The following is a 288,358-nucleotide window of genomic DNA, read 5'->3' as shown; positions in this document are numbered from 1 at the left end:
AATAACACGCATCGTAGATCAGATGTGGTAGTGCTAAGGAGAAAAAGGAAGAGCAGGGAATGCCAGAGTTTCTTTTCCAGGGATTCTGCTTTGATGGTAGGTGATGGGTGGGAAAAAAGATCCCTGGTGGCACAGTGGTTAAGCGCTTGCTTGCTAACAGAAAGGTTGGCCATTCAAATCCATGGGCTCTGCAGTAGAAAGATAAGGGAGTTTGCTTCTACAAAGATTTACAGCCTTAGAACCCTGTGCAGCAGTTCCACTCTGTCTTACATGGTCTCTGTGAGCCAGAATTCAACTCAGTGGCAATTGGTTTTGATGGGTTGGAGTTGCTGAGCCAGTGTTAACAATTTCCTACTACTCTTGGGACTTAATTATACCTCCCAAACCCATTGCCATCGAGTCAAATTCTGACTCCTAGTGACCCTATAAAAACCAGTTGCCTCTGACTCATGGAGACTCCATGTGTGTCAGAGTAGAACCATAAACCACAATTGACTGGATGGCAACTGTTTGGAGTACCTGGTCATGCAAATGATTACTGTGCCTGGCTGCTAACCAACAGGTTGGCAGTTCGAGTCTGCCCAGAGGTGCCTCTGAATAAAGGCCTGGCAATCTACGGCCCAAAAATCAGTCATTAAAAATTCTGTGATGCAAAATCTCAGGGTTCTATACCTAGATGAAAAATTTGGGTCATAAATAACAACAAAATTAAGAACCAAAAAAAACTACAAACATTGCTTCTCTAACATTCATTTGAAAAGTTACATTGTATGGAAAGAAATTTCAGATGAACTATTCTCATTTTAAAATGTTTATCACTCATTTTTCTAACAGGATTTCTGCTCAGTCTTTTATGTCTATCATATTTTGCTACACTGACTCAAAAACAGAATGTTCTTTACATTCAAGTTTGTTTGCTTATATCTTTCTAATATCATTAAATTCATAACCATTTGTATCTTTGTAGTAATGTGGCTGTACATGTATCTTTGTAATAGTTTCAAATAGTTTGAGAGCCTTTTCATCTGCAGAGAGTTCACCTCTTTAGTTGCATTCTCAAACTGTTATTTTCCTTCTGAAAGGTTATCACTTTGAAAAAAATGTCCACGATGTAATGTTGCTAACAGCTTAATAGAGGGCTCTTTACCTTAAAGGTGAAGCATGACTGGCTAAATAGTAAAAGCTGAGAGGGGAATATACACAGGAGATGAAAGGAAAGACAGAAGATAAGGGGACCTTTATTTTTTTGATAGACAACATACTTACAGATTCCTAAAATACACTGAACAAAATTATTACAATTTAAATAAAACCCGGGAGAAGGTAAAATACTAGCTGTAACACAACATACTTTTTTTCTAGTGTAAAAAATATTCACTGCCTATGGAAAAACCAAACCAAACTTACATGAATTATTAAAGGGAGATTTTTGGTCTGAGAACAAACAATATCAGACCACAGCCTGAATCTAGGACGCAAGATTGTAGCCGCCCTTGACCAACCTAGGAAATGAACTCTCAAGGACTACCCAAAACCAAAAGAATTACAACAGGGAACTAGAGAGGTTAATCTGTAAATGACAACAATGTTAGAACAATAAAACAGGGACTAAACGGTGTAGGTACAGAACTTTCTAATGGAGAGAAAGGCAAGGCAGTACCAAATAATGATAGACTGGTTCAAGCCTATGAAGATAAGGGTAAATTTTGAAGTAGCCACAAAGAAAGTTAACAAACCTGCTCATCAAAATAAAGAAGAAAAACATAAAGTATCAATAAAAACAATATCTACAAAAACAAAAGAAATGAAAAAATGCATAAACAAAAGGAATTCAGCACAGGAGAGTAAGCAGGACAAAGAAAATGTCAGCACCACAAAAAAAAAGGACTACAAAATGACAGCAATAAACTCAAACCTATCAATAATTACACCAAATGTAAATGGCCTAAATGTACCCATAAAGAGACACAGAGTGACAGAATGGATTAAAAAAAAAAAAAAAGGATACATCAATATGCTGTCTACAAGAGACACACCTTAGAAACAGAGACTTAAATTTATTAAAAATCAAAGGATGGAAAAAAAATATACCAAGCAAATAACTACCAAAAAAGAACAGGACTGGCAATACTAATCTCAGATAAAATAGACTTTAAAACAAAATCCACCATAAAAGATAAAGAAGGGCAGTATATAACAATTAAAGGGACGATCCATCATGATGACTTAACCATAATAAACATCTGCGCACCCAATGACAGGGCTCCAAAATACATAAAATAAACTCTAACAGCACTGGAAAGAGAAACTGGCAGTTCCACAACAATAGTAGGAGACTTCAACACACCATTCTCAGTAAAGGACAACATCTAGATAGAAACTCAACAAAGATACAGAAAATCTAAAGGTCACCATCAGCCAACTTGATCTCACAGACATGTACAGAACACTCCATTCAACAGCTGCAAAGTACACATTCTTTTCCAATGCACATGGAACATTCTCCAGAATAGACCACATCTTAGGCCACAGAGCAACCCTCAACAGAATCCAAAACACTGAGATAATACAAAGTATCTTCTCTGACCACAACACCATCAAAGTAGAAATTAACAACAGGAAGAGTAAGGGGAAAAAAAAACTCAATTACATGGAAACTGAATAACACCCTGCTTAAATAAGAAATTTTTTTTTTCTTATTTTAAAAACTGCTGGGTAATAGAAGAAGTCAGAGATGGAATCAAAAAATTTCTAGAATCAAACAAAAATGAAAACACATCATACTAAAGCCTTTGGAACACAGCAAAGGCAGTCCTCAGAGGTCAATTTATAGCAATAGATGCACACATCAAAAAAGAAGGGAAAAAATTAAAACATTAGCTACACAACTTGAACAAATAGAGAACAATAAAAGAAGCCCACAGCCACCAGAAGAAAAGAAATAATAAAGATCAGAGCAGAAATAAATGAAATAGAGAATAGAAAAACAATAGAAAGAATCAACAACACCAAAAGTTGTTTCTCTGAGAGGATCAACAAAATTGACAAACCACTGGCCAAACTGACAAAAGAAAAAACAGGAGAGAACGCAAATAACCCAAATAAGAAATGAAATGGGGGACATTAAAACAGACCCAACTGAAATAAAAAGGATCATAACAGAGTACTATGAAAAACTATACTCCAAAAAATTTGAAAACCTAGAAGAAATAGGCAAGTTTCTAGAAACACACTACCTACCCAAACTAACACAAAATGATGTTGAAAATCTGAACAGACGCATGACAAGAGACTGAAAAGGTAATAAAAAAAAAAAAAAATTCCCCCCCCAAAAAAAACCCTGGCCAAGATGGCGTCACTGGAGAATTCTACCAAAAATTCAGAGAAGACCTTATGCTGGTACTACTCAAACAATTTTAGAACATAGAAAGGAAGTGATACTTCTGAATTCATTCTATGAAGCCAGCATAACCCTTATATCCAAACCAGGCAAAGACACCACAAAAGAGAAAATTACAGACCAATAGCTCTCATGAATATAGATGCAAAAATTCTCAATGAAATTCTGGCCAAAAGACTTCAGCATCATATCAAAAAAAAATAATACATCACGACCAAGTAGGAGTCATACCAGGTATGCAAGAATGGTTCAACATTAGATAATCAATCAACGTAATACACCACATAAATAAAAGGGAAGAATCACATGATCATCTCAATCAATGCAGAAAAGGCATTTGACAAAGTCCAACACCCATCCCTGATAAAAACTCTCAATAAAATAGGTATAGAAGGAAAATTTCTCAATATAATAAAGGGCATCTATGCAAAACCAGGCATAAATATGGATCTCTTCCAGTCACTTGGCCAGGAAGCTGTCTTCCATATTTCTTGCCATAGATGAGTGAGCATCTCCAGCACTGCATCCGTTTGTTGAAACATCTCAATTGATATTCCGTCAATTCCTGGAGTCTTGTTTTTCGCCAATGCCTTCAGAACAACTTGGACTTCTTCCTTAAGTACCATCAGTTCCTGATCATATGCTACCTCTTGAAATGGTTGAACATCGACTAATTCTTTTTGGTATAATGATACTTTGTATTCCTTCCATCTTCTTTTGATGCTTTCTGCATCATTTACTATTTTCCCCATAGAATCCTTCACTATTGCAACCCAAGGCTTGAATTTTTTCTTCAGGTCTTTCAGCTTGAGAAACACTGAGTGTGTTCTTCCCTTTTGGTTTTCCATTTCCAGCTCTTTGCACATGTCATTATATTACTTTACTTTGTCTTCTTGAGCCACCCTTTGAAATCTTCTGTTCAGTTCTTTTACTTCATCAATTCTTCCTTTTGCTTTAGCTGCTTGACATTCCAGAGCAAGGTTTAGAGTCTCTTCCGACATCCATCTTGGTTTTTTCTCTCTTTTCTGTCTTTTCAATGACCTCTTGCTTTCTTCATGTATGATGTCATTCCACAACTCATCAGGTCTTCGGTCACTAGTGTTCAATGCGTCAAATCTATTCTTCAGATGGTCTCTAAATTCAGGTGGGATATACTCAAGGTCACATTTTGGCTCCTGTGGACTTCCTCTGCTTTTCTTCAGTTTCAGCTTGAACTTGCATATGAGCAATTGATGGTCTGCTCCACAGTCGGCCCCTGGCCTTGTTCTGACTGATGATATTGAGCTTTTCTATCGTCTCTTTCCACAGATGTAGTCCATTTGATTTCCGTGTGTTCCATTTGGAAAGGTCCATGTGCATAGTCACCGTTTAAGTTGGTGAAAGAAGGTATTTGCAATGAAGAAGTCATTGGTCTTGCAAAATTCTATCATTTCATCTCCAGCATTGTTTCTGTCACCAAGGCCATATTTTCCAACTACTGATTCTTCTTTATTTCCAACTTTCACATTAAAATCACCAGTAATTATCAATGCATCTTGATTGCATGTTTGATCAATTTCAGACTGCAGCAGCTGATAAAAATCTTCTATTTCTTCATCTTTGGCCCTAGTGGTTGGTGCATATATTTGAATAATAGTCAAATTAACTGGTCTTCCTGGTATGCATATGGATATTACCCTATCACTGACAGCATTGTACTATTCAGGATAGATCTTGAAATGTTCTTTTTGACGATGAATGCAGCACCATTCCTCTTGAAGTTATCATTCCCAGCATAGTAGACTATATGATTGTCCGATTCAAAATGGCCAATACCAGTCCATTTCAGCTCACTAATGCCTAGGATACTGATGTTTATGTGTTCCATTTCATTTTTGACGATTTCTAATTTTCCTAGATTCATACTTTGTACATTCCAGGTTCTGATTATTAATGGATGTTTGCAGCTGTTTATTCTCATTTTTAGTGGTGCCACATCAGCAAATGAAGGTCCCGAAAGCTTTACTCCATCCAAGTCATTAAGGTTGACTCTACTTTGAGGAGGCAGCTCTTCCCCAGTCATCTTTTGAGTGCCACCCAACCTGGGGGGCTCATCTTCCAGCACTATATCAGACAATGTCCTGCTGCTATTCATAAGGTTTTCACTGGCTAATACTTTTCAGAAGTAGACTGCCAGGTCCTTCTCCCTAGTCTGTCTTAGTCTGGAAGCCCAGCTGAAACTGTCCTCCATGGGTGACCCTGCTGGTATCTAAATACGGGTGGCATAGCTTCCAGCATCACAGCAACACGCAAGCCCCCACAGTACAACAAACTGACAGACACGTGGAAATTATAGAACAATATCATTAATATCACACGCAAGCAAAATTTTGCTGAAGATCATTCAAAAAATGGCTGCAGCAGTATATCAACAGGGAACTGCCAGAAATTCAGGCTGGTTTCAGAAGAGGACGTGGAAGCAGGGATGTCATTGCTGATGTCAGATGGATCCTGGCTGAAAGCAGAGAATACCAGAAGGATGTTTACCTGTGTTTTATTGATTATGCAAAGGCATTCAACTGTGTGGATCATAACAAATTATGGATAACATTCCAAACAACGGGAATTCCAGAACACTTAATTGTGCTCATGAGGAACCTCTATATAGATCAAGAGGCAGTTGTTTGCACAGAACAAGGGGATACTGATTGGTTTAAAGTCAGGAAAGCTCTGCGCCAGGGTTGTATTCTTTCACCATACCTATTTAATCTGTATGCTGAGCAAACAATCTGAGAAGCTGGACTATATGAAGAAGAACGGGGCATCATGACTGGAGGAAGACTCATTAACAACCTGCGTTATGCAGATGACACAACCTTGCTTGCTGAAAGTGAAGAGGACTTGAACCACTTACTAATGAAGCTCAAAGACCACAGACTTCAGTATGGATTGCACCTCAACATAAAGAAAACAAAAATCCTCACAAGTGGACCAGTGAGCAACATCATGATAAACGGAGAAAAGATTGAAGTTGTCAAGGATTTCATTTTACGTGGATCCACAATCAACACCCATGGAAGCAGCAGTCAAGAAATCAAAAGATGGATTGCATTGGGTAAATCTGCTGCAAAGGACCTCTTTAAAGTGTTGAAGAGCAAAGATGTCACCTTGAAGACTAAGGTGCGCCTGACCCAAGCCATGGTATTTTCTATCGCATCATATACATGTGAAAGCTGGACAATGAATAAGGAAGACTGAAAAAGAATTGATGCCTTTGAATTGTGGTGTTGGCGAAGACTATTGAATATACCATGGACTGCCAGAAGAACGACCAAATCTGTCTTGGAAGAAGTACAACCAGAATGCTCCTTAGAAGTAAAGATGGTGAGACTGCATCTTACGTACTTTGGACATGTTTTCAGGAGGGATCAGTCTCTGGAGAGGGCCATCAAGCTTGGCAAAGCACAGGGTGAGTGGAAAAGAGGAAGACCCTCAACGAGGTGGATTGACACAGAGGCTGCAACAATGGGCTCAAGCATAACAACAATTGTAAGGATGGCGCACGACCGAGCAGTGTTTCGTTCTGTTGTGCATAGAGTCACTATGAGTCGGAACTGACTCAAAGGCTCCTAAGAACAACAACAACATGCAAAACCAATGGCCAACATCATTCTTAATGGAGAGAGGCTGAAAATATTCCCCTTGAGAACAGGAACAAGACAAGAATGCCTTTATCACCACTCCTAATTAACATTTTGCTGGAAATTCTAGCTAGAGCAATAAGGCAAGAAAAGGAAATACAAGGCATGCAAATTGGTAATGAAGGAGTTACATTGTCCCTATTTGTGGATGATATGATACTACACATAGAAAACCCAAAAGACTCCACAATAAAACTACTGGAACTAATAGAAAGAATCAGCAGGATAGAAGATAAACATACAAAAATCAGTTGGATTCCTATACACCAATAAAGAGAACGATGAAAAGGAAATCACGAAAACAGTACCATTTATAATAGCCCCTAAAAAAATAAAATACTTAGGAATAAATCTAACTGGGGTTGTAATGGACCTATACAAAGAAAACTACAAAACACTACTGAAAGAAACCAAAAGAGATCTACATAAGTGGAAAAACATACCATGCTCATGGATAGTTGTAATGGACCTATATACAAAGAAAACTACAAAACACTACTGAAAGAAACCAAAAGAGATCTACATAAGTGGAAAAACATACCATGCTCATGGATAGTTGTAATGGACCTATATACAAAGAAAACTACAAAATACTACTGAAAGAAACCAAAAGAGATCTACATAAGTGGAAAAACATACCATGCTCATGGATAGTTGAAATGGACCTATATACAAAGAAAACTACAAAACACTACTGAAAGAAACCAAAAGAGATCTACATAAGTGGAAAAACATACCATGCTCATGGATAGTTGTAATGGACCTATATACAAAGAAAACTACAAAACACTACTGAAAGAAACCAAAAGAGATCTACATAAGTGGAAAAACATACCATGCTCATGGATAGTTGTAATGGACCTATATACAAAGAAAACTACAAAACACTACTGAAAGAAACCAAAAGAGATCTACATAAGTGGAAAAACATACCATGCTCATGGATAGGTAGACTCAACATTGTGAAAATGACAATTCTACCCAAAGTGATTTACAAATACAATGCAATCCTGATCCAAATACTAACAACATTCTTTAAAGAGATGAAAAAACTTATCATTAACTTTATGTGAAAATGGAAGAAGCCCCAGATGAGTAAAGCACTACTGAAAAAGGAGAAGAAAGTGGGAGGAGTGGTACTACCTGACCTCAGAACCTACTATACAGCGACGGTAGTCAAAACAGCTTGGTACTGGTACAACAACAGACACATTGACCAATGGAACAGAATTGAGAACCCAGATGTAAATCCATCCACCTATGGTCACCTGATCTTCGACAAGGGCCCAAAGTCCATTAAATGGAGAAAAGACAGTCTTTCCAACGAATGGCGCTGGCAAAACTGAATGTCCATCTGCAAAAAAATGAAACAGGACCCATACCTCACACCACATACAAAAACTAATTCAAAATGGATCAAGGACTTAAATATAAAGCTAAAAACTATGCAGTTCATAGAAGAAAAAATAGGATCAATGCTAGAGGCCCTAATACACAGCATTAACAGGATACAAACCACAACCAACGACACACAAACTCTAGAAGATAAGCTGCATAACTGAGATCTTCTAAAAATTAAACACTTATGTTCATCAAAAGACTTCACCAAAAGATTTCACCAAAGGAGAACCTAAAGACTGGGGAAAAAATTGCCTATTACAAATCAGACAATCTGACACCTCTACAACAAAAAGACAAATAATCTAATTAAGAAATAGGTAATGGCAATGAACAGACACTTCACCAAAGAAAATATTCAAGCAGCCAACAGACACATGAGGAAATGCTCTGGATCACTAGCCCTTAGAGAAATGCAAATCAAAACCACAATGAGATATCATCTCACCCTGGCATTACTGCCAGGAATCAAGAAAACAGGAAATAACAAATGTTGGAGAGGCTGCAGGTAGATCAGAACTCTTAAGCACTGGTGGTGGGAATGCAAAATGATACAACCATTTTGGAAAATGATATGGCGCTTCCTTAGAAAGGTAGAAATAGAAATACTATATGATCCAGCAATTTCATTCCTAGGGATATATCCTAGAGAAATAAGAGTCGTCAGAGGCATAGACATATGCATACCCATGTTCACTGCAGCATAGCAAAAAGATGGAAACAACCTAGATGCCCATCAACAGAAGAATGGTTAAACAAGCTGTGGTACATATATGCAATGGACTATTATGCCACAATAAAGAATAATGAATCTGTGAAGCATTTCATAACATGGATGAATCTGGAGGGCATTACACTGAGTGAAATAAGTCAATCACAAAAGGGCAAATATTGTATGAGACCACTACTGTAAAAACTCATGAAAAGGTTTACACACAAAAAGAAACAATCTTTCATGGTTACAAGGGAAGGGAGGGGTGGGAATAGAAAACACTAAATAGACATTAGATAAGTGGTAACTTTGGTGAAGGGTAAGACAGTACACAATACTTGGGAAGCCAGCACAACTTGTTCGAGGCAAGGTCATGGGAGGTCCATGGACACATCCAAATTCCCTGAGGGACTGAATTGCTGGGCTGAGGGCTGAGGGCTGAGGGGACCATGGTCTCGGGGGACATCTAGCTCAATTGGCATAATATAGTTTATAAGGAAAATGTTCTACATTCTACTTTGGTGAGTAGCATCTGGGGTCTTAAAAGCCTGTGAGCGGCCATCCAGGATATTCCAGTGGTCTCACCCCTTTGGGAGCAAGGAAAAATGAAGAAAACTAAAGATACCAAGGAAAGATTAGTCCAAAGGACTAATGGACCACATCTACTACAGCCTCTACCAGACTGAGTCCAGTACAAGTAGATGGTGCCTGGCTACCACCACTGACTGCTCTGACAGAGATCACAATAGAGAGTCCTGGACAGAGTTGGAGAAAAATGTAGAACAAAATTCTAACTCGAAAAGAAAGACCAGACTTGCTGGCCTGACAGAGACTGAGAAACCCTGAGAGTATGGCCCCAGACACTCTTTCAGCTCAGTAATGATGTCACTCCTGAGGTTCACCTTTCAGCTAAAGATTGAACAGGACCGTAAAACAAAAGGAGACTGAAGGGAAACACCAGCCCAGGGGCAAGGACTAGAAGGCAGAAAGGGACAGGAAAGCTGGTAATGGGGAACCCAAGGTTGAGAAGGGAGAGTGTTGACATGTCTTGGGGTTGTTAACCAATGTCATAGGACAATATGTGTACTAACTGTTCAATGAGAAACTAGTTTGTTCTGTAAACTTTCATCTAAAGTACAATAAAAAAGAATATATATAATACTAAAAGGATAAAAAAAAATTTGCTGCCTACATTCATTCACTGTGTACTCCGGTATAATTAGTCAACAGAAGTGTAATGTATTTATCTTCAAAAATTATCTTATGTATTATAATCTATCACATCAACATCCTTCCACCAATAATAAAATCAAAAGTTCATATTGAGTCAGGACCTTTATAATTCCTGTGACTGATTTCTCAGTGACTCAGGCATCTGTACAAGCCCTGAAGTATAAAGTGTACCTTTAGGCTATAAACAAACAAAGGACATGATGGTTAGTAAGCTTCATGACCCTTGAAACTTTCCACTGTCAAAATGTACCACTTTTAACTGTAACAACTTTAAATCCTTTTTAAAGTTGTTATAGTATTGATTCTTCTTTGTCCCAACCCACCCAGTGTCTTCTTTGTATTGTCGTTTATTTTAGTTAACCCTTCCTTTTAATATCTATATCATTTCAAGTATATTCTAGATGGCAACTCTATATAAGGCATTATGTGTATGTGTATCTGTGTGTATGTATACAGGAAATTTATAGTCATATTAAATCCTAACTTTTATATTATATTCATATTTACAAGAAAAAAATTTTAAAGAAATTCTAGTAGACTATAAAGAGAGGGTATTTTTAGAGTCCAAATGTCAGAAGCCCAATTCGAGTTAACTTATGCAAAGGGAAGGAGTACTGCTGGCACCCAGGTAAAAACAGAACCATGAACTGAAACCATCTCAATATTCTCTATTTTGTGTCTCTGATTCTATCTATGCTCGTGCTTTAGCCTTTTCTCACAATGCAGATCAGTTTTCTTCATGTGGTAGAAAGCATTGCTGTAGCAGCTCTCTCACTTTTATATGTTACAACCAAAGGGTGCCTTTCTTGACACTCACTCTGTCTGATACTACTCCCAGTACTAAGTTCTCTAAATCCTCAGGAGGGACTCACTGACTTAGGTTACATGCTCACCACTAGGGCAATTAGCAACAGCCACAGGAGCAGGGTTATGTCAAAGCTTTGCAGTTCCCAGTGTAACCAAGTAAAAGAAACTGGGAGAAGGTCATTTTTTAGGAAGGGGATACTGTATTTTTACGTAAATAATGCACTTTCTACATTTGTTTGCCAACCACACCATGCCCCCCACAAGGTATTTTCAAAAGCAGCACTATGCCAATTTTTTCTACATGTTGCTGTAAAAAAGATAGCATAGTGTACTTATGGGGGGGGGCATAGCTGGCAAACAAATGAAGAAGACACACGCTATTTGCATAAAAATATGGTATAGATGTATACGCAGGTTTCCCTTATTTAATCCTTGAGTTTCAGTACATCCTATTACATTTATCAAATGTTAAAAAGCCAGTTCCACTTGAAAATAAATCAAAATATGAATGAAACATCTCTGAAATTACTATTTAAGTCAATGGCAAAATGGGATTCAGTTAACAAAAACTAAATTTATAAGCAACTTTAGAGAAACACAGATTTCATGTGAAGTCATTGAATAGAAGCTTAGAATAAGCTACCAAGACAATAGATATTTTATTCCAAAATGAGATGTAAGGCCATAATACAGAATTTTCAAAGTTTCATTGGAGTCCTAGGCGCTTCAATGAGACTACCCAAAAATTCTGATATAAGTCTCATGGATTTTGGAGACACAGTGGACTAATATCTGACTCATGCTGAAGAAATATTAGCTAAACATTCTCACAATAAAGTGAAAGAAAAGCTGCTGCCTTGGGCAAATTACACTCCCAGAGTTTGTTGAAGCAAAGAATGCGCGAATGTTTCCGCTGTACCAGATGTGGACTGCTTAAGACAGTCAGGGTAGGGCTGTCTCAGACTCTGTCTAAAAGGGCTGTCTGAAAGGATAAACTGACTTCAGGAAAAACAAACAAAAACAGCAATCTGGAGGCACCATCAGATGTCTAGGGACTGAAAAAGGAGACATTTAAGTGACTAGAGGGAGAGAGTGAATGATCCCCATGCAGAAACTACAGAAGAGAGTTTCCTGGCAATTGGATGGGGTAGGGAGTCTCCAAAGAGTCCACAAAAGGGCCTCATAAGAGAAAGAAAGAACTTCACCAGCTGTGAGGGCAGAGCACTCAGTGCTGTTCATGACAGTATGAGTCAAGTAAGAACCTGCCACCAGCCCTCTCCTCTCGAGTCTGCTGTGACACCAACAGGGTTAGCAAGCTAAAGAACAAGGGGTCTTCAAACCAAACCAAACAAACAAACCTACTGCCATCAAATCTATTCCTACTCACGGCGACCCTATAGGTCAGAGCAGAACTGCTGCATAGGGTTTCCAAGGCTGTAATCTTTAAGGAAGCAGACTGCCACATCTTTCTCCCACAAAGCAGCTTGTATGTTTGAATCAACAACCTTTCGGTTGGCAGCTGAGCTCTTAAACACTGAGCTACTGGGGCTCCTACATGGGTTCCTAGAAGGAGGATAAAAAGAAGTCAAACTTCTCCTTTTGCAGTTTTTTGTTTGCAGCAGGCCTGAGCCTAAGGAGAGGAAGAAGTTTTAACTTTAAAATCAAGATGGAAGTTTTGATGACAATGCTGGACCAAACATATTACTTTTTGAAAGAATCTTTTACTAAGTGAGAGTGATAAGAAAAAAATGTAGGACTTGCCCTAAATTTCATCTAGAGGAAGGGAAGAACTAGTCACACAGAAAAAATTCAAAGGGACACTGGAAAACACAGTTAAATCTGCCTTGTAACCATATCCCACAAGTCATGCTTATTTAAATACTTACGATGTTCAGCCACAACTCTCACTGAACACAGAGATAATTAAGGGAAATGAATAGAGACAGCTGTTAGAGAAACATTCTAAGTTCTAAATGTTTTACACATATTTTCCTTTAAGTCTCAAAACTATCCTCCGAAGTAGGAATTAATATCCCATTTTTACATATGTCAAACCTGATTATTAACAAGACTGAGTAACTTTCCCAAATGACAGTCCTAAGTCATACCATATCTGTCTGGCTCCACCAATCTTGTTCTTTCTAAAAATCACCTTAGTTCCCATTTCCTTCTCTTAGGTATCTTTAACTTCTGGAACATTTACCTAAAATCTCTGAGCTCCAGTTCCTCTGTGTACCAGATTGGATTAATAATGCCTGATCTGCCTTCTTCCAAGGGATATTGAAATAATCATATAAGTTAATACACCATAAAGCACTATATTAGCTCAAAAATATTATCGAAGGAGAGCAATCCCTTATTGTCCCTATTCTTCTGCAGACATATATTATCCAAAAACCCATTGCCATTGAGTCGATTCCAACCCATAGCAACCCTAAAGGACAGAGGAGAACCGCCCCATAGGGTTTTCAAGGAGCAGCTGGTAGATTTGAACTGCCAATCTTTTGGTTAGCAGCTATATCTTGCATCAGAGGGAGCCATATTTGTATGGGATCATAAATCATAATCATTAATTGTTTGGGATACACTACTGAAAGCCATTATGTTTTATCTGAAGAAAAAAAAACATTCAAAATGGAAGCACTTATGTTAAAAGAAGTTTATTGGTCTAAAAACATATCACTGCTATCACAAAAGCAAACATAGAGAATGGAGACAATTCTTTTTCACTTGTATCACTGAATAAAAAGAAATGTATTTGGATTATACAAATGATTACCAGCCTAATTATGACTTGGCCCAGATTGTGCATAAATGAATTGGAGTAAAGCTGGTCACCGTGTGCATCTGTCAGAATTTTCTTTAGGAGATTTATTTGCTAAACCTCAGAAGAACTTCCTGCTACCCACACAACATCCTGCAAAGACTTCCTGGTAGCTTTTTATGACCTGACAGATTGAGGAAACACATAACATTATAATCAACACTTCAGCTTGCATTAAGATGTTACCATCCTCTCCCTACTAGAACAAAGGTTATTTATAATACAGAAGTGGTGACTAACAGAATTGAGTATTATAAAGTTTTATAAAATGGATGAAAATAAGCCTGTTTTATTCTCACTTTCTTTATTCTTTTTAAATGCTGTTTAAAGCATTTAATCTTAAAAATGAAGATGAAAAAAATACAAGACAAATTCCAACTGAGAGAAATTCTACAAAATATGTAACTGGTATTCAAAACTAGCAAGATCATCAAAAACAAGGAGTCTGAGAAAATGTCACAGCCAAGAGGAGCCTAAGGACATATGATGACTAAATGTAATGGGATATCCTGGATGAGATCCTGGAAAAGAACATTAGGGAAAAAAGAAGGAAATCTGAATAAAATATAAACCTGTTGCCATGGACTCAATTCCAACTCACAGCAATGCTATAGTACACAGTAGAACTGCCCCATAGGGTTTCCAAGGAGCAGCTGCTGGATTCTGCTGACCTTTTGGTTAATAGAAGACCTCTTAACCACTGCACCACCAGGGCTCTAAATAAAGTATGGACTTTAATAAATTATAATGTATCAATATTGGCTCATTAATCATGACAAGTATATAATACTAATTTAAGATGTTAATAATAGGGAAAACTTGGTATGGAACATATGGAAACTGTATTATCTTCACAACTTTTCTGTAAAACTATTCTAAAATTAAATTTTTATTACAAATCTAATGTCATTAAAAATAATTTTTTAAATTTCCTCCAGAATTTTTAAGTTTCTCCCTAAGAGGTAGTATCATTTGCACTGAGAACCTATTGAGATAGTCCCATATTTGAAGATCTAATTTCTTCCCTCCCCTTTCTCACTTAGAAAAATTGTAGAAAAAGTGGAGTACACATTTTTATAGGAGCAGGTAAAATATGTGAAATATTTTCACCAGAAAAAAATGACTCATCATGTACAAGGAAACCCAAATGAGATTAACTGCCAATATTTCATCAGAAACAATGGAAGCCAGTAGACAGTGGGCTGACAAATTCAAAGTGCTGAAATCAAGAATCTTATATCCAGCAAAAGTATCTTTCAAAATTGAAGGTGAAATAAATTCTCAGATACAGACAAATTGATAAAATTAATTCTAAACTTACAAGAAATAGTAAAAGGAAGTTCTCCAGGTTGGAAGCAAGTCAACTTTTTCAAAAAAAAAAAAAAAGTGCACCAGTAAAGATAATTATGTAACTATAAATGATAGCATAGTGATATTTCTTCTCCTTTCTTCTCTTAATTGATTTTTAAAAGGCAATGTATAAAACAGTATGCCTGTATTATTGAACCTATAGCACATAAAAAAATGTAATATATTTGACAATAACAGTACAAAGGAAGTGGGAGCAAAACGGTATTGGAGTAAGGCGATGACAAAAGATGGTAACTTGAATCCACGGAAACAAAGGAAGAGAACCAAAAATAGTAAATAAGGAGGTAAATATAACAAACTTTATAAATACATGCTTGCTTTCCCTTCTATTCTCAGCTTCTTTAAAAGACATAAAATTATAAAATAAAAATTATAACAATGTACTTTTGGGTTCATAACACATGTAGATGTAAAATATTTAACAATAATAGAAAATGGGAAAGGAGGAATACAGCTACGTTTGAGTAACATTTCTATATCTCACTGGAATTAAGTTAATATAAATCTAAAGTAGGTTCTGATACATTAAAATGTATATGTAAGCCCTAAACCAGTAACATAGAAAATAACTAAAAATACAGTTTAAAAAATCATTATAGATATAAAAAATATTACAATGAAAAATAGCCATTTAATGCAAAAGAAAGAAGTAAAGGAAAAATAAAGAGACAAAAAAGATGTGCTACATATAGAAAACAAAAAGTAAAATGTTATTGTTGTTAGGTGCCGTTGAGTCAGTTCCAAATCATAGCAAACCTGTGTACAACAGAACAAAACACTGCCCAGTCCTGTGCCATCCTTACAATCTTTGTTATGCTCAAGCCCATTGTTGAAGCCACTGTGTCAATCTATCGTGTTGAGGGTCTTCCTTTTTTTCCTGACCCTCTATTTCACCAAATGTGATGTCCTTCTCCAGGGACTGGTCCCTCCTGATAACATGTACAAAGCACGTGAGATGAAGTCTGGTCTTCCTTGCTGCTAAGGAGCATTCAGGCTGTACTTCTTTCAAGATAGATTTGTTCATTCTTCTGGCAGTCCATGGTATATTCAACATTATTCACCAACACCATAATTCAAAGGCATCAATTCTTCTTCAGTCTTCCTTATACACCGTCCAGCTTTTGCAGGCATATCAACCCAACCAACCAAACCCAACCTGTTGCCATCGAGTTGATTCCAACTCACAGCAACCCTATAGGACAGAGTAGAACTGCCCCACAGGATTTCCAAGGAGCAGCTGATGGATCTGAACCACTGACCTTTTGATTAGCAGCCAAATGCTTAACCACTGCACCACCGGGGCTCCAAAGGCAGTAGAAAATACCATGGCTTAAAAAAAAAAAAATTTTTTTTTTTTTTTGTGTCAGGTCCCCTCAGTCCTCAAAGTGACTTCTTTGTTTTTTAATACTTTAAAGAGGTCTTTTGCAGCAGATTTGTCTAATGTAATGCATCATTTGATTTCTTGACTGCTGCTCCCATGGGCGTTGATTGTGCATACAAGTAAAATGAAATCCTTGACAACTTCAGTCTTTTCTCCATTTATCACGATGTTGTTTATTGGTCCACTTATGAGGACTTTGCTTTATGTTGGATTGCAATCCATACCGAAGGCTGTAGTCTTTGATCTTCATCAGTAAGTGCTTCAAGTCCTCTCTGCTCTCAGCAAGCAAAGTTGTGTCCTCTGCATAACGCAGGTTGTTAACAAGTCTTCCTCCAATCCTGATGCCCCATTCTTCTTCATATAGTCCAGTCTCTCAGATTATTTGCTCAGCATACAGATTGAATAGGTATGGTGAAGGAATACAACCCTGATGCACACCTTTCCTGACTTTAAACCACACAGTAGCCCCTCGTTCTATTCAAATGACTGCCTCTTGATCTATGTAGAGGTTCCTCATGAGTACAATTAAGTATTCTGGAATTCCCATTCTTCACAATGTTATCCATAATTTGTTATGATCCAAACAGTTGAATGCCTTTGCATAGTCAATAAAACACCGGTAAACATCTTTTTGGTATTCTCTGCTTTCAGCCAAGATCCATCTGACATCATCAATGGTATCCCTCATTCCACATCCTCTTCTGAATCCAGCTTGAACTTCTGGCAGTTCCTAGCTGATATACTGCTGCAACCACTTTTGAATGATCTTCTGCAAAATTTTACTTGTGTGTGATATTAGTGATATTGTTCAATAATTTCTGTATTCTGTTGGATCACCTTTCTTTGGAATGGGCACAAACATGGATCTCCTTCCAGTTAGTTGGCCAGGTAGTTGTCTTCCAAATTTCTTGAAATAGATGAGTGAGCACCCCCTGTGTTGCATCTGTTTGTTGAAACATCTCAGTTGGTATTCCATCAATTCCTGAAGCCTTGTTTTTCACCAATGTCTTCAGTGCAGCTTAGACTTCTTCAATACAATCAGTTCTTGATCATATGCTACCTTCCAACATCGTTGAATGTCAATCAATTCTTTTTGGTACAGTGACTCTGTGTATTCCTTCCATCTTCTTTGGAGGCTTCCTGTGTCGTTCAATATTTTCTCCTCAGAATTCTTCAAAATTGCAACTTGAGGCTTGAATTTTTTCTTCAGTTCTTTCAGCTTGAGAAATGCCAAGCACATTCTTCCCTGCTGGTTTTCTAACTCCAGGTCTTTACACATGTCATTATGATACTTTACTTTGTCTTCTCAAGTTGCCCTTTGAAATCTTCTGTCCAGCTTTTTACTTCATCATTTCTTCCATTCGCTTTAGCTACTCAGTGTTCAAGAGCAAGTTTCAAGGTCTTCTTCTGACATCCATTTTAGCCTTGTCTTTCTTTTTTTTTTCTTTCCTGTCTTTTTAATGACCTTTTGCTTTCTTCGTGTATGATGTACTTGATGTCATTCCACAACTTGTATGGTCTTTGGTCATTTGTGTTCAATGCATCAAATCTATTCTTGAGATGGTCTCTAAATTCAGGTGGAATATACTCAAGGTTGTATTTTGTCTCTTATGGACTTGCTCTAATTTTCTTCAGCTTCAACTTGAACTTGCTTATAAGTAATTGATGGTCTGTTCTGCAGTTGGCCCCTGGCCTTGTTGACTGATGATTTGAGCTTCTCCATCATCTTTCTCCACAGATGTAGTTGATTTGATTCCTGTGTATTCCACCTGGTAAGGTCCACGTGTACAGTAGCTGTTTATGTTAGTAATAAAAGATATTCGTAAAATTCTATTCGCAAGTTGTTGGTCTTGCAGAATTTTATCATGCAATTTCCTGTGTTGTTTCTATCTCCAAGGCCATATTTTCCAACTACCTATCATTCTTTGTTTCCAACTTTCGCATTCCAGCCACCAGTAATTATTAACACATCTTGATTTTATGTTTGACCAATTTCATTCTACAGAAGTTTGTAAAAATATTCAATTTCCTCGCCTTGGCATTAGTGATTGGCGCATAAATTTGAATAATAGTCGTATTAACTCGTCTTCCTTGTAGACGTATGGATATTATCCTATCACTGACAGCATTGTACTTCAGGATAGATGTTGAAATGTTCTTATGCAACACCATTCCTCCTCAATTTGTCATCTCCAGCATAGCAGACCTGATTGATCCAAAGTGGCCAGTACCAGCCAATTCTGCTCACTAATATCGATCTTTATGTCGTCCACTGCATTTTTGATGACTTCAAAATTTTCCTAGATTAATACTTCATATATTCCATGTCCCAATTATTAATGGCTGTTTGCAGCTGTTTCTTCTCATTTTAAGTCATGCCACATCAGCAAATGAAGGTCCTAAAAGCTTGACTCTATCCACATCATTAAGGTCGACACTATTTCGAAGAAGCAGCTCTTTCCCAGTTGTATTTTAAATGACTTCCAAGCTGAGGGGCTCATCTTCTGGCACTACCCCAGACAAAGATCTGCTGCTGTTCATATGGCTTTCACTGGCCAATTTTTCAGAAGTGGACCACCAGGTCCTTCTTCCTAGTCTTTCTTAGTCTGGAAGCTCTGGGTAGCCTGTCCACCATGGGTGACCCTGCTAGTATTTGAAATATCGGTGGCATAGCTTCCAACATCACAGCAATATGCATGCCACCACAGTAGGACAAACTGACATATGGGTAGTAAAATGTAAAATAAAAATAGCAGATGTTAATCCAAATATATCAATAATAACATTAAATGTGAATGGATTAAACAATCTAACCAAAGGCACAGATTGACAGAATGAACAACAACAAAGAAAAAAACATGATCCAACTCTATGTTGCCTACAGGAAAAACTTTAAATTCAAAGGCACAAATACAGAGTAAAACGACAGAAAAATTATATCACATAAATAGTAACCACGAGAAAGCTGGGATGACTATATTAATATCAGAAAAAATAGACATTTAAACCAAAATGTTGCTAAAGACAAAGAGGGGCATTTTATAATGATTAAAAAGGTCAATCAGGAAACTATAAAAATCATAAACATATATACATTTAACAACAGAGCCCCAAAATATGTGAAGCAAAAATGGACAGAATTGAGGGAGAAATGACAGCTCAGTAATAATTGAAAACTTTAATGGGTTGACTTTGCATTCTGCAGTTTCATAAAATGGAATCAAACAGCATATATTGTGTCCAACTTCTTTATCTTAGTATAATATCCATAGGTTTCATTCATACTGTTCCATGGTTAGCAGTTTATTGCTTTTTACTGCTGAGTAGTATTCCCTATTGTATGAAACACCACAGTTTGGTTTATCCTTGTCCTGTTGATGAACATTTAGATTGGTTCCAGTTTCGACTATTGTAAATGAAGCAGCTATGATTATTCTTGTACAAATCTTTGTGTGGATATGTTTTCATTTCTCTTGAGTCTAGAAGTGCAATTGCTGGGCCAGGTGGTACACTCTTGAAAGTTTAAGGGTTCCCCCCCTCATATTCTGTATGGCAGGAACCTACTTCACTTAATAAAATGATTAATTAAAAATAATATTCGACTACTATACACTTTTTCTTAGATTTTAATAGCTTGGTTTAAATTTCCTGGTTTTAATAAACTTGATGAAAATCCTCCATCCAACTAAATGGTCTGAGACTGGAGGGACCCCAGAGGACGTGGTGCCTAGACTCTCTGTTAGTCCAAAATTAAAACCATTCCCAAAGCTAATTCTTTGGACAAAGGTTAGACTGGACTATAGGACATAAAATGATACTGGTGAGGAGTGTGCTTCTTAGCTCAAGTAGACACATGAGGCTATGTGGGAAGTTCCTGTCTGGAGGTGAGATGAGAAGGTAGACGAAGACAGGAGCTGGGTGAATGGATACGGGAAATACAGGGTGGAGAGGAGTGTGCTGTCACATTATAGGGAGAGCAACTAGGGTCACAAAACAATGTGTCTATAAGTTTTTGTATGAGAAACTGACTTGCACTGTAAACTTTCACTTAAAGCACAATAATAAAAAAAGAGGAAAAGAACTAAGTCAGGAAAAAAGGAGGCTTAACTACACTGAGAATTTTCTACTTTATACCTTTTAATACATATTATCAGAGGTTACTTCTACAGGGTTTTATCCATTTCTCTCCTTCCAATTTCCAAAACGTATAAAAGTAGAAATATATCTTCTCTATATATTTTTTTATATGTCCAACATTCTCTAACATAGGGCAATAAACTAATAATTAAATTCATGTTGATAATAAAAAGTTCACTTTAAAATCCATTTACCTGCCATGTTTATTCACTGACTCAGCATCACAAGTCTTCTGCAGATATAGTAATATGACCTTTATTAATCTCATTAAAAAAAAAATCTCATAGATGCTAGAAAAAAATCACAATAAAATGCCTATGGAATACAGTCAATATTGATTTTCACTTAGTTATCAACTGGAAACTATTAATTGGCCCTTCCAAATATGACAGTAATTGACATTTATGACTTAGAAGTACACAAATCCCTGTTAAGTAATTCTGAATTACCAAAGAAAGGACAACTTTTGCTCAATAATCATTGATAAAATCAGGATAATAATACATCTCATGGGGTAGTTGAGAATATTAAATAAGACAGTGTATGGAAATCACCTAGTACAGTACCTGGCCGGGTCAGCAGGCTTTTCCCTCCTACAGTCCAGTTTGGCAGCCACATTTGGATTGGTAGCTATTCAATTAATATTTCGTTTATCAGAATGTCACATTTCTAATCTTAGCTAACTAATAAAAAATTTCCTTAATTTAATGCTAGCAACTTCTCTTAAGTGTTACTTTCTAACTTTGTCAGTGTTTTCCATGGGATATACTGCCTGAAGCAGCCAAGTTTGGTTCGTTTTGCCATTCCTTGAGCATCAAAGTACTCTCACCTCAACATAGCTGTACTTAAAGCACACCCTGAAACACCAACATTTGAGCTCAAATTCTTTTCAGCTTCCCCAGAGAAGAGTCCCACCTATTTTGAATCTCATCTCTGTGTACTTAATTAGATAGTGCGTGCCTTCTACATTTGTTTGGCAACTGCATCCTCCCCCCAGGAGGTATCTTCCTAAACACACTATGCTGATTTTTTTTTTCTTTTACAGTAATATGTAAAAAAAATTTGGCATAGTGGTGCTTATGAAAATACCACCCCAGGGGAGGGCACAGTTGGCAGACAAACAGAAAGTGCGTGTTATTTGCATAAAAATACGGTAATACTTTGCACCTGCTATCGGTAAGAAGAGTGCTTTGGAATGCTTACCTGGAAATTTCTAAAACTATGAAAGCTGTATGTAATAGTGATATATACCACGAGCTTAAGAAAAACCTCAGTTTGCTCTGAAGATTCTTTTTGGAGATGGCTCTTTAAATGGCCCTTTGTGTAGACACAATCCACAAGTTGAAGACATACCAGATTCTATGACTTTAAAATTCTTGAAAACAGGCTAGGCTCCAGACAGTTGGCTGAGGTACAGGGTTGGTCTCCTCCTAGGTGCCAAAGCTCTCCTGTCCCATCACTCAAGTGGTCGAATATGGTGAGTGGCTGTCAGTTTAGGAAACTGTTGTGCTGAACAGTAAGGCTTCTGTCTCTCTTTACACATCTGGCCTAGCAAAGTGCCTAGAACATGTTCGCTGAACTATAAAACTAAACTTGACCCCTGTAGGAGAATAGTATTAATGGTGAGTGTTCCTTATATCTGGCCAATCTGGGGTCTTTTTGTTCTGGGCAGAGTGAGGAAGCACATAGAAGGCTGGATGACCACTGAGAATATCTAGGATGGGGCTAGGACAAGGCAAAGATGGACACACTATGAAGAGGTATCACTCCAGTTTTATCCACTGCCATGACCACCCCTAAGAACATCCATCCCTTTATGAAAAACGAAGATAGAGAACTATGCACTGATTAGAAATTTGACTTAAAAAACCCACTGCCATTGACAGCTCCCTGCTAACTTGGAGTCTTTATTCAAGGTATTTTCCACATACCTACAAAAGATTTGCTAATGTCTAAAAGGGCATCATTGAGTAAATTACATCCTGGCCTAGAAATAAGAGGAGGATTTTAAAAAAAAAATAGCCTATGTTTTGAAATGTTACAGACGCCGAGAACCCATGGATGCTTTTTGGTTTGTGCAAGTGTTCATAACCACCCTTCAGCATATTATGATCAACACATTGTGACTTTCTCAACCGTTCTCTCCAAAGTGAATAGGTTAATAAACTAATTCTCTTTACTATGCAGTCTGCTCAGAGTGAGTACATCAAAAAGTTCTGTAGTGCCTTCAGGAACACAAGCTTTGTATGAAGCTAGGAAAGGGGTACTCTACTAGAAGGTTTTGGAAATATGAGGGTTTATTATTTTGCTCCAAAGGACTGAAAATAAACTCCAGAAAAAGTTTTTTACCTTTCTGGGTGAAGTTCAATGGTTTCTTGGGATCAAAATTTCCACAGGCACTAATTCCAATAATCTCCCAGATCACCACCTCTATCATGGCCCTTCTTTCTTTAATTTGTCCTGCTAAGTTTTTTCTGAAACCTACCCCTTTACCTATCCAATAATTTTATTTATTCCTATAACATGCTATTATCCCCCTAGAGACCATGAGACAGAATTTCACTAATTTGTATCACAGGCCGACAACACAAGGTAACCCATGAGAGGGCTGATCTCCAAAGTCTGGTGGTATCTTAAAAACCATGCAGAGGGTGCTTCTATTAAACTCAACTTCTGCCTCCACAGATCTTATAATACTGTCGTTTTTCTGGTGGCACTCAAACAGAATTTCTGGCATTTCTTCAAGATTCTCTCCAACTCCCAAGTTTCAATGTTCAAGTTACACTGTGATAACTGTTCTCACATAAAGGTTACCCCTCAGGCATCCTCAGTATCTAGTGGCAGGAAGAGTGTCTGTCAGGCTTAGAGTCAATCTAAGAGAACTAAGAGGCTGCACCCTAAGGATACAGGGGCAGTGGTGGTTCACTGGTAGAATTCTCACCTTCCATGCAGGAGACCAGGACTTGATTCCCGGCCAATGCACAGCCACCACTCATCTGTCAGTGGAGGCTTGCCTGTTGCTATGATGCTCAACAGGTTTCGGCAGAGCTTTCAGACTAAGATGGACTGGGAAGAAAGGCCTGGCGATCTACTTCTCAAAATCAGCCAATGAAAGCCCTATCAATCACAACAGTCCAGTCTGCAACCAATCACAGGGATGGCGCAGGATTGGGCAGGATTTCATTCCTGCTGTAGGTGGGATCACCATGAGTGGAGGCCATCTAGAAGGCAGCGAACACCACCACCACCTCCCTGAGGACAATGGATTAAATCATGCCTTTGAGAGTCTTTATAAACTATCCAATCCACAGTCAAGGTTATGGCTGCTAGAAGGCCTTCATGTAAAACGGAATCCCTGAAAATGAGTCATAAACACCATCTTTAATGAGAAAAAAAGTAATAGGAGATTTGTTTAAGGCACTAACCTCGCTAATCTCAATTTCCTCTTCTGAAAATCTGAAAGCTGATAACCTCGACATTCTAGGGTCATTATTAGAATTAAGCAAGGGAACCTTTAAAAGCACCTGGAATCGTTCTTGGCACATAGCAGGCACTGAACAAAATAAAAAATAAAAATTTTTTAATTTTAAAAAAGACAACATTAGACTTTGACCTCTGATATAATAATCAAAAAGCCTCTAGGTCCACCTACTTTATAGAAAATCCCTTATTTAGAAGCCAGCGTTTTATAACTAGGTCTATTGTAATAACCTCTTAATTGGTTTCCTTGGCTCTATTATCTCCTCTTTTAATGGCTTCATTCTGTTGTCAAGGTTAATCTGTTACACCAGAGCATTTCATTATCACATATACATACAATGGTCATGGGTCATGGAGGAATATGGGTTTTTTTTTTTTTTACTAAAGAGAAATGAAGTCCTGATACATGCTACAATACGAATGAACCTTGAAAACATCATGCTGAGTGAAACAAGTCAGTCACAAAAGGACAAATATTGTACGATCTCGCTTATATAAAGTATCTACAATAAGCAAGTGTGTAGAGATCAAAGTTTATTAGTGGTTACCAGGAGTGGAGAAGCCATGGTGGTACACTGTTTAGGCATTCAACTGCTAACTGAAAGGTCAAGGAGTTCAAACACAACAAGTCACTCTGTGGGAGAAAGGTGTGGCAGTCTGCTTCCATAAAGATCCCCAAAAAACCAAACCAAACCAATCCCACTGCCGTTGAGTCGATTCCGACTCATAGCAACCCTATAGACAGAGTAGAACTGCCCCATAGTGTTTCCAAGAAGCGCACGGCAGATTCGAACTGCCAACCTTTTGGTTAGCAGCTGTAGCACTTAACCACAACGCCACCAGGGTTTGCCCATAAAGATTACAGCCTTGGAAATCCTATGGGGCAGGTTCTACCCTGTCCTATACGGCCTCTGTGAGTTGGAATTGACTCACTGGCAACGGGTAATGGGTACCAGGGGTAGGCAGGAGAGAGGGGAAAAGGAGGACTCATTGCTTAAGAACACTGAGCTTCTGTTAAGGGTGACGGAAAAATCTGGAAACAGGAAATGGTTAAAAAACATGATAAACAAAATATCCTGGAATTGTACATGTGCAGAATGTTGAAATGGCAAATGTTTTGTTACATATATATTTACCACATTTTTAGAAAATCTATCTGTGCAACTACCACCATTACTCAAGTTTCTTACAGGCGCACTGCCAGAATTTACAGGAGATTTGCCTTTCTCCATTCCTGTGGTCTGTGGCTTTGTTTAGCTCAAGATCCACAATTCTCTCTTCCCTCTTGCCTCAGGTCTCAACCTCCCTCCCTTGTATAAAAGGTTCCCAACTTTTTCTGCTTTACTTGTGAGGGGCCTGCGTAACATTCCTCAAAAAAATCTTCCTCTCTTTGTTTTAATTCCAAATCACTCTTCTCATTACTTATTTGGTTTCCCAAGAACCTAGATACCAGGAAAAGGTATGAAAGCATTTTGGTTAATGGAAAATACTAAGCTCTACTAAAAGTAAAAGTAAATAGTTTTGCATTGTGATCTGTACTGTAGTCTTCAGAGTCATTTTAATTAATCTACCACCAAGAAACTATCATTTCAGGAGTAACGAAGAAGTCAAGTTTTTGGTTTGGCAAGGCTGAAGATCAAACCCTGGACTTTAGTCCAGTTCTTTGTTTGACGCCTATTTGTGGCCAATCAGCCCATTGCCATTGTCTCACCCATACTTTTACTCAATTCCTGCAGAGAATACGATTCATTTTTTCATAAAAGTAAGGAGCAGATATTTAGGATTTCAAAGGGTTAACTCAACCAACTCCTAAGGTGACATAAGCACTGCTTCAACAAATACGAAATAATTTAACTTAAAAAATTCTTCTTCCCAAATGTTTCTCAACCAAAAGATGAAAGAAAATTTGTCTGATACTGATTCGTTCTCAATGCCAACTTACTCATAAAAGCTGAAAAATAAATCAAGAATCAAAATGAGCCAATGACAGTGTTTATATTTACAAATAAAAGTGCCCAGAGAAGAAAGAAATATGTTATCATTATTCCATCCGCATCTGACAGAAGGAATTATAAAACTATAAAAATGTTACATTTTGCTTAAAGAAGAGAAGCAGAGACTCTGATTGTTTGGTATAACACCAATTTTAAAATGCACCGATTTTTCTTTTAGTGTATAAAAATTTCAAGCTCAGTTTTTTTTTTTTTTAAATATTTAAATACAAAAAGGTTAACATAAACTGTGACAACTGACAAACTGTTTTATAATGTTACTCTATGGTATATATAAATGCAATCAAACACAAATTTCAAGCCACATTCAAGGAAGAATATTGGGAATTCTGTGGATATTAAGGATTTTAAGTTATTAAAGAACTTTATCAAAATGATCATTTAATTTATGGATTTTGTAATATATAAAATCAAGGGAAAATGATTTAACAATTATTTGATACTGTCTTTCCTTTTATGGAAAGGGAAATATTTCTTTACAGGTTTTATAATACAATTTAGTGATTGTGGCAATGACAGCATTTCAATATTTTACTTGGAGATTAATCCCAAATGCAGTTTCACTTTTCCATAAGCCACACAGCCAATGCCCACTGCAGGAAGCACCTTTATGAACCTTTATGAGGTTTGGGGTAACACCCCCGAAAAATCCCCTTTTTCCATCTTTGTGATATATTTCTTGAATGAGATGAACCAAAGAAGGTGTTGGTCCTCCTTCAACCAGGGCTATATAATGAGGAAAAACAATATAATTCAATATTTAATTGATATACATTTAGCTAGTCCAACGATAAATGAGAATTTACAGAGGTCCAAATTATGTCAGAGTATACCTCTCTCCCCACCTAGAGAATAGTCCTGTGCTGTCTAATACAGTAGCTACTAGACATTTACATCTATTTAAATTTAATTTTAAGTTTAAAAAATTTTTTATTGGTGTTGTTGAATCGATTCCAACTCATAGTGACCCCATGTGACAGAGTAGAATCCCTTCATAGGGTTTTCTTGGCTGTAATCTTTACAAAAACAGACCACTAGGTCTTTCTCCCACAGAGCTGCTGGGTGGGTTCGAATTAGCAAGCTTTTGATTAGAAGCCAAGCACTTAACCATTGTGCCATCAGAGTTCCTTAAACGTTAATTACTAAAATTAAATAAAACTAAAAATTCAGTTCCTCAGGTCCACTAGCAACATTTCAAGCTTTTGATAGCTAGTGGCTAGATATATCATCACAGAAAGGACTTAAAAGTCTTTCACGAGGGACCTCAAAGGAGCTTTTGAAACTGGGTATGACACAGTTTGATAAAAGAATGGATAGGCGATTAGATTAAAAAAAAAAAAATGCCATTGAATCGATTCCGACTTATAGCAACCCTATAGGACAGAGTAGAACTGCCCTATGAGGTTTCCAAGTAGCAGCTGATGGATTCAAACTGCCGACCTTTTGGTTAGCAGCCATAGCTCTTAACCACTACGCCACCAGGGCTCCACCTGACTGGATGGATAGAGAGATTCTTCACTTGAATTACAACATAAACTAAATTTAAGAATCTAACTGAAAAAAGAGATAAAGAGGAAGAATGTAGAAGAATATCACTCACCACATGACTACTTAAATATTTCACTCAGGAAGATAATAGGATTATGTGAGTTGTTTATTTTTTTCTTCTCGAAAAATGATAAAGGTACTTTCTTAAAAATCTAAATTACTAACATCTCAGTCTGAGAGAAACAAAACAGACACCCTTCCTTACTGCTTAATATCTTCTCCCTAAGAGGATAAGAACACAAAATAATTGAGTTCAATTTCACAGATTATTAAGTTCCTGCTGTAGTACATGACAGGAATAGCAGAAATGGGTGAAAATTACATGTTCATGTTGAGTAACTGTTGATTCAATTTGAAGAAACAAAACCTTTTCAGTTATTCTACATGGTACTTCTATATTCTATGTGGTACATCGCAGCCTCCTTAAAGAGAAAATTAGTAACTGAAGGAAATGTGAAGAGTTCTGACAAGAACTTGGGAAAAGAAATAAAATCTATAAATCATAAAAGGTTCCAGTCAATGAAACATAAATTCAAGATTCAGGCTTTAAAATCAAAGATTTAGCTTTTGACTTATTTATCATTTCTACAGTTTTTGAAATCATTAATTTCTACTCATTTAAAACATGTTTTTAACTCAGTTATTATTACTTCATTAAACAAACAAAAAACCACTCACCTTGGGTCTGCATTCCAGTTCTAATTAGGTTCAGAGGGAAGCTGCCAACTGACGACAAGTGCTAGACAACGTACAACATCTCAACAAAATCATTTTCCCAGGGTCTACGGAGGCTTCTGCATAATGTTCTAGCCAAAAATTCTTCAAAAGCTGGCAGAGAAGAAAGTGATAAGTATCCTTTAACTACTGTTAGTCTTTGTCCATTCCCTTTCAACTTCTTGAGCAATTTATGAAAGAATATACTGAGAATTTCCATAGATGTTATCTCATTTAATCCCAACAGAAACCTGACAGGTCAATATTGTTGTTCTACTTGATAAATTTCATAAATGAGGAAACTAAGTCAGAGAGACTCAGTTATCTGGACCAGTCACACAGCTTACAAATGAGAGTCAAGCTTGGTCACTTGATTGCAGTAATAGTGTTCTTTCCAAAATCTTTACAAAACATGGATCCTCACTCCTAGCTAAACAGAGGGGGGTGTCCCTGTTGTCATATCAGGGAGAAGGTGCACAGGTACTTTCAAATAAACTCATACAACTTCATTCTGGTCTCCCTATGTCTGTATCTTTCTGTGTGTTTTGTTCATTTGGTTTGGTTTATGATAATATTCAAAGACCCAAGCAGAATTCTAGAGATTCTCAGAAGTAGTAACAGAATACTGCAAAGAGGAAGCCTGCACAATCTCTTCTAGGCTGACAAAACCACATATTATCAACTTTTAAGAAAGATTCAACTTTCCAGATTTGCTTTCCCTTGATTAAAAACAGCTGGGAGAGATTATTTTGGAAATACTTGGTTTAAAACATTATCAAATTTTATCACAACTTTTATATCATCACTGATTGCTTCTAGAACTTTTCATGTTATTAAAGATAGCAACTTTACCATTATACGATTATTGTAAAATGTGTAATTTGCTACTTTTAAAAAAGTACATTTCAAGATGTCTTTACTCAGTATGCATTTATATATATATATTGTAATCATGCAACAATAGAGAAAGAAATACATAATGTCATTCTGGTATGAAAGCAAGATATTGAGCTATAGAAATGAAAGAATGGAAGAAGCCCAATATAAACAACAGCAACTGACTTAATAAGATCACAGAAGCAAGACAAAAAAAAAGGAAAAGAAATGCATGCTATAATACTCAATATTTTACACCTCTACAAAAAATATAAGCATATTTTTAAAAGTGTTCTATGAGAAACTATTTTTCACATGATGGTGACACCACTTGCCAAAAATACCACAGTGTCTATGCCTAGGGAGTTGCCATTTCTGTGTTGAGAATGAATTCGGGTCATTCTAATCACACACTCTCACCTAGTTGTTATAGCCAAGGGGCATATGTTGTTAAGATGATCTACCTGAAATGGATATATGGTCAGAAAATGAAATGACTGGTCAAAAGGGGAGTAAACTGGAGTCCTGCCTGACAGTTGGTATTTTTCCCTAACTCCGTGCTGACTTCACTCTTCTCCATTACTCCTCTCCTCGATTCTACATTTTCACGATCATGTATCTCAGTTTTCTCAAGCTCAGCTGTACACCACTTCCTAGGAGGTTACAAAACGTGAACCCCAGGCCTCTCCCCAGACTAAGTAAATCAGAATGTCTCAGGATGTGGCCCAAGGATCTTTTTTTTTTTTTAAAGATCCACAGGTGAAACTACTATTTTATCAGAATTTAGGTCCATAACTATTATCACCAAAAAATAATTTACAAAAAAAAATAAATAAAACAAAACCCACCAAACAAAAATTACTAGTAGAAAACCAGACTTCTAACACAAAAAATGAGAAGTCTAATACAATCATTCAATTCATTCCTTGGTTAGAAGCTACTTTATGAAAAGTAATTTACAACCAGATTTTTAGAGTAAAAAACTGTTATTGTGCCATAGTTTCAAATCTAACATATACTGTCATATTACGGAAATAAACTTACCTCATAAACAGCAAGATCTATGCCTACATAAGAAATAATGCCTAGCAAATTTGGAATATAACCTTTGAAAAAGGTTCTGACACCTTGTTTCAGAAGCTTCTTGCCACAATCAACCATCCCTGAATACTGTCCAGTTTGACTTACGGCCAATCTAAATGTGAAAGAATACAGTAAAAATATATTGATCAGATTCACCCAACTCATCTAACAATCCGATAAGCTGTATTATTTCATACCATTTACTAATTATCATAGAAATAAAAAAGAGAAATCTTAAACACACTTTTTTTTATTTTCTCACTATTTAATCTCTTTAAAAAACAATTGACTATTTAAAGCAAAAATAATGACCTGTTAAATGTTTTTTTTTTGACATATATATAATATATGACATCAGCACAAAGTATAGGAAAGGAAAAGGAAGGTATACTATTGTAATATACTTTTGACTTCTCACTAATTGACAGTTATAAACAACAGATATAGTACAGAGTTTTTTAAATTATTCAAATAGGAAAATAAAATCAATCACTATGGCTATGATTCATATATCCACTCAAACTTCTTCAATGTGCTGCAAGGCAACATGTTCTAAAACAAATCCATTTGAGATAACATTATTGCTTGAAAATAAAGTGACCAGAGCCAAAATTCAATCTAAGAAAAATATATGGTCATGTTAAAGTGAAGAATCATTATCTAAAAAACATTCTATATATGCTTAAATACATACTGTGGGAACTGTCAGAACAATGAGGCCTATAAACTAATTTAATATGATTTGGGTCCATTTTGTGTTCATGACAGGGGCTATAAGGACAATAGCAGGCTCCAATAGGCTGTATATGATCAATATTCCTATGCCCAATGTAATTCTCCTGATAGAGACTCACTCCTTGCTTTCTTAATTTTCATTAATTTAATTTAAGGGTGCTGCATCCAAAAGGTCACAGCCATGAAAACCCTATGGAGCAATTCTACTCTGAAAGACATGGGGTTTGCAGGCGTTCAGAGAAGTGGGTCTTGAGAACAGCCAAGACAAAAAAAGTATAAGCCTTGTCTTGATTGAGCAAACTATGTATCTCAATGGGGCTGCCTCCGGCTAGTCAGTAGGAAGCTCTGTGTTTTATGGACTTCTTGGTGGGACCAGACACTTTAGATAGCCCTATATTTTTATTCTTACCTTAGTAAATCTTCTCTGTCTGCTTCACTGGCATGTTTTCCTCCTGTTACTTCCTAAATTTAGGACTTCTCAAATATTTTATTCCCAGTATTTTTTTTAAAACACTTTGCTTTTTTATTGAAGGAGCCCTGGTAGCACAGGGGTTAAAGTGATCAACTGCTAACCAAAAGGCCGACGGTTCGAAACCACCAGTGGCTCCATGGAAGAAAGATGTGGCAGTCTTCTTCCATAGAGATTTACAGCCTTGGAAACCCTGTGGGGTTCCTATTAGTCGGAATCGACTCGATGGCAATGACTTTGGTTTTTTTACTTTATTCTTAGGCAATTTCATGGCTTCAACTAACATCTCTCTGCAGGGGACACATCAAATCTTGAAATCTCTCAAGTCAGCGTATCACATTTTGCAACTGTCTGCTGACAATCACAACTTGGTTGTTCCACCAACGACTTAAATATATGCAAACCTGATTACTTCCTCCATTTTCTATCTCTGTTAGGGACGTAACTCAGCCGTAACTCTTCCAAACACTCAGGCACAGATCCCAGATAGAGCTTGACCTTCTTCCTCTCTTTTTCTCCTGCTTCCACCTGTCAAGTTCTGTCAGTTCTCACTATACCTTTAACATGAGTCAGTTCCCCCTACCATTGCCATCAAGTTGATTCCAACTCATAGTGACTCTACAGGACAGAATAGGACTGCCCTATAGGGTTTCCAAGGCTGTATATCTTTACAGAAGCAGACTGCTACATCTTACTCCCACGGAGCAGTCGTGGGTTTGAACCACCTACCCTTCTGTTAGTAGGCAAGTGAGTTAACCACTGCTCCTCCAGTTTCCCCTAGCCACTATCATATTTCAAGTCCTTATCACTTCCCTGAATGATGGCAATAATCTTGTATCTAGTCTTCCCACCTTTCTAGTCTCTCTGCTCGAAGACATTTTATAAAGATCATACTTTATGCTCCAAAGTCTTTAATGGCTTCACGTTTTTAAGAAGTTAAATTCTTTAAACTGCATTCAAAAAATCTGATCTGGCCCCAACCCTTTACTTATGCTATTACACCACTATCCAGCCCAAACCGATATACTTTTTTTAAAAACCTCTATTCCTTTGCTCAGGCTGTTATCTCCATCTGAAATCTCCTTCTCCTTCATCTCTGCATTTCCAAATTCTAAGCCAAGCTCATACATTCTATTCATGACTCTGATGAAATTCCTAGGTAGAAACAATTTCTCCCCTCTGAATTTCCAAAGAACTTCATAGTTACTTTTCTTCTAGAATTTATATCTTCCATTTTGGACCATCAGTATCAACGTACCTGTCATATCTTCCCTTCTAGGCTATAAGTTCCATGATCAAGATTCATGTCTAACTCTTGCCTTAAACTTAGTGGGTACATAATATGAATTTCCCTGATGAATGAGTTAGTGGTTTTATCATGCAATAAAACAATCAGTCAATAAAACTGTTTATCTTCTCGGTACATCTACAATATTACCCTTGTCTTAAAGAAAAAATGTCTACTCAGGCCAACTGACACTGGATATGAGATTTAAATCCTGTAGCTATAAATATCAGTTTATTGCACAAAATTCTGATTTGGGACTCATTTACAAAGAGTAAAAATTTGCACTGGAAGCATGACTTTAGTGAAAATTTTATTATAATATATACCTCCATTGGGTAAACACAGGTCTGGGCAGTTACACCAGCCAACGAGCCAGATATAAATCTCTCAAGATTTGCTATTTTATCACCATCAAAACTAAGCCATTTCTTAAACTGTACAAATAAAAGTATTTAATTGTATAGTATTATGAAATGCAATACATATTGTTTCCAATTTTATAACATTAGCATAAAATGTTATAGTTTACCAGATGCCCAGTCCCTCATAGAAACCCTGATCTTAATATTTATGCAATTAATTGTCTAAGATAATAAGTAAAGAACCTCTATACCCATTGTCTTCGAGTCAATTTCAACTCATAGTGATGCTACAGGACAGAGTAGAACTGTCCCATAGGGTTTCCGAGGAGTGGCTGGTGCATTTGAACTGCCGACCTTTTGGTAAGCAGTCATAGCTCTTAACCACTGTGCTACCAGGACTCCAAAGTACCTCTATTCGGTGTGCTTTTTCCTTTTTTTTCTGCAGAGTAAGTTAGAGGCATTAAATCACTGATGCATATTCATGAATGTGTATTTCATAAGGGGCATGCAAATAACACACAAGGGGCTGGGACTGAATCTTTAATCTCTTTGTACGGTCACAAGTTACTGGTGGACGGCATTCAATATTGTTTGGTTACTGGAGTTTTAGGAACAGTAACTTAATGTGGGAGGCTCTTTTTGTTACAGGGAACAACAGTTTGCTCAAATTAGCTCAAGTAACAGGGAGGTTATTAAAGAACACATGAGAATAAGGAAAACGGGAATCTCAGCCTGCAGGTCAGGCTTCACAGGAACTAAAGGAAGTCAACTTTAATGGAGGCTGAAACTGCAATATCTTTCAGGATCCAAGAGAGCCCCGGCAAGCAGATTATCTTGTCACTCCTAGGCCTTCTAGGCAGGTCTTTTCTAGTAGTCTACCACCAATGTAATTCAGCTACTCTCTATGAACTCCCTTTCTGGTTCTTGAATCACTAACTCCCCATGAGAAAGTGTGATTGGTTCAGTCAGTGTGGCAGAGATTGTTAACTTTTCCCAGTATTCATTACCTTCTTCCTTATAGTAACCGAGTTGACTCAGCTACAGACTACATTTCCCTCTTCTTCCCTGCAGCGAGGTTGTGTGGCTAAGGGACTATGGCCAATGAGATATGAAGGAAAGTCAGGTGTGCAAAGTCCAAGGCATCACCTTAAAGATGCTTGCCCTGGACTCCTCCTTTTCTCTCTGTCTGGGAAATGGCAAAGATAGACGCAGCCTTTAAAGCTATGAATTGGTGATGGTAGAGCTGTGCTGTTAGCCCTGGACCACTAGCCTCTATCTTATTAAGCTACTGTGTTTTGGAATCTCTTTGTCACAACACCTTAGGGTGACCCTTAACAAGTACAGAAATTGGTTACCGAATGTGGAGTGCTGCGATAACAAAAACCTAAAATACATGGCACTGGCTTTATTATCAGGACACAGATATTACAGGATAAGAAGGTGACAACCTTTGTAATACTTTGTGGAAATGCCTGATAATACTTCCTCCTGTGATAACTTGGAAGGCTGACCATGTGCTTTTTGAGCCTGTAGTTCTAGGAAAACTGGTTGAACAGTCTCTGAATGTTGGTCAGTGTTGCCTAGTAGTCGCTGCTTTTAGCAAGATCACAGTGGTTTAGAGCTTGGCTGCTAACCGGAAGGTCGGCATTATGAATCCATCAGCTGCTCCTTGGAAAACCTATAGGGCAGTTCTATTCTGTTCTATAGGGTCACTATGAGTTGGAATCGACTTAACAGCAACAGGTTTGTAAGAGAAGTATACATCTCTCTGTTTCTCCACCTCAGGACTTTCTCCAAAGCTAGTTGGCAAGCAAGGATGGAAGAGAGTTCTCTTTGGCTGGCTTGAAAGTCAAGAAATGTGGGACTTATAAAGCTGGAAAAGCCACCTGCTTCTGTATCTTAATAGAAGGGAATAAGATTGTCCCAAAGAACTTGCCTCTCTGCAAAAATCAGTTAAGGGTGTTGTCTTCTGACTGAGGCCTATTGTTTCAGCTGACATAAAGATAAAGTGCTATAAAAATAAGGAGGGAGGGGATGACTGAGCACAGAAAACAAAATACCAGAAGTGATCTTTGGGTTTGCATACTTTCACGTGGTCTTGACCGGAAGCAAAGAGACAGAAGTATAAGAAGTGTTGAAAGAACTGTACTGCTAGAGAAACCATAAGCCTAGACTATATAAAACCCTGTGTTTCCTTGATCCCTAAAGCAACTCTCAGGCCCCCAAACCTGAATGGGCAGATAGCTGGCTATGGAAGATGCTTCTGGAGCCCTGCATCACAGCTGGACAGTTCTATACAGATTCACACTGACACAGGCCCTTATCTCTCAGCTGTTCTGACTCAGAGGCTTCTCCAAAGCTACAGGAGCCTGCCCAGTGAAGAAGCCTGGAGAAGTTTAGGACCTAGGAGCAATCCCCATATAATGCTGATCAACAATTGTGAAGATGGTGCAGGACTGGGCAACATTTCATTCTGTTGTGCATGGCGTCACTATGAGTCAGAATCAACTCAACAGCACCTAACAACAATGATATATAAGGGTGCTGTTTGTAGTCATTGACACGCTCTAATAACAAAACGTTAGGAAAGGTTAGAAATCTGGCATGCTAATAGATCTTAAACGAGACTGAGTGCGTGACCACCAGGTCTACTGGTCCTCCATAACCACAACACCATAAGTGGCCAGCCTAACAGAATGTTTGAATGGATAACACTGGGAAGAGTGGGAATTCCAGAACACTTAATTGTGCTCATGAGGAACCTGTACACAGGTCAAGAGGCAGTCTAAGGTGCCAACTCCAGGGTGACACCCTGCAGAGCTGCAATGGTGTCCTCCAGGAATATGATATGTACACTGAACAGCTGATATCTGGTACTATGTTCCTCATAGTTATAATACGCAGGACTGGAAGCCAAAATGAGCAAGTAAGACTGATCCATCTTACCACCACAGTGGCCCACTTGCAGAACTTGGGTCGAACAGACAGAGGGAACCCATGATGGAAAGCCGAAGTGTGCTGTTACATTGTGGGGATTGCAAAATTGTTATAAATCACAAATTTGTACATTGTATATATAATTATTTTATTAGCAATAACAAAATCAATGCCATATTATTAGCAAAATTCCATATAAATTCTAAGCAAATTAATGAATGAATACGCTACTCATTTTTAAGTTCATAGTTCAGAGTCAGGAAAAACGAGATTGATTGGTGGGTTTAAACAGATGGTAAAAGAAGGAGGAATTATTTCTCTTTGGAGAGGAAATGGTGTAAATATTTTTAAAACTGCACCAGGGACAGCACTCTAGTTTGGGGCTTATGAACAGGTAACGTGGAAATTTATAACAAAGAGCAGATTTTAAATTTACTTTTAAAAAGTTAGACATTCTGAGTGAGAAAGCTGGAGTATGCATAGGCAGTTGTTAACAGTGTGAATACTAGTGATTTTGTTTATCCTCAGTTGATTATTTTTTCATAGAGCTGTTTTTCACAAGAGAAGCCTTATGAATTACGTTATATTATCATAGCTGATATCTATTCGTAATTCTTTTAATTTCAATGGCACAGAGTAATAAGCCCTCACAAAACATTTTATAACTAGGTTTTCCTTTGAACAGTTTAAATGCTTTATGAAGATTTTAGTTAATTTATTAATGATTAGAGCATCAAATGTGGATTACAGGCCATTTTAATGTCCTCCTTTATAGTTTCCTGCATTTTCACACTTTTCTAATTTAAGAACAGAAAAAATTATTTAAAAAAATTAAAACATTAATAAAATACCCTCTTGTCTATAATAGAAGAAAATAATAAGAAATCAAGGTGAAATGGTCATTCTCATCTCCGGTGGGTAGAACCAGTCTGAAAAACAACTTAGCAACATATATCAACAGTCTTAAAAACGATCCTATCATTACTTAAATTTATAGGAATCTTTTCTAAACATATAATCCTAGATATTAAAAAAAGATTTATAAACAATGAGGTTCATTGTAAAATTACATATTCTAGTTTTAAAAGAGGGGGATTAAAAGTCACCTATATGTCCAGGAATAAGACAAAGTGATAAATTATGAAGCACCCATTTGCAATACTACTGCACAGTCATTATGAAGAACACAAAATAACATGAAAAAATGCTCATGCTATATTCTTAATCATAAAAACAACTACCAGGATACAAAATTACTATAAAGCAAGCACTGTTGCTGTTGTGTGTTTTGAGTCAATTCTGACTCATAGTGACCCTATAGAACAGAGTAGCACTGCCCCACAGGGTTTTATAGGCTATAATCTTTACAGGAGCAGAATGCCAGGTCTTTTCTCCCACAGGTCAGTGGGTTCGAACCACTGGGTTCAAACCACTGACCTTTCAGTTAGCACCCAAGTACTTAACCATTGCACCACCAGGGCTCTTTAAAGTAAGCACTACTCTATAAAAAAAATATACAGAATAAAAGGACAAGAAGAAAATTCACTAGGGTTAAGAATGATAATTTTGAATCGTGAGAAGATGGTGGATAATTTTTTTTCTTTCTACTTTTCTATTTCCCCAATATCTCCTAGTAAACATACATTCATATTATTTTAAAAATATAATTTTTAAAAGATCAAATAATTGTATTAATTTTAATTGGGCCTTGATAAAATATTAACAGTGATATTTATTCATCTTACTTCACTATCCCCACGTGATTGTCAGTTTGTCGTACTGTGGAGGCTTGGTTTCAGCAAAGCTTCCAGATTAAGACAGACTACGAAGAAGAACTTGTATATACTTCTAAAAAAAAACTGACCAGTAAAAACCTTATGAATAGCAAGGGAACACTGTCTGGTATAGTGCCAGAAGATGAGCCCTTCAGGTTGGAAGGCACTCAAAATAGCATTGGGGAAGAGCCGCCCCCTCAAAGTCGAGTCAACCTTAATGACATTGATGGAGTCAAGCTTTGGGGAACTTCATTCGCTGAGATGGCACGATTCAGTATGAGAAGAAACAGCTGCAAACACCCACCAGTAACTGAAACATGGAATGTACAAACTATGAATCTAGGAAAACTGGAAGTCATCAAAAATGAAATGGATAAAGCATAAAGACTGATATCCTAGGCATTACTGAGCTGAACTGGCTTTTACTGGGCATTTTGAATGGGACAATCATATTGTCTACTATGCTGGGAATGACAAATTGAAGAGGAATGGCATTGCATACATCATCAAAAAGAACATTTCAAGATCTATCCTGAAGTAAACAGTGATAGGATAATATCCATACACCTACAGGGAAGAAAGCTAACCCAACAGAATGTGGAAATTATCAAACAATATCATTAATGTCACACGAAAGCAAAATTTTGCTGAAGATCATTCAAAAGTGGCTGCAGCAGCATAACAACAGGGAATTCAAGCCAGATTTAGAAGAGGATGTGGAACCAGGGATATCACTGCTGATGTCAGATGGATCCTGGCTGAAAGCAGAGAATACCAGAAAGATGTTTACCTGTGTTTTATTGACTATGCAAAGGCGTTCAACTGTGTGGATCATAACAAATTATGGATAACACTGAACGGAAATTTCAGAACATTTAATTGTGCTCATAAAGAACCTGTACTTAGAGCAAGAGGCAGTCAGTCATTCGAACAGAACAAGAGGATACTGCGTGCTTTTAAGTTAAGAAGGGTGTGTGTCAGGGTTGTATCCTTTCACCATACTTATTTAATCCCTGCTGAGCAAATAATTGAAGAAGCTGGACTATATGAAGAATGGGGCATCATGATTAGAGGAAGACTTATTAACAACTTGCGTTACGCATATGACACAACCTTGCTTGCTGAAAGTGAAGAAGACTTCAAGCACTTGCTGATGAAGATCAAAGACTACAGCCTTTAGTATGGATTACACCTCAACATAAAGAAAACAAAAATCCTCACAACTGGACCAATAAGCAACATCATGATAAACAGGGGAAAGATGGTAAGTTGTCACAGTTTTCATTTTACTTGGGTCCAAAATCAATACCCATGGAAGCAGCAGTCAAGAAACAAAACAATGCATTACATTGGGTAAATCTACTGCAAAGGACCTCTTGAAAGTGTTAAAAACCAAAGATGTCACCTTGAAGACTGAGGTACAATTAACCCAAGCCACGATGTTTTCAATCACCTCTCACGCATGTGGAAGCTAGACAATGAATAAGGAAGACCAAAGAATTGATGCCTTTGAATTATGGTGCTGGCAAAGAATACTGAATATAGCATAGACTGCCAAAGAATGAACAATTTGTCTTGGAAGAAGTACAACCAGAATATTCCTTAGAAGCAAAGTCAGTGAGACTTTCTCTCACATACTTTGGACATGTTATGACGCAGGATCAGTCCCTGGAGAAGGACATCATGCTTGGTAAAGTAGACGATCAGCGAAAAAGAGGAAGACCCTCAATGAGATGGACTAACACAGTGGCTGCAACAATGGGCTCAAGCATAACAACGATTGTGAAGATGACATAGGACCAGGCAGTGTTTCATTCTGTTGTACACAGGGTCGCTATAAGTTGAAACTAACTCGACCACACCTAACAACAACCACACAAGGAAGACAAGTTAATACAACCATTATTCAAATTTACGCACCAACTACTAATGCCAAAGATAAAGAAACTGAAGATTTTTACCAACTTCTGCAGTCTGAAATTATCAAACATTTAATCAAGACACATTGATAATTACTGGTGACTGGAATGAAAAAGTTGGAAACAAAGATGGATTATTAGTTGAAAAATATGGCCTTGGTGACAGAAACAACGCAGGAGATTGCAAGATAGAATATTTTAAGACCAATGACTTCTTCGCTGCAAATATAGCAACTACACCCGTGGACTTCATCAGATGGAAAACACAGGAATCAAATGATAAACCCACTGCCGTTGGAGAAGCTCAATATCATCAGTCAGAACAAGGCCCAGGGCCGAATACAGAACAGACCATCAATTGCTCATACACAAGTTCAAGTTAAAGCTGAAGAAAATTAAAACAGATCCATGAGAGCCAAAATACCACCTTGAGTATAAAAAAAATTTATATATTTTTTTTATATTCCACCTAAATTTAGAGACCATCTCAAGAACAGATTTGACACACTGAACATTTATGACCAAAGACTAGGTGAATTATGGGATGACATCAAGGATACCATACATGAAGAAAGCAAAAGGTCATTAAAAAGATGGGAAGGAAAGAAAAGACCTAAATGGATGTCAGAAGAAACTCAGAAACTTGCTCTTGAACATCGAGTAGCTAAAGTGGACAGAAGAAATGATGAAGGGAATGGCAAAAAAAACATGGCTCCAAGAATTGATGGAATACCAATTGAGATGTTTCAACAAACAGATGCAGCACTAGAGGTGCTCACTCGTCTATGTCAAGAAATTTGGAAAATAGTTTCCTGACCAACCAACTGGAAGAGATCCATATTTGTATCCATTCCAAAGAAAGGTGATTCAACAGAATGTGGAAATTATCAAACAATGTCATTAATATCACACACAAGTAAAGTTTTGCTGAAGATCATTCGAACGTGGTTGCAACGATACATAGACAAGGAACTTCCAGAAGTTCAAGCGGAATTCAAAGAGGACAATGAACGAAGGATATCATTGCTGATGTCTGACAGATCTTGGCTGAAAGCAGAGAACACCAGAAAGATGTTTATGTTTACTTGTGTTTTATTGACTATTGCAAAGTCATTCAACTGTGCAGATCATAACAAATTATGGATATCATTGGGAAGAATGGGAATTTCAGAACACTTAATTGTGCACATGAGAAACCTATACATAGCCCAAGGGGCAGTCATTAAAACAGAACAGGTCAATACTGCATGGCTTAAAATCAGAAAAGATGTATGTCAGAGTTGTATCCTTTCACCATACTTATTCAATCTGTAGACAGAACAAATAATCCGAGAACCTGGACTATATGAGGAACTTGGCATCAGGATTGGAGGAAGACTCATTAACAACCTCGTGATATACAGATGATGCAACTCTGCTTGCTGAAAGTGAAGAGAACTTGAAGCACTTACTGATGAAGATCAAAAGACTACAACCTTCAGTATGGATTGCACCTCAACATAAAACCAAAACCAAAAACCAAATCTGTTGCTGTCAAGTAGATTCCGACTCATAATGACCCTTTAAGACAGAGTAGAATTACCCTATAGGGTTGCCAAGGAGTGGCTGGTGGATTCGAACTGCTGACCTTTTGGTTAGCAGTGAGCTCTTAACACTGTGTCACCAGGGCTCCTATATACCTCGACATACAGAAAACAAAAATCCTTACGACTGGACCAATAAGTAATATCATGACAAAGAGAGAAAATACTGAAGTTATCAAGGGTTTCATTTTACTTGGATCCGCAATCGACACCCACAGAAGCAGCACTCAAGAAATCAAGTGATGTATTTGAAGTGGATTAATCACTTTTGTGTGTGGCCCTTCTAGCCATGGTCTTGCAACTCCCAACCAGGTGACTGGGCAGGACCGTGTGATAGGGTAGTTGTGGCCTACCAAGGGAACTGGTCAGCTTTGCCTCAAAAGAGAGCCAATTCCAGAGCAGAGAGGAAGATCCTACCACCACCAAAGACGAACAGCCAGGAGAGTAGAGCACATCCTTTGGAGCCAGGACCCTACACTGAGAAGCTCCTGGAAGCAGGAAACTGAGATAGGGAGAGAAAGCAAGCTGTAACCCTGAAGCATGAGAAGCGGCAGCAGAGGCCTGGTAGCAGAGACCCGGCGGCAGGATACACAGTACACTTCCAGGCCCACAGAGAGAGAAAACTGAGTGCCTTTGGGGAGAGGCCTAGGGCCCGAGAGAGGTGTGCCTGTGAGCACAGCTAAAAAGAGGCTATTTTGATGGAAGAGCTGTTTCCTGAATGTTCCTGAACCTGAATAGTAACTGTTACTTCCCTAATAAACCCCACAATTTTGAGTATGGTCTGTGAGTTCTGTGTGCCACTGCAATGAACTATCGAACAGTAGAGAGTGCTTTGGGTTGGTGTCAGAATTAGTAAAGATGGCAGAGAGAGGAGGCTTGTCTCACCTCCATCTCATAGGAATCAGCCTTAGGCTATTGATCTTGATTCTCTTTCCCCCTTGGGAAGTTAGAGATCAGACACCATGCACACGGGTTTTTACGGTATTGTATTAGGAAAATCTGCTGCAAAAGATCTCTTTGAAGTGTTAAAAAGCAAAAAATGTCACTTTGAGGACTAAGGTGTGCCTGACCCAAGCCATGGTGTTTTTCAATTGCTTCATACACATGCAAAAGCTGAACAATGAATAAAGACTGAAGAAGAATTGATACCTTTGAATTACAGTGTTGGTGAAGAATATTGAATATATCATGGACTGCCAAAAGATTGAACAAATGTGTCTTGGAAGAAGTACAGCCAGAATGGTCCTTAGACTTCATCCCATGTACTTTGGACATGTTATCAGGAGCGACTAATCTCTGGAGAAAGGCATCATGCTTGGTAAAGTAGAGGGATGATGAAAAAAGACAAAGATCCTAAAGAGGTGCACTGACACAGCGGCTGCAACAATGCGCTCAAACGTAACGATTGTGAGGATGGCACAGGACTGGGCAGTGTTTCTTTCTGTTGCACACAGGGTGGCTGTGAGTCAGAAACCAACTCTTTGGCACCTAACAACAATATTCTGCTATAAAGATAATAGCTTTCAGTTTTTGAGCACTGTCCATGTGGCAGGCATTATACTAAGGAGTTTATTAAATCTTATTTAATCCTTCAGTTAATCCTGGTATTTTGATCCCCATTTTATAGACCCAATTGGAAGAGATAAAGTAATTTTCCCAGTTACAAAGTAAACAGCAAAGCCAGAATTCAACCAAAAGTCTCCCTGACTGGAAAGTCCCTGCTCTTAGAGTAATTATACTACTTCTCACCACAAAACACATTTTCATACAACTGCAAGAGAAACTCACAGTATTCTTTTCCAGTGTGTGAAAGCTCACACAGTAACACCTTCATCAATAAAGAAACAAGTTCTAACGAACCTATTTCTCCATCCAATATATATATACCTGTGCCGTTGAGTCCAGTCAATTCCAACTCATAGCAACCCTACAGGACAGAATAGAAGTACTCCATGGGGTTCCCATGACTGTAATCTTTAAGGAAGCAGACTGCCACATCTTTCTCCCACAGAGTGGCTCGTGTGTTTGACCACCAACTTTTTGGTTAGCAGCTGAGCACTTAACTATTGTGCCACCAGGGCTCCTGATATATATATATATATATATATATATATATATATATATATATATGCCATAAGATGCAATCCACAATGACATAGAAGTGGTAGCAACTTTCCTCCCTCTTGCTTCTCATACTACTCCTCACTTCTCATTACTAACCCATTTTTCACCTCTCATTTTCCCTCCTCTTTTTCTTTTCATTTCTTCTGTATGTTTCCTTTTCTCTTTGCAACTTTCAACCTCTTCCTACTCCTCTCTGTCTAGTTCCCTTATTCCTTTCCCTTTTTTTCCTCATTCTGTGCCCCCTATTTGCTCCATACTTTTTCTCTCTCCCTAATCCACTGGTCCATTTCCATGCCATTGGAGAGCTGATCTGATCATCCCTCTCCTGTGTCCCCACAATATCCATATGTATTCTTCTATCTCACACATAGTTAGCACTCATAAGTCATAATTATTATTTTCATTATCATCACTGTCACACAGATCTGTTATTTATATCTCTACAAGGTTCTTAATCCTAAGAAATATGCTTCTCATCTTTGCATTTCCAGCAGCTAGTATGTGACAGGCACAAAATACATACATTCTCCTTCTTTTTTTTCCTGTTGGTTCCTTTCCCATATTTCTCCTCTCCCTATGTCTCCATCTCTGTGTAGCTCTAAACTGTCTCTATATCTTTTTTCGTCATACCTAATTTTTTAATTTTCTGACCAGTCAGTCCAGTCACTGAAGAAGCTAAATTTTCTATTTTCAACTTCTGCTCTTTCTTAATAGCTGACTGAATTCAGTCACCTGACTGAATAGAATGTAGGATATTTATGGAATCAATCATGTAGAAGGAGGGGTGGGTTATCTGCCTTACTGTTTTACGCCATGTGAAGTGTGTACACTACACTTAATCCCTTCAGTTATAAAGGTCTTTATTTCCATTAGATGCATTACTCAAGAGATCACCATATACAACAGGAATATCTCATTTTATTGCTCTTTGCTTTATTGCACTTCGCAAATAATTGTTTTTATAAACTGAAGGTTTGTGGCAACCCTGTGTCAGGCAAGTCTATCGACAGCGCCATTTTTCCAACAGCATATGCTCATGTTGTGTCTCTGTGTCACATTTGGTAATTCTCACAATTTATTTTAAGTTTTTTCATCGTTATTATATCTGTTATGGTTATCTGTGATCGGTGATCTTTCATTTTACTTCTGTAATTGTTTTGGGATGCCACAAACCGTGCCCATGTAAGATGGTAAACTTAAATGTTATGTGTGTTCTGACTGTTCCAACGACTGGCAGTTCCCTCATCTCTCTCCCTATCCTCAGGCCTCCCTATTCCCTGAGATAAGACAGTATTGAAATCAGACCAATTAATAAGCCTACAGTGACCTCTAAGTGTTAAAGTGAAAGGAAGAGTTTCATGTCTCTTGCTTTAAATCAAAAGCTAGAAATGATTAAGATTAAGATTAGTGAGGATGGCATGTAGAAAGCTGAGACAGATCAAAAGCTAGGCAGCTTGTACCGAGCGGTTAGCCATATTGTGAATGCAAAGGAAAAGCTCTTCAGGGAAATTAAAAGTGCTACTCCAGTGAACACAGGAGAGATAAGAAAGCAAAACAGCCTTATTGCTGATATGGAGAAATTTCTAGTGGTCTGGAAAGAAGATCAAACCAGCCACAACATTCCCTTAAGCCAAAGCCTAATCCAGAGCAAGGCCCTAACTGTCTTCAGTTCTATAAAGGTTGAGAGAGGTGAGGAAGCTGCAGAAGATAAGTTTGAAGTTAGCAGAGGCTGGTTTGTGAGGTTTAAGGAAAGAAGCCATCTCCATAACATGAAAGTGCAAGGCGAAGCAGCAAGTGCTGATGTAGGAAAAAAAAAAAAAAAAAAAGCTGCAGCAAATTATCCAGAAGATCTAGCTAATTGTTGAAGGCGGCTACACTAGATAACAGCTTTTCAGTGTAGACAAAAGCAGCTTTATATTGGAAGAAGATGCCGCCTAGGACTTTCAGAGCCAGAGAGGAGACGTCAGTGCCTGGCTTTAGAGCGCCAAAGGACAGGCTGACTCTCTTCTTAGGGGCTGAATGCAGCTGGTGACTTTAAGTTGAAGCCAGTGCTCCTTTATCATTCTGAAAATCCTAGAGCCCTTAAGAATTATGCTAAGTCTACTCTGCTCAAGCGCTATAAATGGATCAACAAAGCTTGGATAACAGCATGTCTGTTTACAACACGGTTTACTGAATATTTTAAGCCCACTGTTGAGACCTACTGCTCAGAAAAAAAAATTCCTTTCAAAATATTACTGCTCATTGACAATGCGCCTGGTCACCCAAGAGCTGTGATGGTGATATATAAGGAGATTAATGTTGTTTTCATGCCTACTGACCCAATATCCATTCTGCAGCCCATGGAGTAATTTCAACTTTCAAGTCTTATTATTTTTGAAATACGTTTCATGAGCCTACAACTGCTATAGATAGTGATTCCTCTGATGCATCTAGACAAAGTAAATTGAAAACCTTCTGGAAAGGATTCACCATTCTAGATTCTATTAAGAACATTTGTGATTCGTGGGAGGAGGTCAAAATATCAACATTAACAGGAGTTTGGAAGAAGTTTGTTCCTACCCTCATGGATGACTTTGAAGGGTTCAAGACTTCAGTAGAGGAAGTAACTGCAGATGTGGTAGAAATAGCAAGAGAACTAGAATTAGAAGTGGATCCTAAAGATGTGACTAAATTGCTGTGATCTCATTATAAAACTTTAATGGATAAGGAGTTGCTTCTTATGGATGAGCAAAGAAAGTAGTTTCTTGAGATGGAATCTATTCCTGGTGAAGATGCTTTGAACATTATTGAAATGGCAACAAAGAATTTAGAATATTACATAAACTTAGTTGATAAAGGAGAGGCAGGGTTTGAGAGGATTAATTCCAATTTTGAAAGAAGTTCTACTGTGGGGAAAATGCTATCAAACAGCATCGCATGCTACAGAGAACTCTTCCATGAAAGGAAGAGTCAATCGATGTGGCAAACTTCATTGTTGTCTTGTTTTAAGAAATCGTCACAGCTACCCCAACCTTCAGCAACCACAACCCAGATTAGTCAGCGGCCACCAACATCGAGGCAAGACCCTCCACCAGCAAAAAGATTACAACTCACTGAAGCCTCAGATGATGGTTAGCATTTTTTAGCAATAAAGTATTTTTTTAATTAAGGTATATACATTGTTTTTTAGATATAATGCTGTTGCACAATTAATAGTCTACAGTATAGTGTAAATATAGCTTTTATATGTACTGGGAAACCAAAAAATGTGTGACTTGCTTTATGGCCGTGGTCTGGAACCAAACCTGCCATATCTATGAGGTATGCCTGTATTTATGTAAGAAATAACAGCCAGAGGGAAAGTGATATTTACTCCTTTTGGTGTTTTCATAATACTGCGTGTTTCCCTTGTTGGGGTATATAGCACTTACATCACATTTTATTATTACTTGCCTAATTTCCCTGCTAGACAATAAATTCTGTAAGGACACAAACTGTGTCTAATTTACCACCATACCCCCCAATGCCTATTAAAGTACCCAGTACATAATAGGCCCTAAATAAATGTATGTTAAATGAATGAAGCTTCTTCACCCCACCCCAAAAAAGCTATCCTTCTACCAGCCTTTATTTTCCAAAAATGACATATCTATATAAGTTTAGTTCTTAATTAGGATGATTCATCTTTTTTTGGAATGAGGCAGGGGTATAAATAAATTTAATTGCTCTTAACTATATAACATTACAGTTATTACATAATTAGTTCACATTGTATAATAATGATTATTGATAATATATTACCAGAAGCAATAAAACACCCAGAGTTATAAATTTAATTACAAATATAAATTCAATAGATGTGGATTATTAATTTTTATATCCTTAAAGAGAAAATATTCAGCAAATACTAAGTGTTAATTAATAATTTCAATTATTACACTAACAGATTAAGCCATTGCTATTTTATAACTATTGACAATCCATTACTCAGTGAAATAAAAGTAAACAACATTTAAAATAGTATACTCTAAGTAATTTACTTTCAAATTTTGAGGAATATTACTAGTACTTAAATAGCAGAGTACAAGCATGCTATTTTGTTGGTGTCAGGGATTAAAAATGCCCAATGAATTAGACCAATGGTGTCTTATTGGTCCTTTTATTAATTTAGCTGTATTTCTGAAAAAGCTTCTAATAGAGTGGTTCTATTATTATTTCAGAGACAGCAGTTCAATTATTATTTCCCCCCATGCGTCTGTCTGTTTGTCATATTGCGGGGACTTGTGTGTTGCTGTGATGCTGGAAGCTTTGCCCCCGGTATTTAAATACCAGCAGGGTCATCCATGGTGGATAGGTTTCAGCTGAGCTTCCAAACTAAGACAGACCAGGAAGAAGGACCCAGTGCCTACTTATGCAAAGATTCAGCTAGTGACAATGTTATGAATAGCAACGGAACATTGTTTGATATAGTGCTGGAAGATGAGCCCCCCAGGTTGGAAGGCACTCAAAAGATGACTGGGGAAGAGCTTCCTCCTCAAAGTAGAGTCCACCTTAATGACGTGGATGGAGTCAAGCTTTTGGGACCTTCATTTGCTGATGTGCCACCACTCAAAATGAGAAGAAACAGCTGCAAACATCCAGTAGTAATCAGAACCTGGAATGTACAAAGTATGAATCTAGGAAAACTGGGAGTCGTTAGAAATGAAATGGAATGCTTGAAGATTGATATCCTAAGCATTAGTGAGCTGAAATGGACTGGTATCAGCCATTTTGAATTGGACAATCATATGGTCTACTATGCCAGGAATGACAACTTGAAGAGGAATGACATTGCATTCATCATCAAAAAGAACATTTCAAGATCTATCCTGAAGAACAATCCTGTCAGTGATACGATAATATCCATATGCCTACAAGGATGACCAGTTAATATGACTATTATTCAAATTTACACACCAAGCACTAAGGCCAAAGATGAAGAAACGGGAAGATTTTTACCAACTTCTGCAGTCTGAAATTGATCGAACATGCAATCAGGATGTATTGATAATTACTGGTGATTTTAATGCAAAAGTTAGAGACAAACAAGAAGGATCAGTAGTTGGAAAATATGGCCTTGGTGACAGAAACAACGCTGGAGACCACATGATAGAATTTTTCAAGACCAAGGACTTCTTCACTGCAAACACCTTTTCTCACCAACATAAACAGCGACTATTTAAATTTTTTTTTATACACATGGACCTTGCCAGATGGAATACACAGGAATCAAAACGACTACATTTGTGGGAAGAAATGATGGAAAAGCTCAATATCATCAGTCAGAGCAAGGCCAGAGGCCTACTGCGGAACAGACCATCAACCGCTCATGTGCAAGTTCAAGTTGAAACTGAAGAAAATTAGAACAAGTCAACAAAAGCCAAAGTACCGTCTTGACTATATCCCACCTGAATTTAGAGACCATCTCAGAATAGATTTGATGCGCTGAACACTAATGAACAAAGACCAGACAAGTTGTAGAATGACATCAAGAACATCATACATGAAGAAAGCAAGAGGTCATTAAAAAGACAGGAAAGAAAGGAAAGACCTAAATGGATGTCAGAAGAGGCTCTGAAACGTGCTTTTGAAAGTTGAGTAGCTAAAGAAAAAGGAAGGAATGAAGAAAAAGAATTGAACAGAAGATTTCAAAGGGCTGCTCAAGAAGACAAAGTAAAGTATTATAATGACATGCGCAAAGAACTGGAGATGGAAAACCAAAAGGGAAGAATACACTCCACATTTCTCAAGCTGAAGCAACTGAAGAAAAAATTCAAGCCTCGAGTTGCAATACTGAAGGATTCCATGGGCAAAATATTAAATGACTCAGGAAGCATCAAAAGAAAATGGAAAGAATTCACAGAGTCACTATACCAAAAAGAATTGGTTAATGTTCAGCCATTTCAGGAGGTACCATATGAGCAGAAACTGATGTACTGAAGGAAGAAGTCCAAGCTGCATTAAAGATACCAGTGAAGATCAAGCCCCCAGGAATTGACTAAATACTAGTTGAGATACTTCAACAAAGGAAAGCAGCACTGCAAGTACTCACTCATCTGTGCCAAGAAATCTGGAAGACAGCTACTTGGCCAACTGACTGGAGGAGATATATATTTATGTCTATTCCCAAGAAAGGTGATCCCCACTGAATGTGGAAATTATCGAACAATATCATTAATGTCACATGCAAGTAAAATTTTGGTGAAGATCATTCAAAAGCAGGTGCAGCAGTATATCGACAGGGAACTGCCAGAAATTCAAACCAGATTCAGAAGAGGACAAGGAACCAGGGATATCATTGGTGATGTCAGATGGATCCTGCTGAAAGCAGAGAATACCAGAAAGATGTTTACCTGTGTTTTATTGACTATGCAAAGTCATTCAACTGTGTGGATCATAACAAACTACGGATAACATCAGGAAGAATGGGAATTCCAGAACATGAGGAAACTGTACATAGATCAAGAGGCAGTCGTTCCAACAGAACAAGGGGATACTGCATGGTTTAAAGTCAGGAGAGGTGTGCATCAGGGTTGTATTCTTTCACCATACCTATTCAATCTGTATGCTGAGCAAATAATCCAAGAAGCCGGGCTATATGAAGAACAGGGCAGCAGGGTTGGAGGAAGACTCATTAACAATCTGTGATATGCAGATGACACAATCTTGTTTGCTGAAAGTGAAGAGGACTTAAAGCACTTACTGATGAAGATCAAAGACCATAGCCTTCAGTACAGATTACACCTTAACATAAAGAAAACAAAAATCGTCACAAGTGGACCAATAAGCAACATCATGATAAACGGGGAAAAGACTGAAGTCATCAAGGATTTCATTTTACTTGGATCCACAATCAACACCCATCGAAGCAGCAGTCAAGAAATCAAAAGACACACTGCACTGGGCAAATCTGCTACAAAAGACCTCTTTAAAGTGTTGAAAAGCAAAGACGTCACCCTGAAGACTAATGTGCACCTAACCCAAGCCATGGTGTTTTCAATTGCCTCCTATTCATGTGAAAGCTGGGCAATGAATAAAGACAGAAGAAGAATTGACACCTTTGAATTGTGGTGTTGGAGAAGAGTACTGAATATACCATGGACTGCCAAAAGAACGAACAACTCTGTCTTGGAAGAATTACAACCGGAATGCTCCTTAGAAGCAAGGATGGCAAGGCTCTGTCTCACATACTTTTCACATGTTGTCAGAAGGGATCTGTCCCTGGAGAAGGACATCGTGTTTGGTAAAGTAGAGCATCAGGGAAAAAGAGAAGACCCTTAATGAGATGGATTGACACCTTGGCTGCAACAATGGGCTTAAGGATGACACAGGACCAGGCAGCATTTCATTCTGTTGTACACAGGGGCGCTCTGAGTCAGGACTGACTCAATGGCACCTAACAATAAGAATTATTATTTCAAATAAAAATTTAAATAGCATATGAGCATCTTTAAGAACATTAAGAAATATGTTATTGAAAATAATAAAACTTACATTAAAAAAAATGTAAAACTTCAATGACTTTTAAAGAGTAGTATGAAACGTGCCAAAACATTTTACCTGTTTCTTTCAAAAATCTTCAAGGATTTTTCAACTTATTTTAAGCATTAAGGAGTATGTAAAGTAGGCAAACTACCTGCATCATGACTTTCGAGCGGTCAAACGGGGCTGCGCACGTCCATGAGACTGCATCAGCTATTCCTCCTGCCACCAATCGCCTCCACCAATCTCCAGGCTGCTTTTCTTGCTCAGAAAATTCATCTGGAATAGCTATGCTTTCCCCTATGTCAATTACCTGATAAAATGCAAAAAAAAAAAAACAAAAACATTAGACAATAAAGGAAAATACAAACACTTAAAAGCAAGTTAAAAGAACACCTTTTTTATAAGGACCAAGACTTTTTTTCATGTTATCTCCTGTCAGTGAAAATTGACAATTTTCTCAGCACCTGTACTAGACACAGTCATATAACAGAGTTCATGTAAAGTCAATTTTCATTAAGTTAGAGTTATTTTCTATTTAAATCTCACAAAATTCTCAAACTATTTAGACTAAACTCTTACATGAAAAAATGTAAACACTGAGCATAGGGCTCATGTCCTAGTCATCTACCACTGTACCTGCCATATCATAAACCCGTTGCAATTAGGTCAATTCCAACTCATGGCAACCCCATGTGTTATAGAACAGCTCCATAGGGTTTTCTTGGCTGTAATCTTTACAGAAGCAGATTGCCAGGCTTTTCTTCCACAGGACAGCACTGCTGGATGGGTTCAAATCGCTAACCACTGGGTTAGTGGTTGAGTGCAAACCATTTGTGCCAGGAAGGAATAAATGCTTAACAAATTTTTCCTACTTATTTCAAATTCTCTCAAACTCCATTGTGTTCTTACTTGAACATAAATTAGAATTCAAGATTATCATTTTATATTCTTTGCTTAATTTCTTTCTCTATTATTTACATTGACTCTTCAGATGTCATTTTTTTAAAGAAATCTGAATTCTGAACAGTTTTTATTTCACTTTATTTTCAGTAATCATGTTTTTTTTTTGTTTTTTTTTTTTTTTGCCCAGACTATCCATTTTGCTAAATGCTCAGGCAATGTGGTTCAGTGGAAAGTATGCAAAGCTCTGGATCAGACGATCTGGATTTCACTACTTGCCAATCACTGTGGACAAGTCACTTTTCTGCTTCTAAATTTTCCCACCTTCACCAACTAATTCACTGAATGCACCCTGCCCAAGCACCTTCCACTTCAGAGCCTTTGTATTTGTTTTTCTCTCTGCCTAGAACATTTCTCCTTGGCACTTTCCATGGCTTCCTTTCTAATAATACTTAGCACAATCTTAACTGATTAGATCATTTCTGTTTATTGCTTGCTTCCCCCACTAAAAAATAAGCCCCATGAGGGCAGAAATCTTGTCTCTCTTATGCACTGTTGTAAACGTAGTGTCTTAGTCAGTGGAGGCAAGGGTGCCCAATAAATATTTGTTCAATGTGCCAGCCCTAGGCTTGATACTAGTGATACAATGGTACAGAAGTTGTTTCTGCCCCCTAGGAGCTTACAACATAACAAGAGATATAAGAAAGGAAATAAGCAATTATAATTCAGGGTAATAAGTACAATCACAAAGATAGCAAATAAAGATGCCTTAAGAAAACAGTATAGAGGCATTTAGTGGAGTATGGATTTTATTTTTTGTGGGGAGGGGATAAGTGGGACTGTTGGGTAATGTTTTTCAGATAGTGACTCAGAAGTAGCAAGGCCTCAATCTGAATCTGTAAGTAAAGAAATGGGCTGGCAAGATGTACACCACTGTCATGAAAACTGCCTCAGGAGAAGGGGTGAAGAGGGTGGGACTAGGACTGGAGGTGTAGTCAAAGAGGACATTAGCTTTATCTGTAGTGTTTCACTTTGTTTTGAGAAGAGAATCTACATACATATTATTTATGTAATATTCACAGGAAAGCACCGGAAGCAAATATTTTTAAACATGTTAACAGTTATTAATTCTCCACGATAGATCACTCCTTATAGATTTCAATATTTTAACTTTCTCAAAGCTTATGAAAAGTAGAATTAAAATTTACAAATACTTGTACAATCAAAAGCACCCAAGTTACTGTTTACTTCCATTGGGTCATAAACAGTAACAATTGCATAATACGTAGAGACATAATAGTCATTTTGGTATCTCAAAAATACAAGGCTGGTTTAACATAAGAAAGTCTATCAATCTAACTTACAGCAACAACAATAATAATGATAACAGGTAACATTTACTGAGTGCTCACTAAGCCCAATAAGTGTTTTATTTAATACACAACAGTCCTATGTCGTGACAAGGTATGATGTATCAGGTTGAGCCATATGAAACTGCCATTATTGCAGGTCAAAACAGTTGATGTCAGCAATTTCATATGGTGTAACTAATAGATATTTACTATTATCTCCATTTTACTGAAGAAAGCGAAGAACAGGGGGACTCAATAGCTTGTCCTTAGAGAAATGTGGACTACAGATGAATTAAAGACCTAAACGTAAAAGATGAAACTATAAAACTAAAAGAGGAAAATGATGAATACATTTATGATCAAGAGGTATGGAAGTACTTCTTAAATAAGATCCCAAAATTATAAACCATTACATTTTTTATGGATTTGCTTACCGAAAATTAATGATTTCTGCTCAACTAAGAACCACAGCCAAAACAAATAATATACAAATGACATACTAGAAAAAAAATATTAGCAAGTCTAGGTTCAACAAGGTATTAATATCTAAGATATAGATGTAACTCCTATAAACAACAAAGACAAAACAGAAAACCCATCAGAAAAATAAAGAATAAAAAAAAAAAACACTGCCATCGACTCAATTCCAACTCATAACAACCCTAGATGTTACAGTATAACTGCCCCACAGGGTCTTCAAGGAGTGGCTGGTGGATTCTAACTGCCGACCTTTTGGTTAGCAGCCCATAGCTCTTAGCCACTTTGCCACCAGTGCTCTGCTAATTCATGGAAAAGAACACATGAATGTCTGATATTTCTATTCAGATATGCTCAAAATGTACTAGGAATCAAAAAATGCACATTAGAACAATTAAGTAACACTTTATAACTAACAGGATAACAAATATTAGAAAACTGGATAACACCAAGCAACAGTCAATATGTAGAGAAACAAGAACCTTTACTCATAGCTGGTGGTAGAGTAAAATGGAAAAGCTATTCTGGAAAACAATCTGCCAATACTTCATAAAATAAAGACTATTTACCCTAGTAAAACTTACAAATGCATGATCACTAGGACCATACAAAACTGTCTGATTTTTTTTAAGAAAAAAAAAAAAAGAGGTACCAAAAAAAGGCCTTTTTTTGTGGATGGAGAGTGGGAGAAAACCTACATGCCCATTACTAGGAGAATGAGTGAGGAAAACATGATAAATGCACACCATGCAGTATGTAGTTAGAGGCAATAAACGAGATATGCATATAACTAGATGTACATCATATGTACATCATAATAAATAATAAACAAGATGTACATCTGTCCCAAGTCATGATATTTTAATCACCTCATATGCACGAAGAAGCTGAACAATGAAGGAAGACTGAAGAAGAACTGATGTATTTGCATTGTGGCCAAGAACATCGAATACACCATGCACTGCCAGAAGAACAAACAAATCTGTCTTTGAGGAAGTACAGCCAGGATGCTCCTTAGATGCAAGGATGGCAAGACTTGACTCCTTACTTTGGACATGTCATCAGGAGGGACCAATTGCTGGAGAAAGACAACAATCTTGGTAAAGCAGAGGATCAGTGAAAAACAGGGAGCCTTCAATAAGACTGACTGACACAGTGGGTGCATCAATGGGCTCAAACATAGCAACGATTGTGAGGATGGCGCAGGTCTATGCAACTTTTCTGTTACACATAAGGTTGCTCTGAGTTGGAGGTAACTTGATGACACCTAATAAATCTTAAAATCTTAGTGTTGAGTGAACAAAGCAAAAAATCAGATGTGGCTTCTAGCATAATACTGTATATGTAAATTCAAAACACACATACAAGAAACATCAGTGCATGTTTCATAAGAATTTAACACAGGTAAAATAAATTAGAATAACTGCCAGTCATAATAAATAACATTTACTGAACACTTATTACATGTTCAGGCCTTTTCTAAATATACTATTACTGTATATAATTTAATTCTCAAAACTCTAACTATTATTATCCCCACTATACAGTTAAGGAGACTGAGGTACAAAGGAGTTAAGAATCTTGCCCAAACTAGTTAACAACAAAAACACCAACAACCCAATCAAGAAAGGGGCAAAAAATGTGAACAGGCACTTCACCAAAAAAGACATACAAATGGCCAACAAGCACATGAAAAGATAATCAACACCATTAGCAATTTAAAACAAAACAGAACCTTCATGTCAATTCTGACTGATAGCTATCCTATAGGACAGAACAGAATTTTCTCCATAGGGTTTACAAGGCTGTAAACCTTTATGCAAGTAGACTGCCACATCTTTCTTCTCTGAAGCAGCTGATGGGTTTGAACTGCTGATCTTCTGATTAGCAGATGAGCACTTCTAACCACTGTGCCACCAGAGCTTCTCCAGTAGCAGTTGTTGTTGAGTGCCACTGAGTCAGTTCTGACTCATAGCAACCCTATGTACAAAAGAACAAAATACCGCCTGGTCCTGCACTATCCTCACAACTATTGCTACATTTCAGCCCATTGTTGCAGCCACTGTGTCCGTCCAACTCACTGAGGGTCTTCCTCTTTTTCATAGACCCTCCACTTTACATGGAGAAGTATGATGTTCTTTTCCAGGCACTGGTCCCTCGGGATAACATGTTCAAAATACATGAGATAAAATCTCACCATCCTCACTTCTAAGGAGCATTCTGGCTGTACTTTTTCCAAGACAAATTTCTACATTCGTCTGACAGTCTGTGGTATATTCAATATTCTTAGCCAATGCCATAATTCAAATGCATCCATTTTTCTTCAGTCTTCCTTATTCTTTGTATAAACTTTGCATGGATATGTGGTGAGTAAAAACACCATGGGTTGGGGCAGCCACACCTTAGTCCTCAAAGCGACATCTTCAAAAGACTTTAAAGAGGTCTTCTGTGGCAGATTTTCCCAACGCAATACATCATTTCATTTCTTGACTGCTGCTTGCATGAGTGCTGACTGTGGATTCAAGTAAAATGAAATTCTTGACAACTTTTGTATTTTCTCCGTTTATCATGATGTTGCTTCTTGGTCCAGTTGTAAGGATTTTGCTTGCTTTATGTTGAGGTACAATCCATATGGAAAGCTGTAGTCTTTGATCTTTATTAGTAAGTACTTCAAGTCCTCTTCACTTTCAGCAAGGAAGGCTGTGTCATCTGCACATCACAGGTTAATGAGTCCTCCCCCAATCCTGATGTCATCATCTTCTTCATATAGCCCACCTTTTCTGGATTATTTGCCCAGCATACAGATTGAATAAGTATGGTGAAAAGATACAACCCTGACGCACACCTTTCCTGACTTTAAACCACACGGTATCTCCTTGCTCTGTTTGAATGGCTGCCTCTTGATCTATGTACAGGCTCTGAATGAGCATAAGTGTTTTGGGATTCCCATTCTTCACAATATTATCCATAATCTGTTATGATCCACACAGTTGAATGCCTTTGCATAGTCAATAAAACACAGGTAAGCCTCTTTCTGGTATTCTCTGCTTTCAGCCAAGATCCATCTGACATCAGCACTGATATTCCTCATTTCACATCCTCTTCTGAATCTGGCTGAATATCTGGCAGTTCCCTGTCAATACGCTGCTGCCACCATTTGTGAATTATCTTTAGTATAATTTTACTCGCATATTAATGATATTGTTCCATAATTTCCACATTCTGCTGGATCACCTTTCTTTAGAATGGGCACAAACATGGCTCTCTTCCGGTTAGTTGGCCAGGGGGCTGTCTTCCAGATTTCTTGGCATAAATGAGTGAGTGCTTCCAACATTACATCTGCTTGTTGAAATATCAGGTCCAAGGGATGCGCTCTGCTCCTGGGACTGCTTTCTTGGTGGTATGAGGTCCCCACGTCTCCCTGCTCACTTCTCTCTTTTATGTCTCAAAAGAGCCTGGCTTAAAACACTATCTAATCATATAGATCTTATCAATATAACTGCCACTAATCCATCTCATTACATCATAGTGATAGGATTTGCAACACATAGAGAAATCACATCAGATGACAAAATGGTAGACAATCATACAATACTGGGAATCATGACCTAGCCAAGTTCACAGAGATTTTGGGGGGACACAATTCAATCCATGACAGTGACCCTTCTGGTACTTGAAATTCTGATGGCATAGCTTCCAGCATTCCAGCAACACACAAACCACTATGGTACGACAAACTGACAGATGAGTAATGGCATTAGCACTTAGGGAGATTCAAATCAGAACCACAATGAGATACCACTTTACTCCTACTAGGATGGCTAAGGGAAAAAAACAGAAAATGACAAAAGTTGGCAAAAATATGGAGAAACTAGAACCCTCATTTCTGGTGGGAATGTAAAAATAGTACAAGTATTATGGAAAACAGCTTGGCGATTTCTCAGAAAGTTAAACATAGAGCTACTGTATGATCCTGCAACTCAACTCCTAGTATATGCCCAAAAGAAAAACAGTTACTCAAACAAACACATGTACACCAATGTTCACTGCAGCATTATTCACAATAGCCACAAGGTAGAAACAACCTAAATGTCCATCAACAGATGAATGGATAAACAAAATATGAAATGCAATATTACACAGCCATAAAGAAAAATGAAGTCCTAATAAATGATACGGAAGGAATACGGAAGATCAAAGAAGAATTGATGCATTTGAAATACGGTGTTGATGAAGAATGTTGAATATACCATGAACTTCAAGCAGAACGAACAAATCTGTCTTGGAGGAAGTACAACCAGAATGCTCCTTGGAAGCAAGGATGGCAAGACTTCTCACTTACTCTGAACATGTTTACAAGACGGACCAATCCCTGGAGAAAGGCATCATGCTTAGCAAAGTAGAAAGTCAGCAAAGAAGGGGGAGCCCCTCACTGAGATGGATTAAAATAGCTGCTGCAACAAAAAGCTTAAACATAGCAATGATTGTGAGGATGGTACAGGACCAGGCAACATTTTGTTCTGTTGTACATAGGGTCGCTATGAGTTGGAATCAGCTAGACAGCATTTAACAATAACAATAAATGGTACAACATGGATGAACCTTGAAAAAATTGTGCTGAGTGAAGCAAGTCAGTCACGAAAGGGCAAATACTGTATGAGCCCACATATATGAAATATTTAGAAGGTAAATGTATGAAGACTAAAGTTTATTAGTGGTTACCAGGAGTGTGGGTAAGGGGAAAAGGGGATTATTGTTTACGAAGCATTGAGTATCTGTTAAAGGTGATGGGGAATTTGGCAACAGGTACTGGTGAGGACTGTGCACATGATTAATGTAATCAATGTAACTGGGCTGTGCATGTGAAGAGTGCTGACATGGCAAATGTTGGGCTGTATGTGTTTTTTCCACAATGCAGGGGTGTGGGGGACAAACTTGCCCTAAGTTCCATAGCTAGTAGATGGCAGATGTAGGATTCAAACCTACGCAGTCTGACTCCACAGCCTATGCTCTTATCCCTACCCCATACTGCCTATGGAGAGGAGGCAAAAGGTCATGCCAGGGATGAGAACAGCATGCCATAAGAGTATGCCTCACTCAGTTTCCTGCATCTGAGATCCAAACAACTGGGAAAATATTTTTAATTACAAGATCTCATTTGTTTCTCACAACCCTAAGTACTTACATAAAATGAGAAGGTTATTACATATTTGAGCCTTTCTGCCTCTAAAATTTTGACTCTAAAATCCTAATCTTTGCCTTTATATTCCCTATCATGAAAGGCCCACTTGGGGATATCACTTGTGAAAAACGGAAGAAATATTTTTTCACTTTTCTAGGACAGTCTAACGGTATCACAGTAATTAATTCTCAACACAGAGTAGGTCCTTTCAGCAGATGGGTGCCTATTTTACGTTCTAGGTTTAGCGAACAAAGATATTACAGCTGTTGTGTTTATACATATAGTACTAACACCCCTGGCTATATTAGTAATGTCTTTACTAGGGGGGGAACACAGTAACTTTAGCCACTGAGGCTGCAGGTATTACAGGAATTGTATAATCATAATAACAGTGATGACATTTAGTGCAAAATAAAAATAGAGTAAAATACAAAGTAATCTTACAGTTGAACGCTTCCAGAAATGAATAATGTCATCAACATCTGTTGCAGGATTAAATAAAAAGTAGCTCCTCCATTCATTCCGCTCTACTGTCAAAGTCCCATCACTATCAATGCTGAAATTAAAAACAACAAAAAAAGTGCTCGTAACATTTATAACAAAGTTAGCACCGTTATAAAAATTAATTAAATGCTTCTTAAATATTGCAGCAGTCACTCCTTTGGGCTTTACGAATATCACTGTATTTCTTTTTTTTTTTTTTAGTAGACTATTTTTTAAACAGTTTTAGATTTTCAGAAAAATTGAGAAGATAGTACAGTTCCCATTTTATCCCACAATCATATCCCACATCCAGTTTCCTCTATTACTAACATCTTAAATTAGTATGGTACATTTGTCACAATTCATGAACTATTACTGATACATTATTACTAACTAAAGTCCATATTTTACCCAGATTTCCTTAGCTTTTACCTAAAGGCCTCTTTCTGTCCCAGGATTCCATCCAAGATACATACGACATTCAGTCGACATGTTTTCTCAGGCTCCTCTTGGATGACAGTTTCTCAAACTTCCCTTGTTTTTGGATTAACTTGATGGTTTTAAGGAGTACTAGTCAGATACTTTGTAGAATGGCCCTCTATTGGAATCCGTTCCCTATTTACTTTTAATTATTTGTCTGTGAGCTCTTGAAGGGAAACACTATTTCTAAGTTACTTTTATAACCCTAGCACTGAGTACTCAATAAATGTTGAATGAATACCGTATCTTTATGCAGATAATACACATGTTCTGCGTTTGTTTGCCAGCTGTGCCCTCCCCCTTCAAGGCATCCTCACAAGTGCCTCCATGCCAATCCTCTTTCACAAGTTGCTATTAAAAAAAAAATAGCATAGCAAGCTTATGAAAATACCTTGTGAGGGGAGGCCACAGCTGGCAAAAACAATGCAGAAAGTGTACATTATTTGAGTAAAAATATAGTAAATGATACAATTTACTAAAGACTAACCTTATACAATTTGACTCTTCCAGTAATTTTTATCATTTACCATCTTCTCCCTATTTATAGCTATTAAACCAACTTTAAAATGACCTTTTATTTATGAATTTAAGACTTTACTTTTTACCATACAAAATTCAGGATTTACTCAATTTTTAACTATCTCGGATCAAAACAACCAATAGAAAATGTTTCCCTAGTATATGAATAAAAGGTGGAGTTTAGTGAAAACTTTTTCAATGGCATTCTTATAAATGGAAATTCTAAAAAACAAATACCATTCTTCCAAAAAAAAAAAAGATTAGTACAACTTCCATGTCCAGTCAAAATGAAATAACGGATATAGAACTTATCCTCCCACTGTAAACAGTTATGAAACTGGATATAATATGTGAAGGAACTATTTTCAGGTACCAGACTACAAACAGAACAGGGCTGTGATACTTGAGAAAAAGAAAACACATGAGACGAGCTTCCCATTCACTCTGGTTTCTGCATGCAGGCACTTTCCAAACTGTATCATAGAAAAGTAGAAGCCTAAACAGAGAGCAATGAGTTCACTTGCTAAAGGAAACAGAGACTGACACTCAGGACTGCTGAGATGGCAGATGATATAGGTATCCCTTTGAATCTTTGACCAAATAGTAGCTACACACGACTCCACTAGCCTGAAAAAAAGAGCTGCTGGAACTTAATGGAAATTTTGTAGCTTAGAGATGTTGGAGTTCCAAAAGAAAAAGAGAGAGAGAGATACAGGGAGGGCAGAAGGGAGGAAGGGAAAAGAAATGGAGGGAGGGGGGAGAAAAAAGAAACATTACATACAGCAGGGAATGAAAAGGGCAACCACTGACTTATCAGAAACAATGCAGGCTAGTAGACATCTTTAATGGTATCTTTAAAGTGCTAAAAGAAAAAACTAAAACTGTCAATCTAGATTTCTATATGCCACAAAAATATCCTTCAAAAATGAAGGTGAAATAGATATTTTCAGATAAACAAAATAATTAGTATAAAATTCACCAATAGGCAGCAAGCACCCACCTTATCCTGTTCTACTTATGACACTGTATGGTAATCGCCTAGTTTTATCTCCCCTACCAGCCTACAGCCCTGAAGCAGGAACTTCAGCTTGTTCACAACTGCGTCCCTTGAAACTATATTTTGAATATGTGGTTGTTATTAGCAATCCATAATTTATCTTACAGCATGATTTAGTGGCATATTCTCAGTATTCCAAACAGTTTATAATTTTGTGAGTAATAGCTTTTAAAATATCCCTTGTCATACCAATGGGGGAGAAAAAAACCCACAGACCAGTAAAACCACCAGGTTTCTATTAAACTTGTTGTATTTATTAATTCTTAAAAAAAAAAACTTTTTTTAATTATAAGAAACCTTATTTCTTGTTTAACATTATGATTATAGAACATACTCTGTATGATTCTAATTCTTTTTTTTAATTTCCTTTATGACCCAGCATACTGACAATTCTTACAAGTTTTGTATATCTGCTAAAATAATGTATCGTTTGCAGTTTTTGAGTACAATATTTTATGTGTTTGTTAGATAAAGACTGATAATTACATTTTTTAAATATTCTGTTCTTACTGATTTCTTCTGTCTGCTTTTTCCATTAGTTACTGAGAAAGTTGCATTAAAATCACCTACTATAATCATGAATTCACCTATTCTTGCTTATAGTTTTATCAATTTTTGCTTTATAAACTTGAGGCTTATATTTATACAGATATACTTTGTCCTATAGGGTAGCTATGAGTCGGAATCGACTCAACAGCACTGGGTTTGGTTGGGTTTGTTTTATAGAATTGTTGCATCTTTGGGTGAATTAAACTAATATTATAAAATAACGCATTTGATTTTTAGTAATGAGTTTTTCCTTTTCCCATCCTTTTTTCTTTCAACTTTTATATTTAATGAAATATATACCTCTTTGACGAAACAACAGTATGTAGTTTCTTCAAAGGCAACAACAACAGCAACAAAAACAAAACAGATTTATGTCTTCAAGGACTTAAGATATTAGAACTGTCAGATACAAGATACAAATTAACTAGGCATAGTCTATTTTAATAAGCAAAGGAATGAATCAGAAAAATTAGCAAGGAATAAAAAATTATAATTAATTATCAAACATATTTGAAAAAGAAACAAATGGAACATCTATGAATAAAAAATATAACTTAAAAAAACTGCATCAAACAGTTAAAGGAAGAAAAGATACAGCTAGAGAAAGCATTAGTGATTAGAAGATACATTTGAAGGACTTACCAGAATGCAGCACAGGAAAACAAGAAAACAGAAAATATAAAAGAGGAAAAACTAAAGAAAAGGGAAAGGAGGCTATATTTAAAGCACTAAAGACATAATTTTCCAAAATTGATAAAAGACATGAATCCACAATTTCAGGAAGTACAGCATACCCCAAGCTGAATTAATAAAAAGAAAGTCAGGCCTACTCTCCAGATAAAAAGATGCAGAACACCAAAGACAAAAATAAGATTATAAGAGGCGGCAGAGAGAAAATACAGATCTTCTACCAGGCATCCACAATCAGACCAACCCAACCAACAGTGGAAACTAGAAGACAGAAAAACAGTATCTCAAAGTGCTGAGAAAAAAAAAAACTGTCAGACTAGAATTGTGTGCCTAGCAAAACTCTCTCAAAAACAAAAGCGGAATAGAGATGTTTTCAGATGCCCAAAAACCTAAAGTTAAGCACTAACAGATTTTCAATAAAGGAATTTCCACAGGATAGTTTATGTTTCATGAAGGAGGGAGCTGATCCTGGAAGAATGGTCTGGAATGCAATAATGTGATGAGCAAACAAAATGCTAAATAAAAGTACATTTGTGCAGTTAAAAAGAGAACAGAGATAGAGTACAAATCAGAATAGAAGTGACTGGAGTTAAAAGTGCACTAAAATCTTTCTATTGTCTGAACAGAGGATAAAGGTTTGCTTAATTTTAGTCTTTAAACCTGCACAGTAAAATTTCAATACTAACTATTAACGAGAAATAAAATGTATAAGTTTCAAACCAGTAAAGAAAAAGAAACTGAATAAGGAAAAAAGATGAGAATAATACACAAAAAAAGCATGAAAGGGAAGCACAGGAAAAACAGGATAAATGAAAATCAAAAATATCATAGTAATAGAAGCAAGTCCAATGACTGTAAATCAATAATTCCGATACAAAGTCACCAGTTAAAAACAGAAACTGTCGCATTGAATAAAAAGTAAAACCCAGATATAAGCTGTATACAGTAGACAAACTTAAACATATGAGCATAAACTCATTGCTTCAAAGTCGATTCTAACTCAGTGACGCTACAGAACAGAGTGGAGATGCTCCACAGTTTCCAAGACTGTAATCTTTATGGAAGCAGACTGACACGTCTTTCTCTCATCAAGTGGCAGGTGAATTCGAACCACCAACTTTTTACTTAGCAGCTGAGCGCTTAACCACTGAACCACCAAGGCTCCCTTTCAAAAAGACGTAGAAAGGTTAAAGGTAAATTATGGCAAACAGTAGCAAAACAAAAAGCTACATTAGTGCTGTAATAATATCAGACAAAACAGGCTTCACTACATAATGACAAAACATTCAATTTGCCAAAAACATTAACAATTCTGAAGTTGTCTGAACCTGAAAAATGCCTCAAAACACATAAAGGTAAATATAACTACAAGGAGAAACTGAAAACTCATCTTCATAGTGGACATTTCAATCTCTTAGTCATTTATAAGTCAGGCAGACCTTGGACAACAAAATTAGCAAACTTCTTTTGATGGACATTACGTAGAGTCTTGCATACAACGAGAAGATATGCACTCTTTAAGCACATATGGATTATTATAAAAAAAACTCTTGCTTGTTCTAGGCCTTAAAATAAACCTCAAAAAATTTCAAAGAATCACTATTATAGAACCCATATTCTTTAACTAAGAGACTAACTGTGTTAGAAGTCAATAACAAAGAAATAATTCTCTAAAAATTACATTTTCAAATTTAAAAACATATTTCCAAGTAGCTAACTGGAAAAAGAAAAAATTGATTATTACTATTTATATTGTCTCTGTCCCTTTATATAAGATTATAGTGGTTTCAACTATAGAATCCCTTCTTCAAAAGAAATCTTCCTGAAAGTTTAACATATAAAACAAAATGAATCTAGAACTATTCTGGCTCAAGCAATGGTAAGAAGCCAGGAGCTCATCCTGGTCTGCCTCTCCACTGCTCCTCCCACACATACCCAGAGGGGCCCACTGAGTGCAGTTTGAAAACCTACTACACTGGAAGGATGTAGGGTTTCATTTGGCTTCTGCTGCCTAAATAGTCAACCTAGGCAACAACTGTGCAAGTTGCTTTTAAAGGGATACATTCAAGATGAGACATAATTAACCAAATACAACAAGCAGGCTTGTTCGCAAAGTTGTAGAATTAAAAAAAAAATTGCCACATTTATAGAAATTTGTTTCTAACATGTAACCTTAGGCAAAAATAAAAACTGTTAAAAGAATAAGGATAAGAGCTGACCTTTGTAGAATCTTTTTCGCCTGGGCTTCAGAAGCATTTACACCCAGTGACTTCAGAGCAGCAATTACTTCTGAAGTTTCAATAACACCTTTAAAGAGTGAAGGAAAAAAAAATCAAACTAAAGCATTTGAAGAGATAATGAGAAAAAATTACTTAGAATGCAACAGTCTTAAAAACTTCAAGTTTTACATAGGCCTGTAACCCCATATTCACAACCCAAAACCTAAAAAAGCTCTAAAAACTAAAAGATTTCTTATAAATTTGCCACCAAAATTCACTTGATAGCTGTCTTAGTTTGGGCTACCTAGAGAACCAAAACCAGTAAAGCATATAAATAGATTAGATTTAGAGCAAGGAAATGGATCATGTCGTTGTAGAGGCTGGAATGTCCCAAGTCTGTGGATGAGGACAGAAGATTCTCCTGATTCACAAAGCCACAGGGACTGGTGAACCCAAGATCGACAGGTCAGAGAGCAGGGCTCTTGCTCACAGGCTGTGAGGATCACTGAATCCCAAGAGCAGCAGGCAAGACCACAAGGCTTCTCCTGACTCACATAGCTGCAGGGGCTGGCGAACCCAAAACCAGCAGGTCGGAGAGGAGGGCTCTTGCTCACAGGCTATAAAGATCAACGAATCTCAAGATTGGCAGGCAAGACCACAGGTAGGCTGCTAGCTCAAGCCCCAATAACTGGAGGTCAGACGAACAGGAGCCAGCAGCAGCATCCAGAACAGGCAAAGCCAGAACGTCCACTTATATTTGGATACAGGCCACACGCCCAAGGAAACTCCCTTTCAGTTGATTGGCTACTCATAGCAGATCCCATCATGGGGGTGATGACATACCACATCTCAACAGGAAGGGATCACAACATTATACAACTACCAAAACACTGAAAATCTGGGCCCAGCCAAGTTGACACACAATCTTAACCATCACAATGGCAAAACTTGTCTTAAACTAATGTGAGGTCAATTTTAGTCAATTATTTATCTAATTTAGTGTGAATATTCACATATTTCACTGTTGAAATACTAATGTATATAACTACACAGCACTGCCCCAGAGCACAGTTGGGCTACTACATAACATATCATGTATGCACTGTATTACTTTTAAAAACCCTAATTCTAAATTTCAAAACATATATGGCCCCAAGAATTTCCAATAAAAGACTGTGACTCTGTAATAGATCCTTGATGATATACCCACTCGGAATTTTACAAATTAATCCTGGAGATCTGACTCAGGGGCATGAAAATAAAGCCAACTGACATTTTATAAGGCAACCTTTAAAAACCCAACATATTAAAAATAAAATACAACACCAAACCCTTTTAATAGAACCATATCCTGTGTCAAATAAATCAACTAATACATTTAATATAAGCCTATTATGCATTTCACTCACATATCGCAGGATGTTGTAAAGGAAAAATTAACTATTCCATATTCCTCAAGCTCTAAAGTACATGTCTAATCATGTCACACCCCAAGTCCAAAAAACTTTGATTCCTCTCTTGTATAAAACAAATAGTTGAAGATACTCAGCATTTTGAAATATGAAGACTTTTTTACATAAAAAAAAATTCAATTTTAGTGTCTCCTAGGTGAAAAATACATAATGTCAAAAGACTACAATAAATTCAATCACTTTTAATTTGTATTTTATGAACCACAGCTGCATCTGCATGCATTTATAAATAGCAATGCAGGTATGTGTGAGACATATTATTTATTTAGCCCATAGACAAAGCCCAGTACTCATACACAGAATCTCAGATTCTTTGTAATGACTCCCCGACCAGTAGTGTTCCAAGTTCCACAAGATGGAATTTATTGTTCTTTCCCTTAGCCTAGAAATCAAAGTTATCTTTAGTTAGGAAGCTGGATCCTCTTGCTTATGTCCCATTATAACCTCCAAACATTATACTTATCAATTCAATTTAAAAAAAAAAATTTTTTTTTTTGAGAACCTACCACACAAATCACTATGCTAAATTCTGGAAAGCCCAAAGATTAGTAAAACAACATCCCCCAAAGAGTTTGCCAGATTATATGTACGTACTGGAGCCCTGATGGCACAATAGTAAATAGCTTGACTACTAACCAAAAGGTCGGTAGTTCGAATCCACCAGCCGCTCCTTGGAAACCCTATGGGGAAGTTCTACTGTCCTATAAGCTTGCTATGATTTGGAATCAACTCAACAGCAACAAGTTTGGTTTGGTTTGTATGGATGTATTAATTAGTTAAAGGATATATCAAACTGTGCTAAATGCATGCTATGAAGAGTTATAAATAAATAAAGGAATGAAGTCCAAGAAAGAGTCACAAAAGAGGTACTATAAAAGATAAACAAGAGACTACCACAGAAACGAAAGTATTTCAACAAAAGGTACAGCTGAACAAAGTATACTTATTTATTTAGCAAAGATGTATTGAGGATTTACATATTGTACTTTTTTTTTTATTGAAATCTGGATAACAGGTGCCTTGTGCCATGGCAGTGATTTGGAGGAGTACAAAAGAGATCCTGATGAATTTGTTGAGTTGTATACTTATAATTTATGCACTTTGCTGTATATGCTATGTATCAATGAAATCTTCCCCCAAAACAGTTAGTTGGGGCCAAACTTGATATGCCATATTAACCAGCTCTGACCTTGCCTGGTAATTTCCAAACTCTGCCTTTGTTCAAGCTATTCTCTCTCCAAGAAACTTTCTTTTCACACTTCTGTTTATATATTGGCCCAGCATAAATCTAAATTGATTGCACCTGGTACAATTAAGCTCTCTGCATATCACTACTACAGCAATTATCATAGTCTACTTTGAGTAGGGCTATGTCCACGGCAATATACATCTATTCTTATTCTACCCACAACTGCTTCTGAAGAACTTTAACACACTTCCTAGCACACTGGCTCACATATAGTGCTCAAAAACCATTTGCTTGTTTAAACTAAAATGTATTAAGTAATCCTTACATAAAGAAGCTAACAATTTAAGATGTAGAAAAAAATTAGTTAATTCAATACAAAACATAATGAAGTCCTATAGACCAAAAGAGAGAATTAATGTTGACTTTAATTATATGTCCCAAGCTTTCACTGAGGAGATGGGCTTTAGGTGCACTTAATGGAATGACAGTATTCAGATAGATGGAGAAGACTTTCATTATTCCAGTTTTATAATTCCATGGAGAACTGAAAAACACCCCATACCTGTGTCAGTGATCTATTGTTGAGTAAAAAACCCACCAAAAAAATAAAAACCCACTGCCGTCAAGTCAACTAACCACCCCAAAATTTAGTGATTTAAAATAAATGTATTTGATTATGAGGCCTGAGTCTGAGCTTGGCTCAAATGGTTGGTCCTTCTGTCCTTGCCTGGGTCACTCATATGAATTCCGTAATATGGAAGTTTGACTGCAACTGGAAATCCAAGATGGCTTCACACACTTATCTGTCACCACAAATGGGGATGTGGAACAGCTGAGGGCTAAATAGGCATCTCTCTCCCCATGGTTCCTCTAGCTGGGTAGCTGGACCTCTTTTCTGGTAGCTCAGGCATTCAAGAGAGAGCATTCCAAAAGGACAAGCCCCAGTGTACAAGTAATTACCAAGCCTTGTTAATGTCCTAATGGCCAAAACAAGTCGAACGGCCAAGCCCAGAGTCAATGTGGTACAGGGCACGTATCCTGTGAGGTCCGGTTCACTGGGATCACTAACATAACAGTATATCACAATACCACAAAGCAAAATTACTTAAACTTTCAAAGCCTTAGTGTTCTCATCTATAAGATGTAGCTGTTGTAAGGATGGAAACCCTGCTGGCATAGTGGTTAAGTGCTATGGCTGCTAACCAAAAAGTTTGCAATTTGAATCCACCAGGTGCTCCCTGGAAACTCTACAGGGCAGATTCTACTCTCTTATAGGGTCGCTATGAGTCAGAATCAACTCAATGGCAATGGGTTTAGTTGTTTGACTGGTTGGTTGTTTAAGGATTGTTTGAAACAAAAATAAGACATAAAAGGTAAAGTACCAAGAACAGACATGGCAGACAGAATAGTCTAATAAATGTTAGTTCATTTCCCACTCATTCCTCAATTCCCAAAATATTCCACCCGAGAAAGAGCCTTAATGATAAAATAATGTTTAATGATTACTTCATTCACACATTTTTTGGCTGAATGGGAGCATGGACTCAGATGCTTCTTGGTGAGAGAAGTTAAACAAATCAGTTCAAACTGAGGCTTGACTACTTCCAGCTAGTGAGTTGGATAGTGCACCAGCTTGCATATATCCACACGCATGCACTGACTGCCATAAGGCCTAGAAAGCCTGGGGGCAGGAGGAGGTGGGACAAGGATGGAGTGGTAAAATTGGAATCTTGTCTTCTCTTAGTGTTTAGCACATATAAACATATGATGAACTGGGGGAACTCCAAAAGGAACAAGGGTGTCGGAAAGGATAAGATGGAGAAAGGTCTAAGGCAGCGAGCCAGTCCAGTAACAGGATTATGGGGGGAATGTTGGCTCTGGGGGTCAATAAGCCACCTAGTACCAGAAACTGTCCTACCCCAGCCACCCTGGAAAGCATTTGTACATTCTGGGAGAAGTGGCTGCAGGTAGTACATATGAATTGAAAAGGCTGTACTTTGAGGTCCAAAAGATTTTGTTATCAGACACCCCCCAGTTTAGGCATGGCAGAGAGGGAGGAGGTATTCTCTTTCTCACCCCTAAAAGCATCCTGGCTGAGATCTACATAAAGGTGGTTGGTGGTTTCAAATCCCCAACCTTTAGGTTAGGAGTCCAGCATTTAAACCACTGTGCCACCAAGGCTCCTACCATAAACAATAGTGGCATTAAATTTTAATGAATGGTATTCTAATCTCACTGATTATCTGACACAATGGATTTTCAGCTTCACTAACGATGATCATGGTGGTAACGATGGATAACAAAGTGAAATTCCAGAATAGCAGTGGAGTGGAACCATCAGTCCTCAATCAGCCACAAACCATGAGCAGATCTAGTTAAAAGATATTTGTATGTAACATCCCCAAAGCTTCTGGAAACTACTTGAGTAGGAAGGTCCAAAAGAGCTAAACTTCGTGCTAGAAAGTGAAGAGAAGCTTGGAGTACTACAACTTAGCTACTAAGGGAAATGTAACTACTTTTGTACTCTGAGGTTGCTAAAGCCTGTGACATTCAGGTTACGCTTTGTTTTATCTAAGAACCCATCAGTAGAATCCTTTCATCAGTGGAAACCTTCAAGTAGCTGTTCTGGTACACTCAGAATTTTTCAATTAACAAAAATTGGACTTCACACAACTTAAAAATTAACATATACATTTCTTAAATAGGGTATAAGTAAGTTCTAATACCCATGTACATCTACCCATGGAGGGTTAACCACATATGGATACAGAAGTGGTATTCTACGCTTAGGTTTAGTCTCTCTGACTTAAGAGTTTGTTGCAAAGTGAAATGGAGTATACCTCTCCTCTGCAAATCAGCATGGATATTGCTTGGCACACAGTATGTAAAAGACTGGAAATATCCTAACAAACAATAGGGGAATTAGATAATTCATGGTTACAATCAGAGTGTTTCACAGCCAGTAAAAATTAAATTTGTGAAGAACATTAAATGACATGCAAATGCTTACAATATAATGTTAAAAGAAAAAAGCAGGAAGCCAAACCATACATACATTTAAGGATAGAGAAGGAAACAAAGAGAGAAATCAAGAGCCAGACAGAAAGCCTAACAGGAAATACAAAAATATACTAAAATGTTTAAATTTATCTCTAGATAGCAGGGCTACAGGTACCTTTTACCTTCTTTCAGGAACTTTTGTTTGTCTTGTCTAATTTTCCTGCAACGAAAATAGTTTCATAATCAGTGAGAAAACAATACATGTAATTTTTTAAATTACCATGACACTTTCAGCTCACATACTGGGAAGAACAGAAAGGCCTACTCACTAAGTCAAGAAGCTTTAAATTCAGAGGACACAGACTTCTACAAAACTTATTTTATTAAAAAGATAGTACCTGCATAGAAATTATAATACTAATAAATACAGTTTATGTATTCTTCTTAGAAATTAAAAAAAATTACTGCTAGACAAGTATCAGAAATAGTTGCATCTTTGATAGTAGGAGAAATTTATAGACTATTCTTTAGTACTGAGTTATTATTCAAGTTAAGCTTACTGTGGATTAAAAAACAAGATAACACACCATCATTATTTGTGTCCAGACTATTAAATGCCAGCTTCATTTTTTTCTCATGGTCTTGAACGTACTGCACAAATTCTTCAAAGTCCAATTCTGAATCTTTGTTGGTATCTCCAGCTTTAAAAATTACCCACAAGAATGAAGAAATTCATTGTAGAGATATATAATGAATAAAGGCACTACGCTATGCTAACATTCGCACGTTTTGCTCACACTAATTATGATTTCCATAAGCATCCATTATCCTAGCTTTTTAGTCATAGCTACATGGCTAAGTAGTTAATAAATTTTGCAATTTGTACAATACTAGAATCGATAACCACCATGCCATTCCAAATACTTATGAATCTTGCCATTTAACAATTCAAACACATTAAGTACTTACCTAAGGTAAACAATGAATGTCAAATACCATGAGAAATATAAAGATTCTAAGATACATAGCCTTTGCCATCAAGGACCCCACAATATGTTAACCATTAACTAAATGAGGTAAAACATGTGAAATTCTAGGCTATTCCACAGCTTAATAATTTGAAACCTAGCCTTACAAAGTAGGCATGTATGTTCAAAGCTTACTGGGACTTGTGCTTTTTAAAATAAAAAAAATGATAATCATAATTAAAAACACACACACATTATATATATTTTCAGCAGAGTCCTACTTCAAAGGCACAGACCATCTCTTGTTCATCTTTGTGCCAGCAATGCCTACCATAAAGCATGGTAAACACAGATCCTTAATAAATATTTGCTGAGTATAAAAAGAAACCCTGGTGGCGTAGTGGTTAAGTGCTACAGCTGCTAACCAAAAAGTCAGCAGTTCGAATCCACCAGGCGCTCCTTGGAAACACTATGGGGCAGTTCTACTCTGTCCTATAGGGTCGCTATGAGTTGGAATCAACTCGATGGCACCAGGTTTTTGGTATAAAAAGAAATACTGTGAGCTGGGCACCGGACTAGTTGTTAGGGACTGAAAGACAAGACGATACAATCCCTGTCCTGAAAGGAGGTTACAGACCAGTTGGAACCACTCAGAAAACCAAAGAGAACATGTCGGGTGACATAACGGGAATGTGTTCAAAGTACAGTAAAGTTTAGGGGATTCAGGAGAGCCTTCACAGAGGTTCCTGCTTGAGTTGAGACTTGCAGAGAAAAGTAGGCATTAGCTCGACAAACAGGAGAGGACATTCTAAGACTGTGCAGTATTTGCAAGCAAGCAATGTGTTAACTAGAAAAACACATTAATGATGATGATGGTGGTGATGATAACAGCCGGCATTTGTTGAGCACTTACTTCTAAGGACTTTTCATGGATAAATTCACTTAATCCTCCTAACAACCCTAAATAGTTCAAATTTGCTAAGGACAAAATGCAAGGGATAAAAGTAGGCAACGTCTAGTAGGGAGAGGAGAGATGATGAGAGAATTTATATGTCATGAAAAAATTTTCAAATTAATTCTGCAGGTTAGTGTTTCCCAAAGAGTGGGATGGATGCACATGGTGCTCACGTGGAAAGTGTATAATATTAAATCACAGTGTAAGAGAATTACTCCTGTTTCAACTATCTTTCAACACTTTTAATTACACCATGGAGAAATTCTGTTTGGTGCTAATATGCCTCAATACTTCCCAACTTTTAAAGATAAAAAAAAAAAAATCAGTATAAGCCTCAGGCTTGACTTCATCAGACAATATAGTATTTAGCCAGAATTTAATGTGTTTTCATTGTGTTTATTTTATGCTTACTTTTAATCTACGAGTTTTCCATTTATGGCAGTGGTATAAAGTTTTATTTTAAAATAAGTTTCTTAACATAACAAATGAGTCAAATAACTTAAACAACAGGTAGATAACAGGACAGTCAGTTCTTGAATGCGGCCAACCTCACGGAAGTGGTAAATACTGCTGTAAATGATAGTGTGCTATGGAAGAATTTTGAGCAGAAGAGAGTACCACAATCAGTGTTAGAAAGGTCATTCCAGTGATACACTTTGATGGAAGAGAAAGAGAAGATAAAAAATAAAAAGGTCAGTAATGAGGTTACAGCAAAAATCCAAAACACAAATGAACTTCTGAACTAGTACAAAGATGGTAGAAACGGAAATAGGGAGAGATACAAAAGATCTTTAGAAGGTGGAAGGTAACTTGATTACTAACACATAAGGGGTAAGGGAAACAGAGGAATCCTCAATTCTGACGATGCATGCTATTTGGTTTACCAGGTATATGACTGCTGTTGTTAGCTGCCATCAAGTCTGCCCCCGACTTATGGCACCCCATGCACAACGAGATTGGACCATTGTGATCCACAGGGTTTGCACTGGCTGATTTTTTAGAAGTAGATCACCAGGCCTCTCTTCCTCATCTGTCTTAGTCTGGAGGCTCTGTTGAAACCTGTTCAGCATCATAGCAACACGCACACCTCCACTGACAGGAGATTCAGTTTTTTAAAAAAATTAAAATTTTCCTTTTTTATTGTGATGAGTGTATACATAACAAAAAAAATGCCATGTGAACATTTTTTACATGTACAATTCAACGAAAAATTATTTTTAAAAAATAAACTTTATATCACTACCATTAATCAAAAGTAACTACACACAAATTTACCCAACTAGAAAACGGACAAAAGATTTGAACAGATAATTCAACAAAGAAGATATGTTGTTAGTGCTGTGGAGTCAGTTTTGACTGACAGCAACCCCATATGACATAGCAAAACTGCCCCACAGGGTTTTCTAGTCTGTAATCTTTTTTTATATATAATTTATTTTTATTTTTGTTATTATTGTTGAGAATATATAGGCAGTAATCTTTACAGAAGCAGATCACCAGGTCTTTCTCTTGTGGAGCTGCTGGATGGGTTCGAACAGTCAACATTTCAGTTAGCATGTGAGCACTTAACCATTGCACTACCAAAGCTCCTTAAAGATTAAGGAAAGGTTACATCAGCACATGAAAAGATGCTGGACATTAGTCAATAGGGAAATGCAAATTAAAAGCACAACAGACACCATTGCTCATCTGCTAGAATGAGTATAAACCAAAAGTCACATGTTGGCGAGGATATGGAGAAACCAGAACCCTCATACACTGACGGTGGGAATGTAAAATGGTGCGGCCATTTTAACTGAAAAACAGTTGACAGTTTCTTAAAAAGTTAAACGTAGAATTACCATATGACCCAGCAATTCCACTCCCATATATCTAATGAGAGAAATGGAAAGATCCATCCATACAAAAACCTACAAGCAAATGTTCATAGCAGCATTATTCATAATAGCCAAAAACTGGAATCAATCCAAATGCCCACCAACTAGTGAATGGATAAACAAATTTGTGGTACAGCCATACAGTAGAACATTATTCAGCAATAAGAAGGAATGAACTGCTGATACATGCTACAACATGGCTAAGAATGGGTTATGCTAAGCTAAATAAACCAGACACAAAGAACTACATATGTTTGATTCCATTTATATGAAATATCCCTGAGAGATCGCGCTATTATACTGCTAGACTGGCTCTTGGAAGCCTGGAAAAAGTAATAATAGCCCAAACTAAAATAAATAGAAATATCAGAACTGATATGGCAAATACAGAAGGAAGGGATCAAAAACTCAGAGAAAGGGGTACACTAGAGTGGATATACTACTACACAAGGACAGAAAACTCACCACCTGGTAATGATCTCCTGGAGGACCTGATGGTCTGTTTACCAAAACAAAAAAGGAATGCACTAATAAGCAGAGCACAAGTACAGGCAGTCCCCAGATTACAAACGAGTTCTGTTCCTAAGTCTGTCCTTAAGATGAATTTATGCATTTAAGTCAGAATGGTTAGGTACGGTATCTAAATATCAGTTAGTCAAATGCTTGTCTTAGTATACGGGGTACCTTTATATGCACAGAAAACCCTGGAGGCATAGTGGTTAAGAGTTTGGCTGCTAACCAAAAGGATAGCAGTTCGAATCCACCAGGCACTCCTTGGGAACCCTATGGCACAGTTCTACTCTGTCCTATAGGGTCGCTATGAGTCGGAATCAACTTGACTACAATGGGTTTGGTTTTTGGTTTTTTTATATGCATACAAAACATTAAAGAAAGATTCCCAGTTTGGCTAAAACATCTTTAACATAATAATACAGTAATAGTAATAATATTTTGATGTATGTCACAAAGTAGTGCCCTTGGTTGTCCTTATAAACCACTGTATGTACCTCAAATTTTTAATAGGCTTTACAGGGTTGGTTCGTAACTATGGGTCATACCTACATCTGCTGTTAGTAACCTGGAGACTGCCTGTATTGTTAAGAAGCTCAGTGGTGACTAGTCTTTGTAAACTAGGGATGATGGTAGGAGATTCTGGAGATGCTGTTACAGCACTGGGCTCCCTGATACCAATGGGGATGATAAGATCTCAAAATAATAGCAGCCAAAGGGCAGCACTTAACTATCAGAAGCAAGGTGAGTATAATTATCATAATGAGACAGGAAGTGTGACCGACCAAAAGCTAAGGATATTACTAACAGAAAACAGCATTCCCAGGAGCAAGAAGAAACGTACAACCAACAAAGTTATTGTTCAATCTATAAAACCAATATAAATCAAGGATAGATGGCCAGAAGGATTAGAGCAGCCTAATAAAGAATAATGATCCCTTGTCCAATTCCCTGACCTGATGTTCTCAGACCTGGAATCTACTGAATGAATGAGAGGCCAGGTTTTCCGGAGGAAGAATTCTGCAGTGCCATGGAAAATACCCAGGAACATGGCCCAGCTCTTCCCCAGACTATGGCCATTAATTTGAATAGCAAAATATTAGGGCAAGGGAAATATCCAAATATTCTGAGGACTATCGGACATGGGCTCTGAGTTGACACTGACACCTGCATACCTACAGCATCATCATGGCTTCCCTGTTAGATTTCTTCCCTCTGCCTGGGCCATTCCCTTTTTTATCTGGCTAACTCTTATTCATTCTTCAAGTCTCAGCTTATATATTATCTCCTACTGAAAGCTTTCCCTGACCACTGCTGTCGAGTTGATTCTGACTATAGTGACCCTATAGGACAGAGTAGAACTGCCCCATAAGATTTCCAAGGCTATAATCTTTATGGTAGTAGAGTGCCACATCTTTCTCCTGTGGAGCAGCCTGGTGGGTTAGAACTGTCGACCTTTTTATTAGCAGCTGAGCGCTTAACTACTGCACCACCAGTGCTCCCTTCCTTGAAAGATGCCCCCTAAAGACTCAAGCTGTATTAACTGCATGTCCTTTGTGCTCCCACAAGTGCTGCACACTATTAAAATTATCAGTTTATACCGACATAAGAAGAGACATACAGAGACTAATGGAATAGAATTGAAAGTTCAGAAATAAACCCATACATCTATGATCAATTTATTTTCAACAAGGGTGCTAAGTCCATTCAACGGGGAAAGAATAGTCTCTTAATAAATGGTGCCGAGACAACTCAATCTCCACATGCAAAGAATGAAGCTGGACCCATACCTCACACCATATTAAAAAATCAGTTCAAAATGGTGATGGTTTCACAACATGGTAAACATGTCATGACTGTAAAGCAAAGTTGGATATTTCTGCAGCAGAGGAATTAATAAAGGGGGAGCCAGACATCTTCTCTCACCTTTGAAACAATCACCTGTCTTGTCTACAAAACCTGGCTATAAAGTGAGGGTAAATCTCCTTCCCTTGTCTGTCCCCAAGACTAAATAAACAGGTGAACAAATGGTTTGAGTTTTTTAACAAAAAAAAAACTAACAAACACAACAAAACAAAAACTCACTGGTAGAGAGCAGAAACCAGTAGGTACTATCTGAATATTGTTTAGCACTGTTGGGTGGGAAATAGAATATTTTTTTTTTTCTCATCATATTCTACCTAGTTTAAAAGTAAAGACTCCCGTGTTGTTGTCCTTGTTGTTCGACTCATGGTGACCCCATGTGTGAGACATCCCTAATTTAAGGAAGGTACTAAAACAATCAGCTGAAGTGTAAACCCATCAATCAAGGTCTGATTCCCCATAGATCCTTCAGGCAAATGTCAGAAAGAGGGAAGCTCTGGGGCACCTGTCTATGCCTGTTGTTTAAATAAGACCCTGAAGCACCCTTCCCTGGGCTTTAAACTTCCTGAGAGCTGAGACTTTTTACTTCTGCATTCACAAGGCTAACACGGCCCCTTGACACTCTGTGTGGGCTCAGTAAATGTTCAATGAGTCATCAGAAACCTACTCAGTATTCCCCCAAAAAAGACCAGGAGAAGACGTTTGTCATTGTCACTATTTAAGAACAAAATTTAAAACATGTTTCCCTGGGCTGCATTATTCTGTGTGACGGGCTCACACCCACCCTTACTCTGGAGATTTTGAAGGGAGCTCTGCAAAAGGCAAGTTTGCCCTCACCTTCTATCCAACATCTCTCCAGACTCCCAATGCCGCACTCTGTGGGCCACTCACCTGCCCCGAGCCCACGGTAAACCAGGAACCCAAGCCTTTCAGCCCCTGCTGGAGCTCGACGATGTCCACCACCCCGTCCCCGTCCTGGTCCAGCTCATCGAAGAGGGCCTCGTAGAGGCTTTTATGATTGTGCTCCTGGCAGGCCAAATGCGGCAGCATGAAGCCCCGGAGCCAGCGCAGCATGGCCCCTAGGGCGCTGGCCTGCGGCGGTGGGGACCACTCAGGTCACCTCGCCTCCGAGTCAGGGCGTCCCGCCCACCGCAAGGAGCACCTGCTTTCGCCTCAACGGCGCCGGGGCTGCGCAAGACCGCGCCGTCAACGCGGCTGTGGCAACTGTCTGGTGGAGCTGCAGAGGTCTGGAGCCTTGCAGGGCGAGGGGAACCGCGCCCATGGACTCCAGGGGGCCGCAGAGAGGACCTCCGGTGGAGCCGCGGGAGCGCCGCCTCGTGGGAACCCTGGCGGATTCGTCACAAGAGAACCTTCCCGCCCAGGAAGTTGGAGGTTGTGGCGCCAGACTGGGCGGTTTCCAGGCCCATGGATGCCTATTGGCGACATTGTAATCGAGGCAGGCTTGGGGAAGCGGAACGCATTCCTCAGGCAGCGTCGAAAGAACAATAATCGAGTGTCTAGACTTTCCTGGCGCAAACTCAGTGCCTGCAGCGGGGAAGCCGCAGGAGTCACTGGTTCCGACGTGCACACCTGACGTGAGTGCTGCTGATCCTGCAGGAGAAGCCTGAAGAGAGTCTTCCCAGACGAGCCTCAGCTCTGTTCCTGTCTCTTAATTCCTGTCCCTTGCTGAGCCTACTTGTTTCCAAGAACTTGCTTCCTTCTCATCACCTTCCCCCCACCCCCACCCGGCCACCTTTCACACCACCTGCCTTTCTGAACTTCCTCGCCACAAAATCCGAAGGACACTTTAACACACTCATTTAATTCTCGGTCCTGTTTAGACACCGACCACGCTCTGCATCCTGAAATACCTTTTCTTTGTCTTCTGAGACACCACTCATTTCTGCCATTCCCAGGCCTGTCCGGCAGCACCTTTTCAGACTCCTTTGTGGGCCTGACATCTTCTAAAGTTGAGCAGCTGGAGAATTGTGGTAGGCAGACTTGAAGGATTAAATAGAAATTTAATTCTGAAATTTGTTGCACTGAAGTTTTCTATCCTCCAACTCAGGTCATGTTCTTTGAAAATTGTGGCACAGTCTAATGATAGGCTTAGACAAGTGTTTTTAAATAAAATAACTATAAAATCCCAAAACTCAGGCCACAGAATAAGGTTCACTTATTTCTTAAAATAGCACTCTCAGATATATTTTATGATGTTACTCATTTCATACAAGAACATTTTTTTTTACCAGTGTACCAGCATTTTGCTGAATGCTAAAAAACCAAACCAAACCCCTTGCTGTCCAGTGATTCTGACTCACAGCGACCCTATGAGTACAGCTGCCCCATAAGGTTTCTGAGGAGCACCTGGTGAATTGGAACTGTTTACATTTTTGTTAGCCACAATAGCTCTTAACCACTAGCCATCAGGGTTTCCTGCTAAATGCTAAAAAAAAAAAAAAAATTTTTTTTTTTTTTTAGAGATATAAAAATAGACCATTGAGCCTAATCTCTTAGAAAGTCACCATCTAGTGTGCTCTAGGTATGTAAACAAAATTCAACCTAAGTGCTGTAATAAAGATATGACCAAATGCTCATAAAATGTGTATTATTTAATTGGATGAGTTTTAGAAGTTAATAATAAAATAGAAAGATATTAATAAAACTTGTAGAAAATATGAGTGTGGACCATTTATAAATATAAAACACTTTTTTCTTTAAAAAGATAATTATCAAAAGCAAACAGTAATATGTTGTGGAGTTTATTACGTGGAAGTAAAATGTATGACAACAAAAGGGCGGGAAGGGGAAATGAAAGTATACTGTTATAAGGTTCTTGCATTATATGTGAAGTAGTATACATTAAAAAAATGCATGTTATAACCCATAAGGCCACCATAAAAACCAAAATAATAAAGCTATTATAGCTAATAAGTCAATCTTTGTTGTTGTGTGCTGTCTACTTGATTCCAACTTATAGTGATTCTGTAACAGAGTAGAATTGCCCCATACGGTTTCTTTCCATAAAGGACCCCTGGCAGCATAGTGGTTAACTGCTTGCTTCTAAATCGAATGGTGGGTGGTTCGAACCCACCAGCAGCTCAGCAGGAGAAAGATGTGACAGTTGACATCCATAAAGATTACAGCCTTGGAAACCTTATGGGGCAGTTTTACCCTTTCCTATAGGGTTGCTATGAGTTGGAATTCACTCGATGGCAACAGGTTTGGATTTTTTTGTGTTTATCTTTATGAGAGCAAATCACCAGGTCTTTTTTCCTATGGAGCATCTAGAGGATTCAAACCGCCAACCTTTTGGTTTAGCAGTTCAACACTCAACCATTGTGCCATCAGGATTCCCAGTAAGACAACAGAAGACTTAAAATGGACACTAAATACTAAATCAATGCAAAAGAATGTAAGAAAAAAGGAAAAAGAATAGTTCAAACAGAAAACAAATTAAATGGTAGATTTAAGGCCAACCACATAATAATTACATTAAATGTAAATGCTCTATTTTCTCCAATTAAAAGGCAGAGATGTAGTGAGGAGAGTTAGAGGGAGCATTTGCCCCTGGGCACGAGTCCAAGGAGGCACTAGACAAGGCCAGCTGGCCACTCACCACCACCACCACCATTACCCTCCCCACCCTGGTCTACAAGGCCGCAAGTCCAGAGGGCAGAGTGCCTATCTTAGAGATTGCCCCTGGGCACTTGTTACCCTCACTACACCTCTGTCAAAATGCATAACAAGCAAGACTCAATCATGATTTATACAAAAATGAAATACAAAAACACATATAAGTTAAAAGTAAAGGGAAGGATAAAGAAATACTATGCAAACACTAGTCATAAGGAAGCTGGAAAGACTGTATTAATATCAAACAAAGAAGACTTTGGGGCAAGGAAGGCATTTTATAATGTTAAGAGGGTTGATTCAGGATAGGATAACAACCATAATGTATATGCACCTAATAACAAACCATCAAAATACATGCAGCAAAAACTGATGAAATGCAAAGAGAAATAGATAAATCCACAATTATAGTCAGAAATGTTAACACCCCCTCACACACAAAAAAAAAAAAAACCCTCACAGTAACTGATAAAATAAGGAAACATAAAAATCAGTAAGTATATAGAAGACTTCAATAACATCATCCACTGACATTTTGGAGCCCTGGTGACGCAGTGGCTAAGAGCTCAGCTGCTAACCAAAAGTTCAGTAGTTCAAATCCACCAGCTGCTCCTTGGAAACCCTATGGAGCAGTTGTAGTTTGTCCTATAGGGTTGCTATGAGTCAGAATCGACTCCAAGGCAACGAATTTGTTTTTTTGTTTTGTTTTAATACCCATCAACAGCAGAATACCCATTATTTTCAACTGCACATGAAAAATTCAGCAAGAAAGACCATATCCTGTGCCATAAAACAAGTCAATAAATTTTATATGACTGAATCATACGAAGTATATTCTCTGACTACGATGGAATTAAATTAGAAATCGATCACAAAAAGATATTGGGAAATACCCAAATATTTGCAATTTAAACAATGCATTTTTTAAATAACACATACACCAAAGAAGAAATCACAAGGGAAAGTAGAAAATATTTTAAACTGAATGATAATTAAAGCATATCAAAATATGTAGGATGCAAATAAAATCATGCCTAGAAATTTATAGTTTTAGGTGTTCGTATTAGAAAACAAGAAAGATTTTTCAAATCCCCACTGGAAATTTCCATCTTAAGAAACTATAAAAAGAGCAAGATAATCCAAAAGTAAGTAGAAGAAAGGAAATAATAAAGAGATGAGATCAAAGAAATAAAAGACAATAGAAAAAATCAGTAAAACCGAAAGCTATTTTCTTTTTAAATTTTTAATAAAGTTGATAAACCTCTAACCAGACTAATCAAGAAAAAAAGAGAAAACACAAACAACCAATATCAAGGAGACATCCCTAAAAATTCTACACATGCTAATAAAATAATAAGGGAACATTAAAAACAATTTTATGCCAATAAATTAGACAACATAAATGAAATATAAACATTTCTTGAAAGACATAATAATAAAGCTGACTCAAGAAGAAATAGTAAATCTGAATGTTGTTGTTAGGTGCCATCGAGTCGGTTCCAACTCATATCAACCCCCATGTACTACAGAATGAAACACTGCCAAGTCCTGCACCATCCTCACAACCTTTGTTATACTTGAGCCCATTGTTGAAGCCACTGTGTCAATCCATCTCGTTGAGGGTCTTCCTCTTTTTCACTGACCCTCTACTTTACCAAGAATGCTGTCCGTCTCCAGTGACTGGTTCCTCCTGATAACATGTCCAAAGTACATGAGACAAAGTCTCGCCATCCTCACTTCTAAGGGGCGTTCTGGTTGTACTTCTAGGACAGATTTGTTCATCCTTTTGGCAGTCCATGGTATATTCAACATTCTTTGCCAACACTATGATTCAAAGGTGTCAATTCTTCAGTCTTCCTTATTCATTGTCCAGTTTTCACATGCATATGATGTGATTGAAAATACCATGGCTTGGGTCAGGCACACTTTAGTCTTCAGGGTGACATCTTTGCTTTTCAACACTTTAAAGACATCTTTTGCAGCACATTTGCCCAATACAACGTGTCTTTTGACTTCTTGACTGCTACTTCCATGGGTACTGACTGTGGATCCAAGTAAAATGAAATCCTTGACAAGCTCAATCTTTTCCCCATTTATCATGATGTTGTTTATTGGTCCAGCTGTGAGGATTTTGGTTTTCTTTATGTTGAGGTGTAATCCATAGTGAAGGCTGTGGTCTTTGATCTTCATCAGTAAGTGCTTCACGTCCTCTTAGCTTTCAGCAAGGAAGGTTGTGTCATCTGCATAATGCAGGTTATTAATGAGTCTTCCTCCAATCCTGATGCCCCGTACTTCTTCATATAGTTTGTCGGATTATTTGCTCAGCATACAGATTGAATAGGTATGGTGAAAGGATACAACCCTGATGCACACCTTTCCCGACTTTAAACCACACAGTGTCTCCTTGTTCTGTCTGAACAACTGCCTCTTAATCTATGTACAGGCTCCTCATGAGCACAAATAAATGATCTGGAATTCCGGTTCTTCGCAATGTTATCCATAATTTGCTATGTTTTGCACAGTCGAATGCCTTTGCGCAGTCAAGAAAACATCTTTCTGGTATTCTCTGCTTTCAGCGAGGATCCATCTAACATCAGCAATGATATGCCTGGTTCCACGTCCTCTTCTGAATCAGGCCTGAATTCCTGGAAGCTCCCTGTCGATATACTGCTAAAGCAGCTTTTGAATGATCTTCAGCAAAATTTTACTTCTGTGTGATATTAATGATATTGTTCAACAATTTTTGCATTCTGTTGGATCACCTTTTCTTTTGAATGGGCACAAATGTGGATCTTTTCCAATCAGTTGGGCAGGTAGCTGCCTTCCAAATTTCTTGGCATAGATGAGTGAGCAGTTCCAGCGCTGCATCTATTTGTTCAAACATTTCAGTTGATATTCCATCAATTCCTGGAGCCTTGTTTTCTGCCAATGCATTCAGTGCAGCTTAGACTTCTTCCTTCAGGATTATCAGTTCTTGATGATATGCTACCTCCTGAAATGTTTGAACATCGATCAATTCTTTCTGGTACAGGTACTCTGTATTCCTTCCATTTTCTTTTGATGCTTCCTGCATTGTTCAATATTTTACCCATAGAATCCTTCAGTATGGCAACTAGAGGCTTGAATTTTTTCTTCAATTCTTTCAGCTTGAGAAATGTCAAGCGTGCTCTTCCCTTTTGGTTTTCTAACTCCAGGTCTTTGCACATTTTGTCATAATACTTTAACTTTGTCTTTACAAGCCGCCCTTTGAAATCTTCTGTTCAGCTCTTCTACTTCATTTCTTCTGTTTGCTTTAGCTATTCTACATTCAGGAGCAAGTTTCAGAGTCTTTTCTGACATCCATTTTAGTCTTTTCTTTCTTTCCTGTCTGTTTAATAATCTTTTGCTTTTTCCATCTATAATGCCCTTAATGTCAACCCAGAGCTCATCTGGTGTTCAGTAGTGTTCAATGCACCAAATCTATTCTTGAGATGGTCTCCAGATTCTGGTGGGATATACTCAACGTGGTATTTTGGTTCTCATGGACTTGTTTCAATTTTCTTCAGCTTCTACTTAAACTTGCCTAAGAGCAATTGATCGTCTACTCCACAGATGGCCCCTAGCCTTGTTCTGACTGATGATATTGAACTTTTTCAGCATCTCTTTCTACAGATGTAGTCGATGTGATTCCCATGTTTTCCATCTGGTGAGGTCCACGTGTATAGTTGTGATTTATGTTATTGAAAAACGTATTTGCAGTGAAGAAGTCGTTGGTCTTGTAAAATTCTATCATGTGATCTCCAGCATCATTTCTATCAGCAAGGCTATATTTTCCAACTACCAATCCTTCTTCTTTTTTCCAACTTTCACATTCCAATCGCCAGTAGTTGTAAAATAAACAAACTATATATATATATATATATATGAGTATAAAATCCATAAGTTCACAGCAATGAGAGACAGAGAGAGGAAGAGATTGTAGTTCATTCGCAGGTGAAGACAGGAAGCTCTTTACGGTAAATGCCAGTTAATAAATGTTAATAAATGTAAATGGAATGAGAGAATTAGAAAATCACATTTTTTAACGCGTTCCAATGAAATAAATTTCCACCACTTGAATCTGAGCACTATAAAATGAATATCTTCCCTTACTGCTAATTATATCCTCCTACCGTACAATCAGAAGAAAACAATGGATTATTGAACATGACACCTATAACAGAATAGGAATAAATGGTATATGCTCAATAAATTTTTCAGAATTTTCTAATCTGTGCAAATTAATGTTGATAACAATATCCAATGCCTTCTTCCTACAATCAACTACCATAAATTTAAAGATAAAAATCTTTCTTTTCTAAATTTGAGTGGATAATTTTTCCTAATAATCGGCAGGTGTTCTATTGAGTTATTTTTAAGTAAAATAGAATCATTGCATCTCATGTTGCAAAAAAGAACTTTAAATGTAATTTGGATGGATATCTAGATTTGAATCCTTTATTATCACCATCTGTGACCTCGAGTGTAAGAGTAGATTGGACACCTGCAGCATGGAAGCATTAACAACCACCCAAAGCAGTATATTCCATTGTCATGTGGTTATGAACTTCAGATTCAATTTTTAAAACTTAAGTTGAAATAAATAGCACCATACCACTCGTATGAGAAAGATCCCTAATTTTGTCTTTTCAAAAGAGACTCACTGAATGATATGAGGATGATTCAAAGACATTCTTCATAACAGAAAGTTAAAAAGCAATTCTTAATCCACACAGGGCTTTTTATACTTACCTTTCTCACAAAAACTCACCTTGAATCTGCATAAGAGTTCTCACCAGGTTCAGAGGGTAGCTGGCAAACTGACCACAAAAGCTAGCCAAGGTACTACATCCCACCAAAGAACCAACCCAGGTTCTTCTGAATGAGTAGCTAGTCAATGAATCTTCAAAAGCTGCCAGGGAACAAAGTACTAATACACTTTAACAACCATTACCAGATGAACCAAAATAATAAAAGATTAACATTTTTTCTCACCATAGGCATACACTTTTTTCTATATTCTGTGTTGTGTTATAGCAAGGAATATAAAATACAGAGTCCAGCGATCCAATACAAAGTAATAAGAGCCATAGGACATACATTTATGAACTGCCAATTTGTGGAATTTAAGGAATTTAAGGTTAATACAGCTCCAATATTTCAAAGACTTAAGGTATCTAAAGATCACTTCTTTCCTATGCACCATCCTCGCAATTAAAATTAGCCAGAGATGTTCTTTAAGTACAAGCAACCAGAGATCATAGAGCCTTAGTGATGGAAACCCTAACTTATCCACCCTAACACAGCTCTGATTGTCTAACCTTTAGGGAAGCTTATCTTGTCAAACTGCATTTCCTCTAACAGTGTTTGTTTGTCTCAGGACCACTTTACACTCTTAAAAATTATTGAGGATCCCAAAAAGCTTTTGTTTATATGGGTTATATCTATTGATATCATCTATCCTATTAGAAATAAAAAAAAAAAACTGAAAACACAAAGATGCATTCTCATTAGCTATCAAAACAATAATGTCATCACACATCATGTCCAAAAACCAAAACCAAAGCCGTTGCTGTCAAGTCAATTCCAGCTCACAGTGACTCTATAAGACAGGGTAGAACTGCCCCATAGGGTTTCCAAGGAGCACCTCTTGGATTCAAACTGCCAACCTTTTGGTTAGCAGCTGTAGCCTTAATCACTACGCCACCAGGGTTTCCACACATCATAAAGCCTCTGAAAAACTCCACTGTATACTCATAAGACAATGAGAGTGACAAAGGTAAATGTAAATGATAATTATAAAAATAGTTTACACTTCAGGGATCCCTGGAAAGGGTCTTGGAAACCCCTGACCCCTGAGTCTCCAAACTATGCTTTAGATGGCTGCTTAAATAGTTTTGAAATACTGACAGAATCATTTAGTATTTAAAAATGCAAGACAATGCCACCAAGTTGGCTTTCGGGGCTTTTGACATTTAAAGTTTTCAGAACTTGGTTAATTGTCAGATTGACTGAGGATTTTTGCTCAATTTTTCAACTACAGATAAAGACCCATTAATGAATCATGAAATCAATGTAAGGAGAGTCACGGGCAGCATTTTTAATGATATACAATGAAACAGAACAGAATAGAAAGTACCAGTGTACACTGCAGGAAACAAGGGTAAGAACTGTTTGGGCAACTTTTGTTATATGTGCACATATTTTATATATATGCTGTATCACAAGGTAAAATATATTTCCTACCCAGGGTAGAAATACAGTTTGAAATATAGTCAACAAGATGATTCTAGAGGAGGCAGAGCCAAAATGGCAGAATAGACAGACGCTTCCAGCGAGGCCTCTTAACAACAAAGATCCAAAAAAAAAAGTGAAATAAGTATATTTATTACAACCTAGGAGTGCTAAACATCAAAGGCAAGCTTAGAAAATGAACAGAGGGGCAGGGGGAGGAAGAGACAGTTCAGAAACTGAGAGGAGTTACCAGACCTGAATCACAGGGAGTCCTCAGGCACCATTCCCAGAGCAGCGGCAGCAGCGTACTAGCGTTTGGCTGCAGTTTCCTCAGGGAGAAGCAGCCAGCCACACAGCCTACGCACACTTTCGGAACCAGAGAAGAACGGCACTCTTGGCAAAAGCTAAGTACTTGCGCATATATTTTACCGTGCCCCCACCCCCAAGCCAGCCTCAGCAACTGAATTCCCTGGGCCTGAGACAGGCACTATTGAATGCCTAGAGTCATCCTCCCTGCCTTGGAGATGGAAAAAAATTGCAATTGAGGGAAAAGATAATTTGCCAGCTCCACTAACTGGGGGAGTTCAGGACAGAAGTGGCTCCTGTCCAGACATAAATGGTCCATGGACTTTGAGGACCTTTCCCCTCTGCATGGACCTGTGTAGGGCCTATTTCAGGAGAACAGGCCCTTGTTGGCAGACTCCAACTGTTTCAGCTGTGTGGTAGAGAGGTAGGTGTTTGGTGTTTGACATTGCTTGGCCTATTAAACAGGGTCCTCATCTACTCACATCAGGGGCCTAAGGACTGGTAGCTCCACTCAGGTCTCCCAGCCACCCACGACAGGGGCCCAAGGATAACTGGTACCTCCCAGTCCTTACAACCAAAAACTTTGGGTGCCCATGGTCCATCTGCAGAACCCACCCACCTGCATGCTCTAGGGAACAGGGAACCGCTTTCCTCAGAGACACTCAGGAGTTGGTTCTCAACCCCCTGCCTTGTTCAGAGCATGACCCCCTACTGCAATCAGATACCAGTGCCTACACCAATCACCCCATGCCCCTCTAAGACTGTAGGACAGAGCATGTACCACACACTTGATGATCAGCTACCTGGACACCTAAGCTGAATTCATACAAGAAAAGTGAATGGGCTCCCAGACTGATATACCTGATAATAGCTCTAACCATCTGGGGACAGGATGTCAGAGCTCCAAAAGTGAAAATAATCAAGCTAGCTCACTCAAGCAACCCATTTGGGTATATCAAAACAAAACAAAGCAAGAAGCTAAGACACAGTAAGCAAACATAAACTAATATAATAACTTATAGATGGCTCAGAGACAACAGTCAATATCAAGTCACATAAAGAAACAGACCATGACCACCTCAACAAGCTCTCAAAACAAACAATGCAGGGATCTTCTAGATGAAAGTGCATTCCTGGAATTACCAGAGGCAGAACACAAAAGATTAATATACAGAATCCTTCAAGACATCAGAAAGGAAACGAGGCAATATGCAGAACAAGACAAGGAACACACAGATAAAGTAACTGAAGAAATTAGAAAGATTGTTCAGGAACATAATGAAAAATTTAATAAGCTGGAAAAATCCACAGACAGACAGCAATCAGAAATTCAGAAGATTAACAATAAAATTATAGAATTAGACAACTCAGTAAAAAGTCAGAGGAGCAGAATTGACCAAGTAGAAGCCAGAATTTCTGAACTTGAAGATAAATTACTTGGCACTAACATATTTGAAGAAAAATCAGATAAAAGAATTTTTTAAAATGAAGAAATCTTAAGAATTATGTGGGACTCTATCAAGAGAAATAACCTACGAGTGATTGGAGTGCCAGAACAGGGAGAGATAACAGAAAATACAGAGAGAATTGTTGAAGATTTGTTGACAGAAAATGTCCCTGATATCATGAGAAATGAGAAGGTATCTATCCAAGATGCTCATAGAACTCCACATAAGGTAGATGTAAAAAGAAAGTCACCAAGACATATTATAATCAAACTTGCCAAAACCAAAGATAAAGAGAGAATTTTAAGAGCAGCGAGGGATAAACGAAAAGTCACCTACAAAGGAGAGCCAATAAGAATAAGCTTGGACTACTCCGCAGAAACCGTGCAGGCAAGAAGGCGATGGGATGGCTTATTTAAAAAATTGAAAAGACTCCTGGGTTTTTTGGAATCATTAGGACTTCAACTATCAAATAAGGGTTCCAGAAGAAAAGTAAAGAAAGAGCAAAAAGAAAAATATAATCCAGAATTTAATAGAAGAAAATTTCCAAGGGCTAGAAATATGCATAGAAATAGAAATAACTGAGTAAGATGAATTTTAAAAGGTCCGAACCTAGACATTTCATGATGAAATTTTAAAACAGCAAGGATTAAGAGAAAATATTAAAAACTTCCAGATTATTAGAATTAGTAAAAGTAATGTAGAGTGGTTAGATACAAGTTAAATATAAAAATCCAAGAGTTTTCATATAAACTAGTCACATAGCAATGCGTGTGTAAGATTTTGTTTGAGAAACTGACTTGAATTATAAACTTTCATGTAAAGCACAATTTTAAAAATAGAGTTTTCATATATACTGGCAATAAATACTAGAAAAATATAATGAAATAAATTAATAGCAACAGATATCATGAAGTATCTAGTAATTTAAAAGCCTCAAAATGTGTAAGATCTATGTATAGAATGTTATAAAACTTTATCAAGACATATAAGAGAGAGAGAAAAAACAACATAGACAGATCTCATCCTAGGGTGAAAAAAATCAAAATTTTAGTTGTCATATCTTCCTAAAATTCATTCAGTACAATTAGAGATGAAATTCCAACTAGATTGTTTCAAACAAATTTGGCAAACAGATGCTGAAGTTCATATGGAGGAAAAAATGCTTAAGAATAACAGCAACAAAAATGCTAGCTTAGAGATTATGGTTCTGATGATACTGTCCTAGCAATAGATTTCCCCTATTCAGTGTAATTACTGCTAATGAATACAGGGTTGTGGCCTACTGGGGGAAAAATAGCCATAATTTTCATTAACAATAGCAGTTAAGTCATATTTTTTCAACAGTACTTAACTCCAAGGGATAAATGAAAGACTGTGAAGTAGCCCCAGCCAAAGTACCAGAAGCAAATTTCTCGATAACATCTGATTTGCCTTCTTCATAAGAATAAAGAAACTTCTTAAACTGTATAAACAAGGATTCAAAAGTATGTTACTACTCAGAGAGGGTATGACCTATTCATTATTAATGAATATTTGGGCACTTAATTGAGTTAAGAACTGTAAAGCACATCACAAGGAACCTAAATACAGTCATGCACATCAGAGAAGAGGTCCCAACCTTAACAGCGGAGACTTTCTCTTGTACTTCTTTTTGCCTAGAATAAAAATTTTAAAAAAAAAATTTTTTTTTTTTCTCCTAGAGTAAGATCCGGTATATAGCAGACGGGAGCCCTGGTGGCGTAGTGTGGTTAAATGCTACGGCTGCTAACCAAAGGGTCAGCAGTTTGAATCTGTCAGGCGCTCCTTGGAAACTCTATGGGGCAGTTCTACTCTGTCCTATAGGGTCGCTATGAGTAGGAATCGACTCGACAGCACTGGGTGCTGGGTTATATAGCAGACATTCAATAAGTGTTGATTATGATTAGGAATTAACATAATGAGAATGGAAATCATTAAGATGGAAATAACTGAGAACCTTAGCAGTGAGTTCTGACTGCAACTGTGTCAAATTTTAATAAAGCAACATAACATGACAAACCCAGGTTTGAATCCTAGCTTAGTAACTTACTGAGTGATTCAGGACAAGTTACTTCTCTACAACTCAGTTTCTTCACCTGGAAAACTAAGGCAACGGCTTTGTCTATGCTGGTCACCATTATACCTGAAGCTCCTACTTTGCAGCATTGTTGTAAAGATTAAATGAAATGATGCAGATATATAAGTGCTTGCCACATAGAAACTGAAGAAGTGGCCATTATTATTGTTGCATATATTTATGATAAGCATAAATTTTTCATTACATAATTAACTTTCGGTAGAATATTTCCTTGGCCTTTTTGGTCTTTATTTTCGCTTCTTCTTTGTTCCAAGCCAATCAGTACATCCTATCACTCTGGCCACAGTGATTGCTTCAAGGATAGATATATGACACAATCTGGACCAGTGAGACGCAAGGCAATGCTTTGGGGAGATTTCTTGAACAAAGTTTCCTTGTTCTTTGGAAAGAACTGCAAGGAGAGACACTTTCTTTCTACTACACATAAACAAAGCAGCAGGAACCCCCGGAAGCTTCTGGCAGTCTTCTTTCAGCTACAAGGGAAGCAAATCTTAGCATAAAGCACTCAGTGAAAGACAGACAGAAGAGATGCCGGAAATGGGAAAGCGGAGTTGTTGGTGATACAGTTGAGCTGCAAAGTGAAGTCTCGTCAGAAATGTACCCTATTTCTGGATTTTCCAATCATGTGAGAAAATAAATTCCTTTTACTATGTAAGTCGGTTTGGGTCATATTTTCTGTTACTTATGACCTAAACATTCCTAACTGATAGAGGCACCCCAAGCTCAACGTACCTGAAACTGAACATACATCTTCTGTCAAAAAAAAATCTTGTGATCCTCCTAAAGGATGACGCTATTTACAAAAAAAAAAAAAAAAAAAATGAGAAGCATACTGTGAATGGGGCCCCTGGGAATGTATAGTCCTGCCCAGGTGTTCCCTGTCACAATAAATGACCCCAGATGAACAAGCTAGAAACCCTGGTATCATCCTTGATGCCCCCTATCTCTTACGCTCTACAAAAAACTATATAAAAATCTCACCTATCCTACCTCCTCAGTATCTTTAGAATCTGTCTACTTGCCTCTCTCTACTGACATCATTCTCACCTCTCGTCTGGGTTACTGCACACCATCCTAACTGGTCTACCCACACACTTCGGCACCTTCCTCACTTCACATGTCTACCTCTTCAGCCTCATCTTTAACCACCTTCTCCACTCTAGTCATGCTGAGCTTTTTTTAGCTCCTCCAACACACCTTACTCTTTTACCTCCAGAGCTTGAAACATGCTGCCCTCTCTGCCTAGAACACTCTTTCTCTGCCTTTTGGCTGGAAAATTTCCACTTGCCCTTTGAGCTTCAACTTAAATATCACCTCCTCAAGGAGGCCTTCCCTAACTACTCAGCCTAGTTTGGATCTCTCCGCATCATTTTCCCATGGTATTCAGTATTTTGTTTTATGTAATAATTGTGACCACTATTTGTTGTTGTGTTGTTGTTAGTTGCTGTGGAGTCGATTCTGACTCATGATGATGCCATAGGTGCCGAGTAGAACTGCTTCATAGGGTTTTCAAGGCTGTGATCTTTCAGAAGCAGATTGCCAGGCCTTTCTTCTGAGGTGCCTGTGGGTGGGTTCAATCTGCCAACCTTTCAGATAGTAGTAAAGCACTTAACCATTTGTATTACCCAGGGACTCCTATGACCACTATTTATTTTGAGTTTTTTTTTTTTTTTTTTAATATGTGGCTGAGCCCTGGTGGTACAGTGGTTAAAAGCTCGGCTGCTAACCAAAGAGTTGGCAGTTCAAATCCAGCAGCCACTCCTTGGAAACTCTATGGAGCAGTTCTACTCTGTCCTATAGGGTTGCTATGAGTCAGAATCAATTCGATGGCAACAGGATTTTTTTGGTTTTAATATGTGCCAGGCTACTTTCCGGGTAAACGTTATTATCTGTATTTTACAGATGGGAAAACTAAAGTTCAGAGGTATTATGGGGACTTGTCCAAGTCCACACAGCTAGAATGCGCCAGAGCTGAGATTCGAGCACAAGACTGTGGTCTCTAAAGCCCTGAGCTTCTCATTGCCTAATTTTGCCCCTCTTGATTCAAACATATTCCTGTTCAAATTCAGTTAACTTAGTGTGCTATTGTAAAGTTTCCATGTAGAAGCCTAAATGAATTACCAAAGATACCTTTTATTCAGGAAATACTAAGACTAAAGTAAATGGAATTTTAAAAAAACGCTATTAAGATAAAATAACAGCATTAATCATACTATCTTCTATTATATCATACTAATGTACCAATATAGATATTACCAATTGTTTCTCTTTGTTTTGTAATAACCTAAAGCAGTTTTTTTTTTTTTTAATAATGATAAAGAGCATTTCCTTGTTAATAAATGTCATAGGCAATGAGGCTTTACCTGTTCATATGACCAGACCTTAACAGCTGTTTCAGGAGCAATCTTGAGAACATTCACACCATTTCCTCTCCACAAAGAAATGACTCCATCCTTTTTCATCATCTCCATTAAATGGTTTATTATCCTTCTACTCTTTGTTTCTGAACTCTGAGCCTTCAAAAGGAAAGGAACAACTGTGAAAATCACAATATGATTTCCATGTGGCAGGCAGGAAGGAATTAAAGGACCAAAAATGTTGAAAGTCTCTTCTATTGGAGAAGCAACAGTTTTCCAGGGATTAGACAGCTTTGAAAGTGTGTTTATTTTGTTCCCTGCACCACGGGTTAAGAAGGACACCTTAGATATGGGACACAGGAAAACATACCATAGACGTGGTTGTTTTGTTTCCTACTCTTCAAGGGGGTGGGCAAGTGGCTCCCAATCATGAAGGGTGAACCAAGTGTAAATGTGAACAGAAGAATCACTGAAAAGTGAAGGCCACTGAAAAGAAGAGAATTTATTACTAACAAGGGGCTGTGCCATCTCTAACAAGTATGATCAGTATAGTTTGTGTAAGAAGAGAAACAAACAAACAAAAAATGATGGAATCCAACTAACTCTGTGGCCAAGAAACTTGAGGCCTTTCTCTAGAGAGCACAGAGGGAAAGAGGATATTTAGCTAAGCCTTCAGAGGGCATCACAGAATGTGCCCTGTATATTAAATATATTTAGAATATCAGAAGTAAAATTAAGCCCAGAACAATGTGATTTGGTGTGTGAGTGAAGACAGCAGAGAAAAAAAATTCAGCAAAGAGATGAGAGTGATTTAAAAATCAGAAGTATTAAAGAATTATTTTTAAATCAAATGAGTTGTGGGATGACATCATACATGAAGAAAACAAAATGTCATTAAAAAGACAGGAAAGAAAGAAAAGACCAAAATGGATGTCAGAAGAGACTCTGAAACTTGCTCTTGAACATAGAATAGCAAAGAGAAAGGAAGAAATGATGAAGTAAAAGAGCTGAACAGAAGATTTCAAAGGGCAACTTGAGAAGACAAAGTAAAGTATTATAATGAAATATGGAAAGACCTGGAGTTAGAAAACCAAAACGGAAGAACATACTCAGTATTTCTCATGCTAAAAAAACTAAAGAAAAAAATTTAAGCCTCAAGTTGTACTTCTGAAGGATTCAATGGGCAAACATATTGAACGATGCAGGAAGCATCAAAAGAAGATGGAAGGAATACACAGTCATTATACCAAAAAGAACTGGTCAATGTTCAATCATTTCATGAGGCGACATACAATCAAGAACTGATGGTATTGAGGGAAGAAGTCCAAGTTGCACTGAAGGCATTGGCCAAAAACAAGGCTTCAGGACTTGATGAAATATCACTGAGATGTTTCAACAAATGGATATAACACTTAAAGTGTTCACTCATCTATGTCTATGGAAGACAGCTACCTGGCCAACTGACTGGAAAAGATTCATATTTGTGCCCATTCCAAAGAAAGGTGATCCAACAAAATGCAGAAATTATCAAACAATGTCATTAATATCACACTCAAGGAAAATCTTGCTGAAGATCATTCAAAAATAGTTGCAGCAGTACATCAACAAGAAACTGCCAGAAATTCAAGCTGGATTCAGAAGAGGGTGTAGAATGAGGGATATCACGGCTGATGACAAATGGATCTTGGCTGAAAGCAGAGGATACCTGAAAGATATTTACCTGTGTTTTATTGACTATGCAAAGGCATTCAACAATGTGGATCCTAACAAATTATAGCTAATATTGCAAAGAATGGGAATTCCAGAACACTTAATTGTGCCCATAAGGAACCTGTACACAGATAGATCAAGAGGCAGTCACTCAAATAGAACAAGGGAATTCTGAGTGGTTTAAAATCAGGAAAGGTGCGCATCAGGGTGGTAACATTTCACCATAGTTTTTCAATCTGTAGGCTGAGCAAATAATCCAAGAAGATGGACTATATGAAGAACTTGGCATCAGGATTGGAGGAAGACTCATTAACAACCTGCCATATGCAGATGACACAACCTTGCTTGCTGAAAGCTAAGAGGACTTGAAGCACTTCTGGATGAAGATCAAAAACTACAGGCTTCAGTATGGATTACACCTCCATATAAAGTAAACAAAAATCCTCATAATGGGACAAATAAGCAATGTTGTGATAAACTAGAGAAAAGATTGAAGTTGTCAAGGATTTCATTTTTACTGAATCTACAGTCAATGTCCATGGGGGCAGCAGTCAAGAAATCAAACAACTTATTGCATTGGGTAAATTTGCTGCAAAAGACCTCTTTAAAGTGTTAAAAAGCAAAGATGTCACTTTGAGGACTGAGGTATGCCTGACTTAATCCATGGTGTTTTCAATGCATGCGAAAGCTGGACAATGAATAAGGAAGACCAAAGAAGAATTGATGCCTTTGAATTATGGCTTTGGCAAAGAATATTGAATACACCATGGACTTTCAGAAGGATGAACAAATCTGCCTTGGAAGAAGTACAGCCAGAATGCTCCTTAGAAGTGAGGATGGCGAGACTCTGTCTCAAGTGCTTAGGACATGTTATCAGCAGAGACCAGTCCCTGGAGAAGGACATCATGCTTCGCAAAGTAGAGGGTCAATAAAAGGAGGAAGGCCCTCAAAAAGGTGGATTACACAGTGGCTGCAACATTGGGCTTAAACATACCAATGGTTGTGAGGATGGCACAGAACCAGGCAGTATTTCATTCTGTTGTACATAGGTTCACTATCTGTCGGAACTGACTCGATGGCACCTTACAAAAAAGAGCTATTTTTTTTTTTAGGGTACGTGGGCAGGCACCCCTTGCAGTATGATAGTTGGAAACTTAGTAAAAGTAGGGGAAATGAGCAGACTCTCTGAAATACATATATGAAGAAAAAAAAAATATATATGAAGAGGAAAGGAGAAAAAACAACCAAAAAAAAATTTTAGAAGCAAACCAAGAACAGTTATTTAGGAGGAAAGCATTTAAACTCAGAATGATACCTGTGTTGTACAGCTACAATAACAGACATGCTTGCTTTAATTTTCAATAAATTTGTATAGCAGGGCTGATATTCAGGGAATACATAAAGAAAGGAAATACTTCTGAATAGGCTGATAAATAGCCACGGAGCTAAGCCCTTGCATACCTATCCCCTACTGCCCTAGTCACTCTGACTCCAGGGAGTCCAAAGGGTGCCTGCCCAGGTGACCACTAACCAGCCTACATACCTGCCTTCCTACCGGCCAATTTACCAGTCCTACATGTCTCCCCAGGGTCTCTCTGTTCAGAGCAGGTTCGGACCAAGATAGAGGAGACAGCACCCCTGATGATGGCAGTTACACACTGACAGGTAAACGCCAGGTATTTATTAGGCCTCAGAGGCTGTGAAAACCTACCAACAGCTAGTGCACCCAAAAAGTTACCCTCACATCGCCGTTTATTGGTACCATAGCCTCTGTGGTGTACTTTAGCTTACACAGATTGCTAGATATTTTTAATATCATCTATCCTAGACAGTCAAGTCATAAAGTAATTTGGCTTTTCTCATATAGTCTCCTTTGAGTGATGTGAAAGGTCTATCAGCTAACTATTGCTATGTATGGCTCAAAATTGAAAAAGATGTGTGGCAGGGTTGGGTCCTTTCACTTTACTCATTCAATCTGTATGTTGAACAAATAATCCAAGAAACTGGACTACACAAAGAAGAACATAGCTTCAGGATTGGAGGAAGACTCATTAATAACCTGTGATGCAGATAACACAACCTCCTGTGCTAACATGAAGATGATTTGAAGCGCTTACTGCTGAAGGCAAAAGACTACAGCCTTAAGTATGGATTACACCTGAACATGCAGAAAAAGAAAATCCTTAACACAGGTTTGATAAACAACATCATGATAAATGAAGAAGAAATTGATGTTGTAAATGATTTCATTCTACTTGGATGAATAACCAACATCCATGGAAACAGCAGTCAAGAAATCAAATGGTAATATTGCATTGAACAAGTCTGCTGCAAAAGATCTCTTTAAAGTTTTTAAAGCAAAGATGTCACTTTGATGACTAAGGTGCACCTGACCCAAGCCATGGCTTTTTTCAGTCACTTCATACGCATATGAAAGCTGGACAAAGAAAAAGGAAGACAGAAGAATTGATGTGTTTAAAATGTGGTATTGACAAAGAATATTGAAAATACTGTTAACTGCCAGAAAAATGAACAAATCAACCTCAGAAGAAATACAGCCAGGATGCTTCTTGGAAGCAGGGATGGTGGGACTTTGGCTCACTTACTTCAGACATGTCATCAGGAAAGACCGATAGCTAGAAAAGGACATCATGTTTGGTAGAGGGACAGCAAAAACAAGGGAAACCCTCAATGAGATGGACTGACAAATTCGCCACAACAATGGACTCAAACATACTAAGGAATGTGAAGATGGCACAGGACCAGGCAACATTTCATTCTTTTATATATAAAGTCCCCATAAGTTGGAGGTAACTAACAACAACATTGCTTTGTAACAAATGACCCACAAAGCTTAGTTGGAAGAGACCACCAAGTGTCAAGCACAATGAATGAAAAAAGAACTTACCTAACTCATATCGTACAATTTCAGAAAACCCAGAGAAGAGGCATAACTAAAAGCTTCCAGAGAGGAAAAATAAGTCTTCTACGAAGAATCAAACTGGTATCAGACTTCTCAGAGCTAACAATGGATGCTAGGCCACAACAAGGCAATGTCTTAAAAATTCGGAAGGAAAATGTTTTTGTCCTTGATGTTGATACAGCCAAACTACCAATCCATGGGAAAGCAAAATAAAGAATTTTTAGACATGCAAGAAATTGATTTTCAGTAAAAATCGCAGATTTTATTCCTTCTTCCTCCCAAACCACACAAAAATAAACAAAAGTAATAAAGAAGACAGGAACTAGAGTAGCCATACATTCTGGTTTGCCCACGGGTTGTTCCTATATGATTATTAAGCATCCCCTTTCACTTTCAAAGGTTTTCTAGTTCAAACAAGAAATTACATGATCGTCCCATTATTAATATACAAGGAAAAGTGTATTAAAGACTTTAACAGATTTTGGGGCAATAGAAAGCATGTTAAAAAGTGATAACTGATTTAGCAGAATAAAAAGTTACAATTTGATAAATGTCTGCAGAGGGAAATGCATATAGAAGTTGATTTGCCCTTTAAAAAGCCCCCTGAAGCTTTATTCTCCAGAAAAAATGAAGAGGCTCTTGATTCAAGAATCCAGAATTCCAGAATTCCATGAGGCATAGGGCTGGGAACAAGTGGATTAAATGAAAAAATATGCACAATGGATGATGGGCCTTCTACCCCTTTCTCCTGCTTTGAAACCAGAACACAAGCATGCTTGCTTGCTTTTTTATGTTTCTGTAAAAACTAGACAGGATAATGGAATACTACTCAGCCATAAAGAGAAATGAAATCCTGATACACACCACAACATGGATGAACCTTGAAAACAACATGCTGAGCAAAATAAGTCAATCACAAAAGAACATATATACTGTATGATCTCATTTATAAGAAACAACCAAATATATAGAAACCAAAGATTCTAAGTGGTTACCAAGTGTGGGAGGCAGGGGGAAAAGGAAAATTTTTGCTTAGAGGGAACTGAGTTTATGTTAATGGTGGTGGAATGATTTGGAAATGGATAGTGAGAATGGTTGCACAACTTGAAGAGTGCAGTCAATGTTACCGAATTCATGTACACGTAGAAATTGCTGGGTTGGTGTAGGTATTGTTATGTGTATTTTCTCCACAATAAAAAAAAAAAAAAAAGTTAGAGGGAAATTTGTTCCTTGGCGACCCCCAAAAAGGTAAAAGGAGGTGGTAACTAAATGTTGTCACAGGCCCATAACTTCTGTCTTGAGTAGACAATATAAAGGATAAAAGCCCCTCTCCCCCTTGTTAAAGCTGCACAGTCATACCCATAGGGACTTGGTTACAAGGCTCAAACAGTCCCTCCATTGCCTGCCCCATCTTCAGAGGGACCACAATAGCTCTAGGACCCAAAGCCTTTCATACATTTGAAGAACTCCATCTACAGTCCCTGCATTTTGATAAGGAATAAAGAGGAGTGCAACCCTTTGACCAGTCCTTGTCTATTGGTGTCTCACAATTTCCATCTCATGGAGATCAAAATAATCAGAGTATGGCCTACCCTCCCACTCCCAAAAAGGAGACTTTCCTAATTTTGGATCACCCTAGAACACTCATCATCATCCTGTTGTCTTCGAGTCGATTCTGACTCATAGCGACCCTATAGGACAGAGTAGAACTGCCCCATAGAGTTTCCAAGGGGCACCTGGTAGATTCAAACTGCCGACCCTTTGGTTACCACCTGTAGCACTTAACCACTATGCCACCAGGGTTTCCAAATCCATTGCCGTTGAGTCAATTCAGACTCATAGCAACCCTGTAGGACAGAGAACTACCCCATACAGTTTCCAAGGAGTGCCTGGTAGATTCAAACTGCCGGCTTCTCGGTTAGCAGCCATAGCTCTTAACCATTACACCACCAGTACACCACTAGTGCTATATTCCCAAAAAGAAAAAATTCTTAGCAATGTTTAATTATTTATTTGTATGTCTATCTCCATCACTAAACTCCAAAATTCATATAGATGAGAATGGCATATTATTTGTTTTTTGTACCCTCAAGGTTGAGTTCAGTGCCTAGAAGCTTGTTAAATAAATGAGTCTAAGAGATTACTGGCAATAAGTAATTTCCACATGAGAATATCAATGAATATTGTTAAGACCTCTGAAATGCTTCCTCTGAAAAACATGTTACTCAGAAACGCACATGAATTATGCAACACACCTGCATTATAATTTTCAGACAATCTAATGGAGCTGCGTATGTTCGAGCACACATACTAGCTATCCCTCCAGCCAACAGATGTTTCCACAATAGGCCAGATCTTTTCCCATTGGTGATGTCATTTGGAAAAATCAAGCTATCTACCATAGCAATTCCCTAAAACAATTTTTTTTAAAAGTTAAATAATATTGTAATCAGATGATCTCAAATGTAAGATCTAAATAATGTTTTATGTACCTCAGGCCCACAGTCCATTAATACCAGCCTTTCCTAGAATATTGTGCTTCACCAACTGGTACAATTTTAAGCAACTCGTAAATTAGCTTGAAATACCATCAGTGATAAACTAAAAACTATTTTTGGCATGTTTATCATGTTTAGGATACCTTTTCTATTCACCATTTAAAAATCTATACCATGTCTAAGATTGAACAGAAAAGGAATACTCTGCCAAGTTCTAGTAAATATTTTTATCTATAGTGAAATACAGGCTACACAAACTACCAGTGAGGTAATAACTATTTAATTGACAATAATGTAAAAGTATCCTCAGTGTTCAAGATCTAGTGGATCCCTATGCACTAGTTCAGTCAAACTCTTTGACCCTAACAAAACAAATACAAAATATACCACATTGATCTAAAAGCAAGTTGCCTTTTATGTCTTTTCCTACAGTGGAACTGACAAAAATCTGGATCTTTTCATGCAGTTCCCCAAAGCAGATAACAAGCTCTGCTCCATTTATATCATAACTAGGATTCTTTTTTTTTTTTTTTGAGAGTCTAGAAGGTCTATCATACATGTCATGAATAAGAACCTGGGCTCAGGAGCCAGATGGGATCCAAATCCCAACTTTCCTAATTCTTAGTTGTGTGACTTCTCTGAGTCTCATTTTCCTCAAAGGCAAAGTAGAGATAATACTAATACCTGCTTTGTAGAATTGTTAAGATTAAACAACTTAAAGCACTTAAGGCGCTCAGTGTATGTTAGTTACCAATATTAGTTGTAAAATGCAGATTGTTTGGTGATAATTTAGGTGTCCAAGTGCCTCAATTGTATATAATCATTAGTATTAATTTAACTAGGAAATAGCTCAATTAATATTTGGTCAATAAGTAAAAACTAACATTTACTGAACAGAGCCAGCACTGTATTAAAGTTATTCATGATAACACTAAGTAAGTATTATGCTGATTTTACAGTTAAGAAAACTGAGGTCCAGAGAGTTTAAATAATTTACCCCACACAGATATAAGTGGCAGAGCTGGGATTTGACCCAAAGCAGCCTGAAAACCTGCGCTCTGTATTCTGTTCAGCAAAACTGGCTGCTTTGTATCTCTGTGGTATACAGCTCTACTGCCAAGTATATTTGGGTTTTGTGAAATTACTGTAAGCCAAACAGTGTACATGCCTTAGAACAAATGAAGCACCCTACGTTAGCACTATACCCCAAAGGTAAGCTTACTGAGTTCGATTTATATAACTTTATTGGGTTAAAACAGGCACTATGTCATTTAATCTACAAAACAGCTATTATCCATGTCGTTTGCCCTTTATCATCAGTATGAAACAGAAAATGTGCCCTATAGTAAACATACAATAAATCTATTTTTTCTTCGACTTGAATTTCTTTCAATCATCTTCAAAAGGAGGACACAGAGTAAATACTACTAAAAGGATAAAATCTTCCCTTAATGACTACATATCTTTTATTAAAAGAATGTTGGTGACTGAAGGTTCCTAAGTGTGATGGAAAAGTGAAGAGGAGCTCCTGGGTGGTACAAACCGTTAATAAGCTCAGCTGCTAACCAAATGGTTGGGGGTTAGAACTCACCCAGAGGCGCCTCAAGACAGGCCTGGTGATCTGCTTCTGAAAGGTTAGAGCCTTGAAAACCCTATGGAGCAGTTTTACTCTGCATACATGGGGTCACCGTGAGTCAGAATCGACTCCACGGTAACTAAGTACAACGATAACATGTGTCAGTACTTCTAAGTACTTTACGTGTATTAACAATTATATAAAGTTGATATTATTGGAAAACCCTATGGAGCACAGTTCTATTCTGACACATGTGGTGTCACCATGAGTTGGAAGTGACTCACTGGCAACTGGTTAATAGTTAAGAAGACAAGTCTGTAGTGGAATGTCTTCGATTTTTCTACCCATCAATAAGAATGCGATCCTCTTGGTCATCTCCCTTTCCCAGATTAATAACTTTTATAGGTACAGGAGACGCTGTACAGCCTCATACGAAGTTCATTTTCACTTACTTTAACTTCCTTAGAAGGCAGTTAGTCTAGATTTTATATATTTGATTTTGGCATCTTGGGATTTGAGGGTTTGTGGGAGAAAGGATGGGGCAGAATGCTATTTACAGTAACATTTTCTTAAGCAGACTATTAAAGTTAAACAAAGAAAAATGAGTGAAAGAAACATAGATTTCATGAAGAAACAATAGAAGTTACATACTTTGAAATACAAGTTTCAGTTCAAAGTTCTTTATTTTCTGTGAACAATACTAACAACTAACACACATGGTGCTTAAGATGTGCCAGGTGCTGTTCTAAGTGCTTTACCTATATTAACTAGTTTAATCCTTACAACATAATAAGTAGGTACTTTTCTTAGCCTCATTTCACACATTAGAAAACTGAGGCAGAGAGAGGTCACACAGCTTGGAAGGTGGAGCCAGGATCCAAACCTAAACAGATTAGCTCCAGAGTCCTTCTTCTTGACCACCTACCAGCATTCATTAATGACTTTCTGTCTCTTGGCATTGTACTATTTTACATGGATTGTCTCATTAATCCACACATGGACTCTATATGGTAGTTAATATTATTATCATGTCTATTTCATAGATGAAAAAATGATGCTTAGAAAGGTTAATTGGTGTCCCCAAGGTCACAAGACTAGTAGAGTATGCCTTGGTTGCCTCATCCATAAAGTCGGAATAATAATCCCTACCTCAAGTGTTGTGGAAAGAAATATATATAAAAAACCCACTGGCATCTAGTCGATCCCTCAGGGTTTCCAAGGCTGCAAATCTTTATGGAAGCAGACTTCCACATCTTTCTTCTGTGGAGTGGCTGGTGGGTTCAAACCGCCAACCTTTCAGTTAGCAGCCAAGTGCATTAACGACTACACTATCAGGGCTCCAAATTATGTATAATTGTTGAGTTAATACATGCTAATACACATATAAATACAACTGTTGAATTAATACATGTTCATATGTACTATTTATATACACACACACTATATATACAGTGTATACATACACAAATATATAGTATATAGGTATATATATACATTTATATATAAACTATATATACATATATGTGTACATATATATATATTAGACTATTGATGTAGGTCGATGGATGGTTGGGTGGGTGGGTAGGTAGACTGGTAGAAAGAAAGAAAGATAGATGGTGGATGGATGGATGGGTGGGTGGGTGCGTGGGTGGAAGGATGGATGGATGGATGGATAGTGACCAAGCAAAAACATTAAGAAATTGTATCTTGCTAATTGTGAAGCATAGCTAAATGCACCAGGAGACAAGAGCTCTCCAAGTGCACCAGGAGACAAGAGCTATATATATATATACATATATATATGTATATATATATATGTATGAATATGAAAAAACTGAAATCACAGTTTTTTGATGAAGAGTGGTTGTGGTTTATTCATTCATCCAACAAATATTTATTGGGCAAGTACTGTAGCAGTGAGCAATGCGGAGGCCCTACTTTCAGGCAAGTAAATATGCAACTTTAATACAGAATGATAGTACTGAGTAGGAGTAATCAGCTCATAAACAGCATAGTTATCCTCAACAAAGAGGTGCCTTTCACAACTTGAAACTTTGGTGGGTAGATATTATATGCCAATTCAGATTTTTGGTATCATACAAATTTCTGAGGAAACAGCATTGTATATCAAGATCTCACTAGCTAGGAAGTTAGTGTAACACTAAATTTTCTGGCTTCCTGTGATTTTCTAACAGTTTATGATGTATTACGTTTTAAGCCTCTGACTTACAACATAAAATATACCAGTATTAAAAAAAAAAACACTTATGGCAAAACGGTTCTGGTAGTGGGCAATTTTCTCAACATTTCTTGCAGGTTTTAATAAAAAATACTCCCTCCATTCATCCCAGTCCACTGTCGTTGACCCATTAGTATCCATGCTGTGTATTAAAAAAAAGAATATGCTCCAATATATAAACTATAATTCGTAAGTAAAAAGAGCATCATCAAGATGACATCTTATATTCTTCAAATTGGAAAATTTGAAGTGGAATTAGAGTTCTGCCTGTTGTTACCTTTGTGGCGGCAAAGAATCCACCTAACATCTCTAAACTTCAGTTTGTATGGGAATAATCCCTATAACACAGAGCTATTAGAGTATTATATGAGATTACAATGGCCTTGTAAGTTATAAAGGACTACAGAACTGTAAGGCATTATTACTGGTTCCAACCTTCTTATATTTCTTCTTAAATATTTCCCTTTCTTTCCATCTCGTAACCTCATCTTGTTGTATCTCTACCAGTAGAACGATGACTAACAATTACCCTTTTTGGTTATGAATCTTTAAAGACAATTTCTGTTTTCTATGCATGGATGGTACATTCTTTCCATTAATATGAAATAATATTTTTTTATACCATCAGAGAATTTCTCAGATATGTGAGTGAAATTAAGAATAGAAGAGAGATAGTGGGATATAATGCTTGCTAAGTGTGAACTTTCCAAAATTCAAGTTCTTGTCTCAACCAGCACCCCTTTCTTGTTTTCCTCAGTTAGTACTGCAAACTTCATGCATCTCCTCAAGCCACAAATCAATTCCTGACACTCACCCTCAGGCCAAAACATAAGTGTTTAACCATCCTCATCTTCAAAAAAAAATCTCTTGACATCACTTCCTCCATTATCATGATTTTCTCTCTTTGCCTTTGCAGCAAAAGTCCTTTAAGAATTATCTGTTTTCTATCTCCAGTTTCTCTCTTCTCACTTTCTCTTGAAGCCACTCGCATCAGGCTCTTGCCATCACCATTCCACCAAGGGCTCCACAGTGCTAAACCCAGTGGACCATTCTCTGTCCTCATCGTATCTGTTCTCTCAGCAGCACTTGACAGAGATAACCCTCTCCTTCTTGAAACGTTTTCTTCACTGGACTTCCAGGACAACATATTCTCCTGGTTTTCCTTCTTTCTCTCTGACTGCTCCTTCTCAGTCTCCTTTTCTGGTTTTTCATCTTCTCTGCCTCTTCGCAGTGGAGAATACCAGGACTCTGTGTACCATAATCTCTCCTTGGTCATTTCTTCCAGTTTCATGGCTTTAAATACCAGCTATAATTCCATGACTTTCAAATGTGTATCCCTAGCCTGAACTTTCCTCTGAACTCAAGTTGCCTACTTGTCATATCGAGTCCCGGAGTGGCACAAACAATTAAGTGCTCGACCACTAGCTGAAAGGCTGGCAGTTCAAATCCACCCAGAGGTGCCTTGGAAGATAAGCCTGGCTATTTGGTTCCAAAAGGTCACAGCCTTCCAAACCCTAGGGAATGCAGTTCTACTCTACATATATGGGGTCACCAGGAGTTAGAATTGACTCAGTTGCAACTAACACAACTTGTTATATCTACTTGGAAGTCTAATTAGCAGCTGAAACTTAATAAGAACAAAACTGGACTCTGATACTCACCCCATCCCAAACCTGCTTCTTCTACAGTATTACACATCTCAGTACACGGCACCTCCATTTTTCTAGATGCTCAGGCAAAAAACCTTGGCATTGTCCTTGACCACTCTCTTTCACACTCTATTCATGTCCCAAAAGAAAATCCTGTCAGCATTTCTAAATACACTCAGAATGCAAACACTTCTTACCCACCCCACTGCTTCTATTCTGGTTCAAGCCACCCTCAAATTTTGTATTATTGCAAAACTGTCCTAATTAATCTCCCTGCTTCCACCCTTTCCCCTACAAATAATTCTCAACATACCAGCCGGGATGAAACTGTTAAAATCTAAATTAGATCACATTACACCTCTGCTTAAAACCATCCAATGACTTCTCAGAGTTAAGCCAAAGTCCTTCCAATTGCCTGCAGGCCTTATGTGGTCCAGCCTTCTGTTACCTCTTAAATCTCATCTCCTTCCACCCTCTCCCTCATTCACTGTGTTCTGAACACACTAGATTCCTCATGGGGAGTGGAGGAGAATCGCTGTCTAGATAGCAGACACTTGTTACTTTTGGTGATGGGAAATGCAGCACCAAATGTGGGTGAAATGTGCACAGCTTAACCAAGGTAAACAATGTCACTAAGATGTACACAACTAAAAATGACCTTCTGGTAATTGCTGTGGTACACAGAATTTTGTAACAACAACCAAAAAATATATATGCAGGTATATATGAATATATGTATGCATTTATGCATATAGGTATGTGTATGTGTGTATATACAAAAACCCACTGCCATCAAGTTGATTCAGACTCGTAGCGACCTATAGGAAGGACAGAGTAGAACTGCCCTGTAGAGTTTCAGGTGTATGTATATGTATGTATACACATGTACTGTGTACATGCATATATATTCATATTATATATATTTGTATAAAATGTATATTTATATAATATATATATTTATGTAATAAAGCACATGGGGGCACAGTTAAGGATACTTCTGAGACATAACAAAACATCCTGCTTGGCTATGAATCTTTAAAGCTCGGTTTCCTGGGTTTGAAGGCTTAGGACCATAGCCTTGTGGACAACTCAGTCAATTGGAATAATATAGTTCGTAAAGTTATGATCTACATCCTAATCTGGTGAGTAGTGCCTAGGGTCTTAAAGGCTTGTGAGCAGCCATCTAAGATAGAATTATTCGTCTCTATTGGTCTGGAGCAAAAGAGAAAGAAGTAAAAAAGAAGAATCGGAAAAGAAACTAGTGTACAGGACTAACTATCTATATGAACCCCAGCCTCCTCATCTGTTCTGAGAGCAGAAAAACTAGATGGTGCCTGGCTACCACTACCGATCATTCTGATCAGGACCACGATAGATGGATCCTGGTAGAATGGGAGAAACATGCTAGAACAAAACCACAAATTCTTAAAAAATCCAGACTTACTGAACCAGTTGAAATTAGTGGACTCCCTAAGATGATCAACCTGAGATGCCCTTTAAACCTTGAACCGAAACTATTTCCTGAGGTCACCTTTCAGCTAAATAACAGATTGTCTCACAAAATAAAGAATATCACCCGTGAGTACTGCGCTCCTTTAAAAAATCATTTACATGACACCAAACAATCAACAATCACTTTAAAACAAAGATGAGAAGATGAGAGGACAAGGAAACTAGATTACTGGAAACGGAAGATCCAGAACGGAAATAATGAGTATGTTTATGCATTGTAAAGAATGAAACCAATGTCACTGAACAATCTGTGTAGAATTTGTTCAATGGGAACCTAGTCTGCAGTATAAACTTTCAACAAAAATACAATGAAATATTTTTTTTTAAAAAAAGAACTCTAAATAAACTAAGGAAGAAAATGAAGAAAATAAAACTTTATTAAACGATATACGAGAGGATCTAAATAAATGAATACATACATAATGTTCATGGGATAGAAGGTTTAACATCGTAATATCAATATACCAATCTGCAAATTCAATGTAACTGCAATAAAAAGTCCAAAAGGAGCTGATTTTAACAATTCATCTAAAAAAGCAAAGGGCCATGAATAGCACTGATACTGAAGGTGAGGAAAGTATAAACAGATATCAAGGTTTATTATAAAGTGATAGCAATTAAGACATGTCGTGTTGACGCATAACAGACAACCACCAATGTAATAGAATAAAAAGCCCAGAAACATACCTGTAAGTAGATGGAAATTTAACATATGACAGAGATAAGCATTTTAAATCTATGGGGAAAGATGGGACAAGTCAATACATCATGATGGAACAACTGACTATATGGGGGAAAAATGAAATTGGACTTGTATTTCACACCATACACAAATATCTATTATAGGTGGATTAAAGAACTAAATGAGAAATTAAAAAATTGAAGAATGAGATATTGGTGAATAGCTTATGTCTCAGGGTAAAGAAGAAATTCTCAGAAGGCTAAAAGCACAAATTGTAAGAGAAAAAGTTGTGTAAACACAACCACATTAAAATTTTAAACTTTGGCACCAAAACAACAGAATTTAAAATAAGCCACAAGTTAGGAAAACGCATTTGTAATGCATATATAATTATCATAAAATAAATATTCAGAATGTAGAAAGAGCACCTAACAAATCAATAAGAAAAAGACAACCCATCCTGTTGGAAAATGGACAAAGGACATGAATAGGTAATTCATAGAAAAGGAATAGGCAAATGGCCAACAAACACATGAAAATATACTCAGCCTCACTATCAGGAAAATATAAATTAAAGCAACAAGACAGTAAAACCCATAAAAAAAAAAAAAATCCTATTGCAGTCAAGTCGATGCCAACTCATATCAACCCTATAGGACAGAGCAGAACTGCCCCATAAGGTTTCCAAGGCTGTAATCTTTACAGAGACAGTCTGCCACATCTTTCTCCCTCAGAGTGGCTGATGGGTTCAAACTGCCAACCTTTTGGTTAGCAGTCAAGCACTTTAACCACTGCACCACCTGGGCTGCTTTGCCTACCCATAAATTTGGAAAATATTAAAAGACTATGATACTAAGTGTTGGAAATGCACTGCTAGCAGAAATCTAAATTGGCACAATGACTTTGGAGAGCAATTTCGAATACCTAATTAAAGTTAGGTGTGTATACCCTACAACTAAGCAACTCCACTGTGAGTAATATACAAGGAGATACAAGAATACTCATTGCTGCATTGTTCTGTATTAGCAACAATGAAGTAGAGAAAAATACATTTCCTCTACTGTTTTAAATATTAAAGTAGAGGGAATATATTTTCTAGTTTGATTTAGTATAGCTGTATAAGCTGTGATTAATCTCCAGTTTTTAGAAAATGGCGCAGGTTCTGTTCAAGATACAGCTGAGCAGCCTGTTCCACTCTTAAACATAGAAAACACCCTAATATCTTACAACATGCTTTCTCCTATTGAAAATGGGTGATTGAGAGCTTGACACGACTAATGCCATAATGATGCTCTAAGTAATCTCTAAACATTTTTTAATTGCACCAGCTGTACCAGTCACTTCCAAAGGAGTGTGGAGCTCTCTCAGTTCCTATGGCCTTGGTCTCTCTTCTTTTTTTTTGTTCTCTTGAGAAATGGCCTTCAGCCTGCAAAATGGCAGAAAGGCTTCTGACATTTTTAATCCACGACTTTCTTTCTTGCTCCCTATGTCAGCCAGAGTGGACTTGGCAGAACAGTTCCACTAGCTGAGAGATTCTTATGTGAGTTTTTTCAGCCTGTTACATACTGATTAGAGTCCAGACGTCTGACATGAATATCTTTAGTTGAATAAAGAGTTTCTTGTAGCTGTTTTGTGATGTATAAGACCATCTGTAGACTATGTGCTCAAAACATTAGGTAACCCTGATCTTCCCTCTATAAAACTCTCCCGCTAGCTCTTTAGAATTAGACAGAGTTTGGGAGAAATTTAACCCCCTCTGTCTCTTGGGTACCGGTATTCAATAAAGCCCTCTTGCTGCTTACCTATTCCTGTCTCAGTATTGGCTTTGTGGCAGGTGGCTCGAATCCACGATTTGCAGTAACGACAAAACACCTAAAGGACCATCATCAGGAGAGTTCATTAATAAATTGAGTTATAGTCATTAAACGGAACACCAAATAATGGCTAAAATGATTGAATTAGAGCTATATGTACTAACATCAATAAATCTCAAAAATAGAAGGTTAATAAAAAAAGTAAGTCACAAAAGAATATATGCAGTATACCACCACTTAGGAGCCCTGGTGGCGCAGTGTAACCGAAAGGTTACCAACTGAAAGGTTGGCAGTAGGAACCCACCAGCCCCTCTAAGGGAGAAGGATGTAAGCAGTCTGCCTCTGTCAAGATTACTGCCTTGGAAACCCTATGGGGCAGTTCTACTCTGTCCTACAAGGTCACTATGAGTTGGAATTGACTTGACAACAACTTTTTTTGTTTGTTTGTTTGTTTTTAATATAATTTATTATATGTATGTACTCTTAAAATGCATGCTACAGTTTCTCATGTTTTAAGACTTGTGGCATATTCGAGCTGGCGACTTTTTGGTTAGCAGCCAAGCTCTTAATCCCCGTGCCACCAGAGCTCCAGGAAAATATACACAGATGTAAAAATCTGCATGGGAATGATGAAGTCAGGACAGTAGTTACTTCTAGCAGGAGGGAGGAAATGGAGATTCAGCTGTCTGTAATATTTTATTTATTTTAAAAAATTTGAATCAAATATTGTAAAATGCTTAACTATGACAAATCCAGTGATGATTGTGGTTGTTGTACTATTCTCTGTATTGTTCTATATGTTTTCCTGTATGAAATAGTTCACAAAAACTTAGCCTTATCCCAGGAATGCTTAATATCAGAAAATCTATTAATATAATTTATTACGGATATAAGTCAAAGGAGAAGAGCAGTTTAGCTCCATAAAATTCAGCACTCTTGTTTGTAAAGGAAACCTATCTTTGTTGCTCTTCTAGATCTTCCTATCATAACGCTCACCAAGCTGTAACTGCTCACTGTTTGTACCCGTTAGCTCTGTAAGAGCAGGCACCAGGACCACCCTGTTGCCCATTGTACATTCACTTTATATATCACTTTGTGTCTGACACAAAGGAGCAATCAATATTTGGTTGATAAATAACTTGAATGGTTGATTTATTGACTTACAAAAGTATATGATCTTACAAAAAAGTAATACATATACACACTAAAATGTATCTGTGTGTTAACATTTGGGTGGTGAATTGTGGTAATAATCCACAAGTTAGTTATGCAAGTTACTTAACCTCACTATTCAGCAATTTCCTCTTCTGTGAAACGAGGAAATTAATAGACTTTGCCTAAACCCTTTTGAGGATTAAACAAGGTAATATATGTGAAGTTTAGAAGGGTATTCGCAAACAAATGCTCAATAATTGTAAGAAATTAATCATGCTTTTTGAGTTTCCATAGTTGTCATTTTTGTAATGAAAAAGGTTTTAAAGTAAATTTTAAAGATTCTTTTAAATGTATATATATGTATATATTGGAGCCCTGGTGCTGCAGTGGTTAAGAGCTTGGCAGCTAACCAAAAGGTTGGCAGTTCAAATCCACAACAGCTGCTCCTTGGAAACCCTATCAGGCAGTTCTATTGTGTCCTAAAGGGTAGCTATGAGTTAGAATTGACTCGATGGCAGTGGGATTTTTTTTGGGGGGGGGAGGGGTTACATACATATTAAAAAGCATTGAATTGTGCACTTTAAAGAGGTGAACTATATGGCTCATAAATTATATCTCAATAAAAAAATTGGCATAAACGATGATGGAAGAGACATTTTTAAAAATGTATACACATATATATGGGCTGACCTTTTAAGAATCTTCATTGTCTTTTCTTCAGAAACATTTATGCCTATTAAACTGAGAGCATGGACAATTTCTGAAGTATCAATCACTCTTTAAAAGGAATAAAGAAAAAAATGATCAATTGGAAGGTTTAAAAATATATGGAAGCAAGTTGTAATTAGTGCATTATTGCAACATTCCATAAAACATCAAAATTCCAATTATCTAGTCTACTTATAAAGATGAGACTGGAGAGCCCTTATTATATTTCCTATATCAATGCCTTCACATTGCTCAACCCAATCATTCCTGCTTTCTTCCATCACCTTGCACGTTCAGTCACCAAATGTGATATATTCTATCCCTAAATATCGAAAATATCTCTCAAATCACTTATCCCAATCACCTTAGTGTCATTTTAGCTCAATCCATGCACCACACAAATCTGATCATGTTACTCTCTAACTGAAAACTCTTCAGTGGTTTCCCATATCATTACCCTTTAGGATCAAGTCCAGACACCCTCACAGGCCTCAAGGCCCTACATGATCTTGTCAGTTCCTGCCTCTCCAGCCTCATCTCTAACTAAACTCCCCCTGCTCTCAGCTTCAGTCTTACTGGTCTTTCTCCTCAGACATGACATGCTCTTCTGGGGTGACCAGAGCCTTCAAACAAGCTATTCCCTCTGCCTGGAACACTCCTACTCTTCATTTGTTGTTGTTAGGTGCTGTTGAGTCAGTTCTGACTTATAGCGACTTTATGTACAACAGAATGAAACACTGCCCAGTCCTGCACCATCCTCACAATCCTTGTTATGCTTTGAGCCCATTGTTGCAGCCACTGTGTCAATCCATCTCATGAAGGACCTTCCTCCTTTCGCTGACCCTCAACTTTACCAAGCATGATGTCCTTCTCCAGGGACTGATCCTTCCTGATAACACGTCCAAATTATGTGAGACAGAGTCTTGCCATCCTTGCTTCTAAGGAGGATTCTGGCTGTACTTCTTCCAAGAGAGATTTGTTCATTCTTTTGGCAGTCCATGGTATATTCAATATTATTCACCAACACCATAATTTGAAGTCATCAATTCTTCTTTGGTCTTCCCTATTCATTGTCCAATTTTCGCAACTGAGAACACCATGGCTTGGGGTCAGGTGCACCTTAGTCCTCAAGGTGACATCTTTGCTCTTCAACACTTTAAAGAGGTCCTTTGCAGCAGATTTGCCCAATGCAATGTGTCTTTTGATTTCCTGACTGTTGCTTCCATGGGTGTTGATTGTTGATCCAAGTAAAATGAAATCCTTGACAACCTCAATCTTTTCTCCGTTCATCACGATGTTGCTTATTGGTCCTGTTGTGAGCATTTTTGTTTTCTTTATGTTGAGGTGCAATCCATGCTGAAGGCTGTGGTCTTTGACGTTCATCGGTAAGTGCTTTCAGTCCTCTTCACTTTCAGCAAGCAAGGTTGTGCCATCTGCATAAACACATGTTGTTAATGACTATTCCTTCAATCCCGATGCCCCACACTTTTTCATTCAGTCCAGCTTCTCAGATTATTTGCTCAGCATACAGATTGAATACTATGGTGAAAGGATACAACTCAGACACACACCTTTCCTTCTTTTAAACGATGCAGTATACCTTGTTCTGTTCAAACGACTGCCTCTTGATCTATGTACGTGTTCTTCATGAGCACAATTAAGTGTCCTGGAATTCTCATTCTTTGTAATGTTATCCATAATTTGTTATGATCCACACAGTTGAATGCCTTTGCATAGTCAATAACTTAACCACCATTGCCATATGGAACTTTGGTCATGTAAAAACCTTGTCAAAATACTATAAATATTCCTCAGACCCTTAGCCAAAAAGCATATTGTTCATCACTATACAGCCACAGTAATAAAAACAGCCTGGCACTGGTTCAATGGCAGATACACTGAAATAGAATTGACCAGGGAAATAGAATTGAGAACCCAGAAGTGAATTTATCCATCTAAGGGCAGCTTATCTTCCACAAAGGGTCAAAGTCCATTCAGTGAGGAAGAAACAGCCTCTTTACAAATGGTGCTGGCAAAGCTAGACATCCATTTTCAGAAGAACAATATAGGATCTATACTTCACACCATACATAAAAATTAACTCATAATGGATCAGAGACCCAAATGTTGAAGCTAAAACTATAAAGTTCCTGGAACTTAGCACAGGGACAAAACTAGGGGACCTAATTTTTGCATAAATAGTCTATCAAACACAAATACAAATGCACGAACAACAGAAGACAAATTAGATAACTAGGGCTTCCTAAAAAATCACAGCTTATGCTCATCAAAAACTTTACCAAAAGAGTGAAAAGATAACCTTCCGAGAAAAAAATCTTTGGCAACAACATATCTCATAACGGTCTAATGTCTAAAATATATAGAAAACTTCAAAAACAAAAGGACAAACAATCCTATCAAAAAATGGGCAAAGCACATGAACAGATACTTCACCACAGAGGCCATTCAGACAGCTAACAAACGCATGAAAAGATGCTCGTGATCATTAGGCATCAGAGACAAGCAAATCAAAACTACAATGAGATACCATCTCACCCCTGCAAAAATGCACTGATCAAAAAAAAACAGAAAACAATAAATGCTGGTGAGGTTGCAGGGAGACTGGAACTCTTATACACTGGCAGTGGGACTGTAAAAGGGTACAGCCACTATGGAAAACAGTATGGCGTTTTCTCAGAAAGCTAGAAACAGAAGTACAATATGACCCAGCAATCCCACTCTAGGTATACATCCTAGAGATATAAAAGCAGTGACACAAACAGACATATGTACACCTATGTTCATTGCAGCCTTATTCATGATAGCAAAAAGATGGAAACAAGTGGCTATCAACAGACGAAAGGAAAAACAAATTATGGTACATACATACAATGGAATATTACCCAGCCATAAAGAATAATGATGAGTCTATGGGACATCTTATAACAAGATGAATCCAGAAAACATTATGCTGCATGAAATAAGTCAATCACAAAAGGACAAATATTGTATGGGCTCATTTTTATAAAAAGTAAAGAATAGGTATACACACAGAAAGCAATGTTCTTTGATGGTTACCAGGGATGGGAGGGGGAGGAACGGGGAGTCAGTGTCTAGATAGTAAACACCCAAAGTAGACACTTGTTATTTCTGGTGATGGGAAAAGCAATACCAAATATGGCCAAAGTCTGCACAGCCTGACCAAGGCAAATGAAGACACTAAAAAATACTCAAGAATAAGGGACAATTTTGGTAAATGTCGTAACATATACAATTTTGTAACAACCTGTTAAAAGGAAAAAAAAAAACCTGTTGCCATCAAGTCGATTCTGACTCATAGAGACCCTATAGGACAGAGCAGAACTGCCCCATAGGGTTTTCAAGAAGCACCTGATGGATTCGAACTGCCGACCTTTTGGTTAGCAGTCATAGCTCTTAACCACTACCCCACCAGGGTTTCCTTTGTAACAACAGTAATAATCAAAAAATGGGTGTGTGGTTACATCGGTAGATACGTATGCATACGTGTGTTTAAGAAGGCATATGTGAGTACATGTGTATGCATGTATAGGTGCATCTTTAGGCATACGTATATGCATGTTTGTGTGTGCTGCTACCTAATAATGCACATATTGGGCACGGCTATGGAGACTTTCCAAATATACGCAGACATCTCGAGCGATTGGTTTACTGGGCTAAAAGGCTCAGGACCATAGTCTCGTGGGACAACTCAGTCAATTGGTATAACAAAGTTCATAAAGATAATGTTCTATATCCTAGTTTGGTGAGTAGTGTCTGGGGTCTTAAAAGCTTGTGAGTGGCCATCTAAGATACAACGATTGGTCTCTACTTGTCTGGAACAAGGGAATGAAGGAAACCAAAGACTCAAAGAAGATAGTCCATAGGAACTAATAGCCCACACGAACCACGGCCTCATCTAGCCTGAGACCAGAAGAACTAGAAGGTGCTTGGCTACCACTACCAAACATTCTGACTCAGGACACAATATGAGATCTTGGATAGAATAGGAGAAAAATTTAAAACAAAACTTAAATTCCTAAAAAAGACCAGACTTACTGGATAGATAGAGACTAGAGGAACCCCTGAGACTATCACCCTAAGATGCTCTTTGAACTTGGAACTGAAGCCACTCCCAGAGGTCACCCTTCAGCCAAATGAGTTTGGCTTATAAAATAAACAATACCACCTGTGAGTATTGTGCTTCCTTAAATAATAATCAACTATACAAGACCAAGTGGTCAACATTTACCCTAAAGCAAAGATGAGATAGTAAGGAGAGACAGGGAAGCTAGATTAATGGAAACAGAACAAAAACAATGGAAATAATAAGAATGCTGACACATTGTAGAAAATGTAACCAATGTCATGGAAAAAGTTGTATAAAAATTGTTAAACAGGAACCCAATCTGGTGTGTAAACTGACAATAAAATGTTATTTTTTTTAAAAAGATTATGCTACAGTTTCATGTTCTTCACTGTTGGCAGAAAACTTGGCCTGTCTCCCAGCGTTCTGCCCATGGGCTGGCCAAGTCTTAGGAAGAAAGAATTCTTCTCATCACTCCACAGCAGCCCACTTTGCTTAACTCCAAATCCCACAGAAGGGTGGTGATGAAGACAAACGGTTTCCAGAGAGAGAACTGGCAAACAGAAAACTCAGCAACACGCTAGCTCTTGAAAGGAAGAAAAAGTAAATTGTTTATTAACATCATAATGGTCCTTAGAAGAATGTCATCTAAGCATCATGTGTCACTAGCGCCATATCAAAGCAAATGTATATGACATACTTTAACTGAAAAAAAAAATTTTTTTTTATTTATCATCCAACAACCTTAACTTTATGCAGTGTTTTGAGAGCCCACTTTTACAATAAACCAGTTCCACAGTCTTGGCGACCCAATAAATAGGTGTGTGTGGTAGTTAAAAAAAAAAAAGCATGTTGTTTAAAGGGCATAGCCTTTTTTGTTGGTGGTTTTTATTTCTAAAATACAGTATGTACATAAAAATCACATCATTTCAAAATATTTCTTAGAATAACAGCATAACAAATGACACAATTAAATAAAGGAGATCTTTTATAACCTTTCAAGAAAGCCAAATATCTAATAATAAACCTTTATTAAAACGTATTTTATTATTGAGCATATATGTTTGCTAACTGTGTAAAAACAAACCGTCATCATTTCTGTCCAAACTGTCAAAAACCAACTTCAATTCTTTTTCATGCGCCGTAAGGTACTGAATAAATTTGCCAAGGTTCAGCAGATTAGGCGTGTCGACACCAACAGATTTTAAAATTGTCCGTAGGAAAGAAAAAAATAATATTAGAGGCATAGATTCAGGCAAGGTTGTTGTTGTTGTTAGGTGCTGTCAAGTCGGCTCCGACTCATAGCAACCCTATGCATAACAGAACGAAACACTGCCCGGTCCTGCACCATCCATGGTTGTTATGCTTAAACCCATTGTTACAGCCACTGTGCCAATCCACCTCGTTGAGTGTCTTCCTCTTTTCCGCTGACCCCGTACTTTGCCAAGCATGATGTCCTTCTCCAGAGACTGATCCTTCAGGAAAGGTAGTTTACAAATCATGGCAAACATTTGTAAGTTTACTCATGTAAATTAGGTACTCTGCCATAAATTATCAATACCTTAGTTTTTAGAGTAAAAATTCTAACACTAAAAACATAGGATCCTTGAGTATTGGAATTTTAAAGAACTTTACAATTCCTCTTCTACCCAACAGTCATTCATTTATTCTATAAGGCAGCGAGGCACACTATGTGTTTTGATGGCAGGCCCCACTTAGGGGAGATGGATGGTAAAGTCTTACTATATGTTTCACTTAAGCAGTTCACTAATAGGAAACAAATTTATGGAAAGTGTTCCCAAAAAAAAAAATTTTTTTTTTTTTTGGTTCCAAAAGCCAGGTAATTTTGAGGCAAGAAACTAAAGCAGAAACAATGTACGACTCTCAGGAATGTCCAAGGGGTCTCCACCCCGGTGGCACTCTGCCCGGGCCCACAGCCACGCACCTCCCTGCGCCGTGCCCAGGTGCCACCTGGCCCACCTCCTCTGTCTTCTGGCCCAGGTGGATGCCCATCGTTTCCAGTCCTTCCTGCAGTTCCATGATGTCCACCATCCCATCCCTGTTTTGGTCCAGCTTCTGAAAGAGTGCTTCAAAAAGGCAGTCAGATCCACATTCCTGGCCGACCACAGTGGGCATCAGGAGGCCCCACACCCTGCACAGCATGGTTCACAGAGTGCCCGGGACCCTGAAAAGTAGAGAAATTCCACCCGCAGGCACAGCAGCAGCCAGGGCACCTCAGAGGGAGGTGGGGCACCGGCGGCTGCCTGTAGGTGTAGCAACTACCCTTGGAATGGGTAGGTTCAGAAGCTGAGTTCGGAAGTCTCTAGGTTCGGAGACAGCAGGCAAGGCAAAAGTCCCTTCCAGTCAGGCACGGGCCCTTGTTCTGAATTTTCTTCAGCCAGGTATGGCTAGGGGGTTATTAGTTTGGGACCACCATTTTTTTCTCCTGTCAGTTTTTGACTGGTGATTCCTAGACAGCATAGTCTTAATTCAAGCTCCAGACTAGCCGAGGGTAGTCCCATGGTTCTGAATATTTAGGAGATGTGTTTTTCCATTTTGTGCTCAGAACCAAGGTTGACCTAGATAAGTCTTGGTGTGGTCTTCCAGGGCCAGTTCTGTCTTCCACCCTCTTACTGGGCCAAAGCTTCATCTCCTATTCCCATGGGCTGATGAAGTCCAAACCCTTAGTAACCAAGGGAGAACTAGGACTTCTTTTTATGAAAGTAAGGGGTAAAAACAAGCTTTCTAATATTTAAGCAAATTGACAATTGAATGTACAGGTAGTCTCGGACTCACCTAGGGGGTTTCATTCCCAAAGCTACTACTCTATTGTAAATTGGTTGTGACTTAAGTTGAATACCTCTTTTTTTTTTTTTTAGTTTTCATTATTATTGCCTTTTATTGTCAGTATCTTTGTAAATCCAATCTTTATTTTTGTTTGGTGGTTGGAAACATTACATCTGAGAATGATAACATCAGCAATGTATATACTGCAACACTGTATGTAGTACATATTACTAACGATAATATGTAAAAAAAAAAAAAAAGAATGTTGTAAATGACCTTGTCATACTTTGAATACATGGTAAATCAAGGACTACATATATATATATATATATAATTTCTAAATAAATATACAAAAATTGAGTGTAAGTGAGGAAAAAGTGAAGCCTTAGTTTAGTAATGCTGCTATAACAGAAATACTACAAGTGGATGACTTTAAAAAACGGAATTTATTCTCTCACTGTCTAGGAGGCTACAAGTCCAAATTCAGCATGCCAGCTCCCAGAGAAGGCCTTCTACCTCTGTTGGTTCTGGGAGAAGGTCCTCGTCATCAATCTTCCCTGGTCTAGGAGCTTCTCAGCACAGGAACCCCGGGTCCAAAGGACATGCTCCACTCCCGGTGCTTCTTTCTTGGTGGTATGAGGTCCCTTTGCTCTCTGCTCAATTCTCTCTTTTATATCTCTAAGGAGATTGACTCAACATACAACCTAATCCTATAGCTTGAGTTCTGCCTCATTAACCTACTGCCTCTAATCCTGCTTCATTAACATCATAGACGTAGGATTTACAACACATTGGAAAATCACATCAGATCACAAAATGGTAGACAACCACACAATACTGGGACCCATGGCCTAGCCATATTGATACACATTTTGGGGGACATGATTCAATCCATAACAGAGCCCATTGCTCTTGTGTAATGGTAATGGATCACCTGGCCAGTGGGTTAGATGGAAGATTCGATGAGAAATTCAGAGGTCTGTAATTAGCCGGAGGCAAGGAAAGATGCCAGAAGTACTGCTCAAGCCAAAAGAACAGGCCCAAGCTATGGAGACCAACACTGAACAAGACAAGGAACTAGCTGATGCCAACCAGCATGGTATCAATCATCTGCACTTGAGGTTTGCTTCTTGATCCAATGCCACACAAGTCACAAGTAAGCCACATCCCTCCCCCAAACACCCTTGATACTCTCTTAGGATGGTAAATAGTAAGCAAACCAATTTTTTTCTCTGAGAAGAAGTAAGTGTTATCAAAAGGGATTAATTCAGTTACAGAAACAGTCTAAGCTTTACAACAAATTAGATATTTGGTTAACATTTTATCCCTCATTATCTAACAGGTGGGACTCAGGAGAAAGACAATCTTAGGCAAATAAAGGAGAACATTTTCTACATGTATTTGAATTTTACATGAACTGAGATATAGGAGTCTTTGTCCCGTTAGTGTTATTCTGGGTCCATGTTTTTAAATCTACTCTTTTGTGAACTGGTAGTGCTAAATGTTCCCTTATATTCTGTACCAACGTTGAGGCAATAAGACTGAAGGTGAAAGCCGACCCCTAAGAACGGTAGGGCAGAAGGATGGAAAGAGCCCCAGTTCTGGATTGGTTCGTTGAGCCAGTGAACCAATCCTGGAGCCAGCTTCCACTGGAATTCTTTGTACAAGAGACAAATATAGCCTCTATTATTTAAGCCACTTTGCATCGGGTATTCTGTCATTTGCAGCTAAAAGTTCCAAAACTCATAGAAAATATAATTACAAACTGAGATGGGTGCGGAAAATTGCAAGGTGTAAAGAGAACATAAATTGTGCATGAGGTCACCACGAGTCGAGGTCCAAGTAGATGGCAGCTAACAACAACAACAACAAAAATGAGAATATAACAGGGAGCCTAATATAAATTGGGGCTTGAGTGAAGGCCCCTCTGAAGTTTAGGTGATATTTAAGCTAAAACCTAAAAGATAAGTGGGGATTGACCAGTGAAGAGTGGGGAGAATAGCACTCTGCATTTTTTTAATTCCTGAGAAGAAAAAGAACTTGGGAAGCTCGAAGGACTAAAGAAAGGCCACTGTGCCTAGAGAATAGTGAACAGCAGAGTGGCACAAGCTGAGGTTGGAAATGCAGGCAGAGGTCAGATCATACACGGCATTGTAGGCCATGTTATATATCCTAGCATTTATCCCAAGAACAATAAGGAGCTGTATCAGTCAGGATGAACTCAGTTTTCCTGTGGTAACAAACAACCCCAGAATCTCTGTGGCCTACAATAAGGATGAATTTCTCATTCACACATGTATCCATCATAGGGCAGCACAGAGCTCAGCTCTGGGATGTTGTTGTCTTTACTCTGGGACCAAGGCAATTACTATCTGAAACATTGTTGGTAGCCATAGCAGAGAGAAAAGGAAACATGGAGAATCTTCTGCCTGTAAATGACATATACAATTTCATGCACATTTCATCGGCCAAAGCAAGTGACCTGCCAAGCCTTACTTCAAGTCCTCCTGTGGGAAAGGATACTAAATATTGGTTAACTAAGGTAATACTGGCTATCCCAAGAACGATTTAAGAGTTTTTGAGAGCAAAATAACATGAACTAATTCAAAATGTTAAAGGTCCCTCTAGCCGCTATATGGAAAGTGGGGAAAAAAAAAAAAAGAGCAGGCAAGATCAATTAAAACCACGTGATTCTGACTCACAGTGACCCTATAGGACAGGGTAGAACTGCCCCGTAGACTTTCCAAGGAACGCGTGGTGGATTTGAACTGCTGACCCTCTGTTTAGTGGACGTAACTCTTAACCACTACACCGCCAAAGTTTCCCAAGATAGTTAGGAGATTCTTATAGTGGTCACTTTGAATTAGGGTGGTGGCAGTGATCGGAGAGAAGCAAACAGATTCATGATATATTTCAGAGGTAAATTGAAAGAACTTTGTGAAAGATTGGATGAAGGCTGTGAAGGAGAGAGAAGTACTGAGAATAACTTTCAGGTTTCTGGCGTGAGATACAATGTAGATGGAGTTGCCACTGTCTGAGATGGTAGAGATTGATTGAGGGGAAGATCAAGAGTTCAGTTTTAGACGTGTTAAGTTTGAGATGCCTGTGAGTCATGCAAGTGGCCAAACTGCATGCACAGCTCAGGAAAGAGGCCTGGGCTGGAAATGTAAATTTGCAAGTCATCGGCACAGAGACAGCTTTTAAAGCTACAGGAGAGATTACTGACAACAGTATTAAGAAAAGGGTCCTAGACCAAATCTGAAAAACTCTAAAATGTAGATGTCAGATTGACACAACAGAGGCAGCATGGTAGAGTGGTTAAGAGTTCAGGCTCAAATGTGAACTGCCTGGATTTGAATAATCTTAGGCACGTTACATAACTTCTCTGAGCCTCTATAGGGCCGATATGAGTCTGAATCAACTCCATGGTAAAAGGTTTGGTTTTGATTTGGTTCTGTTTCCTCATCGCTGCCAGTTCTGTCTCAAGAGTCTGTTGTAAGGATTAAATGGAAAAAAATACTTAACACAGAGCGTGGCACATAGAAAGCACTGCATATATGCTAGTCATTGTTAATTTTACTTTTATTAAAGGAGACTGAGAAAGAGCCTTCAGAGAATTAAGAAAAAACAGGAAAGTGTAGTATTAAAGACACCACTAGAAGAGGCTGTTTTTCGAAGAAGAGAGCTGCGAAAAGTGTCAATGTTCCAGAAATATTGAGTAAAATGAAAAGTTAGAACTTTTGGCAAGGAATGCACAAATATTTTTGGTAAATCGGTGAGGCAGAAACCAGACTGGGGAGGGTTAAAGACTGAATGGCTGTACATAAAAATAAATTCCAGAGGAAATAAAGATCTATATGTAAAATATGAAACCTTAAAACCTAATGAAGAAAATCTAGGACAATATATTTGTGATCTCAGCATAGAAAAGGAGTTTCAAAACGGGATGTAAAAAGCGTAAACCATAAAGTACACATTTGGTAAAATTGAAAACATCTGTGCATCAAAAAACATCATTAAAAAATTTTCAAAAAAAAACCACAGACAGAAAATGCAAACCTTACAACCAACAAAAGATAGTATTCAGGACGTATAAGAAATCTTATCAATCAAAAACAAAAACAAGTGACCTAATAATTAGGCAAAGAATATGAACAGAGTCCCCACTAGAGCCTATAGTCTACTGCTGTTTCTACCTTGTCACTGTCCTCACCTTATTTCTCTCTTTACTCCATTTAGATTCCATAATCCATCATCTTAATCACTACCTTGAACATTACTCCCTTACTCCCTCTTTCTTTGCGTTATTCATTTGACAAAACCACACCTTGAGAAAATCCATCTCCATCTTTTCTGCAACTTCACCACCATGGCTGACTGCAGCTGTAGACACCTTCTCTACATCACAGCCAAAAAACAGGGGCAAATTCTGTTGAATTTATAGATACCATGATGGAAAAATGAAGGAGGCCCCCCCACCCAATGGCTTCCATTTTTTCAGTGAAGAAGGAGGCACTGTGGTGGAAATGAGTATATGAGAGTCTGAGGGACAGAGGGTGAGAAAGAGAGGATGTGAGGGCCAGAAGTGTGAGGAAATTGAAGAAGTTAAAGAATAATTTTTGTGGAAGTGGGAAGGCTATGTTACAACAGAAACCTGTTAGGACTTGAGGGCAATATTGAATACCAGTTTATGGCCATGAGTTCATAGGATATTAATTTTTCAAACCAACTGTGTAGCACATAGCCCAGAATTGGGCTCATCAAACTCATATGGTTGTAATAGGCCCAGGTCATTACATTAGCATCTTTGGTCAGAAGTACCAATATACCCACCTCCACTCTGCTATGATGTGGTGCTTATTCCAGCCAGTTCTTCTAAAGGCTCTGGACCTATTTGTTCCACTTAGGATACACAGCTTCTGCAGAACAGCAATAAGACAGAAGGACCCAGGACTCTAATGACTGTGAAGTTTTCATGTCAGCCCTGGACTACCTACGTTTATGTGAGAGAGAAATAAACTCAGGTCATAAGGCACCTTGATTCCAGGTCTTTTGTCACCCACAGCTGAACCTAGCTCTAACTCAGGAAAATCTCCAGTTAATCATGCAAACCACTCACAATAACAGGTAACCAGAAAAATGCCCGTGCTAAGCCCTTATCAAAATGACTATGAGCATAGGGCTTGAAACTGTTAATTATGTTAAAAGTAAACTAATTTCAGCATTTTTTATGACATCAATATGTTAGAACTATCTATTTTACTAATTTTATATAAATCTGTATGACAATGACATTTATGAAATTAAGATCTTTATAAAACAACGATAAATTAAGACAGCAAGATTTCATTTATTCAACATTTATGAGTACGTATACTGTATGCTAAGCAGCATCCTGGCTGCTAGGGAAGTGCAGCTAAACCAAAGATTCTAACTTCCGTTGAGGAGCCCACAGACTAATGGTAGACCGTCATAAACTGATAATTTTCAGTTGCTCATTTTCAGTATGACTTTAAATCATCAGCAGATTTTGTAGATTTAGCAAATGAACAAAATATTTTTTTAGCCATTAGAAAAGAAATTAGCTTTGTCAGGAAAGGAAACCCTGGTGGTGTAGTGGTTAGGAGCTTAGCTGCTAACTGAAAGGTTGGCAGTTTGAATCCACCAGGTGTTCTTTAGAAACCCTATGGGGCGGTTCTACTCTGTCTTCTAGGATCGCAATGAGTCGGAATCTATTCCATGGCAACGGGCTTGGTTTTTGGTTTTTGGTTGTCAGGGGAAAAGGCTAAGTGTAATTTGGCTCACTGATCAGTAGAGGGTGGTAGAACATCAGAAGGACTTTTATAATGCCTTTCTGGACCATGTTTTAGGCAATTAATATTTTCCCCAGACTCATTGAAATATTTAGCTACGAAAGTACAGTGGAATTGGCCTATAGGGTTTCCAAGGCTTTGAATCATTATGGAAGCAGACTGCCACATCTCTCTCCCACGTAGTGGCTGGTGAGTTCCAACTGCCAACCTTTAGGTTAGCAACCACTGCGCTGCCAGAGCTTCTACAGGGTATATAAATTCATTCTGAATTTTCTCGTGATTGGGAAAAAATGTAATGAAAAACAATTTTCACTCATTCTTGTTTTATTTATCATTCTTTTTGCATTTTTTTTCCTCCATGCCCTGCATTATCATGAAAATTCAACAACCAAGGAAATTTGTTGCATCAGTTTTTTCTCATAAGTGTTGCAAAGATAGCCTATTTGTCCTAAGGGTATTTTCCCACTATGTGCAATTTAATGAAACCCAATGTGATGGACGCACGGAGCTAGCTCTGGCTGTTGACAGAAGAACAATAAAATCTTTATCATATCTGTGGGAAACATCCCTTTGAAACATGAAATTTGATTCCCTTCATTTATGTCAGCTTCTTTGACTATAATTTATATATATATATTCATATATATAGTAGTAAAGAAATTTTTTAAATTTCAAAATGTAACTATAGCAACCACACTCATCTGTCAATTTGTCTTACTGTGGCAGCTAGCACGTTACTATGAAGCTGGAAGCTATGCCACCCTTTGTGAAACACCAGCACGATCATTAACGGTGGAAAGGTTTCAGCAGAGCTTCCAGGCTAAGACAGACTACGGAGAACAACCTGGCGATCTCCTTCTAAAAGGGTTTGTGAGTGAAAATCTTATGAATAGCAGCAGAAGGTTGTCTGAAATAGTGGGGGAGGATGAGTCCCTCGGTTGGAAGGCATGCAAAGGATGACTGGGGAAGGGCTGCCTCCTCAAAGTAGAGTCAAACTTACTGATGTGGATGGAATAAAGCTTTCGGGACCTTCATTTGCTGATGTGGCACAACTCAAAATGAGAACACCTGCAAACATCCATTAATAAACATCCATGAAATGTACGAAGTATGAATCTAGGAACATTAGAAGTCATCAAAAATGAAATGGAACGCTTGAAGATGGGTAGCCTAGCATTAGTGAACTGAACTTGACTGGTAATGGCTATTTTGAATAGGACAATCATATGGTCTACTACACCAGGAATGACAAATTGAAGAGGAATGGGATCACAATCATTGTCAAAAAGAACATTTCAAGATCTATGCTGAAAGACGCTGTAGGTGATAGGATAATATCCATACACCTACAAAACCAAAACTCATTGCCATCGAGTCGATTCTGACTCTTAGCGATGCTATAGGACAGAGTAGAACTGCCCCATAAAGTTTCCACGGAGCGCCTGGTGGATTTGAACTGCCAAACATTTGGTTAGCAGCTGTAGCACTTAACCACCACACCACCAGGGTTTCCATACGCCTTTATAAGGAAGACCAATTAATATGACTATTATTCAAATTTACAAACCAACCGCTAGGGCCAAAGAAGAAGAAACTGAAGATTTTTACCAACTTCTGCAGCATGAAACTGATCAAAGATGCAGTCAAGATGCATGATAATTACTGGTGATTGGAATGTGAAAGTTGGAAACAAAGAAGAATCAGTAGTTGGAAAATACAGCCTTGGTGATAGAAACAACACTGGAGATCCTATGATAGAATTTTGCAAGACCAACGACTTATTCATTGCAAATACCTTTTTTCAACATCATAAATGGTGACTATATATGTGAACCTCACCAGATGGAATACACAGAAATCAAATCGACTACATCTGTGGAAAGAGGCAATGGAGAAACTCAATGTCATCAGTCAGAACAAGGCCAAGAGCCAACTGGGGAACAGACCATCAATTGCTAATATGCAAGTCCAAGCTGAAACTGAAGAAAAATTTTAAAAAGTCCATGAGAGCCAGAGTATGACCTTGAGTATATCCCACCTGAATTTAGAGACCATCAAGATTTGATGCATTGAACATTAAAGACCAAAGACCAGACAAGCTGTAGGATGACATGAAGGACATCATAGATGAAGCAAACAAAAGGTCATCAGAAAGACAGAAAAGACCAAAGAATGCCAGACTCTAAAACTTGCTCATGGAATGTAGAGTACATAAAGCAATGGAAGAAATGATGAAGTAAAAGAGCTGAACAGATTTCAAAGGGCAGTTCAAGAAGACAAAGTAAAGTATTACAAGGAAATTTGCAGAGACCTGGAGTTAGAAAACCAAAAGGGAAGAATATGCTTGGCATTTCTCAGGCTGAAAGAATTGAAATAAAATTCAAACCTCAAGTCGCAATATTGAAGGATCCTATGGGCAAAATATTGAACAATGCAGGAAGCATCAAAAGAAGATGGAAAGAATACACAGTCACTGTATCAGAAAGAATTGATTGATGTTCAAACATTTCAGGAGGTAGCATATGATCAAGAACCAATGGTACTGAAGGAAGATGCCCAACCTGAACTGAAGACATTGGCGAAAAAGAGGCACCAGGAATTGACAGAATACCAACTGAGATGTTTCCACAAACAGATGTAGCACTGGAAGCACTCACTCATCTATGCCAAGAAATTTGGAAGACAGCTACCTGGCCAACCTACTGGAAGAGATCAGTATTAGTGCCCATCCCAAAGAAAAGTGACTCAACAGAATGTGGAAATTATCCAACAATATCATTAATTTCACACACAACTAAAATTATGCTGAAGACAATTAAAAAATAGTTGCAGCAGTACATTGACAGGGAACTGCCAGAAATTCAAGCCAGATTCAAAAGAGGATGCAGAACGAGAGCAATCATTGTTGATGTCAAATGGATCTTGGCTGAAAGCAGAGAATACCAGAAAGATGTTTACGTGTGTTTTGTTGACTATGCAAAGACATTGAACTATGAGGATCATATCAAATTATGAAACGCATTGCAAAGAATGGAAATTCCAGAATACTCGATTGCGCTTATGCAGAACCTGTACATAGACAAAGAGGCATTCTTTGGAACAGAACAAGGGGATGCTGCATGGTTTAAAGTCAGGAAAGGTGTTCGTGTGTCAGGGTTCTAGCCTTTCACCACACCTATTCAATCTGTATGCTGAGCAAATAATCCAAGAAGTCAGACTATATTAACAAGAATGCGGAATCAGGATTGGAAGACTCATTAACAATCTGTGACATGCAGATGGCACAACCTTGCTTGCTGAAAGTGAAAAGGACCTGAAGCACTTACTAATGAAGATCAAAAGCCACAGCCTTCAGTATGGATTATACCTCAACATAAAGGAAACAAAAATCCTCACAACTGGACCAATGAGCAACATCATGATAAGCAAAGAATGAAGTAGTTAAGAATTTCGTTTTACTTGGATCCACAATCAACAGCCATGGAAGCAGCAGTCAAGAAATCAAAAGACACATTGCATTTGGTAAATCTGCTGCAAAGGACTTCTTTAAAGTGTTGAAGAGCAAAGATGTCACCTTGAAGACTAAGGTGCGCCTGACCCAAGCCATGGTATTTTCAATCGCATCATGTGCATGTGAAAGCTGGACAATGAATAAGGAAGATAGAAGAAGAATTGACGCCTTTGAATGGTGGTGTTGGCAAAGAATATTGAATATATACCACGGACTGCCAAAAGCACGAACAAATCTGTCTTAGAAGTACAGCCAGCATGCTCCTTAGAGGCACGGATAGTGAGACTGTGTCTTACACACTTTGGACATGTTGTCAGGAGGGATCAATCCCTGGAGAAGGACATCATGCTTGGCAGTGTACAGGGTCATCGGAAAAGGGGAAGACCCTCAACGAGGTGGACTGACACAGTGGCTGCAACAATGAGCTCAAGCATGACAATGATTGTAAGGATGACTCAGGATCGGGCAGTGTTTCGTTCTGTTGTGCATAGGGTCGCTATGAGTCAGAACCAACTCAACGGCACCTAACAACAACAACAACAGCATTTTTATCCTAAAATGAAAGCAACAAATGGTTACATCAATTTATGATGTGGAGAGGCTGGCCACCCAGCCAGGGACTACATTTTCTTGCATCCATGTGTAGCCATCTAGCTGCTTGAATATGGGTAGCAGTGATGTATGTCACTTCCTGGCCAGGTGTGACTTCCAGGCCAGGGTTTTTAAGGAAGCAGATGTGCCTTTTCACTCTTGTTTTCCTTCTGCCAGCTGGAAGCAGAAGGCACCAAGACTAGAGGAGATGCTGGTGGCACCTCTGGGATGAGCCTTGGTCTCTGCATGCAAGAAAGCCACCTGCCAATCAGGGATATTTGCATTAGACTATGATACAGATGAGAAATAAACATCTATTGTGTTCTCATTAGAATTTAGAGGTTTATTTGGTAAAACATCTAGCATTACCATAATCAGTCAACTCTTCCATATACACAGAGCTTCCGCTCCTGGGAGAGCTCCCACAGGAAAACAGACCTATATATACAACAGTAAGAAACTTCTAAAAGACATCTAGAACATTCTCCATTCTTAAATATGGTGGAAAACTAAAGATCACAGGACCTAGAAAGAAAACAAGTAACATAAAAGAAAATGACCAAGATAAACAGTACTGATCCTGGAAAAAAAGGAGAGATATCTATGGAATAGAAGAAAACTCTTTAAAAAAAAACTTTTAATTAGTGTTCTCAGAGAGATTTGAAAAGATGTTGCATATGCAAAATTAGAACTGGTTGTCCCTATCCCTTACCCTGCTTTCCCCACCTCCCCCACTACCCCGCCACACACACGAATAAAAATCAGAAAAAAGAAAGAGTTCTTGGAAATTAAGCGTATGATTGCTGAAATTTGAAAAATCAGTAGAAGAGTTGAATGATAAAGTCTAGGACCTTTCCTAGGGAGTCCCCGAGTAGTGCAGTTAAGCCCTTGAGGTTGGCTGTTCAAACCCATGCAGAAGTGTCTTAGAAGACAGGCCTAGCAATCTGCTTCTGAAAGGTCACGGTCTTGAAAACCCTATGGAGCATTTCTACTCTGCACACGTGGGGTCTCCATGAGTTGAAATTGACTCCACAGCAACTAAAAACAACAATGACCTTTCCTAGAATAGAAAGCGATAATAGACAAGAACTATTTTAGGTAAAGGGAAAGAAAACACACAATACAGGAAAGGTCAGCACAGCTGGACTAAACCAAAAGCAAAGAAGTTTCCTCAATAAACTGAATGCTTCGAAGGCCAGAGTAGCAGGGGCAGGGGTTTGGGGACCGTGGTTTCAGGGGACATCTAGGTCAATTGGCATAATAAAATCTATTAAGAAAACATTCTGCATCCTACTTTGGTGAGTGGCGTCTCGGGTCTTAAACGCTGGCAAGCGACCATCTGAGACACATCAATTGGTCTCTACCCGCCTGGTGCAAAGGAGAGTGAAGAACACCAAAGACACAAGGTAATTATGAGCCCAAGAGGCAGAAAGAGCCACCTGAATCAGAGACTACATCAGCCTGAGACCAGAAGAACTAGATGGGCCCGGCTACAATCAAGGACTGCCCTGACAGGGAACACAGCAGAGAACCCCTGAGGGAGCAGAAGACCAGTGGGATGTAGACCCCAAATTCTCATAAGAAGACCAGACTTGATGGTCTGACTGAGACTGGAAGGACCCCGGAGGTGATTGTTCCCAGACCTTCTATTGGCCTTTGGAACAACTCCCAAAGCCAACTCTTCAGAAAGGGATTGGACTGGACTGTAAGAAAATGATACTGGTGAGGAGTGAGCTTCTTGGCTCAAGTAAAGACATGAGACTATGTGGGCAGCTCCTGTCTGGAGGGGAAATAAAAGGGCAGAGGGGGAGAGAGGCTAGCTGAACAAACAGGGGAAGAAAGGGGAGAGAGAGGGAGTGTGCTCTCTCTTTGGGGAGAGAGCAACTAGGAGTTTATAGCAAGATGTATATAAATTTTTGTATGAGAGACTGACTTGACTTATAAACTTACACTTAAAGCACAATAAAAATTTTAAAAAATTAAAAAAAAAAAACAGAAAGCAAAAGAGAAAAAGCTTTAAAGGTACAACAAATTGTGGGGAGCAAGGGCGAATGAAGAAAACCAAAGACACAAGGGAAAGATTAGTCCAAAGGACTAAGGGACAACGACTACCACAGCCTCCACCACAACTAGATGGTGCCGGGCTACCACCAACTGCTCTGACAGGGGTCACAATAAAGTGTCCTGGACAGAGCTGGAGAAAAATGTAGAACAAAATTTCAACTCACACACAAAAAAGACCAGGCTTTCTGGCCTGACAAAGACAGAAGAAACCCCAAGAGTATGGCCTCCCGACACCCTTTTAGCTCAGTAAGGAAGTCATTCCTGAAGTTCACCCTTCAGCCAAAGATGAGACAGACAAATAAAACAAAATGAGACTAAAGGGGCACATCGGTGCAGGGGCAAGGACTAGAAGGCCAGAGGGGACAGGAAAGCTGTTAATAGTGAACCCAAGATTGAGAAGGTAGAGTGTTGACACGTCATGGGGTTGGTAAACAATGAGACAAAACAATACGTGTATTAGTTGTTTAATGAGAAGCTAGTTTGTTCTGTAAAGTTCATCTAAAGTACAATAAGAAGAAAAATAAAATAAAACAAAAAATAAAAAAAAAGATGCAACAAAAAGAATAAATCTAGAAGGTTCAATATCTAACAAATACATAAACCCATTGCCGTCAAGTCAATTCTAACCCATAGCCACTGTATAGGACAGAGTAGAACTGCCCCATAGAGTTTCCAAGGAGCACCTGGTGGATTCAAACTGCTGACCTTTTGGTTAGCAGCCAAACTCTTAACCACTAAGCCACCAGGGTTTCCATCTAACAAATAGAATTCCTAAAAAGAAAGAAGAATGGGAAGAATGAAATAACTTAAAAAAAAAAAAAAGCATATATATGTATTTATATATACACTTTTTTTTTCCAGATTGAAGGAAGACAAAAGTATTCCTAGGAAAGGTGATGGATAAGTGCCAAGCAAAATGAAGGAAAAATTGTTTTCGTCTAGACATCACATCTTGAAATTTTAGAGTACCAACTACTAAGAGAAAGATGTGGGACACAAGAAAGAGTGGAATTAACCCAGGAGTCTAATGAAAAATAATTCAAGAATGTGCATGGGGGTTACAAAACAATGTAAATTCTAGCGTAAGAAGTCAATGGACCCCAAGTAAAATGCCTTCAAGGAAAAAAAAAATGAAATAAAGCCAATATAATAGGCAGAATGACCATGTAAATGGATGACATCAATGCCTTAGTGAAGAAAACATGTGTTTCTTCTCTCAACAAGATAAAAGAAAGACAATTGGGAATTCCAGGAAAAACAAACAACAAAAATTATTCAAGAAAATCACGATCCATATACGAATCCAATTAGAAAGAGATGAGCCCACCACCACCAATGAAGGAGAGACCGGCAAAACCGACCATTTCCCTTGGTGGGCTACAATTACCCTCTCTGCATAGTCTTGCCCAATCATCTGAGTGGGCATTATAAGACCATGGCTAGAAGGAACATATTAAGTAATTCATTGTACTTCACAGAGACACTTCTGCCTTGGGGCCTTTGCTGTTTCCTCTGCCTGAAATTCTCATCCCTAAGATGTTAATATGGATACCTTCTCAATGAGACCACATCTAACAACTTGATTTAAAATTGCTACTGCCACCTTGCTGACTCCTAGTCTCTCTTAACCTTGTTCTACTTTTCTTTTTCTGTTGAGCTTATCAACATCTATTATATAATTTACTTGTCTGCACACTTCTTCCCTGCTAGGATCTTTGTTTCCTTCACCAAGGACTAGAACAGTGCCTATCACCACAGGAGGTATTCAATAAATAATTATTGAAAAAATAAATATATCTTAGGAGTCAAGATATATTATATAAAGCTGATGGAGCAAAAGTTACAGTTTAAGTATATTATCTGTCATTGTTTTTAGGTGTCATCAAGTCACCTGCAACTCATAATAACCCTATGCACAACAGAATGAAACACTGCCAAGTCCTGTGCCATCTTCACAATTGTTGCAGCCACTATGTCAATCCATCTCATTGGGGGTCTTCCTCTTTTTGGCTGGCCCTCTGCTTTACCAGACATGATACGCTTCTCCAGGGACTAGTCCCTCCTGATAACATGCCCAGAGTATATGAGATGAAGTCTTACCATCCTCACTTCAAAGGAGCATTCTGACTGTACTTATCCCAAGACGGATATGTTCATTCTTCTGGAATTTCATGGTTTATATTCAGTATTCTTCACCAACACCATAACTGAAAGGCATCAATTCTTCTTCAGCCTCCCTTATTCATTGTCCAGCTTTCCCAATCACATGAGGCGATTGAAAATACCATGACTTCGGTCAGGTGCACCTTAGTCCACAGAGACGTCTTTGTTTCTCAACACCTTATAAAGACATCTTTTGCAGCAGATTTGCCTAACACAATATGTCATTTGATTTCTCAACTGCTGCTTCCATGGGCGTTGATTGTGGATCCAGTTAAAATGAAATCCTTGACAACTTCAATGTTTTCTTGTTTATCATGATGTTGCTGTAATAATGACTATCAAAAACTGGGAGAGTGTAGCTAAATCCTTATTTTTATTGAACAGAGTGAATAGATAATGTCTTTTAAATTGAAAACTCAAGAAAAGATAGCAAAAGGCATATAATTGAAAGTTTGAGAGGTAATTACGAGAATACTACAAAGGAAATAAAGTGCCTGCTACCTCTATGTGTATGCATATATGTTTGGTATACTTGCAGTGGTAACTTCTTAGGAAGTAGTTTAAAGGAATAAAAAGTCATAATTACTGAAAATAATTTTAATCTTTTTACCAAAAAAGAGGAGATTGCTGCTCAGTAGTGGGACTAGGAAGTAGGACAGAGAGCTTTTTCTTTCTTCACTATAAACTCCTCAGTACCATTTCGTTTTTATAATGTACATAAATTACTTTGATGAGAATTAAAAGAGGAAAATAAATTTTAAAAGAAGAAAAATGAGAAAAACATTTCTAGGTTCTCTCTAGTACATAAACAGATATGCAATAAAAACGAAACCAAACTCATTGCTGTCTAGTTGATTCAGACTCAGAGTGATCTATAGGAAAGAGTAGAACTGCCCTATAGAGTTTCCAAGGCTGTAAATCTTTATGGAAGCAGACTGCCACATCTTTCTCCTGCAGAGCGGCTGGTGGGTTCAAACCGGCAACTTTTCAGTTAGCAGCCAAGAACTTAACTACTGTACCACCAGGACTCCTTAGACATACAAAACCAAAAGCCAAACCTGTTGAAATCAAAACCAAAAACCAAACTTACTGCCCTCGAGTCGATTTTGACTCATAACAACCCTATAAAACAGAGTAAAACTGCCCCATAGGGTTTCTAAGATCACGTGGTGGATTCCAAGTGCTGACCTTTTGGTTAGCAGCTGTAGCTCTTAACCACTAGGCCACCAGGACTCCTAGCTATGTAATAAAACCAAAAAACCAAACCTGTTGCAGCCAAGTTGATTCCGACTCATAGCAACCCTATAGGACGGAGTAGAACTGCCCCACAGGGTTTCCAAGGTACAGCTGGTGGACTTGAACTGCTGATCTTTTGGTTAGCAGCTGAAAGCTTAACCACTATGCCACGAGGGCTCCCACTACACAATCAAGTTCCCAATGTACTGTACTATGTGATCAAGGTGAAGTTGGTCTAGGAAATTTTCAAAGCGGGTGGCACCAGTTGACCATCATGGCTATAAAATACAATGAGCTTGAATAACATTAAACACTAGGTTTTAAGCACTTTAACTTCTTGATCCATACCTGTGTGGATTTTTTAATTTTTAAATATCTAAAAGAGTCTCTATTTGAAAGCAAAGGTCTCTTCTATTGACCTGTTGGCTGCTAGGGAATTTAGTCCAGTATTTTAGCCATGGATCTTATTTTCTCCTTCCCGGATCATGTCGGTTGGCTTTGCCTCTTTATAGGTTTGCCAAAAGCAAAAGTAACATGTCAAACCAAGCATCTATGATTAAGCAAAGGGAGATTTATTAACTTTTGCCTAAAAGAATGTGTGTCACAACAGAAATACTGTAGTCATTAATCCAAGATGAGGCCCTATACTTTGACGGACAGTGTAACCATAGAACACCCTACTTCTTCCCACTCCTACGTAGACATGGCAGAGGTTTCATGATAAGAGGATATACATATCTATAAAGGAGTCTTTGAGTCAAGTTTGTAGTTTCTATGAAACTCAAGGTTGAGACTAAAAATGGTCCTTAGCCATTTAATCATTGGTCAGTGCTGGCATCTGATACAATTGCTCTCCCAATCCCTAGCAAGCCAGGTGGGATGATAAAGACAGCTTTTGAAAAGAGAGAAATTCTGGTTTTCAACAGAGATTGTATCATAGGAGGAGCCCTGGTGGCACAATGGTTAAGCACTCAGCTGCAAACCAGAAGGTTGGCAGTTCGAACTCACCAGGAGCTCCAGGAGAAGGATGTGGCAGTCTGCTTCCATAAAAGATTTACAGCCTTGGAAACCCTGTGGGGCAGTTCAACTCTGTCCTATAGGGTCGCTATGAGTCAGAATGCACTGGATGGCAACCAGTAACAGGTGTGTCATGGGACTGCTGAGTAGAAAACAAGATGTTAATACAACCAAAGAACAAAGGGCTCCTTTATCTCCACAGTGTCTCTTTAGAATGGGAATCTGACTGTTACCCTGGTTACAAAGACCAGCCCATTCAAAGCATTTTCAAGAACAAATGCTAAACTTTCATCTGTGTGTGTATGTGTGTGCTTTTGAGAAAAAGGCTTGGAGACTATATTGCAGCCCTCACTGGGGAGATTTATTATGCAGCTTATTAAGTTTATTAGACATAAAACAATTAAATTTTGTTGGGCATCTATCAAAGATGACAACTTTAGTTTTAGAATAGTTAATATTATGCCATTTTTCCTGACAGTGTTTATTAAAGATTGATTGTCCATTAAGGTCATTCTTGGTTCTGGAAGGAAAATCCTATTGTTACATATTTATTTACCCCATCCCCATCCTCTAAAATATTGTGGGGCAAAGAGTCAGAAGGCGACCTTATTTTATACCACCTTAAACTTCAAAAAACTATTCCTATAACGGCCCAAAAAGGCTTTTTAAAGCATCAGTAACCAAAAGTCTCAAGCTTATATGCTATTCCTCATCTTTTAAATCTCAATACTCTCAATTCCACCCAGATGTTCAAGCCAGAAACCTGGGGGCAATTCTTGCCCCTTCCCTCTACCTCACTTTCCATATTCAGTCAACTCCTACAAAGTCCTGCTGACTTTAATCCCAAAATGCATCGTGGATCTATGCACATTCTCAAGTTAAAAAGAGTCCAAGCCACCTCTATCTCCATTTGGGCTGCAACATGATAATTTTTAAAGTAAAATTAATAACTAAGATTTCATAATGCTTACTACAGGCCAGGTACTCCTGTAAGTACTAATATATATACACACAAGCTCATTTATTCCTCTCAAAACCCCTATAAGGCATTCTAATACATTACCACTTTAAGATGAGGAAACTGATACACAGAGAAGTTAAATGACTTGCCCAAAGTCACACAATTTGTAAGCAAAGAAGCCAGCAGTTGTATTCACCGCTGCGGTCCTCCGATCGGATTTCCACACAGCAGCCAGCACGATGGTTTAAAACAAGTAACTACTATACTGAACAAGAAACTCTTGCAATAGGAGAACAGAAAACAACTTTAGTCTTGCCTTCCCAACAGCCTGATCAAACCAGCTCTGCAAGGAAGGTTCTTTCAGTGCCTAGGGCAAGTTCCTTGACTTTTTTGGTACTCTAAGCTAATAAAAATTCTCCCTTTTCATCACAAAATAGTCTCGTTTCAATAATAAAAATGCCAATCCAGTGTGTTGGTCAGAGCTTTGAACTGCATTAAAGTGAATGCTTCCTCCCAACACCCACCCAAGCCAGCTTGGGCCTGAGGGTCTTTGCGTCGGGGGTCAGCTCCTCTCTTTCTCAACTTCTCCTCGGGTTCTTTTGGCTGGCCTTTGACTCTTCAGGAGTAGCAGAGTCAGGCAAGGTGGAGAGGTAAGGGGCAGGAAAGTTCTTGTTTGACAGGCACAGATGTAATCTACCACTGCTATACTCTGGCCATCCCAAGTGTTTAAAGTTGACTCTTGCTCTCACAGTTGCTTTCATGAGTACCCTGGATATTCCCCTGTGGATTCCTCTGATTGTAGTTCCCTTAAAATGGGCAAAGCTCCTACCTTGGTTGGAAACTTGCACACCCTAGTTCTACCCTGAGATTCTCAATCTGTTAGCACATCTCCAGTTTCTTTCTGCTAAGGTTGTCCAGTTTAGGGGGAAGGCCTGTTAGGTAGGATCCTTCTTGTATGACCCCAGACATATATTCCTACCAAAGGCTTCATACCTTTGAGCTGCCGATGAAGAGATTACAGTTACTTTCCAAATGCAGTTACTCACTCTGATGTCAGTAAACTTTTTCTCAAGTATCTCTGTGCTCCATGGACTCCAAAGAATACAAGTCAGACTCTCCATACGGTCTCCTTCAAGCCACCCTCACCAGACCTGAGGTGAGGTGAAATCACCTGCCTCACCTGTCTCCCATGGGGTGGTAATGAAGACTCACAAGGCAGGGAAGATTCTTTCATGGAAATCCTCCAAATCTTGGCTAGCTTCTCAGCCTCTTCAATTTTAGCGTTTACCTAGCCTTGGGATTTAAAAAAACCCGTTCCCAGTTCCAACTCATGGCAACTCCACGTTACGGAGTAGAACTGCTCCATAGGGCTTTCTCATCTATAATCTTTACAGAAGCAGATTGCCAGGGCTTTCTTCCATGGCACTGCCAGGTGAGTTCAACTGCCAACACTTATGTTAGTAGTCAAGAGCAAATCATTTGCATCACCCAGGAATCTTCTAGCCTTCAGATAGGTGGGGGTACAAGGGTCCGCAGAACTGGTTTTTAGCGCTTCTTTTGTAATTCTCCCATTAATGAGCTGATTCTACCCATCACTTTGGAGTAGGTCCTCAGCTGAAACTGAGCCAGAAAGAGTCCCATTTTAACATCCCGCTAGACAGGAGTCATATCACATCTTTCCATTGTTATTAGTATTGACAGCAAACTCTTTCATATGTTGTACAGAGCTTTGCAGGATGTCGCCCTTGTCTACCTCTCCAGCCTTGCCTCAGGCCACTCTTCCCTAGGTTCAGGAGCTTGGATTCTCTAAATTCTTTCCTACCTCAGGGCCTTTGTCCACACCTATTCCACCACTCTTGGTCCTCTATTTTTTTAGGGCTCAGCTTAAATATTACCTCATGATGAAGGCCATTTCTGAAACAGCTCCCCACCCCCACCCACCCTGTTATCCTCACTCATACATACTATTTTATTTACAGCATTTGCACACACACACACACACAAAAAAAAAAAAAAAACCCACTGCCGTCGAGTTGATTCTGACCCATAGTGGCAAGTTATGATAATATCACCATGTGTTTCTAGTTTATGTCCACATGGCCAGAACCTGGTTAACTATTTCCCAAATCATTTTCATTTCTCCTGGGCATGCAATCAGACTATATTTCCCAACCTCCCTTGAAGTGAGGCGCAGCCACGTGGCTGAGCTCTAGACATAGTAATGTAGACAAAGAAATGTAGGCATAAAATACTACTTCCAGGCCTAGTCTCTAAAATCCCGTCACATAGGATCCTCCATTCTCTGTTTCCATTCACAAGCTTAATAGAGAGAATCCAAAGACCCAGAGTCACAAAATGAAGGCGACCCGAGTCACTGCTTGGAGAAGTGAGCCCAGGACAGCCAAGTGATCAGGAGGAGCCTCATTGGACTATTACTTGAGCAAGAGATGAACTTTTTTGGGGTTAAACCATTGAAATTTTAGAGTAGTTTGTTTCGGCAGCCAGTCTACACTGACTAATTAAAAAAAAAAAAAAATTAGTACCCTGAAGCGGACACTGTCACAAAAAAAAAAAAAACCTAAGCTGATATTGCCTAAGTAATCAAGCGGCAGATAATGGGAAACTGATGCCAAAGGCCAAAGCTCCACGTCATGCAGTGGCAAGACTAATGGCGCACAACAGTGTACAGCATCTATGGGTATGCATTTACTCTTTACCTAAGTCTCGCTTCTAGAATTTTTTTCTCAAAGGTACATTGGCCAAACTACAAAAAGACATATACACAAGACTATTCATTCCTGCACAGTTTACAATAGCAAAAGACTGGATAAATCCAAATGTTCATCAATAAGGGATTGAAAAAATAAACCATGGTAAATCCACTCAATGGAGTGTTATACAGGTATAAAAAGGAATGAGGACAATCTCTGTATATTGCTGTGGAAAGATCTCCACGATATACTGTTAAGTGATTAAAAAAAAAAAAAAAGATGGAAGTGTATACAGTATTTTATGGTTTAAGAGAGTGAGAAATACAAAGATATATACATATTTGATTATATTTTAAAAAACGGAAGGATAAACCATAATGCTTAAAAAATATATTTCCTATAAGGCGATAGGGGTACAAAGCAGAGGAGGCTAGAAGTTAAACTTCTCTGAATATATCTTGTAATATAGATTTAACTTTGGAATCTTGTAAATACTGTACATAATTATAAAACAAAATTAAAATTTTCAAAATTTCAAAAAAAATTAAACAACTTAACCTAATTATCTATCAAATTGCCAGGGTAGTGATACAGAGAGGAAATATTTCAAATGACTTTAAATCACAGAGCTTTTACTGTATCATTAGTGGGTTATAACTTCAAGACAAAAAGAACAGCAAAAAATTCTCCATAACAATTATATTTTTAGGATTAGTGTTGGTGTGAGACTGTAGGATGTATATTGTGAAATAAAGCAAATGAGAAATTATGTTGGAATCATTGAGAACTGAGATTTCAACATGAGAGAAAAAAAATGATGTACGTGTAAGATAGAGGAGGTTAAGAATAAATCATGTAGCCTTGCATTCAAATTACAAGGATCACTATGAATTCATGAATTTTTTTTTTCTTAAAAAAAATTTTTTTTTCTTAATTCTGTCTACTGAAAATGCCTAGGAACAATGACCAACCCAGTAGCAACAAGCACTCCTGGAACCCAGGTCTCAAAATAGCATTCCTCTTCAAAAGAAACCAGGCTCCTTAGACAGATGACTGATTCCAGGTGTAGAGCAGGAAGTATACAAGAGCCTGGGGATAACTTGTCATTCCACATAGCAAGAAGGCTATTAAAAACTACGGTAGTCACGTCAGAAGAACTCAAGAGCCAGCCCGAAAAGGTTCCTGCTGGCCAAAGATGGCACAATTTGAATAATAACAGTAATAGATTAAATGCATCAAATATCTTTAAATGCATGATCTAATTCATCTCAAGGATTAAAACACACACACCTCCCTACATATTTCATCGGTCACCTTTGCAGAATACCAGAGAACCAACTGATTATTTTGGAAAATTAGTAAATAAATAGAAGAATTAAGCATTTATCTTTCCTTTACTATATGTAGTCCAAATTGTTGACTACGGGAGATTTCTTTTTATGAAAGTATTCCAGCTAATAAATAAAGAAGGAATGACACAATTAGATTGTCACCATTTCAAACTGTAATGAATGAATCTAAGCAACAATCATTAATGGCTATTGCTTGTGAAGGGATGAGAGGAGTTTGAGAATATTCACAGAATATTAAGAACACTTCATTGAGTCCTAGGCTCTCTTCTCTGTTTACATTCACCTCCAGTTGGTCACATCCATCTCCAGAACTTTTAATATATTTATATAAGGATGACTTACAAATTCTTATCTCCAACCCCAACAACCGTCATAAAGTTTTAGGCTCCTTGTATTCAACTGTCTTCTCAAAGTTTCTACTTGGCAATCTTCAGACTTTAGAATTTCAAACTCAACATGTTCACGACAGAGTTCTTTATTTCCCTCAAAAAAATCTCCACTTCCCCTATTCCTCCATGTCTTAACAGATAAGTCCAAGTCACCGCCATCTCTAACCTAGTAATAGCCTCCAACTGGTCTCCATTTAGTGAGTTCCTCGAACAGCAGCCAGGTGAGTGACTGTTCTCAAAACACAAATCAGATAATGCTGAAGGCCCTTGTGTAGCTTCCCATCACGCTGAAAACACAATTCAAGCTTTTTTTTCCTTTGCCTCCTGCTTCCTGGCTACCTCTCTGACTTCATTTTCTTCCGTATTCCCCCTTGCTTACTCTTCTCTAGCCTTCTTGCTGTCCCTTAAAAATGCTAAGCTCCTTTCTGTCTCAGGGCCTTTGTACTGGCTGTTCCTCTGCCTGAAACACTTCTTCTACCACAGCTCCTCATGGTTTCCCCTCACTTCATTCTGACCTCCCTGAGAAGCCTTTCTGAACCACCCTGTCAAAAATAGCATCTGGCCTCCTCCCACCAGCCTCACCTGCTTTGGCTGTCACCGTTACTCTGTTTTACTTTTCTTCATCGCACTTATCACTACTTGATATTATGTACTTGTTTGTTAGTTTGTTTTGCTTATAGTCTGTCTTACCCATCAGAATGTAAATCCATGAGAGCATATTGTCTGACTTGTCCATCACCATTTCCCCAGGGCACAGAACAGTACCTGACAAGGGCAAAAACTTAATACAGTAAAACCTGCGAAAGCCAGAACCTGTGTAAGGCAGAAACTTGCCAGAGAAAGAGAACTGGGATACTTGTCACTAACAAAGAGCCATAGAGAAGTGGTAAGACTGCACCCTGTCAAAACCAGAAAACTTGCGAGACTTAGAAAAACAAGGAAGTACAGTTGAGTTCTGACTCTCACAGGTTTCACTACACATATTAGTTGAATTCTAAACAAGTAAGCATAAAACGTTCCAAGACGGACTCGGTTACATTTATGAAACTCATTTAGGAAACCCTGATGTACAAGGGTTCTCCCATTTACTGATGAGTAACCTTGAGGGAGTTGCTTAATCTCCCGGTGCCTCAGTTTGCTCATCTATAAAATGAAGAGAATGATAGCTTCTACTTCACTGAGTGGTGAGGTTGAAATAAATGAATACATGAATGTGCTTAAAACAGTGCTTAGTAAGTGCTCAAAAAATTTCCTGCTAATATTATTGTTATTATAACAGATATCCAGATTTGCAAAGTTTAGATTGAGAAGATAGAGAAAAGGGCCATTTTTCACATTCTAAAGGAATTTTAGAAATCATAACCAATAAATATGTACTAGGATTTACAAAGTAGGCCTTAGCTATATGAAGAAGTAGCAGAGAAATTTAGAATTAAAGTCTTAAAAGCTCCTGCCAATTAAAGATCAAGCAGAAGTACAAATAAATTCTAAAAATATAATGTAGCCATTCAGATTTGATTGACAATAAAAACAAAAATCAGTTTATATACTTTTCAGGAACATATCTGCAGTGTAAGTCAAATCATGTCTGTATTCTTCAATGCCAAGTGCCACTCTAATCAGCAGAGACAGATGGGGCCCCTTCCTACTGCCCTTGTCTGTTCTATGTCCCCAAAACCAAAACGAATCTGTTGCCATTAAGTCAATTCCAACTCATAGCGACCCTATAGGACAGAGTAGAACTGCCCCATAGGGTTTCCAAGTAGCCGCTGGTGGATTCGAACTGCTGACCTTTTGATTTGTAGCTGAGCTCTTAACCACTGTGCCACCAGGGCCCCATTCTATCCCCCATGACCACTCATATCTCTCTTTTACTAAGAACTTCTAACTTGGAGGCAGCTACAGCACCCTTGTTCTATCAAGAGTAATCACATTAGCACAAAGCCAATATATTTAGCCCAGAAAAAACATTCCACAGTGAAGCTGATTGATAAGCTAATATGTGTTAAACAATGTTATGGATTAAATTGTGTCTCACCAAAAGATATGTTGAATGTGACTTTGTTTGGGGAAACAGGTTTTTCTTTGCAGATGATGTCAATTAATTCAAAGACATCCTACTGGAGTAGGATGGGTCCTAATCTTAATCCCATCTGAGTGGTGTCTTTTTATGAAAGAGGACAGACACTGAAAGACAGTTACAGATCAGGGAAGAGACCATGTGAATATACATCTTCAAGCCAAGGAACACCAAGAGGCAGCAGCTGAAGAAGACAAGGAAGGATTGTCTCCTTAGAGCCAGCAGAGAAAGATCAGAGTAATGCTAATGCCATGTATTTGGACTTCTAGCCTCCAGAACTATGAGACAATAAATTTATGCTCTTTAAAGTCACCCAATTTGTGGTATTTTGATATGGCACTCCTAAGAGACTAAGACAAACAAGAAATCAAGTCCATACTGAGAATCAGGGCTTTGAACTGGTTGAAAACACTTCAGTCATGGCCCCCCTTAAACAAAGCAACGTATGCGTTACATAGCAATCAAACTGTTTCCCACTGGATTCCCACAGGAGGTTGGAAACAAACATCAGTGCCCAGCTCAAAGATGGTGGCCTACCACACCACTCTGAATGTGTGTCACTCTCCATAGTCCTACCAATAATTCAATCTTCCACATCAGGTTCCTAAAACATTCAAAGCAGCGTGACAGCCGCCATCTTTGAGTGGGGTACCGCTGTCTGTTTCCTATTCCAGTCAAAATCCCATGGGCAACAGATTTGGTTGCTATGCAATGCATACAGTGCAGTTGTTTACCACAGCCATGACTGAACCATTTCAAACCAGTTTGAAGCCCTGCTAAATATAAAGCCAAAAATTGTAGCAATACACTGAATAATTTCTATAAAACTTGCTTTCAACTCAGTTGTTTGTGCATTTACTTGTTTCTTTTCTTAAATGTCATTGGAAAAAAAATTTTGTTTTATATCATGCATATTGTTGTTCTATTTTTTGTTTTTGTTTTTAGCTTCATATGAAAAGCAGGGTGAGATTCTGCTACAATTTCCTTAGCCAAACTGACTTCCGAAGCATGTAGCAGTCTTCCTGTTCCCACAACGGCAGCCTCCGATCTTTCCTTAGCTAGTATTTTGAGGCAGGCCAAAGAAAGGAAATGATATTGGGTGTCTCAGCATACCTTAAATCATGACCCTCCTCCCCGTCAAACAAGAAAGAATAGCGTTATAAAATGCTCTTAAGAGTGAGAAGTAAAAATAAGGAAAGTTAAATATGCATTACTACTTTAAAAAAATTATACTAAATAGGACTACTATGTATTCCTCCTGTCATCCTTTTCAGATTAAAGATGAAAAACCATAAATATGGACAAGGTACTGCTTAAGACATTTTGTGTCATATAAGTGGAGAGACTTTTAATAACAAACCTTTTCAATTCACCTATTTAGAAAGTACTCTAGTAAAATAACTTCCAAATGCTTTTAAATTTTCTTTATCTTAACCAGTTCTACTGAAACCTGAATACTCCTTCTTGGAAAGATTATATAAATAAAGATCATGCTTCCCAACTGGGAAATTGTGTTTGATTACATTAGTCATGATAATGGCCGTAATTGTGTGTGGGCTATTTATTTTAAATATATTAACCATATCAGATTTAATCTAGAAAGTCCCTCAGCTTAAATGTTCACAGAACACGTAAGCTAAAAGCGTAAATCAGGTCCATCCATTGTTCGGTACATTTTTGTTAAAGATGAAGATCTTTTATGCTATTTTTAGAATCCCCTTGGCTAAAGATTTTTTGAATGCAGTAAGAAATCTATATACCTCAAATGCTTGGCTGACCAAGAAGGTCAGGTTAAGGTTACAAGAGGCGTTTCTGCAACTCATCAGTCCGAGAGCATAAATACGCCTAAGTAATAAAGGAAACAACAGTGAATGTAAGTATTCTGAACACGTAGATTATTATCATAGCGCAAAAAAGGCAAAATGACTCCCAGTGAACTTTTCCTCATTGGCATCAGTTAAAGTGAATTGGGGGGAGAACAGACAGATATTTCCAGAATAAATATGTGTAAATATGTTTCTTCCTTACAAGGAGTACATTCTCTATATCAATCTGTTTCTCCTCCTACATTCTTTAAGTTTGCTTGATGCACCACTATCCTCTCTACCATGAAAGTTTATGTCCTAGAAGCCATCTTTTACCTCTTCTTCCCCTATTCTATTATCATATGGAATAGGTTGCCAGGTCCTATTGACTTTACTTTTACAATAACCTTCCATCAGCCCGCTCCTCTCTAATCCCCCTGCTAGTATCCTAATTTAGGCCCATATTACCTATTGCCTACACTGCTGTAATAGTTAGCCTTTTAACTGGCCGCTGTATTTAGTCTCTTCCTAGCCCAGTGTATCTTAAATAGTCTTGTCAAACTAATTTTCCTGATGAACCACACTGACTTTTGTCAGTCCCCTACTGAAATACTTCACAATTTACACAATAAAGTCTAGACTCCCGAGCCTAGCATTTCAAAGCATCTGGCTGTAATCCAACTTAGTTTTCCTCTACTCCTTTTCACAGCTATTTTTTCCCTTATTTCAACTCAGACTCTTCTCCCTAACTTCCTGCTTTCCTGCCTCTCTGCCTTTGGTCAAGTAGGAAACGGCCTTTCCTTCCTTCTCTGCATTTGCAGATTCTATACTTCCTTCAAGGGTCAAGGTTTTAGCTCAATGTCACATCCTCCACCAAGCCTGCTTTCATTTCTCATCTGAATGTAATTCCTTCCTCCACTAAAGTATTCTGGCAGTTATGTAAATGCCTCGTTCTCAACTTCTGTCTTACTTTCCCTATCAAGTCCTTGAGAAGAAGGTCCAACTCTTATTTGCTTTTGTACCTTCTAATTGAATAGTATAGCAATGTTTGCATAATGGTCAACTAAATAAATAAAAATTGAAAAAGTAAACACGTATAAACCCAAAAAATAAGCAACAGCATATCAGTTTTTTGTTTGTTTTTTATAACTTATTTGTTGTTGTTAACAGCATATCAGTGTTATGTGATGGAAGACAATGTGTAGTGCATAGAGAAATACTGGACTTGACAACGTAACTAGACATCACCAAAATACAAAAAGATTTTGAGAAGGGATAAACTTATTTATATTTAAATAGAAAGATAAAAGAGTCTTTTCTAAGAAATATATCCTCAAATCATTTACTCTGACTTTTATATAGTAATGCAAAGCTTATAAGAAGTTTTTAGTTAACAAACATGCCTAGTCCTTTCATTTCCACTTTCTTTATTATTCATAATAGTCAGTGCTGCTGACTAGGCTCTACGTACTCGAAATAATATTATTTGAAATGCCATCAGTTCTAAATATGGCCAAAGAGAATCCATCAATTCATTTCCTGAGAGACAGAGTCAAAGTCTGCTATTGTTTCACTGTGAACTTTCAGGATTGCCATTAAAAACATCATTGAATTAATTTTTTCATACGTACCTTGCAAAGTGCTTGGTATGTAAGGAAATACTAAATATTGAATGAACGAATCTACAAAATGAGAGTGCTGATACTACTTGATAGCTACAATCTGTGAGTGATAATGCTGTACTAAGAAGCAGAGCTGACAATGAGCTGAACAGAGAACAGGTGTTCAGGGGATATTTGCTGAGTTAAATTCATATAATTTTAGAGCTAGAGAGAACATTAGATGTGATACAACTTCTGGTAATTGCTCCCTCCTCTGTGTGCACATAGCCCTTGATATATATGTTTATTGAAGCACATATATTATATATTAAACCCACAGCTGTCTAGTCAATTCCGACTCATAGTGACCCCACAGGGTTTCCAAGGCTGTAAATCTTTAAGGAAGCAGACTCCCACAACTTTCTCTCTTAGAAAGGCTGGTGGGTTCCAACTGCCCACCTTTTGGTTAGCAGCCGAGTGCTTAACAACTGTGCCATCAGGGCTTCTTTATATTATATTTAGCAAATATTTATTTTTATTTAATTCTTCTCCCTATTCACTCCTTGAGGGCATAGGCATTGTGATGACCAACCTTCCCCTCATTGCCTGATGCCTGGCAGATTGTAGTTACCAAAATGCTTGCTGAGTAAGAAGTGAGTTTAGATTTGTGCTGTCCAATATGGTGGCCATTAGCCACATGTGACTGTTTAAATTTCAATCAATTCAAGTTAAATAAAATTTAAAATTCAGCTCTTCAATCACACTAGCCACATCTCAAGTATTCAACAAACACATGTGGCTAGTGACTACCAGATTGGACAGAGCAGAGAACATTTCCATCACTGCAGAAAGATCTATTGGACAGCACTGGTCTAGACTATTTCCCTCATTTTGCGGAACCAACTGAGCTCAGGGAAGTTGTCACTTGCTCAAAATCAAACCATCAGAAGCAGAACTGCAATTAAAACTCAGAACTCCTAAATCAATTTTCATTGTTTTTAAGTCACAAACTTGGTTCATTTCAGAATTCTAACTGTATGCAGTCGTAACTGAAAGCTCTAGTGATATTATGGGAGGTGTGGCCTCTGGTGGCACAGTGGTTAAAACTCGCCTGCTAACCAAAAGATCGGCAGTTCAAATCTACCAGCTGCTTCTTGGAAACCCCATGGGGCAGTTCTACTCTGTCCTATAAGGTCCCTATGAGTTGGAATCAACTTCACAGCAACAGGTTTGGTTTTGGTTTTTGGCCTCTGTCTTATGATTACCACAGAGGTTATTTAATTTTTACATTTTAATTGATCAATTTTCATGTTTTACAAACTATATATATAAAACAATAAAGAATGTAACTGGAAGTTCTATAACTCTGCTGTAAAATAAGAAAGTAACCCTAATTTTTAAAATGCTTTCCAGGTGCCTAGCTAAACAAAATAGGATAGTATTCCAGTCTCATGCCAATTCAATTAGAATATGCACAGAATGAGTTCTAGTTTAATGGATGTTTTTTAGTTTGGTTTTCTTTAAAACATTTCTATTTGGTTTACTAATCTGTAAAAATTATTTGGCTCTAAATAAACAATCATGAGATTTGTTCAGATTTAGGATCCAAGGTCTGGTTTGCTTTGAATTCTTAAAAGGTTTCTCAGGTTTTTTTTTTAAAGCATCAGTATTTCCTGAAATGTTTTAAAGAAAGAGCCTGATTCTCTACAACTTCTGTAATGTATTTTTTTATGAAATCAGAATCTGACGTTCTATGGAAAGAGAAATCCAGTTCTACCTGATAGGACAAGAATAATTCTTAAGAGGTGATGAAGTGGTCAGTTCCATAGCTACCCTAACATTAAACTATGAAGGAGGCAAGAAAAGGAAGGCCCCAATTGGAGCTTAAGGATTCCCCAAATACGGTAAGTCTAGGGTGCTTATGGAAAACCTGGTGGCATAGTGGTTAAGAGCAACGGCTGCTAACCAAAGCATTAGCAGTTCAAATCTGCCAGGCGCTCCTTGAAAACTCTATGGGGCAGTTCTACTCTGTCCTATAAAGTCGCTATGAGTCAGAATTGACTCGACCGCACTGGGTTTAGGGTACTTATGACTCTCAGAATTGCTCAGCTAACGAGCCCTCCTTGATCCACTCTAGTTATGTCCTGAGTCAAAAGATGTAGTTGAATAAACATTGTGGTTTCTTGCAGAAAAGTATACAATCTACTGTCAGTTTTTAGGACAATTGATTTTTAAGGAAACAAAGGCAATTTGCCATATTTACATAGAAATTCAAAAGCAGGTAAAAAGAACTAGTGATGACAGAGATTAAGTTTGAGAATTAAAGAAGGCGTCTCAGAAAATAATCTGGTTATTTCTTTTCCTTGAAAGCCTTTATCCTCCCACCAGGCAAAGCAGCCTATAAGACAATTCAGTGTTAGTGCTCACGTTTTAATAATGTTCCTAAATAACTACAGGACAAAAGAAAGAGGGTATTTTTTATGGCCCTGTTTCATCTAAAGGGAAATAAAAAATCTTTTACTTGACTTGAAATGTTATTATCGAGCTCCTATGTTACTCCTCTATGATCATTTCTCAATAAATCTAGTTTGGTTTGGGGCAACAGAAAAGGCAAATATTTTAATTTTCGTACAATATATGCTTTTTCAAACAACCCAGCATATCCACGTTTCCTCAAAATGAACTGTTATGAATTGAATTGTGTCCTTCCAAAATGTGTATCAAATTATCTAGTCCGTGATTCCCAGTATTGCAATTGTCCACCATTTTGTCATTTGATGTGGTTTTCCTATGGCCTGTAAATTTCTACCTCTATGATTTTTTTTTTATGATGTTAATGAGGTAGGATTAGCAGCAGTTATATTAACGAGGCAGGACTCAATCTACAAGACTAGGTTGTGTTTTAAATCAATCTCTTTTGAGATACGAAAGAGAGAAACGAGCAGAGAGACAGGGAGACCTCATACCACCAAGATACAAGACCCAGGAAAATAGCACATCCTTTGGACCCAGGGTTCCTGCGCTGAGAAGCTCCTAGTCCAGAGGAAGCTTAATGATAAGGACCTTCCTCCAGAGCAGACAGGAAGAGATAGCCTTCCCCTGGAACTGGTCCCCTGAATTTCAACTTCTAGCCTCCTAAACTGTGATAGAATAAATTTCTGTTTGTTAAAGCCACCCACTTGTGATACTTCTGTTGTAGCAGCCCTAGATGATTAAGACACGAATGATGTATACCAAAAAGTCACAAACTCCTGATGTTAAGATGGTGATTTAAATTATTGTAATTATAACATTACCTAAATGTATATTAAACATAAAGTATATATAACTTTTATATAACTATAAACCAATATAAATTTATAAATTTCATAATGTCCTAAACAAATATTTCAAATAAATGCTAATTTCTCACTCACGCCACAGACCAATGTCCTGGTCCATGGGGTTGGGAGAGAGAGTGAGAGGCTCTGTTATAAACTGTCAACTGGGGACCCCGGCTGGCAGAGGCTTTCCCATCTTAGACACCTGGTTTCCAAGGCCATCCTTGACATCAGCATCCGGCCATCAGATGAAGAAAGAGTAAGGGGATCACACATGAGAGTTTTCTATGGGTTAGGCTTATAAGTGGCACACACCCCATCCACTGGAATTCAATCTTGCAGCAAAACCTAATTGCTGGAAAATAAAGTCTATGAGAAAGCAGATTTGGTAATGACCTAGCACTCTGTGTCATAGCCCATCCATTTGGTGACCAAGTATCTATCACTTTCAACCTTCTTCCCGAAGAATATACTCACTCACACACACTGCAAAGGAGATAACCTAAAGTTCCGCCCATCACTGTATCAAGTGCAAAGTCTAGGATCCCCAAGTAATGCAAAGGCTTCAGGTCTGGATATAACTCTACATCATCCTGTGACCCAGTGGTTCTCAACCAGGGATGATTTTGCCCGCCACCCCCCCCCCCGGGGGACTTTCAGCAATGTCTGCAGACATTTTCAATTGCCACAACTGGGGGTGGGGAGAACTGCCAAGCTGTCTAGTAGTAGATAGAGGCCAGGGATACTGAAAACATTCTCTAATGCACAGGATAGTCCTCGCCCCCCAGAACTGTCCTATCTAAAATGGCAATAGTGCCAAGGTTGAGAAACCCTACTTTGAACTATCAACTAATAAGATACCCAATATATACTGATAAAACAAATGTATTGCAGTAAATACTTTCAGAAGAAAAGATGAGAAAGGAAGACACTGCTCCACTGCAAAGATGAAATGCTGCTGGAAACGCAGTGATGGCCTTGACGTGGCCATGGGGGGAGTTCTTTGGTTAGACCCTGTTTCCGCTCTCTGGAAAGCATCCCCTTGTCTATTGTCCTCCATGGTCAGCTGCTCCACGCTCTGGAAAGGTTTTCCTCCAAGTCTGCATTTGAAGTGGGCATTGAGGAGCATGCCCTCCTTGGAGAGTACAGCTTTTAATACAGGCTTGTAATTTCTTCAGTGATGTTATTGTTAGCTGCCATCGAGTCAGCCCCGAACTCATAGCAACCCCATGTGTTATACAGCAGAATTGCTCCATTGGAATTGCTCCATTGAATTGCTCCTTGCAATCTTTACAAGGAGTCCTGGTGGTGCAGTGGTTAGGCGCTCAGTTGCTAACCACAAGGCCAGCAGTTGGAACCTTCCAGCCGCTCCTTGGGAGGAAGATGTGGCAGTCTGCTTCTGTAAAGATTACAGCCTTGAAAATCCTATGAAGTAGTTCTACTCTGTCCCGTAGGGTCACTATGAGTCGGAATTGACTCAAAGGCAGTGGGCGGTGGTAATCTTCATGGGAGCAGATCACCAAACCTTTCTTCCGCCGAGCCACTGGGTGGGTCCCAACCACCAACCTTTCAGTTAGCAGTGATCACAAGCTGCTTGGGCCACCCAGCTTCCTTTTTTCATTAGCAATACAATCCCTCAAAAACCAAGAGGTTTTTACAACTAAAACACAATTAAAAAAGAATGTTGACATATTGTGAAAAATGTAACTAATGTCACTGAACAATTTGTGTAGAAGTTGTCAAATGGGAACCTAATTTGCTGTTGTAAACTTTCACCAAAAACACAATATTATTATTAAAAAAAAAAAGAGGCTTCTGATCTATTTGCTTCTAGTCACTTTCATATGCCAGTAATACTAGAATTCTTTCCTAGAGCTAGTTCTCTATCCTAATTTATTTCTTTGCTTCTTCACCCTATGCCTTTCTTCCTGTCAACCTAAAATGGCTACTTGGAGGCCATCAAGCTTAAGTGCAAAGGCCACACCTTAAATCTGATCTTTGCTGCCGGGCTGAGTCTTAATGGGCCTTGCTACTCAAAAGCTTTTTTTCAATCTTCTTTCCTGTTATTTGAAGTATAGACTGATCGGTTTTTCCAACCCCTTGGGGCTTCAAATTCCTGCACCATCTATATTCATTTTAATTATGCTTGCAAACCTGCCAATTATTGATTGTATGAGCTCATCTTATTCTAATATTTTGCTAAAGGCAGCCGGTAACAAGTAACCATTCCATTTTTCAACCTCAGCTAGAGCTATAGGTTTTGTAGGCACCTTATTTGGCATCCAAATCATTGCAGGCAAAAATTTCACCAAATGTTTCACCGTGGGTCTCCATTTTCCAGCTTCCAATAGCAATTTCCTGGTTGCACACTGCTGGACTAGTTTTAGGTTTTTATGTATAGCACCCTACTTCTGTACCAATTCCTGTATTGGTTAGGGTAATACTAGCCGTCGTAATAAAAAACACCTCAAATGGTCAGTGCCTTAACGTAGTAACAGTTTGTTTCTTGCTCAAATAATAGTTCAATACAAGTGTTCCTGATCAGAAGTAGAGTGGAGAGGAGGTGGCCCTTGGCCACACATAGGGACCTAAGTTTCTAAAGGCTCTGTTACTTTCAACATGTAACTTCCAGAGTTTCCTTTAAAATCAAAATCCAAGCAGCAGATGCTGGAAGAGATGGAGGAAAATGTAAGGGAGGGTTCTATGGGCCAGGCCTAGAACTGGTACACATCACTTCTGTGCACTTTTCATTGGTCAAAGGGATTTAACTAAAAGTGGTATCTTCTACGAAGTATCTTTGAAAGGAGAGAGCATACTTTTCTTCCTTCCATCTTCCTGTTGGCTAGAACTGAGAAATGATGGCTGGAGCTCCAGCAGTCATCTTAGACCGTAGGACAAAAACCCCATGTTAAAAATGATAGAGTGACAGCGCCTGGGTCCCTGATGATCACAAAGCTCTCATATCGGCTCTAGACTGCTTACCTTCTGTCTTCATTTAACTAAGAAACAAATTTCTGTCACATTTAAGCCACTTTTTTAAAGTTTATTTGCAGATGAATGTAACTAAGTTTATATAAGTATTCTGTAATTTTTTTGTATATGTTACTTTTGGTCCTCCTCCGTCGTTACCAAAAAACCAAACCAGTTGCCGTGAAGTCTACTCCAACTCATGGCAACTCCATGTGTTTCAAAGTAGAACGATGTTCCACAGAGCTTTCAATGACTGTGATCTTTTGGAAGTAGATCACCAGGCCTTTCTTCCAAGGTGCCTCTGGGTGGATTCAACCTCCAACCTTTCAGTTGGTAACCAAGTGCTTAACCATTTGCATCACCAGGGACTACCCTCCCTCACTGGACACCTCTATTATTCCTTTTTAATTATAGAGGGTGGCACTATTGTGTTACCTGAGAGGTACACTTAGGATTGGTCTATAAATTCAGATTACTTCAAGAAACATTTATTAAATACCTATAAATGCCAATAGTGGGCTAGATACAAAAGATACAAAGATGATTAGGCAACTATCCCTGCCTTTGAGGAAATTTCATTATAGGTACTCAGATCTGGTGGTACCTCAACTCCCATTCCACTAATCTATTTGAAGAAGTAGGAAAGCTAAAAATTACATTTCTCAGACTCCTTTGCCACTCAAGTTCTAGGTGTAAATAAAGTTCTACCAAATAGATGTGCTCATGAGGAAAATGGTGAAAATGGCATGGAAGCCATCTTCTTGCTGCTGTGGCCACTGGCAAACAATGCTTGATGACACGTGTTATGGAATAAATTGTGTCGCCCCAAAATGTGTGTTGTAAATCCTAATCTCTATGCTTGCAGTTATAATTCTACTATAGCAGCACTAGATAATTAAGACAACATGTTTAAGGCATGCAGGATCCTCAAATCAGCTTTGTGAATGTGAGAGCCAGTTGTGGCAATGTCATATTGTCAGCTTCCCACCCCAGCTACATTGACATAGTAGTCAGAATAGGCTAGCCTTAGCCACACGTCTGTCAGTTTGCCATACTGTGGTGGCCTGCATGTTGCTGTAATGCTGGAAACTATGCCACTGGTATTTCAAATACTAGCAGGGTCACCCATGGTGGACAGATTTCAGCTGAGCTTCCAGACTAAGACAGACTAGGAAGAAGGACCTGGCGATTTACTTCTGAAAAAAATTAGCCAGTGAAAAGCTTATGAAAAGCAGCAGAACATTTTCTGATATAGTGCCAGAAAAAGAGCCCCTCAGGTTAGAAGGCATTCAAAAGACAACCGGGGAAGTGCTATCTCCTCAAGGCAGAATCAATTTTATTGACGTGGATGGAGTTAAGCTTTCAGGGCCTTCATTTGCTGATGCGGCACAACTCAAAATGAAAAGAAATATATGCAAGCATCCATAATAATAGGAACATGGAATGTACGAAGTATGAACCTAGGAAAATTGGAAGTCATCAAAAATGAAATGGAACGCATAAACATCAATATCCTAGGCACTAGCGAGCTGAAATGGACTGGTATTGCCCATTTTGATTCAAACAATTATATCGTCTACCATGCTGTGAATGACAAAATGAAGAGGAATGGCATTGAGTTCACCATCAAAAAGAACAGTTCAAGATCTATTCTGAAGTATAAAGCTGTTGATGGTAGGATAATATCCATACCCCTGTAAGGAAGACGAGTTAATAGGACTATTACTCAAATTTACGCACCAACAACTAAATGCCAAAGATGAGGAAATTAAGGATTTTTACCAACTTCTGCAGTCTGAAATTCATCAAACATGCAAACAAGATGCATTGATAATTACTGATGATTGGAATTCGAAAGTTGGAAACAAAGAAGAAGGAACAGTAGTTGGAAAATATGAGATCGCATGATAGAATTTTGCAAGACCAACGACTTCATCGCAAATGCCTTTTTTCTCCAACATAAGCAGCAACTATACACATGGACCTTGCCAGATAGAATACACAGGAATCAAATTGACTACATTTGTAGAAAGAGACAATGCAAAAGCTCTGTATCATCAGTCAGAATAAGGCCAGGGGCCGACTGCAGAACAGACCATAAATCGCTCCTATGCAAATTCAAGTTGAAGCTAAAGAAAATTAGAACAAGTCCACAAGAGCCAAAGTATAACCTTGAGTATATTCCAGTTGAATTTAGAGACAATCTAAAGACTAGATTTGACTCATTTGAATGCTGTCTTAGTCGTCTAGTGCTGCCATAACAGAAATAACACAAGTGTATGGCTTTAGCAAAGAGAAATTTATTTTCTCACGGTCTAGTAGGTTACAAGTCCAAATTCAGGGCATCAGCTCCAGGGGAAGGCCTTTTCTCGCTGTCAGCTCTGGAGGAAGGTCCTTGTCCTCAATCTTCCCTGGTTGAGGAGCTTCTCAGGCACAGGGACCCCATGTCCAAAGGACGTGCCCTGCTCCTGGTGCTGCTTTTTTGATGCTATGAAGTCCCCAACTTTCTGCTTGTTTCTCTTTCCTTTTATCTCTTACGAGATAAAAGGTGGTATAGACCACACTCCCGGGATCAGGGAGGTGACCTGAGTAAGGGTGGTGTTACAATCCCACCCTAATCCTCTTAACATGAAATTACAATCACAAAACGGAGGACAATTACTAAATACTGGGAATCGTGGCCTACCCAAGTTGATACACAGATTTTTGGGGGGACATAATTCAAACCATGACAAACGCTAATGACCAAAGTCCAGACGAATTGTGGAATGACATCAAGGACATAATACATGAAGAAAGCAAGAGGTCATTAAAAAGATAGGAAAGAAAGAAAAGACAAAAGGATGTCAGAAGAGACCCTGAACCTTGCTCCTGAACATAGAGTAACTAAAGCGAATGGAAGAAATAATGCAGTAAAGGAGCTGAACAGAAGATTTCAAAGGGCAGCTCAAGAAGACAAAGTAAAGTATTATTATGAAATCTGCAAAAACCTAGAGTTAGAAAACCAAAAGGGAAGAACATCCTCGGCATTTCTCAAGCTAAAAGAATTGAAGAGAAAATTCAAGCCTCAAGTTGCAATATTGAAGGATTCTACAGGGAAAATATTAAACAAAGCAGAAAGCATCAAAAGAAGATGGAAGGAATACAGAAAGACACTGTACCAAAAAGATTGATGTTCAACCATTTCAGGAAGTAATATATGGCCAAGAACCAATGGTAGTGAAGGAAGAAGTCCAACCTGCACTGAAGGCATTGGTGAAAAACAAGGCTGTGGGATTTGACGGAAAACCAATTCAGATGTTTCAACAAATGAATGCAGCACTGGAAATGCTCACTCATCCATGCCAAAAAATTTGGAAGACAGCTACCTGGCCAACTGACTGGAAGTGATCCATATTTGTGCCCATTCCAAAGAAAGGTCATCTGACAGAATGTGAAATTATGGAACAATATCATTAATATCACACACAAGTAAAATATTGCTGAAGATCATCCAAAAGTGGTTGCAGCAAGTACATCGACAGGGAACTGCCAGAAATTCAAGACGTATTCAGAAGAGGACGTGGAATGAGGGATACCATTGCTGATGTCAGGTAGATTTGGCTAAAAGCAGAGAACACCAGAAAGATGTTTCCCTGTGTTTTATTGACTATGCAAAGGTATTCGACTGTGTGGATCATAACAAATTATGGATAACACTGCAAACAATGGGAACCCCAGAACACTTAATTGTGTTCATACGGAGCCTGTATATAGACCAAGAGACGTATGTTCGAGAAAAGCAAGGGAATATCAAGTGGTTTAAAATAAGGAAATGTGTGTGTCAGGGTTGTATCCTTTCACCATGCTTATCCAATCTGTATGCTGAGCAAATAATCCGAGGAGTTGGAACACATGAAGAATAATGCCGCAGCATCAGGATTGGAGGAAGATTCATTAACAACCTGCATTATGCAGATGACACAACCTTGCTTGCTGAGAGTGAAGAGAACTTGAAGCACTTACTGATGAAGATCATTTTCTACAGCCTTCAGTATGGATTATGCCTTAACTTAAAGAAAACAAAAATCCTCACAACTCGACCAATAAGCCACATCATGATAGACGGGGAAAAGACTGAAGTTATCAAGGATTTCATTTTACTAGGATCCACTATCAACACCCAGGGAAGCAGCAGCCGAGAAATCAAATGACACATTGCATTGGGGAAATCTGCTGCAAAAACCTCTTTAAAGTGTTGAAAAGCAAAGATGTCGCTTTAAGGACTAAGGTGCACCTGACCCAAGCCATGGTGCTTTCAATCACCTCATATGCATGCAGAATAAAGAATACAGATGACCACAGAAGAATTGACACCTTTAAATTATGGTGTTGCTGAAGAATATGAACATACCATGGACTGCCAGAAGGATGATCAAATCTGTCCTGGAAGAACAGCAGCCAGAATGTTTCTCAGAAGCAAGGATGGCAAGGCTTCATCTCACATACTTTGGACATGTTATCAGGAGGGATCAATCCCTGGAGAAGGACATCATGCTTGGTAGAGGGTCATCGAAAAAGAGGAGACCCTCAAAGAGATGGATTGACACAATGGCAGCAACAATGGACTCAACCGTAACAGCAGTTGTAAGGATGGCCCAGGACTGCGCAGTGTTTCGTTCAGTTGTACGTGGGGTTACTAAGAGTGAACCAGCTCGACAGCACCTAACAACAACAATACTGTAGTAACAAGCAATCCCAAAAATCTCAGTGGCTTAATACAACAAAAGTTTCTTCCTCAATGACAAAAAATTCACTCAGAGGTCTGGGCTGCTTCCATCTTGTGGCTACTACATCTTAACCCAAGGCCTCCTTCATGACTGTGGGAGCAAGAGAAGAGATAGTCTGGAGAACTGCTCAAAGGTTTTCACTGTCTCATCCTGGAAGTGACACAGCATTTTCGTTCACATTTTATTGACTACAACTGGTCACATGGCCCCACCTATCTACAAGGGAACTGGAAAGTGTAAACTCTCATAGGAAGGAAAGGAGAACCAGGTATTGGTTAAGCACTAGTGATGTTTATAACAGATGATGAGACTGAATTCAGTGGTTCAGCGGCAGCCTGCTGATTTCCACTCCTCTACACTGTCTAAGGATTTCAGAAGCAACGAATTGCCTAAATGAAATTCCTTTGTGTTTGCAATAGCTAGAATGGTTTCTGGTAGCTGCATTGAATACTGACTGAATCAAGTGTGTGCTGGTGGCTTTCTGTCCTGCTATCTCCATCATTCTCCAGTCATGGCCCTACTCTGCGCCCCAGGAGGCTGTTTCCTCCGAACTGCATCCACGAGGCTCCTTTGCTCTCTAGCTTTGGTTGGTTTGGATCATGGGAAGCATCAGCAGATCGGAAGTTAGGAGGAAAGAGAGATCAGGATATTTATATTCTCTTTCTTCCTCCTCCCCACCAGACTCTATAGATCTTTTACCCTGCCCTCATTTCTGTGAAGAGTCCTTTAAGTAAACTTTCCTCCTTTAAACGCTTAGTAAAATGTGACATCTGTTTCCTGCCTGGACCCTGACTCATACAAGGTGTTTAATAATGAAATTGTGAGTCTGAAAAAAAACAGTAACAGGCTGTCTCCCTACCTCCAGTTTCACTGCAGCTACAGATCTTTATAAAATGCAAATCTGAATATATCATTCCTCTGCATTAAGCCTTCCATGGCTCCCTGCTATACTTCTACTACCACCCTCCACTCTAAATTCCAGCCAGCTTGAACCACTTTCAGTTCCTCCTGCTACGGGGTCTCTCTTCCTCTGAGCCTTTGCTCATGTAGAACCTTCTTCCTGGAAACTCCTCCCCACCCCCACTCTCATTCAGGCTTCAGCTCAAATGTCACTCCAGAAAGACTTCCATAAACATACTTATTCTGGTTGAATGTTCTTATTATACGCTCCCACAGCAGTCTCTACTTGCCATACGTATAGATCACACTGCCTGGTTACATACCTGTGTCTTCCAATATGCCTGTAAGATCCAGGACAGGGACTGCATCTCTGACCTCCACCACCTATTGAAGTGTTTGGTATATAATACCTGTGGCTGTCGAGTCAATTCTGACTCATAGCGACTCTATAGGACACAGTAGAACTGCCCCATTGGGTTTCCAAGGAGCGACTGGTGGATTTGAACTGCCAAGTTTTTGGTTAGCAGCCAAACTCTTACCTACTGTGCACCAGGGCCCCAATAAATAAGCTGAGCTCTTACCCACTGTGCACCAGGTCCCCAGTAAATATTGGTTAGTTCCCAAACGTTACTGAAAAAACTTGAAGCCTCCCCTTCTAGCTGTCTTCTTTTCATTCGCTGACAAGAATCAGAAAAAATAATTTCCAGTCACGCACTCCTCTTTACTATCGCCTATTCCCTCCCTGATATTTTAAACACTTAAAAAATATTTTTATATGAATGAATGCACAAATAAATAGGTGAACTGGGAAAGAAAAGAATCTCTTCAATTTCCGAGATTATTGTGAGGGAATCTTTGCATTAAAAGGAGAGGACCACAGTTTAAAAACAGGCACACATTATTACATAACTAAGTCAACATACAGTGAAACCTGTGGGAGTGGGAACTCAGTGGGACTGCCTTGTTTTTCCAGGTCTCACGAGTCTTCCACCTTTGACAGGGTGCAGTCTTACCACTCTTCTAGAACTCTCTATTTGAGTTTTCCTTCTCTGACATGTTTCTGCCTTACACAGGTTCCAGATTTTGCAGGTATTACTGTATATTGTAACTGTATATACTTGACTATGAAAAAAACTCCTTGCTGTCTAGTGGATTCTGAGAGACCCTGTGTAGAAGGCAGGTAATTGCTGTATATGTAGGGAGTTGTTTTTTTTTTTAAGCCCGTCTTGCAGAATATGATTTTTAGGCTTTTCCTTGCTCTGTATGAACAGCCAAAATTTAAAAGGGAAAGTATTATTTTAACCCCTTTTGCACTCTTAATGAGGAGCCCTGATGGTGCAGTGGTTAAAGCACTGGGTGCTAACCAAAACGTTAAGGGTTCCAACTCATCAGCTGCTCTGTGGGAGAAAGGTGTGGCATTCTGCTTCATGTAAAGATTTACAGCCTTGGAAACCCTATAGGGCAGTGCTACTCTGTCCTATAGGGTCGCTGTGAGTCCGAATAGACTCAATGGACGGCAGTGGGTTTGGGTTTTGATAGTTTTTATGCTGGGTGAGAGGAATGCTGGGTGAGAGGAATTAGATAAGGTATAAGGAGAAAACTGCTGTAACCAAATACTCCTGTGGTGCCAGGGCACTTGATAGGTTCCCAACACATTTTAATCCTTTCCGTTTTTCTTGCCCCACCCTCATTTTATATTTGTAGTACATTTAGAGTACCCAAAGGAGGTGGTGGAAACCCTGGTGGCATACTGGTTAAGACCAATGGCTGCTAGCCACAAGGTCAGGAGTTCGAATCCACCAGGTGCTCCTTGGAAACTGTATGGGGCAATTCCACTCTGCCCTATAAGGTCGCTGTGAGCCGAAAACCGCTCGATGGCAACGGGTTAAATTAGACGTCGGTAGCAGTCAGAATTGACTCGATAGCAACGAGATTGTTTGTTGTTTTTTGTTTGTTTTTTAAAGGAGATGTTAGTTTTAGGATTTCAATCTGGCCAAAACAACGTAGAGATACGGGTTGATCCCATTAACCGTTACTCTCAAGCGCAAGGGGGGTAAAAAATCACCGGCGGGAGACGAGGAAAAAGGAGGAGGAGCAAAAATTGAAAAGCAGAGAGGAAGCCAGAAAGGGAAGCTCCTTTTTGGTTCGGTTTTGGTTAAGCGCTGGGCTGCTAACCAAAGGTTGGCAGTTGGAACCCACCCGCGGCTCCGCGGGAGAAAGATGTGGCAGTCTCCTCCTTACAGATTAAAGCCTTGGAAACCCAATGGAGCAGTTCTACTGTGTCCTATGGAGTCGCTATGAGTTGGAACGGACTGGAGGGCAACGGGTTTAGCCCCAGAGAGGCGTGACTCCTAACTGCCATCGCGGCTGAGTTTCCCCGGAAAAGCACCCGCCCGCCCGCCCGAATTTCCCCGCCCCGCGGTGCAGTGCAGCCCACGGCCGCTGGGGGCGCCCCGGCCGAGGCGCTGAGGCAGAGGCGGCGGCGGTAGCGGTCGTTCCCTGCGCCTGGCCTCGCCTCTCCCGGCTCTCAGACGGGCGGCGGCGGCGGCGAGCTGCACACCGGCACGGCGCCTACCCCGGGGGCGAACTGCAGCACGCCCGCTCCGCGCGGCCAGGCGGGGTCCGCGCCCCCGCTGCCGCCGCGCTCTGGCCCGGGCTGCCGCGAGAGGCGGCGGCGGCGGCAGCGGCCCCGCCCGTCCCGCGGCGCCCCCCGGCCGCTCCCCTGCGCGCCGCTCGCGGCCCCGGCCCTGGGGCTGGGCGGGCCCGGGGCTCGGCGGAGCTGAAGCGGTGGCGCCTGCCCACCCGCCCCCCGGGGCCGCCCCCGCACCCCGCTCGTCGGCGCCTGGCTCTCATGATGATGAAGAAAAAGAAGTTTAAGTTTAGGGTAGACTTTGAGCTGGAGGAGCTCTCCTCGGTGCCCTTCGTCAATGGGGTCCTCTTCTGCAAGATGCGGCTGCTGGACGGCGGCAGCTTCAGCGCCGAGTCCTCCAGGTAACGCGCCCTTGGCGCCCGCTCCTCTGCCTTCGCCTGCCCCGGGGGCTCGTTTGATGGCAGCATCTCTTTCCTTGGCCCATTAGCTGCAAGAGGGCTGCCCGCATTGTGAGCTCCCCATTCTCCAGGGCCAGTCTGAAATCGGTCAGGAATTTATTGATCTCCGCAGAGTGCTTCGCAAATAGGTTCATCTGGCTTGGGCTCCTGCGCTTCTGATTCCAGATGGTTCCTGGTATTTGCTCTTCCCTTCTAAGTTCTCTAGGAAGGGGAGCGAGGGCCAGAAGGGAGAAAATGCTTCTGGTTTCTCTTAAGTCGTTTCCATATTTGTGAAATGCAAAGTGGAACTTGAGCTGTTGGTAAGACAAAAGCAAAAATAACCCCAAACTCCTCGAGTTCCAAGAGCGTCCGCTCTGGACAGGAGCCTGTGCTTAGCAGAACTCCTTCACGCTTGTAGGTTTCCCGGGGACTGCGGCGCCCAGGATGAGGCTAGGGTAGGCCTGGTCAGGCTTAATTGGAGTCGTGGTTCCGGGCAGAAGGGCAGCAGTCTAATGCCTCATCTTAGAGCTGCGTCTCCCGCTCGTCTCTATTTACTCATTGAATTACCGGTCTTGAAGTGGTCATGAGTTAGTGTCAGTGTGGAGGACTTAGAAGCAGAAGCAGAGCTCAGCCCCTGCCCACTTTTTGACATGAGCACCCATGGCCAGTAGGCACTCCCAGGGAGAGTCATTGGCAGGTTCCAGAATGAAGAATGAAGGTGTGGCAGTGTTCGTTGAGTAGTTTCAGAGGTACTCATAGATTGACAAATTTATCCTAAGGTAAGTGTTCTTAAGAAATTAGAAACTTTAAGGGATTAAGAAAATGGACATTTGAGTTCCTGAGATCGAGAAGAAGACTTAATGTGTATTGTGCCTAAATTTGCTGGTCATGTTGTTAGGTGCCTCCCAGTAGGTTCCGACTCATATCGACCCGGTGTGCAGCAGAACAAAACACTGCCCAATCCTGTGCCATCCTCACAATGTTTGAGCCCATTTTTGTGGCCACTGTGTCAATCCATCTTGTTTGAGGGTTTTCCTTTTTTTCACTGACCCTCTACTAAAAAGAGATGGATTGACACAGTAGCTGCAACAATGCGCTGAAGCACAACAACAATTGTGAGGGTGGCGCAGGACCAGGCAGTGTTTCGTTCGGTTGTATATACGGTCACCTTGAGTCAGAACCGACTTGATGGCAGCTAACAACAACTAGTTTACCAAGCATGATGTACTGCAGGGACTGGTCTCTCCTGATGACATATCTAAAGTGCGTGAGACGAAGTCTTGCCATCCTCGCTTCTAAGGAGCATTCTGGCTGTACTTCTTCCAAGACAAATTTGTTTCTTCTTCTGGCAGTCCATGTTATATTCAGTATTCTTTGCCAGCGCCATAATTCAGGTGCATCAGTTCTTCTTCAGTCTTTCTTATTCATTGTCCAGCTTTCACGTATGGTATGATGCTATTGAAAAAGACCATGGCTTGGGTCAGCAGCACCTCAATCTTCAAGGTGACGTTATGTTTTACCCTAAAAATATTCTCCTTTCCGTTTATCGTTATCCCTGTTAATAATGTAAAGAGAATAATATGTCAATAGGTTGTGAAATTGAATCTGGAAAATTGTCTGCTGTGGCATTATTCAATCCTGTGGAAGCCAGAAAATGCAGATATCTAGTTGGCCAAATCAAATGATGTAGGAAGCACTACTGATTCTCAAAATTTTTAAATGGTCTGCTGAGGATAGTTTAAAATAAACCATGATGGCGAATATGTGGCTATTGAGCTAATTAATTATACTATTACCATTTTTAGCACACCTGTAACCTAGAATGGTGAAACAAATACTGGACAGCTCTTAAAATGATGAAAACCCAATTTGTGAACTTCCCATAGGTGTGAGACCTAGACTTGGAGCAGGGTCCCACCCCGCCCCCCCTCCCCACACCCCCACCCCCTACCCCCACCCCAACTTCCAGCAGTTAGATCACCTCTCTGGGCCAGTGGTGACACCTGGTGGTCAGGGCACTTTCCTAATACCCCTCCCCCCGCCCGCCAAAAATCTTGATTTGGCTTGTTTCTCACAAGTCAGTTATTCCATCACAGGCATCCATTTCTCCGGCAAACATGTATAGACTGGACCTTTTAAACATATAATTCTCACAGCAAGTCTATGAGGTAGGGCTCCCCATTTTACAGATGTGTAAACAGAGGCTCAGAGAATGTAACTAACTTTCCTAAGGTCCCCACAGCTGGTGAGCGCAACGTCAAGATTGAATACAGGTCTTTCTAACTTCGAAGAGGGTAATGCCAGATAAAAGAAAAAACTGTGTTTAGAAATGGGGTTTTAACAAGTTAAGGACATAATTTGATTTGTACTTTGAAAGAATTGGAAAGGAAGAACCTTTATCATAGGTTAAACTTACCCCTTTCTCTCCCATCTAAAATCTGACTTTAATCAAGGCCTATATAAACAAATAAATAAAAAGCCATACAGTTTGGAGCAAAATGATCCTTATAAGGAGTCTGTGCCTTTGAAGCTAGAAGGTAGCTCCGTGTAAAGGTAAGAGCAAGAGTTTGGAATGAGCTGGTCTTAGTATGAATTCCAGCTCTACTGTGGTAAACCTGGCCACATTTCTTAACCTTTCAAAGATTCCATTTGTAAAATAAAGACAGTCTGTGGCACATGGGGGTTATCATGAGATAATGTACCTCAAACACCCAGCACAGTGCTTTGGCACTCAGTTGGCATTTAAAAAGGAGACAAGGAACTTGTCCAAGAGGGTCCATTTCCTTTAGATGTTGTACTTAAGTCCTTTATCCTAACAAGTGTTGGTTTGAGAATGATACCTTATTTTTTCCTTGTTGTTGTTGTTAGGTTCTTTTGAGTTGATTCCAACTCATAGTGACCCCATGGGACAGAGTAGAACTGCCCCATAGGGTTTTCTTGGCTGTAATCTCTGTAGTGAAGCCCTGGTGGCAAAGTGGTTAAGAGCTCAGGCTGCTAAGGTCAGCAGTTTGAATCCACCAGCCACTCCTTGGAAACCCTATGGGACAGTTCTACCCTGTCCTGTAGGGTTACTGTGATTTGGAATCGACTCAGTGGCACACAACAACAACAATCTCTACAAAAGCAGATCACCAGGTCTTTCTCCCCCAGAGCTGCTGGGTGGGTTGAACCACCAACCTTTTGGTTAGCAGACAAGTGCTTAACCATTGTGCCACCATGACTCCTTATTTTTCTCCTTAAAACTCGTATTTTACAAAGAAAAAATATCTAAAGGATGAAAATTGTTTTGAAATTGCATATCTCTTAATTAGTGGGTGCCAGTGCATTTCTGGAAACCCTGGTGGCATAGTGGTTAAGTGCTATGGCTTCTAACCAACAGATTGGCAGTTTGAATTCACCAGGTGCTCCTTGGAAGCTCTATGGGGCAGCTCTATACTGTCCTATAGCATCACTATGAGTTGGAGTCAACTCGACCACAGTGGGTTTGGCTTTTTTGTTTTGTTTTGTTTTAATGCATCTCTAGTTAAATGTAGTTTTAATTTTAATTTAAAAAATCACTTTATATGCCCCTCATAAACCAGATATAGTTAGTTTTCTCCCATAAAAATATGAAATGAACTATGCAGAAAAGAGTTGACATAGCAGGCCCAAAACTGCTATTCTTTCTGGCCTGCTTACAAGGTTGGCCCTTGATTGGCATCTGAGAACTTGAACAAACAACGGTTCCTTACACTAATATAAGGCTTTCCCTATATGATAAGGTTGTCTCACTGGGTCTAGTGTGGTTTGAACAGTGTGGTTTTTACGTGCTATCCTTCTGGCAGTTGGAAAATTGATCCGTGCTTGGTAAAGAGTGCCTTCATGACCAACCCCCAATAAATGCCTTGAGCGCTGAATCTCTGATGAACTTCCCTGGTAGACAGAAGTTCACACATGTTGTCATAATTTGATGCTGGAGAAATTGTGTCTTGTGACACCACTAGAACCCTGGTGGCTCAGCGGTTAAGAGCTTGGCTGTTAACCGAAAGGTCAGCAGTTTGAATTCACCAGGTGCTCCTTGGAAACCCTATGGAGCAGTTATACTCTGTCCTATAAAGTCACTATGAGGCAGAATCAACTCAGGGGCAGTGGGTTTGGTTTTTTTGTGTTTGTTTTTTGTGACACCACGAGAGAGGACTCTTGGAAGCTTGTGCCTGGTTTCCTCTAGACTTCGTCCCATGCACCTTTTTTCCTTTGCTGATTGTGCTTGGTGTGCTTTCGTTTTGCTGTTAACAAATCTTAGCCATGAGCACTACTGTATGCTGAGTGCTGTGAGTCCTCTTAGTGAAGAGCCGAACTGGGGAGTGATCTTGGGGACCCCCAGTGTGTAAACCTATGTGAAACAGTACTCATTTTATTAGAGAAAAGCCTTAGAAGTACATAGCAAAATGATAATAATAATAAAGTGCAAAAACTAAAAATGCACATCATTCATTGTTCACCAGATAGGAACTGGGTTTTTACCAGGTTCTTATCTATCTTTTAAGGACTATGAGAATTACAAAAAATATAAAGGCCCACAAGTGAATCACCTCTACTTAATGGAATTACATGATGTATTGCTGGACAGTAGGAGACAGTAGGATTTAGTGGGTCAGATAATATGGGGGTATGGTGAAATTCTGAAGAAAAAGAGCTTATTTACAGCTGTGACAGTTACTGAAAACCCCGTTAGCATAAGAGCTGAGTGCCAGAAGGATGAATTTGCTTTGACCAAAAAGCAGGCTTGGGAGGACAGCTTGAGAGGATTTATACAAGGCAGTAATAGGAGTTAGTGATCAGCCTAATCGCCGAGAGGATTCATGTTTAACAGAAACTTAAGGTAAGATTAGGGGGAAAAAAAGGCCTCAAATGCCATGGCAAAGAGTTTGCTTTCCTCTGCTTATAGTATAAATTTCAATAGAAGATTCTTAAACTGAGTTGAAATGTGACTTAAGCAGTATTTAAGCTGGCAGGCAGGCTGGTGCTTTCTGGATTCAAGTGGAGACAGATTAGAGATGGGGAGACAAATTAGGAGGCTCTTCAGGTTTTTTTTTCAGGTAACCCAGGCAGGAGCTGATAAGACAGCCTGAAGTCTGAGGTTTCCCATGTAAGTGACTGATAAGTGATAATGCTGTAAGAGAGATGCCTTGACAGAAGTAAGGAAGTCAGGAAGAAGAATCTTAATTTTGTTTTGCTTTTAAGGGAGATGTTGTGTGTGGTGGTCGGGGTATAAGGAGGTGAGCTGTATGTTTGACGTACTACATTTGAGGTGACATTAAGCCTGATAAGCAGTTGGAGACATATTTATGGTGGATTTCTTAGATTCTTGTATATTGAAGCCATACAAGCCTGCTTATTGAACTTCTTACTTAGAATGGCCTGACACAGTTTTTCCCTTTTAAAAATTATTAGTGAAAATTAATTTTAGAAGGATCCAGTTTCTCCTGGGAAAATTTGTCCAGTGAAGGGGTTAGAAAAAAAATATATAAAGACTAAAAGATACTTATTTGTAATAAAAATTATTTAAATGGCCAGGTTAAATGGTCAGATTTTAAGTATTATAGTTAATGAAACATTCAGAAAATACACTGTACAATTATTGTGATCTAATAAGCCAATGCCAAATCCTTGCCTAATAAAATATTTTCGAAGACTTTTCAGAAAGGCAGCATATTACATTAATTAACTCTTTTCACATCTCTTTCTCTGTAAGTGAATGTAAATCAATTTTGAGGTTTATTAAGGCTATCAGAACCAGTTTAATTCCCAGTCTGCTTTAATAAAGAAATAAGAGGAAGAAATAGTCCTATATTTTTAGCGTTTCCCAGCTCCTTTTATTTTGTTCATCTTTTTTTTTTTTGTGCCGATAGCTAAAATACTTTTCTAAGTTTCACATGAGCTTGTGACAGAAAACCATGTGAATTCAGGGAGTGTCTGGGAAGATAATGAGCACATTTGTGTATTGGATCTTTTAACTTTGTAAACAAGTTGAAGGATTTCTTCTCTTTGGCCAGAGTACATCTTTGTTATAAGATTTTTGCTCACTGCATATTGCATACAGTCATACGCTGCATAACATCAGTTCGGGCAATGTCTGTGGTCCCATAAGGTTATAATGGAGTTCAGATTATACATAAAAAACATTAAAGAAACACTTTCAGATACACTTAAACATCTTTAACGTAATAATACAGTAATAATAATGTTTTGATATGTCACAAAGTGGTGCCTATTTGTTATTACAGACCATTGTATGTACCTTGAACTTTTAATAACAGGCTTTACAGAGGCTGGTTCATAACTACGGGTTCTATATAAGTTGCATGTTCCTAACCTGGAGACTGCCTGTATATAACATGGCGCTCACACAACGTCCAAATCACGTAACGTACTGTTTCACAGAACGTATCACGGACGTTAGGTGATGCATGACTTTACTTCTTTTTAATAGCTTTTTCCCTTATTTCAAAAGAAGTATAGGTTCAGGTGGGAAACTTAGAAATAGAAAAGCAAAAGAAAAGAGCAAAAATTGTCCATAAACAAACTACCCAGAGATGATTATTATTATTAATATTTTAGTGTATAACTTAGGAGTCTTCATTTAATCCATATACATATATACACCTTCCTGTCACACACATTTATAACATACCCTTTTAAAAAAAAAATGGGGGTCATATAGTACTTACTTTTTTATTAATGTATCTTTTTATATCATTAAATATTCAGTTATAAAATTATTTAAACAGATATATATCATTACATTGTATGAATTTCCATGACTTCTTAAATCATGCCCCTTTTGAAATAGTTTTTCTTCCTTTTTTAAAAACAATACTTTTATAAACAAATTACAGTGAGCATCCTTATAACCAAATTTTGTGTACACCCATTGTTACTTATTTAGGGTTAATAGCTATAAGTGGAATTGTTGAATAAAAGGGCATACAGATTTTTAAGTTTTTTAATATATGTTATTAACTGGTCGTTCAGTGCATTCAGTTGGTTTTTTTAAGATGGAAAAATCACTGATAAGTATCATGTATCAAAAATAACCAGTATTAGTGAATGCTGTTTGACCATACTGGCACAGAATTCTTTATGCCCTGAACAGAAATGGAGTTGTCAATTCACATTATTAAAATAACTGTAATAATGAAACCAAACCAAACCTGTTGCCGTCGAGTCAATTCTGACTCATAGCAACTGTCTTAGTCATCTAGTGCTGCTAAAGCAGAAATGGCACAAGGGGATGGCTTTAACAAAGAGAATATTATTCTGTAATGGTCCAGTAGGCTACAAGTCCAAAATCAGGGCATCAGCTCCGGAGGAAGTCTTTCTCTCTCTGTTGGCTCTGGAGGAAGGTCCTTGTCAGCAATCTTCCCTTGTTCCGGGAGCATCTCAGTGCAGGAATCTCAGATCCTGGCACTGCTTTCTTGGTGGTATGAGGTCCCCATGTCTCTCTGCTCACTTCTCTCTTTTATGTCTCAAAAGAGATTGGCTTGAGACGTATCTAATCTTGTAGACCTCGTTAGTATAATTGCTGCTAATCCATTTTATTACATCATGGTGATAGGATTTAAAACATGTAGGGAAATCACAGTAGAAGATAAAATGGTAGACAATCATACAGCCATACAAGGGAATCGTGACCTAGCCACGTTGACAGATATTTTGGGGGACACAATTTAATCCATGACAGTGACCCTGTAGGACAGAGCAGAACTGCCCCCACAGAGTTTCCAGGGAGTGCCTGGTGGATTCAAACTGCCGACCTTTTGGTTAGCAGCCATAGCACTTAACCACTACGCCACCAGGGCTTCCAGCTGTAATATTAAAAAAAAAAAAAAAATCTAACATTTATTGAATACTTTTCTCATGTGCCAGGAACTTTATTAAACCTTTACATATGATCTTCAGAACAATCCTATGAAGAAGGTACTATTATGACATTATTATCATCGCGGTTATACTCTCATTTTATACCTGAGGAAACAAAGAGGCACCGAAAGTTACACAGCAAGCACCTGGCAGTGGTAGGAGGCGGTCTGGCTCCAGGATCTGCTCTCATAATCACTAAACTCTACTGCTTCTCATGTCTTATGTTTTTTCATTTTTATGTTTTAGCAAAATAGTAGATAAATATAATAGGACTTTTTCTGAATGTCAGTCCCAGAAAACTGGTTCCAATATGTGACACCACTAAACAAATCGTTGGTTCTGCCCCTTTAGATTTGTCCCAAGACCATTATATATATGAAAGATAAGAAACATAGTACTCATACATTATTTTTTCAAGGTGTGCCTTTCCAGTAGTGAGTTTGCAAAATTCTTTTTCATTACAACTTCACAGAGCAGCTCTACTCTGCACACATGGGGTTGCCATGAACTGGAAATCATTTTGACAGCAACTAACAAAAACAACTGTTAGTAACGCAGTCTTATCAAAAAAAAAAAAAAAATTGCTATCAAGTCAATTCCAACTAATAATGACCCAGTGTGTGTCAGAGTAGAACTATGCTCCGTAGGGTTTTCAATGACTGACTTTTTGGAAGTAGGTTGCCAGGCCTTTGATCCAAAGTGTATCCGAGTAGACTCGAGCCACTTGCCTTTTGGTTAGCAGCCAAATGCTTACCTGTTTGCACCACCCTGGGACGCTCCACTTTATACCAGCAAGTTAATATTTATCATTATATCATAAGCCTTGCACAGTAGGCAAATATTTGGAGAAAGGGTCTGTTGTGGTTTTACGAAGGATGTGGCACAGATTTAAAATTAAATACATGAGGAAGTCATATGACTCATGTGTATGCTCTGCCTATAACACAACTTATATAGACTTACGTTCAGTGTGCGGTGTCATCTTTTGAAGGACATTGTCAGATAGAGATCCCAGGGAAGGCACTGGGATTCTGAGAAATCTTGAATTAGGTCAATAACAGGGTACTGCGGGAGGCCTGGTGGTGCAGTGATTAAGAGCTCAGCTGCTACCCAAAAGGTCAGCAGTTCGAATTCACCGGCCGCTCCTTGGAAACCCTATGGAGCAGTTCTTTGTCCCATAGGGTTGCTTTGGGTCAGAATCAACTTGACAGCAATGGGTTTGGTTTGGTTTTGGGGTTAGTCTAAAGAGAGAAGATAATGATCTTCAAATATTAAAAAAAATGAACTTGTATATTTTACATTCCTAATTTTATTTAATTCTCACAAAAACCCTTTCATAGAGTTAGGAAACCATTGTTTTCTCCTATAGGGTTAAGATACATGTCAGGTGCTATAACTTTTTTTCAAGCAATTGAAAAAAAATGACTTAAACAAGACAAAAGTTTAGTTCTCTCTCTCGTATGAAAGTCCAACCTGTTGTGGTGGTTCTGCTCTGCCAAGTTGTTGGGGCCCTGGGCCCTTTTTATATTTTTACCATGCCCTGCCTGGGGTTATTGTTCTCATCCACAGGGACTAAATTGGCTCACCCCACATCCGAATTCCAGCCATTGGGAAGGGGACAAGGGGAAGAGGAGGTCCCTTCTGCTCAATCCACTGAGCAGAACTTAAGCACAAGGCCACACCCAGCTGCAAGGAAGGTTGAGAAATGTAGTCTTTACTGGGTGGCCATGTGCCCAGCAAAAAAATGCAGTTAAGATAAGGGCAAGACAGACACTGGGGGACGGTTAGCCTCTGCCACACTTTTATTTTAGCTGATCCTCAGAGAAGCAACGTAATTTGCTCAAAATCACACATAATTAAGTGAAAGATATTCGGAAGACTGCCCCATAAAAAGGAATAGACTTCTTCTGGGGGTATCAGAGACAGAATTAGGACCAAGGGGAGATGTTAAAGGAAGCTTTTTTCTAGTAAGTATAATATTAGAAAAATAATTTCTAACACTTAGAGAAGGGATACCCAACAAAGTAGTGGAATAGGCTATGTCAGAATAAAAGCTCCTGCCAGCAGTTCAACAACCATTTCTCAGGAACCTTATCCTTTATTAGAAGGATGGGTAACCTAGGTAATTCTTAAGGCCCTTTCTTTCTGTGATTAAGCTTTCAATTTTATTTCCTAACACTATTCTTCCTTAACCTTCTATTTTAGCCAAGACCAGTCAAGTTATATTAGCGTAATGTGTATATGTTTCTGTGTCCTTGGAACTCTCTCCTTTTCCTCCCCGTTCTTCACTCTTCCTTTAGTCTGTCCAAATTCCAGCCACCCTTCCAAATTCAGACCAGATGCCTCATCAGCTTTATATGCACAACTGCCCCATCCTATAACCCACCCACTGCTTTCCTCCAATACTTACTACTTAAAAAAACTTATACTACGTCCTTAATAAATGTTGGTGATTTGTTGAATGAGTGAAATCTTTACACCATCCCGCTAAGATTTCACCTCTCACTCAATGTCTATAGTTATCATTTCTGCCAGCCATTTCATACCAAATTTGTTCTTTAATTATCTTTATGAGAGATCACTGTAAAGCAGTGAGACTGATGTGAGGTGTGGTTTTGTGTAAAGAGCTTCAGTTAGCAACTTGACGAACATTTTTTTCATGCCTAATTTGTGTCAGGTGCTTTGCTAGGCAGTAGGGTAGAAAGATGTGGTGCATTCCCTCAAAGACCTGAAGTCTAATAGAGGAGACAGACACGTTAACCAAATCACCACACAGTGTAAAATGCGCAGTAATAAGAAAAAATATAGTGGAAGAAGTGTTTAACTTTTTGAGGGGTGGAGAAGGGAGGGGTTGGGAAGGGCACCAGGGGAAGTGGCACAGAAGAGAATTCCTTAGTAAGGTCTTGAAAAAAAGTCTAGCTGAAGAAGGAAATGGAACGATAGAAGGAATGGTGTTTACAGTGGCATGGAACAGCATGGTGTGTTGAGGGCACTGTAAGTATATGGTGCTACAGAAAGAGAGGGAGAAGGGGTGGTCGTTTCAAGAATTGTAGACTTTCCTTGATTCTGTAGGTAGGGTATAAGGAGCCAAAATAGGGGAGTGACTTATGCAAAGTTAGTAGGTTGGTTTTAGGCTGGAATTTTAAGAGAATTCTCATCTGATGTCCTTATCTTCCTCAGTAGCAGCTGAGAGAGACGATATAAGGGACGTGAGGATAACGATAAAAGATTGGAAAAGCTGCAATGACTGGGAGCGGAAGTTGATCAAGGAGAAGCCTAAAAGGCCCGAAGAAATTGAAAACCATAAATTGTAGTGACAACACTGTATATGCCCATTCAGTTTTCTGTAGCAATGCTTAGAGGTTATGAATAGAAGAAAAGGAATAGTAGAGTTTATTCAGGCTTAGGGGTTTGTAGGTATGTGGCGAGGCCAAGGGGACAAGAGAATTAACAGTGTGATGAGATCCCAGGAATATATCCTAGAAAAATAAGGGCTGTCACACAAATAGACATATGCACACTCATGTTCATTGCAGCATTATTCACAATAGCAAAAAAGATGGAAACAACCTAGGTGCCCATCAACAAATGAATGGATAAACAAACTATGGAACATACACACAATGGAATACTACGCACTGATAAAGTACAATGATGAATCTGCAAAACATCTCACAACATGGATGAATCTGGAGGGCATTTTGCTGAGTGAAGTAAGTCAATCACAAAAGGACAAATATTATATGAGACCACTATTATAAAAAACTCATGAAAAGATTTACACACAGAAAAGAAAAAGTCTTTGAATTTTGTCTTAGTCATCTAGTGCTGCTGTAACAGAAATACCACAGGTATATGGCATTAATGAAGAGAAATTTATTTTCTCACAGTGTAGTAAGCTACAAGTCCACGATTAGGACATCAGCTCCAGAGGGTGTCTTTCTCTCTCTGTTGGCTTTGGAGGAAGATCCTTGTCATCAATCTTCTCTTGATCTGGGAGCTTCGCAGCACTGAAACCCTGGGTCCAAAGGACGCGCTCTGCTCCCAGCACTCCTTTCTTTGTGGTATGAGGTCCCCCTGTCTCCCTGCTTGCTTCTCTGTTTTATATCTTAAAAGAGATTGGCTCAAGACACAACCCAGTTTTGTAGATTGAGTCTTGCCTCATTAACATAACTGCCCCCATCCCACCTTATTACCATCATAGAACAGGATTTACAACACATAGGAAAATTACATTAGATGACAAAATGGTGGACAATCACACAATACTGGGAATCATGGCCTAGCCGGACTGATACACATATTTTTAGGGAGCGTAATTCAATCCATGACACATGGACAAGATAACTGAAGCCAGAGACAGCATATAGAACAAATCTGAAGGGCCAGAGGATAAAAGCTTAATAGAAGAAAAAGACCTAATGAAGGGGAATGAAACCAAAACATTGGAGAGCAATGCAGTGTCATGGATGTTAACTGAGAAAAATATTTAGAAGAGAGAGCGTTCAGCTGGGTCATAGTGTGGAGAGATCAGGTGGTATGAGAACTTGTTTTTATTTGGCAGTGAGATCAGCAAGTCTTTGGTGAACTTTAAGAGAGAAATTTCATTTGAGATGTGGGAACAGAAGCCAGGTGTCAAGGGATTGAGAGCGAGCAGGTGGTTTTAGGAGGTTTGTTACTGAAGACAAGGAGAAAAGTGGGAAAAGAAGAAAAACAGGAATAAACAACAGTTTTATTTTCTGCATTTATTTTTAGGCTAGGGACTTGAACATGACTATAGATGGGGGCAAAGTAATAGTGTAAGAGAGATTAAGGATACAAATATTGACAACAAACCCACGATTGAAAGTGTCTATCTGCTGTCTTAAAAAAAAAAATCTTTCTCTGCCCTGAAACTGGTTTACTGGTTTCAGAAGAAATTCTCAGGATTTTCCTAATCAAATGCTATTGCCAAGCATTGTGGCTTAGAAACTGGCTCACACCCAAGACTTATTTTATCTTAATGAAATGAGGAACTACCCATAGTATTGATTTTGGACTTGCAAGTTTGCTGCATTTCATTTAAGTAAGTCATCACTAGCATAAAAAAAAAAAAAAAAAAAACACACTTAGAAAAAACTCATTCTGTGGCGTTCCTTCTCTAGTGAAAATTGTATAGATTTCCTCGTTCGCAGACTGCAACCGTATCTCAGTACTAGTTCCTGGGAATTCTCTAGTGCTGATATCAAAACATCAAGTTACTAACATTTTATCTTCTGTTGTTACTTTTTTGAGGCCAGCCTAGGCTCAGAGTCTCTTAAAAGTATCTCAAATGTGCTTAAAAGTATCACCTCCAGATGAGGAGGCAGAGGGGGACAGGAGCTGGTTGAGTGGACATGGGAAATAAAGGGTGGAGAGGAAGAGTATGCTGTCACATTGTAGGGAGAGCAACTAGGGTCACATAACAATGTGTGTATAGGTTTTTGTATGAGAAACTGATTTGAACTGTGAGTTTTCACTTAAAGCATAGCAAAGAAAAAAAAAAAGTGTCACCTCCATGCATCATCCTGAGTTTGCAGGTCTTCTCATTTTGGTCATTACTTATGGTTAAGGAATGACTTGCAGCTCAAATGAGTTTCTTTCTTTGGCTGTCCTTCTGACATCACTGTTTTCTCTATATACAAGGCAGAAAACAGTTTTAGAAATAAAAGCTCTAGGAACACGGTTAGAAAAGATTACAAAAATTCCCTTTATACTTTCTGTTAGTGTATTTCTATTAATGAAAGGATAAACTCACCAAGCTAGTAATACTGATAATATGCTGATAATTTGTAATTACATACGGCTGAGAACTGTAAACTCTGTCATTATTCTAACAAAGTTAACTCCTCCTGAACAACCAGGAACTCTGTGTTACTTGTTGTTAGGTGCCATCAAGTTGGCTCCGATACCTAGGGACCCCTGCATAGGACGGAATGAGACGCTCCCCGGTCTTAAAATTGTTGCTATTTGAGCCCAGTGTGGCAACCACTGTGGTGTGCAATCCATTTCATTGAGGGTCTTCCTCTTTTTCACTAACCCTCTGCTTTACCAAGCGTAATGTCCTTCTCCAGGGACTGATCCCTCCTGACAACATGTTCAAAGAACATAAGACAGAGTCTCACCAACCTCCTATCTAAGGAGCATTCTGGCTGTACTTCTTCCAAGACAGATTTGTTCCTTCTTCTGGCAGTCCATGGTATTGTATATTCAGTATTCTTTGTCAGTGTCATAATTCAAAGACATCAATGCATCTTCATTCTTCCTTATTTATTGTCCAGCTTTTGCATGCCTGTGAGGTGACTGAAAATACCATAGCTTGGGTCAGGCACACCATAGTCTTCAAAGTGACATTTTTGCTTTTTAACACATTCAAGAGATCTTTTGCAGCAGATTTGCCCAGGGCAGTAGTACGTCATTTGATTTCATGACTGCTGTTTCCATGGGTCTTCTTGATCCAAGTAAAATGAAATGCTTGACAAATTCAGTCATTTTGCCATTTATCATGATGTTGCTTTTTGGTCCAGTTGTGAGGATTTTCTTTACGTTGAGGTGTAGTCCATGTTGAAGGCTCTAGCCTTTGGTCTTTATCAGTAAGTGCTTCAAGTCCTCTTCACTTTCAGCAAGCAAGGTTGTGTCATCTGCATAACACAGGTCACTAATGAGTCTTCCTCCAATCCTGATGCCACATTCTTCTTCATATAGTCCAGTTTATGGGGTTATTTGCTCAGGATACAGATTGAATATTATGGTGAAAGGATATAGCCCTGACGTACACCTTTCTTGTTTTATTTGAATAACTGCCTCTTGGTCTATGTGCAGGTTCCACAGGGGCACAATTAAATGTTCTGGAATTCCCATTCTTCAAAATGTTAGCCATTATTTGTTATGATCCACATGGTTGAATGCCCTTGCACAGTCAATAAAACACAGGTAAACATCTTTTTGGTATTCTTTGCTTTTAGGAACTCAGTAATAATGGCAATATCAGCACTTGCCATTTCCTCATTTGAGAGGCTGCAAGTTAGTACCAGCTGGTAGTGATACTCAAAATGAATTTGAAAACTATATTGCTAAGGTAACCCTATAAAGCCTACCTACCACTTGACTCTGCTGGTATTGTGTTGCCCTCAAAGAAGCACCAGTCCAGCATTCAGAATAACTGAGAAGCTATTTTAAATATTTATTGCAGTTTCTCTAACTCACCCACTCTGCTTCTTCTGGAGTTTCTTTCCATGAGTGGAATGGTATCAGACAGTTCAAGTAACACAATATGATGAATAAACATGAAGTTTATTTTCACTGGCTGTGATCAAGAGTTGTCAGGAGATACCCCTGCAGGTCTGTCTCACTCAAGAAATATCTGAACGTATCTGCTTAGTACAGTCTTTTTACATACAACCCCCTTGTAATCCCATCCTTTGACTGCTGCACAGATCCTTTCCAATCTCCTCTCCAGACATCCCTTCAAAGGAGGGCTAGCTGGTCTGTTGCTCTGCCTTTGACTATATTTTGTTTCATTTGCGTGAGTTTTTTTTTTTTCCATTGTAATAAGGGTAACCAAGATGACACAGCGTTGCTTGCTGAAGGTGAGGAGGACTTGAAGCACTTACTGAGGATCAAAGACTACAGCCTTCAGTATGGATTACACCTCAACATGAAAATCCTCACAACTGGACCAATAAGCAACATCATGATAAACGGAAAAAAGATTGAAACGGAAAAAAGGATTTCATTTTACTTGGCTCAACAATCAACACCCGTGGAAGCAGCAGTCAAGAAATCAAAAGACACATTGCTTTGGGTAAATCTGCTGCAAAAGACTTTTTGAAAGTGTTAAAACACAAAGATGTCACTGTAAGGTCTAAGGTGACCTGACCCAAGCCATGGTGTTTTTAATCACCTCAAATGCATGGGAAAGCTGGACAGTGAATAAGGAAGACTGAAGAAGAATTGACACCTTTGAATTATGGTGATGGCAAAGAATATTGAATATACAAGGGACTGCCAGAAAAATGAACAAATCTGTCTTGGAGGAAGTACAGCCAGAATGCTCCTTCGAAAGGAGGTTGGCAAGACTTCATCTCAGGTATTCAGGACAGGTTATTAGGAGGGATCAGTCCCTGAAGAAGGCCATCATGCTTGATAAAATAGAGGGTCAGCAAAAAAGAGGAAGATCCTCAATGAGATGGACTGACGCGGTGGCTGTAACAATGGGCTCAAGCATAGCAACAATTGTGAGAATGGCACAGGACTGGGCAGTGTTTCATTCTGTTGTACATACAGACTCACTGTGAGTTGGAACTGACTCAGCAGTACCTAACAACAACAACAACCAAGATAGCCATCATAGAGCCTTCACAGTATAGTTTGTAAAAGTCTTTGTACTATTTTGTCAAACTCCAACTATGTTACTGACTTATTTCACTCTTGATCTCAAGAATGTAAACATTCTATAATCTTTTTGTCTATATCACCAAGTATGTCTTTGTGACCTATACATATACTTTTGTATTCTTTACTTAATATTCCTCTACCAGAAAACTCCAATACATTTTCCTCCTCAGATACTATTGATTTCCCTTTTGATAATTATACTTGTGAAAATACCAAAAGAGAAGTACTTTCATAACATGTAACAAAAACACTTCATTAAAATCCTATTTTCCGTGCTCTCAATATCTTTTATATGCAAGGCTGCTACTCCAGACAAGCATAAAAATGGCCCAGGAGTTTATAGGAACCAGAGAATAGTTTTACCCAGGGACAAGGAAATGTATCATAGAAAAAGATTTTGAGTGAAGTCTCGAATCATAGCACTTTGATATTTACACAGTGCTTTCTGTAATATCCTATATCATTTAATTCTCAAACTACCCTTTGAAGTAAATTTTTATAGCCATTTTATATAGTCAGGCAATATGTGTTTACCAACTTGTAGCTGTCTAAAATATTTTATGTAGAGGAAAGTTATTTGTTCAGCATCATTCAGTGTTGAAATTAGACTTGAGCCCAGGTCCTCTGAATCTAAAATTTGTTTTCCTTTCCTTTATACCAGAGCCCTGGTGGCACAGTAGTTAAGAGTTTGGCTGCTAACCAAAAGGTCAGCAGTTTGAATTCACCGGCCACCCCTTGGGAAATGGGGTAGTTCTACTCTGGCCTATAGGGTCTACGTGAGTTGGAATTGACTGGACGGCAACAGATTTGGTTTTGTTTTTTTTTTTTTCCTTCATACCATTTGAATGAGGTTAGATGGTAGGAAAGGGATAGAAGAGATTCCCAAATGGAAAGGACAACACGATGAATGGTGTGTGGGTACATAACCTGTTGCCGTCGAGTCAATTCTGACTCATAGTGACCCTATAGGACAGAGTAGAACTGCCCCATAGAGTTTCCAGGGAGTGCCTGGTTGGATTTAAACTGCCAACCTTTTGCTTAGCAGCCATCGCACTTAACCACTACACCACCAGATACAGGTACATAGTGCCTGGAAAAGGAAGAGTAGATAGTTCAGTTTGAGTGAAGAGTGGCTGAAAGTAAATAATAGAGGGTGAAGTTTGAGAGACTGAAGTTAGACTGTGGAAGGTTGAACACATAGTTGAGGAATTTAGCCTGTAGGCTATAGACAATGAGGAGAACTATAAATTGCCTGATCTGGAAACTGGCTGATTGAATCTGTGATTAAAGAAACTGTTTACAGCTGTTCTTTTCACTTGCGTTTTTAGATCATCCAGAAAGGAAAGAAAAGGTTGAGCTCTTTAGGACAAAAAGTCAAGTATTTTTTTAAAGTACAGGTAACCTACTGACTTGGTTTCTTGCCTTTTCTTGATTCTTAACAACAACAACAACAAAAAAGTTTTATTCATTTTCCATGTTCTTGCTTAATTCTTCAGGTGCCTTATTCAGAAAGGATACTTGAATCATTTTGTTTTGTTGTGTTGTGTGAGTCCTCGCTTATCTGAGAGACTATCTTTCTGTTTCCTTCATACAAGCTGCAGTTTGCGCTGGGTAGAGATCTTCAGTTCACACCGACTCCTGAGTTCTGTAAAGTTGTTCCCTTGTCCCCTCATTTTTAAGAGTTGTAGGGAATGTATTTTCATTTTTAGGTGCATGGTGGTGTAGTGGTTTAGTGCTACAGCTGCTAACCAAAGGGTTGGCAGTTCAAATCCACCAGGCGCTCCTTGGAAACTGTTTGGGGCAGTTGTACTCTGTCCTGTAGGGTCACTATGAGCCGGAATTGACTCAACGGCACTGGGTTTGGTTTTTTGGATTTTTTTTTTTTAACCTGATTTTAATTTTCTATATTCTTGCAGTGTTGTTACCTTATCGAAATGGAGAAATTTTGTATCATTTTCTTTTCACTAAATTTTCTTAGACCATGATGGGTATTCTCAAGTTTTAAGCCCAAGGTCTTTCCTTGGATTAGTCTAGGAATGTCTCTTCCCTTATTTGCTTTTTGATCGTGTGTTCTTCATCTGTACTGTTCTTTCTAGAAAGTGTGGAAGTGATGCTGTATAGAATTTGTAGAATTACAGCAAAATGAATTTGTTTTCCTAGGTGATAAAGTGTTATTTTTGTCAAAAATATTCATTTTGACACATGGAATCATGACATTTTTATGCTAGATAGCATCTACTTTAGCATTCCTGCTCCTACATAAGGAAATAGAGGCCCCAACCAGGGAGGAAACTAGTCCAAAGTCACCTATATAGCCTATGATAGAAGATTTCTTCATTTTCTATTTTTTATTCTTTCTGTTGTGCTATCTTGCTTTCCTTTCACTGGCCTTTAAGACGAAAAGTTATGAATTATACAATTATATGTTAATTGATAGGTGAACTGCATGCTAGTCTCTTTTTTACATTATTCTAATTGCTTATATTCAGTGTGTAAGAAATTTGATCAAAAATATATAGAAGGAATGATCTGTGGTTAGATATGTGGGAACTTAAAGAACACACACTCTTTAAATTCATATTTCAAGTTTAAACTTTTTTACTCATAAAAAAACTATTAACTAGTCAATTATACTACAAAAATGGGCATTTTTTGTTTTAAATAAAATTTCTCAGTAGGACACCTGCCAGGCCCTGAATAGAAGTCTGTCTTAACTGAGGCTACAAAGACTTTTTGTATTATAAATAGCAGATTATAAGCATGTAAGTTTACAGGAAACATCTCTTTGAGGGCCTACTGTGTACCAACTAGTACTGTGTTTTTTTGATATGAAATTTATCACTAGCAGTTTTGAGCTATTCACAGCGGTCAATTGACAAACTTGTCTGCCTTAGAGCTCGTTCTTTTCTTTTTTCCTCCTTATATGGGAGAAGAGCCCCTTCTCCTGTTCTGGAGAAGGATTCCATCCCCTCTGACGTCCTCAGGGAAAGATCTGCCCTGGCTCCATCATTTATATCCTCTCAGATCTTCAGCTCTTTCTTTTTACTGCCTCTTTCCTATCAGCACTTAAGCACGCTTAAGTGTCTTACACATTAAAATGAAATCCTCCCTCTACCCCCATGTCTTCATCTGGCAGCTGCACTAATTTTCTCCACTTTTTTACGAAAATACTTGAAATGAGTTATCTCTGTTCTCTAGCTCCATTTTCCGTAGTAATCTAACTTCCACCCCCACCTTCTCACTGAAATTACACATGCTGAAGTTATCGGTGACTTCTTTGCTGCTAAATCCAGTGAATTCTTCTAGTCTTTGTCTTACCTGACCTCTCTGCCATGTTTGGTACTGTTGAGCAATTCCTTCTTAAAAATTTTTTTCCAGGCTTTGATGATAACCTGTTCTCTACTTTTGCTTCTCTCTTTGTTGACACTTAGCCTCCTTTGCCTGTCCCTGTCCTTTCCTGTACCCTAAGTATGCATGTTCCCTGGCGTTCCAGACTTAGCTCTTTTCCCTTCCTACTCTGGCCACTCTCCCTGAATGGCCTCATCCACTCCTGTGGCTTCGATAACCATTTACATGCTGAGGACTTTCACATTTGTATCTTCTCTCCTTTGAGTTCTCAATCTATATGCTTATCTGCCTACTAGACTTTTCAAATGAAGGACTAGCAGTCTCTTCAACTCAAAATATTCCATACTAGATTATCATTTCCTTCACTCTACCCCCACCAGCAAAATGAATTAGTTAGTAAATAAGTAAATAAGGAAAAATAAATCTTCTTGTGTTCCTTTTTTTTCAGTGAATGATATTACTGACTACTCAATTGTCCAGGCCTTCTGGAGTATGAGAGATTCATTTATCCTTAGTATTGTAAATAAAAGTCACAATTCTATACAGGCAGTCTCCCAATTTATGATGTATTTGAGTTCCAGTGAACCATACTTATGACTGTTTTTTCATTTTTTTATCTTATTAATGACATGTACTACATATAACGCTGTAACACACAATTTGCTGATGTTATCATTCTCAGTTGTAGTGTTTCCAGCCCCCAAAGACAAATGCAGATTGGATTTATAAAGATACTGATAATAAAAGGCAATAATAATGAAAACTAAAAAAAAAGAGGTATCCGACTTATATCAGAACCAACTTACAATGAAGTAGTTGTCAGGACAGAACCCTGTCGTAAGTCAGGGACTAACCTGTAGATACTTGGTGTCTTAAAATATTTGTTTTTGCCTTGGTTCTCAAAAGTTTCTTTTTTCTCCACACTCTACATCTTCTATACAAGAGAAATTTTCATCAGTATTGAAGAAGAAAATGCTTCCTATAAATTTGCCAATTATTTTACTCTGGAGGACAAATTTAAGTGGACTCCGTTGAGACAGCACTGACTCATGGCAGCACCATGCACAATGGAATTGTAGCATTGCAATCCATAGGGTTTTCATCGGCCCATTTTTGGAAGTGGATCACCAGGCCTTTCCTCCTAGTCCATCTTAGTCTGGAAGTTCTGCTGAAATCTGTTCAGCATCATAGCAACACCCAAGCCTCTACTGACAGACAAGTGGTACTGTGCTTGAGGGGCATTGATCAGGAATCAAACCCAGGTGTCCTGCATGGGAGGCAAGAGTCCTATCACTGAATTACCACTGCCCTCTAAGAAGACTGAGAACTGTACATAGCCTTGATAATACCAACTTCTAACATCTATTATTGAGATATGCTCTAAGCTAGGCAATTTTCTAAGCATGGCAAACTCACTGCTGTTGGGTCAGTTCTGACTGTAGCGACCATATATGACAGAGTGGAACTGCCCCATAGGGTTTCCAAGGCTGTAAATCTTTATGGAAGCAGACTGCCACATCTTTTTCCCACGGAGTGGCTATTGGATTCAAACCACCGACCTTTTGGTTAGCAATTGACCACTTTAACCACTGTGCCACCGGGCTCGTGTTTGATAAGCATCAAAAACTAAACCCAACCTGTTGCTGTCAAGTCAATTCCAACTCATAGCAACCCTATAGGACAGAGTAGAACTGCCCCATAAGGTTTCCAAGGAGCGGCTGGTGGATTTGAACTGCCAACTTTTTGGTTAGCAGCCGTAGCATTTAACCACTACACCACCAAGGTTTCCTTAATAAGCATAGTGTGTAATAATTCATTTGGTTTCCCCAAATTCCGATGAAGTGTAGGCAGTGTTACCATCAATGTTTTACAGAGGAAGAAAGGAAACACAGAGGTTAGATACCTTATCCATTGTGACAAGTGGCAAATAGCAGAGGCAGATTTTGAACCCAAGCCTATCAGGTCTGCATGCAAACTCTAAACCTCTATGCGTTGTTGTTGTTAGGTGCCATCGAGCCAGTTCTGACTCATAGTGACCCTATGTACAGCAGAATGACACATTACCCGGTGCTGTGCTAGCCTCACATTCGTTGCTATGTTTGAGCCCGTTGTTTCAGCCACTGTCTCAATCCATCTCATCAAGGGTCTTCCTCTTTCTTCCTGACCCTCTGCTTTACCAAGCATGATGTCTTTCTCCAGGGACTGGTCCCTCCTGATAACACGTACAAAGTACATGAGACGAAGTCTCGCCCTCCTCGCTTCTAAGGAACATTGTGGCTGTACTTCTTCCCAGACAGATTTGTTGGTTCTCCATGCATTACTACCTGGAAAAACAAATTGCATTCCTCAACAGCAGTTTCTTCTCACTGTTTGTAAAATGTTACACATACTTTGAATTACCAGAACGTGGCATAATTTTAAATATGTGCCTAGAGTGTATGCATGCAAGTTATTCTTAGGGTATTAAGTAGTGCAGTTTGTGGATATAGTAACTAAGGAGCCACAAAAAAAAAAAAAAAAAAAAAACTGATCCATGATTTTCATTTTATTTTACATTAGTTTTCATTTTTGAACACTTTCTAGATTTTCTTTGACTTTTTTGAAGCACAAACAGTGGCTGTGGCAACATTTGTCAGTTAAGTCCTCTGTTTATTTTATTTCATACTCATCAGCTTTATCGTTTTATCTTACATGTGCTTCACTTGCCACAGTTTCAACACAACTCATTCTCGGTTGCTTTGTTTCTTGAAGGTGGTTAAGCAACTGTATAAAACTCATAGGAAATTAGTGACTCACATAACAGAAAGCATTTACTAATGTGACTTTTGTCTCAGTTGCCAAGTAGTAGTCTGGGTTTGTTTCTATGGTAACCAGTCAGCGTAACAAACGTCCCAAACTGGCTTTGTCACTTTTCGTTTGCTTAGTTTGGACAGCTTTCTGGCAGCTCTGAGTGTGTGTGTGTGTGTGTGTGTGTGTGTGTGTGTGTATTACACGTTAAAAATTATCACCAAAAAAATGAGTAATTGCCTTAGGCACAAAAAAAAAAACTTAGAGATTGTTCAAATAAACCAGGGCTATTATTTTGATGTTACAGCACTAAAAAGATTCTTGAAGTTAACATGTCTGTTTCTGCCTAAGTTCCTGTTAAGAAAGGGTATAGTCAACATTGAAGCTTTGGAAATTTTAGAAATTCGCTTATAATATTAGTTCATTTCAAACATGCATAATTGTAGGAGATATTTTTATATTGGAAACCAGGCAGGAACAAACGGGAGTTAGGACCCCATCCTGGGAGATGAAATCTGAGTGGAATGAGGGAGAAAGAAGACTGAGCCACTCCTCTGGGTGAGAATGCTCTAGAATAAGGGAATGGAGTACACTGAGGTATTCAGGGAGCCAAGGCAGATGGGGTCTTGTGGGACACCAGGTCTCTATCTGAAAGCTGAGTTGGGGAAAGCTTCCTAAAGGGGATAATGACTAAATGAGTTAGAATTAAACTGCTAAAAGTGGGAAGCTGGAAGAGAGAGTAGATAACGCTTAGGGGGAAACAGAGTGTAACAAAGGCACACACATGAGTAATAGTGTGATGAAGTAAATGGGGAACAAAAAGCACTAGGAGACAGGAAGAATCAAGAGATAAGGCTAAAGATAAAAAAAAAAAAAAAAAGATAGGCAGGGGTTCAATCATGGAGATGCCCTGTTAAGGAGGCTGGACCTTAACCTGTAAGATACGGGGAGGTGGTGAAGGATTTTAAACAGAATAATGACTTATCAAATTTGTACTTTTTAGAAGTTGCTCTCTGGTAGCAGCAAGGAAGTTAGATTTGAGGGGGGATCATTTAGGAGACGTAGTACTGTATTTCAGAGAGGAAATATTGACAATTAGGGTAGTGATGCTAGATACAGGAAAGGAGTTAACTTAGATAGGAAGTAGCATAAGCAAGAATTGGTGGCTGAAACTGGTCATTTGTGACCCATGCATGACTTTGTTGATTCAGTTGGTCAGCAAATTTTTTTGAGTGCTTTCCGTAGTTGGCAGTGCAGAGCGTTATTCTAGACTCGTGTTTTCTGCCTTTGTCATCTCTGGGTTTCTCTTCCAATAAAGATCCCTTGTACCACATCTTGAGATAATTAATTTTTTGGAGCCCTGAGTCATCCCAACCTGATCTCTTGGCTCACTGGACTTTCCTTATTCTCACATAAGAACCTGTTCCAGAGTCCTAGCACATATCTCAGTCTGCTACTTGGGAGGTAGTATTTCCATGTCTGTATAGTATTTTTTTTTTTTTATAGTATAGTTGTGTTTCCTTAATCCCCCAGAAAGTAGACCTGACCTTATTTGTAGCTTCCTTGCATACGGTTATGCAGGTCAAGAAAAATATGTCTAATAGGTTCCAAAGGGCTTTATCCACACAGTTATCTTAAATGAGGGAAGCAGCACTCTGGGATTCCTGGAGCATCTATTACAATGTGAATAACACTTCAACTCTACAGATGCCTTTACTTGGCATGATCAGACCTAGGCTGTATCTGCTAGTATTGAGTTCAGCTGCATATAACAAACCCCAAAATAAGTAGTTTAATAATAAGGTTTAAGAAGTTTGGGGGGAGAGAGTCAAGGACTAGAATGGCAGCTACGTGGTTATTGGGGCCCCATCTTCCTTCTTTCATTATTAGCACATTTCTTTTTCCTCAAGGTAGCCTTATGGTCCAAGATGGCTGTTGACACTCTAACCATCATCATTACGTTTTCCAGGCAGAGGAAGGAAAAAGGGGTAAAAGGCCAAAGGACACATCTCAACTATCCCTCTTTTATGGTACCTTTCTAGAAATCACACCCAGTACTCTTTATCTATACCTTAGTTTGTACTCAACCCTATGACTACCCCAGCTTCAATGAGGAATAAAAAAAAATGCAGTCTTTTAACTGGGCATGTTGCCATTCTGAATAAAATCAGAGTTCTGTTTTTAAGAAAGGGGAGAGACTAGATATCAGATAAGCAGCTGGCAGTCTCTGCCACAAATGCTCCTGGACAAACCATGTTACTAGTTTACCAGTCTGCTGGTGGGTACCATGATAGATGCCAGAGGCCCAAAGTCTTACCTAGAGGCTAGGAGTAGTAGGTGGAGATCTCCAGTTAACAGGTAGATATTTGAATCCGAGAACCAAAGTAAAGACTTAGATTTATAGGTTATCAACATATACACAATAGTTAAGGCCATGAGAGTAAAAAGAAGCCAAGGATTGAACATTTGAAGGAGATAGAAGAAAAAGAAATAATCAACAGAAGTAGAAAGGGACAAGAGTATTTCAGGAATATGTAAGAGGGGTCAATTATGATAACAGAAAAGAGCCGGTTGGATTTGGCAATTAGGTGAGCAGTTTAGTGGAGTGATGGGAGGTAGAAGCCTGATTTGGGGGAGGGGGAGCATTGAAAAGTAGATGAGAAGTGAGGAAATGGAAACTGCCTACACTGTAGAAAGTTCTTCAAATTCCAGCTCCAGCCCTTTCTAGCTGTGTGCCTTTGGACAAATCACTTAATTTCTCTATATCCTAGCTCTATAAAATGGAGTTAATAGTACCTTCTTCATAAGGTTGCTTTTTGAGGATTAAAGGAGTTATTATGTGTAAAGTATTTATAACAATGCCTGGCATATAATAAACATTCAATAAATGTCATCATCTTTGTTACCATCATCAGTAGTGTCTTTGTTACCTAGTGCTGCCATAACCGAGATACCACAAATGAGCGTCTTTAAGGAAAAGAAATATACTTTCTCACAGTTTTGGAGGCTAAAAGTCCAAATCAGGGTCTCAGCCTTATTGATTCCTTCTGTGAGTCTCTCTCCTGGTTTCTGGTTTCTGCCAGTGATCCTTGGCCTTCCTTTGCTTGGATGCGATCCTCACATGTCATCTGTCTGTCCCTGTGTGTGTGTCTCTGTGTCCATCCTGCTCTGTTTATAACTCAGGTTTAGAACCCACCCTACTGGAGTATGGCCTAATTAACATAATTTAAAAAAACCCTATTTCCAAATAAAATCGTATTACAGGTATAAAAATACAACAACAAAAGAAAACTGCCATCAAGCCAATTTTGACTCAGTGACCCTGTAGGACAGAGTAGAACTGCCCCATAGGGTTTCCACGGAGTGCCTGGTGCATTCGAACTGCTGACCTTTTTGGTTAGCAGATGTAGCTCTTAACCACTGTACCACCAGGGTTTCCATTACAGGTATAGGGGCCAGGATTTCAATACGTATAGGGGACACAATTCAATCCATAACAATTAGTATCATCATCTAGGAGCTTGGACCTGAGGGGAAAGATAGAGTTAGTAAGTAGATAGGGACGTAGGGTTGTGGAAGGATGTTTTTCCCCTGAAGATTTAATGTCGGGTCCTTTATGAAAACTGCTATTCTTTACTGTTACTCTACACTGTAATTCCAATTATCTGCCCTTAATCTCCTATCTCTTCCTAAAACTAGCATACTTGGTGTTGGCTTCCTCCACTCTCTGGCCAAACTAGATAAATATTTGTGCAAATACTCCTTTCCTGTTCATTTGTTTTTTTAAGGGAAATACCCACATAGAGTGTTCACTTGATTTATTTTTGTTATTCTGTCCAAAGCTGCCCTCCATTTGTGCAAAGGATAGCATATACTCTTTGGTATGTAAAGGCTGCTATGTTATAAGAGCACTTTAAGCTAGATGTGAATCTTAGATGTATTTCTGTAATTAGTATTGCAGAGGAATTATTGTTATTTCACAAACAAATGCAAAGTGATAACATAAAGAAGGTTTTAGGGCTTTGCAGTGAATATTAATTAAGTAATTTTTATACTTACATAATTCCTGAAATAATTGGCTGAATAACATTGTGAGATGAATTCCCCTATTCAATTTTCATATATCAACCAGTAAAGAAGATTCTTTGGGCATTTTTAATTTTTTAGTAAGGCAACTAGCATAAAATGGCATGCAATATTACATACCTTTGTTCCTGTTTTCAAATTACTAGTTCTTGACCAAAAAACCAGTTCTGGCTCATGGTGACCCCGTGTGTGTCAAGTAGAGCTGTGCTCCATAGGGCTCCCAAGGGGTGATTTTTCAGCAGTAGATCGCCAGGTGTTTCTTTCGAGGTGCCTCTGGGTGGACTTCAACTGCCAGCCTTTCAGTTAGTAGCCAAGTGCTTAACCGTTTGTATCACCCAGGGACTCCTTAATTCTTGACGGTGTTATCTAATTTGCAGATTTGGTTTTTATTTTAACAAAGTTATAGATGTACAGGGTTTAGAGTCTAATAGTTCTACAAGGCAGATTATGGAAAACTGTAACCCTCCCAACCCATTTCCCACATGACCTGACAGGGAAGATGCCAGGAAAGGAAATAGACCAATTTCTCTCTCCTTTTGCCTCCAGTATCCTTCCAGTGCTTGTCCCTGTAGCACATTTGGAAGCAGAAGGCAAGGGAGCTCAGTTTATGTAGTTCTTAAAGCTTCTTAAAGGTCAGCTTCACAGGCCAAGAAAGATCTGGAATGACCAACAGAATATCAAGCCCAATAATTTTGATTTCCACGAATACTTTTTAGCTCTCTCTGGTCTTTTTTTATAGCATCCTATTCCTATATGGTAGATGCGATACCTTTTTTTTTTTAATCTCTCTATAAAGATTTTTTTTTCTTCTTCCAACATGGTTTCTGTTTCTGCTAAGTTGCTTTTTTTTCGTATTTGTGTAGGCCTCTATCTTTCATATTAAGAAACTTTCCTCAAGTGTCTGCTCGGATTTGAAAGTTGGTCAGAAGCTTCGTGCATGTGGAGGGTGGTTGTCAAGTCAGGATTTTACTGTAGGTTGGGCTGGCTGGGCCATTTTGTTGAGAACTCTCAACGTCTGTATTATCAGATCTTTTTTGGGGGGTTGGTTGGATTTCCTAGACAATATTCCACCACATCTTCTTGATGAGTATATGCCTGGCTCAGCATTCTGAGGAGCCAGTTCAGGGGAGGAAGACTGAAATCGCAGCATTCAGTAAGTCGTCTTTCATCCCCCTACCCCACCCCTGTACCATCGTGCCATCAAGCCATTTCTAAAAGCTGTACTCAGATCAGGCAGCCCAGAGATGTGTTTTACCTTGTCAGGACAATAAAGCTCAGTCTTCTGCTAAAATCAGGAAAAGGATCTGAGGGTCTTCCTAAAACAATTTTGAACCAACTCTTGCATTTTGCCCCTCCTTCATTCTCCTTCAAGTCCAATTTAAGATTCCCGTTCTTGGCTTTCACCATTGACACCTCAGGGTTCAGCTTTCTTGGATTTACTAAAACAGCTATCACTTGTCCTTTCCTGGCCACTTATTTTTGTCACCTCTCTGGTTCTCTTTTTTTCCTTGTGGATAATGCCTTTAAGTTTTTTTCTTTTTTTAATTTATTTAGTTTTTGGGAGGGAACAGAGGCTAATACACGTGTTCAACTTACCATCTTTAGCTAGAAGTTTTTATATTATCAGAAAAGTAAAATGATAGTTTTTAAAAAAATTGCTTGCCCATGCAACAAAACAAGACTAAAGGGGTGCACCAGCCTGGGGCAGGGACTGGAAGGCAGGAGGGAACAGGAAAGCTGGTAGTAGGGATCCCAGAGTTGAGAAGGCAGAGTGTTGACATGTAGTAGGTTGTTAACCAATGTCATAGAACAATGTGTGTACTGTTTGACGAGAAACTAGTTTGTTTTGTAAACCTTCATCTAAAGTACAATTTAAAAAATAAATTAAAAAATTTTTTTTTTGTTTGAAAAAAAATTTTTTTGGTTTGTTCATTTCTTGATTCCTGATCATAAATCAGATGTGGCCTCAATGAAAGGGATAACCAAGTGCCCTGAAACTCAGCATACGTACTTCTTCCAGCAAGTCTTAAGGCCAAGAAATATTGGGAGGGAAGCAACAATAAGAAATTACAGGTTTTTAATTTTTTCTTGCCTGTTATTTTCATTATTATTCATTGATTTTTATTTTAATTCACTTATTTTTGAGAGTATGAGTTGGCTGCTGCTCCTCTTAATGGGATGCCTAAAGTCCCCTGATAAGTATATGAAGATCCATCCTTTATCAGGTAACTCTCATTCTGCCTGCATTGTGATCAAACCAGTAAATTACCCTCTACCGGATTGCAAGGAAGACTCTCCTAAGAATACAGACGCATACTCTGCATATCATAATTGATTAAATCATTTAAGAGTCCTTAATAAAATGGCTACAGTTATGATAGTGAAACCTAGGATAAAACACATACTCTCCTCTCTTATACCGGAGAAAGACATCATACTTGGCAAAGTGGAGGGTCAACAAAAAAGAGAAAGACCCCCAATTAGATGGATTGACACAGTACAATGGTGCAATGGTGGGCTCAAGCATAACAGTAATTATGAGGATGGTGCAGGACCAGGCAGTGTTTCATTGTGTTGTACGTAGGGTCGCTGTGAGTTGGAACTGACTCAGCAGCACCCAGCAACAAAGTAAATATACATGCACACACCACACATAAATATATACTTGGTTTTTAAATCCCATTTGCCTTTTCAATTCCTATTTTGGGACTTGTGGATATTGATGAAGAAAGCCATAAAACCAAACCAATTGGCCCTAATACAAATTCATTTTATTTACTAAGACAGCTACGGGTTGTCTTCTTATCACATTTACCACAGCTTTTATTCTTAACTGTCCACAAGCTTTTATCTACATTTTCAACTCAGCCACCAACCCTTTTCACTCTACAGAAGTGCCCTCGCTTATTACTTTGCAAAAAAATGAAAATTATTCAGCCTGGACTCTCTTGCCTTTCATTTTTCCTTTCTCCAATTTTCTCTTTATTTTCACCTATTGTCTTTTTCTTTCTTCCTGTTTTAGAGGAATAGTTTTTCCTCCTTTCTAAGGCTAACCCCCCTGTGTTTACACAGGAAAGTAAAGTGAACAGCATGTGCAAAGGCTGGGAACCTTGAAAGAGGAGAGTTGTTGGAAGAATATAGATTTTCCTTTGTGGACAAATGGGCTGTAGAGTTAAAGGGCCTGGCTTAAATACCAATTCTGCAGCTTTCTGCCTTGAATTACTTCACTTTTCTCATCTACACAGTGAGGATAATGTCACCCACCTCATAGGTTTTGTTGTGAGATTAAATAGCATGTGGCAAGCTCTTAATAAATGGTAGCTTCAGCTGCTGTTATGGCCAGAATAAAACTATGGTAATAGTTCATCTTAGAATAAGTACTTGTTTATTTTTCCTTCTCTTGCACTAACTATAAAATATAAGCCTTACAAGGTTAAGAATTCCGCCCTTGTCTTTGTGTTTTAAACACCCAGCACACATAAAATAAATGTGTATTGTTTGTTGAATGAATAGTGGAAGCCTCAATTTATATTGATCGAATTGATAAGTAAATTCACTTTTCCCCCCAATTTCCTATGAATAATTATCAGCTTCCAAAGATGGTCCCATCACATTGTTAGGAATTTGTTTCTTCCGTTTCACCGTTTCCAAATACTAGCTTTAATAAATCACTTTTGCATTATAGATTTGAGTGAAAGTGTGAGTGTGCTTTCAATAATACTTATTAACTGGCTCTTTTTTTCCTTCAGGGAGGTGGTGCAAGCAAATTGTGTTCGCTGGAGAAAGAAGTTCTCATTTATGTGCAAAATGAGTGCAAGCGCTGCCACAGGCATCCTAGATCCCTGTATCTACAGAGTGTCTGTGAGGAAGGTATTAAAATAGCCGCTGACTTCTCCCCTTTCAGAAATCATATAATTAGTTCCATAGTCACTGACTTACTTTATTTAGTTCTGCTTTATCTTTTTCATCAGAACTGTTAATATATGTAATTTTACTTCACACTTGCCACAGTAATTTAAATCACTGCGGTAAATATGAAGAATTTGAAGTTATCAATTAAAACATCATTTAAGAACCTTCATCTCACTGTCACTTTACGTATAAGTATTAACCTTACTTGTATTAGTCTGGGGGCCGTATATGTCTATATCCTGGCAGTCACTGAATTCTTGTTCTTTGTTAGGCATTGTGTTAGGACTTTACAAATAGTATTTCTAACAACAACCCTGAAATTAGGTGTCATTTTCTCCATTTCCAGGAAAATCAAGACTCAGGTTAAGATACTTGCCCAAATTCACACAGCTAATAAATGACAAAGTATGGAATCAAAACCAAATTTTTCTAATTTTAGGTCCATGTTGTATCATAGGTGTTTCCTTTCTGCATATCAGATTAAGCCAGACAGCCAGTAATCTGCAAAAATAGCAGTTTCATACAGTTCACCCTAAGACATATGTAAGTGTGTGATCTTAGCTCTTATGAGTATAGAAGAATCAGTCAGTCACCATGCCTGATGAATTAAATTACTGGCTTTAAAATATAAATTTTATATTTTGCATTTTAGATGCATTTTTTAAATTATCAAAGTAATACTGTACCTGGTTAAAAATTAAATATAGAAGAAGGATTTAGAATGAAAAGCAAGAGCCTCTTGCCCTGCTATTTTCCATTCCAGTCTGCACCCTTCTGCACTCTCCTGTATAGATAAAAAGTTATATTATTAGCTTTCTTATTCTGTCTTTTGAATGAACTATAGCACTAAGGGGGTGGGGGGTGTGGCTGTATTTTTAATTCTCTTATATTAATTAATCTACTTAGTTCAAATATACATAAAAAAACCAAACTTGTTGCCATCGAGTCGATTCCGACTCATAGCAACCCTGTAGGACAGAATAGAACTCCTCCATAGAGTTTCCAAGGAGCGTCTGGAGGATTCGAACTGCCAACATTTTGGTTAGCAGCCAAGCTCTTAACCACTATGCCACCAGGGTTCCGTAACATAAATACATATATACATAAAATGATTTTTACATGTTTTAAGCCTTTAATGGAGATAGACCTCTAAAATGTGGATGGTAAATTGCAGAGAGCATTTATGTGGTTGCAGTAGTTCAGGTGAGAAAGTCTTAAGCCTTGGTATAGTTATAACAGCCCAGATGGGAAGATTCAGGATGTATTTTGGATATAGACCCCACTGATGGATTGGATGTGGGGAATGAGGGAAAAAGAGAATTGAGGATAACCCCAGACCTTTTGCCTGGTGATTCAGGTTCTTACAATGAACCAGGACACATTTTGGAAACTCTTTTCTTCAGCAGATACATTAAATATTAGCTTTTATTCTCACCATTTGTCTCTTTGAGATTAAATTTAATGTTAAAAAAAATTACGGTCGTTTTGGGAGTCATGGGCGGTCCATACAGTTGGGTTTAAGATCATAACAATTTTTCTCTCTATAGTATTTGCCAGCATGTCAGTGTCTGTGCTTCAGGATTATTTGCGTATGTTTAATCTTGAATCTTTAATCATATGATATCCTTATAGTGATTTCTATCTTTGGCAGGAACTAAAAGGTGGAAAAGCGTATGCAAAGGTAAGGAGATGTTCTGTAACTCTTTTGGAATTTGTAATATTTTGTTGCCCATTGCTATCTATAGGCTTAAAAAGTAAGTGGTTTACTGCTCTAATTCTTTTTCAAGCTTGGCTATTTTTAAATAAAGCAGCTTGGATCCAATAATAAATTAAAGGCGTATTCTTTCTAAACCCTGATTATGGGATGTTATTCTTAAATTTTAGCTTCCGTACTACAAGATGAGTTCTGATTTGCCTTAAACCACTTCGTAGTTAGCTACCGTCAGTCAGCCCCCTACTCACAGCCACCCATGCACGACTAAACGGAACACTGCCTGGTTGTGGGCCATCAGAACATTGTGATCTATAGGGTTTTCTCTGGCTGATTTTTGGAAGTAGATCACCGGACCTTTCTTCCTAGTCCCCGTTAGTCTGGAATCTCCGCTGAAACCTGTTTAGCATCATAGCAACGCACAAATCACCACCTGACAGACAGGTGGTAGCTGCGCATCAGGGGCATTGGCCAGGAATTGAACCCAGGTCTCCCTGATCTTTACGGGAACAGATCACCAGGTCTTTTCTCCCATGGAGCCACTGGTGGATTCGAACTGCCAACGTTTCCTTCTGTTAGCAGCTGAGTGCTTAACCATTGCACCACCAGGACTCCTTATTACAGTTATTTGCTATGTGGAGGAGCCCTGGTGGTGCAGTGGTTTAGAGCTAGGGCTGCTAACCAAAAAGTCAACAGTTTGAATCCACCAGCTGCTCCTTGGAAACCTTATAGGGCAGTTCTACTCTGTCCTGTATATGGAATTACTAGTGAATGTGCTCACTTTTTTTGCTGAATGGAAAGAATTAGTAATTAGAATACTCCCAGAATTCTCATACTCATTTTTTCCCAGTGTCTGTAAATGGTGTTGTCATCCCCTCAGTTGTCTGAGCCAGGGGCCTGGGCATTAGTTCTAACCACTAAATCTAACTAATTCCCTAAAATGCAGTTGATTACGATATCAGTTAGGATGCTCTTTGCTATAAGTAATAGAAACCTCCTCATCTAGAGATTTTTTTAATATCATAAAACAGTTAGATGTGAGATAGAGCTGCTGTGGAATTATCTAATCCACTGATTTAACAAAATCATCAGGAGCCCATATTCCTTTTGTCTTTCTGTTCTGCCATTCTCTGTGTTGACTTTGTCCTTGGTTAGTTCCCCTCATGGTCACCAAGTGTTATGGATTGAATCGTGTCCCCCCAAAATGTGTGTCAACTTGGCTAGACCATGATTCCCAGTATTGTGTGATTGTCCACCATTTTGTCATCTGATATGATTTTCCTGTGTGTTGTAAATCCTATCTCTATGATGTTAATGAGGTGAGATTAGCGGCAATTGTATTGATGAGGCAGGACTCAATCTGCAAGATTAGATTTTCTCTAAGGCCAATCTCTTTTGAGATAGAGAGAAAGGAGCAGAGAGACAGGGGGACCTCACACCACCAAGAAAGAAGCACCGGGAGCATAGCTCGTCCTTTGGACCCAGGGTCCTTACGCTGAGAAGTTAGTTGACCAGGGGAAGATTGATGACAAGGACTTTCCTCCAGAGTCGACAGAGAGAGAAAGCCTTCCCCTGGAGCTGAAACCCTGAATTTGGACTTGTAACCTACTAGACCATGAGAGAACCAATTTATCTTTGTTAAAGCCATCCACTTGTGGTATTTCTGTTACAGCAGCACTAGATAACTCAAATACCAAGTAACTGGTTAGTCAAGTTTTGGTCAATATATTCACATCTGACAAGTTGAACGTGCATACCTGTGGGGTTTACAATTAACTTTACTCAAAAAATTTGGTCTTTGTCCTTGGTTCCTGAGAGATAACCTCTAAAACCTTAGAATTTCCTCAGTGGTTAAAGTGTCTTTGTTATCTCTAAGGGATCCAGTCCACACCTTTACCTGATATGGTAATGAAGGTAACTCAGGTGGGGTTAGCCATGCCAAAAAGACCCACCTTGTGATATCAGCTTCCTCAAGGGAGGGAGAGGGGCATGATTCAATCAATTATGCCTGTGTATTGAGGCCCCAATAAAGGCTCTCTGGGCATAGAAGCTCCATGGGGTTCCTGGTTGGTGAAAGACATCAGTGCTTCGGAGGGTAGCAAGCACTCTGGAACATGGAAGTTTCACATTGGGAACCCTCCGAGCCCTCACCCTTACGCGTCTCTTCATTTGTGTCCTTTTTGCTGTAAGAAAATTATAATCTTAAGTATAGCACTGTTCTGAGTTCTGAGTTGTTTTAGTGAACTGTCAATCCAGAACTTATGGCTGGTATCCTGAGGGGGTAGAAGAAGCCCGCAAATTTGGAGCTAGCAGGTCAGAAGTGAGAGAGCCCTGAGATAGGTGGTATACTAAGGGGATAATGGAAAACCCCGAATTTGTAGTCAGCAGGTCAAAAGTGACGATGTCATGTGGACTCTCAAGCTTGCAGCTGGCATCTGAGGTCTTGGGCAGACTTGGCAGTCTGGAGGACTGTGTCCTGTACCTTGTGAGGTCTCACCTCCCCCCAGGTAGTTAGGGAAGAGAGTACTGCATGTGCAGCCAGTGTCAGAATTGGAACAGAGGTAAAAAGAATAGATTAGAATTAGATGGGATTGGTTTCGACTCAGCACCTGAATAAAATCAAGGCTCTGCCAGCAAGGAATAGCAGAGTATTGAATATTGGGTAGGCACCCAACAGGATCTGCTATGATTGACAAATGCTCTTGATTTTTCCCTTCTAAAAAGCTCTTGAAATCATCCCTCCTCTCCCTTCCCAAGGCCACACTATCTTACATACACCATCATTATTTATTTATTTAAAGCCTGCATTGGCCTCCTGCCTAGTCTACCCCTCACTGCTGTTGTCTACCTCTGCATTATTGCCAGAGTGATCTTTCTGAAGTTAAAGCATCCCACTGTTCCCCCGCTTTTAGTCCTTCAGCAGCTATCCATGCCTGTAAAAGGGAGTGAGCATTTCTTAACCTAGCACATAAGGCCCATCTTGATTTGCACATCATCTCTTGTACCTCGTATCTTCCACCTAATTCTGTATACACACACACACACACACACACACACACGTCCTTATACTTCAGATACACTGCCCCGTATGCCTCCTAAAGCATCTCGTGCTGTTTTAGCCTCTTTGCCTTGTGACTTGCTGTTCTCCCTGCCATGCGTGTGCTTCTCCCTCCCTTGGGCTGTCAACTCATTGTCATCAAAGACTCAGCTGAGTCATCCCTCCTCACTCAGAAATTTTCTTTTCCTCTTTCTTGTAATTGTGCCTTCCACTATCACATTTCTTATGACAATGTATTATAGGAATTTGTTTTCTGTGTTCCCTTATTGAACAGTGAGCTCCCTGAGAGTAAGGAATGGTTTATTTCTCTTCTGTGTTTCTAGCACCTAACATTACCTAGAATGTATGCTCAAAATTATGTGCTGAATGAAGTAACGTCTACCACAGATAATGTCTAATATTTAAGTATATGTGCCATTTCCATAAGATAGTTAGAGAAGCCAAAGGACAAATCATAAGGAAATACAGACTCTCTGGTACCTTTCTAGAATGTAAGCTCTTTGAAGGTAGAATCCTTACCTGTCCTGCTCATATCTGCTTCCAGTGTCTAGGGCAGGGCCCAGCACATAAAAGATGCTTGATAAATGTTGAATGCACCCATTGGTTAATCTTTAGCCTAAAACATCACACTGAAAGGCACCACTTTTTAATATGCCTTCTTAACGGGAACTGATCAGATTTTTTTTTCCCCCTTGTAGTATGCTTCGTGACATTGTACCATAGGCATTTCGACAGTGGCTGGTAAGCCAGTGGCTGTTTTTTATTCAACAAATATGTATTAAGTGCTTAGCAGGTGTTCCCGTCACTGTTCTAAGTGCTGGAGATACAGCAGGGAACAAAACAAACAAAAACGCCCTCCTTTCTGGAACTTACATTCTAGCAGGGGGCAGAGGGCATCAGAAAATAGGCAAAATAAATATGTATGTATGTGATGTGATAATAACTACTAAGGAGAAAAATAAAGCAGGTAAGGGGGTTAGAGGGTGACAGCTGCAGAGAGGAGGCAGGGCATATCTTAGGGTGGTCTCAGAAGGCTCCTTTAAGGAGATGACATTTCAACAGAGACTCGGATGGAATGAGAAAGAAAGCTATAAGATCTAAGAGAGAATGTCTCAGGCAGAACAGTAAGTGTTAAAGGCCTTGAGGTCATCTTGCCATTTTCAAGGAACAGAGCATTGTGGCTGGCAGAGTGAGGAGGGAGGAGAGTGGAGGGAAATGAAGTTGGTAAGGTAGCCAGAGACAGGAATTGGAGACAATCAGCACAGACAACTGTGTCAAGGAGTTTGACTCTAAAGAGGAGTAGACACATGTCCAGTAGCCTGGAGGGAGATGGGGGATAAGAGATTGTCTTAGCTATCTAGTGCTGCTGTAACAGAAATACCACAAAAACCAAAAACCAAACCCAATGCCGTTGAGTCAATTCCAACTCATAGCAACCCTATAGGACAGAGGAGAACTGCCCCATAGAGTTTCTAAGGAGCACTTGGGGGATTTGAACTGCCGACCTTTTGGTTAGCAGCCATAGCTCTTAACCAGTACACCACCAGAGTTTCCAGAAATACCACAAGTGGGTGGATTTAACAGAAATTTGTTTTCTCACAGTTAAGGAGCCCAGAAGCATAAATTTAGGGCACCGGCTCTAGGTGAAGGCTTTCTTTCTCTGTCAGCTCTGAGGAAAGGTCCATTTCAGCTTCTGTTCCTTGGCTCCTTGGTGATCTTTATGTGGCATGGCATCTATCTTCCCCCAAATCTGCTCTTTTATATCTCAAAAGGGATTGACTTAAGACACACCCTACACTAATACTGCCTCGTTAACATAACAAAGAAAACCCACTCCCAAATGGGATTATAACACGTATATAACCCCACAGGTATAGGGGTTAGGATTTACAACACATGTTTTGTTTCTGTAGGTTTTGTGTTTACTGACACTTTATGTTTTTCTTCTTTATTTTAACGTGTAGGTTTGTTAACTTTTTTTGTGGTTACCTTGAAATTTACCTTTATCTTCCTAAATTTGAACCAGTCTTTTATGACTTGGTATCTATCGCTTTGCCTTCCTCTCCATTTGAAAGTTCTATACCTACACTATTTATTCCCTCTTTTATTTTTCTGAAGTTGTTGTAAATCTTTTAGTTCTGATTAATCCTTGAGACTTCATTACCTAGGTTGGTATCTGGCTAATGCAGTCTTGCATCTTCGATTCAGGCCGTCTAATGTACAACACCTACTTTGGGAGGCCACAGTTCAGTCCATAAGAGAGGTTTTGGTTTTATTTTCTTTTGTTCATTAAGATGGCAGAAAATCCAGCATGTTTGTGTACTGATGGGAATGAGCCAGTGGAGGAATATTTTTAGAATGCAAAACAGAGGGAAGAATGGCTGATGCAAGGAACTTGAGTAGGCAAGTGGAGAGCAGGTGGCCTCAGGTGAGAGCACAGCTAGTTCGTCCACAGTACTGTGAGCAGGAGGGCAAATACACGGGCACAGATGCAGGTAGGTGAGTGGATATGGTGACGAAAGATTGTGGAAGAGCCCTTTTGATTGTTCTTATTTTCTGAGTGAAAAGGAAGCAAGGTCAGCAGCAGAGAGTGAAGAGGGGAAAGGAAGCGTTTGAGGTTCAAAGAGAGAAGATAGGAAATAGGCTGTGTTGATAATGTGTGATCTAATAGCCATGTAAGTCTCATGTGCTCTGTTGGATATGGTTTTGCCCTAGACACTTCCAGCCTTATTCTGCTGATCTGGTCCTCATCCTTAAAAGAGGCAATGAGACCGTAGTCACCAAATGAAGATTAGTAGGTAGATGTTACCTGTGGCTGGATGTGTGCCTAACATATTTTATATAGGGCTCGTGACCCTTCACTTAGACTGTATAAGTTCTTATTCTTTATTCCTTTTGACCTATTAAAAGCTACTAAAATAATACTCCAGCTTGCAAATAAAATCTTCATCCTGAATGCCATTTTCATGTACCCAGTGTGTGTTTTAAAGCATTAAAGCAACAACTTAAAATCACATTAGCCTCTGAAATTTAGGACACATTTTATTATATACTCAGGGAGATGTGCTTAATTAACTGCAAGTGCAGTACATTTTTCATTGTTAGTGAAAGACTGTAGTTATGTAAAGTAGACTTGATCTCTTCAAAAAATGATATAATGGAGTTGACTTATCGTACCTCTTGCTGGCAAGAAATAGGATTGAGCAACATCAGAGGAAAGACCATAGGGAACGTTTGGTACCTGCAGAAGATAAGAGCCCAAATCCAAAGAGGAACGAACAGGTTTAAGCTGGACTTGTAGGTAGCAGCAGAGAGGGTTGGTGTGGGGCAGCGAGAGGGGAAAGGGAAAAAGTAGATTCAGTAAAGAGAGGTTCAGCTTAGAAGATGGAGCCCTGGTGGCACAGCAGTTAAGTGCTACGAATGCTAACCAAAAGGTCAGCAGTTCAAATGCACCAGCCGCACCTTGGACGCTGTATAGGGCAGTTCTGCTCTGTCCTGTAGGGTTGCTATGAGTTGGAATCGACTCAATAGCAACAGTTTCATAGTTCAGCTCAGAGGTAATCATAATCAGCAAGGCAACTGTTATGGAAGGTGGTGGAAGAGAAGTGGTGGAAGACAAGAGGTTTGTCCAGAGAAAAGCATTTGATTCACTTAAATCTTTATAGTTCTTGAGTGGAGAGCGAGCAACTGTATAACCTACAACTATCCGCAGTCATCAGCGGTTACCTTGGCATAGAGTGGGAACCAGAATAGGGAGAGGAGAGTTTTATATTTGTATGCAAATTATCATCTGATTGGTCTGCTAGTATTTCCCATAGTGTCTTGTACGTACCACTGCTACTGGCAATAATTCTAGTTGTTTGATATATATTATTTTTATTTTAACAGTTATATATATTTTAATGTGTGTAGAAAAATATATTTAGCACGTCAAATCTGTGATTTTAAAGATCCTATTGCTTAAGAGTAGAATAGGTAATAAATTGCTATGAAGAGTACGCCCACTTAAAGACAGCTCTTAAGCAAATAGTAGAACAGGTATTGTTAAAATGGCAAAATTGCAAATGACTGAAAGTTGAGAAGACTGGTCTAGGGCATGGGTTGAATGTTTATTTTAAAGACAATATGATAGAAGCCTAGTAGATAGTCTATTAATATAATTCTTTTTCTTTTCATAGCTGGGCTTTGCAGATCTAAACCTGGCAGAGTTTGCTGGATCAGGAAATACCACTCGTCGCTGTTTACTGGAAGGCTATGATACCAAAAATACGAGACAGGATAATTCCATTCTTAAAGTAAGCACATTTCAAGATTTACGTGTCAACCAACGAGACTCTGCCTTTAAATAAGCCACAGGCATATACTCAGTGGCATCATTAGGGAGTGCAGGGGGTGCGGACCACACCGGGTGACACTATCAGAGGAGGTGACACCAAAATGACTGTCTGTAAAGTTTTTGTGTAGTGTTTCAGCAGAAATTTATTATTTTTTGTGAAAAATATCCCCATAATTAGTTACAACAAAAACATTCTTCGTAAGCCCAGCTTATATGTATCAGTGTACCTACAAGGCTAAAACTCTGTGCTAATTTACTTTTTGAGCCTTCTAATGCTTCAGAGCTGTCATTATTAGCCAATGACAACAATGCCTCTAATCACGTGGCTTCGTCTGCACACGCTACTAGCATGTACTGTTTTTTTCTTTGCTGCAGTGTTTTTATAATAGTCACTGATTTTGTGTAATTTTCTGGTGTTTTTTTTTTATAGCTATAACATTGTGGTAATTAGTATTTGAGAATCTATATCAATAATTTTTTTGAGAATGAAGTAGTAATTAAAGGAAAAAATTAAAAACGCTTCTGTTCAGTTCCTAATGATGTTGTAATTCAATGTAGAAAGATTTTACAAAATAATTTTCATATAATCTAAGAAATGTTAACTATTTTTATAACTATTTTATCCACATTATTCTATAGTTAAAATTAGTAACATTGATATAAAAAACATTACTAAGGATTCTGTATGGCCTGGTATGGGAGGAGGTCCATGCAGGATATGACATCATGAGTTACCGCGCTGGGTGACACCAACCCTAGTGACACCACCACGTATACTGTCAAGGGCAAGAGTGAATCAATACTGAGATCATAAACTGACCACACCATTGGAATATTCACTACCTAAGAGGAAAAACCTATCCAAATCACAGACGCAGTGAAAAGCAACAAATGTCACCTTCATGATCCTAAGGTGTTTTTCTTTGGTGCTAAGAACATATAGGAAGAATACACACAACCGCTACAGCATAAGGGCTCGTTGGGAGGAAGGAACTTGCTGAATGCCTTGAAATGTTTATAGCCCCCAAGAGGTGATTTCCAAAGTGACTGTGGTGGGTATATAGAAGTCACTGGGAACCCTGGTGGCACAGTGATTAAGAGCTCAGTTGCTAACTAAAAGGTCAGCAGTTGAAATCCACCATCCACTCCTTGGAAACCCTATGGGGCAGTTCTACTCTGTCCTATAGGGTCACTATGAGTTGGAATTTACTCAGCAGCAACGGGTTTGGTTTGGTTGGGCTCTTTTATAACTAGTGAAGTGGCAGGTGGAACTCATCTCTGGGGATCTGCCTGATTGTTACCAAGTACCATCAGCAGCCACATTATGGTGATCACAGAGGTAATAACATATACTTCATAGAGTTGTTGGGAGTATTAAATGAGACCAGATGAAGAATGTAAAGTACCTGGCACCTAGGAAAACTCACTGAATAAAACTTTTTCTGTATTTTAGTTAAGTTACACTATGATCATAAATTAATAAGAAGAAGGGAAAATAATGTATGAGTAAGAACTGGAAACTCCACTACCTTGACTATCCATTCTCCTACTACTGTCTCATATGCTTCCACCCTTCATGGTCCACTAATCACTTAGCTATATTTAAGCTTACTACTCTCACTGTCAGCCCTACTTGCCTTCACTTTCCTCTTTGTCCAGCTTAGATTCCATGATCTATGATTATAATGCCCTAAAAAACACCCCTATCCGTTGTCCCTGTCTCCCTCCATCGCTGTCTCCTGAGTAATCCCCAATCCCAACTGAATTCAACCATCTGTCTTCTCCGGGTCCCTGAACACTGCTGGAGATGATACAACCAGACTACCTAGTATTACTGAAGTCATGCTTACCACCATCCAGCAATGGTACTCTACTTCCTTTGTAAGCTTCTTTACCCAATTTCCTAGGTATTTTTCATACTTTCTTTCCCTTATATCTCTCAAACACTACTTTTACTCTCAGCTAATGACCTTGCCTGGTCCTTTATTGGGAAAATAAGCCATTAAACTCAAATTCCCTATCATAGACTTTACAATTCTACCTACCTCTTCAGCCTTATTCTCTGTTTTGCCTCCTGTTACAATGAGCGAAGTGTTCTGCTTCCTGTGAGAAATTGGTCCTTCCTTTTGGGTTCTAGAATCCAAAGCTTGCCTAATCAAGACCTTTGCCCTTTGCACTTTGCACTATTCCCTCATCAAATCATCTCTTCCTCTAAAGAACCATCCTCATCAACATGTAAGCAAACAGCCCTGTAGCTCCCATATGTAAAAAACCAAAAACTTCTCATCTCCTCCAACCACTTTTTCATTCTCTGCTCTGCTTCACTACAAATACTCATTTTTAAACTTTATGTGCCATTTCCACCCCCTTCTGGAGACATTCAAGGGTACTTTTTTGATGGATTTGGAAACCAGAGTGTAGGGTTCTGTGAAAGAAGAGATGATGAAGAAACCAGCAAAAGTATAAGTCATTTGATAAATTGGTAAAGGAAAAAAAAAAAGGATAGTAGTCAAGGCATGTAGTAGAATAAAGAGATAAGAATGAAATGAGGTTATATAAGAATATATGTTAGCCATTAGCTAGAAAACATGCAGCAATATAAATATCCTGATATTCCTTAAGACCATGAGCTTTAGTATTGTGCAGTACTGGGTTCAGATCCCAGCGTCAACTTTTACTAGATTTCCAACCTTGCAAATATCACTTAATCTCCCTGGGCTTAATATAAAAGTATCTCTAGCTCATAGGATTATCGAAGATTAAATGAAATAATACATATAAAACACTTAGCTCATGCCTGGCACATAATGGAATTTTCAGATCATGATAGTTGTTAATGTTGTCATCATTGCCATTATCATTATTATTCCCATAGGAACATGATAAAATCCTATGGCTGTTTCTTAAAAGGCAGCCAGCAACTAGAGAATCGCAGCATTTCAGAAAGTATTAGAAAAATTTTAAACCCTGCTCTATAACTGCAGCAAAGGCCAGAAGCACTGTGCTATTGGAGGCAACCAGCAGGCATCCCTTGAGGCATCAAAATGGCAAGCTGGGAGGAAACACTTCCAGGCACTTACACACCACAGGAATCTGGGAGTAAAGACAGAAACTAGATCAGTACAACCACACAGCCATACAGGATTATTACCGGTGAAGCATACTTGTTCTTTGTTTTTGTCTTTTCCACTCTGATTTTTTTGTACTGACAAGGTTTTGAACATTAAAATGACTTATAAACTATGTGCAAAGCAGTAATTTAATATTGGATATAACCATTTCAATAATGGTTTAATGCTTTCTAAATAGAAATTGTTCGGACAGAACAAGGGGATACTGAGTAGTTTCAAATAAGGAAAGGTGTGCATCAGGGTTGTATCCTTTCACCATACCTATTCAGTCTGTGTGCTGAGCACATAATCCAAGAAGCTGGACTGTATGAAGAAGAACGGGGCGTCAGGATTGGAGGAAGACTCATTAACAACCTGTGTTATGCAGATGACACAACCTTTCTTGCTGAAAGTGAAGAGGACTTGAAGCACTTACTGATGAAGATCAAAGACCACAGCCTTCAGAATGGATTACACCTCAATATAAAGAAAAGCAAAAACCCTCACAACTGGACCAGTGAGCAACATCATGATAAACGGAGAAAAGATTGAAGCTGTCAAGGATTTCATTTTACTTGGATCCACAATCAACACCCATGGAAGCAGAAGTCAAGAAATCAAAAGACACGTTACATTGGGCAAATCTGCTGCAAAGGACCTCTTCAAAGTGTCGAAAAGCAAAGATGTCACCTTGAAGACTAAGGTGCGCCTGATCCAAGCCATGGTATTTTCAGTTGCATCACGTGCATGTGAAAGCTGGACAATGAATGAGGAAGACCGAAGAAGATTTGATGCCTTTGAATTGTGTTGGTGAAGAATATTGAATATGCCACAGACTGCCAAAAGAATGACCAAATCTGTTTTGGAAGAAGTATAGCCAGAGTGCTCCTTAGAAACAAGGATGGTGAGACTGCGTCTCACATACTTGGGACGTGTTATCAGGAGAGATCAGTCCCTGAAGAAGGACATCATGCTTGGTAAAGGGTCAATGAAAGAGGAAGACCCTCAACAAGACGGATTGCCGCAGTGGCTGCAACAGTGGGCTCAAGCATAACAACGCTTGGAAGGATGGCACAGAATCAGGCAGTGATTCATCTTGTGGTACACAGGGTCACTATGACTCGGAACCAACTCGAAGGCACGTAACAACAACAAATAGAAATACTGGACTGGGTGATGTGGAGGATGCATAGATTAGCAGAACATGCCTTCTCTCAAGAGATTCTTTTTGATCAAGATATTTGTTTTTCTTACATTTAGGTTTTGATCAGTATGCAGCTGATGTCTGGTGACCCATGTTTTAAAACGTAAGTGAATACCCAATAAATGGGTTATTTCTCTGAAAATATAATAGTGATTTACTTGTTTAAAGTTTTTTACATTAATATTTTATAGTGTTTATAGTCCAATACCATTGTCTTAATCATCTAGTGCTGCTATAACAGAAATACCAGAAGTGGATGGCCTTAAAAAAGAGAAATTTATTTCTTCACGGTAAAGTAGGCTAAAAGTCCAAATTCAGGGCATCAGCTCCTGGGGAAGGCTTTCTTTCTCTGTCGGCCTTCTCGTCAATGTTCTCCCAAACTAAGAACTTCTCCACACAGAGACCCGGGTCCAAAGGATGCTGTCTGTTCCCAGCACTGCTTTCTTGGTGGTATGAGGTCCTCAACTCTCTGCTTGCTTCTCTTTCCTTTTATCTCTTGAGAGATAAAAGGTGGTGCAGGCCAAACCCCAGGAAAACTTCCTTTACATTAATTGGATCAGGGATGTGACCTGATAAGGGTGTTATACCTACAATCCCATCCTAATCTTCTTTAACATAAAATTACAATCACAAGATGGAGGACAACCACAAAATACTGGGAATCATGGTCTAACCAAGTAACTACACATATTTTTGGGGAGACATAATTCAATCCATGACAACCATGATACTAGGGAAGGGATAGTCAGACTGGCCTGACCCTCCTAGAAGTTACTATTACCTATTATCAAATGCTAATGGAGCCCTGGTGGCACAGTGGTTAAGAGCTCAGCTGCTAACCAGAAGGTCAGCAGTTCAAATCCTTGGAACTCTATAAGGCAGCTCTACTCTGTCCTATAGGGTTGCTATGAGTCAGAATTGAATCAGTGGCAACAGGCTTGGTTTTGGGTATTACCAAATGAACCCTTGACTCTCTAAATTATTTAAGCCATAGATCTTCAGGTTTTGGGTGAAATTATACAAGTTAAAATTTTTAGTTTGGCATTTGTGAACTTATTTATTTCCTCAACAAATATTTATTAAGTGCCTTACTATGTGCTAGGTCCTATTCTAGACACTAGAGAAATAGCAATGAACAAAATAGACTAGTCCTTTCCATCTTGGAGCTTGTATTTTAAGAGGAAAACAGACCAACAAACAAATATATAACATGAAAAATGGTGATTAGTGTTTAGGAGAAAAATGAAGCATCTTGATTTAAGGGCCACAGTCAGGGGGAAGTGTTGCTATTTTATGTAGAGTAGTCAGGAAAGGCCTCTGTGGTAAAAATAATATTTGATCAGAGACCTGAAGGAAGCAGGAAGCAAGCCGTAGAGATATCTGAGAGAAGAGCATTCAAGGTAGAGGGTACAAGGACAAAGGTCCTGAGGGAGGAGTGTACTTAGCATGTTTAAGCTGCAATGAGACCAGTGTGTCTAGAGCAGAGTGAATGAGAAGAGTGACAGGAGATGAGATGGGATGATAAAGACTCTTGTAGGCTATTATAATAAGGATTTCCACTTATACTCTGAGTGACATAGAAAGCTACTAAAGGGCTTTGAGCAGAAGAGTAAAATTATATGATTGCTAGGTAGCAAATAGTATATGGGAGCAATAAAGAGGGCAGAGGCAGAAGTGGGGAGATGAGTTAGGAGACTCTTCTAATAATCCAAGCAGGAGATGATGGTACCTTGAACCAGGCTGGTAGGAGCACAGAATGACGTGAAGGATTTTGGCCCGAGTAACTGGAAGGATGGTGTTTCTATTTATTGAGATTAGAAAGTCTACAAGAGGAACAAGTTGGGAGCTTTGGTTTTGAACATATTAAGTTTGAGGTCTCTATGAAACATCTAGCTGGACATGTCAAGTAGGCAGTTGGATTTATCACTGTGTAGTTGCATAGGGAAGTCCTGACTGGAGATATAAATCTGGAAATTGTGACATCATCATCATATAGATGGTAATTAAAGCCATAAGACTTGATGAAATGATGTAGGGAATGACTATAAATAGGGAAAAGGAGAGGTCAACAGACTGAGACGTGAGACACTTCATCGTGTAGAGGTTGGGAGATGGGGAAGAACCAGCAAAGGAACAACCAGTGAGATAAGAGGAGAGAACCAAAGGAGAATTCTGTCCTGAAAACTAAGTGGATAAAGTGTTCCATAAAGGAAGGAGTATTGACTATGTCGTATGCTACTGAAATAGGCCATGGAAGATTAGGACTAAGAATTGACCTTTGAATTTTGCAGTATAGAATTCTTTTAGACTGAAACTTTGTTACAGTAGCTTAAAAAGAGTCTAGAGGAGAAAAATTGGAGACGGTATAAATTCTTATGAGGAATTTTGCTGCAAAAAGGAACAGAACAATGGAGTCATAAATAAAAAGAGGATATGGGGTTGTGATGAAACTGGTTTCTTTTTTGTGGCCTTTCTGGCTCTAGGTTTGCAATTCTTCTACAAGGATTGGTCACGTCACAGTCTGCCAAGTGATTGGTCTGTTTGCTGTCTGCCTAGGCAGCTTGCAGGGATTGATCAGTTTGTTACCCACCTAAATTTCTTGTAAGGATTGGTCAGTGTGGTATCCACCTAAGAGGCTTGCAATCCACCCAGTAGGATTGGTTGGTTTATGATCTGCCCTATGGGATTGGTCAGTTTATGATCCTGCTAGGAAAGCTACCCTTGAAATTGACAAAGAGTTTTCCTATATAACTGACCAATCTCACAGAGGTTTTGCAGGGGGACTTCCTGATCAAGAACCTGGAGGGGAGTGTATCCTTTGGGGTCCCTGTATTAAAAACTTCCTAGACCCAAATAAAAGAGTTGTTATATGGGTCAAGGGCTGTAACACTGAGCTGATAACACAGAAGAGGCCCAGAAGGGGCCCAGCAGCAGAACCAGTGGCAAAAGGCTAGGAGCGGTCCAGTGGCTGAGAGAACAGTCAGGATGGCCTCGGTGGGTGAGTCAGCTCACACGATAGACGGCGGCGGTGAGAGTTAATCCACGGAGCAGAGCTGACAACCTCTGTGCAAGAGGTCACCAACAGAGCTGGGCACCTCGTAAGGGGGAAGTAGCTGCAGTCCAGGCCGGTGCAGGCAGACACCCGAACAGAGCAAGTGACAGCATGGAGGCCGAACTGGCCTGCCCTTGGCACCACAGACACCCCACCCATTCTGAGAGCTGTAACACTAAGGCCAAGAGTAGGTCAGCCCAGAGGGCTGAGAGGAGTCCTGTCCAGAGGGACCCAGAGGAGGCATGTCCTGAGAGCACCGAGAGGTTGCCTGCAGAGGCCTGGGCATACACCATACAAGGGTTGCCCATTAATTTTTCTCCTCAAGAGCTGTCATAATGCCAGCTTAACCCTGGCACTGGCCCACAGTTTTCCCAAAGCTACTGGTTGAGAGCTGGACCAGTAAGCACAGGAGGCCAGACACAGCCAAGAAAAGCCACAGAGAGAGAGCAAACAAACATGGCCATAGCACTGACCTGAGCTGATTAGAGAGAGACTCCTGTTAAGAGAAAGAAAGACACCTGCTGACACCTGTTCCATGGCGAGCCCGCCCAGTGACAGAAGTGGACGTGGGTAATTTGGGAAAAGTGAGTGGGTCCCCTTTTAAATGTAAGTGGACTCCTCTCCTGCGATGCTAAGTGGGGTATTCATGGGAGTGGAGGAAACCGGTTCACCTTAAATCTGTTCCCGTTGTTTAATGTTTGCTTTCTATAAGTAATCTGTTTTTTGTTATTTACTGTTTGCCTTCTGTAAGTAACAATGACAGCTTTCCATTGGCAGCACTTTGTAAAATGTCTTTGTGTGTGGAGCCCAATCGGATAGGATAGTAGAGTCCTTATCCTAGCAGTCTCATGACTGCTTGGGATTTAGAGTACAATCGGTGTGTATACACACACATGGACACATTTTAGGGGACAAGGAAGGTTTTTTGTTTTTTGTTTTTTTTTAAGATGGGAGAGATTATAGCAGATGTGTATACTGATGAGAATGATCCAGTAGAGAGGGAAAAATTAATGATGCTGAAGAGAAAAGGGACAATTGCTAGAACACTGTCCTTGGATTGTCAGAAGGCAAGGGATCTAGTACCCAGTTTATCCATTGTAATTGGATGACGGCAGAGAACATGGCTACAGATGCAGATACCTGGATATATAAGAAGTGGGAATGTATGGACATTCTCTTCTGATTGCTTCTGATCTCTTAGTGAAATAGGAACCAAGGTCATCATTTGAGAGCAAAGATGGGGAGGATGGAGGTGGAGGTTTGAGGAGAGAGAAAAGGGTGTACAAAAGCTCCTGAGAGAATGGGGGAGTGAACTGAGTGGGTGAATGCAGTAGGATTGCCTGTTAACAGTCTTGAAGACACTTAATAATTAAAAATGAAAGTTCATTAGATATTAGGTATCCGAGAAAAAATACATTTAGAAAAGTAAAAGATTACTTGCCTATACATCAGTTTTATGCTTTTACTAGCTCTTGCTATAACTTAGAAAGCAATGTCCATATAATTCTCTACTTACGTACTATTTATAAAGATGAAAAAATATATATTTTAATGCAAATCAATTATTGGTTAAAACTGTGCATTTTTCTATCACTTAGTCTTCCTGTACTGCCTTCCCACAAACCATAATTTCCTGGCTGCTTTCTTTATTTCCTCCTCTCTTGAGACCAAAAAATTTTTGCTGTTCTATAAAAAAATAAAAATAAATTTTTTTTTTTTTTTTATATTTGGCCTCTCAGGTAAACCTAAGTTTCCTTTCTAATAGAATCAGTTTAGGGTGAAATGAGAATATGAGAAGCAAAACTTGGTAGAAAAAAATGAATTCATCATTCCTTCTCATGGGCTTATTTATGGATACTCCCTCTCTGGCCCTTTCTCTGCCATTTTTCTCTCTACTTGTGAAACTCAGATACTGAGGATCAAGAAGCTTCAAAATATATCATCTAATATTCTACTGGCGATTGGAATGCAAAAGTTGGAAACAAAGAAGAAGGATCAGTAGTTGGAAAATATGGCCTTGGTGATAGAAACAATGCCGGAGATCGAATGATAGAATTTTGCAAGACCAATGACTTCTTCATCACAAATACCTTCTTTCACCAACATAAACGGCAACTATACACATGGACCTCGCCAGATGGAACACACAGAAACCAAATTGACTACATCCGTGGAAAGAGATGATGGAAACGCTCAATATCATCAGTCAGGACAAGGCCAGGTGCCGACTGTGGAACAGACCATCAATTGCTCATATGCAAGTTCAAGCTGAAACTGAAGAAAATCAGAGCAAGTCCACGAGAGCCAAAATATGACCTTGAGTATATCCCACCTGAATTCAGAGACCATCTCAAGAATAGATTTGACGCATTGAACACTAGTGACCGCAGACCAGACAAGTTGTGGAATGACATCAAGGACATCATCCATGAAGAAAGCAAGAGGTCACTGAAAAGACAGGAAAGAAAGAAAAGACCAAGGTGGATGTCAGGGGAGACTCTGAAACTTGCTCTTGAGCATCGAGCAGCTAAAGCAAAAGGAAGAATTGATGAAGTAAAAGAACTGAACAGAAGGCTTCAAAGGGCCTCTCGAGAAGACAAAGTATTATAATGACATGTGCAAAGAGCTGGAGATGGAAAACCAAAAGGGAAGAACACGCTCAGTGTTTTTCAAGCTGAACGAACTAAAGAAAAAATTCAAGCCTCAAGTTGCAATAGTAAAGGATTCCATGGGGAAAATATTAAATGATGCAGGAAGTATCAAAAGAAGATGGAAGGAATACACAGAGTCATTATACCAAAAAGAATTAGTTGATATTCAACCATTTCAAGAGGTGGCATATGATCAGGAACCGATGGTACCGAAGGAAGAAGTCCAAGCTGCCCTGAAAGCATTGGCGAAAAACAAGGCTCCAGGAATTGATCGAATATCAATTGAGATGTTTCAACAAACAGATACAGAGCTGGAGGTGCTCACTCGTCTATGCCAAGAAATGTGGAAGACAGCTTCCTGGCCAACTGACTGGAAAAGATCCATATTTTCGCCTATTCCCAAGAAAAGTGATCCAACCAAATGTGGAAATTATAGAACAATATCATTAATATCACATGCAAGCAAAATTCTGCTGAAGATCATTCAAAAACGGCTGCAGCAGTATATGGACAGGGAACTGCCAGAAATTCAGGCCAGATTCAGAAGAGGACGTGGAACCAAGGATATCATTGCTGATGTCAGATGGATCCTGGCTGAAAGCAGAGTATATCAGAAGGATGTTTACCTGTGTTTTATTCATTATGCAAAGACATTTGACTGTGTGGATCATAACAAACTATGGGTAACACTGCGAAGAATGGGAATTCCAGAACACTTAATTGTGCTCATGAGAAACCTTTGCATAGATCAAGAGGCAGTTGTTCGTACAGAACAAGGGGATACTGATCGGTTTAAAGTCAGGAAAGGTGTGCATCAGGGTTGTATTCTTTCACCATACCTATTTAATCTGTATGCTGAACAAATAGTACGAGAAGCTGGACTATATGAAGAAGAACGGGGCATCAGGATTGGAGGAAGACTCATTAACAACCTGCGTTATGCAGATGACACAACCTTGCTTGCTGACAGTGAAGAAGACTTGAAGCACTTACTAATGAAAATCAAAGACCACAGCCTTCAGTATGGATTACACCTCAACATAAAGAAAACAAAAATCCTCACAACTGGACCAATGAGCAACATCATGATAAACGGAGAAAAGATTGAAGTTGTCAAGGATTTCATTTTACATGGATCCACAATCAACAGCCATGGAAACAGCAGTCATGAAATCAAAAGACACATTGCATTGGGCAAATCTGCTACAAAGGACCTCTTCAAAGTGTTGAAGAGCAAAGATGTCACCCTGAAGACTAAGGTGCACCTGACCCAAGCCATGGTATTTTCAATTGCATCCTATGCATATGAAAGCTGGAGAATGAATAAGGAAGACCGAAGAAGAGTTGACGCCTTCGAATTGTGGCGTTTGCGAAGAATATTGAATATACCATGGACTGCCAAAAGAACGAGCAAACCTGTCTTAGAAGAAGTACAACCAGAATGCTCCTTAGAAGCAAGGATGGCGAGACTGCTTCTTACATACTTTGGACATGTTGTCAGGAGGAATCAGTCCCTAGAGAAGGACATCATGCTTGGCAGAGTACAGGGTCAGTGGAAAACAGGAAGGCCCTCAACGAGGTGGATTGACACAGTGGCTGCAACAATGAGCTCAAGCATAACAACGATTGTAAGGATGGCGCAGGACCGGGCAGTGTTTCGTTCTGTTGTGCATAGGGTCGCCATGAGTCGGAACCGACTCTTCGGCACCTATCAACAGCAACAACATTCTACTGTATTACCTCTATAAATGTAATATGACAATCTGAGTTCATATTTATAGAGACTTTTGTAACTCATATGAATAAAGAGAATACCTAGTCCTAAAACACACGGAAGTATTTCTGAGGAGAATCAAACCCTCAATAGTTTTTTCTTTGAATATTTGACATTCTGTACTTGTCAGTGGAAAAGAGAAACTCTAATACATCCATTTACTTACACATGCTGAGTGTGTGTTGAACAGAAAAATGTTTGAACTCAGTGTAAAAGTGAATTCTGTTTTTCAGATTATCTTTAACAGAAATCAAATATGTAAAATCATATTCTTTTAGAACTAAAAGGAACATTGTAAGCTGTCTAGTGTGTCATTTTTTTTTTCAGTGAGCCATAAAACCCTTTGCTCAAATGTATTCTCAATCCCAGTATGCAAAATCTGCTCTGGTGAGGGACAAGGAGGCAGAACACTCTCCTCTACCTACCCCTTCAAGTGTTAAAAAGCAAAGATGTCACCTTGAAGACTAAAGTGCCCCTCACCCAAGCCATGGCATTTTCAGTTGCTTCATATGCATGTGAAAACTGGATGATGAATAAGGAAGACCAGAGAAGAATTGATGCCTTTGAATTGTGGTGTTGGCAAAGAATATTGAATATACCATGGACTGCCAAAGAACGAACAAATCTGTCTTGGAAGAAGTACAGCCAGAATGCTCCTTAGAAGCAAGGATGGCAAGATTACGTCTCACATACTTTGGACATGTTGTCAGGAGGGATTAATCCCTGGAGAAGGACATCGTGCTTGGTAAAGGGTCAGTGAAAAAGAGAAAGACCCTCAGTGATAGGGATTGATGCAGCGGCTGCAACAATGGGCTCAAGCATAACAACAAGTGTGAGGATGGCGCAGGACCAGGCAGTGTTTCATTCTGTTGTGCATAGGGTCACTATGAGTCGGAACTGACTCCACGGCACCTAACAACAACAACAACAGCCTACTCCCAGACTCCCTAAGGGAGCTTCATGAAGCCGGTTTTAAAAGCTTTGGCATAATCCAAGTTCTCCTTTGACAGATGAGGAGACTAAGGCACAGAGCAGTTAGGTGACTTGACTCAGTACCTCTGTGTAGGACATAGATGTAAACAACTGCTGGAGGGATTCTGTCTACTGTTCTCTCCGCTGTTATCTGTCTTTGGATTTTTCGTGACATAAACTTTTTAAAAATTTACTAGAGAAGCTAACAAGAGTCTGTCAGATCCTTAGCATTCTCAGATTGAAATTCTGGTTTTGATATTTTATGAGCAGAAGTTCTGTGACATATAGTGTATATATTTTTTGAAATATGAATTTTAAGTTTATTATAAGCCCTGTACTTATGAAGAAGACACCTGATAATTCAACCTAACCACCTGCCTTAAACTCAGCTTTGTAGTTCTCTGCTGCTCATCAAGTATGCACTAACCCTTGTAAAGGAATGAAGATGGCTCTGAAAAGAAAGCTAAGCACTAGTACTGGTGAAGAAGAAGGATATTTTGAGACAGAAATTGTATACTATACTGAAATTTGATAATTTGGTGGTAAAGCACATCTGTTGTTGTCAGTTGCTGTCATGTCGGCTCTGTCTCATGGTGACCTTATGTATAACAGCAAAACATTGCCTGTTCCTGCTGTATCTTCAGAGTCATTGGTATGTTTGAGCCCATTGTTGCAGCTATTAAAGAAGATCTAGGGGTGATGTAACCGTCTCAAATAGCAAGGCTCTGAAGCATTCAGATTCTGGATGGAAGGATATTACCATTTGTCAAAATAATTTCATGAATATTACAGTCTTCCAATTTAATTCTTGAAACAACTCTTTGTGATGTATTATCCATATTTTTAAGTGAGGACATTGAGGCTAAGAAGTTAAGGAGATTATTTGACCACAGTCCCCTCATTGCCGTCGAGTCAATTCCAATTTACAGTGACCCTATAGGAAAGAGTAGAACTGCCCCATAGAGTTTCCAAGGAGCAGCTGGTGGATTTGAACTGCCGACCTTTTGGTTAGCAGCCGATCTTCTAGCCACTGCACCACCAGGGCTCCCCCGACCAGAGTCCCAGGAGTCAGTTATTTAGAGTAGAGTCAACAGGCCACTGGTGTTTTGATTGCCTACCACGTGCTAACATTTACCAAGCTAAATAAACCCTGCCCTGAAGGGATTCACGATTTAAGTGAGAGACAGATACACAACATGTGATGTTACTGGAGTGTAGAGAATGGGGACTGTAACAACTTTTCCTGGAGAGCCAGGGAAGTCTTCACGGAGAGGGTGACAAAGAGCTAAGTTTTAAAGAATGAATAGGAATTTGCCAAGCACAGAGGTGGGTAGAGACATTCCAGGAAGAGAAAAGAGCTTGCACAAGTTTATGGCATTGTGACAGCACAGAATATTTATGGAATGACAGGTAGGTAGTAATGTCCTTTTAGGAGGTCGTTGTTCACGTATTACCATTACTATGACATTAAAACAGAATAACCCCATCTCTTTCATTCTATAATTGAGCTGTATTAGACAGCGTTTGATAAGGGATATAGAAACATTTTCAGAACACAAGAGGTAGTAAAATAAAAAACCGGCACATCATAGGCGCTCAGTAATTCTTTATTCAACACGACTGAGCTGTCTAGGAGGACTTAGGAGGGCTGCCAAGGCCTAGGTAGGATTTAAACTCTAAATTTGCTATAATATTAATCCCTGCCGTCGATGAATTTTTTTCTGTAATGATTAGTTGCCCCAGTATTAAATCAGTTAGTGCCGGAGGCTGAAAGTATTAAGGATTGGGGTTTTTTTCAGTTTTTTTGAGATAGCAGGGCAAGGAGTGGAAAGTTGAGGGTATTGCTAGAAGTGTAGTTGACTGTGGAGTCTGATAGGGAGAAAGGGAAGAGGCCAAATGTCAGGAGTTCTGAAGGGATGGAAAGCAGTAAAAGAGGTAGGGAAATAGAGACACTGCAGTCAGGCCACATCTGGTATTAAAAGGATAAGAACCTAGACATGCAGGCATGAGTCATCTGTTGGTGAGTAACAAATATGGACTGTAGAGTCCATTCTTCATAAGTGTATTTCTTTTAAATATTAGTTTTTCTCATGGAATATTTACTGCCAAGTTTTTTTTTTTTTTTTCCTTCACCAAACTGTTTTACATTATTTAAAAATTTAGCTGTTGGTAGTTGAGGAGGTAGGTCTAAACCCGACTGTGGAGGGCCTTTTATGCCATTCTTAGGAGCTCGAGCTTTATCCCAAATGAGCTATTGAAGAATTTCAGAAGTAGAGAGTAACATGGCCAGATGCACATTTCAGAAATACCAGTGACTGTAGCATGGAAAAGAAGTAGAGAGACCCACTAGAACACTTGCAATCATCCAGGAGAACGGTTATAAAGGCCAGAGCTAAAGTAGTTGGTAGAGGGAGAGAAGAGATAGACGAGATGTTAACAGAGAGAATCTGTGGGATTTGGAAATTGACTGGATGTGGGGAAATGTGAGTAGGAATGACACAGATAATATCCAGGACTCTAGCTTTGATGCCTTTAAAGACTGCAGTGGCATTCACAGAGATAGGGGCTACAAGAAGAAAACAGTTTTGGGGAAAGAATATGGGTTTAGTTTGGGATATATTACGTTTTTTGTACTTGTAGGACAGATACTTAAAAATATCCCAGTAGGATTTACAAGTCTGGCATTTAGGAGATCCTGGGCTGGAAATGGAAACCCTGGTGGCATAGTGGTTAAGAGTTACAGCTGCTAATCAAAAGATCGGCAGCTCAGATCCACCAGGCACTCCCTGGAAATTCTATGGGGCAGTTCTACTCTGTCCTATAGGGTCACTATGAGTCAAAATCGACTCAACGGCGATGGGTTTGGTTTTTGGGGGGCTGGAAATAACCAAGTTAAATAGGTTTAATGGCAGTCTTAACTGTCCATACCCCTCAAGGACCTGAATAGCTGGAGGATACTGTTGAGATAGTCTAGAAAGAATTTAAGAATTGCCACAGAGTGAGTCAGCTTCTTGATCCCTTCGACTTGCTTGCGATTTTATCCCAGATCCAGGGGATAGCCTGTAAGATGTGGCTTTCCTCTGTAATACCAACCTTAAAAGTTTAGGGATGTTTTATAATAAAAATGCCTATGTTAAGAAAAACAAACTTGTCAGAGCTCAAACTTGCCCCTCCCTACTTCACAGCTCCCACATGGACACAGGAGCCTCAAATTAGGCAGTGAAAATATATCCATCACCTATTCCCAGAGAATCCAGCCCAGAAACAAATCTAAACAACCGGGGCCCTCTATAGACTCTCTCTGGGGCAGATGATCCTTCACAGAGTAGTAGATAAATCCGTGGGTGCTATTCAAGAAGTAAGTGGAGCCAATAAGAGATCTTAGGCACTGAAGCAGGAGGCAATGAGGTATTCTTGGCACAGCCCAAGATAAAAAGGGGCTTGGTGCCTCCATCTCTACCGTAGAGATACTTCCCTGCCTAGTCTGGGGAGTTGAGTGCTGGGAACACACGGACAGAGTCCTTCTGTCTTTTCAGGACTCCCTGGAGACAGTGTCCCTTTTGTTCCTACATTTGTTGTGCAGAAAAACTTGGTATTTTTTAAGAATTATATTCAGGTTTTGAGGAAACTCATATATTATCTGTTGATTTTTATTACTTTCACCCTGAAAGGATAACGATACCATGTACCTTACTAAAGCTGTGTACTGACTACACAACCAGTATCTAAACTATTTCAAACTTTCAGGCTCACCCATAAATCAGGTTCTCATCTTAGGAAATGTTTTTTTATAGGCCTCCTTCTACATCAATGTCTATACCAATTGCTGGTGAATCTGAATCTCTAGAAGAAGATAGAAAAGGTGGAGAAACCCTGAAAATCCATCTTGGAATAGCAGGTATGGATGTGTAAGCTTACTGTTTTTTTTTTAATTTGTGAGGAATGGTACTACTTGGCATTCTAAAATATTCCTAAAGTCCCTTCCAGATTAAAATCCTATGGGTATATGACTTGAAATGGGCCAGTAAGGAACAAGAGTTTTAATTATGCAATGTTTTTTTAAAGTGTTGTGCTCTGATTAAAAGTAACCCCCCCTCCCTACCCCCACTGAATGCATCTTCTCACCCCAGAGTTATAGTGAATGCTACAGGATTTTCCCCATTCCACATATCCACCAACTTCTGCCAGTCTGTTATCTGACTTGACTACTTACGTTTTCTTGAAGCTTCCCTCTCCCCTTGGCTCCTACCTCTCTGACTTTCCTTTTCTGGCTTCTCGAAGGTTTCTTCTTCTTCTTCCACCTTCTGCATTTCCACCTAATGACATATTGATGTTCTGCAGGATTTGGTCGCCTCTGCTTACTCTCCCTGGGCGATGTCATCTACACCCTTGGATTTAATGATCACAAAAATATAAATGTGATCATATAAATGCGAGTTACATACTTTTAATTCACAAATTTGTGTCCCCTTCAGGTCTCACTCCTGAACTCTAGGTACATATTTCCAAATGCCTTCTGGAAAGATCCACCTCATGCCACATCTTATACCAAAATCCATCATTTTCTCTTTCTCCCCGGCGAGACTCCAAGTTCTTCATGATCGGGCCTTTCTTGTCTTTGTGGGACATGTTCGATGCCAGTAGACAGTCAATGAACATTTGTTGAATGGGCATCTTCAGTTGTCTCAAATACCACATATCCAATGCAAGTCTTCCTAACTCTTCCTCCTGTGTTTTCGATCTCAGTTGATGATATTACCATCCACCCAGATCCCCAAGCCAGAAACCTTACCTTGACATACATTTCTACTTAGTAATTGAGTCCTGGCATTTGTGCCTCCTAGACATTTCTGGTGTAATGGCTAAGTGTTCGGCTGCTAACTGAAAGGTTCAGATTCACCCAGCAGCTCTGCAGGAGAAAGACCTGTCAATCTGCTCCCATAAAAGACTGTAACCTAGAAAATCCTATGGGGCAGTTCTACTCTGTCACTCAAGAGCACCTGTTAACAACAAATAGCTTTTCCTGTCAGCTGGACTATTAGGAAAACCTTCACTCCATTAACCCCAATCACCCTATTGCCAAAGTTGTCTTCCTAAAATGTAGACCTGGCCATGTCACACCGTTGCTTAAAGCCATTGAATTATTTTCTTCTTTAAACTTTTTAGCATAGCATAATAGGTCCTTCAGTAGCAGACATCTTTTCCCTCAGTCATCTACACTACTACCTTGTATGCCAACTTTACGAGTCTATCTGCATTTCCACAAAAAGGCATCCTCATCCCTCTGCCTTTCCCCACCTCATCCACCTGAGGAGTTCCTACACATCGTTTATGTCCTAAGGTTGGCCTATCTCTGAGGCTTTTCCACCATTACCAGGGAGTGATAGATGCACTGCCCCTCTGAGCTCCTAATAGCCTCTTTTCAGCTCTTGTATCTTAGTACTTGCCACATTATAACTATTTGCTTCCACTTCTAACCTCTGAGCATAGACTTTTCTTAGTTTTTTTTTTGTACCACCTATATTTTGTATGGTAGTCCCTAGGTGGCACAGTTAAGCGCTCGACTACTAACTGAAAGATTGGTGGTTTGAGTTCACCCAGAGGTGCCTCAGAGGAGGGTCCTGGCAATCTACTTCTGAAAGATCACAGCCGTTGAAAACCCTATGGAGCACAGTTCTACTCTCGCACAGAGTTGGTGGCCATTAGCCGGAACTGAATCGATAGCAACTGGTTGTTTTTATATTTTATACAATACTGGGCACATGACTTGGTAAAAGCTTAATAAATACTTATTGAGTGAATAAACTTTGAAAAACAGTAAATAAATGGATAAGTTAAAATCTGAGCCAACCCTAGAAGTAAAGTTGTAGTTGCTGGGTGCCATCAAGTCGTTTTTTGATTCATGACAAAGTAGAACTTCCCATTAGGATTTTCTTGGCTGTAATCTTTACGGAAGCAGATCACCAGGTCTTTCCAGGGTGGGTAGGTTCAAGACTCTAACCTTTCAGATAGCAGACAGCTGCTTAACTGTTGTGCCACCAGGGTTCCTTAAAGTTGTTGTTAGGTGCGATTGAGTCGGTTCCAACTCATAGTGACCCTGTGTGCAACAGAACAAAATACTGCCTGATGCCATGCCATGCTCAACAATGATCCCATCGTTGCAGTCTCTGGGTCAATCCATCTCATTGAGGGTCTTCCTCTTTTTTGCTGACCCTCTACTTTACCAAGCATGACATCCTTCTCCAGGGACTGGTACCTCCTGATAACGTGTCGGAAGTGCATGAGACAAAATCTTACCATCCTCACTTCTAAGAAGCATTCTGGCTGTACTTCTCCCAAGATTTATTTGTTTGTTTTTCTTACAGTCCATGGTATAGTCAATATTCTTTGCCAACACTATAATACAAAGTCATCAATTCTTCAGTTCTCCTTATTCATTGTCCAGCTTTCACGTGCATGTAAGGTGATTGAGAATACCATGGCTTGGGTTAGGTGCGCCTTAGTCCTCAAAGTGACATCTTTGCTTTTTAACTCTTTAAAGAGGTCTTTTGCAGCAGCTTTGCCCAATGCAATATGCTATTTGATTTCTTGACTGCTGCTTCCATAGGCGTTGATTGTGGATCCAAGTAAAATGAAATCCTTGACAACTTTAGTATTTTCTCTGTTTATCATGATGCTGCTTATTGGTCCACTTATGAGGATTTTTGTTTTCCTTATGTTGAGGTGTAATCAATACTGAAGACTGTAGTCTTTGATCTTCATCAGTAAGTACTTCAAGTTTGAATTCACCAGCTGCTCCTTGGAAACCATATGGGGCAGTTCTACTCTGTCATATAGGGTCGCTGTGAGTTGGAATGGACTCAGGTGCTCTTTGCTTTCCACATGCAAGATTGTGTCATCTGTATATCACAGGTTGTTAAAGAGTTTTCCTCCAATCCTGATGCCCCGTTTTTCTTCATATGGTGCAGCTTTTTGGATTATTTGCTCAGCATACAGATTGAATAAGTTCGGTGAAAAGATACAACCCTGACACGCACCTTTCCTTATTTTAAACCATGCAGCATCCCCTTGTTCTGTTCAAACAACTGCCTCTTGGTCTACGTACAGGTTCCTCATGAGCACAATTAAGTGTTCTGGAATTCCTATTCTTCACGATTTGTTATGATCCACATGGTCGAATGCTTCTGCATAGTTAATAAAACACAGGTAAACATCTTTCTGGTATTCTCTGCTTTCAGCCAAGATCCACCTGACATCAGCAGTGGTATCCCTCGTTCCTCATTCCTCTTCTGAATCCGGCTTGAATTTCCTTAATGTTAGCTCTATATTATTCTTGATATGAACCACCTTTTTGAGTTCAGATTTTGCTTGAGCTAACCTCTGGGTTTGGGATCACTGTAGAACATAACTAGGGATGTTGATTTGGAGTGTTTCTTACAATCTGTCCAGAAATTAAAAATCTTTGCAGAAGGGACAGCTCACAGCAGTTGCTTACTTGCTTGGCAGCATGTGTGGTTTCAACTCTGTTCAATATCATTTATAGAACTGCTGCTATAATTGTTGTATTACTCAATTGGTCTCCTTCTGCCTCTAAATTCAGAATAGTTCTAGTTTACAAATATTTCACCCTAATGAAAATGGTCACAGTTCTGCATTCTGTGGAAGAAGCCTGGTTCTGAAAATACAAAATTAATATCTGATATGTGCACGTTATCAGGAAACCCGTAGAAACAGTGTATGGCTTTGACACCACGTTTTTGTACATTTACTTTGAAGCTGAGTATCATAATCGGTTTCTTAAGAATTTTTATCCTCAGTGCCACGTTCCATGCTGTGTTGCTTTAAGCCACAAACATTGCCCAAATTATAGCCTATTACTAGCAGCCCTAACATTACTCTTTAATTTACTGCTTTGAGGGATCTTTGAGGAAGCAAGATTTCCTCACAAGCCATACTAAAAACTTGGCAATTTTGTAAGAATTTGTAAGAGTATACCTGACCAATTTTTATTAGACAAATACTAAAAAAAAATTGAGATAGTTTTATGTTATTCAAGATAGAGTGCTAGTAAATCTTACGAAAATTGCACTGGTTCTTCAGTAAACTAAGGTGTTTAATAGAATACTGTATATTTCTTGCAACATAATTGTTTCCATTGTACTGATTTAAAGGACCTCTGTCACTTCACAACTTTTTCTTGATAATGCACATGGAAAATTTTATAAAATCTGTAAATTAAAATATAAATGAACATCGACTTGTTGGCAGTAGTAGTAACATCATGTTATGATATACTGCAGATCTTTCAGCAAAAAGTGCCTCTGTTCCAGATGAACTTGGTGCCTGTGGACATTCCAGAACATCGAGCTATGCCAGCCAGCAGTCCAAAGTATCAGGTAGGTGATAATGATGAAGTTGGACTCCTTAGACCACTGTAGTTATAAAGTCGCTTGAAGCTGCTGTGGTGTGGGAGAAGAATATTAGATTGCAGGCAGTGGTTGATATTAATACTAAAACAAAGTGACTTTCCCTGACAGGCTATAGCTCGTGTCACTCTCGGTCATCCAGCTTCTCTGAGCTCAGCCACAGGAGAAATACCTCAGTGGGAAGTACATCAACAGGAATTGAAAGCATTCTAGAGCCATGTGATGAAATTGAGAAAAATACAGCTGACCCAAATCTTGATGCAACCGATAAAGAAGATACAGCACCCGAAAAACTTAACAGGTATCCTTTTGGGTTTAAAAAATAAAAACTTTGTAATTAATAAATAAATTGATGAAAAGAAGGGGAAAAAAATTAATTTTTTATTTTCAAAGACACCCAGTGAAACAAGATTCTATGGAATCTCAGCTGAAGCGAGTTGATGCCACCAGAGTGGACGCAGATGATATTGTAGAAAAGATACTACAGAGTCAAGACTTCAGCCTGGACTCCAGCACAGAAGGTGTGTAGACAACTGTTGGGTGTAGATGTACGCAGTCCACTTTGTGTGCTCCATGTGGTCAGCAGTAAAGAGGTATCGTGGTACTGACTGCTGCATATTTGTAAAATAAATTTCATGCCCTAACAATCTCAAGGTAACTTTGTATCTCATCGCTTTCTAAAAATGGATATTGAATTTATTAAAAAAAAAAAAAAAAACCTTTAGCTAAAAGAGATCAATTTTAAAGAAAGCACTGTTTCTTATATTTTTTAATTATGTGTCAGCATTACCATGTTTATATAGCTAATGATAGGTATCTGGGTCTGCTTCTGTCATAACTGTATGTAGTACTTCAAGTCAGTGAAGTAATTTGGAGTGTTGGGTGGTACGCTTGAAATGATAGTGAATAGCAGAATCCTTGGTTCCCTCCTCAGAATTCTCACTGAAACTGAAAATTTACATGCCACCCATTTGAAAGGTATAATTACTCATGCTGGCATGACTAGAAAGCACTGAACAATGGACTTGGTTTCATTATGTAACTGTTTGTAAAGAGAGATAATTAAAACTTATTTGTAGAGATTTGTAGGAAGAGCTGCCTTTATTACTGTCAGAAGAAAAAGAGCTTTAGGAAAGCTGATGAGAAATGACCGTGAGGATATCTTACCAAGGGCCTGTTTTAAAATGTGTATGTAATTTGATTTTTTTAAGCTTTGAACTTTTTTGATAAAACAAATGTCAAATGTGAATTATTATACTATGAATACTTTGGGGCAAATACATTATGTAAATAACCAACATTTTAAATGTGTATTGCAGAAGAAGGACTGAGGTTATTTGTGGGTCCTGGGGGAAGGACGACCTTTGGCAGTCATCATCTTCCAAATAGGTATGTAGTCCAAACAGCATCTGATTAAAATAAAGACTAGACCAATGTCTTTTAAAATGTTCATGAGCATGAAGGTTGCAGAGCCTTTATACGGAGGCTAGAAAACAAGTATTAGTAGTTAATAAGATGTGTAGCTCTTAGCTTTCCTTTTTCTGGGTATGTGAAATTACATTTTAAAGGTTAATTTGTTAACGTCCTTAGACGTATTTTTAGACTGTATTGGTAAAGACCAGCAGAGCGCTGGGCAGGATGCAATACAAAAAGAACCTTTAGAAGATGGTTCCCAGTCTCATGTTTTAGAAAGAGCAAAGCCTCTATAAACTTTCACCCAAAGCACAATTTTAAAAAAAAATTTTTTTAATCATTTTCAGTTAAAAAAAAAAAAGAGCAAAGCAAAATTACACTTTCAGTCAATGGTCTTATCTGTGTATGTGCAGTTACGCAGCCACTCAGCAGCATAAGCTGATATTACCCTTTTGTGTACTCTTCTTTTCTCCACTTCAATAGAATCTCACGTACATACAAAGAAAAATTATGAAAGCCAAGCATCATTTTAGTGATTCAGACTCAGATGAAAGTCACCTGCCAATTACCACTCTGATTCCCAGGACTGCAGCAGATAGTGACCACAGATGCCAAGGACATTTAGGGATTCCAGTCACTCCCGTGCCTCCTCAGCCTGAGCCCTGCCCTCCTGTGCATCCCTGGTACTCAGTATGTCCATGTGCTGTTTATGTAGAGTTCCAAACACAGCTACAGAGTAAGTCAGGGCTGCACAAGGAGGAAGCCCTTTGGACCAAGCAGTTATTTTTGTCTCAGGTTCAAAACCTAAAAGAATTGTTGATTCGTTTCTTCTACCAACACTCATCTTACTGAGTAGCTCAGATGGGTCCAGCAGTGACAGGGCCCAAGGGATACAAAAGAATATAACGACGTCTTAGTCATCTAATGCTGCTATAACAGATACCACAAGTAGATGGCTTTAACAAACAGAAGTTTATTTCTTCACAGTAAAGTAGGCTAATAGTCCAAATTCAGGGCGTCAGCTCTAGGGGAATGCTTTCCCTTTCTGTTGGTTCTGGAGAAAAGTCCTTGTCCTCAATCTTCCTGGTCGAGGAGCTTCTCAGGTGCAGGGACCCTGGGTCCAAAGGATGCGTTCTGTTCCCGGTGCTGCTTTCTTGGTAGTATAAGGTCCCCCCTCTGTTTGCTTCCCTTTCCTTTTATGTCTTGTAAGATAAAAGGTAGTGCAGGCCACACCCTAGGGAAACTCCCTTTACATAGGATGGGGGCTGTGACCTTAGTAAGGGTGTTACAATCCCACCCAAATGCTCTTTAATATAAAATTAGAATCACAAAATGGAGGACAACCACACAATACTGGGAATCATAGCCCAACCAAATTGATACACACATTTTTGGGGGGACACAATTTGATCCATGACAAATGACGAAGACCTACATCAACAACTAAAATAGAATGTGATAGGGAGGTAAAAGAGGGACACATAAACTTGCTATGAAGGAGTACTTAATTTGAGAAAGTGTTTATAGAAGATATAACACAATTTAGACCTCCATTGCCATTCATTGACTTATCCACTCATTAAATTCAGTAATTCTTTATTGGGCCAACTTGAGGGTAAGATCTCAAAAGAGGAAAGACTTCAGCTCTTACTGTCAGCTAGCTCATGGTCTAGTATGTGAGGGTGGCAAACAATACCTCATAGGTAGAATGGTCCTCATCCAAAAATAAAAAGCCAGCTTCCACTGAAAACACACTGTGTTTTTACAGCTGGTAGAAAATCTTTATCCTGCCCAGACCCAGAAACAATAGAGGGAACATTCACGTTCATTTCCTTATAACATGGACCAAGTGGTACTAAATGTCTCTTAAGTAACCTATCCCTGAGCACCTTATTCACAAATTTGCAAATTTTAAGTCTTTTAGTAGTCTGTGTAATTTCACTAATAGAAGTTAATTGATACCTGTCATATTAAAGACTAAGCTGCCATAACAAAGGACACAGAAATTAGGTGGTCAGGCTGATGGAACATCTTGACCCCAGAAGGTGATTCACTGACCCAGGTACCATTTTGTTGCTTTGCCATCGTCCTTACCTGCCTTGTCAAGTTGGATTGTTGCCACATCTATAGTAGAGCCCACAGGAAAGGGTGGAAGTCCAGGGCAGGCAATTTCCCTTTAAGTAAGTGAAGCAGAAGTTGGACACATCTCTTCCACTCACATTCCATGGGGGATACTTAGTCACATGGCCACAACTATCGACAAGGGAGTTTGGGAAATGTGGTCTCTAGCTGAGCAGCCAGCTACAACCATGAAGAAGAAATTTGCAGGACAACCACCAGTAGACTGCCACACCATGCTACTGAAGAAATAAGCCCCCTCTTCAAGATCATTATCTCTTTAAATCCACGTTAAAACCAAAAAAACATCAAACTCATTGTCATCAAGTCGATTTCGACTCATGACGACCCTATATGTTGCAGAGTAGAACTGCCTCATAGGGTTTTCTTGGCTGTAATCTTTACAGAAACAGATTGCCAGGCCTTTCTTGCACAGTAACACTGGGTAGGTTCAGGCTGCCAACCTATAGATTAATAGTCAATTGCAAGCTATTTGCACCACACAGGGACCTTTAGATTTACATTAAAAAAAAAAACCAAAAACAAAACCCACTGCTGTCGAGGGGATTCCAACTCATAGTGACCCTATAGGACAGAGTAGAACTGCCCCATAGAGTTTCCAAGGAGTGCCTGGCAGATTCAAACCACCAGCCTCATGGTTAGCAGCCGTAGCATTTAACCGCTGCGCCACAGGGTTTCCACCAGGTTTATATTACACAGGCATACCTTGCAGCACTGACCACATCTAATGACATTTACATTTTGACAAAAGAATTCTTGAACCTTCCAGGAAGGTACATTAAGACACCACACTGCTATTGCAACTAAAGACCACTGTGCAAACCCAGATATACTGCAAGTCAGCACAGGCTCTCGGATGGCAATGATTTTAGGACTTAACGGTAAACATGGGAAGAACGTATTTTTTGACGTAGTATGTTGACAGGTTAGGAATTGGGAAGCATTACTAGATTACTGTGAGAATTAGTGTGAGAAGCTCAGAGACTAGACCAGGATTTGGGAAATTTAGTCTATTAATTATTAACGTTTAATATTCCAAGTATTTTCTGTCTGTGATTCCTTTAAACCTTGTGGAAAGCAAACACAGTAGAAAAACACCTGAGGAACCATCTCTGGGGCAAAGTTACTCAGAACAATTTCAAACACCACAGCTCAAACTTCTGAAGTTTCGTTTTTTTTTTTTACCCCCCTGCTGTTTTAGGGTGGGGTCTGGAGCATATGAACAAGTTGTGATCAAACGCTAAAAGTCAAGCTGGTGAAAGGAAGCTTCCCTGTGACTGACGATGTGGGCCTTTGAGCTCTCAAGGCACTTTATTGAAGCACTTAGGAGAAAGTCAGCCTTTTAAGAAATGAAGTGTGTTCATCTATCAAAGGAAAGCCAATGCTGATTTCTTCTCTGAAAGTGCCCACCACCAAATCTTTGCCACCCACCCAAAGGGAACACCCGAAGTATAGAATCAAGGCAGTGTGTGCAGTGTGTGCCTTAAATGTACTGGCTCCTGGGGGCACGACACATGTTTATGAAGATACTGCTTTTTCTTGCAAAACATCCCAGTGGGGAAAAGAGCACTTTACATCTGAGTATAGTTTTAGCATTGAAGCATACAGTCTGTCACGGAGGTGCTCGACAGGTTTGGGCTCTGGTTACAGGTTTGTTTTTGTTTTTAATATTTTATGATGGAAAGTAAGGGTATAAAATTTAAACCCTAAAATTGTATCAAATTGTTAGAATTACTGTTAAGGAAATCTTCCTATACTCCCTACAGTATCCTACTAAATTTATTAACTTTTTTTGGTGCAGTAATTGATATGAATTGATACGTAGGTGTTTATGCTTTGGGGAAATGTTATACTAAAAATTAAACATGTAAAATGCTTAGTAACAAGTATCAGTCAAAGTGTATTTAAGTCTAAGGTACGGGAATGGATGTCACGCCATTATTATGTGATATGTATTGTTACTTATAGTTAATATTAGATGAGCTGCAGAACTCCCACTAGTACCATGGGAGAGATTCAAAATAAGTTTAATATTTAATATGTCAGGCAGCCATAGGCACCCTAACGTAAGAGTTGAACAACTCACTGAATAGTAAGGCCTGCCTATTTCAGGAATCAAGGTGTAGAACGCAGGAAGACAACTGTCATCACAGCAGCCTTTCCTGTGTAAATTCAGAGTACCTGAAACTGAAAATCACCCTGCGGGGCCAGTGGATAGAAGGGGGGACAGCTGCTTGACATTACCGACAGCGGCCTGTGGTTTTCCGTTCTAGCCCCTGTGATCAGATGTTATGTTTTCTTCTTTACTCTATCAGAAGTTAGTTGTGTTGAGGCAAGAATAGAATATAACGTACAACGAATAAAGTTTTTTAAATAACTGATCTAGATCCAGTTTACAGTTCAGCAGACAAACCTTAGAGTTTTTCTGTTCTTATGTGGTGGTTTCCATGTGAAAGATCTCAAGTTTCTTGGACTCGCTGAGTCACTGAATCAAAACCTAGATTCTGTATAACCAGTAATAGCCAGTCCTTACTCTTAAAACCCTGTCCAAGAAACATCATAGGTAAAATTAGCATTACTTTGGTCTACATATTTTCATGTTGGCAAGATAAGGGAGAAATTGTCATTTTTAAGAAAATATTGTTTTAATATCCAAACTTGGAGGTTTGAAAAACTTGAGGAGTTCGTGTTAGGGTTTTTTATTTGTTTTATGTTTCAAGGATTGGGTATTCCACATTAATCCAATACCATTTTTACAAACAGATTGTAAAATTTTTAAAAAAGGTGACACCCTGTTTTAAAGTATTTTGAGTGGTGGAAGGGTTTTCTCAGTCATTATAGCTTTCTCTTTAAAGATTTGTTTTGAATCGGGGGGGAACCACTGAGCTGAATATTTTAGTTTAACCAAGAGAAATGTTAAATGGTCAAGACTTGCTGTTTGTAGAGAAAGCAGTGGACTCATCCATTCATTATATATTATGGACAAATTAAGATAAAGCTTATAATAGAGATACGAAAATATTGCTGAGATTTATTGTGACTTTTTAAAAACATTTTTCTATTTTCCAAATATTATTTCTAAAGTGTATTTTTATTGGCACTTCTGCAAATGATTTTGCAGTTTGAAAATAATCGAAACCAGATTATAAGCAAGATTCAGTGAGGCTGTTCATCAAACACATAAAATGCACTGTAATCAGAGCAGGGCCCCAATCTTACTCATTCTTGGCTACTCTTAGCCCAACACCTTCATACAAGACTGGCTGTCAGTACTTAGAATGATACAGAATTATTTTTTTAAAACAAAATGTGGAGAGATTTTGAAAGGCTTTAAAAATTACTCCTTTAAAAATCATTTTGGCAGCCACCAGACACATCTTGATTCAGTAGTAGTAAGATAAGTGTTGCTAATATTTTAATAAATAGGAACTTTGATTAGAAAGAAAAAAGAACTAATGGCTATGTCCTCCATAGTCAGTGGAAGTCTGTGGAATCACTTATTCTATTTTGTATTCCATCAGCATACTTTGCAGTCAGATTTCATTATGGAAATATTTGTGATAAAGGTTGCCTAATCTGCCTTACTAAATTTTGAGTTTAGAAAATTGGATTTGAAAAATTCAAATTCTAAATATTAAAATTTCAAACCACCTGGACTTGGAGAATTTCCAGATGTATAATACTTTTTCTAATTCTATCACAGAGAAAGGCTAATGGTATTTCAAAAGCTATGTGTTTGTGAGTCTTAAATACCAGGTTTGGGGAAATGCAAAGGCCCGTTAGGAGAGTCACTTCCTGTGGGTTGAGCTGGTGACTGAGACCAGAGAGGACGTGAGGGAACAGCAAAGGCAGAGAAAGCGCTGGGCCATCAGTTTGTGCTATGACAGTGACTGCCCTTTGTGTTTCTGAAGGCCTCTGTATGCAGACAACTAATGTAGGTCATTCTTTATGATCTGAAAATCTCTTAATGAAGAATCAAAGTCAGCCATCCCATTTGACCAAAATACTATCAGAAATCTTACCCAAACTAGGCTCTGCTGTTATTATTTTTGCACAAAAACTGATCCATAGAGGCCCTTCATTTAGCGCATTTGTTGCTAGAAGGAAAAAAAAAAATAGTCTCCAACTAGCCTTCAGTCAAAGCCTATTCAACTTCAGGTGGCAATGAGTCTTTATTAAAATATCCAGAAGTAATTTTAGACCTTCAGATTCCCATGCCTACTGGACCACTTTGCAAGGTCACACTGACAGTATCATTAAATACTTCACTGAAGTACTAAGTATTAGGCATCCAGTGTGTATTCTTAGTCATCTAGTGCTGCTAAAACAGAAATACCACCAGTGGATGGCTTTAACAAAGAGAAATTTTCTCACAGTCCAGTAGGTTACAAGTCCAAATTCACAGTGTCAGCTCCAGGGGAAGGCTTTCTCTGTCAGCCCTGGAAGAAGGTCCTTATTCTCAATCTTCTGCTGGTCAAGGAGCTTCTTAGGCACAGGGACCCCGTGTCCAAAGGACTGGTGTTGTTTTCTTGGTGGTATGAGGTCCCCAACTCTCTGCTTACTTCCCTTTCATCTCTTAAGAGATAAAAGGTGGTGCAGGCCACACCCCAGGGAAACTCCCTTTATACTGGATCAGGGAGGTGACCTGAGTAAGGGTGGTGTTACAATCCTGCCCTAATTCTCTTTAACATAAAATTATAATCACAAAATGGAGGAAAACCACATGATGCTGGGAATCATGGCCTAACCAAGTTAACACATTTTTGGGGGGATACAATTCAATCCATGACAGAATATATGCAGTGCTCTGAGAGACAGCCTGGGCTCTTATGACGGGGACTCCTTTTCTTTACTTAACTTGGGGAATTCGGAAATTGTTTGGTCATAGACCAAAGTCTTAGAGGTACGTCATGTGAATATAATCAAGTACTGTATCTGAAATTGTGTTTTGCCACTGCTCATATGTTGGCTTAGGTACTATGCATAACTTTAATAACTGAGACATTATAGAATATGAAGTGTAAAATATGAATAAAGAATGAAATATGCCTATATAAAGCTTTTTTTAAAGACTGCTCTGGAAGTAAAGGCCTTATATCCTTATATATGTGACTTTTGATCATAATATATACACAGTATATTTTAAAGGGCCGTGTGGGTGGTCTCTGTAGCTACTTCCCATGTATTCTGCATTTACAAATGTTTGTTTATTGTATGATATAACAGAAAATTATCTGGCTGATACTTACCGACCAAATCCCACCCAGGGAAAGACATTTACAGTATATTCAGTGTGATGGTTTTTTGGAAATACATCTTATTTGGGGGATCGTCTTCCTTTTCTGCATTTATTTGACCCTCTGGAATTTGACACAGTGTGGGTGAATCATGCAAATGTTTATGAAAAATTGTTATTGAAGTGATTCCATTAGTATTTTGTTCTAATAGTTGGAGAATGACCTTCATATTTATATATTTCTTTGTTTCAACTGTAAAGTGACAAATCCAGGAATTTTTTTTTTTTTTTACAAAAACTAATTTTTTAATGTAAAGTGTTTGTAATAATGTAAAGGTGAAATCTTATACATGTTCAATAAAAATCATATCTTAAAGTTTAGATGTTTATATTTAAAAATATTGGTTAAGATTCTCTGTCAGAAGATTATGCCAAGGTGAGAAAACAGAAGTGAAAGGATCAGGATAATCCTTTTCCCTGAGTTTTGTTTTATTTACTAAAAAAAAAAAAAAAAAAAAAATTTTTTTTTTTTTTATGTATGAGAGCACCGACTTGAATGCCTCCAGGCATCTCTCTGAACCCCGAGGCAGCCTGGTGCAGTGGTGTAAGTATGGGCTTTGGAGTGAGACACACCAGAGCCTGAATCAGACTCCCCTCTAAAGCTGTTTTCTAATGTATAGTGGATATAACACTGCCAATTCTATTGAGTTGTGACAAAGAAAACATGAGCTAATGTTGAGTGTGCCCCTTAGTACGCAGTGTGTTTTATCAAGCCAAAACTTGCCTTTGTGCAGCATCTACTTACATATCTTAATTATAGGGCTGGGCCCATCAAAGACAGTCAATAAATGTGCCACTGTGGGAGTGTAAGATCATCACTGAACAAATGATGTTCAATGTCACCATACCCTTGTACTAGCTGTTCTTCCCTGGGACTAGAATGTCCTCACGGAGAGGAAAAACAAGCCCAACACATTCCCTCTGCTAATATACCATCGTAGCAGCAACTCAAGGTTAATAAAGAACTATGTTCTAGAACGAGTTTGAACCCAGATCTTTCTCTGCAGATTTTTATGGCTTCCTTGGACACTGCAGATTATAAAAGGTAAAATGACTGAGAAAGAACCTGTCTGCTGGTAAAAAGGAGGTGGGTACAAGCACTGTAGGGAGACCCTCCAGCCTCCTCCCCAGGACCCAGGATCATCCGAGGTAACTTTGTACCAGATCACAATAGAACCTGGCAGCACCCTCAGATCTGCTCCCTCAGTCCTTGCCCACATCTCAGGCATGGACTTCCCAGGCCCAGCCTTCTTGTTGCTCTTGTCTTAACCCATCTCTTTCCTCAACAGTTAGCATTATTTGTTCTGTATTTCTTTATCTCCCCCCCCGCCCCCTTATTTTTATCTCTTTCTTCCTGTGGATAGATGTGTATATAAAATGTTGTTGTTAGGTGCCATCCAGTCGGTTCCAACTCATAGCGACCCTATGTACAACAGGACAAAGCACTGCTGGGTCCTATGCCATCATCACAATTGTTGCTATGTTTGAGCCCCTCGTTGCAGCTACTGTGTGAAGCCATCGCATATCACTGACCATCTGCTTTACCAAGCATGGTGTCCTTCTCAAGTGATTGGTCCCTACTGTTAACATAGCCAAAGTATGTGAGATAAAGTCTCACCATCCTTGCTTCTAAAGAGCATTCTGGCTGTACTTCTTCCAAGACAGATTTGTTCATTCTTCTGGAAGTCCACAATATATTCAGTATTCTTCACCAACATCATAATTCAAAGGCATTGATTCTTCTTCAGTCTTCCCTATTCATTGTCCAATACACACACACACATATATATGTGTGTGTGTGTGTGTGTGTGTGTGTATTAGCAGCACATAAGAAATGAAATATTTTCCTTTCCATTTGCATGGCAGAAAATCATTGGTATAGTTAATCCATTCCACTCTATACAAAATGTAATAAATATTAGGAAATAACATAAGCAGAAGAGGCTTAAGTTCAGGCAGTCCCTGGCTCAGTTTCTCTGTTTCATGTGAACCTATGTAATAAGGAAATATGTCAGAGACATTCCTGTATGAATTAGTTTAGACGCCATTCCTGTGTAACTACAGCTGAGCTAGGTTGAAATGTATCCTCAAACACCATTTCCCTTAAGAAATTGAATCCACCACTAGATCTTTAATCCATTTTAGCAGCAATTTCCTCAGAGTATACATTGCAAAGACCTTCAAACCTCTATTGAAAACTGGCATAACTTTTTTGTTTCTTGTTTATACTGGGAAATCCTCAAAACAAGTGTGTGCCATTATTTTAAGTGGGAAAAGTGTGCCACCTTCTGGAATTGAACTTTTGTGATTCTGTTCAAATCTACCTCTCCCAAGTGGCTAAACCAAAAACCAAACCTGTTGCCATGGAGTGAGTTCTGACCCATAGCGACCCTATAGGAAACAGTAGAACTACCCCATAGGGTTTCCAAGGAGGGCTGGTGGATTTGAGCTGCTGACCTTCGGGCTAGCAGCCAAGCTCTTAACCACTGTGCCACCAGGGCTCCAATTATATATATAGTATTAATATATATTTGTTGTCGTTGTTAGGTGCCTATAGGGTTTCCAAGGAGCAATTGGTGGATTCAAACTCTCTCTATATATAAATATACACACACACATATATGCTTCTTTCTACAACTCTTAAGGTGGTGGTAGTGTTAGATGCCGTCAGATTGGTTCTGACTCATAGCGACCCCATGTTCAACAGAGGGCAGAACAAAGCACTGCCCCCAGTCCTGTGCCATCCTTATAATCGTTACGCTTGAGCCCTCCTATAGAGTCCACATTATTCATTGCCATTTAATTTCTTGGAGAAAAGACATCTCAAGTTCTTAAAGCTTCTGCACTATACTACATTTACAAAACTAAATGGCCCATTCAAGTGGTTTTCCTTGTGGAAAAAAAGGAACAATATACCCCACAAAGACCACAAGTTCTTACAAAATTGGAATCTACTTGCAGTAAATTTTTTTTAAAAACTGGGAAGAAACAGAAGAAACGCTTGACAGTGTTGTCTCCCCCTGGCAAGTGGAAATGGAGAATGGGGGGCAAACTGTTGAGGGACACTTAATTTCTTCTTTACAACTGTATGAAGAGTTTGAGTTTCTTAGCACGAACTTGTATTACTATTATTGTTTTTTAAAAGCTCACATAGTCATTTAAAAGAATGGAATACATCTAGATGGTAATACATTTATAAAACATATTGCCTTCCATAAAAACAAATTGCAGAAAAATATAGAGAAATATTTATGTAAAACAATTATAATATCAAAAATAATATTTTATCCACTGGAATTCTAAGAAGAAAGATGGAAGGGGCTGCTCCCTACAAGAGAAGCAGTGAATTTGGGAGGCAGGGTCTTTCTAAGGAAAAAAAAAAACTGCAAATATCTATTAATAATTAGAACAGGGACGGTATGAAGTATTAATCTAGGAAACTGGAAACTGTCCAAAATGAAATGGGACACATCCTAGGCATTAGTAGCTGAAATGGACTGGCATTGGCCATTTTGAATCAGACAATCATATGGTCTACTATGCCAGGAATAACAAATTGAAGAAGAATGGTGTTGCATTGTTCAAAAAGAACATTTTAAGATCTGTCCTGAAGTACAGCACTATCGGTGATAGGATCATATCCATATGCTTACAAGGAAGACCAGTTAATAACGACTATTATTCAAATTTACACACCTACCACTAAAGCCAAAGATGAAAAAATTGAAGATTTTTACCAACTTCCCCAGTCTGAAATTGATCAAACAAGCAATCAAAATGCATTGATATTACTGGTAATTGGAATGTGAAAGTTAGAAACAAAGAAGAGGGATCAGTAGTTGGAAAATATGGCCTTGGTGATAGAAAAGATGCCAGCAATCACATGATAGAATTCAGCAAGACAAATGACTCATTCATTGCAAATACCTCTTTCCAACAACATAAAAGATAAGCTATACACGTGGACCTCACCAGATGGAATACACAGGAATCAAATCGACTACATCTGTGGAAAGAGATGATGGAAAAACTCAATATCATCAGTCGGAACATCAATTGCTCATAAGAAAGTTCAAGTTGAAGGTAAAGAAAATTAGACCAAGTCCCCAAGAGCCTAAATATAACCTTGAGCATATACCACCTAAATTTAGAGACCAGCTCAAGAATAGATTTGATATATTGAACACTAATGACCAAAGACCAGACGAATTGTGGCAAGATATCAAGGACCTCATACATGAAGAAAGCAAAAGGTCATTAAAAGATCTTAAAAGCCTGTGAGCAGCTATCTGGAATACTCCACTGGTCTCACCCCTTCTGGGGCAAGGGATAATGAAGAAAACTAAAGATACAAGGGAAAGATTAGTCCAAAGGACTAATGGGCCACATCTACCACAGCCCTCTCCAGACTGAGTCCAGTACAACTAGATGGTGCCCAGCTACCACCACTGACTGGTCTGACAAGGATCAAAATAGAGGGTCCTGGGTAGAGCTGGAGAAAAATGTAAAACCAAGTTCTAACTGAAAAAGAAAGACCAGCCTTACTGGCCTAACGGAGACTGGAGAAACCCTGAGAGTATGGCCCCTGGACTCCTTTTCAGCTCAGTAATGAAGTCACTCCTGAGGTTCGCCCTTCAGCCAAAGATTGAACAGGCCCATAAAACAAAATGAGACTAAAGGGGCATACCAGCCCAGGGGCAGGGACTAGGGGGCAGGATAGAACTGGAAAGCCGGTAATACAGAACCCAAAGTTGAAGAGTGTTGACATGTCATGGGGTTGTTAACCAATGTCATAGAACAATGTGTGTACTGTTTAATGAGAAACTAGTTTGTTCTGTAAACCTTCATCTGAAGTACAATAAAAAATTTTAAAAAGGGAAGAAAGAAAAGACCAAAATGGATGTCAGAAGAGACTCTGAAACTTGCTGTTAAACATAGCTAAGGTAAGAGGAAGAAATGAAATAAGAGGGCTGAACAGAAGATTTCAAGGGTGGTTCAAGAATTCTCTTTTTTTCAAGAAGAGAAAGTACTATAGTGAAATGTGCAAAGACCTGGAGTTAGAAAACCAAATGGGAAGAACATGCTCAGCATTTCTCAAGCTGAAAGAACTGAAGAAAAAATTCAAGCCTTGAGCTGCAATAGTGAAGGATTCTATGGGCAAAATATTGAACAATGCAGGAAGCATCGAAAGAAGATGGAAGGAATACATAAAGTCACTGTACCAAAAAGAATTGGTCAACATTGAACCATTTCAGAAGGTAGCAGATGATCAAGAATCAATGATATTGAAAGAAGAAGTCCAAGCTGCACTGAAGACACTGGTGAAAAACAAGGCTCCAGGAACTGGTGGAATACCAATTGAGAAATTTCAACAAATGAATGCAACTTTGGAAGTACTCACTTGTCTATGCCAAGAGACTTAGAAAACAGCTACCTGTCAATCAAGTAGAAGAGATCCATATTTGTGCCATTCCAAAGAAAGGTGATTGTCATGGATTGAATTATGTCCCCCAAAAAATGTGTTATCAATTTGGTTAGGCCATGATTGCCTGTATTGTGTGGTTGTCCTTCATTTTGTGATTGTAATTTTATGTTGAGAGGATTAGGGTGGGCTTGTAACACCACCCTTACTCAGGTCATCTCCCTCATCCAGGGGAAAGGGAGTTTCACAGGGGTGTGGCCTGCACCACCTTTTCTCTCTTAAGAGATGAAAGGGAAGCAAGCAGAGAGTTGGGGACCTCATACCACCAAGAAAGCAGCATCAGGAGTAGAGCGCATCCTTTGGACACGGGGTCCCTGCACCTGAGAAGCTCCCCGACCAGGCAAAGACTGAGGACAAGGAATCTTCTTACAGAGCTGGCAGAGAAAATCTTCCCCTGGAGCCAACACCCTGCATTGGACTTGTAACCTGCTAGATTGTGAGAAAATAAATATCTCTTCGTTAAAGCCATCCACTTGTGGTATTTCTGTTATGGCAACACTAGATAACTAAGACAGTGATCCAACAGAATGCAGAAAATATCAAATAATATCATTAGTTTTGCACACAAGTAAGATTTTGCCGAAGGTAATTCAAAAATGGTTGCAGGAATACATCAACTAGGAACTGTAGAAATTCAAGCCATATTCAGAAGAGGACGTGGAATGAGGGATATCATTGCTGATGTCCGATGGATCTTGGCTGAAAGCAGAGAATACCAGAAAGATATTAACCTCTGTTTTACTGACTGCAAAGTCATTCAACTGGATCATAACAAATTATGGAAGTATCTAAAGTGTAAATACAGTGTATGCAGGCACATATATTCATTGAAGACAAACTACAGATACTCCTCAGACATAATCAAATACCTTCTGAGGTTGGTTTTCTAGATTTGAAAGCTTAGTACCATGGTTTCATGGGGCAACTCAGTCAATTGATATAATATAGTTCACGAAGTTCCTGTTCTGCATCCTAGTGAAGTGAGTAGCATCTGGGGTCTTAAAAGCTTGTGAGTGGCCATCTGAGATACAACTATTAGTCTCTACTTGTCAGGAGCAAAAGAAGATAACCAAAATCTCACAGAAGAAACAAGTCTACCAGGTTGATAGCCTATGTGAACCACGATCTCACCTACCCTGAGACCAGAACTAGATGGTGCTCGGCTACCACTGACTGTTCTGACCAGGATCACAATAGATGGTCCCGGATAGAGTGGGAGAAAAATGTAGACAAAACTCAAATTCTTAAAAAAAGGCCAGACTAACTGGACCAGTTGAGACCAGAGGACTCCCTGAGACTATCACCTTGAACTGAATCTATCCCAAGATCATCTTTTAGTGAAAGAGCAAAGTGGCACACAAAATAAAGGATATTACCTGTAAGATTGGTGCACTACTAAAAGAACAAAACAACTGTATGAGACCAAAAGGTCAACATTTACTTTAAAACAAAGCTGAGACGATAAGGGGACAGGGAAACTAGACTACTGGAAATGGAAAAAAACAGAACACAAAGAGAATGTTGGCACATTGTGAAAAATGTAAAAAAAAACTATACCTGTCTTGGTCATCTAGTGCTGCCATAACAGAAATACCACAAGTGGATGGCTTTAACAAAAAGAAATTTATCTTCTCACAGTCTAGTAGGTTACAAGTCCAAATTCAGGGTGTTGGCTCCAGGGGAAGGCTTTCTCTCTCTCTCGGCTCTACAGGAAGGTCCTTGTCCTCAGTATTCCCATGGTCTGGGAGCTTCTCAGACACAGGGACCCCGGGTCTCCACATGGACAGGAGGCTACTCTAATTTTTGAAGGCCTTAAAACACTCTTATTTTAATCCAGTTAGGCTAGGCTTTAAATGATTGGTATATATTATGCTTATTAACCAAGACCCATGTAGCAGACTTGTGTCCACTCCACAAGGTCTGAAGGGGAAGCAACTTGGCTCCCACCTCCCACCCAAAAGAGACACAAGGCAATCTGGTTTCTGGTTAAGATGGTTAATGGCTATCCAATACTTGTTGACAAACTGAAATACCTACATAAGCTCAGAAACTAAGACAGAGCCAACCTGCTTCTGCTAATTCCCACTATTACCAGAACTAGAAGATTGAAATAAGAATCACAGTCGGCAGCTCACACTGATAAGGGCTCATAGGGAAAGCCTACCCGCCTGGTCCTGAGCCCTGTCTTGCCCTACCCTTGCTTATAGACCCCAGCAGCCCTCCTTGTACTAGTCAGACACTGGATTTTGAGGCAGCCAAGATTACATTTCCTTTTATGCTACTTGCAAACATAGCATTCTCAGAAATACCCATTGAAGAACATGTTGCTGTCAAGTCAACTCCAACTCATAGCAACCCCATCGGACAGAGTCGAACCGCGCCATAGGGTTTCCAAGGAGCAGCTGGTGGACCCAAACGGCTGACCTTTTAGTTAGCAGCCTGGGCACAGAACTACTATGCCACAAGGGCTCCTTTTTAGAAATAGTACTCAGGAAATAAAATTCTCAGAAATAAACGGAGTAGAGAGGAGGAGGGATTGGCCAGACAGCACCGCATCCTCGGAAGCATGGTTCAGGTGAGTTGGGATGCTCTAGGAAGTGTAGTGAAAGAGAGAGTACCACAGTTCAGCAAAGCCAGTGGCTGTAGGGGACTAGACCTCTGTAGCGATCCCCATAGCCCACCAATGTCTGAAACTCCAGAAATCTGGCCACTCATCGGTCTACGGAGCAGAGAAGATTCTGAACATACTGAACGGTAGAGTTACTGTGCTCTTTTCTTCTTTAAACCAATCAGGTGTTTGATATGTCTTAGGAAGGATCTTGTAGAAAATGATCTTGTTTACTTTCTAGGCCTACAATCTGCACTGCTGTGAAAATTTGCTGCCTGGATATAAGAATGAGCCCTATTATTTAGAATAGATGTTGAAATTATCCAATAATGCTCCTCAAGATTAATACAGCTGAACAGTTTACCCTCTGTCAGGCACTATATCCTTCTCAGTACTTACAAGAGCTCTATGAGTGGTTATTTTCCCCCCATTTTACACGTAAGTGGGATAAAAATCCCCTTCACAGCAAACTTGACTTTGGCTGCCTCTGCATTTATACCAAACCATTGCCACTGAGTGGATGAGACTCATAGTTACCCTATAGAACAGAGTAGAACTGCCCCACAGAGCTTCCGAGGAGTGCCTGGTGGATTCCAACTGCCAGCCCTTTGGTTAGCAGCCATAGCACTTAACCACTACACCACTAGGCATTTACAGCAGTCAGTAATTAAGTTTCTAATTGCTTCTTTCCCCTTAGGAAGACCACCATTTCTGTGTTGCTAAAAGGCAAGAGTCAATGACCTTTTACCAGGGGTTAGCAAACGATAGCCCATGGACCAAATCGAGCTGCTATTTTTTAAGTGAAGTTTTAGTGGAACATAGTTGAGTAGTTGTAATGGAAACCACCTGGTTTGCAAAGCTAAAAATATTTACTATCTGCTGCATAAGAAAAAGTTTGCCCATTCCTGGATTAGAGAACTAATAAACCTTTCAGTGTACAAAGAAAGAGTGGGTAGTATCAAGGTAGAGTGGTTAGTAATAAATTTCTAAACAGAGAAAAAAAGAGAATTTAGGACTTGCAGAGAGATGTGAGGGAGCCACGAGGAAGAGAGTGGCCCTGTCCCCCATGGCAGCCAAAAAACTGCTATCAAGTTGATTCCAACTCATAGTGCCCCTATAAGACAGAGTAGAACTGCCCCACAGGGTGTCCAAGGCTGTAATCTTTTAGGAAGCAGATTGCCACATTTTTCTCCTGCAGAACGGCTGATGGGTTCCAACTGTGGACCTTTCAGTTTACAGCTGAGCACTTAACCACTGTGACACAAGGGCTCCTTATCCATGGCAGTCAGGAGTTCTTAAAAGTTTCGGGGGGAGGGGTTAAGGCAATTAGGCTTAAAAAAAAGTTAATTGGTGAACTACCATACAACCCAGAAATCCCACTCCTGGGAATATACCCTAGAGATACAAGAGCCTTCATACAAACAGATATATGCACACCCATGTTCATTGCAGCTCTGTTTACAATAGCAAAAAGTTGGAAGCAACCAAGGTGTCCATCAACGGATGAATGGTTAAATAAATTGTGGTATATTCACACAATGGAATACTACGCATCGATAAAGAACAGTGACGAATCTCTGAAACATTTCATAACATGGAGGAACCTGGAAGGCATTATGCTGAGCGAAATTAGTCAGAGGCAAAAGGACAAATATTGTATAAGACCACTATTATAAAATCTTGAGAAATAGTAAACCTGAGAAGAACACATACTTGTGTGGTTACGGGAGGGGGGGAGGGAGGGAGGGTGGGAGAGGGTTTTTTATTGATTAATCAGTAGATAAGAACTGCTTTAGGTGAAGGGAAAGACAACACTCAATACATGGAAGGTCAGCTCAATTGGACTGGACCAAAAGCAAAGAAGTTTCCGGGATAAAATGAATGCTTCAAAGCTCAGCGGAGCAAGCGCGGGGGTCTGGGGAACATGGTTTGCGGGGACTTCTAAGTCAATTGGCAAAATAATTCTATTATGAAATCATTCTGCATCCCACTTTGAAATGTGGCGTCTGGGGTCTTAAATGCTAACAAGCGGCCATCTAAGATGCATCAATTGGTCTCAACCCACCTGGAGCAAAGGAAAATGAAGAACACCAAGGCCACACGACAACTAAGAGCCCAAGAGACAGAAAGGGCCACATGAACCAGAGACCTACATCATCCTGAGACCAGAAGAACTAGTTGGTGCCCGGCCACAATCGATGACTGCCCTGACAGGGAGCACAGCAGAGGACCCCTGAGGGAGCAGGAGATCAGTGGGATGCAGACCCCAAATTCTCATAAAAAGACCAAACTTAATGGTCTGACTGAGACTAGAGGAATCCCGGCGGCCATGGTCCCCAGACCTTCTGTTGGCACAGGACAGGAACCATCCCTGAAGACAACTCATCAGACATGAAAGGGACTGGTCAGCGGGTGGGAGAGAGACGCTGATGAAGAGTGAGCTAATTATATCAGGTGTACACTTGAGATTGTGTTGGCAACTCTTGTCTGGAGGGGGGATGGGAAGATAGAGAGAGAGGGAAGCTGGCAAAATTGTCACGAAAGGAGAGACTGAAAGGGCTGACTCAAGAGGGGGAGAGCAAGTGGGAGTAGGGAGTGAGATGTATGTAAACTTATATGTGACAGACTGATTGGATTTGTAAACGTTCACTTGAAGCTTAATAAAAGTTTAAAAAAAAAATTTTTTAAAAAGTTAATTGGTTAAGAAAGGCGGGAGGAAGAGTGGACTTTGGCTGGAAACCATGGCTGTAACACAAGACAGCAGTGACAAGAAGCCCTAGGGTGAAAGTTGTGCAGAGGCCTTGAGAGGTGAGGACACATGGTCTTTGATGGGGGTGGGGATGGAGTGGTGAGGGGGTACCCATCTCTAGATCATATGCATATTTGAGCATTTGGAGGAAAAGAGTCAGTGTAGGTATATGGGCAATCTGATGGAACAATCTACGAATTTTAAGGAAAAAAGCTGGTTAACAGCATTTAGGTGATTGAAGGACTATTCTTACAGAATGCCTTTTCCTTCACCCCACCAAATCATCTACTTAATTATTAACCCTTCAATACTCAGTTTGAAAGGTCCCAGGAAGCCTTTCCCAGGTACCAATTCTGCTCTACCACAGCACTTGTCTGAGGTTCGCCATGGTATTCCAGTTTTGGCACAGATGGCTAGTTGCCTTTCTGTTCTTTCTTCCTTGGCAAAAGATCACACAGTGGGCACATGGTCTCCTAGAATTAAGACTACACTTCCCAACTTATCTTGCTGCTACAGTAGCCATCAAAAGACTTCACCAAAAGAGTAAAAAGAGAACCTACAGACTGAGAAAAAATATTTGACTATGACGTATCTGACAAGGGTCTAATCTCAAAAGTTTTCTAAATACTTCAACATCTCAACAACAAAAAGACAAATAGTCCATTTAAAAAACTGGGAAAGGATATGAACAGACACTTCACCAAAGATGACATTCAGGTGGTTAACAGACACATGCTGAAATGCTCATGATCATTAGTCATTAGAGAAATGCAAATCAAAACTACAATGAGATACCATCCCACCCCGACAATGCTGGCACTAATTAAAAAAAAAAAAAAAAAAACAGAAAATAATAAATATTGGGGAGATTGGAACTCTTAGGCACTGCTGGTAGGAATGTAAAATGGTACAACCACTGTGGAAAATAATATGGCATCTCCTTAAAAAGCTAGAAATACAAATACTGTATGATCCAGCAATCCCACTCCTAGGAATATATCCTACAAAAATAAGAGCTGTCCCACGAATAGACATACGCACACCCATAGTCACTGCAGCACTATTCACAATAGCAAAAAAGATGGAAACCACCTAAGTGCCCATCAACAGATGAATGAACAAATTATGGTATATATACACAGTGGAATCCTACACAACTATAAAGAACAATGATGAATCTGTGAAACATCTCAACATGGATGAATCTGGAGAGCATTATGCTGAATGAAATAAGTTAATCACAAAAGGACAAATATTGTATGAGACCACTATTATAAAAACTCAAGAAAAGGTTTACATGCAGAAAAAAACATTCTTTAATGGTAATGAGGGTGGGAAGGGATGAGAAGGGAAATCACTGACTAGATAGTAGACAAGCGTCAACTTTGGTGACGGGAAAGACAACACGCAATATAGGAGAAATCAGTAGAACTTGACCAAGGCAAAACCATAGAAGCTTCCTAGACACATCCAAACACTTTGAGGGACCAAGTTGCTGGGGACTGAGGGTTTGGGACCATAGTCTTGAAGGACATCTAGGTCAACTGGCATAACATAGTTCATAAAGAAAATGTTCTACGTCCTACTTTGGTTAGTAGTGTCTAGGGTCTTAAAAGCCTGGGAGTAGTCATCCAAGATTCATTTATTGGTCCCATCCCATATGAAGCAAAGGAGAATGAAGAAAACCAAAGACAAGGAAAATACAAGCCCGGTGGATTAAAGGACCACATGAACCACAACCTCCACCAGCCCGAGTCCAGAAGAGCTAGATGGTGCCTAGCTACCACCACCAACCACTCTGACTGGGATCACAATAGAGAGTCTTGGACAGAGTGGGAGAAAGATATAGAACAAAATTCAAATTCACAAAAAAAAAAAGGCCAGACTTAGTAGTCTGAAACTAAAGGAACCCCCGAAAACTATGGCCCCCCAGATACTCTCTTAACTCAGAACTGAAAACACTCTGTAAGCCCACTTTCAGACAAAGATTTAGACAGGCCTATAAAACAATAACACACAAGAGGAACGTGCTTCTTAGTTCAATCAAATATACGGTATCAAATGAGCAGCTCCTGCCCAAAAGCAAGAGAAGGCAGGAAGGGACAGGCACTGGACGAATGGACACATGGAAGCTGGGGTGGAAAGGGGGAGAGTGCTGTCACGTTGTAGGGATTGCCACCAATGTCACAAAACAATATATGTATAAATTTTTGAATGAGGGGGAAAAAAAAAGCAAGCAAGCAGTAGTGTTGTGTAACGACTTTCAGGAAGCCTTCTTACCAGACAGCCAGCACACACCCTTTGTTTCCACCACCACCACCACCCCCCTCCTTTTTTTTAAATCTTTCTCCTCTCTGCTGATTGGACTGTGGAATATGCAAGGGACAGCTCAAGCCCAAATCTCCATCTTTGTCCCTGAGATGGCAAGCTAAACATGGTAGGACAGCAAGATGGGCACACAGGTCCCTGTGGTTGTGTGGACCTGTGCTTACCTCATCTACTTACCTGTGGATTCCTCTGCCTCAGAAAGAACTGCTGTGTGTTTCCGACCCTGTTGGCTGAAGCTATATTTCTCTCTCCCCCATTGCTATTACTACCCATAATCCAGTGAGCAAGCTCCTGGAGAGCAGAGTGCTCCAAAAATGTAGGCAGTGGTTCTATCATGAGAAGCTTCTTTGTCCTTCCTTCAAATACCTGTGTTTCTGTTTTGTATGCAGTTTTAGGCTGAGAAATATTGAGGTTAGAATTTAACCCCAAGGAGGTAAAGTCCTAAAAAGATTTTAAAGCTACTCTTACCCTGCAAAAAGGCTGTAAAGACTATACTTAATCAATTTTCTTTTAAATCTTTAATGTCACATTAAGCATATGGTCCTAGCATAAAACTTCAAGTAATGAACAAACAACATTATGAACTAACTCTCTATCCCTACCACAAAAAAAGTGCGTGTATATATATATAAAATATAGAGTTAGGGAAATAAGTTCTAAATTAGCAGTTTGTAAAATATTGCCACATCCACTATTTCTTCATTTTTTGAGAAAACATGGAAGAAAATTTTAATTTCAAAAGGAAACACACCATTTTTGGTTTAGCCTTAATATCTTTTTCAGGTTCACAGCAAGCAGTCCAATTATTAAGTCAAGCATATTTGTCCACTGGCCTGGAAAATGGCCTTTTCTATCAAAACATAGGTCTTTAAAAAAGAAAGTTACCTGAATTATGACTACAGACACACACACACAAAAAAAAAAACAGTTTAAATTCTAAATGAGTCCAACTATTGCAAAGACCTTGCATTTCAAAAACAAGGACGCTCAGTCATCGTTATCCTCATCATGGATGTCAACCATCACTGCAGAACCGTCGCTGTTCAACATCACTGTGTCGGCAATTAGAGTTTTCAGCATCTCTATGTTAATACACAAATGTTTCACTTTGGGCAATGAGAAGAGTCTTTCCAGGGGTACATAAAACACATTTCCAACACAGAAGGGCTTGGGAGTCTTCTCCATGTTGGCACTGAACCGTGTGAGAACTGGCTGGAAACACTGACAAGGGGCCTCTGAGGTGCCAGCGTCTGCTGACGTGTCGGCAAAGTCCCTGTCATCCTGCAGCTTCAGCCTTTCCAGAAGATCCCTCCTCATGTCATAGACTTGGGAAATCACTTCGTTAACCACTGCATATTGGCGGTACTTTTCCTGCTGCAAACTTGGGTATGTGGCAGTAAAAACCTGCAGGAGAAAAAACAAAGAAACTTAGAATACAGAAAACTTCAGACCCAATAGTCAATTGTTTTTGCCACAGTAAGAACTGTATGCACATGTTGAACATACGCCAAACCCTACTAATCTTAAAAGCTTCAATATTAATGGAAGTCAAACCATTGACACAGACACTAATCATCTGATTTGCTTTTAAAATCCTAATGAAGAAAGTCTAGCATATAACTCCCAGCAAGACTTCAACCAAATCACACTAGCCCAATATTCTCACTTGATATTAGAGGAGAAAAGATTAAAAAGAAGTTCCACTCATTAAAAGGAGAAATGTGTTTCTTCTTCACCCCACATCCTTAAACCAAAAGGGTCTGAGAAGCATGGAGGCTCAGTTCTAAGACGTTTCCTGAGCCAAGCTGGGGAGGAACTGCTGCTGGCTTTCCTCTTTCCTGCTGATAATCCTAATAGGTTGCAAAAAGCGAGGTTGCCGGCACAAACCAGCTTGGAGGTCTTCTAAGAGGATTCCAGCAGATCATTCTATAATATGCTCTGAGACATGGCAAAAGGCCAGGCAGTCTCATAGGCTGCTCTTAAGACCAACTGCAAGAGCAGTTGTGGAGCTGACGGATTTTCCTAGGGTCAACGTCAAAAATAAGATTATTTACATTTATCTCTATCTCGGGAACTCTTATAAGAAGTACATCCTAACAAATGAACCTCTTGCCCCAACAGCTATCACAAAAAATACTCACAACTTTATAAACATGTTCACCATGCTGCTCTGGTACACACAGCTCAGCCGCCTTTGCCATGTTTTTCCTGAAGATTCCTATCTGGGTACAGTACCCAACATTCTCAGCTCCGGCAGGTGGTTCCCCCACACCAGTAAACTCTACCGAATAATTGTAGAGATTCGCCACATCCAAAGCCCTGAAGTCAAAACAAGAATAGAAATCATTTTTGTAAACACAGAGCTATCATTAAATAAGAAACAATTTCCAGTCAGTAGAACATCAACAAAAAAACACAATGACCTCCTAAGATGTAAATTCCCACACCACCCATAATGCCGCACCACTGGGATTGCTTTATCTCCTTATTTCTGTGAGGAGCACTGAGGCAATGGCATAGTGTCAGTTTCCAAGTAAAAACAAGAATATGGTGGAGAAAAAGGAAAGTTACAGGGCAGGGAGTGGGAATGGGTAAAGAAACCACACCTACTTGGGTTTGGAATTAAGTCAAAAGCTGGACCATCTGTCGTACTCCTGTGGAAACCCCCAGCCAAAGGATGAAGCACCCCCTCGCAGCCCTGTACCTTCCCTGTTGTTTCCATTATTCACACCAACGCTCCAGATGCTTTCACGGCAAAAAGAGCTGGTGCCCACACACCCTTTCCACACTCACCTGCCTGTGAGACCTGACTAGGGGAACAAATTCCCCATTTCTATTTTGCCCCAATACAAAGGTTCTTTTGTGATATGAGCACAAAGCAAATTATAGAAGAAAGCAGAATTACAAGCTAGGTGGCACTTGGGAAATCAATTTTACTGAAATAAATTAAGAAATAAATAATTTAGGTAATGAATACACATCAAGATTTCTTTCTTAGGATTTTAAATTCTATTGCTGTTGTCGTTAGGTGCCTTCAAGTTGGTTCCAACTCATAGTGACCCTATGTACAACAGAATGAAACACTGCCCAATCCCGAGCCATCATCACAAACTGTTGTTATGCTTGAGCCCACTGTTGCAGCCACTGTGTCAATCTACCTCCTTGAGGGCTGTCTTCTTTTTTACTGACCCTCTACTTTACCAAGCATGATGTCGTTCTCCAGGGACTCGTCGCTCCTGATAACATGTCCAAAGTATGTGAGACGAAGTATCGCCATCCTTGCGTCTAATGAGCACTCTGGCTGTACTTCTTCCCAGACAGATTTGTAGGTTTTTTGGCGGTCAATATTCTTCACCCAGACCATAATTCAAAGGCATCAATTCTTCTTCGGTCTTACTTATTCATTGTCCAGCTTTCACGTGCATATGAGGCAAGTGAAAACCCCATGGCTTGGGTCGGGGGCACTTTAGTCCTTAATGTGACATCTTTGGTTTTTTAACACTTTAAAGAGGCCTTTTGCAGGAGATCTGCCCAATGCTATGCTTCATTTGATTTCTTGACTGCTGCTTCCATAGGCATTCATTATGGATCCAAGTAAAATGCAACCCTTGACAACTTCAATCTTCTCTCCATTTATGATCATATCGCTTATTGGTCCAATTATGAGGATTTTTCTTTTATGTTGAGGTGGAATCCACACTGAAGGCTGTGGTCTTTGATCTTCATCGGTAAGTGCTTCAGGTCCTCTTCACTTTCAACAAGCAAGGTTGTGTCATCTGCATATCGCAGGTTGTTTATGAGTCTTCCTTCAATCCTGATGCTGCGTTCTTCATATATCCCAGCTTCTCAGATTGTATGCTCAGCATACAGATTGAGTAAGTATGGTGAAAGGATACAACCCTGACACACACCCTTCCTAACTTTAAACCATACAGTATCCCCTTGTTCTGTTCGAATGACTGCCTCTTGGTCTAAGTACAGGTTCCTCAGAAGCACAATTAAGTGTTCTCGAATTCTCATTCTTTGCAATGTTATCCATGATTTGTTATAATTCACACAGTCAAATGCCTCTGCGTAGTCAGTAAAACACAGGTAAACATCTCTCTGGTATTCTCTGCTTTCAGCAAGATCCATCTGACATTAGTAATGATATTCCTGGTTCCACATCCTCTTCTGAATCTGGCTTGAATTTCTAGCAGCTCCCCATCAATGTACCGCTGCGGCTGCTTTTGAATGATTTTCAGCAAAATTTTACTTGTGTGTGATATTAATGATATTGTTCGATAATTTCCACATTCTGTTGGATCACCTTCTTTGGAATGGGAACAAATATAGATCTCTTCCAGTCAGTTGGCCAGGTAGCCGTCTTCCATATTTCTTGACATAGACAAGGGAACACTTCCAGCACATTTGTTGAAACATCTCAATTGGTATTCCATCAATTCCTGAAGCCTTGTTTTTCACCAGTGCCTTCAGTGCAGCTTGGACCTCTTCCTTCACTACCATCAGTTCTTGGTCATATGCCACCTCCAGAAATGTTGACCAATTCTTTTTGGTATAGTGACTGTGTATTCCTTTCATCTTTTTTTGATCCTTCCTGAGTCGTCTAATACTTTCCCCATAGAATTCTTCAATACTGCAACTCGAGGCTTGAATTTTTTCTTCAGTTCTTTCAGCATGAGAAACGCCGAGCATGTTCTTCCCTTTTGATTTTCCACCTCCAGGTCTTTGCACATTTCATTATAATACTTTACTTTGTCTTCTCGAGCCACCCTTTGAAACCTTCTGTTCAGCTCTTACTTCATCATTTCTTCTACTTGCTTTAGCTACTCTACGTTCAACAACAACTTTCAGAGTCTCTTCTGACATCCATTTTGGTCTTTTTTTTTTCTTTCCTGCCTTTTTAATGACCTCTTGCTTTCTTCATGAATGATGTCCTTGATGTCATTCCACAACTCATCTGGTCTTCGGTCATTAGTGTTCAATGCATCAAATCTAGTCTTGAGATAGTTTCTAAATTCAGATGGATATTCTCAAAGTCATAAGAAGGACCTGTCTACTTCTAAAAAAATTGGCCAATGAAAACCTTATGAATAGCAGCAGAACACTGTCTGATATAGTGCCAGAAGATGAGCCCCTAGGGTTGGAAGGCACTCAAAAGACAACTGGGGAAGAGCTGCCTCCTCAAAGTACAGGCAGCATTAATAACGTGGATAAAGTCAAGCTTTTGAGACCTTTATCTGCTGATGTGGCACGACTCAAAATGCGAAGAAAAAGCTGCAAACATCCATTAATAATCAGAATGTGGAATGTACAAAGTATGAATTTGGGAAAATTGGAAGTCATCAAAATGAAATGGAACCCATAAACATCGATATCCTAGGCATTAGCGAGCTGAAATGGACTGGTATTGGCCATTTTGAATCAGACAATCATACGGTCTACTATGCCGGGAGTGGCAAATTAGAGAAAAACAGCATTGTGTTCATCGTCAGAAAAAAAACACTTCAAGATCCATCCTGAAGTACAATGCTGTCAGTAACACAATAATAGCCATATGCCTACAAGGCAGGCCAGCTAATATGGCTATTATTATTCAATTAAGCACTATTAAACCCCCGACCTCTACTAGGACCCACAGACCAACAAGCAGGCTCACCAGGTCTGAAACTGCATCCTGTTCCACTCAAATCTGTGATCGGAGTCTCTTAAAGTCACTGCTGGAAACAGGGGATTGAATTCAGAATTTGGTGTGCTGATGACGACCATGGCTGGCGACAGGAACCCAAATACCACCTTGGGAAATGTGGCCAGATCTTCTGAATCCAAATGCTCTATTCTAAAACAGTTAACAGGAAAGAAACACTGAAATCTGGACTCTCTTTCTCTCTTTCAAGTATTTTCCTCATTGATTTAGCAAAACAGTTTCCACCTCTACACTGAGTTCTCCCTTCTTTGAATTCTTAATAGTGTTTAAATGACCTAAAAACTATCATTCATATATTCCCACCCTCTCCCCCACCCCTACCCAAGGTGCTCTGTTATCCAACTGAGGTCCTTTGCTGTGCTCTTTAGGCCTCATTACCAACCTCTCTAAAAACAGATACCTGAGCATGTACCTCCCTGATATGACGCACTGAAAGGGACACAACGTAGCTTCTGTGGTGTTTTTTTTAAAACGCATACCCTGAATCTCATAGGGAGAAAAAAGACAAACCCAGATTGAGGAACACTCTACAAAATAATTAGCAAGTATTCTTCAATAACATCAAGAGCAAACTCAGGCAATGAAAGACTGAACAGACCTCTTCCAGAGTAAAGAACAAAGAGACATGATAACTAAATGCAATGTGTAATCCTGGATTGACTCTTGGGCAAAGAATTTTTAAAATTGCTATAAAAGGATATTACTAAAACAACTGGTGAAATTTGAATACGGACTGAGAATTAATAGTATTATATCAGTGTTAACTTTCCTGATATAATTATACTGTGGTTATGTTAAGAAAAGGTCCTTGCTCTTAGAAAGTACTCAAATATTTAAGGTTTGAGACATGGTGTCTCCAACTTACACACAAAGATCACATGTATAGAGCTGCAGGACTGACATTACTCAACTGCCAGACTTACTACAAAGCTACAGTGATCATGCCAGTATCGTATTGTCAGAGGAACAAACGGATCAGTGAGACAGAAATAGAGAGCCCAGAAATACTCACACAAATACAGTCAATTGGTCTTTGACAAAGGAACAAATGGAATGTAATGGAGAATAGATAGTCTTTTCAACAAATGCTGCTGGAACAACTGAATATCTTCATGCAAAAAAATCAATCTAGACACAGAACTAACATTTTTCACAAAAAAATTAACTCAAAATGGATCACAAAACTATATAACTTCTAAAAGATAACGGGAAAATCTAGGTGACCTTGGGCTTGGTGATGACTTTTAAGATACATCAAAAACACAACCCATAAGGAAATAAATGGTAAATTGGACTTCATTAAAATTATAAACCCCTGCTCTGCACAAGACACTGGTTAGAGAAAAAACAAGTCACAGACTGAGAGAGAGAAAATATTTGCAAAACACATGTGATAAAGGACTTGGAATCCAAGATACACAAACAACTTTTAGAATTCAACAAGGGGAAAACAACCCAATCACAAAATGGTTAAAAGTTCTGAACAGTCACCTCACCAAAGAAGATATAAAGATGGCAAACAGGCATCTAAAAAATGCTAGAGATCATGTCATTAGAGAACTGCACATCAAAACAATGCAATACCATTACACACCTATTTCAAAAACAAACAACCCATTGCCATCGAGTTGATTCCGACTTATGGTGACCCTATGGGACAGAGCAGAACTGCCCCGTAGGGTTTCCAAGGATCAGCTGGTGGATTCAAACTGCTGACCTTGGTTAGCAGCCAAACACTGAACCACTACACCACCTACAGAATGGCTAAAATCCAAAAGACTGACACCACCAGATGCTGACGAGGATGTGGGGCAGCAGGAACCCTCACTCAAAGCTGTTGAGAATGCAAAATGGAACAATCACTTTCGAAGACAGTCTGGTGGGGTGGAACAAGATGCCGAAGTGAGTGCACACTCCCATTTATTCCCCCAGCAACTAACCCACTGAACAACGAATAAAAACAAGCACAGACTGAGATCTCAGAACTCTTGACCACAGCTGAGGTGTTGGAGGGTCAGGGGAAGTCCAGAGTTGAGAGGGAGGAGGAGCGAGGATGGCAGAGAAGCTGGGTGTCTTAGATACCTAGTGCTGCTAAAACAGAAATACCACAAGTGGGTGGCTTCCACAAACAGAAGTTTACTCTCTCACAGTCCAGTAACCTAGAAGTCCAAATTCAGGGTGTCAGCTCCAGGGGTAGGCTTTCTCTCTGTCAGCTCTGGAAAAAGGTCCTTATCATCAATCTTTCTCTAGACTAGGAGCTTTTCAGAGCAGGGACCCCGGGTTCAAAGGATATGCTCTCCTCCTGGCACTACTTTCTTGCTGATGTGAGGTCCCCACGTATCTCTGCTCACTTCTCTCTTTTATATCTCAAAAGAGATTTGCTTAAGACAACCTAATCTTGTAGACTGAGTCCTGCCTCATTAACATAACTGCCACTATCCTACCTCATCATCATAAAAAAATAGAGGTAGAATTTACAACACATAGGAAAATCACATCAGATGACAAAATGGTGGACAAACACACAATACTGGGAACCATGACCTAGCCAAGGTGACACACATTTTGGTGGAACACAATTCAATCCATAACACTGGGAGAACCTACTCACTAACATCAGGAGCACTCACTCATCAAAGCCATTATGGGACGAGGCTGGGCAACACCCGAAATAGGGAACACAGAAAGGGAGCTAATCAGAGGAACCTGTAGCCCAATTCTTTAAGGAGGTGCAGACTGCCCATGGGAGATGATGGGCCATACAACTGGGAGGGGGTGAAGGGAGACTGTGGTGCTGTGAGAGAGTGCTGTTGAATCTCAATGGGGCCCAAAACAGATGGGCACCAGGATCAAGAGAACTGCAAGAGCATCAGGGCAAGGGGAATACTTTAGATAAATGGGCAACACAGAGGGAAACGGCTACTTCCCTGCCCACAGCAGAACACCGCTGGATAGCCTGTACAGGGATGCCCACAAGTGAAAGACAGAAAGAGCCCCCCGCCTTCACCACAGAGAAGTCAAGCCCCACCACTTACAATAGCATCTGAGACCTACAAATCAACCCCCTCTTGTGCATGTGTACTGAATTCTAGAGATTAAGTATCCAAAACTCCTGAATCAGTGCTAAAAAATAACTAAGGGTAAGAGTGCCCTCTGGTGGTTCTCCAAAGAAGTTATCAGGCCCACTGACGCTGGGCTGATTCCCACACATAAAGACCCTATGGGGGTCAGTGGGAAACCCTGGTGCCATAGTGGTTAAGTACAGTGGCTGCTAACCAAAGGGTCGGCAGTTAGAATCCTCCAGGCGCTCCTTGGCAACTCTGTGGGGCAGTTCTACTCTGTCCTGTAGGGTCACTATGAGTCAGAATCGACTCGACGGCACTAGGTTTGGTTTTTGGTATAGAGGGAAGCGGAGCTGCCGCTTCTTTTTCCCATGGAGCGGGTGGTGGGTGCGGGCCCCAGCCTTTCAGTTGGCAGCCAGGCACTTGGCCACTGTGCCACCAGGAAGCCCAATCTGAAAATTTTATCTCAAAATCCAGAATACAAAATTTAAAGAAAGTAATGGTCCAAAAATAGTAAAGTGCACAAAATCACAAAAGAAGACCAAGCAAAAGCAAAACGTGAAGAGGCAGTTTCTCCTCTGGAGGTCAGAGTAACAGAACCAATTGAAAATTTCCAGACTATGGTACTAAATATGTCTTATTGTTGTTGTAAGGTTCCGTCCAATCTGTTCCAGCTCAAAGCAACCCTATATATGACAGAAAGAAACACTACCCAGTCCTATAAAAAAAAAAATACCATCCTCATAATCATTGTTATCTTTGGGCCCATTTTTGGAGCCATGGTGTCAATCCATCTTGTCAACGGCCTTCCTCTTTTTTGCTGACGCTCTACTTTATCAAGCATAATGTCCTTCTCCAGGGACTGATCCCTCCTGATAACATGTCCAAAGTATGTGAGACGTAGTCCTTCTAAGAAGCATTCTGGCTGTGCTTCTTCCAAGACAGATTTATTTGTACTTCTGGCAGTCCATGGTATATTTAATATTCTTCACCAACACCATATTCAAAGGCATCAATTCTTCTTCAGTCTTCCTTATTCATTGTCCAGCTTTCACATGCATATGAGGCAACTGAAAACATTATGGCTTAGGTCAGGCATACCTTAACCTTCAAGGTGATACCTTTGCTTTTTAACACTTGAAAGGGGTTTTTTTCCAGTAGATTTGCCAATGCAATGTGTCTTTTGGTTTCTTGACTGCTGCTTCTATGGGTATTATTAATTGTGAACCCAAGTAAAATGAAACTCTTGACAACTTCAGTCTTTTCCTCATTTATCATCACGTTGCTTACTGGTCCAATTGTGAGGATTTTTCTTTTCTTTATGTTAAGGTGTAATCCATACTGAAGGCTATGGTCTTTGATCTTCATCAGTAAGTGTTTCAAGTCCTCTTCACTTTCACCAAGCAAGGTTGTGTCATCTGTATAACACACGTTCTTAACTAGTCTTACTCCACTCCTGATGCCCCATTCTTCTTCATATAGTCTAGTTTCTCGGATTATCTGCTCAGCATACAGATTAAGTACAGTGAAAGGATACAACCCTGATGCACGCCTTTCCTGATTTTAAACCAACCAGTATTCCCTTGTTCTGTTCAAATGGTTCCCTCTTGATCTAAGTACAGGTTCCTCATGAGTACAACTAAGTATTCTGAATTCTCATTCTTCACAATGTTATCCATAATTTGTTATAATTCACACAGTCAAATGCCTTTGCATAGTCAATAAAACACAGGTAAACATCTTTTTGGTATTCTCTGCTTTCAGTCAGAAACAACCTGACATCAGCAATGATACCCTTCATTCCACATCCTCTTCTGAATCTGGCTTGAATTTCTGGCAGTTCCCAGTTGATGTACTGCCGCGGCCACTTTTGAATGGTCTCCAGGAAAATTTTAGTGGCGTGTGATATTCATGATATTCCTTTATAATTTCTGCATTCCATTGGATCACTTTTCTTTGGAATAGGCGTGAATATGGATCTCTTCCAATTGGTTGGCCAGGTAGCCGTCCTCCAAATTTCTTGACATAGACAAGTGAGCACTTCCAGCACTGCATCCATTTGTTAAAACATCTCAATTGGTATTCCATCAACTCCTGGAACCTTGTATTTGCACCAACGCTTCTGGTGCAGCTTGGACTTCTTCCTTCAATACCATTAGTTTCTGATCATATACTACCTCCTGAAGTGGTTCAACCAATTCTTTTTGGTATTATGACTATGTATTCCTTCCATATGTTTAAAGAAAGCAAAAACACACAGAAAACTAACTAGCAGAGATCAGGAAACAAATGGAGGAACAAACTGAGAGACTCAACGAGGAAACTGAAAACATTAAAAATAAAAAAATAACACCAAAGAGAACTACTGGAACTGAAGACTAAATCACCTTAATTAGAAAAAGAGAAACACTCAACAATAGTCAAACATACAGAAGATAGAATAAATGAACTAGAACACAAAATAACTGCACTTATCAAGACTCAAAAGAAACAAGAGAAAAGAATAAAAGCGAATACACCCAAATGGAAATATGAAAGCAAATGAAGAAATCTAACATTAGAATTATTGGAATCCCAGAGCACCATGACAACAGTTAACCCACAGAAACAAACGTCCAAGAGACAATCAGAGAGAATTTCCCAGACCTGAACAGAGAACCAAGCCTGCAAATACAGGAAGCTACATGAACCCCAGTTAGAAGATGCACAAAAAGATCAACTCCACGCCATAGTCCAGTAAAAGTCTTGAAAACCAAAAACAAGGAGAGAATTCTGAAAGCAGCAAGAGAAAAATGCCATATAACATACCAAGTGTCTTTTATAAGAATCAGTATGGATTTCGCCTCAGAAACTTTAGAGACCAGAAAACAATGGGGTGACATATATAAAAAATACTAAATGAAAACAATTGCTAACCAAGAATACTTTACCCAGCGAAACTGTCATTCAAAAACAAGGGTGAAATCAAGACATTCCCAAACAGAAGCTCTGGGAATTTGAACCACCATACTAGCTCTGCAAGTATTACTCAAGGGAGTACTCTAAATGGAAAGGCAAAAGTATTAAATAAATATTTGTATGTGTACACTGGAAAAATAAAATGAGAGAGAAAAAGATCTCCAAAAAAACACAACAATGTGGGCAATCATTACAGACCAAGTATATGATATTTTTAGGGAATAAACTCAGTAATTAAATTCCACAAACAATCTAACATTGAGTGTGCAAGAAATAAGTACAAAGCAAACTTATCAAATACAGGTTGTATATTGATGTTAATGGAGACACACCAACAGAAATGGGGGAGGCAGAAGCATATCAGGAATAACCAAATCCGTTGCTGTCAAGTCGATTCTGACTCATAGCAACAATATAGGACAGAGTAGAAATGCCCCATAGAGTTTCAAAGGAGTGTCTGGTGAATTCGAACTGCTGACCTTTTGGTTAGCAGCCACAGCACTTAACCACTACACCATCAGGGTTTCCATATAAGGAATAGATTTATTATATTCAGGTTGTATGTTCAAACTGTTGTTTATATGTTAAACATTGCTGAACTGTAAGTTGTATAATATATGTGGTAACCACTAAGAAATCACCAAGAAAAACATTCAGAAGAAAGGTAGGATGAAAGCAAAAAGGCTCATCACAAGAAAACTGCCAAATACAAACAGAAAAATCAAAATTAAAAAAAAAAACAAAGATATGAAATACTCAAAAAACAAATCAAAGAATGAGTGAGGTAGACACTTCATTTTCAGTAATAGCTTTATATGTAAATGGTCTAAACACCCCATGCAAAAGACAGGGAGTACCAGAATGGATTAAAAACATGATCTATCCTTTTGCTGTCTATAAGAAACATACCTTAGATACAAGGACACAAACAGACTGAAAACAGAAGGATGGAGAAAAATATCCCATTGCAACCAGTAAACAGAGAGCAGGGGTAGCCATACTGATATCAGGTAAGATAGACTTTAAATCAAAATCTATTGCAAGAGATAAAAAAGGACCACTACATAATATTAAAAGGGTCAATTCATCAAGAAGACATAACAATTATAAATATGCATGTACCTAACAACAATGCTCAAAATACGTGAACAAATACTGACTAATATGAAAAGGAGAAATAGACAACTCCAAAATAATAGTAGGGGAACTTCAACATGCCACTTTCAGTTACAGACAAAACATCTAAAAAAGAAGATTGCCAAGGACATTGAGAACTTAAAACCATAAACCAACTGGACCTAACAGTCTGATATATTATACTGAGCATCAGAACAATACATTCTTCTCCAGCATACATAGATCATTTTCCAGAATAGGCCATATGCTAGGACACAAAATAAATCTCAACAAATTTAAAAAGACTGAAATCATACAAAGCATCTTTTCTGACCATAACGGTTTGAAGCTAGAAATCAACAAGAAAAATAATGAAAAATGAATAAATACATGGAAACTAAATAATACATGGCTAAAAAACTATTGGAGCCCTGGTGGTATAATGCTTAAGAGCTGGACTGCTAACCAAGAGGTTGGCAGTTCAAATCCAGCAGCCGCTCCTTTGAAACCCTAAAGGGCAGTTCTACTTTGTCCTGTAGGGTCACTATGAGTAGGAACCGACTCGACGGCATATAACAACAACAAAACAAAAACTATTGGGTCATACAGTAAATCAAAAGGCCAATTTAAAAATTCCTAGAATCAAACAAAAATGAAAACACAAAGTATCAAAACCTTTGGGACACAGCAAAAGCAGTATTCAGAGGGAAATCCCTAGCAATAAATGCCTACATTAAAAAATAAGATCCAAAACCACTAACTTAAACCAACAACTTGAACAAATAGAAAAGGAAGAGCAAAAGAAGCCAAAAGCTTCCAGAAAAAAAAAAATAATGAAGATCTATAGGGCAGAAATAAACAAAGTAGAAAAACAATAAAAAAAAAAAAAAATCAACAAAACCAAAAGTAGGTTCTTTGAACGGATGAGTAAAAGAGACAAAAAAAAAAAAAAAAAAAAGGAGGCAAATATCCAACAGAGACAAAGAAGATAACAGATCACTATGAAAAATTGTGCTCTACCAAATTTGAAAAGCTAGATGAAATGGACAAATTCCTAGAAAAATACCACCCACCCAAACTAACAGTGAGAGGTAGAAAATTTAAAGAGATGCATTACCAAAGAGATTGAAGATGTCATAAAAAAACTCACAACAACAACAACAAAAAGCCCAGGACCAGATGGCTACACCAGGTAATTCTACCAAACATTCGGCAAAGAGTTGATACCAATCCTACTCAATCTCTTCAAAAACACAGAAGAAAGGTGTGTCTAAGGCCCTTAGACACCTTTTAAGCCTGCAATCAAACCCACTCCTGGAGATCACCTTTCAGCCAAATGACAGGCCTTTTGAACATAGATGCAAAAACTGTCAACAAAAGTCTAGCCAACAGATTTCAGCAACATTTCAAAAAAATCATACACCATGACCAAGTGGGATCCACACCAGGATTACAAGGGTGCTTCAACATCATAAAATCAATCTATGTACTCCACCACATAAATAAAACAAAGTAGCCATATGATCATATCAACTGATGCAGAAAAGGCATGTGATAAAATACAATACCCTTTCCTGATAAAAACTCTCAGCAAAATAGGAATAGATGGGATATTTCTCAACATAATCAGGGGCATATGTGCAAAACCAACAGCCAATGTTATACTCAACAAAGCACTTTGAGAACGGAAACAAGACAAGGATGCCCATTATCACCACTCTTACTCAACACCATATTGAAGTCCTAGCCAGAACAATAGGACAAGAAATGAGAAATAAAAGGTATCCAAACAAGGACATCATGCTTGATAAAGTAGAGGGTCTGCGAAAAGTGGAAGACCCTCAGTGAGATGGACTAACAACAGTGGCTGCAACAATGGGCTCAAGCATAACAACGATTCTGAGAATGGCGCAGTACCGGTCAGTGTTTCGTTCTACCGGTCAGTGTTTCGTTCTACCGCACACAGGGTCACTATGAGTGAGAACCAACTTGACGGAACCTAACAACAACAAAATCAGAAAAGAAGTAGTAAAACTATATCTGCAGATGACATGACCCTATACACAGAAGATTCTAAAGATTCCACAAGAAAACTGCTGGAGCTAAAGGAAGAATTTAGCAAAATTGCAGGGTACAAGATCAACACATAAAAATCTGTTGGGTTCCTCCAGACTAACAAAAAATACTCCAAAAAAGAAATCAAGAAAATAGTACCATTTATACTAGCCCCCAAATCAATAAAATACCTAGGAATTAATCTATCAGGGGCATAAAAGACTTACACAATGAAAATTATAAAACACAAGAGACTAGAGGAGCCCTGTTGGTGCAGGCATTAAAGCGCTTGTCTGCTAATCAAAAGGTTGGTGGTTCGAACCCACCAGCTACTCTGTGAGGAAAGATGTGAAGATTTACAGCCTTGGAAACCCTGTGGAGCAATTTTACTCTGTCCTACAGACTAAAGGAAACCTACAAAAATGGGAAGACATCCGGTGTTCATGGATTGGGAGACTTAGTATAGTGAAAATGTCAATTCTACCTAAAGCAATCTACAGATACGATGCAATCCTGATACAAATCCCAACAACATTCTTTACTGAAATGGAAAAATTAATGACCAACTTCATATGGAAAGGAAAAAAAAAACAAATAGCCAAAGCAATACTGAACAAAAAGAACAAAGTAGGAGGCCTCACACTCCACGATATCAAAACATAACTACATAGCCACTGTAATCAAAACACCCTGGTATTTTGTTCAACGACAGACACAGAGACCAGTGGAATAGGATTAAGAACTCAGAATTAAACCCAGCCATCTCTGGACAACTGATTTTTGACAAGGAAGTCAAAGTCCATTTAGTGGTACAGAAAATTGTCTCTTTAATAAATAGTGCTGGCGCAAGGTCATGGAAGTTCCACAGACACATCCAAACTCCCTGAGGGCTGTGGGGACCACGGTCTCCAGGAATTGTCTAGTTCAATTGTCTAGCTCAACTGTCAAAACATAGATTATAAAGCAAATGTTTTACATTCTACTTTCTGAGTAGTGTCTGGGGTCTTAAAAGCCTGTGAGTGGCCATCTAAGATACTCCACTGGTCTCACCCCTTCTGGAGCAAGGGAGAATGAAGAAAACTAAAGTCACAAGGCAAAGATTAGTCCAAAGGACTAATGGACCACAACTACCACAGCCTCCACCAGACTGAGTCCAGTACAGTTAGATGGTACCCAGCTACCACCACTGACTGCTCGACAGGGATTACAATAGACGGTCCCAGCCAGAGCTGGAGATAAATGCAGAACAAAATTCTAACTTGCAAAAAAAGACCAGACTTATTGGTCTGACAGAGACTGGAGAAACCCTGAGAGTATGGCCCCCGGACATCCTTTTAGCTCAGTAATGAAGTCACTCCTGAGGTTCACCCTTCAGCCAAAGGTTAGACAGGCCCATAAAATAAAATGAGACTAAAGGGGCACACCAGCCCAGGGTCAAGGACTAGAAGGCAAGAGGGGACAGGAAAGCTGGTAATAGGGAACCCAAGGTCGAGAAGGGAGAGTGTTCACAAGTCGTGGGGTTGTTAACCAATGTCATAAAACAATATGTTTATTGTTTGATGAGAAGCTAGTTTGTTCTGTGAAACTTCACCTAAAGTACAATTAAAAAAAAAAAAAAAAGAAATGGTGCTGGGAGAACTGGATATCCACCTGCAGAAAAATAAAACAGGACCCATACCTCACACCATACACAAAAACTAATTCAAAATGGATCAAAGACTTAAATTAAACCTAAAACTATAAAATTCCTGGGGGAGAAAACTATGGGTCCTAATCTTTTGTAAAAATAGGATAACAAACATAACTAACATGAATAGATGAAGATAAAATAAATGGGACCTCATAAAAATTAAAAACTTATGCTCATCAAAAGACTTCACTGAAAGAGTAAACAGACAACCTACAGACCAGGAAAAAGTCTTCAGAATCGACTTACCTGATAAAAATACCTGATAAAGGTCTAAAATCTATAGAAAATTGCAACAACTCAACAATAAAAAGACAAACAACCCAATCACAAAATGGGCAAAGGACATAAACAGAAACTTCACTGAAGAGGATGTCCAAGCAGCCAACAAGCATATGAAAAGATATTCACCATTGTTAGCCATTAAAAAAAAAAAAAAAAAAACACTGCTGTCGGGTTGAGTCCAACTCATAGCGACCCTATAGGACAGAGTAGAGCTGCCCCATATGGTTTCCAAGGAGAACCTGATGGATTTGAACTGCCAACCTTTTCGTAGCTCTTAATCACTATGCCACCAGGATTTCCATTAGCCATTGGAGAGATGCAAATCAAAACTACAATGAGATACCATCTTACCCCAGCTAAAATGCACTAATTAAAAAAAAAAAAAAAAACAGACAACAAATATTGGTGAAGATACAGGGAAATGAGAACCCTTATCATTGCTGGTAGAACTGCAAAATGGTATAACCACTATGGAAAAACAGTATGGCACTTTCTCAAAAAACAAGAAATAGAACTACCCTGTGAGTCAGCAATCCCGCTCCTAGGTATAGCCCCTAGAAACCTAAATTAATAAATACAAATAGACATATGCACACCTATGTTCATTGCTGCTTTATTTACAATAGCAAATAAATGGAAACAACTGAAGTGCCCACCAACAGACAAATGGATAAGCAAAGTTAGTACGTACATACAATGAAATATCACACAACCATAAAGAAAAATGAGTCCCTGAAACATAACATGGCTGGCCTGAAGGGCATGCTAAGTGAAACAAGTCAAGCATAGAGGGATAAATATTGTATGATCCCTCTTTTATGAGAACAAGAATAGATACATATAGAGAGATCAATGTTCATTGATGGTTACCAGAAAGAGGAGGGAGGAGGGGAAAGTATGCCTACATCATAAAGACTTGTTATTTTTGGTGATGGGAAAAGTGACACCACATGTGGATGTAGTGAGCACAGGACAACCAAAGTAAAAATGAGTGTTTGCACACATATGGATGTGTATAGGCATATTGGTATACAGGTAGGTACACAGGTGAGAACAGACAGAAGTCTCTATATAGGTTTGTGTAAATATAAATATGTGGGTAGAGACACCTATATTCACCGAAGACACAAATACTGATACTCTTTACATATAACCAAACACCTTTCAAGATTGGTTTTCTGAGTTTGAAAGCTTAGAACCATAATCTCATGGGACAACTCAGTCAACTGGCATAACATAGGTCACAAAAATTGTGATCTACATCCTAGTGAAGTGAGTATTGTCTAGGGTCTTAAAAGCTTGCAAGCAGCCGTCTAAGATACAACTACTAGTCTCTACTACCCAGGTGCAAAACAGTAAGAAGGTAGCCAAAAGCTCAGGGAAGAAACAAGTATACACAAGGCATGATCTCATCTGCCCTGAGGTTAGAAGAGCTAGATGGTACCCGGCTACCACCACTGATCATTCTGACCAGAGGCACAAAAGGTGGTCCCAGACAGAAAGGGAGAAAAATGTGCAGCAGAACTCAAATTCTTAAAACAAACAAAAAAAGACCAGACAAATCAGAACAGAAAAGAACAGCGGACTCCCTATTGTCCTGAGACACTCTTTAAACCTAGAACCGAAACTATCCTGAGATCACCTTTAAGCGAAATAGCAGAGTAGCACACAAAATAAAGGATATCACCCGTAAGCTCAGTGCTCTACTTAAAACCCATCTGTGTGAAACCAAAGATCAATAATTACTCAAAGCAAAGATGAGAAGATAAGGGCTCAGGGAAACTAGAGTACTGGAAATGGGGAAAAAAAAAAATCCACAATTAAAGAGAATGTTGACACATCGTGATAAATGTAACTAATGTCACTGAACAATTTTTCCAGAAATGGTCAGTGGGGAAACTAACCACTATGTAAACTTTCACAAAAAAACTCAATAAAATATATTTTTTTAGAAGTCTGGTAGTTTCTTACAAAGCTAAATATAGGCTTACCATTCGATCCAGCAACTGTGTTCTCCTAGGTATTTGCTCAAGTGCGATGAAAACATATGTCCACATGTAAGTCTGCATACAAATATTTTTATCAGATTTATTCATAATCGCCAAAAACTGGAAGCAACCAAGATGTCCTTCAATACGTGGATGGATAAACAAACTATGGTACATCCATACAATGGAGTCTTACGTGGGAGATTAAAAATGAACTATCAATCCACAAAAGACATGGAGGAATCTTAAATGCATACTGCTAAGTGACAGAAGCCAGTCCAAAAAAAGTTAAGTATTGTATGGTTCCAACTATATAGCATTCTGGAAAAGGCAAAACTATGGAAACAATGAAAAGATCAGTGGTTCCCAAGGGTTCAGAGGGTTGGGGGAAGATAAACGGGTGGAGCCCAGAGCATTTTTATGGCAGTGAAACTATTCTGTCCACCATACTGTGATGGTAGACACATGACATTAGCCATTTGTCAAAGCCCACAGGACTGTACAGCACAAGAAGTAACCCTTACGTGAACTATGGACTTTAGCTAATAATAGTACATCGATATTGGTTCATTAATTGTAACAAATGTACCACAGGAATGCCAGATGTTAATAGGAAAAACAATGTATTGGGGGAGGGGCTAAATGGGAACTCTGTACTTCCTGCACAATTTTTCTGTATACTTAGAGCTGCTCTAAAAACAATAAAGTATTAATAAAAATCAATTTTTTTAAAAATACACATATATAAATAAAGACAAAGCAAATGGAGTCAAATGTAAACAATTTGGGTAAAGGATATATTAGAGTTCCTTGTACTATTACTGGCAACTCTTCCGTAAATTTGCAAATATATAAAAATTCAAAGTTATAGACAAAAAGAAAGTAACTGACAAAGTTTTGCTTACATCCTATTTAAAGCAGTGTGCCCTAAGGAAGCCAAGCATCCACAAAAGTGATTCGCAGGGGTCTGATCATGGAACTGATTCACTCCTTCCCCTCTGGCTGCAGGGACACATGTTATCACAAAACTGGTGGGCCTCACTGCTCTTGTCATCTCTACTTTGCTCTCTACCCCTGCCCCCCTCCCCGATCAAAACAACATAGCCAGTTGCCATCAAGTCAATTCCAGCTCATGGAGACCCGTGGCTTAAGAGCAGAACTGTTCCATAGGGTTTTCTTGGCAGATCACCAGGCCTTTTTGTCCATGGAGCCACTGGATAGGTTTGAGCTGCCAACCTTCAGGTTTGACGCCAATCACAAACTGCAAGCTCCACCCAGCCTCCTCCCACGCCCACACCAGAGAGGCCTTAACAGATTGGTGAGTCCAGGATGAAGAACTGGGTTTGCACACCATCTTCCCCTCCAGCTATGTCTGTGTGTTCTTCCTGCCTGTTTTGGTTGGTTTGAAGCCATGGAATAAACTTACCAGTAAACACCTATCCCCCAAGGAAGAACGCCTGTGGTTTTCCAGTTCTGTGTCCTGATAGATAAGGCTGCCTAACTCTAGGGTACAGTATCAAAAAGTCTGCTGTTGCTGATCACCTAAACCGTATTTTCCAACAAACCTACTAGTCATAAAGCTGACATTTTGATATCCCTATCTCACTCTATGCCAAATTGGGTAAAGCAGAGGGGAGGTATTACATCTCCTAAAACTACAATATACCAAAGGGCAAGTTAAGATTGTTTGGTGATGGAGGACCCACACATCCGGGGGCCTGAGTTTATCACCAATACCAGCCCTGAGGAAGCATGCATTCACCTGTTCATGGGTAAAGGCAGAACTAAAAGTGACACCAAGTCTAGCCTGTGATAAGTGTAGTGAACGCATTGGAGACCTCCCAGGGAACCACCCTGAACAGAGCTCTATTTCAAATAGTGTGAGAAGACCAGGGTAGGGGAGAGGACAGGCCCCTGCAGTGGTAAGTAGCTTTGCTGTAGTGGCTTTGGACAATCTTAGCTCCACAGACAAGACTGATTTACAAAAAATAACAATGAATGGTCAACTGGGAGAACTCCTGTCCTATGGCAGTGGTTCAGCGAATATCAGACACGCTAGGAAGCGATCTGAAGTGCTCACTCGGCTTCTGTCAATGAATTCTCACAATTAAAATTACCCTAAGAAACATGGACAGTGGCTTAAGCAGGAGCTGTAATGAAGGAAAATAGGGAGCAGCAAAAAGGAACCTGAGGCCTTGAGAGTGTGCAGGTCCTGGAACCCAGGGCAGTTAGCATGTCAGGAGAGACCACTACAAGATCAGAGAGAGGTGGTACCTCAGGAGTTATCCCCCCCAACCTTGCCTCCCCTGGCCCTGTCAGCACATGCTCAGGTGACTCCCAACCTAAAGCATAACTAACTAAAAGGTTGTGGTTCAAATCCACCCAGAGGCACCTCAAGAAAAGGCCTGGCAATCTGCTTCCCAAACATTGCAACCACTGAAAACCCTATGGAGCACAGTTCTGCTCTGACATACACAAGGTCACCATGAGTCAGAATCAACTAAATAGCAACTAGTTTGGTTTTTTGCTTTTTTTGGTGTCCCAGTCATCCTTTTTTCTTTCACAAATAAGCTTCTTGACCAAAAAAGAAAAAACCAAACCCACTGCCACTGAGTCGATTCCGACTCATAGTGACCCTTTAGGACAGAGCAGAACCACCCCATAGCGTTTCCAAGGAAAGTCTGGTGGATTTGAACTGCCGACCTTTTGGTTAGCAGCCATAGCACTTAACTACTACGCCACCAGGGTTTCCCACTTCTTGACAGGATAGACAACATTTAAATGTCTCCAGGAGCAAGGGCATTCACTAGATAAGTGAAGCAGGCAGAGAACGCAGGCCTCAGCTATGGGTGGGAAGCAGCTGGTGCCAGCTGCCGGTCACCATCCAGGGATGCGGACTGGGAGAGCCAGACATTCTGACTTTAATAGAAGCAGGAAAAACTGGGTTTTTATGTGAAAGCTCTCAGTTTTTAAAAGTGTGAGTAAATTTTACACGCTACAAAGAGCAAACAAATTCCACTTGTGCACCATATCCAGGCCAAGGGTCACCAATTTTTTTTAAGCTTTGGCCTACATCTTTATCAACAATGGAGTTATTACTTGTTACTTCTGGGTGGTTCGAACCCAGAAGTTAGGTTAGCAGTCGAGTGCAAACCGTTTGCGCCACCTAGAGACCTCATACACGAAACTATGTATGTTTTAACATTAATGGAACTGTACACCAAAAAAAGTATCAATTATATTGGATGTTATTTTTTTTTAAATACTACAAAGGAAGTTTAAAAAAAAAAGGACAAACTTAAGAGAAAATGTCTATATTCCACATCGTAGTTGAAGGACTAATTTCCCTAACATATAAAACAATCATATGGAGCAACAAGAAAAATGCTAACAATCCTATAAAAAAATGTATAAAGGATATGTATGTACAGCTTAGAGAACAAAAACCAAATGGCTCTTGAGCATGTGGAAAGGTGTTCGCCCTCACTCCAGAGAAACACATTAAGATAACACTCTCCTCCTTCCAGAGAAATACAAGTTGAAACTACACTGAGATAACATTCTCCTCCTATGAGACTGTCAAAGATCAAAACACTGGCTAAGACATTGCATTGGGGAAGAAGTAAGGAAACAGAAAACCTCCTACATGGCCAAGAGGAGTGAGAATCAGTACACCCACTATGGAGTGTTTTGGCAACGACTGTGGTAGACAACTACCAATGTCCACCACAAATCTATCTTGCTTTTCTTCCACAGTAAGAGTTGTCACAGGCATACAGGTGTGTGGTCCAGCCTCCTTTCCAGGCGGGTATAACCACAAGCCTCAGTTCTGACAAATGGGGTACAAGTGGAAGAGATGTGTGCCCCTTCCAGGTCTGGGCTTTAAAACATGTGGCATACGTGTCTTTGATTCCCCAGCTCCCATGACCTGGAATAAGGGTGTGCCTGTGACCCTGGTGGCATAGTGGTTAAGTGCTATGGCTCCTAACAAAAAGGTCAGTAGTTTGAATCCAACAGGCACTCCTTGGAAACCCTGTGAGGCAGTTCTACTCTTGTTCTATAGGGTCTCCATGAGTTGGAACTGACTCGATGGCGACGGGTTTGGTTTTTGTTGTTGTTCTACCAGCTCAGCCTTCACCATAACTACAAAGGCTATCAACATTACAAATATGCACATCCTTTGATCCCGCTATTTCACTTCTAGGAATTTATACTACAGATATACTCACATATGCAAAAGATGACATGGACATATATGCACCTGTACACACACATGTACACATGTACATATGCATGAGTGTACATATGTGGACACATACACACACGTGTATGCATGGGTGCACATGTGCTCGCTTGCACATGTACACACACATATAAATAGCTATATATTGCAATAGCAAAAAATCAGGTCCCCCAAGCACTTGTTAACATGACACTGGTTAAGCACATTATGTTACACTCATCCAGTGGAAAAATGTGTAGCAAGAAACAAGAATGAGGAAGCACTCTAGGTCCGACACAGAACAATCTCCAAGACATACCACCAAGTGAAAAACGCAAGGCATGGAACAGTCCATATAGTACTCATCCTCTGTAAAAAGAAACTACAATATGTACATGTATCTTTGCAAATGACGGGCTATTTCTGAAAGTATACCCAAGGGATTGTTAACAATGACTACCTCTCGGGAGGGGGACTGAGTAGCTGGAAGAGAGAAGTGAAGAAAGCTTTTCACCACATATCTTTTTCCTTTTGGACTTTATACTGTTGGCATATATAACCTATCCACAAGAAAGATTTAAAAATGGGTGAACTGCCTTCTGAAAGACCGAAATGCTAAAGTGGAGACTCAAGGCACAGGTAAGAAATTGGCCAAAATGACAAACATTAGAAGATGGATTACATGCAAATAATTCTCATGATAATAATAAACAAATAAAGGACAAAGGGCCCAAGAAGGATTTATCTGGATGTAATTAAACGTAAGGACATAGGGTACAGTAAGGTTCCCCAGCATGAAACCCAAGTTTAAATGGAATTCTGTAGAGGACAGGCTGGGAAAATAGGACATGGTAGAACAGGAGTAGGTTTTCTTACTGCCTGTCCCTGATCTAACCCTACTCACTGCTCCTTAGCTCTTCACATAATGCTCTGTTTCCCAACAGTATTTTCAAACATTAGATACCTACTATATACCAGGCACTAGAAAATACAAAAATAAAAAGTAAACTCTGCTCCGGAGGGGCAGAGCACATTACTAAAAAGTGGAAATCAACCTGAACACACCACCAGAAAAAATGATCCCAGAGCAAGGCCCTTAACTACTATGAAAAGGCCATTAAGATGCACACATCTTGGTTCCTAAATACGATTCCCTGTTCAAAGGAACCAGGTCTCTTTGGATAAATGGCTGATTCCAGGGCTGGGGAAGGAAGAGCAGAAGGTGAGCCTGATACATCTTGTTATGCCAGGAAGTGTGGAAGTACTCTCAGAAACGATACAGAAGTTATCACAAGTGTGTGGGAGCCAGCTTGAAGGGGCCTCCACCAGCCAAGACTGGGACAATTTGAGCAACAAAATAAGTAAAGAATTACAAACCACTTTTAAAAAAAAAAAAAAAAAAGGCAGGAATTCAGGAGTTCATACTGATAATAAATCTAAATAAATAAACAGACAAACAACTAAAGAAGAAAGAGCTCCTGCTCCCAGCAGAATGCCAAGGGCTGGCTGGTAAATGTGCAGGAGGGTGCTGAATTGGAAAGAGCCTCACTTGCCACCATTGCAGTAAACATGGGGTCAGACAAGAATCGTTAATGGATGCTAAATGTAGGGACAAATATGGAGGAAGGGCAAGATATGCGCATGGCCTTAAAATATCTCCCTACAGACAGCATCTTAGTGGTGAGAGAAAAATAAACAGTAACTCTATAGTGGGGCAAATAGACACCTTGAATGGGGGATCAAAATTAACATTACAACTCGGCCAGACAGAGAGATGAAGCCCTGATGCATGCCACAAAATGGATGAACTTTGAAAACATGATGCTGAGCACAGGCAGTTGCCAGAGGACAAACATCGTACGATCTCACTTACATGAAATAAGCAAATATACAGAACCTGAAATTATTAATGGTTACCAGGGGTGGCAGGGAGAAAGAGAGGGGGAGTTTTTGCTTAGAGGGCAAAATGGTGTTAATAGTGGTAGAACAATTTGGAAAAGGATAGCGAGAATGGCTGCACAACTTGAAGAATGTAATCAATGTCACTGAACTGTACATGTAGAAATCCTTGAACTGGCAGGTGTTTTGTTGTATATATTTTCACGATGATAAAAAAAATGAACATCACCCAAGAGGGACAGATGGACACTGTGTGCCTCAGATGGGGGTCCAAAGGAGGACGGAACTCACCTCTGCAGCGTTCTGCAGTATTCCAAGAATACATAATCTGAATCGCCACGAGACCAAAATAAAAGAAGTGCTACTAAAAATGGGAGGGAAGGGCTTACTCTTTAAACATGTCATTGCCATTAAAAAAAAAAGCAAGCTGTGGAAACATTCCAGATGAAAAGAGGCTGAAGACACGTAAGTACTAAATGTATTATTTGACCCCAGGAATTTTTCTTCTCCAGTCTAGGATCAAGTATACCCCTGTAACGGAGGTGAAAACATTCTATAAAGGACCTTACTAGGTCAACTGACAAAACTGGCGTAAGAACACTGTATCAATGTTGAATTGACCGAAGCTAATAAATACTGTGGTTTACATAAAACAGTTATACCTTTTCTTAGGAAATACACATTAATTTTCTATTAGAGGCAAAGGGCTGTGATATATATAAAACAAAAAATCCAAACAAGTTGCCATTAAGTCAACTCCGACTCACAGCGACCCCATGTATGTCAGAGTAAAAACGTACTTCTCAGGATTTTCAATGGATGTGATCTTTCAGCAGTAAATCACCAGGGCTCTCTTCCGAGGTGCCTCTGGGTAGATCCGAACTGCCACCTTTTGGTCAGTGGCTGAGCAGTTAACCATTTGCACCATTTTTTTTTATGGTATGGAGCCCTGGTGGTGAAGCAGTTAAGAGCTCAGGCCACTAACCAAAGGGTCGACAGTTTGAATCCACCAGCCGCTCCTTGGAAGCCATATGGGCTATGAGTCGGAATGGACTCGATGGCATACAATAATGGTACGTATATCCTGCACTTAAATGGTTCAAAAACAGAAAAATCATGTTTGTGTCTGTGTGTGAGTGAGAGTCAGAGAGCGATCAAGCATGCACACATACACAAATGATAAAGGGGGAGAATGTATAAATGGTATATGAGTGCTCTTGATATTATTTACTTTTGCAATTTATCTGTAAGTCTGTAATTATTTACAAATAAAAAATCGAAAAAGGTCAGTAAAGAGAAAACATTCCCAACTGATGAGCAATTTTCTTCACAAAGAATATTAAGGTTAAGACCTAAAAATTGAGGGCACAAAGTTTACTGACACTAACTCAGGTTTTTTAAATGAACAGTCATACAGTATGAAGCACCTTAATACTTACAATTCAATACATGTTATCAAGTCAAATCCAAGCAAACGAGAGTCTCTCTCCACAGCAGAGCCATGATACAAGGTAACAGTCAGCGTCCTCTCCCTGGGTTTTAGATAGTCACCAACAAGGGGAGACAACTTATACCTGCAAAAGCATTATTGCAGAAATAAGAGACTTTGAATACAGTAACCTATTTAAAAATATCTCGCCAGCTACAGAACTCTGATCTCTTTTCTTCTTTAACAGAAAAGCCATTCTTGAAACCATCTGTAGATATCTAACATATAGAGGAGTCACGAGATGGTGCAAATGGTTAACGGGCTCGACTGATGGCTAAAGGTTCAAGTTCACCCAGAGGTGCCGAAGAAAGGCCTGGCAAACTACGTCTGGAAACCCAGCCACTGAAAACCCTATGGAGCACAATTCTACTCTGACACACACGGGGTGACCATGAGTTGGAATCGACCTGATGACAACGGTTTTGTTTTATTTTAATATATGTAGAAGAGACAGGAGAGCTGCTCTGGATGCAGCTGGAGCAGGAGGCCTGGTAACTCTGCCCCAGTGCTCTTTTGGATAAATTCTCTGCTATAAACCATCATGGGGTCTGGCATAAAAGGATGAGATTTTGCCACTAAACAAGTTTCAAAGTGAATTTGCAATGCTTTAACTATTAGAATACAATTTAACTTACAAATTGGTAGGAACAAAGTACAGATCACAATTTACAATATATACAGAAATAAACCAAGCCAATAATCGAGTAGTATTACGGCAAGGCTTCATTATTTAGTGGGCTTAAGACTTCTTCACAGTCCCCAGTCTTCTAGAACAAATTGTATAAAACTGACACTTTCTCTAAATAGAGTAAATAATGCCACTAGCTTTCGATTAATGCACAAGTCTCTTGGAAACTTGATTATTACTCTTTCCGTCGTAATTTTTCCTCATTGGTATCTACTCCAACAAGCAGTTCAAGGCACTTGTGGAATTTCAGCATCCATAAGAGCGAAGTATCACCACAACCCAAGTCTGCAACCTGCAGATGAGACAGAATGTGATTTCCAAGATACTTATAGCCACAGAAGGCAAGAAAGATATAAAAAAAAAATTTTTTTTTTGAAAGTAGGGGTGGGAGTGGATATAAGAAGTAAAATCAGAATAATGCTATTATATGGAAGTACCTCTTTTTTTGGTAGAAAAAAGTACACAAAAAGGAAATTAATCTAATGAGATATTATATGCCTGGGTGAAAAATAAGTCATGTCCTGGTAACTCCCCTATAAAAAGGGTGTTTAGACCTTTATATAAAATTCCTCTTATTCAGGTCAGTATCAGGTGTATTCTTGGGGCCTGGCACAGGAACAGAGCCCTGGTGGCACAGTGGTTAAGGGCTCAGCTACTAAACAAAAGGTTGGCAGTTCAAATCTACCAGCCACTCCTTGGAAACTCTATGGGGCAGTTCTGCTCTGTCCTAAAGGGTTTCTGTGAGTCGGAACTGACTCGACGCCAAAAGGTTTGGTTTTTTTTTTTTTTTTTGGCACAGGAACACCACCCATGGCAGACAGGTGCTCTGTAAGATGAAACTTGGTGCCTCTGAGCAACTTCCTGATTGAAGACCAAAAGGTACCTACCAGACATATTAGCACAGAAGCCTGTCCATGACCAGTGCTTCATAATTCATGGATATACACACTCTCATTAGTCTGGTTTTCTTCATACACATTCTTGTAGATTTTTATTAAATCTGATTTCTTAATCATGCAATGAAGTCTTCATTAACCATAACTGAACTGCCTAATTTCTGAACCCCACTTTAGGAGAAAAGGGCAAATGACAGTAAAATAAACACATGACAAACATTTTGTAATGTCTCCCACTCAAAAAAAAGATAACCTCAAACCAACGTCTAAAGTAGTTACTGGGCCCTAATCCAGACTTAAATAGATGTTTGAGGATATGAACTAATTCAGGATCTTCATGCATGAAATGAATGGAGCAGCTCAGAAATTAGCAGAACTGTTGGAAGGAGCACAGGAAACAGGGCTGTGCTGGTTTTAACAGGTGAAGTCACAGCCTACTAGGTTTATAAGAGTCAGATCTTCACCAACTAAGTTCTAGACTGTAGGACTCGTGTTCACAAGTACCAGGGGGATAGGGCCACTGCCCAAGGCTGAGGACGCGGGGCTGCTACGCCAAGGGGCAGAAGAATAGGGCCTACCGAGTGAAGGCAGTGGGGTTGTCACTGAGATGGACTAGGAGAATGGGGCTCCCCAAAACTGAGGGAGCGGAGTTGCTATCCCAGTGGGCCTGGAAGGTGGAGCTGAAGCCCAGGGCTGAGGGGCCTCTACTCAGAATACATACAGAGAGTGTGGCCAACACTGATCACTAACCTTTGGTGCAAAGGGAATGAGGCAGCCAAGAGCCCTGTACCCTTCCCCCACCTCTCACCCCATCCCACCCTCACAAACACCACCCCCAACCGCTGAGTACCAAAAACTTCCAAGAGTCATAAAGTAACTGTGGAGGGATTACTAAAGAGTACAAGACCTTTGTGTAAAGATATTCAAAAGAGATTTAAGTTTGGACTGGTGATGAGAGAGAGAGAAGGCTTGAACCCAAGGAAAGGATCCAGTGGGGCAAGGAGAAGAGTACCTAGGAGGATATTTAAATTATCCCCTTGAAATTTTACATAATTAATTTCCTTCCTTAGATTATTCAAACTGATTTTAAGATGAAAAGTCAAAATTTCATCAAATAAAAACCAATCCTATTTCAGAACATTTACTATTGACTATACTGGACTAAGGAGCCCTGATGGCACAGTGGTTAAGAGGCTGGACGCTAAACAAAAGGTTGGCAGCTGAAATCCACCAGCTGCTCCTTGGATACCCTGTGGGGCAGTTCTACTCTGTCCTATAGGGATGCTATGAGTCAGAATCAACTCGATGGCAACGGGATTTTTTTTTTCTTGGTTTTATATTGGACTAATACGAGAAAATATGAGGTGCACATACTTAAAAACTGAATTGTGTCCCCCAAAAATATGTGCTGTAATTCCTAACCTCTATGCCTGTGGTTATAATCCCATCTAGGATGGGTTGTCTTTGTTATGTTAATGAGGCAGGATGAGTGTAGGGTGTCTCTTGAGTCAACCTCTTTTGATATATGAAGAGATTAAACATGCAAGCTAGAAGCTGAGATGGCAGAAGGCAGACACCATACCACATGAAGATCACCAAAAAGCCAAGGAATAAGAACCTTCCCCCAGAGCTGACAGAGACAGAAAGCCTTCCCCTAGAACCGGCACCTTGAATTTGGGCTTTTAGCCTCCTAAACCATGAGAAAATAAATATATGTTTGCTAAAACCACCCACTTGTGGTATTTGTTACAACAGCAATAGAAAACTAAGACACACCTTCCCATTCAGTATCAGAACTGAGTCTTAAAATATCCTCAGCATTTTTCAATGAAGAAAGCTTTCCAAAAATTTTCTTTGGATTCTATTTCACACACATGCATCCAAGATAGTCATTTAATTTCTTATCCAACTGAACAGGTCAAACCACATAAAATTCCATATTGGACTTTTTCCAAGCTGTGAAAAAAGCAATTTCAGATGCTTCAACCAAATACGCCTGGCTGATTACAAAGATGTGAACAAAGAACTGTAACGTGTGCAAGTGTATCAGCAGCAGTGGCACAGTTAAGATAAGGAATGCCTTCACACCGGAGAAGGGTCTTCACTGAGTCTTGGAAGTCAAGCAGAAAAAAAAAAAGACCTTTCACCCAGAAATTCACTATAATTACTAGCATCTGGTCTACGTCACGAAACCCTGGTGGCGTAGTGGTTAAGTGCTACAACTGCTAATCAAAAGGTCGGCAGTTCAAATCCACCAGGTGCTCCTTGGAAACTCTATGGGGCAGTTCTACTCTGTTCTATGGGGTCGCTATCAGTTGGAATCGACTCGACGGCACTGGGTTTGGTTGGTTTTTTGGTCTACATCAAGATCACCCAATCCATTAGTGTAGTAACCAAGTATCTACAGTCAGACATTAGACTCTATGCCATGAACCATTAAAAGTAATGCACTTCAGGGGCGGTCAGGTCCAAGATAGCAGAATAGTCAGCCACCTCCTGTGGTCCCTCTTACATCAAAGGCCCAATAAAACAAGTGAATTGAATATATATTACAATCTAGGAACCCTAATCATCAAAGACAAAGCTGAAGAATCAGGCTGAGCTGCAGGTGGAAGGAGTAACAATACAAAAGCAGTGGAAACAGAAAACTGCAGATCGCAGATTTGTTGGCGACCTGCTGGCTGAGTTGGCACAGCACACGTGGGCTGAGGCAAGCAGCAACATTCCAAGCCGAGGCTCACATCTGGTGCAGCCAAGCAGCAGCAAATCAGCATGCACCTCCAGAACCAAACAGGGGTGACACCAGACCTTCAAAAGTTAAACACAAGCCCTCAACCTATCACGTGTGCTGGCAAAACAACCCCTGCCCCAGAGCTTAACAGCTGAAAAGCACTTCCTTCCCCTCACCCACCCTCCACCTGCTCCAACACCAGCCTGGACATTAGACAATGCCACACCCTCCCAAGCCGGGAACTCAGCCAGTTGGGAGGCCTTGCCCCTTTGCCCAACCACAGGCATACAGGGTCCACAGACTTGCAGAGCCCCTCACCCCCACTCAGCCCCTTGTGGGCCAGTTCACCACCACATGCCCTCATTAGCATAAAACAGCAGGGCGTATACCTAAAGTCCATTTTCACCTGCAGCAGTCAAGGTGGAGCTGCAGATTTGTAACATTCCACATCACCCTGCACCGTAAGAAGGGGCCTCATTCACCCACACCAGGGGCCTGAGGGTGGGCAGTACCACCCACTCCATCTAGCTGCCTGAGACAGAATTAGTGGTGCTTCCCAATCCCTCCAGCCAATGGCACTGGGCACCCAAGGACCAGCTGCACTAACTCTCCCACTGTGTGCTCTAGGGGACAAGGAAATGCCCTCCATCCAGGCACCCACACATCACCGTCCACTACAACTAAGAACTGTGCCTGCTCTGAACACCCCCACATACTCCTACCCACCTAAGACTGTAGGGGAGAGTCTGCACCACACTCAGTGACCAATGACCCAGACACCTGTGTGTGCCCTGAATAACCACACCCCCCCAAAAGAACAGTGAACAGACTCCTGGGCTTACACACCTAGAAGCTGCTCTGACCACCTAGAGACAGGATATGAAAGCTTCAACAATACCAACCACCAGGTAGTTCACAGACCCAGCCTACTTGGGCATATCAAAACAAAACAAAAAACAGGATGCGATAAACAAAAATACAATAAATATAATAATGTATTGATGCTTCAGAAACAACAGTCAGTATCAAATCACATAAAGAAGCAGGACAACCAGAAAACCTTCCAGAAGACAGGCAATGGAACTACCTGAGAAAGAATTCAAAAGACTAATATGTAGAGCTGTCTAAGAGATCAGGAAGGAGATCAGGCAAGACTCAGACCACATCAAGGAACGCAGAGACAAAGCAATGGAAGAATTCAGGAAAACAATACAAGAACAAAATGTAAGAATAAACAGGCTGCTAGAAACCAGAGACAGTAACTAGAAATCTGTAAGATTAATGACAAAATTTCAGAATTAGACAACTCAATGGAAGGTCATAGGAAAAGAATTGAGACGATGGAAGTCAGAATTAGTGAGAGTGAAGCTAAATTCCTTGACACCAATTTGTTTGAGGAGAAATCAGAAAAAAGAATAAAAAGAAAATGAATAAAGCCTATGAATTACGTGGGAAAAACCTTCACGTGACTGGAGTACCAGAACAGGGGGATAACAGAAAACAGAAAGAATTGCTGAAGATTTGCTAGTAGAAAACTTTGCTAATATCATGAAAGACGAGAAGATAGCTATTCAAGAAACTCAACGAACCCCATAGAGGGTAGATCCCCAAAGAAAATCAACAAGATATATCATAATTAAACTTGCCAAAACCAAAGACGACGAATCTTGAGAGCAGCTAGAAATAAACAAAAAGTCACCTACAAAGGAGAACCAGTAAGACTAAGCTCTAACTACTCAACAGAAACCATGCAAGCAAGGCAATGGGGATGACACAGACAAGCCTTGAAGGAAAAAAAAATGTCAGCCAAGAATTATATATCCAGCAAAACTGCCTCAAATACGATGGCAAAATTAGGTCATTTCCAGATAAACAGAAATTAATGTACTTAAATTTAACTCATATGAAATCACAACTTTCCTGCAAAATTAGCTGAGGTTTATTATCACCTAATTTAAAAAGAACCACAATACCTGTGATTCCAATACTAGTTTTGACTAGAAGATCTAGAAATGTAGAACCTACAAGATCACATCATTTATAAACTGAACTGTGTCCCCAAAAAAGATATGCTGAAGCCTTAACCCCTGGCACCTGTGAAACTTGACCTTGTTTGTGAATAAAATCTTTGAAGATGTTGTCAGTTAAGGTAACATGAGGTCATACTGCAGTGGGTTCTAATCCAATCTGAGTGATGTCTTTATAAGAGAGGAAAGGAGACACAGATATAGACACAGAAAGGACAGCCATGTGAAAACGCATTTACTAAGTCCAGGAATGTCTGGGGCTACTAGAAGCTGAGAGAGACAAGAAGGGATCCTCTTCAAAAGCCTTCAGAGAGAGCACTGCCTGGCCCACACATTGATTTGGTCTTCTAGGCTCTGGACTCTTGGGACAATAGATTTCTGTTCTTATAAGCCACCTAGTTTACAGTATTTTGTTTCAGCAGTTCTAGAAAACTAAGATAACATCCAACTGTATAATGTCAAGATCTTCTTCAAATCTGAAACATTTCCTAAGGCAGTCATTAGTTAAATGTTCAGAAAGAGAAATAATACCCACCTTCTTGGGTTCATGTTGATCCACTAAATCTTTAACGAACTGGTAACGCTGTCTGTATAATGGAGGCTTAAACTTAATTTCTGTGCTGGTAACTTCTTCAAAATTCCTATCAACCACACTTTCACACTGAAAGTTTACAAACAAAAGAGAGGGGTTCTAAATCATGCAATTCTTCAGGAATTAAACAAGAAGTAGCTCTATTTCCCCTGTCATTGTGGAGACCACCCTGACCCTCCATTGCCTCACTGCCCTAAAATCAAGTTTGCGTTAGGCAATACTGTATTTCCTCCACAGTTCAACCTGTCTTTGTCTAATCCTCCTCTCGTGCCTTTTAAAAAATGAGACCCTGGCTTTATGCTATACTTGGTTCCAGCTGAAGGAAAAATTACTAATGAATGTATTCAGTAAAACAATTAGAAGCCTCCTAGCCACATGGAAACTTTTGTGGGGTGAATTGCCAAAGCCCATGCTCTGGGTAGGCACCAGGCTGGAAAATTTTTGTAATAATCCCATCAGTAAAAAGGAATTATATGATTAATCTGTAACAGCTGTTACTGCTGTTCCTAAATACCAGTGTTAGAAAGGAATAGTCAAAAGGCACTTGCTATCTACAGCTATGCTATCCAGCAGACATAAAATGCAAGCCACGCATGCAATTTTAAAAAAGTTCAGTTCCTCAGCTGTACTAGCCACATTTCAAGTGCTCAATAACCATGTTTATCAAGTGGCTACCGTGTAGGACAGAGCAGACCTACAGCCTAATTACTCCAAATGTGGTCTCCAAACCTGCAGCATCTTCACCTGGAAGCTTCCTGGAAATGCAGAATCTTGGGCCTTACGCCAGACTTCTTCAATCAGAATCTGCAGTTTAGCAAGATCCCCCGGTGATCCATATGTCCATTCCGGTTAGTGAAGTTAGAGAATTTTTAAAGTAGATTTTGCTACATATGTCCAACAACTTATGATTAAAAGAAAAACACTTAAAATTCTTGCTACACTCCAAATGTGGATATTTCATCAATGTATATCCTTCTTTAGCTCAACCAACACTGGGAAATGCTAGGATTTTGCTGGTAATTACCTCAAGGTACATCACAGGGATAACTCTTGAGGGTCATACAAGTGGTAAGAACTGTGCCATTACCTGTATGTTGTTGTCATCCATTAGGAGCTAAGTCTCGTGGGAAACAAAAATGCAAATGTATCCTTCAAGCACTATATGAGTAGAATAAAAAAAGAATCATCAGCGACTCCACTGTAAATACAAAATGTTAGTTTTTATAAAGTAGGGAGGGCCCCGGAGGAAATGGTTGCCTAAGCAAGGGAGAAAGCCAATTCTCTCCCTGTACATGTTTAATCGACAGAAAAACTTAGCCCACAGAAAAATTTACCCAGTAACTCTTGTTTCAGAGATGCACAAATAGGCTCAAAAGGCACAAATTACTTGCCTAAGAGGTCAAAGGGACTGATATCAAAGCAGGTTCCTTCAGTTACTCTGAATCTAACTAATGCAATAACATCCACTCCTTCCTCTTATTGTTTGCTTCACACAAAGTGAAAAATCCTATCGCTTATGTCCATTTCATTATTAAAGCCCTGTCTCAATTGTCTAGTGCTGCTATAACGAATATCACATGTGGATGGCTTTTAACAAACAGAAATTTATTTTCTCACAGTCTAGGAGGCCGAAAGTCCAAATTCAAGGTGCCAGCTCTAGGGAAGAGCTTTCTCTCTCTGTCAGCTCTGGGGGAATGTCCTTATTCCTTGGCTCTTTGGTGATCTTCATGTGGTATGGCATCTACCTTCCCCCATCTCTGCTTCTATCTTGCTTGTTTAATCTCTTTGTATCTCAAAAGAGATTGATTCATGATACACCCTATACTAATCCTGCCTCATTAACATAACAAAGACAACCCATTCACAAATGGGATTCTAACCACAGGCAAAGACATTAGGATTTACGACACATATCTTGGGGGGACATAATTCAATCCCTAACATTCCACCCTTTGGTTCCCAAAAATTCATAGTCCTTGCCACATACAAAACACATTCACCCCATCACATCATCCCAAAAGTTATAAATTTACTCCAAGATCTCAACTTCTGAATCATCTAAATCAAATATGGGGGAGATTTTAGGCATATTCCACCCTGGGACAAAATTCCTGTTCATCTGTAGGTCTGTGAAGTCTAGACTACAAATTAATGTTTCCAAAGTACAGCTCTTGAACAGGCACAAGGTAGACATCTCCATTACAAATGGAAGAAATTGGAGGGAAAGAAGGGATAACAAGCACCAAGCAAGTCCAAAACTCAGCAGTACCTCTCAAGGCTTGAAAGTAATCCTCTCTTCTCTGAGGCCATCTAGGTAACGGCCCTGCCCTCCAGACTCTGGATGTTGGCCACACTGGCTGAATGTATTCTGGGTGGAGACTTCTCAGTCTTGGACTTCAGCTCTTCCTTCCAGGCTCACTGAGATGGCAATTCTGCTCCCTCAGTTTGGATGGCCCCATTCCCCTAGTCCATCTGAGTGATGACCCCACCAGGCCCCATTCTTCTGCCCCTTGGGCAGTGGCCCCATTCCCCTGGCACCCGTGAATAGCAGCCCCATACTCCAGAACCACGCTGGTAAAGATCTATCTCTCTGAAACCCAGGAGGCCATGGCCCCATCCTTTAAAACTCAGTAAGCTGTGGTTCTACCCTTTGAAACTCAGACAGCCCTGCTTCCCACACTCCTTCCAACGGTTTTGCTGATCTCCAAGCTGCTCCAAGGATAGTCTTTTTTTTCTTGGAGGACAACAGATGTAGCTCCTTTGGCCTGTTTCCTTCCTATAGAACCCCAAATGGTAGACAGTGTGCTTTCCTTTCATTCTTTCTCTGTCGCCTTCAGTCTAAGCCAATGGGTTTTGTGCTGTGGTAGTTGGTTAGATCCATCAGCCACAGGCTTAATCTCTTTAACAAAAGATTGTGTAGCCATGTGCTTGGTGAACGTTCTAGGACACATGTTCTTAGTTTGTACAACAGAATTTTCCAAATCTTTAAGTTCTGTTTTCATTTTGTGCAGCTCATTTTTAAGTCCGTCGCTTTCCTCTCGCATTTTACTATAAGCAGTAAGGAGAAACCATGTGGCCCCTTTAAGATCTTGCTTAGAAATTTCCTCAAATACTCAAGTTTATCACTTACAAGTTCTACCTTCCACCAAACATTTGAACATAATTCAGACAAGTTCTTTGCCACTGCATAAAAAGCATCACCCTTCTTCCATTGCCCAATCACGTGCTCATCACTTTCTTTTAAAGCCTCACCAGGAGCCACGTTTCTAGCAACATTCTTTGCTGGCACCCTATGTATTCTCTAAGACAACAGAGACCAAGGCTTCAAACTGGTTCACTGCGGTTCAAACCCCGACTAAGAATTTGTATTTCTAACAAGTTCCCAGGTGATGCTAATGCTGCTGGTTAGGGACCAATTCTAAGAACCACTAGCAGAGCAGTGGTTCTCAGAATTTGTTATACCTAAGAATCACCTGGGGATCTTGTTAAAACGGAGATTCTGATTCAATATATCTGGGTGGGAATCAAACTTTTGGGAGGGTTTCGAACCGGAACTAATCTGTTTGAAGCCCTGAGGGTTCAAAACCCTGATAAGAGACTTTCTCTATAGCTCTCCTCATTTCCTTCTGAGCCCTCGCCAGAATTGCCTTTGAACATCCATAATTCTACCAACTGTCTCTTCACGTGGGAGAAAGATGTAGCAATCTGCTCCCATAAGGATTTACAGCCTCCTTAAGAAAATGTTCTGCATCCCACTTTGATGAGTGGCATCTGGGGTCTTAAAAGGTAGCACGCAGACATCTAAGATCCATCAACTGGTCTCAGCCCACCTGGGGCAAAAGAACACCAAACACGTAAGGAAAATAAGAGTCCAAGAGACAAAAAGGACCACATAAACCAGAGACTCCATCAGCCTGAGACCAAAAGAACTAGATGGTGCCTAGCTACCATCAGTGGCCACTCTGACAGGAAACACAACACAAAGTCCCTGATGGAGCAGAAGAAAAGTGGGTTGCAGAACTAAATTCTAGTAAAAAGACCAGACTTGGTGGTCTGAGACTAGAGGGACTCCAGATGACATGTCCCCCACACTGTTAGCCCAAAACTGAAACCATTCCTGAAGCCAACTCTTCAGGCAGAGATTAGACCAGACTATAAGACATAAAATGATACTGGTGAGGAATGTGCTTCTTAGCTCAAGTAGACACATGAGACTAGGTGGGCAGCTTGTGTCCAGAGGCAGGATGTGAAGGTAGACAGGGACAGGAGCTGGTTGAATAGGCACAGGAAACAGGATAGAGAGAAGTGTGCTCTCACATTACAGGGAGAGCAGCTAGGGTCACATTAACAATGTGCGTATAAGTTTTGGTATGAGAAACTGGCTTGAATTGTAAACTTTCACTTCAAGCACACACAAAATAATGTACTGCCTTAGAAACTCTATGGGCAGTTCTACTCTGTCCTACACGGTCACTATGAGTTGGAATTGACTTCACAGAAATGGGTTTTTTAGATCTCTTCAAGGCAATCTAGGCTTTTACTATTACTCATGGCCATCAAGTCAATTCTGACTTAAACTCTTCCAGCCTCTACCCATTACTCAATTCCAAAACCGCTTCCACGTTTTAGGTATCTGTTAGAGCAGCACCCAACTCTGCAGGTACAAAATTCTGTCTTATCTAGTACTGTTATAACAGAAATACCACAAGTGGATAGATTTAACAAACAGAAATCTATTTTCTCAGAGTTTAGGAGGCCAGAAGTCCAAATTCAGGGTGCCAGGTCTGGGTGAAGGCTCTCTCTGTAGGCTCTGGGGGAAGGTTCTTACTCCCTGGCTCCTTGGTGATCTTCATGTGGTGTGGTATGGCATCTATCTTCCTCCCCCATCTCTGCTTCTAGCTTGCTCGTTTAATCTTTTAATATCTCAAAAAATATTGACTCAAAATACACCCTACCTACCTGTCTCATTAACATAAACATGACCCACTCGTGAACGGGATTTTAACCACAGGCATCAGGTTAGGATTTACAACACATACTTTGGGGGGACATAATTCAATCTATAACAAACCCTAAACCTCAAACTGCTTTCGATAACTTGTTTACACATGGTCAAAATGAAATTTCGAGGAAAAAAAGGCGTCTTTAGTACTTGATAAGCTAAAGGCAAGACTTCAGGAAACATCTACTCATCCAATTCACTCATGGGCTTGAATTTAAATTTTGCTTGCAAACTTGCTTTTGACTACATCAACTTAAACTAGAACTTAGCCTGAAAGTTGGGCAGCATGTCTTTTGAGAGATTCTCTAACTCGTATAACGAAACTTTCTTCAACGTTGTCTTTACAGAGCATCAGTCGTCGAATCGCTCACCTTTCAGTAAAAAGCACGTCCAAGTGGAAAAGCAAAGAGCCTATGCCAACAGCCTCTGAGCACAGCGGCAGCCACTCGCTGGAGACCGCAGATAATACATTCAACGCCGAGCCCGCACCTGCCGGCCGCGCACGCGCAGCCTCGCTGCGCGACGTTACCCACTCGCTGCAGCACCTGCGCCGCCCGCCCCTGGGTCGTCCCCTCGGTGCGTGCGTGCCCGCGTCGTCCGCCCCGGGCTTCTCGAGCCGCGTCGGGTATCCGGGATCTTCCCGCTCGACCTCCAGTTCTAACGTGTCAGTTTTGCGTCTCCTAACGGCCACTGTGGCGCATGCACCGAAGCCATTTTCCCGGCCTCCATCCGAACCTTGGCGAGGACTTCAGCCCCGCGGGCGTCCGCAGGGCGGGGCGAGCTCGGCGAGGCCGTTGGCTTCTTGGCTCTTCCGTCCGCGACCGAGAGCTGAAGATGGTTCCCGCCAATGGGAGGCCGCAAGGGGGCGCCCGGGCTCAGCGAGAGCCAGCCGGCGGCTAGGGGTCCGAATCAGCCGCCACTAGTCCCCATGAGCCGGAATTGCCCCGGCGGCAACGGGTTTTTTGTTTGTTTTGTTTGGCGGCGGGGTGGGGGGGGGTGTTTTTTCTGTCTCATCAGAATCCACAAGGCTTGAAGGCCGGGTGAAGTTGGTTTAGTAACACCTGAACTGAGCCCTGGTGGCGCAGTGATTAAGAGCTTGGGTGCTAGCCAAGAGGTGGGCAGTTCGGATCCGCCAGTCGCTCTTTGAAAACCCTGTGGAGCAGTTCTACTCTGCCGTGTAGGGTCACTATGAGTCGGAATCGACCTGACGGGCAGTGCATTTGGCTTTTGGTTTTGGCACTGAGGAAAAAAAAAAAAAAAGCTGTTTTCGGCCCCCAACTGATTATTTCCGCTTATTTCTCAATTCTTGGAAAAATTACTGTATCACGCCCTCTTTCCCCTTGCAGAGACTCAACTTGACACTTGAAAAATGAGTAATTTCTTGTATATCATGGAAGGTAAAAGGAGGAGGGAGGGAGCGAAGCTGATTTCTTAGTTTAAAAAAATTTTTTTATTCGTAATTTAAAACTCAAAAGCTGGTGCTTCTTTAAAATTTCAGTTGTAACTGAGATGTTGTTTGGTGCCGTCGAGTCGGTTCCGACTCATAGCGACCTTATGCACAAGGGAAGAAAACAGTGCCCGGTCCTGCGCCATCCTTACAATCGTTGTTAATGCTTGAGCCCATCGTTGCAGCCACTGTGTCAACCCACCTCGTTGAGGGTCTTCCTCTTTTCCGCTGACCCTGTACTCTGCCAAGCATGATGTCCTTCTCCAGGGACTGATCCCAGGGGCTGATCCCTGAGATAGGAGCCTATTGATATACCATAAATAATATATTGGAACTGTATTTTCAAACACCCATATGCTAAGCACTGTGCTAACAGCTTTGGGTATACCACAAAGATAAATTATACTATTCTTGTCTTGGATGTTTTGAGGAGTCTATTTTTATGACCTCATAGGAAAAAAGCATGTAGATAAATCAAGGTAAGAAACAAGCTTTCACAGATGCTATGATAATGTCACATCACAGTTTGAGACGTTCCTGTTCACCTGGGGAAACTGCACTTCTAACACTGTCTTCCTTGAAGGAGCATATTCCTTACTACAGAATATAAACAGAACCGGTGGCATGGTGGTAAAGAGCTCGCTGCTAATCAACAAGTTCGCAGTTCGAATCCACTAGCTGCTCCTTGGAAACCCTCTGGGGCAGTTCTGCTCTGTCTTATAGGATCCCTATGAGTCGGAATTGACTCGATGGCAACAAATTTTGTTTTTTTATCTAGTAAATGATCTACAGCGGATTCCTGGATCGCACCTGCTAGCTGGCCTGTTTGTGAGTTTGAATTCCTCATGTTCAGTACCCTCCCCAACTTTTCGTTTCCCACACTATCCTTCTCATCTCCTAGTCTCAGAGCCTAAAAATCATTCTGGGATCTATCCATTTCCTCCCTTGCCACATTTGGACAGTCACCAAATCTTGACCTCTTCAAGCTGTCAGTAGCATCTGTCTCTTCCCACAGCCAGCACTTCAGCTTAGCCATTGTCATCTCATTTTCTCATCATGCTTCATCCTCTTTTCCCACCATATGGCAAGTCTCGGATACAAACCACATTGTAGTCTTTCAGAATGAGTTTAAAGTCAAATAGACCTTAGATCCTGATTTTATTACTACTCTCTAACCTTTGGAAATTTACTTAGCTTCTCTGTCAATGTTTTCACTTGAAGAATGAAAATTAAATGAGATTAACCATTCAATAAATATGTATAGAACATCTATTACAGACCAAGTACTGATCTGCAAGCACAAGACAGATGTAGGTCCTTCCCTCATGGGGCCTACAATCAAGCAGGTGTACATGTCTAGCATGGAATAGGTGATCAAAAGTTAGTTCCCTATGTGTCCTCAGCAGCTGGTGGAGTGCCCTGTTCAGTAATTGATGACTGATCATGAGGACAGTGCTTATCGTAATGGCGGAAATGCTGACTAGGTAGGACAGAGGCAGTATTCTGGTAGCTCTGTGACTAAATTCCTAGGCTTTCTCAAAAAAACATTGATAAGTGTATAGGGAGAAAACTCTGTTAAGTTTTCCAGTATATGATTTGGTCTTTGTTCATTTTAATTATCAAGGCCTGGTGTATGTGGAAATAAGTTTATTTAAGCAACCAAGATTTATGGATAGCATATCAGGTGCCTCAAAAGTATTTTGGCAAAATGTATTTTTATTGTAGACTCCTATTATTGAAGATGAAAACTTGTCACAAAATTGTCTTTCTTAGAGTTAAGAATGCCCTGACAATATAGTATATCAATGCAGTGAGCCTCAATGTGATAAAAAGTAAATTGCCAGTGTTTTCAACTTTCATTTATATTATTACTAGTACGTAATTTTTTTTTCCTTATTCTAGGACTGGCCTGGCCTATTGTGGAAACTACAAACTTGGATTGCCTTGCCTGTTTTCATTAATAAACAAAATTTTTAAATAATCCTTGAATTGTTTAATAGATGTTTTTATCTATACATCTCACATGAAATGACTTTTAAGGAAGCAGAATGTTGCTTCAACTAAAAGGATTTGCAAACACTAATTTTTTTGTTGTTGTTATTATCAAATTGTTTATAAATGCCCAGAAGATTTAGAAGAAATTCTTCCAAACCAGAATTTGCTGGGTTCAAAAATAAAACTGTTTCTCATCTTCTACCAACAAAAGAGTCTCAGTAAGGAACAGCTTCAAAGCAAAGGTGAAATGTACAGTGCAGATCTAAGGAGATGCCTCGTAGACCATTTCATCTAGACAAAAGGTCTCATAAGGCTCTTGAGGTAGATCTGTCTTGGTTGGTTTTCAACTTATTTGTCACCCCTTCCTATCAGGCATTAGATGGCTCCTCATGGCTAGATCACAGCACTTGTCACACATTTCCTCAGGATATGAAAAGATTTAAATGGATTTAAAAGCAATATAAAATGCTGCCAAAGCAATGCTGTCAGAAACCATTAATCTTTAGTTATCAACATACTCCAGAGTAAGGAAAATGCTGGCTATGAAAAGGATTGTACTGGGGCAGTTGTTTAATCTACCTAACAAGGGCAAGCTGCAATACAAGGGCAAACAAAAATTATTCAGCAGCCTACACACCACAAAAGGTAAAATTTGCAGAAAGATATGTGTTGCCATTCATCATCTTTCACTTTGCTCTTGCTCTGAAGATCTTTTCAACAAATGTGCATAGTATACATAAAGCATAGCACAAAGATAAATCTGGTACCTTAAAGGTGGGAATCATATCTTCCCACCTGTGAACTCAATATTCCTGTGGTACGTGACACCCAAAAAATCTTGGCTGAAAAAAATAATTCAGGGTGTCTGCATTTGCAGGCTTGGAGGCTACCTCCTCTATGAAGCATTCCCTGGTATCTCTAGATAATATTGAATAGTTCCTCCTTAGTGTCTCCATTGACCCTGTACATAGTTGGATCGTAGCACTTCTGTATTACTATTGCTAAGTAACAAACGATCCCAAAGGCCACAGCTCCAGTCGTTTGTTACTGCTCATGGGTCTGGTCAACAGCTCTGCTGCTTTCCATTGCAACTTAGTGGGTCACGTTGCTCTGCTCCATGAGTCTCTCTCTTTCTTGGACCAGTGGGCTAGGCAGATCGTGTTCTTCTCATGGCGTTAGAGACACGAGCACGAGCACCAGCCCAATCATGTAAGTAATTTTAAGCCTCTGTTCGCATCAAGTCTACTAAGATACCAATGGCCAAAGCGAGTCATATGGTCAAACTCAAACTTCTCAACAGGAAGCACACTTGCTGTCAAGTCATAATGACCGACTCATGATGACCGTATAGGACAGAACAGAACTGCCCCATAGGGTTTCCAAGGCTGTCATCTTTACAGAAGCAGACTACCACATCTTTCTCCCATGCAGTGGCTGGGGGGTTAGAACCACCACCGTTTTGGTCAGCAGCTGAACACTTAACCACTGTACCACCAGGGCTCCTCATTATGGTGAAAGAGGTAAAAATTAGAATCTGCAAAGAAAGGTATACACTGAAGATAGTTTTTTTTTAACTGATGACCTTTATAATGCCAAATTGTTAATCTGACCCCAAAGATAGGGTAGATGCAACATAGATGCTATTTACTTAGCAATGTGTTCAGCCAGCGCTCTTAATTGCAAACAACAGAATTCGCTTAAGCAGAAAAGTAATTTATTATGGGGGTATTGAAATCTCACGTAATCTCCTGGCCAAACTAGAGAATCTGACTCATGTACATAGCCTGGAACAAGAGCCAACCAACAAAGGGATTCTATCACAAAAATACTTCTACCAACATAACTGGCACCGCCGATGCTCAGAGTTGGATGTCAAACACTCCGCCGTAGAGGCTTCTGAAGAACCAGATGGCTCCACCTCTGTGCTTGGCAGAAGATTAATCCCTGGACATGGGGCCAGCGTCTTGCAGAGCTCATTTCTCAATCCAGTTCTCACATGGGTGTAACTGATGACTTAAGCCTACCTTATATCTGGCTGCAAAAGAGTCTTGGGATCTAAGTTTTTGTTTCGTTAATTTCATTGTGGTAAAACACATTTAACAAAAAGTTTGCCACTTTATCCATTTTTAAGTGTACAATTCAGCGACATTAATTACATCCACCATGTTGTGCATTTCCAGAAGTTTTTGATCACCCCAAACAGAAACTCAGTACCCCTTTAGCTGTAACTCCCATTCCTCCCTCGTCACAGCCCCTCATAAACTTTTGTCTCTATGCATTTGGCTATTCTAGATTATTTCATGTTAAGCAGGATTATATAAAATTTGTCCTTTTGTGCCTGACTTAATTTCACTCAGCATAATGCTTTCAAGTTTCATTCATGTCATAGCATGTATCAGATTTATCTTTATGGCTGAATAATATTCCACTGTACCTATGTACCACATTTTGTTTCTCCACTCATCTGTCGATGGACGTTGGGTCGGTTCCATCTTTTGACTATTGTGAGCAATGCTGCAATGAACAAGGGATGCAAGTTATTCTGGCCTCTATTTTGGGAAGGTATCATTACGTGGAAATTACCAAACTGTAAAAGAGGGTGTTCAAAGCTACGAACAACAAATCTCTACCTCAGAAAATATACCTTTATGTCTCAGGCCACACAAGCCACAGGAAGAGTCAAGGGCTCGATTACAGTCAATAATAAGAGTAATAATAAAACAACAAGTGATACTGGATTATAGCTAACCTTTAGTAAGAAACGGCTATGTGTACACTATGATACTAAACATTTTACATGTTATTTACTTAGTCTTCATGAGATGTTCAAATACACTGCAAGCTGAGTATCACCTATTTCAGTTTACAGATCAGCAACTGAGATTTAGAGATACCCAAGATCATAAG

At 39.3% G+C, this 288,358-nt stretch overlaps 3 protein-coding genes and 1 pseudogene across 11 annotated transcripts; 2 read left to right on the top strand and 2 right to left on the bottom strand.

Moving 5' to 3' along the window:
• The first annotated feature begins 42,686 nt into the window (after positions 1-42,686).
• On the top strand, positions 42,687-47,027 carry LOC135230551 (tigger transposable element-derived protein 1-like; annotated as a pseudogene).
• Positions 47,028-50,125: 3,098 nt separating this feature from the next.
• On the bottom strand, positions 50,126-78,170 carry LOC100661817 (mitochondrial adenyl nucleotide antiporter SLC25A24-like). Its single transcript, XM_064279976.1, has 4 exons — positions 77,988-78,170; positions 65,263-65,354; positions 59,710-59,821; positions 50,126-51,664 (listed from the first exon to the last, which is right to left on the bottom strand). The coding sequence occupies exons 1-4, from the start codon at positions 78,168-78,170 to the stop codon at positions 51,470-51,472; spliced, it is 582 nt and encodes a 193-aa protein (XP_064136046.1). The 3' UTR covers positions 50,126-51,469.
• An 82,443-nt stretch (positions 78,171-160,613) lies between these two features.
• Positions 160,614-232,255, top strand: EEIG2 (EEIG family member 2). 4 transcript variants are annotated; one of them, XM_023547429.2, is made up of 11 exons: positions 160,615-160,810; positions 191,134-191,254; positions 192,948-192,977; positions 200,244-200,360; positions 204,772-204,818; positions 216,959-217,062; positions 221,465-221,560; positions 221,702-221,891; positions 221,984-222,111; positions 222,910-222,979; positions 231,446-232,255. In XM_023547429.2, the coding sequence occupies exons 1-11, from the start codon at positions 160,671-160,673 to the stop codon at positions 231,516-231,518; spliced, it is 1,116 nt and encodes a 371-aa protein (XP_023403197.2). In that variant the 5' UTR covers positions 160,615-160,670; the 3' UTR covers positions 231,519-232,255. The 4 variants fall into 4 exon arrangements, with proteins under 4 accessions (XP_064138541.1, XP_023403197.2, XP_064138542.1 ...); XM_064282472.1 differs by lacking the exon at positions 231,446-232,255 and adding an exon at positions 223,487-226,318; XM_010589522.3 differs by lacking the exon at positions 231,446-232,255 and adding an exon at positions 226,344-230,918 and having other exon boundaries at positions 160,616-160,810.
• An 11,432-nt stretch (positions 232,256-243,687) lies between these two features.
• HENMT1 (HEN methyltransferase 1) lies at positions 243,688-282,551 on the bottom strand. 6 transcript variants are annotated; one of them, XM_064282464.1, is made up of 9 exons: positions 282,381-282,551; positions 278,095-278,165; positions 277,737-277,811; positions 276,951-277,076; positions 270,941-271,053; positions 270,024-270,158; positions 249,265-249,444; positions 245,747-245,924; positions 243,688-245,009 (listed from the first exon to the last, which is right to left on the bottom strand). In XM_064282464.1, the coding sequence occupies exons 2-9, from the start codon at positions 278,113-278,115 to the stop codon at positions 244,593-244,595; spliced, it is 1,245 nt and encodes a 414-aa protein (XP_064138534.1). In that variant the 5' UTR covers positions 278,116-278,165; positions 282,381-282,551; the 3' UTR covers positions 243,688-244,592. The 6 variants fall into 6 exon arrangements, with proteins under 6 accessions (XP_064138534.1, XP_064138535.1, XP_064138537.1 ...); XM_064282465.1 differs by having other exon boundaries at positions 277,752-277,811; positions 278,095-282,551; XM_064282467.1 differs by lacking the exon at positions 277,737-277,811.
• Between the last annotated feature and the right edge of the window lie 5,807 nt (positions 282,552-288,358).

The sequence above is a fragment of the Loxodonta africana genome, chromosome 3, assembly GCF_030014295.1.
Source record: "Loxodonta africana isolate mLoxAfr1 chromosome 3, mLoxAfr1.hap2, whole genome shotgun sequence".
Taxonomy (NCBI): Eukaryota; Metazoa; Chordata; class Mammalia; order Proboscidea; family Elephantidae; genus Loxodonta; species Loxodonta africana.
The sequence above is the reverse complement of the archived record's forward strand: the minus strand, read 5'-3'. Positions and strand labels throughout refer to the sequence as shown.

Coding starts and splice junctions, on each gene's coding strand:
- LOC100661817 (XM_064279976.1), bottom strand. CDS start 78,170: ATGCTGCGCTGGCTCCGGGGCTTCATGCTGCCGCATTTGGCCTGCCAG. Junction 59,822..65,262: donor GCGAAAAAGATTCTACAAAG/GTCAGCTCTTAT, acceptor TTTTAATTTCAG/CATTGATAGTGATGGGACTT. Junction 51,665..59,709: donor ATTTCTGGAAGCGTTCAACT/GTAAGATTACTT, acceptor GCATTTTATCAG/GTAATTGACATAGGGGAAAG.
- EEIG2 (XM_023547429.2), top strand. CDS start 160,671: ATGATGATGAAGAAAAAGAAGTTTAAGTTTAGGGTAGACTTTGAGCTG. Junction 200,361..204,771: donor AGGATAATTCCATTCTTAAA/GTAAGCACATTT, acceptor TCTTACATTTAG/GTTTTGATCAGTATGCAGCT. Junction 217,063..221,464: donor AATCCATCTTGGAATAGCAG/GTATGGATGTGT, acceptor GATATACTGCAG/ATCTTTCAGCAAAAAGTGCC.
- HENMT1 (XM_064282464.1), bottom strand. CDS start 278,115: ATGGATGACAACAACATACAG. Junction 277,077..277,736: donor TCCAGGTGAAGATGCTGCAG/GTTTGGAGACCA, acceptor GTAAACTTTCAG/TGTGAAAGTGTGGTTGATAG. Junction 245,010..245,746: donor GTGAACATGTTTATAAAGTT/GTGAGTATTTTT, acceptor TTTCTCCTGCAG/GTTTTTACTGCCACATACCC.